Source organism: Trachemys scripta, chromosome 2 (genome assembly GCF_013100865.1).
Source record: "Trachemys scripta elegans isolate TJP31775 chromosome 2, CAS_Tse_1.0, whole genome shotgun sequence".
NCBI classification, from domain to species: domain Eukaryota; kingdom Metazoa; phylum Chordata; order Testudines; family Emydidae; genus Trachemys; species Trachemys scripta.
Genome location: NC_048299.1, coordinates 40,170,238 through 40,405,506, shown reverse-complemented (window position 1 = coordinate 40,405,506; position 235,269 = coordinate 40,170,238). Strand labels below are relative to the sequence as shown.

At 42.3% G+C, this 235,269-nt stretch overlaps 1 protein-coding gene across 2 annotated transcripts; it reads right to left on the bottom strand.

Annotated features, from left to right (window-relative positions):
* Positions 1-24,809: 24,809 nt before the first annotated feature.
* Positions 24,810-164,944, bottom strand: FAM171A1 (family with sequence similarity 171 member A1). 2 transcript variants are annotated; one of them, XM_034760367.1, is made up of 8 exons: positions 164,588-164,941; positions 86,216-86,443; positions 76,710-76,802; positions 66,874-67,032; positions 59,634-59,810; positions 33,610-33,726; positions 31,033-31,147; positions 24,810-28,173 (listed from the first exon to the last, which is right to left on the bottom strand). In XM_034760367.1, exons 1-8 carry the CDS (start codon positions 164,679-164,681, stop codon positions 26,460-26,462), a joined length of 2,697 nt encoding a protein of 898 aa, XP_034616258.1. In that variant the 5' UTR covers positions 164,682-164,941; the 3' UTR covers positions 24,810-26,459. The 2 variants fall into 2 exon arrangements, with proteins under 2 accessions (XP_034616258.1, XP_034616259.1); XM_034760368.1 differs by lacking the exon at positions 59,634-59,810 and having other exon boundaries at positions 164,588-164,944.
* Positions 164,945-235,269: the final 70,325 nt, after the last annotated feature.

The following is a 235,269-nucleotide window of genomic DNA, read 5'->3' as shown; positions in this document are numbered from 1 at the left end:
CGTTTGGTGCCTCTACAGAGAGTGTAAAACACTCCAACCTATTAGCTTTCTAGAAACCCACATTCCAGAGGTGTTTATCATCATCTTTATCTAGGCTAGGCTGTTTGGTTGTAAATGTGTTTAGAAACATCATACAGCGGGAGTTCATAACTTCACATATAAAGTTAACATGTATTTGGCAACGATATTGATAACCAGCTTTCATATGATACTTTACACAGTGTTGGGTGTAGTGAGTTGGTTGGGTCTGATCAGAGACAGTGTGGGCCTATACCGGTGGGCATTAAGGACTCTTAAGGTCACAGCAGGATTGGAGTTTTGCTGCCTACAGCCATCCAAGAAGTGCCCCAATGCCTGACTGATATACTGTCTGATATAGCTTAGTGCTATCAGAGTGGCTCATGAATTTTATAGTTCAGTTTTAATATCAACCTAGATACCCCTATACTAATCCCAGAGTCTTTAGTTAGACTTCTCAGTCCTCAGGAGACTAAGGGCATGTCTACATTAGGGGCTATGATACTGTAGCAGCTCCCTACTGTAGATGCTTTCTACATTGACAGAAGCAGTTTTTCCATTGATGTAGGTAATCTACCTCTGCAAGCGACAGCAGCTAAGTCAACGGACAGATTCTTCTGTCAGTGTAGCCGCATTCCACATCGGGGTGGGGGGGGGAGAGAGGTTAGATTGACTTAATTACAGCACTTGGGTGTGAATTTTTCACATTCCTGAGCAACATAACTAGATTGATTTAAATTTAAATGTAGACCAGGACTAAACTGTTGTGTGCCACTGGAAAAGAACAGCGGAGACCAAGGTGCCCCTAAGAGCATAAGGACAGCTATATTGGGTCAGACCAATGGTCCATCTAGCCCAATATCCTGTCTTTGACAATGGCAGTGCCAGATGCTTCAGAGGGAATGAACAGAACAGGGCAATTTTGAGTGTTCACCCCTTCTGGCAGTCCGAGGTTTAGGGACACCTGGAGCATGGGGTTGCATCCCTGACCATCTTGGCTAATAGCCATTGAAGGACCTATCTTCCATGAACTTATCTAATTCTTTTTTGAACCTACTTACACTTTTGGCCTTCACAATATGCCCTGGCAACAAATACCACAGATTGACTGTGCACTGGGTGAAGAAGTACTTCCTTTTGTTTGTTTTAAACCTGCTGCCTATTAATTTAGCGGATGTTCCCTAGTTCTTGTCATAAATAATAATTTCCTGTTCACTTTCTTCATACCATTCATGATTTTATAGACCTCTATTATAGGCCCCCTTAATCTTTTCTTTTATTAGCTGAACAGTGCCAGTCTTTCATTTCTCCTCATATGGAAGTTGTTCCATACCCCTAATCATTTCTGTTGTCCTTTTCTGAACCTTTTCCAATTCTAATATATATTTTTTGAGATGAGGTGACCAGAACTGCATGCGGCATTCAAGGCCCTGCAATGGCAGGGAATTCATTGGGACAGTGGTTTTCAATCTGGGGTCTACAGATTATGTCTAAGGGGTCATAAGAATGGCTCTACTGGGTCAGACCAATGGTCCATCTAGCCCAGTATCCTGTCTTCTGATAGTGGCCAATGCCAGGTGCTTCAGAGGGAATGAACAGAACAAGTAACAAAACGGGGGTCCCCAAAAGATTGTTGTTACCATAGAACAGTGGATTTCAAGCTGTGATCCAGGGACGCCTGGGGCTCTGTATATTATATCTAAGATTTTCAAAGGGGTTCACACCTCCATTCAAAAATTTTTAAAGGTCCATAAATAGAAAAAAAGGTTGAAAACCACTGTACTAGGGAAATGGCAGGGAACTGTTATGTCCAGACATCCTAGAAGGTGAACCATGCCCAATACTACAGAGGAAGGAAACTCCCCCCGTCCCCAAGGTCCCTGCCAATCTGACTTGAGGGAAAATTTCTTTATGACCCAAAATATAATGATCAGTATGATCCTGAATATATGAGCAAGACACACCAGTCAGGCATCTCTACCTCCTCAGAGCACTGGTCCACCCCATCCAGTGTCCCTGTCTTCAGCTACAGCCAACCTCTGAAGCTTAAGAGGAAGATGAAGGGAGGGGGAAAAGACTATATCTGGCCAATTCTGCATTAAGGAAAATATTCCTTCCTGACCCTGTAGGTGACCAGAGGAAGCATGAGATTTGATTGTAGTTATCATTACCTTAATGCAGAACTACAAGTGTTATGAGCATGTTGAGGGAAATGCGGAAATCCTCCCTATAACCCATGCAGGAAGGAGAGAACATAAGCAATTTGGGGATATTTATGTAATGTAGCTTTTCAGTAGGAAAAGGAGTTCTCAGCAGAAAAAAAAATAGCATGAAAAAGACTTTAAACACCACTGCCCTACCCTATATGGAATATGTTTGATGCCTATTATATTTTAGGGTCTTCGACCCCTTTAAGCCCTTTGTCCCTCCTTTTTTCCCTCCAAAGCCCGGCTGTGCCTTCACAAGAGTTTTCAGCCCCCTGGCCATGTTCAACTTTCTTCCAATTATTATTATTATTATTATTATTTATTAAAGTAAATGGGTTTGTTGGTTTTTACATCAGAAAATGGGGGTGTAGGATAGAAAGCACAGGTTAGTCATTAGAACATAGAATGGGCAGTCTGAGACCTAGATTTTAATCTCAGCTGTCACTGAGTCACTGTGTGACCTGAGGCAAGCCACTTAGCATTTCTGCCTTGGTCTCCCCTCTTGCTGACAGATTTACCCTACTTCCAAGGTGTCATGAGGATTAATTAACTCATGTTTGTAAAGCACTAGGAATAGTTAAAGCACTTTATTACAAATGCTAAGACCCATATCCTCAAAGCAATTTAGGCACCTAACTTCCATTGATTTCAAAATTGGCTGCTGTAGAATTGCAAATTAATATTATAATTCTGTTTACTTTATTAGCACAAACTGGAGCTCTCTGAAAAAATCAAGTTCCTGCTGAAAGGAACTTGGCACTTCACCACCTACTGCTCTCCAACTCAGTGTTGCTAACTTTTGCAATAGTGGATGTATTTCAGAAATCCACAGCTCCTGGATTCATGTGATTATATCAGAATCTCAGATTTTTTTTAAGTAAGTTTCTAGTCCTAGTGGTTGTAGAGAAAAGCTTAAAAATGAGAAGCAAGTGCATTCTAAAGGTTCAAAAACCAGAAAGCACATAAAAAACCCTCAACATTTATTATTTTTTTAAAAATCTATTGATTTTTAATCCACTTCATAATGTTAGGGGGGCCTGACTTGTGATTTTTTGAATACTCAGGTTTGGCAGTGTTGCCAATTGCCTTATAGAATCATAGAAATGGAGGACTGGAAGGGACCTCGATAGGTTATCTAGTCCAATCCCCTGCACTGAGGTAGGATTAAGTATTATCTAGACCACTCCTAACTGGTGTGTATCTAACCTGTTCTTAAAAACCTCCAGTGACAAAGATTCTACAACTTCCCTCAGTAATTTGTTCCAGTGCTTAACTAGCCTTATAGTTAGGAAGTTTTGCTAATGTCTAATCTAAATTTCCCTTGTTGCAACATTATTTCTTGTCTTGTCCTCAGTGAATAAGGAGAACAATTTATCACGCTCCTCTTTATAACAGATTGTCATCTGATTGCTCTTCTGCTTCTCCCTGATAGAAAATGAGCGAGAGAGAGTGCGTGTGCACGCGCAATGGTTCTAATGCGGCTTTGTCTCCAGTCTGCCCCTAAAGGCCTCTAGCAGAGCCTCTCTTCCTCCTGCAGAGGGAGCTATTGTCCATGGGTACTCTCGGCATGGAGCTTTTCTCACTCTCCACCAGAGTATCATTCTTGATGTTTATTGTCACAAGCATAATAATAGTATTTTGCAATTCTATAGCACTTTGTCTCTCAGGTTCTCAAAACACTTTACAAACACTGCTGAAGTAAGCCTCAAAATACTTAGCTGAAGTAGCAATATTATTATGAAGAAGTGGTAAGGATAGAAGCAGCTTTCATTATAAAGCCCTGTTTTAGGACCCCCTTACCCCCAATCTTGTCTTAGAAAATTAGTGTGCTGGAAAATTGCCAAACTTGCTCTAAAACTGAAGGCAAATATTCCAGCAAAGTCTGAAGCAAACTCATTAAACCAAACTAATTTTGAGTAACATGTCCTTAATGAATTACTCTGATTCAAAATTTTGACTTTTGTCTAAGATTTCTGCATCTTTTGACTCCCATTCCCTCACTTTAATGATGAGAAAACAACCGATCTAAAAAAACTCTGAAGGGGGGAGCTGAGAAAAAGAATCTCGGAGACTTCTTTCCCTGTCCTATGAATGTGTGCACCATGTCCTTGCTTTGCTGGTAAATTTTAATTTTACCGTAATGTGTGACTGTAGCGCATTCCAGGTTGCTTGGAGGGCAATTAAAGAGGAAAGGGAGGCAGCAGAGAAGGTGTAGGGGCTTTTTAATTTTTTTTTTTTAAATTTTGGACATTGACATTTTCCATTTCCCTTGAGGATAATGAAAAAAATTATGTTCTAACGGCATTTTTTTTAATGGAAAAATGAAGTCTGGCTTTAGTACACTTATGATCAAATAGAGTATCAAGCACAGTAAACTCTGGTAATATCACCTACGAGGGACTTCATCCTATGCTTGCAGGAAGCTGCACTTAATAGGCTAGGTCTTCTCCACCTCTTCATCTTGTAACTCCTATGGAACAACTGGAAAAATTCAAGTGTAGTAAATCACCAGGACTGGAAAGTATTCATCCAAGGCTTCTAAAGATGAAGTGTGAAATAGCAGAGATATTGACAAGGAATATATCTTTAGAAAAAGCAACTATTCCTGAATATGGGGAAGTTGTTAATGTGGTGCTTATCTTCTAAAAAGGAATTGAGAGAGATCCAGAGAAATATTGACAGAGGGTCTAACACTTCCAGCAAAACTGATGGAGTGTGTAATTAACACTTGGACAAGTATAAACTGATAGGGTCAAACCATCACTGCTGCTGTAAGGGGAAAATATGCCTCACTAACCTGTTAGCATTCTTTGGAAAAGTCAGACTATACAGAGGTGATCTTCTTAACATTATTTATTTGTATTTTTAAAAAGATCCTACATGAGAGAGAAGGGAAAATAAGTACAGAATAAAAGGGCAAAACCCTGTTGTGAATTAAAAATTAGTTAAACAACAGGAGGCAGGTTCTAATGAACAGCTTCACCTCAGAGTGGAGAGAAGTTCACCCAGTGGTTAGTAATAGACCAGTTTTATTCATTATGTTTACTAATGATGTGTGGGAGGAAGTGAAAAAGTTTAAGTGAATCATTTGGTAAAAAAAACCCTGGTTCTAACCATCTTCTGTTATGTCTCATTTTTCCACATGATTTTCTCCACTTCACATAGAAAGCTGGAGTGCAGGTAAATACTACAGCTATGTAGATCCTTAGCTAGGACACTGTGGATTTTGCTGACAGGAGGCCCAGATTCTGACCCCACATGTTACTCCAGCAGCATACAGGGTCCATAAAGAAGCTGGGATGAATCCTTAACTACTTTCTCTTTCAAAATTTGTTCCAAGACCTTGCATACAATCAAGGTCAAACTCAATCCTGTAGTTTCCTGGATCACTTTTCTCCCCTTTCTTAAAAATAGGAATCATATTAACAGTTCTCCAGTCATAGGGTTCAACCCCCGGAGTTTACAGATTCATTAAAAAGCCTTGTTATTGGGCTTGCAATTTCATGTGCCCATTTCTTTAATATTCTTGGATGGAGATTATCTGGGCTCCCCAATTTAGTCCCATTAAGATGTTTGTATTTGACTTCCACCTTGGATGTGGTAATTTCTACCTCCATATCTTCATTGCCATTAGCCATCCTGTGACTACCCCTCAGCTCTTCATTAGTCTCATTAAAAACTGTGGCAAAGTATTTGTTTAGGTGTTGGGCCATACCTAGATAATCTTTAATCTCCACTCCAACCCATCCTCAGTGTTTAGCGGTCCCACTTCTTTCCTTTGTTTTATTCTTGTTGCTATAGGAGGTTTTGGAACCAACAGATAAATTAAACAGTAATAAATCAGCAGGACCAGATGGTATTCACCCAAGAGTTCTGAAGGAACTCAAATATGAAATTGCAGAACTACTAACTATGGTATGTAACCTATCACTTAAATCAGCCTCTATACTATAGGACTAGAGGATAGCTAATGTAATGCCAATTTAAAAAAAAAAAGACTCCCAAGGCAATTCTGGCAATTATAGGTAGTAAGACTAACTTCAGTACTAGGCAAATTGACTGAAACTATAGTAAAGAACAGAATTATCCGACACTTACATGAACTTGATTTGTGGGGGAAGAGTCTTTGGACTTTCTTCAATTTGTCCACATCTTTCCTGAAATGTGGCACCCAGAACTGGACACAATACTCCAGTTGAGGCATAATCAGCACTCCTGCTAAGATATCCCAGAATTATGTTTGGGTTTTTTTGAAACAGTGTTATCCTGTTGGCTCCTATTTAATTTGTGATCCACTATGACCCCCAAATCCCTTTCTGCAATACTCCTTCCTAGGCAGTCATTACTTTCAGATCATATATGAAAAAGTTGAATAGCATCAGGTACTGGTACTGATACCTCACTAGAAAAATCCCCATTCGATGATGATTCCCCATTGAGAGCAACTTTTTGAGAACTGTCAGCTAGTTTTTAACTTAATATATGCTTTGATATTTTATAGTGCTAACTTTTTAATCAAAGTGTCTTGTAGTTTTAAGTCAAATACCTTACAAATACCTTACAAAAGTCTAAACATATTACATCTCCGCAGTCATCTTTGCTAATCAAACTTGTAATCTCATAAAAAAATTAGGTTTGTCTGACAAAACCCATTTTCCATAAAACCATGTTGAATGGTATTATTATTTTCCTATCCTTTAATTTTTTATCAATTGAATTCCATATCAGCTTTTCCATTATTTTGTCCAGGATTGACATCAGCCTATAGGTACCTCAGTCATCCCGCTTGCCCATATTTAATATTGTCACAACATTGGCACATGTTTAGTCTTCTGGAATTTCTCCGGTATTCCAAGATTTAATAAAAATGAACATCAGCAGGCCACAGGTCTCTTCAGCCAACTCTTAGCATTCTTATCCAGATCTGCTGATTTCTTTCCTCAGATGTCTTAACTTTAGTAAAAATCAATTATTTCAAACTTGTTTCCGTTCTTATTGTGACATTGTGCAGTCTATATGGTTTTATAAAAAACTTGATAATAAGTCAATATAATGTAACTGAGATAGTTTTAGAGAAAATACGGTAATAAGTGAATGTAAGTAACTGGGATATGCCTCATGCAAAAGGTCTCTTGTAAGGTATCATTACAAAGCTTATAATCTACTGAGTGTGATCATCTGATTTGTATAAATGTACCACTCTTGTATCTAAAACTAGAAATATAAAATGTAACTCTGAGGGCCTATTGTAATTGTGTAAAGTGTGGACCATTAATGATGGTTTGGAATCTTGATGACTCCCATTGTCTGCAGATGGCTGTATTTACCTGTGAGTCTTCCTGTATATGTGTGTGCTGGCAAGTGAGTAATGAAGTCTTGCAGTGACATGTGATCATGTCACCTGAACTGGAATCCATTTTTAACCTGGTGCTTTTCCAGTGAGGGGGGGGGTGGAAACCCAGAGAGACAAAGAGTTCCCGCCTTATGCAAAAGATATATAAAGGGGGGAAGAGAACAGAGAGGGGGAGGAGCCATCATGAAGAATCCCCTAGCTACCACCTAAGCTGCAACAAGAGCTGTACCAGGGGAAAGGATTGTGCCCAGGCCTGGAAGATGTCCAGTCTGAGAAAAACTTACTGAAGCCTCTCTGAGGGTGAGATTATCTGTATTTAGTTTGATTAGGCATAGATTTGCGCATTTTATTTTATTTTGCTTGGTGACTTACTTTGTTCTGTCTGTTACTACTTTGAACCACTTAAATCCTACTGTCTGTATTTAATAAAATCACTGTCTATTTAGTAATTCACTCAGAGTATGTATTAATACCTGGGGGAGCAAACAACTGTGCATATCTCTCTATCAGTGTTATAGAGGGCGAACAATTTATGAGTTTGCCCTGCATAAGCTTTATGCAGGGTAAAACGGATTTATCTGGGTTTAGACCCCATTGGGAGTGGGGCATCTGAGTGCTAAAGACAAACACGCTACTGTGAGCTGTTTTCAGGTAAACTTGCAGCTTTGGGACAAGCGATTCAGACCCTGGATCTGTGTCTGGAGCCAGACGGGAGTGTCCGGCTCAGCAAGACAGGGTGCTGGAGTCCTGAGCTGGCAGGGAAAACAGAAGCAGGGATCCAACCCGTCACACTTATTTTTATCTTCTCTCTTCAGGGTAAATTGCAAAGCATTTATAGATAATTTTTTGTAGCCTTCCTTTCTTCTAGTTGCCTCTCTGCCTTTATGATTGCCTCATATATATATTTAGGAAGGACACTTTCTTTTTTTTTGTAATTCTGCTTGGTTTTGCATGCTTGTTTAAATACTAGGACTATCAGGTGTTGATGTCCCCATTTACTGAAAGATCTTTTGAAGAACTAGTGTGATAGAAAATATAATAGATTAAAACTGGAGCTGCAGCTTTCCCATTCCTAAAATTATAGCATTGATCCTGCTGGATTCTGAGGTTTTGTGACCCGTAGGACTACATAGAGCCGTCAGTGGCCTGAGGCCATAATCTGGGAACCAGGGCCTTCTACCCTATACTTTGCATTAGCTCAAACTAAAGAGAAGAAGGCTTCTTTCAACCAAACAGGGAGGAGGTTTATTGCTCTCCATTTCTGTTTTTAAATACATAGCATCTCACAGGTGCTCAAATCCAACCTACCAACCCCCAATTCTGTCTAATTTGTCACAATAATCTAAACCCTTTAGGAATTGTTAGAGTTTAAAAAAAATAGTGGTAGGTGATATTTAGTTTCTGATGCTGTGGCGGCTATGGCCCCAAACCAGCAAAGTACTTAAACACATGTGTAACTTTAAGCATGTGAGTAATCCCACCAAGATCAATAGGACTACTCATGTACTCAAGTACCTTGCTAAATCAAGACCCATATGCATAGATAGCCTTTAACAGTTAAAATGGATTCTGCTGTATTCAAAAACGGACTTGCTTAAAGAGACTCATATATTGGGAAAACAAAAATGATCTGCTCTAAATATGTTTTGTAATCCAAGAGACATGCTTTTGTCAGTGCCAGGATTCAGTAATAACTCCTCTCTCATTATGTTTAATTCTTCAACTTGCAATGAGTTTTTAAAAAATGTTATTGTGGCAAACAAGTATATTTCTGATTTGCTTCACAGTGGTGTCTATTAGAACTGCGCTCTGACTCAATTTCTTTGATCTCTCTCTCTGCTGAAACCTTAAACTGCATTCTTCAAACCAGAAACACTGATGAAAAGAGGACAGATTCAAATCACATGAAACATTTTAGCAAAAACATTGAAAAGAGCCGATGTAGTTGTGAAAACTAGTATTAGAATATGTATGGACAGTTCCTAAATGAAAAGAGCTCATGACCTGTATCTGATGTACCATATTAAATGTGATGTAGTTTCACTGCTCTTTGTGAGTAGGCTCTCCCCAGGCCACATCTCTAAATCTACCTCTGAACGCTTCGGCACCATGAATTGTAACTTCCTCCCATGCTCTTCTGTCCTGTGTTGGTGGTAGATTTTAGCTGGTAGCAGCAATCTGAAACACTCCCACTGACCCTCAATCGTGTATTAAAACGCAGCTCACAACCCATCTCTTCTATGCTATCTTCAGCCATGAAGCTATCATCTACTTCCCCAACCTAGTGCCTGCATTCACTAATGACAAGAGCTTCTGAGGGCTTGGAAAGGGGTTATCCACTTAATGCACAGTGAGAACATTCACAGTTACATGAGATGTATTAAAAATATAAATCCTTATCCTTCAGGATATAAGACAACCACTGAGTGTTACAGGGCTAGGGAAGGCTTTTTCCCTGTGGACAGATGATCGCATTCAGGAATTTCTTGACCCTTTTTCTGAAGCATCTAGTACTGGTTACAGTTGGAGACAGGATGCCAAACTAGATTAAATATAGACCTAGTCTAAATCCATTATACAACTCTCATGGATGGTAGCTGAGACTGTATGACTGCATCATCACTAATCATCATCATAATTATCGCCACTGCAACCACAGCCAGTAGCGCACTATTCCTGGTCTAATTTTTTATAACATTTCATAGCCGTATCCATTGGAATTGCTATGCATTGAGAGAGATTTGTATAAAAGATGCCTAAAACCATTGCATTATCATGCAAAATAATGCACAAAGTTTAGTTCTGAAGGGTCTCCCATTATTACATCATGCAGATTAGATAGGATTTCATATGCTCTCCACCAGTGTTGTTTCTACCATTTTAAATTGGGTATATTGCAATGCTAAAGCAGCAGACATTTGTTGACTTATCACAGCAAGACTGCTTTATTCTGATAAAAAATAGCAGCAACTAATTTTCAAACATCCCCTTTTGGTTTTTGCTAACTGGAACCTCTTTGATACCCATCACAGAGTTAGGCAAAATTCATAATTTGTTTCATAACATGACCATTTGTGCAGTTTTTGCAACCCACACTTAAATTAAGGTTGGAGATTAAAATCATAATTTGACGGTAAAAATGCCCACAGTGTGCACAGTCCTATATAATTGAAGAAGATATGGCCCTTCCTCCAAAGAACTTACAGTTCAATGTGAAGTAGTGTAAATCGGGAGCTACTAAACATTTTCAGAGCATAGACCATATGTTAGTAAAAGGCTTCTATCTCCCCTCCTATTCATATTTCTATAACATCCACACGGCAACTAGAGCAGCTGCTTTAATGGGAAAGTAATAAAAGGGAAGTATTTGTTTAATGTCTAGCTGTCTTTTAATGCAACAACACATGACCTGCCAGCTCTCACTGGACCACCATAGTTCATGAATATCTGATACAGATGTCTTTGGAAGGATCGATGTTGAGAGGTTCTGAGGAAGAATGTGTTTTCAGGAGGGTTTGGAAGAATGAGAGGGTGGTCATTTAAAGCATAAAAGGGGAGGAGTTTAATGAGAGGTGGTTAGTTTGGGAGGAGAGAGAAATTATGCTCCATAACATTAATTCTTACTTTTATACAGACATTGTTTATAAAAAATTCTATTTTGGGGGGGTAGGGGGGAAGGAAAGGTGTACATACACCTGGGGATGGCATACCTATCAAGTGTACCTCATCTTAAGGAATGTTTCTCATTTTAGTCCCATTGTTACCTTCATTCCATACAAATCTGATGTCTCCACACTTCTATTGTTGAAATAATGAACCAAGAAACTAAGGTTACAGAAAGCATTATTTACAGTAAAGGAACAACTCCCACCACATTTTATATTTCCTTCATGGATAAATTGGTGTCCCTTATTTCGGGTCTGTCACGCACTACACTGCAACATTTGGGCTTTTGCAGTTTGAGAGGGATGGTTAAATGATGGTACTGTATATTTCTTTGATGGACCCGATAATGCCAGTGGCAGAAAGGGGAATGACACTAAAGGAAGAATTTTGTTTCCATCCTCCTTTATCACTTATTCCCAAGAAAGCTCAAGTTTAGGCTGTCTCCTTCCACCCAATCCTTAACCCAGGGACACTTGTTTCTCTTTTAAGTGATGTTACAGTACTATGAGATCCTGACATGAATCACACTTTATACAAATACAAAGAACTTTTTAAAAATAGCACCAGCTATTACAAATTGCTTATGCCACCCCAATGTACAAACATTTGTTTGACATAGTGAGGAAAATAGCTTTTCTAGCTTTATATACACACTTTTACAGTACAACTTGCATAGAAGAACTTTGTTTTGCGAGGATCTTCTGGGAGAGTGTGCTATAGGGAATTCTTGTAAAATGGTTAGCACAATTATGGCAACAATTTTCTCCTGCACTTTTGCTGAAAGACTTTATTCTTCTCGTGGGGTCTGGTAAAGGAGAATTTCCAAAAAGATATAAAAGTATTTCTAATTGGACTACAATGTGGAGAAGGTGACATGTCCCTAAATCTTAATTTTTTTAAAAATGGTACCTGCTAAAAATCTCATCCTGTCATGACCCATGGGATTCGAACCTGGGTCCAGAACTCCACTTGGCAGGCTGCTGAGAACTGTTTACCCAGAACTCATAAAGTTCTATTGGTGGAGTCCCAGAGCAGCCAATTGGCCCGCTGGCCCTGCTTAAGCCAGTGGCAGGAACAGGAAGCTGTCCAGACAACTGTGCTCTGGACTGCATGACGTGCTTCCTGCTTCTGCTCCCCCAGCTTGACTTCCTGGCATCCCAACTTGGCTTGACTGCTGGCATCTGACTTGTGGTTCTGACCTCCAGTTTGTTTCCTGTAGTTACAGACTGTGGTTCTGATCTCAAGTTTGTCTCCTGCTTCTGATCTCCAAGTATCCTGACCCAGCTGACTCTCAACTTCTGTCTCATGACTGTGAACTCTGGCTCTGACCACTAGGTCGGGCTGCTCATGACCTGGCCATGACACATCCTCTGTTTCAACCAGACTGCACCAGTCCCAAGCAAACAAGTCTGTTCCAGTCTCATCTGGAAAGTTTCCTATTCTCTCTGTTATCCTGTGTGATGAAAACTGCCCATTGGGTCAGTGTCCAAGATATTAAGAGTTCCTCAGGGTCCAAAACCTACTCCCTTTGGTGTTTAAGGAGTTGAGATACAAGCTAAGGCAAGGAAGATGTTTTTAGAAGCAAGAAAAATTCAGGATGAGTTGGGTGTGATGAGAATGCACCTCATCACCTGCCCAGTATGGACTAGAATGCCATCAATTTCATTTTGACTATTTTCTGAAGAGTGCCAGAAATGTGATTAGTGACAGGAGCAGAAATTAAACCCAAGTATTCAGATGATCTCCTCTTGACTAGGAAATTCTGTCCCTTCATGGCAGACAAAGACCTAACCTCAGCTATTCATGCCTTTGTCATCTCTTGGCTAGATTACAGAAAAGCGATATACCTGAGCATGAAACCTTCAGCACTTAAACTCCCAACTAGTTCAGAACATTGCACTGTCTCTCCTCAGCAAGACAGGCTACTGCAAACATCTCAACCCTGTCCTCTGCTCTCTACACCGGCTTCCTATTCAATTTCAAATCAAATTCAAGATCTGAGTTCTTGTCTTCAAAATGCTCCGCAATCTGCACCCAGGCTATCTAAAAGATTGTCCAAAACTCCAGGACAAAAACCGTGGTCAACAACCGTGCTCCTCTAGAAAGTGGAAGTCTCAACAATAAGAGTAAAGCTCATCTGTGTGGGAGACAGAACTTTCTCCAGCAGTGGTCTGATACTGTGGAATGAACTCCCTCAGGAACTAAGGACCACCACAAACATGACCACTTTCTGCTACAAATGCAAGGTGCATTTTTTGACCTTGCTTTCTCTTACATAAACACAAAGCCACAGATATATTTATATTAAATCAAAAACCATCCCCTACAAAACCAAGACACTCCACTGCCCTCCACTTCCCTCTAGGGAGAGGATGAGAGAACAAACAACATGTGACAGAAGTGTAGTCCTTTTGATTAACACACTACTGAAAAAAGCAATAGAGGGTCCTGTGGCACCTTTGAGACTAACAGAAGTATTGGGAGCATAAGCTTTCGTGGGTAAGAACCTCACTTCTTCAGATGCAAGTCACTCAGATACTATGGTGATGACAGCAGTATAAATACCTATAGAATAGAAATGAAAAGCCCAGTGAATTGATGTTCAGAGGGAGATGCTCACCAGCTATCTGGTAGCAGGTGGAAATACGTTGCATGATACACTTACAAAACTCTCTATGAGATGGCCTTGCCTTTTGATGGGCCAGATATAGAATTATAGAACTGGACGGGACCTTGAGAAGTCATTTAGTCCAGTCCCCTGCACTCAAGGCAGGGCTAAGTATTATCTAGACCATCCCTGACCAGGTGTTTGTCCAACCTGCTCTTAAAAATCCCCAATGATAGAGATTCCACTACCTCCCTAGGCAATTTATTTCAGTGCTTAACCACTCTGACAGTCACGAATGTCCTACTGTCCAACCTAAACCGCCCTTGCTACAATTTAAGCCCATTGCTTCTTGTCCTATCCTCAGAGGTTAAGAACAACAATTTTTCTCCCTCCTCCTTGTAACAACCTTTTATGTACTTGAAAACGGTTATCATGTCCCCTCTCAGTCTTCTCTTCACTAGACTAAACAAACTCAGTTTTTTCAATCTTCCTTCATAAGTCATGTTTTCTAGACCTTTAATTATTTTTGTTGCTCTTTTCTGGACTTTCTCCAATTTGTCCACATCTTTCCTGAAATGTGGCGCCCAGAACTGGACACAATTCTCCAGCTGAGGCCTAATCAGCGCAGAGTAGAGCGGAAGAATTACTTCTCGGGTCTTGCTTAAAATACTTCTGCTAATATATCCCAGAATTATGTTTGCTTTTTTTGCAACGGCGTTACACTGTTGACTCATATTTAGCTTGTGATCCACTATGACCCACAGATCCCTTTCCGCAGTACTCCTTCCTAGGCAATCATTTCCCATTTTCTATGTGTGCACAAAGAGGTGGGGAGACAACCTAAAAAAAAATACAACCTAAAAAGCTTGGTCCTGCCAAGTAATAGAGCAAGCTCTTGAAACTAGATCTTTTCTCCCAGCATCAAATGTGGTTTCAGGAAGAAGACTGGCAGGTTAATTGATTCAGGTGAAATTCTGAGATCACCTTAACAATGAACTTAGGGTGCAAGTCTCAACACCATAGGCGTCGACTCTGTGGGTGGCTCCAGGGTTGGAGCATCCATGGGAAAAAAATTAGCAGGTGCTTAGGACCCACTGGCAGTCAGCTCCTATTTCCCCCAGTGCCTCCTGCCTGCTGGCAGCCCTGCCGATCAACTCCTCCCCCTCCCTCCCAGCTCCTTCAGCCCGCCATGGATCAGCTGTTCCACGGCATTCAGGACGTGCTGGGAGGGAGGGAGAGGAGCAGAGAGGGGGTGTGCTCAGGGGGAGGGGATGGAAAGAGGTGGGCTGGGGGCTGAGCAGGGGTTGAGCACTCTGGGGGGAAAATTGAAAGCTGGCACCTGTGCTCAGCACTATCTTGTTCCTATAAAAAGGGGTAAAAGGAGATACCATGAGAGCTTGTAGCTCGTTGACCCACAATGCCAAAATGATAGTGACAAGAAAAAATGTCTTGAGCAATCAGATAGTTGCTCAAAAGGAGGCTCCATGAGTTTCAGGAGGACAATTCTTAGATGCCATGTAGGAGTCTGGTCTCTAGCAGGTGGGTAAGTATGGAAGAGGCCCTTGAGGAACTTTGATACCATTGGACGTACGAAGACTGAATGTGACTGTATCAGTGCATGGATGGGAGGTTGATTGGATATTTCCAATAGGTCCAACAGCCAAAATTGCCCTGACCAGTAAGGAGCTATCAGGATCAGTGTGGACCCATCCCATCTGATTTTGGATATTACCTTAGGGATCAAGAGAATCGGTGGGAAGGCATATAGGCGACATTATGTCCATTGTAGCAGGAATGTGTCTGACAAGGAGCCTGGGCTCATGCCCCCTTTGCAGCAGAAGTTTGATCATTTAGTGTTTTCCTCTGTGGCGAAAAGGCTTATTGTGGGAATCCTCCATTGGACAGTATATCAGCTCTATGACGGATGTCTGCAGTGATCACTCATGGCTGGCTACTGCATGTCTGCTTAAGAAATCCAGTAAATTGTTGCTAGTACCTGGAAGGTGCCAAGCCAATGCGATTGCCCTCTCAATCGTGTGATAGTTTCCTGGCAGACACGGCAAGAATGACCACCTCCTTGTTTGTTTGCAGCACATCACTGATGTGTTCTGCTGACCAGCTAGGAATTCTATGCAAGCCAATCTGATAACCCTGAGCTCTACGAGTTTCATATGGTGTTTCACGTTATCCTGGGACCAGGTCACGTGCGTCTGCTCAGGCCTTTGCAAGACAGAACGCTTTGAGAGTGGTGAAGGGTTTAGGAACACAGAAATTTTCATAATGGAGCTACACTAGGTCTGTTTTTAATCTAGTTTGGTATCCTGTCTCCAACAGTAACTAGTACTAGATGCTTCAGAAAAAGGGTCAAGAAATTCCTGAACGTGATAATCTGCCCCAGGGGAAAAGCCTTCCTAGCCCTATCACACTCAGTGGTTGTCTTATATCCTGAAGGATAAGGGTTTATATTTTTAATACACTTCTTAATCCTATCTCATGTAACTGTGAATGTTCTCACTGTGCATTAAGTGGATAACCCCTTTCCAAGCCCTCAGAAGTTCTTCTCATTAGTGAATGCAGGCACTGGGTTGGGGAAGTAGATGATAGCTTCATGGCTGAAGATAGCATAGAAGAGATGGGTTGTGAGCTGCGTTTTAATACACGATTGAGGGTCAGTGGGAGTGTTTCAGATTGCTGCTACCAGCTAAAATCTACCACCACCACAGAACAGAAGAGCATGGGAGGAAGTTACAATTCATGGTGCTGAAGCGTTCAGAGGTAGATTTAGAGATGTGGCCCGGGGAGAGCCTACTCACAAAGAGCAGTGAAGCTACTTCACATTTAATATGGTATATCAGCTACAGGTCACGAGCTCCTTTCATTTAATAACCGTCCATACATATTCCAATACTAGTTTTCACAAGTACATCGGCTCTTTTCAATGTTTTTGCTAAAATATTTCATGTGATTTGAATGTCTTCTTTTCATCAGTGTTTCTGCAGGTGGGCTCTCCTATTTACCCTGATGTGGCTGTGGCAAGTGTCATTGTAGAGGTGGGGGCAAGGAATGGAGCCACTTTCTGTATGTTCTCTGAGTCCAGCCACCGACTTCTCAGATGACTTGGGGTGGCAGACTCTCCTGCTCTTGTGGCATCTGGATGGGGAGTACACCCAACTCAGCCATTGCTGTAGCAGCCACAGGTAAAGTCTGGAAAGCAGCATCTCATATGTCCATGACTACATGTGACCCTGTAGCTCTAAACAGGTACACACTCGTCATTGGGTTTGATTTTACGTCATTTGCCATAGACTCAAGAGACTGGAATCTGACATCCGAGAGATAGGCTCCTGATGATCAATACTCCTGTTAACTCATAGTCTGTGACTGAATAAAAGAGGATTTTCTTCTAGTTCACAAGGCATCCTAGTTGGATCCAGCCATGGTGTCTGAGGCATCTATTGCTGCTTGTAGGGGTGTTTCACCACCATCTCCTTGAGATCTTCCCTGTTCTCAGGCATAATCTGTGGCAGAAAGGGTGTCACCCTGTCCCAGGTCAAAAAATTATATTTAGGCAGCTGGGCCTGGTGATTTGCCACTTGTAGTTGGAGGCAGTGGAGGAGTAGGATTTCCTTCTGAACAGGTAAAGCTTCTTTGGGTCCTTGTCTTTGGAGGTGCTTTTGTTGGATGTGGATTTCACGTACACCACTGAAACAACCAGAGAACCTGGGCTGGGCATAGAAGTAATCAAACCCTTTTTGGAGGGACTTGGTACTGCTTCTCTAACCTCTTTGTAGTGATTGGTGCTTGCCACACGGCCTTAGTGACATCAAACAGTCCTTCATTTATTGAGAGGGCGATCCTGGCTGGGCCTGAAGTTATCAACTTGTCAAACAGCTTATGCAACTTCTTTTGTATGAAAGGCATCTCTATTTCTAGAGCATTTGCAATGCTCACGATTCCTGGAATGACTTGAAGTCAGTCATTGGTATCAGTGCAGGGCTACCCATTTCATCAGATGATAAAGATGGAAAGACCTTGGGTGGTAAAGCAAGATGATATTGCTGCTCCTCAGGTGCCACAGCCAGATCTTCTGGGCATTCTTTCCTGTCAGTTGTCACTGGTCTGGCCAAGGATGTCCCTGGGGAGCGCAACCTCTTCCAGGAATTGGACAGGGATTGGCTCCTAGACGTGTGTGAAGGCAGACCTCAGTAAGCTCAATAGGGCCACAGGGGCATGCTGGCTTGTCTGATATTGGCCAGTCCAGTGTCATTCCAGATGGGTTGCAGCTAAGCTCTATAAGGAGAGCCACTTGTTCTTTCAGCTGGCTTGCCCATGGATCTTATGGAAGAGGGTTTTCTGCTGGTTGGAGGTGAGAACAAGTGCCCTGGTGATGGAGAGATGGAATAGATTTACTCTAGGCGCATTGTTGAGGTATACGGCTCTCTCAGTGCCAGGGTCTCCATCAGTGCTAGTAACTGCATCAGTAACTAAGTCATTCTGGATCCTTCCTAGGATACATCTGATGGCATGAATGACTGTACTAAAGGTATTGACACAGATGGCTGTATTATCAGTACCAGAGGGGTCAGTACTGGGGAAGTTTGTTTCAGTGCTGGCAATTGTAGTGCCCCTCATTTTCATTTGTGACTTAATGGTTTTCTCCGCAGAGGTCTTGTATTCTTTCCCTAGGAGAAGATACTGAACTCTACCTGGAGTCTTTGCCTTTGCTGGTGCAGTCTGTTGACCAATATAGTCTGACTAGCAAAATAATATATCATATTAATAGTATGTAATATCTGTACCATGTATATGCTTTAAGCACCAATAACACTAACCACAAATATTCTAAACTGGCCTATACCATAATCCTATTAATTTATTCTAAGTATCTCATGCCACCTTGCATTTGCTGAAGCAAGCATTTGGCACAAGCAGATAGGAAATTTGTCAAAATCAAGATACATTCAGAGTATGTCTCAGTACAAACTAGGGAAGTACCTTCACGGATCATTATAAAATCATATAAATAATAGCAGCTGAAATGTGCATAGGACTGCTCTTCATAGACCGGTATCCTTTAGACGAACCTTCTTCCTTTACTGTATTAATAAATCTCACTGACATTGGTTATTTGGTCTCTTGTGTATATTTCATATCAAATCAAAGTGATATCAAGCAGTTGACTATACAATTTATCAATGTCTCTCTTGGTGCCAGACTTTGGAACCAGAGGTGTTAGTGCCAGCTTTGATGCCAATGGTATTGATTTCACTGCTTGTGATGGGGTGTTTTCAGCTGTTGCTGTGTTCAGTACCTGGTGGGTTCAAGTAACTGTCTTCCAAGGTATGAAGAGACCTTTATAGATTGCTCCAGCAAGTGAAGCAGTCAAGTGGCCCACGACTTGATAGTTCTCAATGAGAACTGGCATATCAAGCATCTATCTGGTATATGCCTCTTCTGCTTAGGCAAGAATAATCTGCTATGCCCATCCTTTAATGAGATAAGCCCACTGTAGGAAGGATAAGGTTGAAGCCTGCAGGCTGAGAGTCCACCATGATAAAAACCTGATCTATGAAGAAAAAACTAAACATGCCTAGTTTTTAACCTGAGAAAAGACTGAAGGGAGACCTGATAAGTCCTCACATATGCTAAGGGCTTCTTATAAGAGAATGGAAATCAATTATTCTCCATGTCCACTGAAGGTAGTACAAGAAGTAATAGGCTTAATCTGCAGCAAGGGAGATTTAGGTTAGATATTAGGAAAAACTTTCTAACTATACGAGCAGTCAAACTCTGGAATAGGCTTCCAAGGGCAGTTGTGGAATCCCCAACATTGGAGGTGTTTAAGAACAGGTTCGACAAATACCTGTCAGGGATGGTCTAGGTTTACTTTGTCCTGCCATAGCACAGGCGGCTGGGTTTGATGACTTCTCAAAGTCCCTTCCAGCCCTACATTTCTATGATTTTATGAAAATGCCCTGAACAGATGGGTATGTATGGTGGAGGGGGAGGGGTCTGAGAATCAGAAATCAGTTCAGGAAGATCTAATTTGTTCACTGCAGTCTTCATAAAGTAAAACAGAAGAGTTCTGAAGACTTTTGAAGAGTTTTATCTAGAGTTCAAGATTACTGAGGCAGACACTCACCAGGTTCTGTCTTGCTGCCATGGATGGTAAGCAGAAACTGAGGGTCACAGCCATTCTGCCCTTTATGCCATTGCATGGACCATGTGGAGGCACATGGCGTATACACAGCCCCAGACAGTTCTGTTCAGAAGAATCCAATCTTTTGTATATGAGGTGCATGAACATCTACCAAAGGATCCACAGTGACACATACTTGAAAAACAAGAAATCTCATACCAATTAATTCTGTAGGGCAGAAACTTTATATTGCAATACATAGTTACATAGTAACTTCAGATTTATTGTTACAGATTTACATATAGCAACTGATCTGAAATTATGAACTCTAACTCTGTTATAATTGTATCAGGGAACTTGATCCCAAACTGACATACGTTTCAGTGACAACTGCTTCTTTCAGTTGCTGGGGCGTGTCAAATGGCTTTGACTTTGGGAGGGTTTCTATAATATCTTTTCTTTGGTGACCTCCTTGGGATAGTTGATGCCATATGTGATTGAACCTGAGATTGCATATGTCATCTGGGGGTCACTGCTGTATCTGGGTATTGTCATGACTGTGTACATCTGTATTACTGACTAACCATTTAAAAACAATTATTAAAAATGAGTTCTGTCAAATAGTTTCCTCCAGCTTTTATCCTCCAAGGTGCTGAACATCTCATAGGTCAGGACTGGGTGATCATTTTGGGAGAAGAACTCGACATCCACCGCAGACTTTTGAGCACCATTCCCCACCTTTATGGTGCTGTACTGGCATCACCATCCCTCAGTCAGGCTCTAGTCAGCACTCTGTGTGCAGCCACCTTTCCTTACATACATTCACTCTACCATAATTAGAAAGATAAACTCATAACAAAGAAATACATTTACGCCTGCCTTTATTATGGCGGTTAAGTCCAGCCCACCATTTCTATGAGTCTATGAAATTCTATTCCCGATTGTGTAAATGTTCAAGGCATCTGGGGATATTTAGTGATTACTAGTATGATTAGTCACTATGTCAAAAGGAAATCATGCCAATAAACCAAGCTGTACCTTAATTAAGGGATAATAGAGCAAGTGCCACATTTTACAAGATAATCTGGTTCTAGGTAGATAACTGAAGATCACTGCCAAAGCAAACTGGGCTCCCATCCTATTATTGTTAACTCTAAATGATGTCCCTGATCAGAGTTTCTAGGTCAGTGTGAAATAAAACTATTCGCACTTGTTTTCAGTCTAATGCCAAGTTCAAACAATTCCTAAGGCTTTGCAGCTCTGAGGTGACAAGATCAAGAAAATGATGAGCTGGTTCGTGCTGAACACGTCAGTTTAAATTGACAGCAGGCAAAAGAACTGGAAAAGAATAGAGATTATAATGTTTTCTCTAAACTGAGCCTGGAAAATGAGTAGATACATTTACTGAAGGAAAGAAAACGGAAAATTAAAACAGGATGAAGGTAATAAGCTGAGAGAGGAAAGTGCAGAAAAATTCACTTTAACGCATTAAAATGCTGTTAGTGATTAAAATGGAAAGTGGTGAAAACGGAAAGTGATCAGGTTGGATTGTGTCCCAGCTATTCTATTCAGCAGGAATCACTTTAACTGACAGTAGCTCTGTGCTTGGTTTGGCTGTCAACAATCAGTCTTGACAGGGTTTCTATTAAATATCTGCTGCTCTGAAAGGACAGTTTTGCAGTGTCTATATAGGTTTATCTGCTTAGATTTCTTCACCTCCTAAATTCTTTCCAAAAATGCTGTCTAGTGCTGATAGCTGTCTCACTAGTAGATAAAACGGTTTGCCACTAGGTGGCAGGCATCCAACTTTATTTTTGAGAGCATTGTAGTTTGTGGATACTTTGGTCCCCCACTGTCTCAAGATTACCAATCTATTGTACATTACTATTAGAGAAGCAAGGTTATATTCTTTTCCTCATTCAAACATGTCTAAGGATGTTCTCAAAACGTCTTGGCTGGCCAACATAGTCAGGGCTAGAGCCTGCTTATGCAGTTTAATTGGGACTATGTTATAACAAGGTTTAAGTCTTATCTATATCTATATCTTATACAATACTGAGCTGCCATGGAGGGAAGGGAGCTGCCTACGTTGTTCGAGTGAATGTTAGCTGGTTACAAATCTCATCCTCTGGTTCCACCAGGGACTGCAACAGTCCCAGAGAAACAGTGAAGATAATCATCTCATCCATTTACATGGGGAAAGGGTTCCACATCCATCTCCATTATCTTGCATGGTGGAATCTGTACCAGCTAGTTCAGAAAGAGGGATGCCTGTGACATGTGGCCTTTGAGAATAAATTAAAAGAAGAAACTGAAGATAGGAGAAAATTTAGGAGGACTCCTTAAGACAGAAAACATGCCCAAGGCTATTTTAACTGTGTCATTTGCTTGACTCACTTTCCAATACTGGTCAGCTCTGTCACTGCCATGCTAAAAAGGGTCACAGCTTTGTCTCAATGATTTAAATTTTTTTCTTGCAAACTATTTTTTTGCAAACCAATTGCACTTGCTACCAGAATATCTTGTACTTCTAGAACATGTGTCAGACAGACTGCAAGCTCCTTGGGGCAGGGACTGTCTTTTGGTTCCATGTTTCTAGTGCACCTTGAACAGTGATACTCAAGACTGAGGCTCGTGAGCCGCAAGTCGCTCTTTAATGTGTCTCCTGCGAATCTTCGCAGCACATGATATTAAAAGTGTGTGATTTAATTATTAATCAGTTATTAACCAATCAGGATGCTTTTACTTTATTATTAACCAACTGTAGTTGATAAAATAATAATACTTGGTCAATCATTTTGCTGTCAGAATAGCACATATAACCTAAATATTTCCTGTCATACTGTTTAAATATGCATATATAGTACTATAGTAAATGAAACAAACAATGAATTTACACTACCATGGCTCTTTTGGGTAATGTTGATTGCTAATTTGGCTCCTGAACCACTGAGATCTGAGTATGAATGAAGGAGACTTGTCCATTATTAGGGCTCTCAGGCACTATGGTAATACAAATAAATCATCATCAGATGTCAAAGTGCTTTATGAATAAAGCAAAAATTATTCCACAGAGGTCTCTGGAAGTCAGAGACTCAGTGACATTTTCCGCTTCAGCCCTAGGGCGGCAGGGGGATCCCACAGCTCCCAGCCGCTGCGAATGGCAGGCGCTGGACCACCCCCTCTCCTCCCACAGCAGGACTCAGGTTCTCATCCCCACATTGTCACAGTTATTTTTGTTTATTGCCTGTGACCTGGCTGTGACTTATTAAAAATAACTATGACAAAATCTTAACTTCATTTATGTACAATTTAATAAAGTTTGAGAGCTGGGTATCAGAATGCTAAGGGAGTGGGAACTTACGGGCAAACAATGAGATCAGTGCACACTCAGTGTGAACATTAATTCCAAGCATAGTCATGAGGTTTCCTTGATCCTAAACTAGGTTATATGTCATGCATATATAAAACTGAGGAGTTGCCATCTTTATCCACCTATCAGCTCGCTACATTCTAGATACTTTGATGTCTGTACAATAGTAAAAATGGTTATATTGGGTGCAAAACAATGGTCATATTTTTCAATTATTGTCTTTTTTCATTATTTTTGCACCTTTTGTCATTACTGCAGTCTTTTAATGAAAAAAATCACAACCTTACACTAATCTTCTCAGTCATGTGCTACTTGGACTAGAGTTGCTTCAATCTGCAGATGTCAAGTCATATTCTTGAATTTCAACATAGTTCTACAGATTTTCGAACTTTTAATCTGTCTCTGTATCACTGTGCAGCTGCAAACTATAAGCAAGTGACTTCACATTTTACCAAACCTGGGTTAGCGGATATTTTGAATATTAAAGAAAGTCAGCACAGAGTTAGTGTCACTTGCCTGTGACATTATGGGAAGGGTTAACTTTTTATAATGGAAATGCCGTGACAAACCAGCCAGTAACCAAGAACCCTACCTGTCATCTGATTTGTATTATTCTTTTCTAATTTCACTTATGTAGTTCAGACATCTGATTTACTAAGGCTCATATTTTATACATATTCTGACAATCAAAATATTATATTACCACAAGTGACTGTAATATTAAAAACATTAAACACTATTTTTAAAGAGGTCTGCAAGTGCAAATATCCATCTTGGCTTAGTTCACTTCAAGTAGAATTTATATACATTACAATACTATAAAAAATTGTCAATCATCAATATGCTTTTCCTTTAAATGTAAAAGCAGCACAAATTTAGTCAGTTTTAGAAATAAATTTCTGCAATTTAGTTTAGTAATGATTGCCTTTATCTTTACAAGATAATGTAATGGATTTTTTGAAAAGTAGTTTTAAAAAGATTAAATCTAAATACGCATGTACTCCCTCCCCCCGCAAAAAAGAATAATTTTGATCAAGTTTTAAGAAAATCCCTAGCTGAAAAATAATTACTATAGTAATTCTAATAAGCTCAATGTAGGTTTAATCAAAATCTATTTTACATAGTAATCAAATTAATCATCAAGATGTTACCAGTGGCTTTAGAAAGCCGATAAATGCCCACTGATTTAAACAGAATTATTTGTAAAACTGTGATGATCTGGCCACACAATATATCTCATAGGCCCCAGTCTTGCTTCCCTTGAAGTCAGTGGCAAAACTCCCACAAACTTCAAAATGAACACGATGGGCCTGGAATGTGATTAATAATAATATCTTAGCACTTATATAGTGCTTTACATATTCAATGCATGGTACAAACAGTAGATTAGATTTCTGGTACAATATATTATAGTTCATTTCCAGGATTGAAGCATAACAAAAGCATTCAGCATGAAATATTTAATATAAAAAAGTTTCTCTAAAGGCCTCAAGAAATTACATAATGCATAACTACTAAGATCTGCTGCTAATGCTACGGGAAATGATAGAACTAAATACATACACATCCTCCACTTTTGTGGATTTATTCCACTACATTCCGTTTATTGTATCTTCTTTTCTTTACCTATACACTTAGGACCCACTTCTTTACCTATACCCTTAGGACCCAGTTCAGAAAAGCAATTAAGCACACACACAACTTTAAGAACATAATGAAGTCGTAGGGTGAAATCCTGGACCAACTGATTTCACCCCAATTGCCCCCACTGCTTAAGCATTTTTCTGGCTAGGGATGCTTTCCTGAATGGGGGCCTAAATGTGGGGTAAATTAATAGTTAAGAGATTTAAAAAAAATTAAATTAATCCCATAGAATTGTACTACAAAAAGCGAACCAAAATAGTTTTGCCTACTCAACAACATGAAGACTCCCGATAGAGAAAAACCCCCACAAAGTTAATGTTTTGAAGTTTATTTTCAATTATAATTTTTGGATAACCAAGCAGCTCTGTAAAGAGAAAGCACAGAAGAGTAATTCTGGCACTTTTGGATAGTACATAATTTTTTTCCAAAAATTTAAAGCACATTTCAGTCCACTTGCTCGGTCCATAGTCCATGTTATATGAGCTAGATTCGCTCATAGGATTCCAGAGGAAAGTAACCACATATACAGTCAATGAAACTATCTTCTTGGCTTCATCAGGGCCTTTAAAACGTCCTCTAGTCTACCTTAGCTAAACAGAATCCACAGTACACATGATAACTAGAGAATACACTGTATTGAAATGAGAAATGCTCAGCACAAATGGGACACTTGGTGGCATGCAGTTTAAAATAAAAGGTATAATTTCAGAAATTTATAAAATCCAAATAGATCAATTAAAAGCAACTAGAAAAAGAATGGACTGTTCATTGTTACTTTAAAAAAGGCACTTGGAGTTAATGAGACCAGAACTGGAGGGCTTGCAGCTGACACAAAGTTCAATTTCGTTTCATAAAAAGGCTCCAATACCAAGGGATGCTACTCAAGTTTCCTTCAGTTTTACATTAAAACAAATTGCTGAACAGATTATAATAAAGACATAAATGTTTACAACCAACTTGTAAAAATAAGAAAAGCATAGTATAAGCAAAATATTAAAAAGCAGCAATGCATAGCCTTCCTTTGAGATAATGCATAACTTTAGACACCAAGTGTCAAATTCTTGTGTTTAAGATACCCTTTCAGTAGCATTATCATGATAAAATTGGCTTAAGAAAATGTAACAAAGTTTCACCTGCTCCCATTCAAAGGAGATTTGAGGTCATAAACCTGCCAAAACAATGTCAATATTTTCAACATCCTTGATGACTAACATCAAGTAAATGGAATACCAATCACTCTTCTTACAGCTGTCTCACCGGAGGCATCCATTAAATCACTTTTCAGAGTAATGATTTAATTCTTCTCTAACATTTACACAGTAATGCATATAAAGTTCTTTCAATGTTGCCCACCAAAGATTTTCCTTTTCTCTTCCACAAACAATTAAGCACTTCCACAGAAAGAATATTTGGCAATTTCATACTCCACAGAAAGGTGGATTTGTAATAGCTCACTTTATATTGAAAGCCATCAGTGGTCTTTCCTCTCGTTTTTGCCAAGGACTCTTTTTATCTTCTCCTTGGTCATCTTCATCATCGTCGTCATCATCATCATCGTCTTCATCGTGGATGGATGTTCCGTGTTCGGGACTAGTTAGTGGGTCAGGTATGGTTTCTACAGTTCTTTTTATTGTTTCCTCCTGCAGGCTGGGCAACTGGACCCCACTTCTCCTGCTAGCTCCATCCAATAGGTTTCTTAGGGTACTGTCCTCAGGGCTGCAAACTGCTGTTCCACATTCACTGCCACTTTGGTCCATATCATCCAAATACACAAGCTGTGTATAAGCTGTGCTATCTGAAACTTTCTGCTCTCTTTGATGGTTTGCCTGCAGTGGCTGGTGAGTCTGTTGCAGGGACAAATGATCTCCTCTTCCCCTTCGGGCAGATTTTGGTTCATTCATATCAACACCAGAATCCAAACTGGCATCATTACTTCCATTCCTTCCAGCTCTTTGGAGATCAATGTATGAATGTCTAACATGAGCATTTGAACGTCCATCTAGAGAAACAAACCATGCCCGAGGATGAGGCAATGGCTTTCCACCTCCTAGCTCCATCAGAGCTTTTTCTGTAAGGAGCTGCACTTCACTATTCATTTGAGCCAGAGATGCATCATTAAGTGAGGCAGGAATGGATATGGACTCTGACATAGAAGCATTTTGTGGACTCCATTCACTTGCACCTGCATCTTGCAAATGTTGCTGAGATATTGCTTGTGATGATAACTGTTGGGGTTGCAGCTGCTGCTGAGGATGCGGAAAAAGCTGCACATGAGGGTTAGAAAGCTCAGCCTGAAGTCTTTCAATATCAAGCTGCTGGTCAGCTGGGACAACCAGCGGTTGGCTAACATAAGGATGTTCTCCTGGTAACTTCATGTAATGACCTGGGATGACCAATGTAGGCAATACTTTTCTGTAAACACTGTCATTAACTTGGTCAACAGAATTGCAGCAGATCAACTGACCTGGTCGAGGAAAAGATGTAGGTCGTTCAAGATGATCGACAGAACGAGACATCATACATTCAGTAGGTCTGCAATCTAGCAGTTCTTTTTCAGGGGCTGATGGGGAGGGGTACATTTGTTCCTGAATATTGTATTTACTTCCTGAAGAAATATGGTTTATGGATGCTTGAATCTCTCTCTCTTGCTTTTCAAATAAAGGCTGAGACAGCATAGCATTGTAACTTCTCCTGTAATCTTCTTTGATAGGGGACTCATATCCTTCTGATGTTTCCATGGAGTTTCTTAATTTTGAAGGAAAAGTATCCACTGACTTATGGGAGCCTTTTCTTAAAGTCCCACTAGGAGTCAGGTTCTCCAAGGAGATTCGGCTCTTGTCTTTCTCCTTATGAGAAAGCAGTTCCTCTCGGGAGCTAAACTCCTGTGAGGTGCTGTATGAATGTTTGAGCATAGGAGTGTGCAAATCTGCTTCTCCACTAGAAGATACCATCTCCATGTGGACAGCACTGATTAACTCCTTAACGCCTGAGTTTTCAGTGTGCCCATTGCTGGCAACAGACATCCCACCAGGAAATTCTGACTCCCGTCGGGAAAATATTAAATTGATGTGGGACATGGAGGTTGATTGATCCTTCTTAGAACCATCCAATGCTGTAGAAAGCTGCAGTTTCTTACGGTGCTGACGTGGTTTCAAACACTTCCTCCTATAGTATGCCATAACAAAAAGAGTTACATATGTTTATGACTGGTTTCAGAGTATCAGCTGTGTTAGTCTGTATCTGCAAAAAGAACAGGAGTACTTGTGGCACCTTGGAGACTAACACATTTATTTGACCATAAGCTTTCGTGGACTACAGCCCACTTCATTGGATGCATAGAATGGAACATACAGCAAGATATTTATACATACAGAGAACATGAAAAGATGGAAGTTGCCATACCAACTGTAAGAGGCCAATCAATTGAGATGAGCTATCATCAGCAGGAGAAAGAAAAAACTTTTGAAGTGATAATCAAGATGGCCCATAGAAAGTGTGAGGATACTTAACATGGGGAAATAAATTCAATTAGTGTAATGGCCCAACCATTCCCAGTCTCTGTTCAAACCTAAGTTAATGGTACACCTGATCAACATCCTATACAGCAAACAGGGAAAGATTAAGACTGAGCTCTCAAAACTGGATACTCTCATGAAAAACCAACCATGAAAAACCAACCATGAAAAAGCACAGGAACAGATCTGTATAGACACATGCCTAGAACCCCAACCAGGGGTATTCTATTTGCTACCCAAGATCCATAAACCTGGAAATCCTGGACACCCCATCATCTCAAGCACTGGCACCCTAACAGCAGGATTGTCTGGCTATATGGACTCTCTCCTCAGGCCCTACACTACCAGCACTCCCAGCTATCTTCGAGACACCACTGACTTCCTGAGGAAACTACAGTCCATCAGTGATCTTCCAGAAAACACCATCTTGGCCACTATGGATGTAGAAGCTCTCTACACCAACATTCCACACAAAGATGGACTACAAGCCATCAGGAATAGTATCCCCGATAATGTCACGGCAAACCTGGTGGCTGAACTTTGTGACTTTGTCCTCACCCACAACTATTTCACATTTGGGGACAATATATACCTTCAAGTCAGAGGCACTGCTCTGGGTACCTGCATGGCCCCACAGTATGCCAACATTTTTATGGCTGACTTAGAACAACGCTTCCTTAGCTCTTGTCCCCTAATGCCCCTACTCTACTTGCACTACATTGATGACATCTTCATCATCTGGACCCATGGAAAAGAACTCCTTGAGGAATTCCACCATGATTTCAACAATTTCCATCCCACCATCAACCTCAGCCTAGACCAATCCACACCAACGGTCCATTTCCTAGACACTACTGTGCTAATAAGCGATGGTCACATTAACACCACCCTATACCGGAAACCTACTGACCGCTATACTTACCTACATGCCTCCAGCTTCCATCCAAGACACACTACAAGATCCATTGTCTACAGCCAAGCTCTAAGATACAACCGCATTTGCTTCAATCTCTCAGACAGAGACAAACACCTTTAAAATCTCTATCAAGCATTCTTAAAACTACAGTACCCACCTGCTGAAGTGGAAGAACAGATTGACAGAGCCAGAAGAGTACCCAGAAGTCACCTACTACAGGACAGGCTCAACAAAGAAAATAACAGAACACCACTAGCCATCACCTTCAGCTCCCAACTAAAACCTCTCCAGCGCATCGTCAAAGATCTACAACCTATCCTGAAAGATGATCCCTCACTCTCACAGATCTTGGGAGACAGACCAGTCCTCGCTTACAGACAGCCCCCCAAACTGAAGCACATACTCACCAGCAACCGCACACCATATACATTGGCCAAACTGGACAGTCTCTATGCAAAGAATAAATGGACACAAATCTGACATCAGGAATCATAACATTTAAAAACCAGTAGGAGAACACTTCAACCTCTCTAACCACTCAGTGACAGACTTGAAGGTGGCAATTTTGCAACAAAAAAGCTTCAAAAACAGAATCCAAAGAGAGACTGCTGAACTTGAATTAATATGCAAATTAGATACCATTAACTTAGGTTTGAACAGAGACTGGGAATGGTTGGGTCATTACACTAATTGAATTTATTTCCCCATGTTAAGTATCCTCACACCTTCTATGGGCCATCTTGATTATCACTTCAAAAGTTTTTTCCTTTCTCCTGCTGATGATAGCTTATCTCAATTGATTGGTCTCTTACAGTTGGTATGGCAACTTCCACCTTTTCATGTTCTCTGTATGTATAAATATCTTCTTGCTGTATGTTCCATTCTATACATCCGATGAAGTGGGCTGTAGCCCACGAAAGCTTATGCTCAAATAAATTTGTTAGTCTCTAAGGTGCCACAAGTACTCCTGTTCTTTATATGTTTATGCCTGTTGTACATAAATAAGATCAGCAGGCATGAAATAATGGGATTTTCAAGCAATGACTGAAAGCTCAACTCTCAGTAGCAAAGTTCAATTAAAAAGGAATCAGTGTGAATTAAGTAAGCATTAGGGAAACACCCCAAGAACTTAATTTTAAACTGGGCTAGTGTTCGGTACAGGAAAGCCTAACGAGAACCAATAGCATGTATTCACTGACAAAGGCTTACAATTCATTTTAGAATAGGGATGGTTGAAAACTGATCAAATACAGCACTGAAACAGTTATGGCTCAAGATATACACATCTTCTCTTTGATCTACAGTACTAAAACGTCTTCTACAGAAAATGTATACGTTATAAAGGTGCCATGCTTCATATAACCCCTTTCCTAACAAAAATGGGGAATACAGCTTGCACTATATGCAACCAGCAACACGAGGAAGGACTTTATCTCACTGTCTCTTTCCTTTTCAAGCCAGTGAGGTACATAATTCTTGTTTTTTTAAATGTAAAATTTTTTCAATAAGAGATTGTACATAATTTCAGTATCATGCAAGCAGGGATGTTTACATTCTAAATGCAAACTGAATGCCCAAAATGGTAAACTTTACCTGCAATAATACAAAAGAAGACACAGCAAAACCACAAGAATGAGAGCCATTCCTCCTAGAATTGCCAAAAGGAACATTGTGTGATAGGTGGTAATGTCCTGTGTTACAATGGGACCTAGAAGGCAAGAAAACAGAGTTTAGACTTGTGACAACCTTTAAACAAAGAGAGGCAAGTTAACTGACAGTTATGACACCTTCTTCCATGCTGTCAGGATGCTAAATTAGCAAAACTGCCATTAGGTGCTCCCCACCAGCAGTGCCTGCTTATGCCATATCTGAGAAAGATGTGGCGAGAGTGACTAATGGTTCTGCTGGCAACAACACCAAACAGTTTGTTCCGTGGAAATCCATCTGACTGCAAGAACAGCATGCCATGCTAAGCATTGCTTCCTGGCTCCATCCAATACCACAGTGCCCCAACCTCACACAGCTGAAGTGCAGAAGCCCCTGCAGTGTCTTCAGCCAGTGGCGTGCATGCCGCAGAACTACTGCTTTCCCTCTGCTGCCTGTTTTGAGATTTCTTTTTAACTGTAAGTTGATCAATTTGCAGTAAATAGCAGATGTGGCACACTAAGGGCTTCATCTTTAGAGGTATTGGTTGCTCATATCTCTAGTTCGAGTCAATAGCACCTCTGAAAGCCAGGCCCTTAAATGCAGTAGAGTAAAACTAAAGATTTTAAGAACTATTGATAAACTCTTTACTCACAGAGAAAGAGACATGTATACAACTTCTACTCCCAGTTATGTATGTGTAATCCCATTAGTTTATCAGATCCTTCACACAGTTTGAAATACAGAACCACATTTTGTTTTCAGATAGAAAGGTGCAACTCCCAGTGACAGGGTTACATGGGTATGTACTGTGACTGAACAGAATTTTGCCTGTTTGTTTGAACAATGTTAAGGATCTAACCTAGAGGTTTCTAAATTGTGGTCTATGAACCACTTGTGCTTCAAGAGCCATTGCTGGTGGTCCTTGGAGACCTGGCTGGGAACACGGTGCTGAGTCTCCTCTTTCCCAGATGTGAAACAGAGAGGGGATGGGGAGATGAAATGAAGAACAAAAATAGAAAGAGTGATTAACCTGTTCTAAAAATAAATAAATAAAAGGAAAACACATATTGTATTAAAGAGAGCTAAAAATACATTCATTCTTTCCTAATGTTACTCTTCCAGGTAAACTACTACTTTAGTCGCTATAAGGTATTATGTGAATGGGAGAGGAGATGGCCCATGAGAATCTCAATTAAAGAGTGGTTCCACTGTAACTAAGTCTGAGAAATGCTGGCTTAAGAAGAAAGGAAAGTCAGAGCACAAGCAGAATCTTTTCCCTAAAGGAAAAACAACAAGGACAATCAAAACTCCTGATAATGTGAAATATTTTAGACATATGGGGCCAAATTCATGACTAGTATAAACACCATTAAAGTCAGAGACAAGAAAGTCACACAAACAAAACATCTGCCCCCCTTTTTTAAGGTACAATTAATTTTACAAGATTATTTTGAATTCAAACCACAGTTTGTCCTTGTCTACACCTGTAACTAAACCTTGGTTCAGCCCTAGGTCAAGCTGGATCTTTCAGCAACTGAATTTTTTTATAGCATAAACTTAAATAAATTGTTTAAGGAAAGAAAGCTGCCAGAAAGAATCTTTCTCCATATACTGAGGAAGCTCAGTGGAATCTATTTGGGCAGACTTGAGAACTAATCCTTACACAGTAGGTTGCTTTGTTTATGTACATGGTAGATGGTTTGTTTGTGTAGTCAGGGCAAGGCATTTTCATCACACTACCTCTGTTATGAATTTATCAAAACCTAATGAATGAAGACTCTCTGAGGAGGTGGTTTTTGTTTGGTTTAAACAAAGAAGCCTGTGTTTATTTGAAGCCGGGGAACTGGAATAAAAGAGCTGGCCACAGGAAAAAAAAAAAACGATCAAGCCACATTGTTAATAGTCTCAACAGGAGTACAGGTACACATCACAGCTAGTTTACATTGATTTCTATGTTATTTAAATAGCTTCCTGAATGCCAACCAATGACAATCTGCAAAGGGCAGTCAACCATTACAGATTCCAAATTCCACCCTAAATTACACCTAGTGCAAGCTCCATGAAGTCAATGAGATTATAGCAGGTGTCAGGACAAAACTTCAAAAGCTTTCAAAAGAACAATTAAGATGACTCTAAATTGTGATTGTATTAGCTTCAGGTGAATCCATTTCAAAAACTTCATAATAGATGTTTTAGTAATTGTTGGAACTCACAAGTACATTAATATCATTACTCCCCTCACTTTCTAGCAATTAATTTACCAGGTAGTGGTGACACAAGTGACACCAGTGCAAGGAATACTTGCTTATAAAGTTTCATGTGTAAGTGGTTTTGAGTACAAGGATTCCTCCCCTCTCCCCAAAAGATTTTAACCCTTTACTTTCAGATTTCTCTTTTGTAATAATCCATTATTGATCAAGATGTGGCATCTCAGATGAGGTCATCCTGAAAAATATAAGTGTTATATATGAATACATTAATATTCATTACTGGAAATACTAATACATTTCAATTCAGTCTTACCTGGGTTAGTAGGAGACATGGCTGCAACCCAATAACCCAACTGTGGGGCAATGTATGTCCAGGTCAGCTGATTTCCTTCTTGTTGTACAAGCCCTAAACTACTCTTCAACCATGTCCCTGTAAAATACAAGATCCAAAATGGGGCATGTTATTTTTTAATATGAGATCAGTATATACTAGTGAAAAAAATAAACTGTAACAAAACTTTTGCCTTAAACCTTATCATTAAGCACTATAAGTCATATATCACTCTAAAGATATGGGGAAGTTGCAGGTCTTTAAACACATCTCTCTTTGACCATCATCGCTGAGTCCTTCCATGAGAAGTCATTTGAGAAGCTTTATACTAAAAAGAAGCTGTTTAAAATAAAGTAAAGCTATTAAACCTTCTAAAATGGATGTGGGAATTAGTGGTTGCCATCCCAAACTCCCTTTGTTGGAGGAGGTTATTCCTGAAGATACTACATAGTGACTTCAAATATATTGTTTTAAATTTTATAAAGCCCCTTTTAGAATTCTCACTGTTCAAAGAGGCATTATGGAATTACAGCAAATCTCTCCAAGCTTCTATTTTGGCTGCAAAGATTTGCTTCTAAGGAACATGGATATACATATACTGTATGCACACATGTATTCAGCATACCACATCCCCGTCTCCCTTACTTGCAATTGCCTTTTAGAAGCATAAACCTTTTTATTTCTCTACAGAGGGTTTTGTTTTTTCATCTAGAAAACTTTGATTCTTTAACTCCTGTGTTTCCAACAGAGAGGAAACTATTTGGTGTTCAGCAATTTGTTTCAGCAGCACCATCAGAGGCTCAGTCAAAATGCACGTAGTTTTGTGAGTATTGTTTACTAGGTAACAATGCAGAATATTTTTAAAACACACCTTTCAAGGGAAATTTTAAACAGGGTATTGATAATCCAAAAGGAAATTAAGTTGGTCAGGCTTTCATCCTGAAGTATGCAGAGTACTAACTTCTAAAAAAATGGTGCTTCTATTTTCAAAAGATACAGTGCATTGTAAACCACAGTTTTATGAAAAAGCTTTAAAATTAGATAATTATTTGCATTTTGTTACACATTAAGGTTCCAGCTTCTGGAGCCTAATAAAAAAATTGGTTTAAATTCTGAGCCAAAGCATCTTAATAATGCTATTAGACTACTCCATTCTCCCTGAATGACACACTGGATTATTGTGCTTCAGACTACTGAAAATTTTATAATTGAAACAGGGTGTTCTCAGGCTTTTGCAAGTAGAGGAAATTGCTGAGTGCTGTGATGCAGCTAATATTCCTTAGAAAGAAATCTTTGCAGTTCACACAGAAAATTTGAGAGTTTTGCGGTAATTTTAGAATGGCTCTCCGAATAGTAAGGCTTTCAAAAAACATGTTCAAATTTATGTTGATCTAGCATTCTGTTTTACTTCCACCAGTGGGTGCCAAACTAGACAACAAATAAAAAAACCTAAATAAAATTGGAGTTCTTCAGACACTTCACTACTATCAAAAATATATCAAATTAGTATATATTGTATCCAATGTATTTCAATGAATAAACACCTGCAATTCTCAAAGGTTAGTTATAAATTTCTGCTACAAAGGGGAAGCTGAAATGCTGAAATTACCTAACACGTTTTCAAGAGAGCTATATACAGTCCAGTATTGTATTCTGACTAGCCCTCCCTCCAAATGGTCGTCAGTGTCTCTGGCCTGAAACTAAGCCTTTTTTATGATGTCACTAATGAATTAGAGGTGGAAGTGGTAGTGGAGGAAAGGTAAAAATTTGAAAATGATTGTAAAACACATTTAAGAGATTTTATTAGTTGTATAATACCACAAAATTAACCTTAAGGTTCTGATGATTTCCACTGTAGTTCTTAAATTATCCACATGAGCAAATCATGGAAGTGTATGATGAATGGCTTCTTTTACAGAACATATTTGAATATTCATTTATTTTTTCTTCTACATAATCAAATCCTTGTAAACCATAATTTTTTGTCTCAGCATAGAGCTTGTGTTGATATAGTAAAAGTTTTTTGCATGACACACAATATTTAACAGACTGCTACATAGAGGTGAAAACTATCGACATATACCGACTTGGCATTTGAAATCTGGTTGAACGTGTAGCCAGTAATCACATTCAATATTGGTGCAGAGTGGGGGAGTGGAGAGGAAAGTATTTTCTATGTTGTAAGGGAGGTATCCAATAGGTATAATGTGTCATTTCACACAACATCAGCATCAACATTGTAATTTGAGCACTTCATCTACTGTAATGAATTTGTCTACAGAACAACCCTACAAAGTAGGGAAGTATTATCAGAGGCAATGACAGTGAAATGACTTGGCCAAGGTCACAAAAGAAGTTTCTAGTAGGCCCAATGAATAAAATGAATCAAGAACTCTCAAGCAGCCACTTTTCCTCTTGATCTTCCACCAGGTAATTTTCTAGTAGCAGACATTTGTCCCTCCAATAGCCTTGAATGAGAAGCTGAGAACATAGCCAACAATCTCACAGGGAATGTCCTTATTCCATCAACTTTTGGTACAGTGACTGCTGTCTGTGACTGAAACGACAATCAGCAAGAACGTTGTCCACAGCTGAAACCACAATTTTCTACTATCCTCAGCAGGATCAGCCTTGATAATAAAACCACCTCGGCTTGGAATAAACCCTGTTTCAAAGACATGATGCTAAATGCAAAATGAATAAATATTATTAAAAAGCACAGCAACATAAAAGAGCATTTGGAGAGTGTGCAGGGGTCTAAAAGGGCAGGTAGAAAAACAGGAACCAAACAGCAGGAGAGAATGTGTCTGTGTGGTAGGGGTGATGAGTAGACTTATTGTTCAAGCCAAGCTTCTTTTACAGTCTCAATACCCCCGAAGATACAGGAACATTCCTACCTTAGTAGCAAGGCTGACATCTTTGGTATTTTATAGGTTACACGATAGAAGTGGGAGACATTTGGACATTAACAGAAATGGATTAATTTACCATTACTTTGATCAAGTTAAAGGGTAAGGCAGGGAGGCTTTCAGGACTAATATCTAAGACTATAGAAGAAAAGAGGAGCAGGCTCCTGTCCTAGGACTTGAGAGACAAACTAGGGCAGAAAGTATCATCCTCCTTTCTGGTGTAAGTTTTTAAAATATATTTCACACAGGCGAAAGGGTGATGCAGGTTTTGTGATTCAAAAATCACTAGGTCTGACTGCTCAAGAAATTTCTTAAAATGCCACTTACAATCTCTGCAACAAGGCAAGTTTAAGGGGAGTCAAAAACCTAAGTGCTGAGTCCCTGCCGTTCTTATTGACTTCAGTGGGACAGTGAGTGCTCTGCACTTCTGAGAATCAGGATCTTCAAGTTTATCCATGAATCCCTCATCACATCAACTGCATAACTATAGAGAATGAGGAATTTTATATCTGCAGCCAAATCCACGTTTATGGCAGGAGTCATTATTGCAGTTATTCACTAGGGGGAACATGTGTCCAGCTTGCTTTACTTACACTGCTCTGGAACAAACAGAATCCTTGTAGTGCCTCTTTAAAAGCTCTTCTGCTAATTATGTGCCTGCACAGCACAGTGATCAAGAAGCTAACAGAGACTACACTCTTATCACTATGAGAAAAGCTCACTTTTCATTCCAGCAGAACAAGATTGCTCACATTTTTCCAACAAAAGGAAGCTCTGTACTTGTAGAGAAAGCAAACAAAAGGGCGTACAAAGCATAAGGCTAGCCAGCCTTCTTGCCTGTCCTCCACTCATTTAGCTCGCCCACCAGTTTTTCCTAACTGCTGGCTATCCTCCAGAACACTAACTGGTCAGCATAACACAAAACCACAGCAGGAAAAGCTGGCGTTCCCTCTCTCTTAAGAGAGGGCCAAAGCTCTAGAAACGTACCAAGTACCTACTACATGGGTCACCACTGGACACCACCATGGGTCATACTTACTTCCTATTTTAAATACAGAGAAAGCTTTGGTACATCAGCTTTGATAAATTAATCCATTTCTGTTAATGTCCAAATGTCTCCCACTTCTATCGTGTAACCTATAAAATACCAAAGATGTCAGCCTTGCTACTAAGGTAGGAATGTTCCTGTATCTTTGGGGGTATTGAGACTGTAAAAGAAGTTTGGCTTGAAAAAATAAGTCTACTCATCACACCTACCACACAGACACATTCTCTCTCTGCTGTTTGGTTCCTGTTTTTCTACCTGCCCTTTTAGACCCCTGCACGCTCTCCAAATGCTCTTTTATGCTGCTGTGCTTTTTAATGATATTTAATAATATGTGGTGACAACTGGAAAATGCCGAGTTTTTAATGGAGATCACTCTAGCCTCAGAGAACGAAATACACTGCCTCACGCCAATGCCAAGGATGGTTCCCCCAGGGCTCTGGGTGACAACCTGATGGGAAGCCCACTGTGTACCCCACCCTGCTCCAAGACTGTACTAAAGGTCCCTCTCATCTTTTATATCTGTCATTTCTCACCAATAGGTATTTGATACATTTGAGTCTCTCCCACAAGTGGTGGCCAAAGAGTGAGGTACTCCATCTTCCATAGCAGCAGCAGCAGCAGATTGCGCCTACTCGTCTCAGTCAAAGAGCTGTATTTTTTTCTTGCGATAAGCTAGCCACAAATGTACACAGTATTCCAGGCAAGGGTGCACCATTAATGTATATAACTGCATTATAATATTTGCATTATTAGTACAGTGCTCACTTTATATTATTTTATTACAAATATTTGCACTGTAAAAAAGATTATAAAGAGATAGTACAATCTATAAGCCAAAGCATGAAGGGGCATACCAATGTTTAGCATATCTGGCATGTAAATACCTTGCAACACTGGCTATGTCACCGGCATGCGAACACCTGTTTTCGCTTTCAGATGACATTGTAAATAAGAAGTGGGCAGTATTATTTCCCGTAAATATAAACAAACTTGTTTGTCTTAGTGACTGGCTGAACAAGAAGTAGGACCAAGTGGACTTGTAGGTTCTAAAGTTTTATATTGTTTTGGTTTTGAGTGCAGTTATGGGAAAAAAAAATTCTACATCTGTAGTGCAATCTCTTTATTGTGAAAGTGCAACTTACAATACTTGTATGAGGTGAATTGAAAAATACTATTTCTTTTATCTTTTTTACAGTGCAAATATTTGTAATAAAAATAATATAAAGTGAGCACTGTACACTTTGTATTCTGTATTGTAATTGAAATCAATATTTGACAATGTAGAAAAACATCCAAAATATTTATAATAAATTTAAATTGGTATTCTATTATTAACAGTGCAATTAAAACTGCAATTCATTGTGACTTTTTAAATCTAGTTCATTTGTTTTGTGTTAATCACTTGAGTTAACTGGGATTAATTGACAGCTGTAATAATTACCCAAAGAAAAAAATCTCTCTAGTCTAGATTTCAACTTTTCATTCTGCCCTGGAGAAGCATTGGTCATAACTGTACTGGACCAGGAACAGCACGGAGAATTAGTCCCCATCCCTGACCCATGCTCCCTCTTCCTTGCATGAGGATGGGATGTGGAATAAGTTACTTCATCCCTTTTCATAGAGCAGCTTACTCTCTTTCAGGGTGCCCAGCTAGATACTCAGGCCTGCGAACAGGGAGTTGGAGTGCAATGGAGGCAGGGCTCTGGTTGAGTGAGGGTTATGAAAAGCTAGTCCATTGCACCCAACTTTCTCCCTCCCTTCACAAAACAACAGAACAAAGAAGACAATCACAAATCATCCACACGGCTAAGTAAACTTTAGATGAAGTGCTACATTTGTTAGCCACTAGTATGCACAGATAGATGAGAATTTGTTGGATAAAAAGTTGACACTTTTTAAGACTCTGGTTCTACAGCTCAAAAGAATATTTCACAGTGCCTGTGTGCATCTTTTAAGCAGAAACAGTACGTTTTATATTGTATGTGAGTAGCGTATGGTTTGGGACAATTTACCATTGCCATTAAAACTATAAAGACCAGCTGGTGTTTCATGGAAAACTTCTATATAGAGAGACAATTCTTCGTCTTTTCCCCCCATTACTATTCAATGGAGTTCTTCTTTGTGGTTCCCCCCCATTACTGTTCTGCAGAGCCAACATGCTGATCCAGGATTAAACCAGGTTGGCTCAAATGAACAGTTGGGGGAATGTTTAGTTTTCTTATAACTCTTCCCTCACCAAGATTTTACAGTTTTCAATGGTACTCACTCACACTCAGAATAAAGAGAAAACTGTATTAGGCAGTAAATACAAAAAAGAATTTCTTTTAAAGGTAAACCTAAATATTTGATAAAATATTTAAATATAAACTACGTATGGGGAAAAAAGCACAAACTGAGGCCTAGTCTACACTTACCGGCTGGTCCGGAGGCACGCCATCGATGTTCTGGGATCGATCCCGGAAGTGCTCACAATCGACGCCGGTACTCCAGCTCGCCGAGAGGAGTACGCGGCGTCGACGGGGGGAGACTTCCGGCCGCGTCTGGACCGCGGTAAGTCCGGACTAAGGTACTTCGAATTCAGCTACGTTATTAACGTAGCTGAATTTGCGTACCTTAGTCCGAAGTCCGGACTAAGTGTAGACCAGCCCTGAGTATCAAGTGACTGCCAAACAAAACCTTGGACACAATGTCAGAGGCCAGACAAAGTCTTCAACAGAGCAGCAGAAATAAAGTTGTGCTAGGTAGAAAACATAATATCACATTGCATTACTTGGATTTTGGGGAACATGCTCAGTTATCCCAGACAAACTATGAGCTTGATACTGCAACCACCTACTTGCATGGCTAGTCTTCAAGTATGACTTTGAAGGCACTATTCACATAAAAGTGTTGGCAGGTCCTGGACCTTAGAGCTGGCTCTGCTTTTACAGGGCAGGTGTACATGCATTATTTATGGTTTTTCAAAAAGCCCCCCAAACCCAATTATTTTAGACGCATTCAGAGTGAAACACAAGCCAATCTAAGCCCTGCCAGAGTCTGTGTGCGCCCACGCATGCATGCACACAGGCTCACAATTACACAAGGCTAGATCATGCTCCCATTGAAGTCAATGGCTTCAATAATGCAGATTGTGGCCATACAGGCAAAAGGCCTTCTGCTCACAGGTGTATACATTACTCCTGCACCAAAAAAATTAAAAATTCTGCATACAATATTTTAAAATTCTACATATTTTATTTGTCAAGACAACACAGTATAATCATATCAGTTTCAATTATTTTGGTAACTTATTTCAAAATACCAGTCAGAAAGTATGTCCGACAACAAAAAAGATTCCCCCTAAGAGTAGAGAGAGCTAAAGAAACCCCTATGACAACCCAGTTCCTGTTTTTCCATTATGCTTTTGTTGGTCACCTGAGTCTGGATGTGTCACATGTGCCAGCTAGGCACATCTTGAGGGAAAACTTTGCTCCTCTGGTCTCAGACACCCACAGCATCTCCCCACAAAAGCCCAGCCATGGAGTACCCAACCGGCCCTGACACTCACATCCGCTACCCCTTCACAACCGAGGGATCCAGAGAGGGAAACCGCCTGATGCAGGGTCCCGAGCTTTATGGAGTTTCCTGCATGCCGCCTCCTTCCTTCAGGATGTGTTGGTAACTGCAGCTGCCCAGAACCCGCCAATTCCCCCTTTCCCCTGGCAGTGTCCTCTATTTGCGAGCTGAACAATGGGGCTCTGCTGGGTCCAGCAGCACCAATTCTGCAAGGAAAAAAGAAATTATGTGCAGAACATTAATTCTGCACAAATTCTGCATTGGGCAGTGGCACAAAATTCCCCCAGGAGTAATGCATGCAACTCTTAGTATGAGTCAAGAACAGAGAAGATTAATTCCATTCTTAGCTGCATGCACTCTGACTTCAATGGGAGTTGCATGGCAACATTTGAGAGTTGAGCTCAGCCATGATGGAGAATTTTTAATTCTGATTATATTGTATTAAACATTCTCATCTGACCATTTCATTGTGTCCTAGGATACACCCCTTCTTCTGACTTTTGTTGATTAAGTTTTCATCCTAACACTGATCAAAACAACGAAGTATGTGACTGTCAGAGGAGTACACTATAGCCTAGTCTTCACTTACCGGCTGGTCCGGCGGCACGCCATCGATGTTCTGGGATCGATTTATCACGTCTGGTTAAGACGCGATAAATCGATCCCGGATCGATCCCGGAAGTGCTCACAGTCGGCGCCGGTACTCCAGCTCGCCGAGAGGAGTACGCGGCGTCGACGGGGGGAGACTTCCGGCCGCGTCTGGACCGCGGTAAGTTTGGACTAAGGTACTTCGAATTCAGCTACGTTATTAACGTAGCTGAATTTGCGTACCTTAGTCCGAAGTCCGGACTAAGTGGGGACCAGCCCTATGACTAGAGCCCTATGTATTTTGCAAAGGCAAAATAACATAAAATAAACCAAAAAAAGAATATTAAAAAAAAAAAATCACAAAACAAAAACCTCACCCCCCAGCAGCTCCATGGTATGGGCCTGGCTCCCAACGACAGGCATTGCAACCCGGTGCCTGGGATCCAAGAGCTGCTCAGATTTGGCCTGGTCACCCCTCCACCATCATGTAACTCTACTCCCCCCAAGAGCATATCCTGACCCTCCCCAGGGCTTCCCATCCCTGGGGGAGGGGGACTATTGGGTGGTTGGGTTCAGTTGGAGAAGGGGATATTTAAGAGCTACTGTTCTGTGCTTGCTTTTAATTCTTAAAACCTTTCAATATCATGGAATAATTCTTAATAAAATGATGTGTATAGACAGACTGGAATTTATACACTGTTCTTATTTATATATGTCATTGAGGTATTTTATTAATCTAAATGGAATTAAAAAATGAAACAACATTTTTAATGACAAACAAAACACCACAAAATTACCCCAAAATAAAATGAAAAATGATAAAAAATAAAAAGAATTTCACAAGGCTTTTACTATAGCTTGTATGCAGCGAAGTAGCACTCTTTAATATATAAAAAAAGAATGTCCAATCTACACAAACATTTAGTTTTAATGTAGCTAGTTACATTTTTGTCTTGGATCTTCCTCTTTTTCACCCTCAATCTGAAGTTTGTGTTTTTTTTCCTCCTCAGAGAAACCCATTATTTCTCCTCAATTACTTTTCTACATGACCTTTCAACAGGAAACACTCCCTAATAATTAATTAGATTTTTTTTTAAAAATGACCTGTGATGGAATTATCCAACCATATCTGCTGAAGGCAATCTAAGTAAGAGGATCAAAGTTGTGCTACTTACAATGCAAATGATTTGTTTCCTGTGGTATGAACAAATAAAATGGAGGATTTAATTAACCAGAAATCAAATTAAGCCAACTATCCTGATTTACTTTTTATGCATAATATTATCCTCACTGGACAGTCTTGGAAATGAAATCGGGATGATTTTTAGTATTATCACACAATAGCCTAGTTGTAATAAATATACATTTCTTAATAAGAATTAGTTTTTAATGATTTTGTCTGCAGTGGCTGTGATTTCACACAGGATGGCACAGTCTATAAATGAAGATGTAGGGTTCAAAACAAATGCATGTGTTAGAGAGAATGGGGATATGTCTTCACTACGAAATTAGGTCGAATTGATAGAAGCTGGTTTTATAGATATCGGTTTTATACAGTCGATTGTGTGTGTCCCTACATAAAATGCTCTAAGTGCAAGAAGCTGGCGGACCACGTCCACAGTACTGAGGCTAGCGTCGACTTCCAGAGCATTGCACTGTGGGTAGCTATCCCACAGTTCCGACAGTGTCCGCCGCCCATTGGAATTCTGGGTTGAGATCACAATGCCTGATGATACAAAACAGTGTCGTGGGGGGTTCTGGGTACATACCATCAGGCTCCTCCCCCTCCGTCAGAGCAACGGCAGACAATCGATTCGCGCGCCTTTTTACCTGGGTTACCTGTGCAGACAACATACCACGGCAAGCATGTAGCTCGTTCAGCTCAGCTCACCGTCACCATATGTCATCTGGGTGCCGGCAGATGTGGTACTGCATTGCTACACAGCAGCAGCTAATTGCCTTTTGGCAGTAGATGGTGCAGTATGACTGGTAGCCTTCATTGGCTATCTGGGTGCTGGCAGACGTGGGGCTGCATTGCTACACAGCAGCAGCCCCTTGCCTTTTGGCAGTAGATGGTGTATTACGATTGGTATCCATCGTCGTTGTATTCCAGTTCAATCATAGGCACCTGGGCAGACATGCTTTGTCGCCTGGAGACTCAGTCCTGCCGTCAGTCCTATTGAACCGTCTTGACGATGAGGACTAGCAATCGTAATACAGTATCTTCTGCCAAGCACCCAGAAGATGCCGAGGGCTATCAGTCATGCTGCACCGTCCGCTGCCAGTTTAAGATGTAAAAAAATAGATGTATTCATTTGCTTCCCCCTCCCTCCGTGAAATCAACGGCCTGTTAAACCCAGGGTTTTGAGTTCAATCTTTGGGGGGGCCATTCTGTGTGACAGTTGTTTGTGTTTCTCCCTGATGCACAGCCACCTTTGTTGATTTTAATTCCCTGTACCTGTACTCCATGTCATCAGTCGCCCCTCCCTCCCTCCGTCAGTTTTGCGCCTTTTTTCAGACCAGACGCCATAGCACTGGGATCATGGAGCCCGCTCAGATCACCGCGGCAATTATGAGCACTATGAACACCACGCGCATTGTCCTGGAGTATATGCAGAGCCAGGACATGCCAAAGCAAAACCAGGACCAGCCGATGAGGAGATTGCAGCGCGGCGACGGGAGTGATGAGGAAATTGACGTGGACACAGCCTTCACACAAGGTACGGGCCCCAGCAACGTGCAAATCATGGTGTTACTGGGGCAGGTTCATGCTGTGGAACGCCGATTCTGGGCCTGGGAAACAAGCACAGACTTTGCAGGTCTGGGACGATTCCCAGTGGCTGCGAAACTTTCGCATGCGTAAGGGCACTTTCATGGAACTTTGTGACTTGCTTTCCCCTGCCCTGAAGCACCATATTACCAGGATGAGAGCAGCCCTCACAGTTGAGAAGTGAGTGGCGATAGCCCTGTGGAAGCTTGCAACGCCAGACAGCTACCGGTCAGTCGGGAATCAATTTGGAGTGGGCAAATCTACTGTGGGGGCTGCTGTGATCCAAGTTGCCAGGGCAATCAAAGACCTGCTGATATCAAGGGTAGTGTCTCTGGGAAACGTTCAGGCCATAGTGGATGGCTTTGCTGAAATGGGATTCCCAAACTGTGGTGGGGCCATAGACGGAACCCATATCCCTATCTTGGCACCGGAGCACCAAGCCACCGAGTACATAAACCGCAAGGGGTACTTTTCAATGCTGCTGCAAGCCCTGGTGGATCACAAGGGATGTTTCAACAACATCAACGTGGGATGGCCGGGAAAGATACATGATGCTCACATCTTCAGGCACTCTGGTCTGTTTCAAAAGCTGGAGGAAGGGACTTTCTTCCCGGACCAGAAAGTAACCGTTGGGGATGTTGAAATGCCTATCGTGATCCTTGGGGACCCAGCCTACCCCTTAATGCCATGGCTCATGAAGCTGTACACAGGCAGCCCGGACAGTAGTCAGGACCTGTTCAACTACAGGCTGAGCAAGTGCTGAATGGTGGTGGAATGTGCATTTGGATGTTTAAAAGTGCGCTGGCGCAGCATACTGACTCGCTCAGACCTCAGCGAAAAGAATATCCCCATTGTTATTGCTGCTCGCTGTGCGCTCCACAATATCTGTGAGAGTAAGGGGGAGACATTTACGGCAGCGTGGGAGGTTGAGGCAAATCGCCTGGCCACTGATTACGTGCAGCCAGACACCAGGGCGATTAGAAGACTACAGCAGGGCGCAGGGCGCATCAGAGAAGCTTTAAAAACCAGTTTTGTGACTGGCCAGGCTACGTTGTGAAACTTCTGTTTGTTTCTCCTTGATGAACCCTCTGCCCCCCCCACCCGGTTCACTCTACTTCCCTGTAAACCAACCACCCCACCCTCCCTTCCCCCCTTCGAGGACCACTTGCAGAGGCAATAAAGTCATTGTTACTTCACATTCATGCATTCTTTATTAATTCATCACACAACTAGGGAGATAATTGCCAAGGCAGCCTGAGAGGGGTGGGGGAGGAGGGAAGGAAAAGGACACAGTGCAGTTTAAAACTTTAAAACTTTAACACTTATTGAAGGCCAGCCTTCCGATGCTCGGGCAATCATCTGGGGTGGAGTGACTGGGTGGCCGGAGGCCCCCCCACCGTGTTCTTGGGCGTCTGGGTGAGGAGGCAATGGGACTTGGGGAGGAGGGCTGTTGGTTACACAGGGGCTGTAGAGGCGGTCTCTGCTCCTGCTGCCTTTCCTGCAGCTCAACCATACGCTGGAGCATATCAATTTGATGCTTCAGCAGCCGGAGCATTGACTCTTGCCTTCTGTCTGCAAGCTGACGCCACCTATCATCTTCAGCCCGCCACTTGCTCTGTTCATCCCGCGATTCAGCCCGCCACCTCTCCTCTCGTTCATATTGTGCTTTTCTGTAGTCTGACATTGACTGCCTCCACGCATTCTGCTGTGCTCTTTCAGCGTGGGAGGACATCTGGAGCTCTGTGAACATATCATTCTGTGTCCGCCGTTTTCTCCTTCTAATCTTTGCTATCCTCTGCGAAGGAGAAACATTTGCAGCTGGTGGAGGACAAGGGAGAGGTGGTTAAAAAAAGACACATTTTAGAGAACAATGGGTACACTCTTTCATGTTAAATTTTGCTGTTCACATTACACAGCACATGTACTTTCGTTACAAGGCTGCATTTTAACTCTTATTTTGAGGGCCTGCCAGTTTGCTGTGAGAGATCACTCACGCAGTGCCAGGCAACAGAATTCGGCTTGCAGGCAGCCATGGTAAGCCACAGTCTTTTGGCTTTTTTAACCCTCATAACATGTGGGAATGGTTTCAAACAGTAGCACCCTCATTTCCCATACCAAGGACCTGTTGGGTTGGCCATTTAAAATGGGTTTGCAATGTAAAAGGAGGGGCTGGGGTTTCCGGGTTAACATGCAGCACAAACCCAACTACCCCCCCACCCACACACACACCCAATTCTCTGGGATGATCCCTTCACCTCTCCCCCCCACCGCGTGGCTAACAGTGGGGAACATTTCTGCTCAGCCAAGCAGGAACGGGCACCTCTGAATGCCCCCTTAATAAAATCACCCCATTTCAACCAGGTGACCGTGAATGATATCACTCGCCTGAGGATAACAAAGAGCAATAAGGAATGGATGTTGTCTGCATGCCAGCAAACACCAGGACCATACGCTGCCATGCTTTGTTATGCAATGATTCCAGACTACGCGCTACTGGCCTGGCATGGTAAAGTGTCCTACCATGGCGGATGGGATAAGGCAACCCTCCCCAGAAACCTTTTGCAAAGGCTTTGGGAGTACATGAAGGAGAGCTTTCTGGAGATGTCCCTGGAGGATTTCCGCTCCATCCCCATACATGTTAACAGATTTTTCCAGTAGCTGTACTTGCCGTGATTGCCAGGGCAAATTAATCATTAAACACGCTTGCTTTTAAACCAGGTGTGATATTTACAAAGGTACACTCACCAGAGGTCCCTTGTGTGCCCTCAGGGTCTGGGAGCACGCCTTGGGTGAGTTCGGGGGTTACTGGTTCCAGGTCCAGGGTGATAAACATATCCTGGCTGTTGGGGAAACCAGTTTCTCCGCTTCCTTGCTGTGAGTTAGCTTCATTGTCTTCATCATCATCATCATCTTCCACGTACCCTGAACCCACTTCCCTGTTGCGTGTTTCTCCATTGAAGGAGTCAAAGCACACGGCTGGGGTAGTGGTGGCTGCACCCCCTAGAATGGCATGCAGCTCCGCGTAGAAGCGGCATGTTTGTGGCTCTGCCCCAGACCTTCCGTTTGCTTCTCTGGCTTTGTGGTAGGCTTGCCTTAGTTTCTTAATTTTCATGTGGCACTGCTGTGCGTCCCTGTTATGGCCTCTGTCCTTCATGGCCTTTGAGACCTTTTCTAATATTTTGCCATTTCGTTTACTGCTACGGAGTTCAGCTAGCACTGATTCGTCTCCCCATATGGTGAGCAGATCCTGTACCTCCCGTTCTGTCCATACTGGAGCTCTTTTGCGATCCGGGGACTCCATCATGGTTACCTGTGCTGATGAGCTCTGCGTGATCACCTGTGCTCTCCACACTGGGCAAACAGGAAATGAAATTCAAAAGTTCGCGGGGCTTTTCCTGTCTACCTGGTCCGTGCATCTGAGTTGAGAGTGCTGTCCAGAGCGGTCACAATGAAGCACTGTGGGATAGCTCCCGGAGGCCAATAACGTCGAATTCTGTCCACGCTACCCCAAATCCGACCCGCAAAGGCCAATTTTATCGCTAATCCCCTCGTCGGAGGTGGAGTAAAGAAACCGGTTTAAAGGGCCCTTTAAGTCAAAAGAAAGGGCTTCGTCGTGTGGATGTGTCCAGGCTTAATTTGATTTAACCCTGCTAAAGTCGACCTAAACTTGTAGTGTAGACCAGGGCTGGGATAGGACATTACGCTATTAAATCATATGTGTATTGTACATGATATTCAAATATACCTAACATGGTTATTTCTAAAACTAATTCAGAATTAAGTCTATGGCCCGCATATGAAACTAACCTTTACATTCTTCTTCTGAATAAAGAAGCCCCAATTTTCTTCAAGTTTGTAAATGGCCACTTTTTATTCCGATAAGTAAAAAACTACATGCTTTTCTTAAAACTGGCAGCAAAAAATTAGTAGGTTGCAACTAGCATAAGAAATTTTAGTCTAACAAGAAGTATTTTTTTTTTTTTTTTTTAGGAAAAGCCATATGCCATGAAAATACAGCTTGGAAAATTCCTACTTGACAATCAATATAACATCAGAAGTGCCACTGCTATAATACAGAAATGCTATTTTTTCTTGCCACAAATACACAGGAGTTTAACAATTCTTAGGAATAAGTTAATATTACAATATTGTTTTTGAAGTTGCTAGGCAACACCAATAATTGAATGTCCATGCTCTGAGATCATACCTTCATTATTCTTCCACTCTTACAGCATTTGTTGTATGGCATTTGGGAATAGTGTAGTTAAATCCTGCCACTATTTTAGTAACGTCATCATTACTTGGCAAAAAGAAACCAATTTGGTGTGTTTCAGACCACTGATTATCAGAAAAATACACATTTTATTACATGAAATCTAAAATATTTCTGCCAAAAAACCAGCATCACAAAATGTTATTGTTCAATGAATGACAGAAGTTTGAACTGAGCGCTGTGGTTTTCCTTTGTTACCTTTGTCTTAATAATATAAGGGAGAAGCTGAATAAAATTACCTGTCTAATATTTAACAAAAGCACACACCATTTTTCTTTACTAGTAATTTTAATAGCATCTGAGGCAGGGGGGGCAGATTGTATACAAAAGTTATTTCCATCATTTCTTTTTCCCCCCGAAACCCAGAACAGAAAAGGCTTATTAAAGAAAATCTCTATTACACATAAATCAATAATTATATTTCAAATGGGAAAGCTTGGCTCTGCTTTCCCCATCTCAATGTCTGATTCTGGGTTTATATGAAACATATTCATTTTAACATTTCCTTTATCACATGCTATTGACTAATTTCAATAAATAATACAATTAATATTATATAACTAATATTAAATAAATAAATAAAACCCTGCAACTCTAACTCCTCCAATCCAAACACCTCAAAGCACTTTATATCCTTTAATCCATTCAGCCTCACACCACACCTTTGAGGTTGGTAAGCATTATCTTTATTTTACAGATTTGGAAACTGAGGCAGAAACACATTAAGAGATGATTAGCACCTCAAACTCCCTTTGATGTCATTGTGAGTCATAGGTGATCAGTGGTTTCAGGATCAGGCCTAGAGTTTGTAATACCATTGGCTACAGTGACTTCCACATTTCACTTAGAATTATTAATTAACAGTTACCCTACGTGACACAGGAAGACTGTCCTGATACTTTGAGACCTTCCAGCTTTACCACCGACACTTCCCCAGCTTCTACCCTCAGGCAGCTCCACTACTCAGCTCCACTCCCTTCCCACACCTCCCCACAACAGTCCCAGGCAACATAACCCTTCCTCCCCTTCCCCCTCCCCCCCCCGTTCCCAGCTCCACCCTGCTCTCTCAGTCTCGAATCCAAGACTACCTCCCCCCTCTACCACACACATTTGTGTTGGGCGATAACTAGGGGATAGGGAAACTGGAAGTCTGGCATCCTGAGAGGGGCAGAGCTAATATTGCTGTGTACTGGCTGCACGGTATAGCGGTTGAGCATTAGTGAAATCAGTATTGCTGTATGGAGAAATACAGCGTATATGACGTTCCTGGTCTTAAAGTTTATTATTGAATGTAATTTTGTGTTCACCAACTTTAACAACATATTGTTTGGGCATATTAATATATTTTAGCATCAACTTTGTTCCTTGTCTATCTTCTTTCTCATCCCTCCTTTGCTATACATCACTATAAGATTCATGCCTCTGACTCATTTGCTATGCCACAAAATCCCTGTCATTATTGTTCAAGCAATATATATGGTACATCAGTGAGAGAAGGAGGGGGAAAAACCCTTTAAAATTACTTCTAGTTTTGGAAGTTCTACTCTGTACTTTAGAAAGTACAATAAAACACACATTGTGTGTTAATAAAACACAACCACAACAGCCTGTGACCCATGTTCTTAATTACACTCCTCCAAAGGGATCATGCTAGCCAAAACCTCCCTCAGAGAGCTAAACATATGAAGCATTAGCAAAGAGCTTCTCCCCTCTTCTCCACTGAAGCTGAGATCTGTCTACTACTCTGCAATTATATTTGCATCTATTATATTATGCAGGCTTCATACACGATTAAAAAGCTGTTTTTGGTAACTGCCATTTCTATGGCAACACTCAGAAAGAACAGAATTCTTTGAAAGCAGTTAAACTGTATTCCTTAGTGGATTTAATCTTTAAAAAGAGGAATTTAACCTTGACAGTTTTGAGATTAAAAAGAAAGTCAAAATCAAGTTGTCAAAGAACTTGTAAACTACAGAAGTAATACACAGTGTAAGCTGGGAACTTTGTAGAGGCCGATTTCCTCTTCACAATTTGCAAGAGAATTTCCATATGCTCAGCTAACCTGATAGTTTCTGGCAATATCGTAGCCAGAATTTTGAATCTGGTTATACATACTGACTTTGATTATAAGCTATTTGGGGCAGGGAACAGGTCTTCCTGTGTGTGCATGCAGTACCCAGCACAATGGTGCTCTGATCCTGGCTGGGGCCTTTGGGCGCTACTATAATACAAATAGTTACCATAATAAGTGGACCAGAGAGGTTTTGGTATTCAGTGGGTTTTGTTGGGATGCTGAAGGACCAAAGTGTGTGAAATCCCATAGCAAGTAAACCACTGTATGTGCAGTAATTATCTCTTGCAGTCCAATTATCCTTGACTTAGGGTACATCTACATAGCAACTAGACACCAGTGGCTGGCCCCGCAGGGCTGTTTCATTGCCGTGCAGACTTCCGGACTTGGGCTGGGGCCCGGGCTCTAGGACCTGTGAGGTGGGAGGATCCCAGAGCTCAAGCAGAACCTGGAAGTCTACAGAGCAATGAAACAGCCCTGCAGCAAGAGTCTCACAAGCCCAAGTCAGGTGTTATGCGCCAGCCGCATGCTTTTCTTTGCTATATAGACATACCCTTCGAGACCACTCAAAATCAACAGACTTTCTAGAAAACTGTAAATTATTCATCCTACCAAAGATTACAAATAATTCACTTTAGCATCAAAAATTCTAGATTCCTTAATACTTGAAATATTTTCTAAAATATTCCCCCCAGGACCTATGCCTCACCACATGTCTCCCAGTTGTTCCTCTCCCAGTCATTTATCACACCAAAAGCTTGCAAGTGTGCACAGACAGCTGGGCCCAGCAGTCAGACTCTTTCCTCTCACTGCATCTACCACAGTTAGCTTTCACTAACATAACTTTTCATTGGTCGGTATCACGGTAAATAAACCTGCCAAATATGTAAGACCGTATGTGGACAGTATCATTTGCCTATGCCTGTCACAGAGCATGAGAATGCGGCAAGTCTCCTCTCAGTCCAGCTGAATCTCCTAGACTCCCCATAAGAGGTTTAATCAGGGGCTTTCACCAGTCAATTCTTTAGAATAATTTGTGGTATAACAGACAGCTGGAATCTACAATAAGCTGTTTTAATTCTTCAGTGCTCTAGAATCCTCCTCAGTATGTGACAGTGTTCACAGTAAAAAGTGAGAATTACTTTACCTAGTAAAAACAAATAAAAGCCTACTTCAAATTTATATTTAAATGAGCTTTTCTATGGCACTCACAACACCAGTATCTGTGCATTCCTGTATTTATTAGCACAAGACCCATTTGAGGGTAGGAAGTATTATCCTCATTTTACAGGTGAGGAATCAAGACACACAGGATGAAACCCTGACCCCACTGAAATCAACAGACGTTTTGCCAATGACTTAACTGGGGTGAGATTTTCAAAGGTATTTAGGCATATGAAGATGCAGATAGGCACCTAGCAGGATCATATGCAGTCAAAGCACTAAGTACAGTACCAGTGTATAAAACATCTTTCTTTGTAAAACCATAAAGAGATCCCCAAGATATGTTTCTTCCTTCCACATTGCTATCCTTTACATTAACGCATGGTTGAGTTTTCATTCATCGTGGAATGCGCATCTGTTCTCTGCGCAGAAACTGGTAAGTTAAAGACAACAAGGTTATGTCCAAGATGTATGTTAAGTGTTCAGGGAAAAGGAAATACACTGAAACAGGACACTGAGCTACACTCCGTTTCATTTAAACATTAGAGCATGAAAGAGAACATAAATATTTTACTAAGGGAAAAAGGAAAAAAAGTTTTAACCTCCTCACCCCTGAATCCTTTGCCATTACATCCAGAACAAGCCATATGTGACTCTTTGCGGTTAAGGTGTTAATTGGATGTACCAAAAGCTTCACTGAGGGATCAATCCTGATCTCTATATTATGCATTCTTGGATATCTAGTTATGCATTGCCACATACTACGGCCCGTGAGCTGTTTTAAGCTGGTCTGCGAGCTCTCACTGGGGAGCGGGGTTTGGGGCTTGCTCCAGCCAGGGTGCTGGGCCGAGGGCCGCACCACCCGGGTTGGCCCCACTCTGGCGCTGCACCACATGGCTCGACCCCGCTCCAGCACTCCAGCCAGGGTGTGGGCCGCACCACATGGCTTCTGGAAGCCGCAGCATGGCCCTGCTCTGGGGCACAGGGTCGAGGGCTGCACTACGTGGCTCCTGGAAGCAGCATAGCCCCACTCCAGCGCTCTAGCAGGGTCAGGGGCCACTTGACGCAGAGAAGCTGCAGAAGGGACATGCCACTGCTTCCAGGAGCAGCTTGAGGTAAGCGCTGCTCGGAGCCTGCACCCCTGAGCCTCTCCCCATGCCCCAACCCCCACCCCAGTCCTGATCCCCCTCCTGCACCCCAAACCTCTCATCCCCAGCCCACCTTGGAGCCTGCACCCCCTGCCCTTCCCATACCCCTGCCTTAACCCTGATCCCCCTCCCACCTCTGAACCCCTCGGTCCCAGCCCAGAGCACCCTCCTACACCCCAAAATCCTCATCCCTAGCCCCACCCTAGAGCCCTCACCCCCTCCCGCACCCCAACCCCAGTTTTGTGAGCATTCTTGGCCCGCCATACAATTTCTATTCCCTGATGTGGCCCTCAGGCTAAAAAGTTTGCCTACCCTTTACTTAGTACTTGAAATGTAAACTGATTGACCCCAAGGATCTCCTCATTGAAACAAATAAAAACCAAGCACATTCAAGTGCAACAGAAGCCAGTCAAATGGTAAGAACACAAAAATGGCCATACTGGGTCAGACCAATGGTCCACCTAACCCAGTATCCTGTTGTCTGAGAGTGGACAATGCTAGATGCTTCACAGGGAATGAATGGAACAGGGCAATTTCAAGTGATCCATCCCGTCATCCAGTTCTAGCTTTAGGGACACCCAGATCATGGGGTTGTGTCCCTGACCATCCTGGCTAATAGCCATTGATAGAGCTATTCTCCATTAACCCAGTTATACTTTTGGCCTTCTCAACATCATCTGGCAATGAGTTCCATAGGTTAACTGTACATTCTGTGAAGAAGTACTTCCTTTTGTTTGTTTGAACCCTGCTGCCTATGTCTAGGTGACCCCTAGATCTTGTGTTAGGTGAAAGGGTAAATAACACTTCCTTATTCACCTTCTCCACACCATTCATGATTTTATAGACCTCTATCATATCCCCTCCCCCAGTTGTCTCTTTTCTAAGCTGAACAGTCCCAGTCTTTTTAATCTCTCATCTGGAAGTTGTTCCATATCCCTAATCATTGTAGTTGTCCTTCTCTGTACCTTTTCCTATTCTAGTCTATCTTTTTTAATGGAGCAATCAGAACTCCATGCAGTACCATGGATTTATATAGTGACACTATGATATTTTCTGTTTTATTATCTATCACTTTCCTAATGATTCCATTGCACATTGAGCATATATTTTCAGAGAACTATCCACAATGACTCCAAGATCTCTGAGTGGTAACAGCTAATTTAGACCCCATCATTTTGTACGTATAGTGCATTACTTTCACTGAATTTCATCTGCCATTTGGCTGCTCAGTCATCCTATTTAATGAGGTCCCTTTGTAATTCTTCTCAGTCAGCTTTGGACTTAATTATCTTGAGTAATTTTGTGTCATCTTTAAGTTTTGCCACTGTTCACCCTCTTTTCCAGATCATTTATGATAACAGCACAGGTCCCAGTACAGATCCTTAGGGGATCTCGCTATTTACCTCGCTTCATTGTGAAACCAATCATTTATTCCTACCCTTTGTTTCCTATCTTCTAACCAGTTACTGATCTATCAGAAGACCTTTCCTCTTATCCCACGACTGCTTAGTTTGCTTAAGAGCCTTTGGTGAGGGATCTTGTCAAAAAAGCTTTCTGAAAGTCCAAATACACTAGATCAACTGCATCATCTTTGTCCACTTGCTTGCTGACACCCTCAAAGAATTCTAATAAATTGGTGAGGCATGATTTCCCTGTACAAAAGCTGTGTTGACTCTTCAACATATCGGTGTTCAGGTGTGTCTGATAATTCTGTTCTTTATTATAGTTTCAGCCAATTTGTTTGGTACTGGAGTTAAGCTTACCAGCTTTTAATTGCCAAGATCACCTTGGGAGCATTTAAAAAAAAATCAGTATTACATTAGCTACCCTCCAGTCATCTAGTACAGAGGCTGATTCAAGCAATAAGTTACATACCACAGTTTGTAGTTCTGCAATTTCATGTTTGAGTTCCTTCAAAACTCTTGGGTGGATATCATCTGGCCGTGCTGACTTATTACAGTTTAATTTATCAATTTGTTCAAAACCTCCTCTATGGGTCAATCTGGACAGTTCCTCAAATTTGTCAGCTAAAAAGAATTTCTCGGGTGTGGTGACCTCTCTCGCATCAGCAGCAGTGAAGATGCAAAGAATTCACTTAGTTTCTTTGCAATGGCCCTGTCTTCCTTGAGTTCTCCTTTTAGTGCTCCAATCGTCCAATGGCCCCCTACAGTTCTGCCTGTCTTTTTGTCCCTTTTCAGGGAACGGGAAGCTTTTCAGAGAATGCTAACATGGAGGCCCTGGACTTTAATCTCTTACCTAGCAGCCTAAATTTGGTCTCTCTCCTACCATTTTCCTATGTCATTTGTACCTACATATACCATGACCACCGGCTCCTCCCCAGCACTGCACATAAGCTGTCTAAATACCTCATGAAATCTGCAACCTTCACACCCGCTAGGCAATTTACCATGCTGTTCTCCCAGTCATCACAAACCCAACTATCTATATTTCTAATAATTGAATCACCCATTGCTATTACCGGTCTCTTCCCAATAACTGGGATATCCTCAGTGCGAGAGGATACCATGACACCATTTGGAAGTAGGGTCCCAAATGATGATGGGTCTCATGGATATTTAGATGCATGGAGTCTCCATGCATCTGATGAAGTAGGTTTTAGCCCACGAAAGCTTATGCCCAAATAAATCGGTTAGTCTCTAAGGTGCCACAAGTACTCCTCGTTCTTTTTGTATGCAGTATAGTTGACTCTAAAAAGCTGAAATACTTTCTCACGTTTCTGGCAGGGGGAGAGAAATATTAGACATGTTTCATCCTCGGGATTCAATAAATTTTGCTGGGAAAACATTGTCCTAATACAAACCCAGTGGCTTCTAGACTCGAAACACAGGAATTTTCTTCTACAGAGTGGAAAGATGACTCTTTACATTGGCCAAAATTGACAGGTTTTTAGGTTGTTTGCCATGGGCAGTCTGCATTTTTGTTACCATAAGCTCTACCCTGTAGAGGGATTGGGGGGAAAACTGAGCATATTTAAGTGAAAGCCATTCCAGTGACACTGGTGGAATGGGAAATCAGAAAAATCATTCTGATAATCTGCTTTATCTATTTCATACTGTTCCAAATAAGATGTTTCATTACTAATGTCCTGATTTGAATGCATGGCACATCAAGCAAATTAAAGCAGCAGTACCTCTGAATAATTAATAAAATAAACAGCAACTAATTATGCCCTTGAGAAGTTTTGTCTAAATTAATGACTCCAACTTTATTTTCATGATGGTACTCTGTACTCTTCAGCAACTGTAAGTAATGGGAATAGCAGGCACAGGTGCATTAACATTATGGAGTCATGTCTTCTAAAGATATGCCAAAATGCAAGTCCATCATCTCGCTGTGTTGGCGAATGTGTGTTTGGTATTTACGGGGATTGTAGGTTTCTTTCTTTTGAATCTCAGCCAACATTGGGAGTTACTTTTACTTAATATTACAGATTTATATTATAATTTTGAAAGTAAGGGATATTTGGAAGAAATTTATCAAAGCTTTCTTGCCATTTCTCTTCTAAGATTTTTCTTGGTCCTGTCAGAATCTTGAAGATTGTTTATGTCTAAGGAGAGAAAAATGTAGCAAACAGACTTTAGACTGATTTCACTCCTGACGGGCAACCCCATACAGCTTCTTGATTTCAACAGGATTTACACCCACATAACTGAAGGAAGAATTGGATTCCCAGTGTTCTTGGCCACCATACTTCTGGCCCAGGACTCCTTCCTGAAGTCTATTAAATGATGTTCCTATTCAGCCAGAAATGGTGGGGTTGTGCAGTATGGTCCTTGTCCCCACTACCCAAATGAGCTCTTGATCCTCCTTCTGTACCACTTCCAGTCTCTACTAGCTAGAGAGATGAAGGAGTAGGACTTTAAATTCCCTGACTGTTCAGTGCAGGAGCACTTATGGTCTGTACGTCATCCCCCCACCAGCTTCAAAGTCTCCAGCAATACTCTGCTAGCCTCATGGCACATCTGTATAGGCAGCCAATACAGAACCAGCCAAAGGATTGAGAGGGCACGAACAGCCCCTTTTTGTGGCACCAGTTACCCCCATTCAGTTACATCCAGTGCATACTTGACTCAGCTGAACATAAGAATGGCCATACTGGGTCAGACCAATGATCCATCTAACCCAGTACCCTGTCTTCCGATAGTGTCTGCTACCAGGTGCTTCCGAGGGAATTAACAGAACAAGGCAGTTATCAACTGATTCATCCCCTGTTGCCAGAGCCAGCTTCTGGCAGTCAGAGGTACAGGGACACCCAGAGCATTGGGTTCCATCTCTGACCATCTTGGCTAAAAACCACTGATAGACTTACCCTCCATGAATTTATCTAATTCTTGGTGGAACCCAGTTATACTTTTGGCCTTGATAACATCCCTGACAATGAGTTCCACAGATTGACTGTGTGTATTGTGTGAAGAAGTACTTCCTGTTGTTTTAAACCTGCTGCCTATTAATTTCATTGGGCAACCCCTGGTTCTTTGTGTATTCCTTTCTGCACATCATTCATTGTTTGATAGACATCTAGCATATTCCTCACAGTCGTTTTCCAAGCTGAACAGTCCTAGTCTTTTTAATCCCTCCTCATATGGAAGCTTTTCCAGATCCCTATTCCTTTTTGTTGCCCTTCTCTGTACTTTTTCCAATTCTAATATATATATTTTTTGAGATGGGGTGATCAGAACTGCAGGCAGTGTTCAAGGTGTGTGCGTACCATGAATTTATATAGCGGCATTATGACATTTTCTATCTTATTATCCCTTTCCTAGTGGTTCCTAATATTCTATTAGCTTTTTTGACTGCAGCTGCACATTGAGTGAATGTTTTCAGAGAACTATCCCTAATGACTCCAAGATCTCTTTCTTGAATGGTAACAGCTAATTTAGACCCCATCATTTTGTATGTATAGTTGAGATTATGTTTTCCAAGCCACACTACTTTGCATTTATCAACAATAAATTTTATCTGCCATTTTGTTGGCCAGTCACTCAGTTTTCTGGGTATCTAGTCCTTTATATGCAATAGTGAAAAACAAAGAGAGCTTTTACTGCCCCACTATTGGGACATGGAAGTTCAATCATAAATCAGCAGTCACCTTAAAATCAAAATCATAATCTTTTACAGTAACTACCAGTGAGCCATTCTAAGTTATAATGCAGCAGACAGGAAGGATTAGGGATGGACGGCTTCTTGTGTGGAAAGTGAATGAGTCAGTCTTCCTATTCTTCTTTTGAACAAGTGAAAAACAGAACAGTTTCTAGAATCACAAATCAAAATCAATTTCAGGAAGAACCTGAATGCGTGAACCCTACTGCTAACTGTGCCATAAAAAGCAGATCAAGTAAGTACGAGTTAAGAGAAGGATTTTCAAATTAGCTGGGGGTAAACAGAAAACTAGCTATTCCACATCTTGTGTAAAAATTCCAAAGCCTTCTCCATTATATTCTTTGCATTTCATCTAAACATTCTACAGAAGATATATCCTTCTTTATTAAGTTCTATAGGTTGTTCAGAGCCATTTCTAAATAAATCCTCTAATAATTTTTTTCTCTAACAGATTTCCTCTAACAGATTTTTTTTCTATTAGGAATGACACTTGAAAACCCCAAATCCACCTTCAGTTAATAGAGACAGAAGATAAGCCAAATGCTCATTTGAGGAAAAAATGGTTTCATGCTTGTTCTTCTATTTCTGAAATCTTCTACAAGAAATCATAATTTAAGACAAATCTCTCACCTGCCAGGAGCACCTAAACAATTTCTCTCTCTCCAGGAAATCCATGCTTCTGACTTCCCACTTCTCTTTCTTTCTAATCTCTACTTTTCTCCTCTTCCATTCCTCTTTCTTCTCCTGAAATTGCTCCTCAATTAGATAAACCCTTCACGTGAATAATTCAAGGTGAAATTCACTCCTGTACAGAGGGCCAGCATGAGGCACATGCACCACTTCAAACTATGAAGGTTTAAGTCTTAAATATGGTTTGCATAATGTATATGCCTTCTGCTGGCTTTCTATCAAGGGATGAATTTCACGGAGCAACAAAGACAACTCAGTGCGTTTTGTTTGACAGTGTATGTTCATGGCATTTCTCATCCTTTCGAAGTGTTCAGTGGCTCTCATTTGCTCACAACTGATTTTTGTTAACCTAGATGTACAAAACCCTTCCAGATGTTGAAATCTACGTTGTTAAATAACTTAAAAGCAGATTAATTTTTTATTCAAAACACTGATTAGAATATTGATAAAGTTTACAGAAAAAAGTTGTAAATGGAAACAATACACAACATACACAACTGTTTAGCTTTTAATACCTAATCATGTAGCTTTACTAATACAAATTCTACTTTTAGACACCAAGAAAACAGATTTTTATACTCTCTAAAAGGGACATTAAATGAAAAACAATGAGAAGCAAGCTTCAGAGGAATGAAAATGATTGCAGGATCACTACAAAATACTGCTTACCAAATTTTTGGTCAAACCTCCAGGCTGGAACATGGCCATTGTGCTTCAGGTTGCTGTTTGTTGGCAGAGGCACTGTTACATAGATGGGGCCATTCACTGGGATTGGAGCCCCATCGCTGTTGAGCAAATGAACACTGACTGCAGTGACAGGGGTAAGGTCATACCTGGTGCTATTTCCTATCAAGTGAAAGAATAATGGTATGTTACATATTTGTATTAATTATTATACATTATATTATCTGTTATCAAGGGAAGGTGAAATTAAAGCTAACCTGTTAATACTTCCAGAAAACTGACATTTACATTTCTTAATTTTCCACCTGATAATCTTTGCAAGAAGTATTTTATATTTTTTTAAATACATTTTCTTCTTTCCATTCTTCTTTAAGAAGATTTGCACAAGCATAGTGCAAATGCATACAGCCCATAATTTAAACAGACTAATGGCCAAAATTTGCAATAGTAGAAGAGAGGACAATGTTAACTATTGTTTTAAAATTCAAGAATGCTTTTGCTTCGCTTCTTCATTGAAATTAAAAGCCAAACCGTATACATTTTTATGATCTGTAATAATATTTTTCTTAGATCCATGTATATTAAGAGAATTTATTAGACATAGTGATCATTAGTTTATGTTTTAAAATGATCACCCACCAAAGTACAGTATTAATCAACATTTATTTGATTTTAAAAAAAAAAAAACATTATACACCCCAGGCGTCTATGACCATAGAGCGGAAAGTGGAAGAGAGCTACTAAAGAAAAGGAAAGAACTAGAGATGGCAGCACCTTTGGGAAATAATCTCATACTTCCCTGAAAAATTTTTAAGCGAGCCTCTAAAAAACACTAAACCTAGAGACTGCTAGAGCCCAGACATGATCACCTACTAATCTAAAACATGAAATGTGATCCCTAGACAATTGGTAGTATCACAATTCAGGTATCTGTTAGGATGAGGTTTCAGTACAGCCAGGGCATACAAGATTTTTACTATGACTCCTAAAAGTCAATAAGATTTCAGGGATGGCTTTTATTGAACACCATTATTCTCACTGACAAAGTCAGCTAACCAAAGTCAAGGCCCTACCCAAAAATATATATATATATATATATATATTATATATATATATATATAAAAAATACAGCACTTACAAAAAATGCCAGACTGAGAACTCCCATGATCTGAGATGGTCCTTTTTGGTTATTTACTAGTACCTGAAAGCCTGTGCCATTGCACAGGTAGAGCTCAAAAAGTTGTTTGTTAAAAAGCCAAAAAAGGCTGAAAACTTAAAAACTGCCTCCCTCTTCTCTTTACTCCCTGCCCCTCGCAGGGAGCGCAGCAGCTGCAGGGGCTCTCGGCTCCCCGCCAGGAGCACAGCTGCCTTCCCCACCCAGCTCTCGGCTCCTAGTGGGGAGCAGAGAGCCCCAGAAGCCTCGGGGCAGCGGGAGCCAGGAGCCTCAGGGCAGCACCCAGGCTCCCATTGGGGAGTGGGGAGCCCAGGCAGGAGCCCGGCGGGGAGTCTGTGGGCAGCCGGCTTGTAGCTGGAGCCCTCCACCCACCAGGCTTTCTCCTCAATTTCATGCTCCAGCATGGAGCTATGAAATTGACAAGAATGACAGTCAGCAGCGGTATGAGTAACCTACAGTATCCACACAGACGCTGTGTTGTCCTAACTACACCGACATAAGCCCTACGCGGCTTATGGAGGCAGAGTTATTATGTCAGTGTAGTAGGACACTTATATCGGCAGGAACAAGGGTGCAGCGTATACACTGACATAATTAGGTCGACATAAGCTGCCTTATATCGGCCTAATGCTGTAGTGTAGACCAAGCCTAAGTAATTGTGAAGTATCACAGTACTACAGATTATTTTGTCAAGAAGATTGTATTAACACTAGCTGTTTGTTGAAATACAACAGACAATTATGCGAATTTTCCATTGGCAGAGAGCTTGCTGTAAGATAGAGACTGGGTTTTATTGAGCAGCAGTTACATTTACGAGAAACCGTACCAGAGCATTTTAATTTACAATAACCACATATGTTATCTGTGTTAGCATAGAATACATTGCTTCCTCAGGAAGACATGAATTGTCAACATTTGATAGAGAAATAACTTCTAATTGCTAAAGGAGGTCATGACCTGGTCAGTTTTTTCATATATTCAAATCCCTAATGAAGCATGTTATCACCTAAAGGTTTATAAAATGCAATATTAATATCTGAAAATAAATTATGTAATACATTTTACTTGACTATTTCTACTTGGTTTGGATTTTGCTTATATTTATGCCTATGACTGGAAAATCAATAATTAGCTGGGAGGGAAAAAAAAGTGTTCTAGTGGAACTTTGCCTCCATTCTATCTAAAGCAACATACCTCCTTCTGACACTGTGTTCAAGCAGTCTCAGGCTGAAGAGCTTACTTTCTAAGGAAGCAGGCAGATTTTAAAGTCCACTGGCTAATAAAAAAGGCCTAGGACATCTATTTCCACAGAATCTAAACTTTCATTTAAAAATTAAGTTTCTGGCTTACTGTGTTGTGTTGTGTTGTGAAGGTAAGCTAACTGACTGCTTGTGAAACAGATGCTGGGGGATTGGTAAGTATATGCATAGATTAAATAGGAGTGACTGCAATGAATGTCAGTTTATGTTTTAAAACCTGGTGACCTCAAATCTATGAGGAAAATACATGCTTTTAGTAACTCTGAATTCACCCTTTATAAATAAGCTAATATTACACAGCAATAGCCCCAAATGCTGAGATAACATTATTGCCTGCTATGGGGGTTTGGCCCATTGCTGTAGAATACAGAGGTTTTTGTGCTGTTTGTTTAGAAACCAGCCTTGTGCGCCATAAAATGCTACTAATACAAGCAATAAGCCAAGACACAACAGGCTTATCATTATTTGCATACAAAGTGCTTTATATTTTTTTGTTTAGAATAGGCTGATTAATGTATTGGGTTTTAACTGTACTGCTCCTAACGTACATTATTAGAACTCCTTGGAAAGTACTGTTGAATTCAAAGGGAAAGTTTCTAGTTAAACTACTACAAAGTTACAATGGATAAACACTCGCTATTAGGTGTAACACACTTTCACAATGGGAGGACCAAATTGCAATGCTCCGGAGTTCACTGTACGCAGTTAAACATGAGAGAAATTTAGCAGAGACACAGACAAAGAGCAAACTCTATTCAGCAAGAATCCCTTCCTCCCATGCAAATTACTGGTTTATACTCAGGAAAGTGAAAATTATAATTTGCAGGTACCATAAAAAAATCAGCAATCGCCACCAGCTGGTGGTGATCTTATATTCAACAACTATTGGAAGAAGGGTCTACTGACTAAGATTATATTTGGTGAGCTTTAAATAATGAAGTAGCTTATCCAAGCTGAAGGTTTGACAGGCTAACATTTCTCCAAGAGAAAGAGAAGTATGAGTAGAAGGCAACTTGCCTGCAATGTAATTATGTAAAAGTCTCTTCTCATACCTCCAACCTCTTTTCAGTTTTTTTAGTTTTAAAGTGAGATGGATACTTTTGCATGATGGTTAATAAGGGCCGAATACAGGTCCCTGCTGCTCAACCACAGATGTTCCCCTGACTGGAAGGTCTATGTGTGAGTATAAGTGTGTGTGGCATAGGGTGGGGGGTAGAGTAAGTGTGTACCCATAAACCCATGCCCAGCTTGACACACAGGAGGGAGTCCAAAGAATTTACTCTACTTGGGTCTTCTCGTACAGTGGGGCTACTTAATGGCCTGTGGAGACTATTTCAGGCACTTTACATTTCTGGCAAGTAGTATTCATACAACAACCCCCTTTTTATTATTATCAGTAATAAATTATTTGTATAAGCATGCCTAGAGCCCTAGTATTGGACCAGGATCCCATTATGCTAGGCACTGTACAGACAGAACAAAAAGACGGTCTTTGCTTTACAGAACTTCCAGTCTAAGTATAAGACAAGAGGCAACAGATGGGTGCAGAGAGACCATTGGGAGGGTACAAGGAAACAGTAAGACAATACTGGTAAGCATGACAGGCAGTGTTCCCAGTGCACCAGAAGCCTAACCATTGTCAAGTTTTTTGTAGGCATTGTGGCAAAGAAGAGGTTTGAGAAGGGACGTGGAGGAGGTTAATGAGGTAGCTTTGTAGATATTTATGGGTAACTCCTCCCAAGTGTGATGGGCAGCATGGGAGAGAGCACAAAGATGCTTGTTTGAAATTTAACAAATGGGCTACCATAATGTGCTGAGTGAATGAGAACTGATCGGCCATCAAGTGTCTTGAAAGAGAAGACAAACAGCTTCGGTTTGATGTGATAGAGAATGGGGAGCCAGAGGATGAATGTAAAGAGAGGGATGACAAGTGACTGGCTAAGAAACGATCTTTGCAGCACCATTCTGAATGGGTATGAGTAGGGCAAGATTACATTTGTAAATTCAGAGAGAAGGATGTTGCACTAATCGACAGATGAGTTGGTGAGAGCTTGAATGAGAGTTTTAGCTCTCTGGATGGATAGGAAAGGCAGTACCTTAGAGATGTTATGCAGAAAGAATCTGCAAGATTTAGTCGTAGCCTGGATGAAAGGACATAGAGAGAGGTCTGAGTCTAGCACGATGCCCAGTTTACGGGCCTCGGTGACAGGCAGGCTGGTTGTGTTGTGCGCAATGATTGAGAAAGGAGCTGGCGGGCAGGAGAGACTTGGAGGGGGAAAGGTTAAGAGCCATTTTGAGCTTGAGCTCAGGGCCGGCTTTAGAATTCCACCAATTCCCCCGAATCAGGCCCTGCGCCTAAGAGGGCCCCGTGCCCAGTGGCAGGGCTGCCGGGGTGGGGGCAAGTGGCCGAGAATCCCTTCCCTGGCTAGAGGCTCCTTTTTAATTTTTACTCACCCAGCAGCGCTCCGGGTCTTCGCCGACACTTCAGCGGTGGGTCCTTCACTCGCTCTGGGTCTTCGGCGCACTTCGGCAGCAGGTCCTTCAGTGCCACCAAAGACCCGAAGCGAGTGAAGGACAAACCGCCGAAGACTACGAGTGCCGCCCGGTGAGTACAAGCCCCAGATGTTTTTTTACGTGTTTTTTCTTTTTTCAGTCATCCTTGCTGGGGCCCCGTCAAAACTGTTCGAATCGGGCCCCGCACTTCCTAAAGCCGGCTCTGCTTGAGCTGACAGGTAGACACCTTTAAGGCCATGTAATAAGAGACGGACTGAGATTTTATGTTGGACAAGAGACAAGTCAGAGTAAAGAGGGAGACCTGAAAAATCATCAGCATAGGGAAGGGAGCAGAATGTGTGTTTGTGGATGAGATTACTCAGAGATAAGGTGTGGAGGAGGAAGAGAAAGGGACCAATGACAGAGCCCCGTGGTGACCTCAGGGAAAGCTGGAGGGGTGATGAGGAAGATCATCCCAAGGACACACTGAAGGAGCAATGAGATGTAGAAGAAGAACCAGGAGAGGACAGAGACATGGAAGCCAAGGGAGGACAAGTTTTTGAGAAGAGGAAGATGGTCAACTGTGTTAAAGGCACTTGACAGGTCAAGGAGGATGAGGATGGAGTACTGGTTCTGGGCTCTGACTAGGAAGAGGTCATTAGAGACTTTGGTAAGAATATTTACAGTGTAATGCATGAGGCAGAAGTTGATTTGAAGAGGGTCTAGGCTGGAACTGGAGAAGAGGAGGTCTAGACTGCAATTGTAGTCTGCATTCAATGAGCTTAAAAGGGAAAAAAAGGTGATGGGGTAGTAGTTGAAGATGCAAGTGAGGTCAAAGGTGGGTTTAAGAAGGGAGAGACTACAGCATGCTTGATATTGGGAGAGGAGAGGAGAATGAGAGGATATGCAAAAGAGTAACAGGAGGAGATGAGCGTTGGTGAGAGAAAGATCCAGAGATGGAACAGGACAGGATCACTGAGGCAACTGAAGGGGTTAGAGGAGGAGAGCAGGCAAGAAACCTCTGCATCTGTGAATGAGGAGAGAGTTGTAAGAGGGGAAAGAAAGAAAAACAGAGAGGAGGGGGAAGGTCACACCATTTTCTCTTGGAAGAAATCCACATGATTCACTAACACACACCTTACACACTTGAACATATATTTGAAATAACTTAAATTAACTAGGAGAAATAAGTGCACCCGGAGGAGACTAAATTAGGTCTGGTCTATACTACCCGCCTGAATCGGCGGGTAGAAATCGACCTCTCGGGGATCGATTTATCGCGTCCCGTTGGGACGCGACAATCGATCCCCAAATCGGCGCTCTATCTCCACCAGCGGAGGTGGTAGTAAGCGCCGCCGACAAAAAGCGGCAGAAGTCGATTTTGCCGCCGTCCTCACAACGGGGTAAGTCGGCTGCAATACGTCTAATTCAGCTACGCTATTCACGTAGCTGAATTTGCGTATCTTAAATCGACTCCCCGCTGTAGTGTAGATGTACCCTTAGAAGAGTTAAATTGCCTCACCTGCTGCCATCCCAAGATGTTAAGAATGTAGACAAAATAACTCAAAGTTCAAAGTCCACTGGGGGCTGTTTCTATTAAAGTTCTTCACAGCTTTCTTCTTTGTTTCAAAAGAATCTGAACACTTTTGGCCAAAGCAGGATCCAAAATTACTCTGCATTTAACAAGACTGTTGAAACAACTCTTTGTTGGCACAGCACAATGCTGCAGAACGTTAAATTCTTAGACTATGGACATTGTACAGACCTCCAGGCACAGGAATAATTAGAGATTAATAATGCTGCATAATCTAGAAGGTTAAATCTCTTCCCCTCCCCACATCTCTCAATTTTTAAAATTGAAGATAAATGTAGCATTTGTAAAAGATACCCAAACTGATGTGCCAGGAAGCTAGTCTTCAAATGACAGGTGCAACATAAGAAAGCTATTCACCCACCAATGTCAATGAGCCTCCAACTTCATCCTGCAGGGACCATATATAAGGGGTGATAAGGACATTCAGTCTCCATGCTGATTCAACCCAGGGCTCTTATCTAGAGATTGCCAACACGGGGAACTATTAGTGTCAGTTGCACAGGAACATTGTCATGTGGACTACTGCTTTTTAGAAACAGTATTTTGATCAGACAGCTGAACCTATATTTTTGAAATGAAAAAGGTGTGTTGTGGGGGGAAGGGAGAAAATGACAGAGAGATGGAAAAAAGAAACCAAACCCCCCAAAACTACATTCCAACAAATATCAACTCAGAATAAAAACAAAGATAGATACTCAAAATTACCAGTTCCATTTCCATCTAATCCTTGTAAATAAGGAAAACTGTCCACTTCCCAAGGTGAACTGGCTGCAGTTAGAAATGCTGTCAGATCACTGTAGCTGGTGTTCTCAGGCAACTTTAGGGCTCTTCTTTGAAAGTGAACTCGTGGTTGAATCCGTGCACCTGTGAAAATTAAAAGTGACATTATCCAAGGAGTGTAGATTGTTTAGGAGCGTATATGTATATCGAACAGCCCTTTAAAAGTGCATTTAACGTGTCCATTACAAATTAAAATCTTTCTGTGATGGATAGATGCAACAATGAGCTACTATGAAGGTGAAGATAATACCGCATTTTTGAATTTACTTTGCGATGGGTGATATTTTGTCACAAAGTGTTACTAGGTAAAATATATAAAGATACCTAAATATCTTAGGGGTTTTTGAAAATATTTCCTAGTCTTACTTTAAAAAAGTTTCCTTGCACACCTCCAACAATGAATGTTGGTAAAACAAACTAACTATAGAGGTAATGCATGTAAAATCTAAGAAAAGTTTGCAATTTACTATCTATGCTTAATTTCTTATTATTTCATTTGAAATAGAAAAGTTTACTTCACCTAAAGTCTTCAAGGTAATAGTTTATTAAACTAGTACTCTATCTGTAGTTCCATCCGATTTATTCCATAATTCCTTACTTTGCTTTGATTATAATGGCTTGGTCCAGTCATCACCTCACTGCATGTACAATAAGACAATGATTATTTAAATCACAGTGCAAAATATAATTTAAGGAAAAAACAGGATTATACTGTATGTAACCAAAGTAAATGTCATATGGGATAGCTTCACTAAAAACAACCTGGGTAAAATTGAAGGCCAAGGCTAACAAAATACATGCCAACAGATTACACACCTATCATTTGAGGTGCTAATCTGTAAAATGCTGGTCAGAAAGTGTAGCGAATGACTGAACAAATAGACAAAATTCAAATGAAGACTCTTTATCAAGCCCTAGACTCTGCTCAGTTCTTCAGTATCAATTTCTGATAAACAGAAATGCCCCTCAATTTCTGATAAACAGATGACCATTCATCCTTCCTACCCAAAAAAGCCCAAGCAATCCTCCATGGAAGGAGAGTTTCACCTGTGTAGTTGTAGCTAACTAACAGAAGATATGATGGATGTGGATGCCTCTAACCTTGGGCAACCCTGCAGGCAATGGATCACTATTCTTTCTGGAGAAGAGAATCTGGAAACTGGGTGATTTTATAAAAAGTTGTCCCCCTATCTCTCAAAAAGGTCAAGTTGCTTAACCAATGATTTATTAGTTAAAACATCATATATTCACTCAGGCTCAAGTTCATCAGTCATGTGGAGAACCAGAGGAGAGCAAAAAACCCTGCAAAAGCGGTTACTAACCTTTCTGTAACTGTTGTTCTTTGAGATATGCTGCATATGTCCATTCCACGTTAGGTGTGTGTGCACCCCATGCACAGTTGCCAGAAATTTCTCCATCAGCGGTACCCATCAGGTTGACTCTATGGCCCTCTGGTACAGCGCGCCTACGGTGCGGTATAAGGAGTCTGGCCGACCCTACACCCTCTCAGTTCCTTCTTGCAGGCCAACTTTGACAGACGAGTAGGAAGGTGGGTCCTGGAATGGACATGCGCAACACATCTTGAAGAACAGCAGTTATGGAAAGGTTGGTAAGCATTTTTCTTCTTTGAGTGCTTGCACTGTCCATTCTCATTAGGTGGCTCCCAAGCATTACCATAGGAAGCAGGCTTGGAGATATGAACATGCAGATTGCAACCTGGCAACCAAAACTAGCTGGCTGGATGATGGCATAGTGGCAAGAAAATATATGCACCTACGACCAGGTCGCCATGCTGCAAATGTCTTGGATCGGTACCTGGGCTAGGAACACCACTGAAGAAGCTTGTACCCTCGTGGAATGGAAGGCCCAAATGGTTGGTGGAGGTACATCTGCCTGCTCATAGCACGTGCAAATGCATGACGTGATCTAGGATGAAATCCTCTGAGTCAAAATGGGTAGGCCTTTCATTCTGTCTGCTATCAGCACAAAGAGCTGCGTGGATCTACAGAATGTGGATTGATGAAGACTCTAGAGCGCATCCAACGTCGCTTGTGTGGAGGTGCTGCTCCTCTCTATTCACGTGAGATTTGGGGAAGAAAACCAACAGGAAAATAGCCTGATTATTGTGAAACTGCAAAGGTGCTTTCAGGAGGAATGCAGGATGAGAGCAGAGCTGTCCCTTATCCTTAAAGAAGACCGTGTACCGGGGTTCTGAAGGACCCTGATCGAGGTAATTGCTACTAGAAAAGCTACCTTTCAGGAAAGATACGACAGGGGCATGATGCCAGGGGCTCAAAGGGAGGGTCCATGAGCTTTGATAAGTCCAAGTTTAGGTCTCACAGGGGAATAGGCTCCCATATCTGCGGTTATAGCCTTTCTAAATCCTTGAGGAAACAAATGGCCATTTTGTGCAAGAAAAACAATTGGCCCTCCACCAGGAGGTGGAATGCTGAAGTCACTGTGAAATCCTCTTTAATCAATAAAATTGCTAGACCTTGCTGTTTCAGGTGAAGCAGATACACCAGCACTATCTGAAGAGATGACTGAGCGGGTGAGAGGCCATGTTGTGATGACCAAATGGAAAAACGCTTCCACTTAGCAAGGTATGTAGCTCTGGTGGATGGTTTTCCGCGGCCTAGCAAGACCTGGCGGACATGCTCTAAACAGGCCAGCTCCGCAGGATTTAACCAAGGAGCTTCCCTGCTGTTAGGTGGAGGGTGTTGAGATTTGGATGGAGCATTCGACCGAGAGATCAGGTCTGGGAGGGGAGAGAGCGGCATCAGAGTCGCTACTGACAGGTTTAGCAATGTGCTGAACCAGTGCTGACCTCCATGGAAGCAGGTGGCCAGGCTGGGGCTATAAGAATAATCCTCACTCTGTCCAGCCTGACCTTCAGCAGGACTTTGTGCATGAGTGGATTGAGGGGAAAGGCGTACAACAGGTGCTTTGTCCAAGGGAGCAAGAAGGCAGAAGGCGTCTGTGAGTGAGCCCAGGCTCTGGCTGTGCAGAGAACAAAACCGGTGACATTTTCTCTTCTGCCTGGTTGCGAACAGCTCACAAGGAGTGGAGAAAGACCAGCTGAGGTGATCTGCCAGCTCATTCTGGGCTCCCAGAAGGTGAGAAGCTTTGAGTGCTTTATGCGAAACTCTCATAAGCAAATAGCCACCTGACACAGGGGGGAAGAGCGAGCCCCTTCCTGCCTGAGGTAGAACATGGCTGCCGTGTTGTCTGTAAGTACCCTTATGTCCTTGTTTGCAATATGGGGTAAGAACACCTGACATGCTAGATGAACTGCTTTGAGCTCTCTGACATCTATACGTAAAAAGAGAGCTCTTCTGGGGACCACAGGCCTTGAGTCCTGAGGTGTCCTAGGTGAGCCCCGCAACCTATCTCAGAAGCATCCGAGACTAGGAATATCAAGGGATGGGGCCTGAAAAAGAGAACACCTGAGCCCACGAACCAAGGATCCCTCCACCAGTCGAAGGAGGTGAGGACCAGAGTGAGCACAGAGTCCAAATGATGGTGATTTGTTGAGAACATCAAGGCCAGCCAAGCTTAAAGGAGTCTGAAGCACAGTCTCGCATGCTGCATTACATATGTACATACGGCCATGTGACCTAAAAATCTGAGGCAGAAATGGGCTGTCATGACAGGGGCGGCCTCGACGTGTGCAATCGTCTGGAAGCGAGCTTCTGGGAGGATAGCCCTGGCTTGTGTAAAACTGAGCACCACTCCGATAAACTCTATCCTGTGTATGGGGATGAGGGTTGACTTCTGATTGTTAACCAGCAGGCCCAGTGCTTGAAAGGTTGCCCGAATGAGGTGGATACTGGACTTCATCTGGGCCTCAGGCTGGCCTTTAATCAGCCAGTTGTCAAGGTACGGGTTAACCTGCACCCTTCGCCTTTTCAGGAAGGCCACCACTACCGCCATGCATTTCATAAAGACCCATGGGGCTGCCGACAGGTCAAATAGGAGGACAGCAAACTGGCAGTGGGTCTGGTTCACAAAGAACTTGAGAAACCTTCTGTAGTCTCAGAAAATGGAGATATGGAAATAGACATCTCTCAAACTGAAAGACATGTACCAGTCCCTGGGATCCAGGGAGTAAATGATGGAGGCCAGGGAGACCATGCAGAACTTCAGCTTTTTCAGATAGCTTTTGAGGTCGCACAGGTCTAAAATGGTTCGGAGACTACCTTTGGCCTTTATAATAGGAAATAACAGGAGTAAAACCCCTTCCCTCTTAAGTCCTGAGGAACCTCCTCCATAGCGCCTAGCTGGAGGAGGGCTTACACCTCCTGGACTAACAATTGCTTGTGAGAAGGGTCCCTGAAGAGGGATTGGGAGGAAGAGTGGAGTGGAAACAAACTGGAGGGTAAACCCCTCTTCCACCATGCTCAGCACCCAACAATCTGTGGTGATACGCGACCAGGCCGAGCTGAAGTGGGATAAATGGTTTGAAAATAGGGGGACAGGATCCGGTGTGGGAACTGGTATAATGCCCTTAGGCCCCCATCAAATGTTCTGTTTGGGGCCCCCCCGCGTGTCTGGGAGGGCCAGGGAGTGATGCTGATGAGGAGGGGGGAAGTTGCCTGTGCCTAAAGACTCTACTTTGCCGTTTGTGTGGGTCCTGACAGGGCAGCATAGCTGAGAAACAGGTGGGCTGTTGGGTCTGAAATGTTTCCTCAAAGGCATACAGACCCAGGAACTTGATGGTGGCTCTGGAGTCCTTCAGGCCGGGGAGCTTCACATCTGTTTGTTCTGAGAAGAGTAAGGACCCTTCAGACAGGAGGTTCTGAAGGGACTGCTGGACCTCTGCCAGTAGGCCAGAGGACTGGAGCCAAGAGCATGGCCACCATAGATCTATCTGCTACATCCAGGGCAGCTTGCAAGGAAGCCCTGACTATCACCTTCCCTTCTAGAGAACTCCTGCTTGGATTCCTAAGGGAGCGAGTCCCAGATGTTGAAGTCATACCTCCCTAGCAATGCCTGTGGGTCGGAGATGTGAAACTGTAAACTGCCAATAGAATAAACTTTTCTACCAAAGAGGTCTAGTTTCTCTGAGTCTTTTGCCTCGGGGGTCAACTCTTGCAGCACTTGCCTGTCCTTTCATTGGCTGCTGATACCAGCAGAGACCCTGGGGCTGGGGGTTTGGGGGGGGGAAGAGTACAAGTACTCATAAGCTTTGGCAGGGACAAAGTACTTCTTTTTGTCCTCTTTGAAGTGGGGGGCAGAGAGGATGGGGTTTGACAAAGGATTTTAACTAAGGAGGGAGAGCCACCTTTGACGGGGCCAACGCAGCCAAGATGTCTACTAGGCTGTGGGAGGACTCTTACTACCTCCATTTCCAGTCCTAAGTTTGAGGACTGGAACAGTCTCCTTTAAACATCCACTTTAGGAAACCAATAACCTTTTTCAAAGGATTCTCACCATTCACAATCTCTTGCAGCACTCAGCAAGGCCCCATCTGCAAGCTTTAAGACAACAAGCAAATGGAGATTTAAAACAGCTGTTGGAGGCAAAGCTACTTTATTCCCAAGAGCTCTTTTCAATACTCAAAGGATGCTCCCTAAGTGACACAGGATCAAGAGCCAAACAACACTCTGCTCTGACTGTAAATTATGACCATTCTAAGATGCCCAAACCATAATATGGATGGGCTTGTTCCACCACACTGTTACACCAGTTTTAAGCAGGTCACTTCACTGAAGTCAACCAAGTTACTTCACAGAATAACTGATGTACGAGTGGTAAGTCAGGCACCTTATTTTTAAGGCTTAAGCCACTAACCAGGAGTCTAGTCTCGCCTCTCAGTTTTCTTTAATTAGTTTCCAGACATGAGTTATTGTTACAACAAAACACAGAATTTCACACAATTCAAGCTTTGCCACCGAACAAAGACTGCAGCATCTGTACACGGATGGATCCAAACAGTTTAGCTTTAATTTCATCTGCTTCCCAAATAAACACTGATGACATGCACAAAGCTTTATTTGTCCCACACAATTGTATTGAACCCTTTTTTTTTTTAAAGCAACATTTTGAAAGTTGATAATTTTGCAAGGAAAACTGTAACGCTGAGTAAAAAAAAAATGTTTTCAATCACTGGAATGTTTTTGAAATAATTGTACCAATTTCTTAAAACTAATACTATCCTTAAATGGTTAATACAGCAATTAAACACATTTCTGAAACAGGAAGAAATCTCTCTTAGCCAGTTTCCAGGCCTAAATGGAATACAGCAACATTACAGACTAAAGACATCAACTTCAATGAACTCAAGGGGAAAAAAACAAAACAAAACAAAACAAAAAAAACTTATCTCCCCAATGCTGTGCAATATGATAATAGTTGCTGTACCTCAGGGACAGATCTGTTCAAACATTCAACAATCTCTGCCTGCACTGCTTTGTGTGTGCATATGTTCCAAATGGATAAGGATCCACAACAACAACACAACAACAAAAAAGAAAGCAGAATTAGGATTATCTCTGTAACAGTTCAATGTAAAATTGCAGGATTTTAGGCTGCGGTGTATGGATATAATTAAGATTAATCAATCAAGTTGCCAAGTACCAATATTATATTTTTGAAGATTCATGTAATTAAGAATTAAAAAACAAAGTAATTCTTGTTGAGCCAGTTAGCACAATAATTTATTGAGAGTAATAAATTATATTTTAAGGAAACTTGATATAGCACAGCCTGTGAGAGCTGAGTGCTGCCAACTTGTTACTGAAAATATTTTTACAAGGGGCAAAACATTTAAAGTGAATCTCACTTTCCTCAAATACTACAGATGATAAAGTTGGTACAAACTTTGTCTTGTAGCATAGGACTGAGAAAACTTTGAGTTCTTGATCACAGACTGGCTATGTGCCCTTTGGTAAATCACTTAAGATCTTTGTGCCTTGTTCTCCCCTCCCTCCCCCAGCTGTAAAAAGAATAGTAATATTTACCGATCTTTACCCCTCAAATGCAGGCATAATTCTGTAAGTAAGATGCTTTGAAATTCTTTAATGGAAAGAGTCAGTACATATTATTAGTGCAAGATATGCATATTGCTAAGGCCTTCTCTACACTGGAGAAATGTATCAAGGTGAAAAACTTGTGTCTCTGATTAACTGAACTACACTTTTGGTTCTAAGTAAAAAAAGCACCTCAACCAATGGCTCAGAGGAACAGCAATGGGCGCAAGTTTCTCCCAATCTTTGAAGAGGCTCTGTAGATCAAGTGCCACTGGCACAAAGAGTGGGTTGTCAACTTTCATAGCCATCATCTTAGTCAGCTGTCAGAGCTTACAACTCCTTAAGCTGGCAAAATTCCTTATTTCACCGGCTGAGAGTCACCTGTCTGCACACACACCCCCACACTCCCCAGTTCACAATATCCTCACATGCTATTAGCCCCTCCTCAGAAACGATTTAAGGCAGTCCTTAGTGTGAATGCCAGGTCAAACCGTAATCCAGCTCAGGGTAGGCAGTGTGGAGTCATTCTGCTGTTTGTGTTTCAATGTGTTTCCATTTGAAGCATGGTTGGCCTAGTGCAACAGCGTAGGGAAGATATTGTAAAGAATGCCTGACATTACTTTTATGTATTAATGGAGAGAGAAGATCTCTATAGCTCCCATAAATTGAGTACTCAACCCTGCTTGTTGATAAACTGGTATTTTAGCCCATTTTAGATGGCATCACTCCTCTGCATAACCTTAAAGAACCTATGCTTGGCAAACTCCATCTGCGCAATTACTTCCAGAGTACAGCAGTGAATTGTACCTTCAGCGTGAGAATGAGGTTGGAAGCAAACTTGAAAACAAACTTCTCAAAGGCATATTTAGTTGTTCATCTTATTAATTATTCAATGTCAACTTGTAACTTTTGTGCTGGGCAGGCTCTTCTCTATCTTTGATCACTGCGCCGTAGAGTTCCCAATCTGTATATAATCTCAGTGGTTTGAGTAAGCCCAATTCAGCTCTTACGTTTACACTGGGAAAAATGCTGATTAACTCCTCTGAAGTAACTGAATCTACACCAGTTTTACTTCAGTATAAATGAGAGAAGAATCAAGCCATAAAAGTTTTGGGTAGGGATTAGGGAGAGCCCCTCCCAGCTCTTGATTAAATGCTTATGTTGTTCCCCATTCATGTTTCAACATAAGAGAAATACAGATGTCCACTGTTGGTTTTTACAGAAAAATAAGGATATGAAAGAATTCCCAAGTTAAGAAGAGAGCATAGCTCCTATGAGCGGTTTTTACTTTGAGAAGATGGGAATCTAGGTATCAGCCAATTTCCATAGTTAACAGCATTTTGGATACTTTGTGCTCCTGCCTCTCTTTCTCTTCTTCAGACGTTCTGATTCAAGAAAAAGTGGGGGTGGCAGCCAGATGGGTGTGACAGGTACTGTTTGCATTTCTGTTTCTCACCAAGCCATCTTTATTCAAAGAGGCAAAGCAAGGGAAGCTGTAAGGAAGCTGTTAGCCTCAATTTTCCATGAAAAGATTTTTATTGTACAGTGAATTGTGAAATTTGTTAGCAAACTTGCAGAAGAATGAGAATCTCTAACACCGGCACGCTAATAGAATAATGTTGTAACCCTTGTTTCATGGTTTATCTGATGAAGGCTCTGGAGGTTCAATGTCTTCTCTGCCTTTTATTAATTAAATTCATAACCTCAGCTCTCAAACTGCAGAATGCATGTACTATAGCTGGGTTGTTATATAGCCCTCTTTAACAGTGTCCCATCAGTTATATAATCTGTTTAGTGATTCTTCCACACCAGAGTTCTCACTTACGAAAAGCCTATTGTGTCTGGCTGATTTCTGCCCATAAAAATGTTAGGAAATCCTTATTATATTAATATTCCATTGGGGCATGGCCATTTTACAGGATTACAAAACAGTAAAGAAAAGTAACACTCATTGTTTTTCATTAATTTTCTGATAAGAGGATATTTAAAAATTAGATGGAAAACTACTGCATGCTTTCCTACCAGCATGCACAGGTAAGATAACAGGCAGAAAGAGGTCCTGGCTTTAATTTGAAGGTTATCAAAGCATCTGTAAGAGCTTCATTAACAGACTAACCTCAGTAAATCAAATCATTCTAATGAAATTAGACCTGGGTCTAATTTACAGTACTTGAGTGACAGATAAATAGGTGGGTGAATTAACCTTCAATTCTGCTATTCAGCTGTACATTCAGAAGTCGCAACAGTGTGTCCACCTGATTGTTATTGCCGCTACATTAGTTTTGCATTTTTGTGGTCATGTGATGAGGTCTTTATGCCGCATACTTTATCCTTTAAATCCAACCACAGTAATCACAGCAGTAAGAAGGAAGCAAATTAGACTGAATAGCAGATACAAGTTTTATAACTAAACATGGTTCCATGATGTTAGATGACAGAATAAGAAGCCAATAAAGATTTTGGAACTTCCATCTCTAGCTCTATTTAATATACCAAAAGGTAAGAAATTCTGAGATAGAAGAATAGCAGAAATTCTGGGAGATCGACCAGAACTCCTGTATACATTGAAGTTCAAACTGGTTTACCCTCAGGTTACTGACATGTTGACAGGGTTGAACTTTGACATAAAATAATTTAACAAAGTCATGATCTAGATTAGGGACCCAGATTTAAACTCTAAAGCACACAGGCTGAAATCCTGGCCAACTGACTTCAGTGGGGCCAGGATTTCATCCACTGTTTTTTAAATATGGTTTAAATTCCAATTCCAACTTCTACAAACAAACATACCTTGAAATCCCGAGACTATCTGGACTACGTCGTCATAGACCATTAGAGTAGCTGATCGTTCAGGAAGAAGTCCAAGGCTCAGAGAAGAAAACACTGTAGAAGGAAAGTGGTTTGAGTGGAATATATTTGAATTCTTTTTTTTTAAAATTGTTATTAAAAAGATGTCTAAATCCAAGATTCTCTCATCTTTGTTAACAATTCTCTTGAATACAAAAGTATATTTTTTCTCTATTACCCTTAGAAGGACAGTCAGTCCAAAACACTATAAAAAGACTGAAAAGCAAATATTTTGTATACACAAAATTGCTCAGGTGTGTTTTATAAACCAAGTAACTAGGTTGACAGACTAATTTGTTATTGATCCAAACAACATATTTCACTTTCTGCCTCTGGTGAAGTTGAACACACTTGAGAGGAAGTAGAGTACGAAACAGAAAATTCGGAGTCAGGACTCTTGGCTTCTATTTCCAGTTCCACTAATGACTTAATATGTAATCTTAGGCGAAACCCGGAATCTACCTGGGCATAAGTCGATTAATCTGTAAAATGATTTTACTTACCTCAGAAAGGTGTAGTAAGGTTTAACTATGAAGTATTTTGAGGTACTTAGATGAAATGCACTATAAAAGTGCAAAGTATTGTGGTGATTCTGTATCAACGTGAGTTAAGCTTTTGTGCTTACCTTTTATTATTTGCAAAATACTCCCGAGTGTTTACAGAACTGAGCCTGCCCACCCACCATCAGCCCAGTACAGAAGGTCCTATATGCAGCAGAACCAGCGTGATTCTACTATGTGGTATAGAAAATGAGAAGGATGCAGAAAGTCTGCTGCAATGGAAACAAAGGCTTCATCTGCCTTAGCACACATGAGTTTCTTGGTGGAATTGTGTGGGTGGGCACTAGGCACCTGCATGCCAAATCTTCTCTGCATGCAGAGCAAGGGATATGTACCACAGCAGTCCTTGAGCATACTTCATCCTGCGACTGTAGCAACAGCAAGGAGCAGCTCTGCATCCGCTCCAGTGCTTTAGGGATGGGAGGAGGGAAAGAGGAGGAGGAATTCCTCATGGATGTTATGTTCTTTGATGCAGGTGTTGTCTCTTAATCTGTATTTGGAAAGTGCCTAGAATATTTTGTATGTTACCACAATCTGAGGAAGAGATTTTTTTAAAAGACCCTAAGCGATTTAGGGGCACTGGACCCATTGACTTTTAGGAGCTTTAGAAAATCTTCCTCTGAATTAATATTTTCTTTTACCCCAGCACCAATAAAGACCCTGTTGTAACCAAAACAGAAATACATTGGATTTCTGTTTCAAGCTTTCAAAATACTTTTTAAAATATGAAATGTCATTTTTAAATTAGGAGAAATACATTGACCATATCCACTTAATAAAACGTAACTCCTCATTAGTTCACGTGAGTACTGGTGAAATCACAGAATAAAATTGACTATAACTCAAATTGCAGCTATTTCATAATAAGAACTTCCTTTTTAATATTCTACATGTCAAAGTGGATTTACACATCAGGCACATTAAAAGAAGAGCTATAGAGAAGGTAGTATAAAAGCCACACAATTAGAAAAACTGTTTGCTCTTACTCCAGTAATTTAATTTGTAGGAGTGAAAGCCAATGTAATTCAAGCACCCTGGAGAGCTGAATACAAGAATATGTGCCAATGTCTTTCCCGTCACATGCTGAGCCACAGTGCATAGGTAACCTTTGAACTTCCCTTGGGCTTTTTCTCAGCATGACAAATGAGGTGCCCTGAGCTCTTTTTCCCAAGATGTAAATTCTAATATGTTCTTTACATTAGGAGCTCAGGATATAATCAAGTAGTTTGGGAACATTTGGGGAACCAAAATGAAGACACATCAATGGCAACACCTTCCCTTTATTTTGGGTAATCTGAGTCTCTCCTACTGCGTTCTTGGGAGAGTTCTATTAGAACAAGATAGAATTTTTGAAGTGTAAAGAGCTGGCTCATCAGACAGAGGGATCTATTATACATATACACTGTATTTGATTACACAGCACCTTTCACACTCAAGGTAATTCCCAAAGTCATTAAAAAACCCCAACATGCATGATATACAAGTAGTACAAATAGTGTCTTTTCTATTATGCACTTATAAATAGTTAAAACAATGTCTAAATTAATCTTTAATTAGAGAGGGAATTTTGCTGTGTTCATAAAATAATTTTTTTAAAGAGTTCTCCCCAACCCCCTCCCCAATCTTTTCTCTCCTGCAGCTTCCAGCTAAGTAATTTAAGGAGAAGTACTAACTAAGTGGCGAAATCCTGGTAATTATTTTTGTTGATATTTAGACCAAATTACTTTGTGCACAAATTATGAAAATACACCCCCTCCCCCCCGGACACTTTCACCTTAAGTTATTATAGCAGCATCACTAGATCAGTGGCTGCATAGCCTTTCAGTGTTATGTTTTATTAGTGAATCTCCCCTTTCTTCCCACCCCCAACACAATTTAAGATTAACAAACTTGATTGCTGCCTGGAATGGTATACCTGGTCTGTGTGGCAAAGCACACAGCAGAGCCTGACCCATACACTCGGTATTACTACTAAGTAAGTTTTAGGAACTTAATTGAGAAGTCACTTAAACTGTGGCCCGACATTAAGATCCATTTGGGTGCTGGGCTCTGCAGACGTAGAATTTGATGCAAGATCAGAGCCTAAATATGCTGTTTGTTCACTTTTGGTATGCCACTCAGCTTGGACTGATCAATTTCATTTCTATTTTTAGTCCACTTCACTTTTTGGTTCTCATGAACTAGGAGAGCGCTGCAATGACTGGGTTGTAAACACCAACATGAATGTTTAAATTTAAAAATATTCTTTATATTTAAAAAAAAAAATCAAACATTTAATATTCAGTTTTGTAATTAAAAAAATCCTCCATAAACCCTAAGTATTTGGGGCCGAAACTACTGAATAATGGTGTTCTCTAAAAGGGACAAAGTACAGAAAGTTTTCAATTTGGCCATACTGAATCTGCATTATATGTATCTAGTTGCAATGTTTTGCGTGGCCATTTAATCAGGAGAGGGATTAAGTTCAAGGTAAAGAAGACAAAGGGTGGATCCTGCTCCCACTGAACTCAATGGCAAATTGCCTATTGACTTCATGGAAGAATGACCAGGGCCAAAGAAATCTTTGTTTTTCCAAAATGTGCTCTTATTTCAGCTGCCTAGAAAAAAAAGTCTTGATAAAACGTGTATACAAAGCCATTGCTTATCAGATTTCAATGGCTTATCAAAACAATAGCATCACATTTGATTGCCCTCTCTCAAGGTTAACATCAGAAGAAAACATGCCATGTAAGGGCACGCTTTATTCAAAAGAAACAGGAGAGGAAAGAGAAAAATTAAAAACATATAAGAGTCAATTGGCAATGCATGCACTAATGATAGGTCAGTTGTGTCTTTAGGAAATATAAGAAGAATGCTAAAGAAGCTGAGACTTCAGTGATTAATAGAACTAAAGGAGTTTTTACAGAAAAAGGATAACCACCAAAGCAGTTTCCAGTTTTGGAAGAGGCACAGACCTGCCGTCTGACCTTGGGAAAGTCACTTAACCTTCCCGGGTATGTCTACACTGCATCTCAGAGCAAGTCTAAAAATAGCTGTGTAGACATTGCTTTGACACTGCGACTCAGGTTGGAACTCGGGCTCTCAAGCAGTGCTGGGCCGGGGAGCAAACTGAGGGGCCGGCAGAGTAAAGCTGTGTGTGTTAATGGGGCATACTGGATCACTGCTGAAAGAGGTCAGAGTTAAGGTTGCATGAGAAACCTTAACTCTGCATTTCCAGGTTTTCAGAAGTTTGAGTTTTGCTGAGCAAAGCATTCTGCAAGGGGATGACATACCCCCAAGCAACTTTGACTCTGCATTAGTGTAGTATTTTGCCAGTGAACTTCCTAGTCTTTTGAACAAGAAAAAAAAAAAAAAGGTATGTTGTTGATAGGAGTTAAGATGTGATTTAGGCAGTTGCATATATCATGTCCCGCAATTTGTGTACTGACCCAAATCAGCCCATAGTCAACAATCCCTATGCCATGGTGTACTCTTTGCTCCCCCACAAACTTCTGCAACCTCATGTTCCAAGAATCTCCCAGAGTCAATATGTTGGCAAGCCTGGCAGCACGCATATTTCTTTGCCCTCAGCGGTCAAGATGGCAGTGATGTGAGTTCCATGCCTCCACGCTCTACAGCTCTGCCAAAGCACCCCAACACTCCAGCATCCCACAGCTCTGCCAGTGCACCCCAACACCCATGTACCCCAAAGTCTTTGGGGGAAAAATTAGACATGTGAATGCTTCTTGGGAAGGGAGGAGGAGTTGGGGGGCAGAGGAGCGGGGGATAGAAGGAGAGTGGGTCGGGATCCTTGGCAGAGCAGTGGAGTGCATATTTAGCAAGGTTGGGGTGCACTGGCAGAGCTGGAAGGTGCCATGCCTCCCTCATCTGAGCCCCCAGCTGTAGTAGGAAGAGAATCAGAGGCATAAGCCCTTGTATCAGAGGCCTGGCATGAGGCCCGAGGCCTGAGCTAAAGTAATAGTCAAAGCTTTACTAATATAAAGCAAAGACAAGCCGTGAGCAAGAGGCAGGAGCTGCTCACAGAATCTGTGAAGAGGGCTGTTATTACAGAAATACACATTCCTAAGAAGTGCACAGAGTACTCATAAAAGCACATCCTGATATCAAGTAGTATCAGAACATCCCAATATCAAGGATGTTACAAAAACATTCCCCAAGAATAACAGGAACACACTGTCAAGTATCAGGGTGTAGCCGTGTTAGTCTGTATTGTGTCAGACCCAGACCAGTGGGGTACAGGAGTCTGGTAGAGGGCAAATATACTGGTCACTGGATGAGTAGTTTTCTGTTCCCTGAGTGACCAGAGCAGGGGCTGCATTTGAGTAATCAGGAACCTGCTAGAACTAGTTAAGGCAGGCAGGCTAATTAGGACACCTGGAGCCAATTAAGAAGAAGCTGCTAGAATCAATTAAGGCAGGCTAATCAGGGCACCTGGGTTTTAAAAGGAGCTCACTTCAGTTTGTGGTGTAAATGTGAGGAGCTGGGAGTAAGAGGTGCAAGGAGCTGAGAGTCAGAGTGAGTTGTGCTGCTGGAGGACTGAGGTGCACAAGTGTTATCAGACACCAGGAGGAAGGTTCTGTGGTGAGAATAAGGAAGGTGTTTGGAGGAGGCCATGGGGAAGTAGCCCAGGGAGTTGTAGCTGTCATGCAGCTTTCAGAGTAACAGCCGTGTTAGTCTGTATCCGCAAAAAGAAGAACAGGAGTACTTGTGGCACCTTAGAGACTAACAAATTTATTAGAGCATAAGCTTTCGTGGACTACAGCCCACTTCTTCGGATGCATATAGAATGGAACATATAATGAGGAGATATATATACACACATACAGAGAGCATAAACAGGTGGGAGTTGTCTTACCAACTCTGAGAGGCCAATTAATTAAGAGAAAAAAAAAAAAACTTTTGAAGTGATAATCAAGCTAGCCGAGTACAGACAGTGTGATAAGAAGTGTGAGAGTACTTACAAGGGGAGATAGAGTCAACGTTTGTAATGGCTCAGCCATTCCCAGTCCTTATTCAAACCGGAGTTGATTGTGTCTAGTTTGCATATCAATTCTAGCTCTGCAGTCTCTCTTTGGAGTCTGTTTTTGAAGTTTTTCTGTTGTAATATAGCCACCCGCAGGTCTGTCACTGAATGACCAGACAGGTTAAAGTGTTCTCCCACTGGTTTTTGAGTATTTTGATTCCTGATGTCAGATTTGTGTCCATTAATTCTTTTGCGTAGAGACTGTCCGGTTTGGCCAATGTACATGGCAGAGGGGCATTGCTGGCACATGATGGCATATATCACATTGGTAGATGTGCAGGTGAACGAGCCCCTGATGGTATGGCTGATGTGATTAGGTCCTATGATGATGTCACTTGAATAGATATGTGGACAGAGTTGGCATCGGGGTTTGTTACAAGGATAGGTTCCTGGGTTAGTGGTTTTGTTCAGTGATGTGTGGTTGCTGGTGAGTATTTGCTTTAGGTTGGGGGGTTGTCTGTAAGCGAGGACAGGTCTGTCTCCCAAGATCTGTGAGAGTAAAGGATCATCTTTCAGGATAGGTTGTAGATCTCTGATGATGCGCTGGAGAGGTTTTAGTTGGGGGCTGAAGGTGACAGCTAGTGGTGTTCTGTTATTTTCTTTGTTGGGCCTGTCTTGTAGGAGGTGACTTCTGGGTACTCGTCTGGCTCTGTCAATCTGTTTTTTCACTTCAGCAGGTGGGTATTGTAGTTTTAAGAATGCTTGATAGAGATCTTGTAGGTGCTTGTCTCTATCCGAGGGATTGGAGCAAATGCGGTTATATCTTAGAGCTTGGCTGTAGACAATGGATCGTGTGGTGTGTCCTGGATGGAAGCTGGAGGCATGTAGGTAAGTGTAGCGGTCAGTAGGTTTCCGGTATAGGGTGGTATTGATGTGACCATCGCTTATTAGCACAGTAGTGTCCAGGAAATGGACCGCTTGTGTGGATTGATCTAGGCTGAGGTTGATGGTGGGATGGAAATTATTGAAATCATGGTGAAATTCCTCAAGGGCTTCTTTTCCATGGGTCCAGATGATGAAGATGTCATCAATGTAGCGCAAGTAGAGTAGGGGCGTTAGGGGACGAGAGCTAAGGAAGCGTTGTTCTAAGTCAGCCATAAAAATGTTGGCATATTGTGGGGCCATGCGGGTACCCATAGCAGTGCCGCTGACTTGAAGGTATATATTGTCCCCAAATGTGAAATAGTTGTGGGTGAGGACAAAATCACAAAGTTCAGCCACCAGGTTAGCTGTGACATTATCAGGGATACTGTTCCTGATAGCTTGTAGTCCATCTTTGTGTGGAATATTGGTGTAGAGGGCTTCTACGTCCATAGTGGCCAGGATGGTGTTTTCTGGAAGATCACCGATGGATTGTAGTTTCCTCAGGAAGTCAGTGGTGTCTCGAAGATAGCTGGGAGTGCTGGTAGCGTAGGGTCTTAGGACAGAGTCTACATAATCAGACAAGCCTGATGTTAGGGTGCCAATGCCTGTGTCATGCAGCTGTTACAGGAGGCACTATAGATAGCTGCAGTCCACAGGGCCCTGGGCTGGAACCCGGAGTAGAAGGTGGGCCTGGGTTCCCCCCAAACCTCCCAATTGACCTGGACTGTGGGTTCTTCCAGAGGGGAAGGTCTCTGGGCTGTTCCCCAACCCACGTGGTGAATCTCTGAGGCAAGAAAATCTGCCAATAAGCACAGGACCCACCAAGAGAGTGGAGGAACTTTGTCACAGTATCCACAAAACAACAAGGAGTCTGGTGGCACCTTAAAGACTAACAGATTTATTTGGGCATAAGCTTTTGTGGGTAAAAAACCTCATAGTGGCATACAAGATGCATCTGAAGAAGTGAGGTTTTTTACCCACAAAAGCTTATGCCCAAATAAATCTGTTAGTCTTTAAGGTGCCACCGGACTCCTTGTTGGTTTATTTTTTTTAGGAACACACTGACCCTCCCCCCCTAAAAGATAAGGTCAGGATCACAGTATGTAAAAGAGATGTCTTAATTGAAGCAACATGTATAAGGTTATGGGTGATGATTAGCCATGTCAGGGGGCAGTAACTAACTATGTCAGTGGGGCAGTACATAACTTCGTTTGTATTGGGGTATAAAAATGTATCCCAGAGGGAATGTCTTTGTCTAGCCTGGGGAGGAATGGAAAGTCCTGCCGTTCACTGAGCTGTTCCATTGTTATGGGAATACATATATTAGTGGTTGGTAGAGTCTGTAGGATATTAGTACCATGCTTCATCAACAATAAACTTGGCTGGGTGCCTTCGTACCTTAACAGATCTTGTGGTCATTGGGTGGTTCGCTTAAGGTCAGCTGTCTGCGCAGAGCTGGGACAGCACACAAAAACACCACACACACACACAGCCAAACATCTAACCCAGTGATTCTCAAATTATGGGTTGGGGCCCCAAAGTGGAATGGTACCCCATTTTAATCAGGTTGCAAGGGCTGGCTTAGACTTGCTGGGGCCCAGGGCTTCAGTCCAAGCCCCATCACCTGGGGCCGAAGCCCAAAGGCTTCAGCCTTCTGCAGTGGGGCTCAGGTTACAGGCCTTACTTGGTTACACCCCCTTACTTGGGGCTGAAGCCCTTAGGCTTCAGCTTTGCCCTCCCCCGTGCCTGGGGCAGTGTGGTTCGGGCAGGCTCAGGCTTCTACTACACGACCCCAGGAGGGGGGACAATTTTTGTTGTCAGAAGGGGGTGGCAATGCAATTAAGTTTGAGAACCCCTTATCTAACCATACCAACCTCTCTCATTTGTCCCCATTTATGCCCCTCTATAACCCCCCTCCCCTCGCTGCAGCCCCAAACCCCTCTCCCCCAAATCCCTCCACTCCTCTGCCCCCTAATACTCTTCCCCTCTCAGGAAGCATTCACATGTCTAATTTCCCCACCCACAGTCCTCCCAAAATCAAATGGCCACCCTTGACTCACAAATTGTAGCCACCGCCAGCCACTCAGTGCAAAACTCCTTTTGTCTTAGGTGGGGGCTTGTGATTAATTGGTCTGTAGTTATGTTAATAGAAGGGTCAGTTCAGAGCCATCCAGGGTGAGCTTACTGTCAAACTCAACAAGCTCTGTGATTCACCCAGTGATTAGTACCCCACAGTTTAACAGTATAAAGGAGCAGAAGGAAACTGGGGTTTTTTGGGGGCGTGGGGGAGGTGGCAGGATGTAACTTGGGAACCCTTCAGCCAATTGACCCCAAATTTGGTCACTAACAAACAATACCCTGCCCCTCCATGAGGCACACCAAATTTCAAAGCAATCTGATTAACCATTTGGATTTAAGAGCACTTACAAAAGGCACACTTTAAACCACATAAAATGGCAGGAATGAAAACCTGTTAGCCATTTTGTATTAGCAAAAGCACAGTGTATAAAAAAAAAAAGTACATTTTCTTAACATTTTTTCTCAGTTTGGGTCCTCCAAATATTTAGTGGATGCCACATGCTGCCTTGGGTAAAACTCAACAGATTGAGACCACAGTGACCGGCATCTCATAAATAGTTTGCTCTTTAGCTATACCCCTTTCCCCCAACCTAGAAACTTCTTTTTCAAGTGCCTGTTTCAGGTTTATATCTCTGGAACTCTTCGCTCAAATGACTCCAAATCTAAGTCACTAACTCCACTCTTCACCCTCCTGAAGCACACCAAATTTCAAAAAGAAATCTGACTAAGCGTGTTGATTTTAGAGGACTTAGATCAATTTTTACAAAGATGTCCAGATGAGTGGTGCTTGTGTGCCTCTCTAATATTTTTCTCCCCACAGCCACCCGGGGTTACAATCCTAAGTGTTAAGTCAGTCACACGTAATTTTGTAACTTCCGTTAGATGCAAAGTCTTACCTCCGAACAAAAATAAACATCTCTTACCAGGCAATCTTGTGGGTTTCCATGGTGCAGAATTTGGCACATAAGCATGTTTAGTAGCAGTAACAATCAGCTGATTGCCCAGCTTATACTGAAACTTGATGAAGGCAGTGCCATCTGCTCCTGAGGTTCCAGAGGCAATGGAAATCTGGTTGGTAAAAATCTCAATGAAGGCTTCAGTTACCGGCTGATGTGTGCTGGCATCGCTTACATGGACCTTCAGCGTCACTTCTGTAATGACAGACAACCACAATGATTAGCCTTGGAAAACGATCGCTTCTCGGCTCTCTATGAGCTGTGGCGCAAACGTAATATTAGTTAGAACAAACTAAGATGCTAACAGTAAGATACGGGGCTCAATGGTAATCTCTGACATACAGATGTATATTGCTATCAATCTTCCCTACCTATGATTCTCTATTTTAGGTCATGGTCCTCCAGAGAGGTTTCTTAATTCTATAGAGCTGCCCCCTGCCAGTACTGCATGCACAAGCACAATGTTTCATATATATCATTTATATGTATGGGTTCTGTCACACACTGCAGGATACCTGCCATGCTCCCCTGATCTTTACTCTGCTGTTAGCACAGAATATTGAGGTGCTTATACTGCACCCATCACCATAGTATCTGGGCAGAAGACAACCAGTCAGCATAAGCAGCAAAAAGCAATGGCCCGAGGCAGAACAACTTTATTCACACTAGAATTTCAGAAACAGCCACAATGGTGCATTTTACTGGGGAGTGGCTTAATTTGTCCTTACTCCAGAAACTAACTACTCCTGCAAGTGCCTTCAGATGTACAATTTATTTGTCCAAATTAGAGGCACTCTTATGCCTTTAAAATATGTGCTACGTCATATTGCATTTGATGGATAAGAAGCCAGATATACACTGTGCGGCTTGTGCTACCAAGTTCCTCTATTTCCAGGACAGTTTCCCCTCCCCACAATAGTCCCCGACTGACCCCACTCCAATAGCCACTACCATAGCAGCAGCCATGCCCTGTGTTCAGCACAGCGCTCGAAGTGCTAGCAATGGTTCCACCCTTTCACTAAAGCACTACTCAGGCTTCCCCTTTGCCATCTGTTATCCTCTCCCTCCCATTCCCCAAAGTATGGGCCTGACCCATCCCTCCCACTCTCCCATTTTACGCAAATCTGCTGCTATCCCACTCCCTCCCCCTATCTCCGCATACCCGATTCCCCAAAGCACTGAGATAATCTGATGCAACCCTCGCCTTCCTGTTCATGGGAATTCAGCCAGACTCCTCACTGACAAGCATGTTGCTCATGCTCCAAATGCAACTAATTTCTTCATGTGCTGCAGAAGGAACAGAGCATGACCTCATTTTCACTTCAACTATATTTATAAATAAGCACTAATTCTTTTATATAAAACAGTAAGGGGGATTAAGTTCTGTTGCATGTATAAATATTTTGTAGTATTAACCATTTCAATTTTATTTTAAACTGTACATACAGGCACTAAAGCAGCAAGAAATAATAGCAAGTAAAGCAAGAGGGCAACAAATTTTTCCTGTAAAGTTCAGTGGTTAAATAATATTGAGTATGCTAGTGAAGATGAAAACTTGTCTAATGAAATCCTTCAAGTAACAGCACCTCCCCTTATGGGCCATGCATCAGCAAGAAAATATTAGGTCCTTTCAGAAATTTAGACCCAAGAGGCTTGTCTACATGGCCCCGCAATTCGTATTACAGGGGTGTGAATTGCAGTATCTACTAGAGTGCAGTGCTGCACTGTAACTCCCCTGTGTGGATCCTGCAGGTGCAAATTAGAAGGTACCTAAGAAGTCACAATTCAAGGTAATTGCACCTGCGTTCCTTCTCTGTGGTCTCTCGATGGCACCCAGTCAGGCTCCCAGTTCCTCAGCCATCACCTATTGTGGGTAGAGACCTGCATCTCCCTCCCTCCTGACTGGAGTCTTTTGAGGCTGCACAGTTCTCCCCAGCAAGCCAGACTGCCTAAAAGGCCAGCGGATGTGCTTTGCTTTCTCTCCAGAGACTATGAACGGCATAATTGCTGCAGTCACAAGATACCACACAGTTCTTTCTGAGCAAGCACATTTATTCTCAAGGTGAAAGCATTACAGAGAAAACATAATTAAAAATGATAAAAGAACCTACATCCATGCAAAAACGTTTACCAGAGGTCACCCCAACTCCAGCCTCAGGCTATGGTAGGTGTCAGTCCTTCAAAACCCACAACAGGATATTCCCGTGATTACAAATTCTAAACTGTCTCAGATTCTGAACCAGAACCACCATGAATAGTTGAGTCTTTCCTTTGTAAAGCTTGGGCCTTTGATAGAGGCCTCATGCAACAGGTGATCAGCAGACAATGGTCCACTCATCAGGGCATAGCTTCGAAAGGCTGGGTTTTTGCACAACCAGAGGTGGGGAATTTGCATTAACCCCTCCCTAGATATTCCCCAGAAAAACTACTTAGCACTTTGGCACATTCTTGTCTGGCACATTGTTCAATATAGTCCTTTGAATCCCTAGGTCTCACATCTCCCCCGTAGAGAAGTTACATACGATCGCTACCTGCAATAACACATAAACTATTTATTTAATATAATGGAACCCAAAGTAACGTAAACTTAATTCAATAAGGTCTCCCAAGGATACTGCAGGAAATTACCATATCTGTCACAACTAGTTTGCGTTTATGCAGCATGTTAATGCATACTAGATACCTTTTAGTTTGTGCCAGAAGTGTCCACAGGGAGCAGTCAGAGCGCAACACCCTAGTGCATACTGCAATTCACACCCTTGAAGTCTGAACTGCGGGGCCATGGAGACATAGCCAAAGACTGCACTTACAAGCGCAAGAATGCTAAGTGCCAGAAAGCCCTAAACAAAAATCCCATTTTAATTCATCATCGCCAAAACACCTCATTTTGTAACTTGGCAACCAAGGGTGCCAGTTTAAAGTAAATCAGCATGAAGTATATTCTGGTCATTAAAGATTCTGGGTTTGTTCCCAGTTTTACATTTAATAGTTAAAAATCCTAACATATATTGAAAAAAAAATGTACATACACGTGTATTGCAGTAGACCCGGACACTAATGTATAACCATACACATGGTGCCTCATAAGGAGTCCCACCTTAAACACTAGTCACAGACTATTTTTCTACATGTATTTAAGAAGTAGAAAGGCAAGGAGTGAAATGCGCTGTTATTTTTGAAATCTGCAGAAGACAAGTGTTCTTAGATCTGAAGTGAGATAGGCAAGTTGTTAGCATTTCTTTTCCTTTTGACTTGCCTAACAAAAGCTAGAAGAACAAGGGCAGCGAAGGATAACGAGGCATGCATAAAAAAGGAGGGCAAGGAAACAAGGCTAACTGAACATTATGGTAACAAGAAATGTCAGTAACATAAGAAGCACAGTTCTAAACAACTAGAACTAATAATATGCCAAGAGAGATCTAGAATGGAATAGGGGAGGAGACCAGAAGTGAAAACTGACAAAATGTCATACATATTGAAATTTTTCTCAAAATTTAAAATTTTAGAAGCGATCACTAATAGAATTGAACAAGTGATGAAGATATTTTTATTACTATCTATATGTAAATCTTTTTCTCTTTCCTAAAAGAGAGTGGAGGACTATGGGTCCTCCCCTCCAGGACACCCCATTCAGATTTTCTTCCTATTTCTTCTCCACACAAAGCCCTGTGTCAAGGTAACTCTTTCTCTCCAGTAAGAGATCAGGGCTAGATCTGACTGTCCGCAGGAATACTGCTACCAGTCTGGTACAATAAAGGCCATTGGACAGCAATGCATCCTGCACTTCTGGGAAGTTAGGAAAACATACTGGAAATGCTGTTCCAAGTCAATGTCACTAGATCACTCACTCAGATTTTATCTATTCCTTCCTCTTTTTTTTTTTTTTTTTTGTACTGGAGGAAAAAAATCCCTGTAGATTGAACAAAGACATCCAGTTCCTCTTTCCTTGTTTATCTTAAATGACACATTGTGAACCCGCAAAGACCTACTTAAACAAGGGTTCTCCCTCCCCCACAGCTCCTTTTTGCTTCTTATCTAATCCAACAGTGAAGTCACGAATACTGAACCTGCAGCATCACAACAATTTCCACAGCAATAGACTGATTACAGACTTCAACCAGGCGAGAGATTGCTGCAGGAAACCCTTTCTCAAAACAAAATGGTGTTAAGAATGAGGCCCCGTAGTAAGATCATCTCTGTAGAAATGGAAAAGTCAGAGGAAATCTAACTGCTGCACAGAGATCACAGCCAGAACTGAAATACTAGAGTAAGTTCTATTTAAGGAAGAGATGGGAAGTGAGGGATTTAAGGAGGGTGGGGAGAGAGAAAGATAAAGACAGTAAGCAATTCTAGATCAGACAGTCTGACCTCAAGTTAACAGTGAGGTTTTAGAGTGAATTATTAGATACACCAAAAAGGAGTGTTTAATTAGTAAAAGCTGCTTTAGGAGAATCAGTATGAACTCAGGAAGACAGTATTTAAAACGTTTGGCAAAGTTGTCAGCTGGAAATATCAAGAAGATAGACAGAGGAGATGTAGCAGATGCATTATTCTTGATTTTACCAGAATACCACAGCAGAGAGCCACGTTAGAATTAAACACATATGGGACTCAAAGGAAGACTCCAACATGGTTGGAAAATTGGATGAAGAGCAGAAAGCAGAGAATGCAGGGGGGTGGGGGTGGGGAAGAGGGGAAAGATGTACACAGAGAATATGCACTACGGAAGAAGAGTCAGTAGCAGTCTTCTGAAGAACTATATTAGTGTTGTGCCTTTTTATTTACAAAAGTTATGTTCATTCATTAAAACTAGCAGAAAACAAAGTGTCTATTGATTCTATAGGTAAGGTCTTGGAGGAAGGGAGGGAAAAATTAAGGTTCACAGCATCATTGCAATTACAGTGCCTTAGCAATTTTATATGCCTAAAGCAAGTCTGAGACTCAGCTATATACTAACTCCTTTCTTTCAGATGCTCCCAGGGCACTGTCTGGATGGGCAAAAAGGACAGGAAGGCTTGTCTACATGAGAAAGTTGTACTGGTTTAACTTAAGGTGTGATTCTAAACCAATTTAAGATAAATCAGTGCAACTTCTGTGTGTAACAATGCCTGTTTTTCAACCACATTAGTTCACTTGAGTTAGCTTAACATGATCAAAGTCCTGATGCTCATTAAGATACTAGCTAATATATTTCAAACCACATTAGCTGGCCACATGGTAGCTAGTAGGGCGTGGTTAGCAGGCCCAGGTGTACTCTAGTAAGGAGCTAAAAGGATTGAAAAATACACCATTTTTGCACATCAAGACAGAGACATCGATGATAAACTATTGTAGCAGTGTCAAAATGCTGAACTATCTGCAACTCCTACTGCTAATTTCCCTGTGCTGAACCGGTACCTCCATAAGCAATAGTTTCTGTTGGTCTCTGAGGAAATTTTGCAGCTGTACAAAGAAAACCTCTTACTCAGCAACCCAAAATATCATTGAACACTGGGGAAAAAGAAATAATGCATATATTTATATAATAAAAATAGAGATGAATGATGGAATGCTATTGTCATACCTTCTGGAGTGGCTCACAAGCGTGAGTGTCAACCTCAGGGCAGACTATTAAGAAGCAGGGGAAAAAACGCAAACTGGTGTATGTTCTAGAATTAGATTTCATCAATCCAGTATCAAGTGTGAACTCCTCTAGCACTATAACATGGAGTCACAGTCAGTCAGTCCACTTGGGCACTCTGATCTATTTTGCCACCCAGGCAAGCTAGTCTTTGTGACCAATGGTCCCTTACATAAAAAAATCATAACAATATTCCCCAAAGAACCAGTCACTTTCCCCAGGTCAATTGTACCATCTCTCACCAAAGACTACACTTGTAGCCAATCCTGTAATAAACTAGATTTACTAACTAGGAAAAAGAAGTGAGAGTTATTTACAAGATTAAAGCAGGTAATATAACACATACAAATGAGTTACAGTTGTAGATTCCAAAAGATAATAGAAAATTCTATGATAAGCAAACTTCATATGTCCTTTAGGGCTAACCTCAGTAAAACATCAGGGGAGGGGGTGTCTTTTCCTTATGCTTAATGATTCTTGGCCCTTTAGAGCCCAAACAGCAAAAAAGTACCTAGTTTATCCTTGTCAGGGATTTATATCTCCTTTTTCCCAGAGTGCAAGCTGATGAGATGAGTTTATGTGCAGGTCTCCTCCCCATAGAGGGGGTGAGGAGTTCAATTAACAAAGTCTTTGTTCTTTTGGTATCTCACAATGGTGCATTTGGTTTCAAAAGCTTTCTGGCTGAGCAAAACCTAACATCTTGTGTAGGAAGCCAGCATTTGCATTAGAAAGGCTTCTTTCCTGTTTGATGAGTTACCATGTTACGAGTTACGGAGGGTTACAATGCAAACATTTGGTATTGCTTTAAAACATAGCGTACAGATAAGTGAAACTAATACATGCAGCATCCTACAAGCTATTCATAAGGTCTAAACACCAAAAACTTTCTTACAACTCTAATATCTATCCTCACAATACTGACACAGGTGAACCAGACTGGTTTCCCGCTATGCATCTCTCAATGGTCAACGCAGCCTTGGCATGAGCTGGCACCTGGTTTGCCAGCATCACAGCAATGACAAAAGAAAATACTCTAAAAGAATAGATCCATCAACACATGAGTCAAAGGGGCGTGTTGGGGTGCTGGAATTGAGTTTTTAACCTTAGTTCATACAAAGGAAGCAGAGCTATCTTTTTTCAGGCTTTTTTTTTTTTTTTTTTTTTAAACTTTCCCATTTCAGGAATATCATCAAGATTTGACTCTCTGAATTTTGCTAGGGGTCTATCTGGAAGATTAGACAACTGGGGTGGGAGCTTTCACAGCCATTAATTGAAGGAGCTATGGCAAAGATATTTTCACTCAATTGTATGTCAATAAAATAGGGGTTAATTTAAAAAGTTTTAAGCTTTAAAAATCCCTTACTATCTCATGCACTCAGGTGTAGCTTCCTTAATACGTGTGAGTGACATAGTCCTACTGGCTCTCCAATAATCCATAATATCTTCCAGGAAAAAACAAAGGAGATGAGACCCAAATCCCCAATCCGCCCTCTTTTAAAAAACAACCACTCTCTTTTCAGGCCTTCTCTACACATCATAAAACAGCAGAGTAAGAGAGCTTTTGTTTTAGGCTTTGCAGACTCCTGTTTAAATGGATCTGAAAACTGATGGGTGGCAAATCTGGCAGTTGTAAATGTTTTGCTTACAAATAATAAAGTATTAAAAGAGACCTATGGAAAAATCTTATGACTTAGGACTCAAGAATTCAAAAGGGAAACGGGGACTACAGATAATAACCAGAAAATTAGTAACGCAGTAGATATAGAATTAATCCATGAGACAGGATCAGAGCCACTACAGTTGTGCTACTAGCCAGAGTCGTCTTCTTTACAGTTTTACATTCCTTTGTGCTCCCGAGCAATCACATCCTATTTGTTTTTACAACAAGGACAAGCCAAAAACTACTAGTTTGAGTGAAAGCAGTCACTTAACTATAACTCTCAATTTCCAGTACTAAATTTATTCTCAGCTATATAAAGAAAACCAGTATCCTCAAGGTTATCATTTGGGAAAACCAAATCTAAACACTGACATTCAAACCTAAAATCCTATCTGGCTTTTCAATCTTTTTAAGAGTTTTTACTAAATCTAAACGTCATTTGAAGAACCCACTTGATGCCGTGTTTCATGAATCATGTTTTCCCTTATCAGATACCAGTTTCCTCAAGAACTGAGGCCAGTCAGTGTAGTCTCGCAAACCAGCCTCTTGAAAATCGTTGTGTTTTACTGACATAAGCAAATAACGGCATATACAATTGAAGGGCCTGATCCCAAGAAGTGCTAAGTATCAGAACTTCTACTGAAAATAAAAGAGAAAAAACAACAACAATAGAATGAAGTTGTAACTTTAAGCCAGTAAAGCACTGTAGCTTCCTATTGGATTTAGGCCCCAATTCTACAAACTGATCTGTGAGAACACCCTTCTACATCTGTGCAAAGACACACTGATGTCAACTAGGCAGAGGTCTGCTTCTGATAAGCTTTACAGAATCAAGGCAGTAATTATGCATCGTTGGGACTTCCCTAAGCAGGGACAAACTCAGGATATTCAAAATTAAAAGCTGTTTAAATTCCTAGATTGTGATTAAAGAAGACAAAAAAAAAAAAAGGGAAAGGAAAACAGTCTGCTCATTTAAAAAGAAAACAACAACACAGTTATTAACTTTATTTAAAGCTACTTCCTCCACACAGTTTAAGTTTACTGGCAACACACTTGGTTCTGATACCTACATGACAAATGGATAAGTTTTTCCTCTTTTTGCTTTAAACCTTTGGTCCATTTGTAAGGTCATCCTTTCTGAACAATAGGATTTCCATTTATCTTGGGGGAAATATTTGATAGAAAAAGAAATGTTCCACACCCTCTTGTCACAAATGCCAGCTCAAGTATTTATTTAACATACAATAGCAAGAAGTCTTTTTTTTTTTTTAACCAACAATCGAGGTTTTAAAATAATAGAGTAAGTGTATGCAAGTGGCTGTGTGTGGGGCAAGGAAGAGTGTGCATAAAAAATGTATCCACCAGCCAGTAACATATGGACCTTGAATTGGCTAATGAAAGCGGTTTTGGTAGGTTGCATTTACATGAACCACATCAAATAGTGAATCAAGCAAACCTGTAAAGGATCCACATCAAAACCAGACAAAACATGTACAAAACAGGGACCAATCCTGCTATAGGGGTATCTAATACATGGAATTATTTTGGTTCTTTAAGAATTATTTTGGGGAAGGTCTACAGCCTGTGTTATACCGGAGATCAGATTAAATGATCACAGTGGTCCCTTCTAGCCTTGGCATCTATGCATCAAAAGAGGGAAGGAAAATGCAGATATTCTGTGTGGGTCACGACACGACATGAGTGCTAACACCTGGGCCAGATCTCAGCTAGTTCTAAATTGGCATTGACTTCGGTGGAGCTGTGCCAATTTACAGTAGCAGAGGATCTAGCGCGAAAGGTCTGCTTCTGATTTCTGAATCTGTACGATCTCTGATGCTGTGGTCAAATTCTTTATAATTCTCAATTGCTAACTTTATCCTGTAAAGAGCATTATGCAAGCACATGAAACAGCAAAAGCAAACCTCACAGTGACTTGCCAAAATGTTCCTATGTGGCAATGATTGAACCGAACTTCTACAAATAAAAGTGTCAGGTGCCAAACTGGCAATTTATTAACAAAATTTGCTAAACAAACCAAAACAAAAGAAGCAGCTAAACAAATCCTGGTTAAAACTAGGTAACTGATATCTTACGAGAAAAGTTTAATGTATTAACAGCAAATATAAGCACCTGTTTGCTGAGAACTCACTCATTCAGCTTGCCAGGCAGGCTTTTATAGCCAATGAAAAGTTCTCCTGAGATCTAGCATTAAAAACTGTCTCCTTTTATAGTGCTAAATGCAGCGAGCTTTGTTTGGGGGTAACTCTGGGTTTTTCCATATCTCTGGATTGGATGCCGCTAGTTGTGTAATTAATAAGACCCAGCTCTTTTAGAGAAGAGGCAATCTGAAAAAGTTTATGTCAAAGAAAAAACAACAATTAAGCAGCAAGGATTCACACACCCTGTTTGAATCCTGGTCCACACAACTGGGTGGGGGCATTCTCCCCCACACCTAATAAATTGTACTCCCCTGAGCAACAGGGTGACAATGGGTGAACGGAGTCCCTTGCAGACAAAGAGGTAATAAAATGGAATAGCTGACCAGCCTTAGAAAAAAAAGACAGGGAAGATTTTCTATCAAAGCTCACAAGCTAGCAGGTAAATATATCTGGGGACCTTGTACTTCTGCAGTTTGACTTCATGGGCATAGATCAGCAGCACACTAGAGTTACCTGCAAGCCCCATAACAAGGATAAAGAGTCACCTGTTAGAGTCTCCATTCCTAGGAACTCAAAGGCAAAATAAGTAGTAGTGCCTAACTTCACTGCTGCCTGAAATCTAAGCCCCTATACTGAGTCCCTTTGCTAGTCTGACAGAGTTTGTGTTTAGGGCACAGTACAAGGCCTATCTCTAAGGCTTTTAACTAAAGGGAAATGCAATTTTGTCTTGTGGTGATGGAATCCCTCCCCCCCCCCCAAAATACTCTGCTATATTAAGTTGTGTATGTGCTTCCTGCAGTAATCTTGCACCTTCTTATAAATCAAAAGTAAAAACATATTCATTTAGCCCAACTTATATATCTATATATTAACAATACGCAAATGTGTATTCTAAACCAGAGGCACAAAACACTAATTAAACAGAAGGTAAACTAGAGTACTCCTATGCCATTTCCAGTGACAGCCAGGCTACTGCAGAAGCATGTACTTGGGTGGGTGAGGGATCATTTGAAAATATTCATCACTTGACTGTTCCATATATAAAACAGGGCTTGCAAATCCCAAGCTGCTACAACCTAGGATGCTACCACAAATTCATTTCTTGTAAAAATGGTAGGAATTTGCTTTAATTTAAAAGTGAGAAAGCTATATGCATAATTCCTAGATGAGACTCTGATGCCCTATTGTAAAGTGATTAAGCAAGGGTTTATAATTAACCTGAAACTTGCATGACTATGAAACTCATGAATAGCAATAGTTACATTAACAGCCCCAGCTTTGATCTTTATAGGAACCGTGCGTGACACTCAGTATTACCCAAAACTTGTATTTTATACACCCTGCACTATAAGATGCTGCTGCCAGGGAGCGCAGACAGAAGTAGAGTTTGAAGGCTTTAGTTTGCCACACATGTAATTATAGCCCAGTGGGCCAGCTTACCTCTATTATATTCATTGCTTTGCATTGTATTCTGCTTTATTAAATTCAGCAGTAATGCAAAGAACCTACAGCAGGGGTCAGTAACCTTTGGCACGCGGCTCGCCAAGGTAAGCACCCTGGTGGGCCGGGACGGTTTACCTGCCACGTCCACAGGTTCAGCCGATCGCAGCTCCCACTGGCCACGGTTTGCCGTCCCAGGCCAATGGAGGCAGCGGGAAGCGGCGGCCAGCACATCCCTCAGCCCGCGCCACTTCCTGCCGCCCCCATTGGCCCGGAGCGGCAAACCACGGCCAGTGGGAGCTGCGATCGGCCGAACCTGCGGACGCGGCAGGTAAACAAACTAGCTTACCCTGGCGAGCCGCGTGCCAAAGGTTGCCGATCCCTGACCTACAGGCTTGTATCCTGTAAGACATTGGCTTTAGCAGTTAGCATGAGACTTGAGGCCTACGAACTTTGGCATAGATAAACTTAGGTAACTCATAAGTTTTGGGAAACTGGAAGTAGAGTGTAGGGGGGAATTGTGTCCAGAATGACTTCAGCCAACCACAGAACATGAGCTGACACCAGCTTCTGGAAGATTTTGGACGGAATATAGGACTGTAAGAGTGCCATGGCAACGAACTGATGTACATGATAATGGGGTGAAATCATAAATACACTAATCTATAGAAAATGGACACCTTAACATTGGTAAGGGGAGGAAATACAAATAAGGAAGAGGGGAAAAACCCCTATTGAATATGTTTTAGACATGGTAATACCAGCATAACATATTATAAAAGTGGCATTCCAGAGCAGTAGGAAAGAGAGATGTAGCCCTTGGGAGGGGCCAGAGATGGCCACTGGTGAAGATAAGGAAGGTGACAGTGATGAAGATGATAATGGCTAACATGTCAGGCTATCCTGGAAGGGATGGTGTATTTTCTATATTATCTCTATCTACCTTACTGAGTTAGAGTGTGTGGGACTTTGCTAAATGTATTATAAATTATTTATTTGCAAATATAAAAGAGTTCCTATAGTGTGAGTATTGCACCTGTGCACATCGGGGTTCCCAACGATATAATAATTTTAATAATACTGGGCCTGATCTTGGGATAAGAACTTGTCAATCCTCAAAGTGATAACTGGGAATTTTTATTTATAATCTATAGATCAGTCTACATATGCATTCTTTACTAGACATGAAAAAGAAATCCTGGTTTTAAAAAAATCCACTCTTTCCCAATGGATTCTTTTGAAACACAGGTGAGAAATCAATACTAGAGTAAAGATATGCACTGATATTTTTCAGCTGCTGAGCATTAATTCTCCACTGCTTCAAGTTAAAATCAGGTGATGTTGCAACATCACCTATGAGATGTTTCTAGAATGACAACACACAGATGAGCTGAAAACGCTGCACAGCCCACAAGGATTTTAGGCCAAAATTGCATGTAATGTACCAGTAGCCTAATTTGAAAACCTTCATCTTCAAGAATCCTTTGCTGTACATATTAATTTTTCTTGGAATGGGGTCTCAAAGCTGCAATTATGTTAAATAATCAACACACATGACTGTAAGAATACATCAGAGACACATTTATTAACTACTCAATATAATTGAAACTGGATACACATGCTAGGGCAGGGAAAGCAGGCATGCATTAATTTTGCTTATTCCAGAGTATTTTTAAATCCTACTTCATATTTCTGAAATCCGTAAAGCTCAGTTTTGAAAGCAAAAGTGGGATGTGATCGCTGAAGGAAGCATGATTCTATAAACCTTTCTCAAGCTGCATGAGTACTCCCATTGACTCCCACAAAATTGTACACACGAGTCAAGGCTGCAGTGCAGACTCAGATTCTGTGTATTTGAACTCTACCTAAGCACTTACATGCTCCCATAAGTGAAGCAATTGAGCAGTGAATTTACCCTCACATCATCCCTCTGAGGTATTACACTCCTGTTGGGCAGATGGGGATCTGAAGCACAGAAAGATCAACTGGAATAGTCAAAGTCACACGGGAAGTCTGGGACAGAGTTGGTAACGGAACTCACATCTCCCAAGTCCTACTCCAGTTCCTGGTCTTATGTTTAAGCCTCTTCAGCACTTAACTACATCTCTGTGGTTATTCTGGCTTACAGTCAACACCAATTTTTCTCCCCCTTCTTTGACAAGCCATGTTTTGATGTCTATAGTTGAAATAAACAATAGTAATGGGATATTTATTTTTGGTTGGTTCCAGTAGGGTGGAGGCTTGCTATTCTTGCATGACTCGCATGTACTTATTAAGTCTCCTACCTATCATGGCAGTGATTGTGTTTCTTTGTGGTCCAATTTACTTGTTATTATACAGACAATAGATGCGATAGTGATCATGACAGTGGTTGGGACAAAGCTTCACTTGGGGCTATCTAGGCATATACAAAGGTATATACAGTACTTGCAAACTGGGCTGAATACATAAAAGCATCCTAAGTCATCTGAAGATTTTCTTGTTGGCATATCACACTGAAAACTCATATCTAACTTGTTGTTCACTATTACTTCTAAGAGTCACTTACCTTTACTTCTTTCTAAGGTCCCTCTATTATTCAATATCTGTGTTTTGATTATTTTTCCTCTTCATGCACTAACATGAATTTGTCCATACTGAATCCGATCTTATTTCCTACAAATACTTCCAACATCTCCAGGCCTCTGCATTATTTCTGCCCTCATCAATGTTTGTTGTCCTATTTAAAATCATTTGCAGATTTAATTAACATACAGTTTATCCCATCTTCCAGATAATTAATGAAGATGTTAAACAAGATGAGACCCAATGCAGATTCCTATAGCAGCCTACTATAAAACTTCTCCAGCCTGACAGGTAGCCACCTGTCATTACCATTTGTATGCGCCTTCATCCAGTTACCAATGCATGCAGCAACATTCTCATCCAAGGCAATTTGAATTAATTTTTCAATTAATGTTTTCATGAAGGCTGCTGTACCATGTAAATTTTAGCTGCGATGACTGCCTAAATATTCAGTGCATGACAACTGATTCAGCAAACAAAACTTGCTCTATTTAAATTACTGTAATAGTTTATAGTAATCTTAACTTTTGATCTTATTCTTGACAGATAATTTTAAAGCTACACACATCTAAATTAAATTTTAAAATATCAAATTAATATTAAAATCTGATCTTTTTTCAAAATTGATTTCTATCCATCCTGATATGAAGTGATATTATATAGCAGCCACTTAGCAATACACTTTAAGCAGGATTCAATGTATCTGAACTTATTGGCTCATGTGTTCCACGCGCTCCATAAACCTTAATGGCAATCATATGGCTAGAGCAGCATCTTGCTGTGCATCTTCCTTGCTAGCTACTTGTCGGTTTCAACATGTATTTAACAGGGATGCTGCCAAGCCACCAGTCCAGTTTACATAGCTACTTTTGGCACAGCTTGAAAATGGGGCATAACTAATTAGCCGGTGGTAGCATTACAATTCTGCCACAAGGACTCCTCGTTGTTTTTGCCCATCTATGGCACTTGTCATATTGGCACAGCACCAAGGTGTCAGAGTGAATGCTGGGGTCACTGTTTGCTCTCCTTATACACTGATCTCAACATAAAACTTGACTATTCTATTTACCAACTTGTTATGTAGATCATGTGGCGATGAAAAGAGGGATCATTACTTATACTGTGAAGATCTGCAGTAAATTTATGTCATGACCATATGAACCATTCCCCTTAAGAAGGACCTTGATTCTGAATGAGTATTGAATTCTGAATAGCGTCCCATTTCAGCCCTCTGTTTATAGACTCATAGACTCATAGACTTTAAGGTCAGAAGGGACCATTATGATCATCTGGTCTGACCCCCTGCATGCTGCAGGCCGCAAGACCCTTATGATACCAGTACTGTAAACACACATCCATTTAAATCAGGGATATGTCACCGAGGATTACAGGCATTTGTAACTTGACAGACAAATCCATTTGGTCATTAATAAATAGAAACATACACATCTATAATATACCAATATCTTTTTTTTTTCTGGTGCAGGCAAGAACATTTTACAGTACATTAGTCTATATTGTAGGCTAGCACCTTGAATTAGGTTAAACAAACAGCTGGGTTTTTTTGGAAAATCCTTTGCTGTGCAAATACTTTTTTTTTTTTTTAAAGGGGAAGGAGAGAATGGGAGAGTTTAAATCATGCAGACACTGAACTCATAAATGGCAGCTGTATTCACAGGATAGGTTTGAAGGAATCCAAAACAGCTGAAATAGCATGCATACAGTGATGTCAATAATCAGTATCTGAAAAAGTGAAACACACATTTACGTGGTGTTTCCAGGTATCACAAATCAGTGTTTCATGTATACTTGAGTAAAGGGGAGGACAGCAGACTACGCAAAAAGGATATAGGCTATACCTAGGCACAAGAGGAATAAAGGACAAGCCATATTTTGAAGTCTGCCTGATTTTGTCAGCCCATGCTGGAAGGGGATCACTCACTGCAAGCAGCACCCAGTGGTTAGGCAGGGCATGGCAAGTCCTCATCTTTCCCAGTGCCCCTGTTGACAGCCATTCTAATCCGGCAGTGCTTTGTCTCTTCCATGACTCAGCCCTTGGGCCAGGTCACATGTTATATGTCTGCCCCTTTCCAGGTATATAGAGTCCATCAATGGAGTAGCCCTCCACATTAGACTAGGACAGGGGTTCTCAAACTGGGGGTCAGAACCCCTCAGAGGGTCACAACGTTATTACATGGGGGGGGGTCGCAAGCTGTCAGCCTCCACCCTAAACCCTGCTTTGCCTCCAGCATTTATAATGGTGTTAAATATATAAAAAAGTGTTTTTAATTTATAAGGGGGGGGGTCACACTCAGAGGCTTGCTATGTGAAAGTACAACATAGCAAGTATAGTACAAAAGTTTGGAAACCACTGTACGAGGGTTTCCAGGTCTCCCCCTGGGTTGAGGTCTCAGGGTCTTGACCCTTCAATCCTAAGGGCCTTCTCTCCCCTAAACTATCCCTATCAGGGGTCAACTTCTGCCTTCAGCACCGTCTAGTGATTAGTAAAGGAACCCAGTCCCACCTTCTCCACTATGTTCCGATCCAGGGCCCAGTGTAAGCAGTTAAGTTCCCTCTTTTCCAATGGGTTAAAAAAAAAACAAACGTCATTACATAACTGGAAATCAAAGATAAAGTCTTAGACCTTCTGAGAATCCCAGATCCCTTCCTTAGGTTTTGGCCATGTTGCTATAGTTAGTCCAGAGCTCCTTCCTAGGAGCTCAGTGTATAGGTCACTTCACCTCCATTGTCTGCTGCCCTACTCTCCTGCTGAGCACCTCTTCCAAGCTATGTATGCTTTGCAGATGTGGCAGGGTGGGGCTGCCTGGACCCAAAGCAGCTGCTTAACCTCTTCCTTAACAGGTGTGAAAGGGTATACACACCCTGTCACAACTTTAAAAACACATTAGAAGTTTACTCGCTTTTATTCTTTAATGTTACTACTCTTTTCTGCATTTTCTGGGGCAAAAAATAAAGTTCTTGAGTACCACAGTTTCCCAGATACAAATAGAAGACGGGGGAAGGGGGGGGGGGGGGGGGAGGAATAGTATATTTCAGACCTGGATGTAATCTATATCTTTGTTGCTTGCCATGCAGTTTTCCTTTCATACTTATAAAAAGAAACTGGCACTTATGATAGACTAATATTTTGAGCAATTTAAAAAAAAAATTGGCACAGTTAATTAAGCCAGTAAACATGGAAGGTTACCACCTTTCCTCATGCAAGTAGTTCCACTGACTCCTGGACAAGTACTAACCAGGCCCTTGATTTGTAAGTATGTAAAACAAAATGAGATGAAAACCTAATCTTTCCTTATAAAGCTGTGTAGTGAGTCAGTGTGGCTCCCCTCCTGTCCAGAAGAGGGAGCCCACGTGCCGGCACCAGAGTGGGTGGGACCACCACCGCCTGTCCCCGCCCCCCGGAAGTCAAGGGGCGGGACAGGAAGTATAAAGGCCGGCCGCCAGAGCTCAGTTGGTGCCCAGCCACCGCAGGGAGCAGATGTGCGGCTGGGAGCTCCTGGCCAGGAGACCGTCGAAGACCGGGGCTTGGACCCTGGCTGGCCTGAGCTACCCCGGGCCCGCTACGAGGAGGAGCCGCCGGAGCCCGTTCACGCCCGCCACTGGGAGAACCCCTGGGAACCGGACCCCACTAACCCTGAGGGTGAGACTGGACCCGAACCCCTTCGCCCCTGCTGCTATCCAGAGGAGCCGCCTGAGGACCATTGGCCGGACTTCCCGGCAGAGCTACCAGACTTGCCGCCGAGCCCGGGCAGAGAGGAGCCCATGGAGATGGACTGGCCCGATCCCGGCGTAACGAACGAGGTAGGCTTTGAGGGGGATCACGGAAGTAGCCCGGGGATAGCCGACCCCGGTCCGGCTGCAACTGAATGTGAGCCTATGTCAGTGTGTTGCGGCCTGGATACCCCACTGACCAGCAGCGGCAGCAACCGCTGTTAGGGCCCCGGGCTGGAACGCAGTGGAGTGGGTGGGCCTGCGTTCCCCCCTGCCACCCCCTGCCCGGGTGGCAGGCTTCCCCCTCACCCAACGCTCGGCTACAGCAAGCCTAGGCGTACCTTACCAGAACTCTGCTCGCTCAGCCCCTGCAACAAGGGCCTGAGTCTAGCTGTGTTTGCCCCGCCCTGATCCAGGGCCTGGCCTTTGAACTCTTTGCTCGCTCAGCCCCTGCAAACAAGGGCCTGAGCCTAACTGTGTTTGCCCCGCCCTGATCCAGGGCCTGGGCTTTGAACTCTTTGCTCGCTCAGCCCCTGCAAACAAGGGCCTGAGCCTAACTGTGTTTGCCCCGCCCTGATCCAGGGCCTGGGCTTTGAACTCTTTGCTTGCTCAGCCCCTGCAAACAAGGGCCTGAGCCTAACTGTGTTTGCCCCGCCCTGATCCAGGGCCTGGACTCTGAACTATTTGCTCGCTCAGCCCCTGCAGTCAAAGGCCTGAGCTTTAACTGTGGTTGCTCCGACTCTGCACTAAAGAGCCGGAGTTTCGGGACTAACTGACTACTTGTTCCCACAGTAGTGAGTCGGTGTGGCTCCCCTCCTGTCCGGAAGGGTCGAGCCCCGGCTAGGACCTACTACAAACTGCCTATTTTTTTTTTAATACCTACAAGGCCCTTATTCTTTTGTGTTATTTTTCTACTCCAGATTTTATCTATTCTTGCACACTGACATCTAAAAGTTATTTTTTATTTGATGTTCAGTTTGCCAGTATTACTATTATAGATTAAATTTAAAAAATAGTTTATATGCTCCTGATTTGTGGTATTAAGATTCATCAAGATCAAAATAAGGCAACTCTTCTTTTTTTTTTTTTTTTTTTAACACATTTATGTCCTACGTCATAAGATAAATACTGTTTCCCATCTTTTTCCACCTAAATCCTTAACAAAGTGAAAACAAAATGCACAGTCTGAAATTTATGTATGCATGCATTAGTAATGTGTGGCAAGTTATTTCACAGGAAAGCTGCTCTATTTGTTTCAGCAGCAACTGATCTAATAACACAACTGGTCAGTCAATCTCTTTAGTCTTCAAAATTATTTATTTAAGGGAATATTAATGATAGGCTGTGCCTGCTTGCCTACTGTTACTGTACAAAGTCAGTCCCGGGAACTTGTTCTGGGCTTTATAAACAGAGATCCTGGGGCATCTGCAAGTGCCATTTAAAGAGAAAGTGACATCTGGTGCAGATGACCCTGAAGCAGTGAAGTGCAGATAGGTAACCAGACAGGCCAATGCAAGAGTAAACTGATGGCAGTGAGGGACACCGGTGGAAGGACTTAAGCTATGTCTACGGAATTCTGCCCGCAAAGTTACATCAGTCAAGGGTGTGAAGAGTGTGATCCCTGAACAATATAGACATGCCAGCAAAAGCAGGTAAGGTAGATACCGAAACGCTGGCAAAACTGTTTTAAAGGTAATGTGTTTTTTCTTGGGGGTGACACAATAAGCTGCATCAGTAAAAGCACAACTTTGTCAGTATAAGTTGCATCCACACTAGGAGTTTGCTGGTATGGTATACTGGCAATGCACTCCTAGTGTAGACATGGCCTGACTGAATCAATGTAGTTGTACCAATACACCTCTACCCCGATATAACATGAATTCGAATATAACACGGTAAAGCATCAGAGTAACAGCCGTGTTAGTCTGTATCCGCAAGAAGAACAGGAGTACTTGTGGCACCTTAGAGACTAACAAATTTATTAGAGCATAAGCTTTCGTGGACTACAGCCCACTTCTTCGGATGCATCCGAAGAAGTGGGCTGTAGTCCANTCTTGCACCCATGTGATTTTCTTCATATTTTGGGCCAGCTCTACATGGAAAAGTTGCATCAGTATTTTTTCAGGCAGTAACTACCATGTGTTAATACTCAAATTGTCTTGCATTGCCACTTGCATCAAAATAACTAAACCATTTTCATGTCAACATAATTCCATTTTGGCAGGAGTTATATTAGTGCAGAGCTATGTGGCTGAATCATTATACACCTCTACCCCGATAGAACGCTGTCCTTGGGAGCCAAAAAATCTTACCGCGTTATATCGAACTTGCTTTGATCTGCCGGAGTGCACAGCCCCACCCCCAGAGCACTGCTTTACCGTAAAAAGAAGAACAGGAGTACTTGTGGCACCTTAGAGACTAACAAATTTATTAGAGCATAAGCTTTCGTGGACTACAGCCCACTTCTTCGGATGCATCCGAAGAAGTGGGCTGTAGTCCACGAAAGCTTATGCTCTAATAAATTTGTTAGTCTCTAAGGTGCCACAAGTACTCCTGTTCTTCTTTTTACGGTAAAGCAGTGCTCTGGGGGTGGGGCTGTGCACTCCGGCAGATCAAAGCAAGTTCGATATAACGCGGTAAGATTTTTTGGCTCCCAAGGACAGCGTTCTATCGGGGTAGAGGTGTATAATGATTCAGCCACATAGCTCTGCACTAATATAACTCCTGCCAAAATGGAATTATGTTGACATGAAAATGGTTTAGTTATTTTGATGCAAGTGGCAATGCAAGACAATTTGAGTATTAACACATGGTAGTTACTGCCTGAAAAAATACCGATGCAACTTTTCCATGTAGAGTTGGCCCAAAATATGAAGAAAATCACATGGGTGCAAGAAACACAATAGGGAAAGGAATTTTATTTCCCCCTATTTTTCTCATAATACTTTTTCCTTCTATTGCCTGCAATGGAGAGAGAAGAGCTTTCCAGCAGCCTTAAAAATTGCTGTCCAATTATGCTAATGCTTTTGCACAGCAGAACTTTCCTAGCAGCAAGAGTTTTTATTCTAGTATCAGGAGATCCTAGGCAATCTCAGAACAACTGGTACTGAAAAGGTGCTACTAGCTCAGCACCACTCAGATACAATGACAGAGATGAAAATTATGTTGGATTCTCTCATTTGGGTGAAGGGAAAATATGCCCGATGGAGAAAGATAATGGGTGTTCCATTCACATTTAACATAAAAACGTCATTGTTTAATATTGAATGTAATAAAGTCTTTAATCTGTGAAGTTTTAGTGAAGTTCATCTTCTGGCTGTTAGCCTTACATTTTCACCGCTGATTTGATACGGAGTTGTCTCCTACCACATGTACACCAGGGGAATCCTGCCTGATAGGGAATTGTTAGGGCCCCTTTATGATGCTCCAGGTCTTTTACACAGCATAGGCAGGACAGAACAGGGCGAGTGTCTCACCTAGTAAGTTTGGGAGGGTTTTTTTCCTTGAAGTTAAGTTGTTTTAGTTTTAAAAAACTGTTTTTCTGGTCTGGTGAACGACTACTGGAGTAATTCTGATAACCTTGTGTATACTATGAAGTGCCACATCTACAAACTCCAAAACTGTATGCCAAACACCAGACTTGATATTCAAGGGTTTCCCCCCTAGATGTGAACGCCTGGAAACAGAAGTATGTTTACAAATTTCACTTTGTAACCATGCGGTAACTGAAATTGTATCCAGCTACAAAAGAGGAGCAGCACTTTTTGTTCATTTTATTTGCTTAAACAATAATTATGGAGATACAGCAGTCTCTCCTTATTCAGTTTAAAATCACAATTCCTATTTCCCTTTCTTTGCAAAAGGCTAAACCAATTTCATCTGAAATTTCCCATTTGTATTCAGCTGACAACAGAGAACAGGTTTTGGAAAGTTTAGAAGGTCATCACAAAAAGTATTAGGAAATTAGTTTTAAAAAAGCTGTTTATTTTTTCAAACAGTTTCCTACCATTCCTTGTCACCTCACCTCCAAAAAGGCCTGGGTCTTTAAAAATTCATATTAATTTTATACTGTTAGCTTCAATGAGACTGGGGCTTTTTATTGTTCCTGAAAAACATGGTAGCTTAATTTTGAAGTTATCAGATACATATGTTCTGAAACAATGAAATCCAGAATTTATGAAATCCACAAGTCCTACTGCAAAAAATGTAAGGAGCCCATATTCAAGACAGTGAAAACATATTTAGTGGTAGTCTCCAAGCAGCTTTATAAAATTAGTAGTGTAGGGACTGTATTTAAAATTGTAGATAATCCATCTATATTAAGCTTTCACAAATCTTTAGGGTTTTTTCCATTTTTTTGTTATAACCTTGAAGTTATGAGACAAAAAAATTATGACAGGAGTTAAAACTGTAAAGGCATAACATTTAAAATAAAATAAAATTCTGATGTGTGTGTGTGTGTGTGTGTATGGGTGTGTCTACAGCATTCTAAGATTAGAGTAATTAAACAAGTGCTTGAAAATCTTCAAGTTCCATGAACAATGTTAATGGTTCACTAAAGCTGGTCTATATTCTTATTCTCTCTGCATTCCAGCATCCACCCAACTATACAGAACTCCATCTTCTGGACTTCATGTTAATATTGCACTAGTGCAATAGTGCAGTACTGGCATGAAGTTCAGAACATAGGGAAGGCCACTAAATACATCTGGAACCTATCCTACCTGATTAGGGAGGCTGCCACTACTCTTACTTCTAGGTAAAGGAAGTTACAGGTTCCAGCAGCCTCCCATATAACAGTAGTTTCTTATTCTCACTTTGTATGCACAGCCCTAGTTAATTTTGGGTACCACCCATTTGCAACAGTTAGTGCTGGTTATTGGATTCACCCCAATTCTGTTGCCTTCATTAATCTGACTATGGTAACCACCTATGTGTTGGTTCTATGAGAAAAGCAGCCTGGTGAGATGACATGAGTGGGACTGCTCACAAGTTTTGTTTTTGTTTGGGAATGTCAGGAAGGGACAAATGTTCATGTACCCTTCCCTACCACTGTTCATAGAATATCAGGGTTGGAAAGGACTTCAGGAGGTCATCTACTCCAACCCCCTGCTCAAAGCAGGACCAATCCCCAGACAGATTTTGCCCCAAATTGCCCCCTCAAGAATTGAACTCACAACCCTGAGTTTAGCAGGCCAATGCTCAAACCACTGAACTATCCTGTTTTCCAGTCCCTGTATGCATATCCCTTAGGGTGCATCCTCTCTAGGCAAAAGAGGTGTGTTAACTTGAATTACTTAACACATGGTAAACTCCTAGTGAAGACAAGGCAGTTTGTAGGCTTCACATGAGTTAGCACGTCAAATTAAAGAGTATAAGGGAGCCTAGTCTTTAACTCAGCTTGCTAATCTATAGGATTTTTCCTAGTGAAAACAAGAAGAGCTGACTCACCAAAAAGGGGTGCCACCACAGAAAGGGCAGAGACTTGGTTAACTGCCACATCTGTTGTCCTTCCTCTTGGACTGGGTGGAGTGCAACAGGATGAGGCAGAGGTGTTTGAGGAAAAATTTAAACTCCTGGGGGAATTCTGCACCACTGCCTATGCAGAATTCATGTCCCCCACAGATTTCTGTTTCCCTGCAGAAAAATCTCTTTCTGACAGAGAAGCAAAGGGAAGCCACAAGAGCAGTCACGCACCCCTCCCCAGCAGTGCAGATACATCGTTTCGGGCACCTGCAGCAGCTAGCGGAGAGGTAAATCACTGCCAGGGGAGGGGAAGTAGGAGGGATTGGGGATGCCCCAGCTGGTGGCTCCTATACTACGCTGGGCTCAGCTGCTAAACCTGGCTTGGCTTGGCTGGGCTGGGCGAGATTGGGACTTCCTGCAACCCCAGCCGCTCCTTGCAGGGGAAGAGGAAGCTCTGCACCCTCATCCCATCGCTCCTCAGCTGCAGGGGCAGAGTCACTATACAGGGAGCTGCTCCCCCATCCACCCACCCCTTGCATCCGGAACCCCCAAACCTAGACCTCTCCCACCGGGCCTTACCCACCCCTGTACCCAGACCACTCCCTGCTGAGCCTCCCACACTCGAACCCCCACCCCCCTATACCTGGACCTCCACCCCATTGAGCCCCAACCAGCTGCACCCAGACTCCCACTCCCCCAGGACCCATCACCCCAGCTAAGCCACTTGCACCCAGATTGCCCCACATAGAACCCTCTCACTCCACCCCTGAAGCCCCTCCACACTTAGATCCTGACGGGCTGAACCTGCCTGCCCACACCTGGTGTACCTGACAAGGAGGGGCAGGGCCCCAGGGTGTTTCTTGGGCAGTCCCAGACCTTTTGCTATGTCAGGATCAAGTGCAGCCTCACTGCCGAGTCCTACGGGGTGTGTGTGGAGGCTGCTGGGTGATCTCCCACTTCCGTGCAGCCAGTGGCCTGGGTTCCCCACTGCCATGTTGGAGCCTCCACATTTATTGAAAAATAAAATTTGCAGAATTTTAAAATATTGTACACAATTTTTAATTTTTTGGTGTAAAATTCCCTCAGGAGTAAAAGTTGAACCTTCTCCATTCTCTGCTACAGAATGAGTAAAACGACAGAACAGAGAGGTTCTATGCTTAGTGGACTGGAAACTTCATAGGGACCCAGCTGCTTCTCTTCCACCTCCCTGATGGTCCTTAATAAACAGGTCTTTTGTACTGGAGCAATTGCCTCTTCTCTTTTATGCCACCTCTCCCATATTCAAATCATCCACATACTTGTTCCCTCTAGGCTAGATTATTGTAATTTGCTTTTAGTTGGGCTTCCCTTGAAATTGACCCAAAAGTTGCAGAAGGCAGGTAATTACACATTCCTTGATAACACCAACATTTTACTACTGGCACTGGCCTCTGCTAAATCAATGGTTCCTGCTTTCACACAATGGAAGTTCTTAATGATCTAGGTAGAAGGTAGATGAACAATTGTCTCTATTGCCTGATGTTTCTCTGTTGCCTTGATCAGGCTAGAGGCATTAGGCCTACTCATTTCATGGACTTTATCCAAGTAACTCCCTCCCTGAGTACACCCAGCAATCTCTCTCTGAAAGCCTTTCATGGGTCAGAACATCTGATTATTGTGCTTTGTTTTCTTTGGGATTATCTCCTCTGTGCCTAGTTTTATTTGTTAAAATGGCTGGTTTGGGGTTAGCTCTTTCTGTGTTTAATTTTCACACAGTATCCGCCCTCCCTATTGATGGGAGCATTAGAAAAAAGTATTTCAGGCTGTTAGCTTTGATTATATAGGGCTAGTCTGTGGCTTTGTCAGTCACAAACCCCAAGTAATGGGCAGTATGCACTTGTGCTGCTCCAGACACAGACCAGTAACCATCTGCTGTCATAGCACCACAGAACCATAGGGTTAGAAGGGACTGCCAGGGTCATCTAGTCTAACCCTCTGCCAAGATGTAGGATTTGTTGTGTCTAAACAATCCAAGACAGATGGCTGTCCAGCCTCTTTTTGAAAACCACCAGTGAAGGAGATTCCACAAACTGCCTAGGGAAGTTGTTCCATTGTCCTGCAGTTCTTACAGTTCGGAAGTTTTCCTGAGATGTAATCTAAATCTGCCATGCTGTAGTTTGAACCTATTGCCTCTTGTCCTGCCCTCTGTGGCAAAAGAGAACAACTTTTCTCATGGCAGCCTTTCAAGTATTTGAAGACCACTATCACGTCCCCCCCTTAATCTCCTCTTTTCCAAACTAAATATACCCATTTCCTTCAGCGTTTCCTCATATGGCTTACATTCCATCTCTTTGATCATTTTTGTTATTCACCTCTTTCCAGTTTCTCTACATCCTTTTTATACAGCGGTGACCAAACTTGGACACGTTACTCCAGCTGAGGCTTAACCAGCACCACCCACAGTGGTACTATCATCTTCCACTACTTGCATGCTACGCCTCTGTTAATGCAACCAACATTTGCATTTGCTTTTTTTTTTTTGCAACAGCATCGCATTGTTGATACTGTAATCCACCACAACTCTCAGATCCTTCTCAGCAGTACTGCTGCCAAGCCAGGTATCCCCCATTCTGTATTTGTTTTTTCTTTCCTAAGCATAGCATCTTACATTTGATTTGCTAAATTTCATTTTGTTGTCTATAACCCAATTCTCCAATTTATCAAGATCCCTTTGAATTTTAATTCTACCCTCAAGGGTTTGCAACCCCCTCCCCCAGCTGTGTGTTATGTACAAATTTGATCAGTAGGCTCTCTATTCCTACACTCACATCATTAATAAAGATGTTAAACAACACCGGACCCAGAACAGATCCCTGTGGAACCCCCCTTGAGAGCCCCTTCCTTTCTGACATCATTCCATTAATAATTACTTTTTGTTTGCAGTTGTTTAACCAATTATGTATCCAGTTAATGGTAGCTCTACCGACCCTGCATTTCTCCAGCTTACTTATGAGAATGTTGTGGGGTACTGTGTTGAAAGTCCTGCTAAAGTCCAGGTATATTATGTCAACCACATTCCCCCTATCCACCAAATAGTTACCTTGTTAAAGGAGGGAATCAAGCTGGTTTGGCATAATTTGTTCCTGGTAAATCCATGCTGCCTGCTAGGGATCACCCCTTCATCCTCCAGGTATTTTCAAATTGAATGTTTTATACATTGCTCTAGTAGCTTCCCAGCTATTGAGCTCAGGCTGACTGGCCTATAGTTCCCCAACTCCCCATTTTTAAACATGTCATAATATAATCCTGGGTTTGCCTAGTCTTTACATTGTCCCTAGCTCCCCCCTTGCTCTAGCAGGGGCAGAAGAAAGGGGAAATAGGCTCAGTCAGCCCCCTACCTCGTACAGATTACTTCTCTCCCCCTCCACACCAGCTCAGCATCAATAGCTAGTGAGCAGAGGAAGGGGAGAGAAATCAAGGCTCCGCCTACTCCCCGCCACCAGCACAGGACAGGAAGTAGAAGCCCTGTAAAGGCTGCTCTCTCTCATGCACTGTGATTAGAGTGGTAGCTACTTAAGGGAGTACCTTATTACCCCTACCCCATGGGTGCATAGCATTGGTCACAGCATGGCCCATAACCAACAGAAGTGCTAACTACAAATTTTGAGGCAGGACATTTTAAGCTGGGGGGTGGGAGGAGAAGTGTGCCAGGTAGCAGGCTTGAGGCAGACAGATTTATGTAACAATTCTAATTGTGATCTTAGCAGAAGACTTCAGTTTCTTGAACACTTGCTGCAATTTGTAGCTAAAACTAATATAACACCAAAAAAAAAACCCCCCCCAAAAAAACAATCGATTCAAGTACTATAATGTTGATGTTGTGCACATCTTTTAGCAAACTGTGGGTTAAGTAGCAGAGTGCAAACTAGAAGATGATCCATAAACTGCTTTATGGAAAAACAAATTAAACATTATGTAATATGGCAAAGGATTATAGCTGGCAGCTGCAAGCCTATGTGTTTCTGTGGAATACATCAGTAATACACAATGCCGTCCTGTTTTGTAATGCAACATTTAAATTACACAGCTAGTCTAAAAAATGCTGTGCTTAACATTAGGTGTACAGAAGTCATACAGATCTCAACTATTTTCATTGTCATCCTCTACTGCAGGATATTCGCTTCATTTTCATAGAACCAGGGTGCAAAAAACCTGATTAAAAATATTTATTTTAAACAATATTTTTCATTTAAATCTGATTTTTTAATTACGTTACTAGTTCTTTACTTTTCCCCCTTTTTACAGTCAAATTGCCAAAGACCATATTTTGTACTGGTTTCCTTTAATTAGCTTCATAATTCTTAGAAAATATGTATGTTTTTTCTGAAAATTTTACTAAGAGGTTTATCACTTAAGGTGGTTCTCTGTACTCAAAGATGCAAGTCCAGGGCCTCATTAACATCCATACTGTGAGAACCGCCCAAACTTAAACACAAAATTGATAAGTATAGCCAGCGTTATTTGCAGCCAACATCATCTTCTGACACAACGAATTACACCATGTTAAGAAAATTTAAATGCACTGACTATGCTATACTCTTCCATTACAGTTTTCAGTGTGAAGTCAATGGGATTTTTGCTCTTAAATCAATGAGGTGCTTTCGAAAATCCCACCATTAGGAGCTTAAGCTTAAGCTATTTTTGAAAATGTTGACCTGTGTGTGTAAACATTCACAACAGCTTTTTAAAAGTTTAAGTAGCTTTTATCTGTTAACACTGATGCAATTTTGTTGTGACGTGACAGATTTTATGCCACCAAGAAAGATTTTAAAATTTTAAAGACATACATTTTCAGCGCTGGATGCTTCAAATGCTTTACACATGCTTAAATAAAAATACCTGACATGTTGTTCGTCACAGAAAATTTTTAACTTAAGATGCATAAGCTTTATTCTAGAAGAAGACAGATCTCTGAAGGAAATTGTAATGCGTGCGAGGCAGCTGTCAAGTCACTTTATTTAGAAACTGGAACACATTACAAAGAAAACTAAGGATATTTGGGATATAGAAATGTTATTCATTATTTACTTAGTTTACATGTGTGTGATGATGCACTCTATATGATTTTATGAAAATATGCTAATGTAACTGGAATACGCTTCATGCAAAAGGTCTCTTGTAAGGTATTATTACAAAGCTTATAATCTACTGAGTGTGATCATCCTATTAGTATAAATGTATCACTCTTGTATCTGAAACTAGAAATATGAAATATAACACTGAGGGCCTACTGTAATTATGCAAAGTGTGGGCCATTAATGGTGGTTTGGAATCTTGATGACTCTCATTAACCAGGACAATTGACTGCAGATGGCTCTGTTTTACCTGTAAGTCTTCCTATATACATGTGTGATGGCAAGTGGATAATGAAGTCTTACAGTGACATGTGATCATGTCACCTGAACTGGAATCCATCTTTAACCTGGTGTCTTTCCATTGAGAAGGAGGGGGTGGGAACGCAGAGAGGTACAAAGGATTCCTGCCTTATGCAAAAGATATATGAGTTTACCCTGTATACGCTTTATACAAGGTAAAATGGATTTATTTGGGTTTGGACCCAATTGGGAGTTGGGCATCTGAGTGTTAAAGGCAGGAACATTTCTGTAAGCTGCTTTCAGTTAAGTCTGCAGCTTTGGGGAAAGTATTTCAGACCCTGGGTCTGTGTTGTAGCAGACGGGCGTGCGTGGCTCATCAAGACAGGGTGCTGTGGTCCCGAGCTGGCAGGGAAAGCAGGGGCAGAAGTAGTCTTGGCACATCAGGTGGTAGCTCCCAAGGAGGGTTCTGAGATTCAACCCGTCACAATTTTTGTTTTTGTTTTCAGGGGGATTCAATGCCAAACACAAATAAAAGCGCTCCCTAAATCCAAGTGACTGGGAGCAGGAAAGGAGGAGTCCGTGAGACTTTATTAAGAATCAGAGGGATAGCCGTGTTAGTCTATATCCACGAAAACAACGAGGGGGCCGGTGGCATCTTAAAGACTAAGAGATTTATTTGGGCATAAGCTTTTGTGGGTAAAAAACCCACTTCTTCAGATGCATGGAGTGAAAATTACAGATACAGGCATAAATATACTGACACATGAAGAGAAGGGAGTTACCTTACAAGTGGAGAACCAGTGCTGACAAGGCCAATTCAGTCAGGGTGGATGTGGTCCACTCCCAATAATTGATGAGGAGGTGTCAATCCCAAGAGAGGGGAAATTGCTTTTGTAGTGAGCCAGCCACTCCCAGTCCCTATTCAAGCCCAAATTGATGGTGTTAAGTTTGCAAATGAAATGTAGCTCTGCAGTTTCTCTTTGTCTGTTTTTGAAGTTTTTTTTGTTAAAGAATGGCTACTTTTAAATCTGTTGTTGAATGTCCAGGGAGATTGAAGTGTTCTCCTACTGGCTTTTGTATGTTACCATTCCTGATGTCTGATTTGTGTCCGTTTATTCTTTTACGTAGAGACTGTCTGGTTTGGCCAATGTACATGGCAGAGGGGCATTGCTGGCACATGATGGCATATAACACATTAGTAGATGTGCAGGTGAATGAGCCCCTGATAGTGTGGCTGATGTGGTTGGGTCCCATGATGGTGTCTCTACAGTAGATATGGGGACAGAGAAGGCAACGGGGTTTGTTACAGGGATTGGTTCCTGTGTTAGTATTTCTGTGGTGTGGTGTGTAGTGGCTGGTAAGTATTTGCTTTAGGTTGGGGGGGCTGTCTGTAAGCGAGGACTGGCCTGCCTCCCAAGGTCTGTGAGAGTGAGGGATCATTTTCCAGGATAGGTTGTAGATCATAGATGATGTGCTGGAGAGATTTTAGCTGGGGGCTGTACGTGATGTTCTGTTATTTTCCTTGTTGGGCCGGTCCTGTAGTAGGTGACTTCTGGGTACCCGTCTTGCTCTGTCAAAAACAGACTTCAAAGAGAAACTGCAGAGCTTCATGTGTCAGTATATCTTTGCCTGTATCTGTAATTTTCACTCCATGCATCTGAAGAAGTGGGTTTTTTACCCACAAAAGCTTATGCCCAAATAAATTGGTTAGTCTTTAAGATGCCACCACATTCTTCGTTGTTTTTCTCTATTAAGAGGTGATCCACACTGTGAAGAAGTTTGGGAACCTCTGTTTTACAGTATGTGGGGCAGGGAGATTGATAAGGACTTGATATTTGTATGAATTATGTGGAAGCCACGATAAGAGATTTGTTCTTCTTCCTAGAAGGGAGCCTTATCCACCAAGCTCAGCCACAGTAGCAGAGAGGGGTTCACGATCATCCTCCTAGGGGAGAAAGAAGAACAGGAGTACTTGTGGCACCTTAGAGACTAACAAATTTATTAGAGCATAAGCTTTCGTGGACTACAGCCCACTTCTTCGGATGCATATAGAATGGAACATATATTGAGGAGATATATATACACACATACAGAGAGCATAAACAGGTGGGAGTTGTCTTACCAACTCTGAGAGGCCAATTAATTAATATATATCTCCTCAATATATGTTCCATTCTATATGCATCCGAAGAAGTGGGCTGTAGTCCACGAAAGCTTATGCTCTAATAAATTTGTTAGTCTCTAAGGTGCCACAAGTACTCCTGTTCTTTTTGTGGATACAGACTAACACGGCTGTTACTCTGAAACCTCCTAGGGGAGGACTCTCAAGCAGAGCAAGCCTGAGAGGCTTTTACCTTTTGGTGAGTGGTTTGATGAGGACAGGAAATTCCTTGTGGGGAAGAGACTGGAAATTGGGAATTTACTGCTTTCTGTCCTAGCCGCCTATTAGGGTATGTCTACACTACGAAAGTAGTTCGATTTTACTTAAAGCGAATTTGTGGAACTGATATTACGAAGTCGAACGTGTGTATCCACACTAAGGACAGTAATTCGACTTTGTGAGTCCACACTAATGGGGCAAGCGTCAACAATTGAAGCGGTGCACTGTGGGCAGCTATCCCACAGTTCCCGCAGTCCCCGCTGCCCGTTGGAATTCTGGGTCAAGCCCCCCAATGCCTGCTGGGGCAAAAAATGTGTCGAGGGTGGTTTTGGGTAACTGTCATCATTCAACCGTCACTCCTGCTCTCCCTCCGTGAAAGCGCCGGCAGGCAATCAGTTCGCGCACTTTTCTGATGATTGACAGCATGGATGCCACAGCACGGCTAGCATGGAGCCTGCTGCGATCATCGCTGCAGTTATGGCCGTTGTCAACACCTCACACCTTATCATCCACCTTTTTCAGAGGCAGATGCTGAGAAAATCGGGCGAGGAGGCTACAGCAGCATCGTGAGGACATTAAGTCTGAGAGGGGCACAGACCTCTCACAAAGCACGGGACCCCACGCCGTGGACATCATGGTGGCAATGGGTCATGTTGATGCTGTGGAATGGCGATTCTGGGCCCGGGAAACAAGCACAGACTGGTGGGACCGCATAGTGCTGCAGGTCTGGGATGAATCAGTGGCTGCGAAACTTTCAGATGCCTAAGGGAACTTTCCGAGTTGCTGTCCCCTGCCCTGAAGCGCAAGGACACCCGGATGCGAGCAGCCCTGACTGTCCAGAAGCGAGTGGCCATAACCCTCTGGAAGCTTGCAACGCCAGACAGCTACTGGTCAGTCACGAACCAATTTGGAGTGGGCAAATCTACCATGGGGGTTGCTGTGATGCAAGTAGCCAACGCAATCGTTGAGCTACTGCTCTCAAAGGTAGTGACCCTGGGAAACGTGCAGGTCATCATAGATGGCTTCGCTGCGATGGGATTCCCAAACTGCAGTGGGACTATAGATGGAACTCACATCCCTATCCTGGGACCAGCCCACCAGGCCAGCCAGTACATTAACCGAAAGGACTACTTTTCAATGGTGCTGCAAGCACTGGTGGACCATAGGGGACGTTTTACCAACATCAATGTCGGATGGCCGGGCAAGGTTCATGATGCTCGCATTTTCAGGAACTCTGGTCTGTTTAGACGGTTGCAGGAAGGTATTTACTTCCCAGACCACAAAATAACTGTTGGGGATGTGGAGATGCCTATAGTCATCCTTGGGGACCCAGCCTACCCGCTAATGCCCTGGCTCATGAAGCCCTATACAGGCGCCCTGGACACTGAAAAAGAACTCTTCAACTACCAGCTGAGCAAGTGCAGAATGGTGGTGGAGTGTGCTTTTGGACGTCTGCAGGGGAGATGGAGAAGCTTACTGACTCGCTCTGATCTCAGCGAAACCAATATCCCCATTGTTATTGCAGCTTGCTGTGTGCTCCACAATCTCTGTGAGGGCCAGGGGGAGACGTTTATGGCGGAGTGGGAGGTTGAGGCAAATCGCCTGGCTGCTGATTATGCCCAGCCAGACAGCCAGGCAATTAGAAGAGCCCAGCGGGACACACTGTGCATCCGGGAAGCTTTGAAAGCTAGGTTCCAGAGTGAGCAGGGTAATCTGTGACTATTAAGTTTGTTTATTCAGAAGCTGAAGCTGCCCCCGTTTCTTTACCCAGTTAATGTTGACTATCTTCTCTAGTTACCAACCCCCCCCCTTCCAACACACCTTTAAAAATAAAATAAATGAAACTTTGTTCATTAACACCATTTTCTTTATTAAGGCTTTCGTGGTAAAGTGTTGAAACTGGGACACAGACTGGTAGGGAGCGGGTGTAGTGATGGAAAGGACGCTTCTAAACTCGAGGAATGACAGGCTCCTGCTCCTAGAGCGGTCCACAGTGGTGGATTGGTTGTTTCAACGGAGCCTGCCACCCCTCCTTTTCGGGACTCTGTGTGTGGGGGCTATGTGACTTTGTGGCGGGGGAGGGCGGTTACAGATCCCCTGCTGCATGGCTCTGTCATCCAGGCTAAGGACCACTGCATAAGATCTGTAAACGCCCTCCCCCACCACAAACTTGCATAGCCCCCCGACACAGAACATGAAAACCACCTCCCAGACTGACCAGGGTGCCTAGTGACTGCAATGTGTGTGTGACCTTCTGCTGAACCTGCCCCCGTGTCTGTACCCTGGTAAAGGTGACTGTCCTCTCCAATTACCAACCCTCTTCCAACACGCTCTCCTCTAAAAGAGCATGACGGAAACAGTAATTAACAGAAACTGTATTTTTTATTAACAACAGTTAGGGGATGAAACTGGGACGGGGGCTTGGGTGAGGTGCTTTTGGAGTGAAGGAAAGGACTTACCAAATTTTTGGGAATGAGAGCCTTCTGTTACTTGAGCAGTCTGCAGGTGTGGAGTGACTGTTTTCACGGCCCCTGCCTCCCCTCCTTCTTGGGACTTTGGGTGAGGGGGGGATGGGACTTTGTGGCAGGGGAGGGCAGTGAGAGAGAATGCAGCGGGGCTCTGTCCTCCTGCCTCCGGTCCTGCAGAACATCTACAAGGTGCCGGAACGTGTCCGTTTGCTCCCTCATTAGTCCAAGCAGCGTCTGAGTCGCCTGCTAGTCTTCCTGCCGCCACCTATCCTCCCGTTCGCTGTGTGATCACTGGTATTGCGACATCTTCTCCCTCCACTGGGTCTGCTGTGCCGCCTCGGCTCGGGAGCAGCCCATAAGTTCTGAGAACATCTCATCCCGTGTCCTTCTCTTTCGTCGCCTGATCTGCGCCAGCCTATGGGAGGGGGATGCCGGAGTAGCTCGGGAGACACTCACAGCTGTGGGATGTGAAAAAGGGAGTGAATTCCTCAGAAAGATAGTTTTGCGAACAATGAATATAGTCTCTCTCTGTGAACAAGACCATGCACAGTACCTATCACATGCGCACTCAGTACAAGATCGAATTTTCGGCCTTCCCATTGAGTGCCTGGGGTCTTGCTGTACAGATCACACAAGCGGGGCCAGACAATGGAATTTGGCTAGCAGGCGGACATGGTAAGCTGTAGACATTTGGCTGCTTAAAGCTTAATTTATAGCAGTGCCCTCCTTTCACGTTCCAAGCAATGCTCCTAGCGTTGGCCAGTTCCTGCTGCCGGCAATCCAGCCAGCATGAACTCTGCCCCTGTCCCACCCCCCCTGCGGCTGTCCCCGGGAAAGATCCCTCCATGCTGCCCCTGTCACGCCTCCACTGCGTGGCTGTAAATGGCCAGTTAGTTATGTAAAGGAACAGGCAATCAGTCCCAATACTAATATTCCCCTAATTCAAAGCAGGTCACAGTGAGTGATATCACTCTGAGGATTTTGGAGACAGAGAAAGACCGCATGCTGCATGAATGCCAGCAAGCACCAGGGCCGTATGCTGCCATGCTTTGCAAGGCAATGATCCCAGAGTACTTGCTGCTAGCCTGGCGCGGAAAAGTTTCATACCATGGAGGATGCAATAAGGCCGCTCTCCCCAGGAACCTGATGCAAAGACTTTCACAATACCTCCAGGAGACCTTCGTGGAGATGTCCCAGGAGGATTTCTGCTCTATTCCCAGACATATTGACAGAATTTTCCAGTAGCTGCACTGGCAAGGACTAGAAACTAAAGCGCCTAGGGCAAACTAATCATGAAAAACCCATGGTTAAGATACCATTCCTATTTTGTGCAAAATAAATGTTTAAAACACTTACCTACTGATGTTTCCCCTGATTCACGGTCTGGGTTACCGCCTTGGGAGGGTTGGTAGGGGATCTCCGTGAGGATGATGAAGAGATCCTGGCTGTCGGGGAAATCAGCGTTGAAAGCGCCGTCGACTGCCTCGTTCTCCTCATCTCCTTCCTCATCTTCCCAGTCTGTGAACATCTCCGAGGAAGCGGCTGTCGACAATACCCCATCATCAGAGTCCATGGACAGTGGTGGGGTAGTGGTGGCGGCAGCACCTAGAATGGAATGCAGTGCCTCATAGAAACGGCATGTCTGGGGCTGGGATCTGGAGCGTCCGTTTGACTCTTTGGTCTTCTGGTACCCTTGTCTCAGCTCCTTAATTTTCACACGGCACTGCGTTGCAGCCCGACTGTATCCTCTCTCCGTCATGGCTTTGGAGATCTTCTCGTAGATCTTTGCATTCCATTTTTTTGATCACAGCTCCAAAAGCACGGACTCATCGCCCACACAGTGATCAGATCCAAGACTTCCCGATCAGTCCATGCTGGGGCCCTCTTTCTATTCTGCGATTGCATGGTCACCTCTGCTGGAGAGCTCTGCATCGTTTCCAGTGCTGCTGAGCTCGCCACGATGTCCAAACAGGAAATGAGATTCAAACTGGCCAGACAGGAAAAGGAATTCAAATTTTCCCGGGGCTTTTCCTGTGTGGCTGGTCAGAGCATCCGAGCTCAGACTGCTGTCCAGAGTGTCAACAGAGTGGTGCACTGTGGGATAGCTCCCGGAGCTATTAGGGTCGAATTACATCCACATCTACCCTAATTCAACATGGCCACGTCGAATTTAGCGCTACTCCCCTCGTCGGGGAGGAGTACAGAAATCGATTTAAAGAGACCTCTATGTCGAAATAAATAGCTTCGTTGTGTGGATGGGTGCAGGGTTAATTCGAGTTAACGCTGCTAAATTCGACATAACCTCCTAGTGAAGACCAGGACTTAGCGTTTACCTATAAATCTCTGTGGCTTTGGACCAGCCTATCTGAAAGACGATCTCTCTCCCTGCCTTGCTTCCATAGCAGTGCAAAAACATTTGGGGGATGGGGTGCTCGATATGGAATCCTTTGATAGTAACGAAAAGGACTTGGCACCAGGGAGCTCTCTGGGAGGGGGCTTTATTTTTGGAACCTGCTCTTCCTCTCATCACTGTCTACAACAGCCCGAGAAGTTCAGCCTAAGCCACACTTCAAAGCCCATTATCAGGGGGGTAGCTGTGTTAGTCTGGATCTGTAAAAGCAGCAAAGAGTCCTATGGCACCTTATAGACTAACAGACGTATTGAAGCGTGAGTTTCGTGGGTGAATACCCACTTCATCGGATGCATCCAACGAAGTGGGTTGCATCCGACGAAGTGGGTATTCACCCATGAAACTCATGCTTCAATACATCTGTTAGTCTATAAGGTGCCACAGGACTCTCTGCTGCTTTCAAAGCCCATGTTTTCCCCAGGCTTTTAGGGAGAGAGAGGCACAGTAAGGTTGATTTTTTTTTTTTGTATATGGAAAGGGCAGAATGTGTAGGCTTGATTTAGTTATTTTCTAATGTGTATAAGGAACAACTGCTAGCTATTTCTTAGATTGTGTTTTTTAATTTGGGGAAAGGCATCTAGAGTTCACTATAGCTGTTTTTTGGGGTACATTTACTATAAAACCATTAGAAAATACTTCCTCACACAGGCCTGTCCACTGTCCGAGCATCACTACTGAGCCAAGCAATGACCTTTGAGTATCTAATAGGATTGAGCAAAAGTAAATAACGATCCAGCAAGTGAGGGCAGAAGGGATACAGGAAACACGTTCTTGATCCTGCTGGTCTTGTGAGGAAGTTGTTCTTCCTCCACATTGCTCCAGAGAAATCATGGCATTCGTACGGGTGGTTACTGGTGCAGACTGAAGCAGAAATAACTAAGAGACACTGCCTGCTGGCACTGGGAAGGATATGTCTAGGCATGAAAGTTCTTCACTGGGATTGGCTGTCTGTTTGATTGACAGGTGAGGGACACCCCTTGGTACATCACACACAAAAAATGAGTACCAATATGTATAACAAAGCTGAACCAACAGCCTTTGTGCATTCTGATACTCTATTGACTCACAGCTCAGATCCATTGAGTTGACTTTAATACTTGGACTTGGCGACATGCAGGGACTTGCTTAAGCAGCATTAAGCAAGACATTTTACTCTAAAAATGAAAAAAGGCATTGTCTGGATTACCGACACACCAAGTTGCAGTTTGCTTTATCAGTAGCAGATTTGTGGCTTCTGACATGTCTACAAGACTATGAAGAGTTTTCACTTTTGCATTAAAAACTTTTATAGTCGATAACTTGACAATCAGTGAAATAGATAATAGCTGGTAGAATTCTGTCACGTATCAAATTCAATCAGTGGGTGGCCTCTTAGAAATGGCAGTTTCACTCTTGAGCGGTTACGGCTGTATCTCTTGAGTTACACTGAGGAGAATTAAGCAGTAAGCCACAGCAGGATGTGCACTAATAGTCCAAGTGCTTTGTGAAGTACTAGGCTAAAGGCAGAGTATATTCAACCACCATAGGAGTTCACCAATAGTCTGCTAATGTACATTCTGTCGTGGTTTATTACTATTTGAGAGGCAAATTACAGCACGAGGGCTTTTTGTTGTTGTTTTTAAAATACTGTGTGTGTATCAATATTGTCAGGAAAAAAAAAAACCCAGTTCAGAAGAAGGAAAGATCTTTTAGGAGTGTTCTTTTATAAAACAGAAGAGAGTTAAAGGGGGCACTGAGTAGTTATCACGTGGGCTAGCAAGAGGATCTTAGATGGAAGTATTTGACTCAGATACAACAAGGGCAGGCATGTGGGAGGACTGTACTATTTGCAGTTATGCCAAGAAATCATGATTTCCAGTTTATTTAGTTTTTGTCCCAGCCCTTCACCATATGGAACTAGTGCAGGGCTAAATAAACATCAGTAGGAAGGCACAGATAATGATTATAAGCAATTTTAGTCCAAAACTATAATCTCATTTGGTCTGATCATTTGAATAATTTTGCTTGCCAAATAATTTGGGATTTCATAAGAGTCTCAAAGTTATAGCTTGAGTTCAGCATATTTGTTTAGTACCAGTTAACTCTTGATTTGTTTGCAGACTAAAATGTCATACAAAAACACTCTAGGTAGTATCCTTCCATGCAGTGTGGCTGTTTTGTGCCACACTGTCAGTGCAAGCTAACCCTACAACAGGTCCAGGGAGGATCACCACCAATATAAAGTAACCTTCCCATGACAGAGCCAGCAGCAATACTTTTACTCTGCTCTCCACTCCCTCCTCCCCGCACTAGCTGCTGGTATAGCAGGAATGACTGGGCACAACTGGAGGAAAGAGGACATGGGCAGGATGATTAGGCCATACTGATCCTTGGCTACATTTTAGGCCTGTTGGGGCTGGTACTGCTTTGCGCAAATTAGAACAGCTCCTCAGGGTCTTCTAATAAGACTCCAGGGTACTGGTCTTCAGAGAGTAGCAACAGAATCATCTGCAGTGTAGCCAGACCCTGGCAGTTAGCCCATCACTCTTAAGTTGATTTCTTTTTAAAAACAAAACTAGTCTTACCCAATACTCAGAAACATGTCTAAGATTATAAAAATCCTACTTTTAGACCACTGAAGGCACAATGTATCTACATAAAGGCAACTGCTGCAAAATAAGTAACATGGTAATCCTTTTAGAGAGTTCTTCTATAAAACAGTATCCCCAAAAGTACTTGCTAAGCAAAGGGAAACAGAACTGATAAACAGAATAGAATTCCCTTGTCACAGATTTGAATTCAGCTATATTCAGTTATTTAACAGATGTCAAAAGAAAGCAAAGCATTATTTGCCAATTTAGAACAATTTAATAAAACAGTTATTAACCCTCAGTGGTATTTTTCTCACCATGTCTGATCATTGTAGAGTTCTTAAACATGCAATAAATCAGCCTTTCAATCCTGGTTCCACAGGTAGGGCACAAAGAAACACAAGTTGGTGGAATGATATCCTTTTTGTACTTATCAATAAAAACACACTATGGTACAATTTCATATGTACATCTCTTTCGGTAATCAATAAAGGATAAGTAAAGCAGTGTTCCCTACAACATGTCAATTTGAGACGCTGAAATTCTACCTTGCCTTGAACTGACCTTTGCTTATGATACGTCTTCACTACCCGCCCTATCGGCGGGTAGCAATCGATTTATCCGGGATCAATATATCGCATTTCGTTAAGACGCGATATATCGATCCCCGAACACACTCACCATCAACTCCGGAACTCCACCAGAGCGAGTGGCGGTAGCGCAGTCGACGGGGGAGCCGCGACCATCGATCCCGCGCTGTGTGGACCCCAGGTAATTCGATCTTAGATACTTAGACTTCAGCTACGCTATTTGCGCAGCTGAAGTTGCGTATCTTAGATCGATTTTCCCCCCCCCCCCCAGTGTAGACCAGCCCTTAGAATCTTCATTAGGGCAACCTACAAATGGTAGGATCTAAGCATGTTTGTCTATGAAACATGGAATCTTGAGGATTATATGTTCCTGTCTCCTTTCAGTTATACCCTGAAAGGCATCAGTGTTAAAATTTTAGTCTGCAAGATCTTACCTTGCATCCACATGTCTCTGCCAATCTTTAAAGATGTAGTCAGCCTTTTTTCCTAGGAGAGGTGCCACCAGTTTTGCTTACCATCTAAAACTTCACATAGTAAAATGTTCTTGACCCTCAAATTGTAAAGAAATTCAAGATTTTTTTCTGATCCTACTTTAGAAAATGCCAATCCTGCTGAAAAGGGCTCATTAGCGAAAGCAGCAGTGAGAGGGCTTCCTGGAAAAGACTTGAAGAAACATTAAAGCAGGCTGAAAACTGGTTTTAAACAAAGTCTGTTTTTCTTATATGCTTAGTAGACGATTATTAATATAATTTATGATTAAGCCACTTTGTAAATTGGGAACTGGCTTCAATCTCTATAAAGGTGCTGTCACTACCAATGCCTTATGAGATGGTTTTTCAGCAAAATTGTTGCCATTACACCTTAATTACTACTGAGTTTAACATTTAACATATATTTTGTTTATTCAGGGTAATATATTCCTTCAAGTCACACCTATTATCTACAAAACAGCAGAAGCTAGAGCTGTAAGATTACATTAGTTTACTATAACTTCAGAAACAATGGATAGTAGTGGGCAAGCTTTCAAAATACAAATTCTTCTAGTCTAAGAGTCCTTCTGTTTTCAATCTGTTACAGTTAAATGTGCGCTTGTTACAAATGTATATTGTACAAATAGAGTTTAAATAGCAGTGTAACGTTCACTTTCAAGCAAAGCTAAATGTTTGCTCTCATGTCAGTGCAATACAATAGCTCTGTGAAAAAGCAATATGGTCAAATGACAAACACCAGTTAATTGCCAGGAACAACATAAAATTGAACCCTCATTACTTAACTGTTCATATTTTTCCAAATACTGCACATAATCTTTCAAATGTAGCCAACTTAAATTGGCTTAGTTCACTGTTGCTTCAAAAAAAAAAAAAAAAAAAAAAAAAAAAGAAGACTTAGCTGATTAAGAGTTATGCTATTAATGACTAGAACTTTCATAATTATTATAAATATTTATGGAAATTTTTGGATAGAGGCCTGGCATTAGATTTTCCTGCTGTAAACTCAGTACAGCTTACCAACTACATTGCTCTAAGTTATAAATTTAACATGACTGTTAGGCTATTTATTTTTTGGAAAGAAAATTGGCAAATGTATTCTTCACTAATTGACTTCAGGCTTTGCTTGGAGTGTCTGTATTTGGCTAAGTAGTTTATTTTTCAGAAAGATTCTCTACCCACTTGGCTATAACTCCCATGATCCTTTCTTCTCCCCCATTCCCTGGGGTGAAGGAGAAAGGGAGGGAGTGACCAGAAGCTTCCTTTTGGCATGTATAAGTGAAAAAGTGCACAGATGAAATTAATCATGTAAATGAATACATGCTTATTCTGTGTTTTGGGAATATATTTCTTGTATTTCTCAATTTTTTTTAATCGATATGTAATTTGTCATTTCTTCCTCCTTCAGGTGTGTACAACAAATTAATAAAAACCCAATTAACATTTTAAGCACACTACCTAGTAATGGACAGGATCCTGCATTCAATCTCACCAGAATTATTATTCAACACTGATACTGTGGTAGCATTTGGAGGCCATCTCATTAAGGGTCACATTGTACAGCACCTAGCACAAATTATAAAGATTACTGTCCAGGGAAAATATTGTCTTGAAGGTTGTTCCCTGATGAATCTCTGGGTAAAAAGATGGGAAGGGCATGCTGAGACAGTCAATCTTTCCTCTAGCACAATAGTTATCAACCTATTTATCACTGTGGGCCACAAGGTAACTCTTGATTCTATGACGCTGCTCCCCAATCTGAGAGGAAGTAATGTTACTAGGAGAGCATTATAACTCAGATTTCTGGAATGCTGATCATTGCCTGTTGAAAAAAGTTGGAAAAATAGTTGCTCCTAATGTATGTAAATGTATGGTGATGAACCCTCTAGAGGTTCCAGTTGAGATACTAACACAAGTCTAAACATTATTCTTATCTCAAGTTAAAAAAAAGTCTCTCTTCTCTGTCCCAGATTTGTAATTTCATCTCTCTTTTTAGGTCCAAACAAGACCCAAGTGTATTGCTTACTGTATAACTACAAAAATAACCCATTTGGTTGGAGGAGGAGGGAATCCCACTAGTATTGCCAATCCTCCAGGACTGTCCTGGAGTCTCCAGGAATTAAAGATTAGATCATCTGATGAAACCTCCAGAAATACGTCCAACCAAAGTTGGAGATGGCAACCCTAAATCTCACACACTCTTCCTGGCTTTTATTCAAACTACTTTTTAGACCCTAAAACCACACACCCAGAAGGTCTAGAGAGTTTTATACCTCAAGTACAAATTTATGCAACCAAAGACTCAAGAGAAGGCTTAAACTATTGTAACATCTACAATATACCTCTCTCTGGTGCCCAAGATACAAGAGTATTTGTGTGAAAGTTCATAAAGCTAAACCAAGACTGCAGTAATTTGTTGGCTAGAGATTCTGTGTAGTTACCAACAGGAAAAGTGATTTCTTAAAATGCTGCTCATTTGCAGAAAGGCTCAGGTAGATACATGCCAAACCATTCTGTTTCCATAAAAGTGATGAAACGGACCTCCATGACCCTAGCTGTATCAGTATGGTAGATGGTCTATTGTATGAGGAATCTGTGAGACTTTAATGTGTCCTGAATATACCTAGTGCTCTTCAACCAAGTCTCTCTCTCACTCCCACTCCAATAGGTGATTCTTTACCACATGAACTGCCTGGAAGGCCACTTCTCAAAATCCCCCAAAATATCCTAAATTCTTTTCAGTGGTGGGTTAATAAGAGCAACATGATGAAACAACATATCCTTAATGGATTAATCACTGATAACCATTAAGAGTAATGCAGAAACCCTGCAAGCAAAAGTGCCCTCACAACAAGCAAGGCAGTTCAAACACACTAAAGTCAGAGATAGTGAAATGAGCCCCTTTTCAACAATAATCTTGCTTCTGGGAAAGTGTGGTCTGCCTGAATCTTCACTCTGCCTGTGGTTCCAGAGTACTGTTATTCCAAACCTGATTCTTTGACCATTAAGACATATCCATAATTATCAGAGCTAGAGCAGGGTAAAACAACTTCTTTTGTGCAGTTCTCAAGCTACTGTGTGAAGCCATGTTCAGTTTACATCACTAACCCATGAGATAATTTAGGACTGAAGTTATGTCTTGAGAGAAAAACTATCCTCTAAACGGACTGTAAATTATTCCCATAATACCCCGATTATCCTAAAGCAGTGCTCTTCACTATTTTTGAAGTGGGGGCCACTTTGGCAAAAAACAAACAAAACAAAACAAACTTCAATGTGAGAGCCACATCACAGACAGTCGAACACATACCCAACACAGACTGTTGAACACTGAGTTCTTTGTTGGTTGATATGGTAATATTACTTGGGGTGCAGGAAGGGGTCTGGGGGAGCTGGCTCTGGGAAGGGGCTCAGGGCTGGGGCAGGGGCTTCGGGTGCAGGAGGTGGTGAGGGGTGCAAGCTCTGGGAGGGAGTTTGCGTGCAGGAGGGGACTCCAGGCTGGGGCAAAAGTGTTCAGATGCATGAGGGGGTATGTGGTGCAGGCTACAGGAAGGGGTATGGGGCTCAGGACTGGGACAGGGGCTTGGGATGCAGGAGGGGGTATTGGGGTTAGCTCTGGGAAGGGGCTCAGGGCTGGGGAAGGGGCTTGGGTGCAGGAAGGAGTATTGGGGGCTGGCTCTGGGAGGCTGCAGGTTAAGTGGTGGAAGAGCTATTCAGAACCTGCCCATTGAAGGGGGTGGCACTTACTTTGGGCGGCCCTGGCTCCACGTCGCTCCTGGAAGGGGCCAACGCGTGGGAGGAGGAGAACATGGCTCTGCACACTGCCCCTCTCTGCAGGCACCACCCCCACAACTCCCATTGGCCCCAGTTTCCTGCAGCCCCACTGCACCGCCAGAGAGCGTGATCAATAGGGTGCCACACCTAGGGTCCATGGGAGCCCCCACTGGCTCGCGGGCCTTGCAGTGAAGAACATTGTCCTAAAGTGTGCATCTTTTAAGACAAAACATGAATGTAAAGTAGTAGAAGGGAAGGATAGCTAGAAAGAGGTCACATGGGGTGTTGAATAAAGATTTTTTTTTTTTTTTTAAATTGGGAAATGTGTAATTTCAAGTCAATGTATGTTTGCTAACTATAGGTTTACTACAAAGCAGAGTACAGTGCCCTTTAACAGACAGCAAACATGACAGAGAATTGACTAATACATTGATTTTCTGCTCATGTGTTTGAGATGGGTTTAACCACACAAATTTAGGGTTATACAGAGCCAGAGGGTAGGCACAATCCACCTGATAGATCCACTGTGACAGAATTCAGTCACTGCCTTGACTGGAAACATCGAAGTCAGGAAATGATGTCGAACCATTAGAATTTGCCTTCTGGCAGTTTCTTTTATGGTAGCAGCAAATAGTTCAATAGTCCTGAACTGTGAAGTATGTAGATGGGTTGAACTTGAAGCAATGATCCTATACATTGCATTATCTTTTGTGGGGCTCTCATCATAGTGCATTTTACTCATTTGTCTACTGTACTTAAAGCTATTCACCTGACTACTTAAAACATTGTATTGACATTCCCTAGGGCTGTATTCTTTTATGCTTTAGACCTCATTTAATTTATGGTTTAATCCAAAATGTACAATTCATAGAAGAGGAGTATCGGCAACATTTCACAGGGGCTTAGCTTGCATTTTTAAAAACATCCAGACAAGGCAAGAATGGTAAATAGGATTTGCCAAACCAGATCAGACCATTAGTTCATCTAGTATGGTATTCTACCTTTGGCAGTGGCTTAAACCGGAGCTTTCAAGGAAAAGGGATTTAAAAAAGGGTCTAATTAAACCGGACCACTTGCACACCACACATGTAGGAAGGTTGAAAGGGGAGAGGGACAAGAAGAAGAAGAAGAGTAATTTTTACCTAACCCCTTAACACAAATTAGATTATACCCCAAAGCCTGAATCTATAGTTCATCTTTAAAGATTATAAGTGTGCATGCCAACCAAAGAACAAATACAAAACATTCTCTTAAATAAATACTCAAAGAAAAAAGCGTATTTAGAAATGTAACCGATAAAAATCTGTTGTCTCATTTATGTGGTGGTGTGACAGATTGAGCTCTATTCTGTCAAAAACTCACATTTGATAAAAGGATTTTAAAAATAGAATTGTTGGGGAAATTCCCTACTGGATACAAGAAATGTGCTCTTGGAAATCGCCCCTGAAGATGATCTTTGTATGCCTCACAAAATAAATTTCTGCATATTCTTTGTTCTTGTGCATTTTATGTATCACACTGTGATGGAATTCATATGAGGACCTGATGGCATGAATGATTTCAGATGTTGCATCACTCACCAAGAAAGAACTGGGTTACATAGCCTGAAATTTTTTTAAAAAAAGCTGAAGTCTCTGGAATACTTGGCTAGATAGATGGAGTACAATGAAAGAGTATAAAATAGACCATTCCTATCATTTTGACTTTACCTGTCTACTCCAAAGATTGAGAGACTGTCAAGTCAGGCAACTGAAGTGCCGATTGAAAACTCTCAGGTGCGTTATCTTGATAGCCAACAGATGACTCTCTGCCCATTTCATTAGGATTAAGGCTCCCCCTGCACAGGGCTTGCTCCTGGTGTATATCTACAAGCAAGGCTGACAAGTGCCATGGAAGGTTTTGTATTTTCCAATAAGGACTAACTATCACTGCACTATGTTCTTGAAGCAAAGGAGAACCAAATTTCATTGCTTACTGAAAGAGAATATAGGTGTCTGAACAAGGCAGAAAAACAGAGCTGAGCTGTTGAGCAGGGCACCTCCTTCCATTCTACCCATTCATGTTAGATGACATCAGAGGGGGATCACCTTCATCGAGACCCCCACAGGACATCCCCCTTTTCAAAGTTCTCTGCACTCTTCTACAATAAGAGGAAACTGTCTAACTGAGATGCCCAATGATAGACTTGCGTATAGGCAATTCATACTAGGCTAAAATTGAATGCAACACCCATAGCAGGAGGCATGACTTTCTCGGCACACAGGCCAAGAACTCATCTGGTTTTGGGACTCCGTTCTACTGGAATTGTTCTATTGGTTCCTCTTAGATTTGGTTTGACAAAAGTGATTGTTCCAACCCAGTGAAACTGGTAGAGCAATTCCAAAGAAACTGGGTCAAAAAAATCAGTGTAATCTTTGAGAGAGTGTGATATGTTAGAACCTTAAATCCATGGAGGCTAGATAATCCCATAACTCTACTGTGAATGCAACCAATACTGAGCAAGCACCATTTGCAACACCTGTAGCTTAATATAGGAAATGAAACACTCAAATCCAATACTAGCTGTCCTTGGCCTTTCTTCTTTTGAACTGTGAGTAGCAAGGAGTAGATCGTGGAGAAGAGCTTTGCTGACAGGTCAGATCACTTTTGTCACCAGAAAGATTTGAATGTGTATATTCAATAAGAATACTCAATGTGTATTACTCAATAAATAAGTAATATTTACCGTATTTTCCGGCGTATAAGACGACTGGGCGTATAAGACGACCCCCAACTTTTCCAGTTAAAATATAGAGTTTGGGATATACTCGCCGTATAAGACTACCCCTCTTCCAACGCACACCAAATAAAAATTAAAAAAAACATCAGATTTGATTTCAATATGGTAATTTTAATTCAAATGCTTATGACATGCAGGTACTTAGCAGGAAAAGTGTCACTTATAAACAGAAGGCTGTTTGTCATCAAACATGTAAACATAAAACAGTGCAAGTGGATTAAGCTTTTCCTAATTCACTCTAAAGCTGAAAGGAAGGATAAGACAATAAACCCATGGGAGCTGCCATGCTGTTTGTTTTCTAAGCTGTCAACCAAACTGGAACTGATGATGATAGGAGCAAGTGCCGGGCAAGTCCCTGGCGAGTTAGCAACGCCCATCATAACTGCAAGCTATGGTATTTTTACAGGTTTTGCTGGCGTGACAGTTTCCCTTTAAAAGCCTTCAAAATCCTCCTGTTCGTCATCTGATATCATAAGTACATCAATGACATCTTGTGATACATTTGTAAGGCAGTCATCGTATGGATCGAATTCCGTATCAGATGGTGTGGTCTCAGCTTTGGCTTCCTCTTCATCTTGCCACAAGTAGTCATCCTCCATACCATCTAATGAATTTGATATGCCACACTCCTTGAAAGACTTGATTACTGTTTCTGCATCAATATCATTCCAGGCTTTTATGACAAACTTGCACAAAACATCCAACTGTGGAGCACGCATGTTTCCTCCTTTTGTGAATGACTTTTCGCCGCTAACCATCCATTCATTCCACTGTTCTCGAATGCGATCTTTAAATGGCTTGTTTAGGCACACATCCAGTGGTTGTACCAACGATGTCAATCCTGCAGGAATAACTGCCGCATCTGTGTTTAGTCTTGCAAGCCTTTGCTTGGTGCTGGGAGTTAAATGAGCCCTGAACATATCCCACACCAGTAGACTACATTTTTGAATAAGTCCACCTGGTCGCCTGCTCCATACATTATCAAGCCATAGCTTTACCCCTTCTTCATCCATCCAGCCTTTTTCATTCACATGTACAAAACAACCAACAGGGAACTTGAGTTTCGGCATTGTTTGTCTTTTAAAAATAATCATTGGTCTCAGTTTGGCGCCATCAGCTGTGCATCCTAGTACCACTGTAAAACTGGACTTCTCATATCCTGTTTTAATTAAAATTGTTTTTTCACCTTTTTGATGGACAGTTTTATTTCCAACCATATCAAAATTCATTGGAGTTTCATCCATATTTCCAATACTACTTAACGCATAGCCATGTTTAGTGCGCTGTTGTATTACGTATCGATGGAAACTATTTACTTTGCTATCAAGATCTGCAGGTAATTTTTGGGCAATTTTCGTCTTTTGCCTCAGTACCATATTATGCCTTCCCATGAATCTAGTACACCAGGATACAGTGGCCTTAAATCTGTTGCTGTGATCTGGGTTAGATTTGGCCCACTGAAGTGCAAACAAACGTATTTTATTTCGTGTCACTACATAACCGTTTTGGCGATGCTCATTCACCATGTCTGCTACATATTTTTCGAGTTCTGGCCAATGTGGGGTGCCTCTTCTTAATGCACACTTACCCCTTGGCATACTCTTTAATGCTTTTTCATTTGCTTTCCAGTCCCGAACCATCTTTTCTGTTACTCCATATTGTCTTGCAGCAGCGCAGTTATGTTCCATGGCAAAGTTTACAACTTTAAGTTTGAAACTGGCTTCATATTTCTTTCTTCTTGCTGGTGGAGCCATGATGGGGTTTTGACTGTTGGACATTTGTATACTGTACTGTATGTACTGGTGCTATACTGTATGAACAGGTACAGATACTGGTGCTGTACTGTATGTGGTACCCAGTATACAACAACCAGCCAATCACGGCAAGCGATGTACCTTACCGGCGATTGGCTGGTTGTTGTATACAAAGCCTGCTTGGATTGGTCAGCTCTCCCTGCCTGCCTAGCCCTCCCTGTCTCCAAGACTATCAGAGCGGTAGCGCAAACACGCCTCTTTCACCAGTCTGGCCCGCCCTTGTATCCTATTACCTCCTTCTCTGCCTCTCAGATCTCGCACATGCGCGCCTGCGCCGCTTCACTGCAGTCCTCAGGAGCAAGATCTGAGAGGCAGAGAAGGAGGTACGGTAATAGGATACAAGGGCGGGCCAGACGGGTGAAAGAGGCGTGTTTTTCTGGGCACAGCGCTGCTCTCTCTCTTTTCCATACCCCGGGCGTTCCGGACGCCTGCAGCTTGCTCCGCCCTTCACTTACACCTTCCTGGTGAGGCGCCCCCTCACCTCGTCATCGGGACCGCGTTAAGTCACTTCTTTCCATGAATCCTGGTGAGTGGATTTTCTTCTACCGTACTTGTACAGCGCCACCCTTGCTGCTTTCATACGGTCGCCGCATACGGCGGGGATAGGGATGCGGCCGCGGCCGTTTTTGAGCTCCCCCCACCATATGCGGCGACCGCAGATTCTCCAGTCCGGCTCGGAAGTTTCAGCATCCGCCCTATAAGAGGACATCCGGCATATAAGACGACCCCCGACTTTTGAGAAGATTTTCCTGGGTTAAAAAGTCATCTTATACGCCGGAAAATACGGTACCAAATACACAAGATACCAACTGTTTCTAAAATTTACACCAGCTACTGGTGGAGCTATCAATATATAGCGAAATACTGCACAACCACCTCTGTACCTACTGCACTAGTCCAGTAAGAACAAAGAGTTTGGAACATTTGGGTAACTTATTTCAAGTTTAGGGTTGCCACCTCTCTGTGTTTTACCTGGACCGTCCGATTTTTGGTTTCTGTGTCCAGGTGCCATTTAGGGTTGCCAGGTACCCAGTTTTTGATTGGAAAGTTCAATCGAAAAGGGGACCTGGCATCTGAACCCAATGGCATCTGAATCAAAAGTCCAGTTACCGCGAGGCGGGGGGGGGGGGGGGGGAGATGCCAGTTCATTAACCCACGTCAGCCCCTGCTGAGCCTGGGCCGTCTGCTACCTGCAGGCGGGCTCCTTGAGATGATACAGTGAGTGACAAAGAGTGGATGGAGAGGAGAGCGCAATGGGGACAGGGCCTTGGGGGAAGAGACAGAGAAGGGGGCAACCCTATTCAAGTTTCAATTTTGTCGGTTTATATTTGTCCTTCAGAACTTTAATAGTCTGAATAAATGTGTAAACTAAATGACAAACTAAAAGTAAATCTTCCAAGAAAGTGTTTCCAGTACTGAAGACAATGAAAAAATTATTCATGCTGTTTTTTTAAATATAGACTAAAGATAGCCTGTTTGTAGTAGTAATGTTAAAAAAAAAAAAAAAAAAGCCTTGTGTAGTTAATATTTTTAGAACAGCTTAATGCTCATTAAAACAAAGCATTTGTATTTATATGGTTGGTATTCTCTTTATCAAATAGAGTAAATTTTGTTTTCTTGTATTAATAGTAAACCTAAAAAATTCCTCATGTGCTCAAGTCAATGTTAATGGATAGACTTGAAATCTGGATATAAAATATTCTCTTCTTAATATACATGCATGCATCTACTTCCTCTCAATAATAATGTGCTCTGTGTGTGTACCGAGGTTTCAAACACAGTGACTAATTCAATTTCAGTGCAAAAAGTCAAGGGAAGAATTATTATTTTGTTAAACCACTTTACATTAAAGTAGAATAAAAATTAAACTGTAAAAAAGTTAAAGGAACAACAACAGGCTAATCCTTACTGCATATAAATGTGAACCCAAAAGAGCAAGGAAACTCATTTTTACAAATAAATCAATATTGTGACCCCCTCAAACCCCACCCCATTCTCTTCCTACTGTAGGATATTTGTTTGCTTGTTTTGTTTTAAATATTGGGTTATCTTATGTAATTTTTGGTCCATATAGCATGTTTAAGGTATTTAAAAAAAAACAAAAAAACAAAACACTACTACTAAAAAAGGTACAGGAAATTAAACTACAGAACATTTTAGACAGAACATTAATAGTATATTAATTTAGTTTTTTGTGATTTAATTTCCTTTCGTTTATTTCTGATATACAAGGCAATTAAAAATAGTGTTAACAGGAAACAAATTATAATTTGAAAAATTTTCAGTGGACCTGGATAAATCTTTATGAGTTTTGCAAATAAAGGGTTTAGTCAAAAATCCACTGGTAATATATTTAACATGCATTTACAGGCTACACTATGATGGCTTATACAGGAATGACTTTGTGATGCTAAATGTATATCAAGATTCTTATGGAACAGTAGTCAAAAATGCCAGTACCAGCACAGTAAGTCAGCATCTTGGTCATTTTAAGCTTTATTTAGTGAAAGCCTACACATTTGTCATCTTATACAACAGCTTTTTGAGGTGTGGGGGGGGTGTAACAGCATGTAATGCCTTGAATTTCTTGTCAATCTGTAAACAGCAAGCATCAGTTAAGGAAATTCTTGGGAGAAAGGTCCATATTAATATGCCCTCTAGAAAGGCCCTAATCACTTTCGCCAAAGCCAATTATTGCAAAACTAAAGACTGCAACAACTAGAAAAGTAAAGTAGTTGTAAGTGTTCCCCATCATAACTACCTTCTGTATCTTCCCTCCATTCCAGAGGGTGAGGAGAGAGAGTTAAAAATGTTTAGCATTCTCCCTTATCAAAATTCCAGCTCAGTTTTGAAAACCAAAAGGCAAGTACTATCTGAATACATATAAAGGCATGTACTGGGAGAGGGAGTAGTATGTATGAAAACAGCGCGCGCGCGCACACACACACACACACACACACACACACACAGATTTTTAAACCATGAAATAAAACTGTTCCGCAATCCTGACCAATATGAGGGCTCTTCCACATTACTAGTCTACTACATCATGAAATCATTTATTTCAAGACCATTAATGTGCACATTAAGTGAATGGGACAGATGTGAATGGATGCATTTATCCTGTTAATTTTAAGCTGGTTAGATTCATTTTACATCTGTCACAGTGAAGATTCCATTGCTGGGAGCACACACAGCCATGACAATGAACTTCAATCAGATCATTTTCTGTCACTATGGTAGTTGTTTGTTGTTTTTTAAAAAAATAAAATAGGATGAGTCTTCTCGCAATGGCAGCAAAGCAAGCAGAAAAGTATGAAGAAGTCACAAGATGAGAAGGAGGACTAGCTTGACATCAGTGGATGGGGAGGCATGACAGTACCTCAAGCAATAAAAGAACTAAACAGTACTCTGGAGCTGCTGTCTTTAATAGGAATCTGATGAAATCAGCAAAACAAAACCGGAGAGATAGACTTTTTCAACTGAAGAAATAATGTTTATTAATGATACTTAGGAAATCTCTTTTGGAAAGATAAAATTAAGAGCTTTTCAGTTAGTGTTAGGATACAACATTAAAGGCACAAAGACATTCTATCACTAGAAGCTGGAGTCTAATAAAAAACTTAAAAGAAACAATAACTAAAATTAAGATATTCATGTATTATCCTCGCTCACTGCACATGGATATTCAAGAAATTGTGATTCAGGCCTTACCACAGGCTCCTGCTTTTCTGAAAGGAGGAGAGGGCTGCATTTCTATTGGAGGGTCTTGAGGTATCCCAGTGAGCAAACAGAGTATCCAGCAATCCTCAGACCTCCCACATTGGTACTGGAAGAAAAATCCTTCCCTAGTGTGAAAAGCATTCTTTAGCCAGCCAGGACGACTTCACCCAACTTGACTATTTCTGAGGGCCCTGACCTGATAACATCTCTGGAAAGAAGGCTTGTCCTGGGGTCTGAAGGAAACTGGCAGGGGCCAGAGCAGTTCTGCCAAGGAGGAGGAGAAGGGAGCGGAATTTCTTTGGCTCCATCAGGACAGTTCTCCTCATGCAGATCCCAATCAAAAGCTTCACTGATCAGCTTCTCATTGTTAAAGGGGATAGTGATGAGTTTCTGTACAGCTTGAAACTCTTCGTTCCAGGGCCAAAATCATAGGGCTCTCCTGCCACTAAGGTTTATAATGAGGAGAAGAGTAAGCCAAGGACTGTCCACAGCCACAAAAGCAGCATAAAGAAAATCCATGGGAGGTGATACTTGGCTGAAGCCACCAGTCCCCCAATATAAAGAGCCATTACAGAGCCAGCTGAAATGAAACTGGGGTCCAGCTCATGTGTTCTCCAGAAATTAGTCTAAAAATTTCTGACAAACATACTTGAGGGCAAATATCCACCTGTAAAAAGTGAGCTTTTTCAGCAACAAGGTAATTGCCACAATGGTGCATGGAAGGTATCCTAAAGTGTCATAGTATGTAGGAAGCAGACAGAATTGCCTTGGAGACAGCAGGGAGTGTAGCAGGCTTATCTACGTAGAATAGGAAACAGAAAATTTTCTCCTAAGACTTGAAGAACTTCTTCCTAGAGATTTGTGCGCTGATGGGAGACCAGATCTAGGATTTTGGGCATGACTTTCCTAAGGAAGCCAAAGTCCTTTGTTAGAAACACCCTGTCTAGCTCTTACATTGGGGAACAAGCTTACCTCTTTGTGGGAGCATCTCCTCTCTTACTTAGAGCTCTGGGCAGCAAACAGCAATGGACTGTCCCATGCCGAACAAGGGAGCATGGATAACAGTTTGATGCCTCGTCACAACAAGATCTTTCTAATGGGCTACAGCCCATGTTTGAAGCTGGCTGGAATGTGTCAGTGCTGCACGCTGGTGGTGTGGCTCTTTTTGTCTTATATTTTTCATTACTTATTTGGTGTTTGCATTTCTGTGAGAAGCTCCAGTGTAAAAAAGAAAGAGCTATGCAGACTCTCTTGCTGCAAACAATGCTCTCCCTAGTTTCCAGGTACATCTCAGCTGGTCAGGGAGCCCCCTGACCAAACTAGAGCACCTCAAAGGAAGCTGTAGCCCCTCCCATGAGGCACATCAGGCATTGTAGGACTTGGAGAAGACTAATGACATCTGTGGAAGGGTCTCTCTGTCTAGTCTGACAAATTAAGAACCACTATGGTCAGGGATTGCGCATAGGTACAGCACAAGCATGCCTGGCTTTGGCTCTTCTTCTAAACTCCTCCCACCCCCATTCCAGTTTCTGGTCTACTGTGATGGGTTGCCCCACTTTAAGGTGCCATCTGATATACTGGGATACTACTGAGCCCACCTGTTCCACCAGCCTGGGCCCCCTTTACCCTGTCTTGCTGAGCCAGGCTCTTAAGCCTTTTCTAGCGCACACACACAGGCAGGGCCACACAGGCTGCAGAAAGACAGACACCAAGATCAATTCTAGGAAGACTCATCTTAAGGGATTTGCCCCAGCACTCAGGTGCACATCAATAAACCCAAAATAATACTGTCTTGTGCTGTAAAGGAAGATCTGCACAGTGCAAGCTCATAAAAATTCACCCTCTCCCTCAATGTGAAGAGAGAGATGCACAGCTTCTTGCCCCCCTGATACGGATTGCACAAACTGGGTTTAATAATAAACAAAAACAAGTTTATTGACTATAAAAAGGTAGATTTTAAGTGATTATAAAGGATAGCAAACAACAAAGCAAATAAAACAAAGCATGCATACTAAGCTTAAGATCTTAAAGAAACTGGTTACAAAATAGAATTTCTCATCTTAAATGTTGACTTAGGGAGGATGCAGAGTTTCTGTATGTTAGAGTTCCAGTTATTTCTATTTATAGACTAGACTCCTCTGTCTCAGTCTGGACTCAGCCCTTGCCTTTGTCTCTTCAGGTGTTTTTAGCAGTCTTTCTTCTTGGGTGGGAAGGCAGTGGGGAAGAGTCCAGATCAATCCTCTACTCAGACTTAAAAGGATTTACCTAAGGCAGGAATCCTTTGTTTGATTTCCACTGTAGGGGCATGGGGAAGTACCAGCAGCATCCAAAGGGGTATTTTGCATCAGGTGACATTATCACCTGATCTTGTAGTGTCACAGCTCCTTCCCAGACACCTCTCAGGAAGGAGAGAGATTAGTATCTTCAGAATTTTATTTTCCTTTTTAAATGGGTCATTCAGGAGGATTGCCTACTGTTTGGTGGGTATTCCCCCCCCTCCCGCAAGTGTACACACAGTTGAAATTGTTACATAGTCAATATTCTTAACTTTAGATACAGAAATGATACATGCATACAAATTGGATAATCACATTCAGTAAATCATAACCTTTCCAATGATATCTTACGAGTCATCTTGTATAAAGTATATCTTAGTTATGCCATATTCATATCATAACCATATTTCTATGAAGAATAATATGGGGTGTAACATCACACCAACTACCTGAAATAATTCCCATTTAAAGTCTTCACATCTGGTAGATGCACTTCCCACCTGCTGCTGGGCAGGCAAAAGGCATATCAGCTTCTCAGGGTATTCAGCATCTCAGCTTCTCCTCTAGCTTTTCCCTATTGACTCTCCTTGCAAAGCTGGGGCAAGAAGGAGAAGCTAGGAGGCAGAGCTCCATGAATGGCTACGAGACTGTAGCTTTTCCATTTCCTAGTGCAGGCAAGTATGTATGTTATAGCACAGGGGTGGGCAAACTTTTTGGCCCGAGGGCCACATCGGGCTTGCTCAACTGTATGGAGGGCCGGGTAGGGAAGGCTGTGCCTCCCCAAACAGCCTGGCCCCCGCCCCCTCCCACTTCCCACCCCCTGACCTCCCCCCTCAGAATCCCCAACCCATCCAACCCCCCCTGCTCCTGTCCCCTGACCACCCCCTCCCAGGATCCCCACCCCCTATCTAACCCCCCTGCTCCCTGTCCTCTGACTGTCCCTTCCCCTATCCACACCCCCGGGACTCCCACCCCCATCCAACTGCCCTCTGCACCTCGTCCCTGACCACCTCCTCCTGGGACCCCCGTCCCAACTGCCCCCGGGATCCCACCCCCTTATCCAACCCTCCCTGCTCCCCGTTCCCTGACTGCCCTCCTGACTCCTATCCACATCCCCACCCCCTGACAGGCCCCCCAGGACTCCCACTCCCAACCCTCCCTGTTCCCCATCCCCTGACCACCCCCCCAGAACCTCCACCCCATCCAACTACCCCCTCCTCCCTGACTATCCCCCAGAACTCCCCGCCCCCTTACCAGCAGCAGGAGCTCACAGCTGCGACACCCGACCAGAGCCAACTGTGTTCCCCATACTGCCCAGCGGGCCAGAGCGCGGCCTGTACAGCAGTGTGGCTGCAGGGGAGGGGCCGGGGACTAGGCTCCCCGGCTGGGAGCTCAGGAGCCGGGCAGGACGGTCCCGCAGGCCATAGTTTGCCCATGTCTGTTACAGCAGCACGGGAAGGGCTTGATCAGCTAGGGTCAAAAGACAGACATTGTGCTTAATTTTATTGAGCTATTCTCAGGACCCAAATTCAAACTGATGTGAGTGTGGGCTGCAGCAATGGCCCCTTAATATGTGCACAGACTGAACAAAAATGACAAACATCTTGCCGACTGCTACAGATCTAAGTTTACCATACTTGGCTCTACATACAGATAGTAAGTTTCTAAAAACCAGGTTTTATAGGTCTCTCCCATCATTTCTGCATTTACACATTAATCGTTTTTGAGGCCAGAAGGGACCATTATGATCATCTAGTCTGACCTCCTGTATAGCACAGGCCAAAGAATTTCACCTCATTCAAATTTCCTCCCTCCCCCCAATCCACAAATTCCAACTGCAGCCATATATACCTGGCAATTCATTCAGAAAATTAAGTGTGACCACAATTATACACACAGAAAATGAAAAATAAAAAAAGGTGCTTGTTTTAAATCTAGCTTGTAAATATTTGCTTTCCAAGTTCTACACTTAACAATCATCTTGCTCTGGTTCCAAGGGAAAGAATAAGGAGCAGCCTGCACCATTAAATCAAGAACTGGAAAAAACTAACCCAAGAAATCAAGTGCAGGCTACTGCTAGTGCCTACAATAACTTTCAGTATGTCAAAAATGCACTTTGCTAGCAAGGAAAACTAAAGTTTATGTAATTCACAAAAACTTGAGACTTGTACTGAAAGTTATAAAATGTTCCAAGGACTACAACAGACTCCAAAGGAAATAATTCTACAAATAAACCAAAAGTCACAAACTGCAAAAGTTTTTGCATAGGACCTTTTTTTTTTAAAAAATTAAATGTCTGGCTTTTTATTAGAAACATCAACATCTGTTCAAGCTTGGCACAAGACAAAGACCCACAATACTAACTAGATTTTCACCATTTCAACCATTCTTAACACTTCAGTCAATCAAGCAACAAATGAATTTTAAAAAGCCCAACTTTATTTGGCCTTTTTAGCATTCTGTGGTGTAGTCTAAAATATTTAAACAAAATTAAGGCCAACACTACTGTTCTTCACCCATGACATGAAATAAGGCACAAGGCTGCAAGTTAAGGCCAGAATAGCAGCTGTTACTTTGAACTCCTTCGCTTTTGTCATTTTATGGTGTGTGCAGGAGTCCTACATCCTTGCACTTTTTTTAAAACTCCCAAGCAGAAGAATGCCACAGCATGATCACTCTGCATAAGTATAATAGTCAGGACATGGGACAAAGGAGAACTTCATTCTTTGAACCATTCAACAGCAGAAAATTATGGTATAGCCTGGAGCTGACAGAAACCCAACAGGCAGACAGAGAAATCAGAGTTAAAGGAACGTGTAGAGTTGGGCATGACCTATAAGGAAGTGACATAAGGTTGAACATAGAAATAAGGTTTCCTAGAGGGAGAAAATATGTGGAAAGAAGAGCCAAGGACAGAGCCTAGAGACACGGTGAAAGGGACAAAAAGGAACATAAACCGGCTAGGACAACACTGCATACAATGATGAAAAAAAAAAAAAAGGAGCAGTTAGAGAGGTGGGACTCAAGTGCTTGAGACACCAGGTTCTTGTTAGAGGAGCTTAAGGAGCAATGAGTGATTGATATACTGAAAACTAGCCACACTGAAATTGGAGTATAAAAAGAGGGAACCAGAGGCAAGGAGGTCAGCATTAGAATAACTGTAGGGCAGATTTTGTGCTGTGAAGGTCACTATAAATACATTTTAAAATAAGAGATTGCATTGGGAGAGGTGATGAGATAGTTTTCTCCAAAACCTTGCTGGGAAAAAAAAAAAAACAAGATTAAAAAACATAATTGTATCGTGGTTAACAAGCAAGATGAATTTAGTGAGAATTAATGTGATATCCTGAACTCTGTTACGGTCCCAGAGAAAGAATATTCTTTCTCTGAGGGTCTTCCTCATGTCATCCAGAATCTGAAGATTCCCACCATCAATATCGTTATAACCATCCTCCCAGTAAAGCAGATAGGACACCCTTTAGAATCCAAGAGTACCCCTGTTTACCTCAAAAGAGAGGTGTATGTTAAACAAGTTACAGTACTGCCCACTCCTCCATGTCTATAACCTTAATACTCGGCTTCTAAAAGTCCATCACTCCCAGTCCTGCTGCAAGAGTGCATGAATAGCAATCTACCCTGGGTCTCCTGCTTGACAGTATGTAACACTGACTCCACGCCAGTCTTGAGCAAGTTACCCTTATTATTAAATATAGATATAGATATTAGCAAGTGTGAATGAACCGATTGTGAGTAGTAGATTTATTCCCTGCTTTTCTCTTTCCTGATTGGAATAAACATCTAGTAGCAGGAAGACATCCATGTCTCACTATGTCCTTCTCTCCCATTCAGGTCTACAGGGCAGGTCTACACTATGGGGGAAAGTCAATCTAAACTATGCAATTTGAGTTACGTTAGTAGCGCAACTCAAATCGATGTAGCTTAGATCTACTTACTGTGGGGTCCACACTATGTTATGTCGATGGCAGACACCCTCCCATCGCCTCCCCTTACCTTCTCATTCCGGTGGAGTACTGGAGTCACGGGAGATCAATTGGCTAGGCCCGCTACTAAGGGCTGGTCTATACTGGGGGAGGGAGGGTCGATGTAAGATACGCAACTTCAGCTATGGGAATAGCATAGCTGAAGTTGACGTATCTTATTTCGACTTACCTCCCGTCCTCATGGTGCGGGATCGACGGCCGCGGCTCCGCTACCGCCGCTCGCCTTGGTGGAGTTCCGGAGTCAATGGGAGCGCGTTCGGGGATCGATATATTGCGTCTAGATGAGACGCGATATATCGATCCCCAATAGATCGATCGCTACCCGCCGATCCGGTGGGTAGTCTGGACGTACCCTAAATCAACCCCCAGTGGATCGATTGCCACAGCATCAATCCATTGGTAAGTGAAGACAAGCCCTCAGTTTAGCTTTGCCTACTACTTGTCATTTCCATGGGATCTCATCCCCCTCCTTTCCCTTCCTTTTGTTATGCCACTTAACCAACCATCCTACGTGATTTTCCTACCCCAGAGCTTTCCACTTTTGTTGTTTCTCCTTAACACCACACTCCTGCTGCTTAGCACCCCATGCATGAAGTGAAGTGAAATTTACAAGATTCTTGATCTCTGAAGCACTACACAGTGAAGGAATTTTCTTTGTTTCTCTCTGCTATTAACACAGAACAGAAAACCAGCCAATGTCTAGCACAGTGGAGCATCTGTGATTGGGGCCTCTAGGCACTACTGCAACACAATAATTAATAATAAAGAAGAAGAATAAAAGTGCTGAAACACTGTCCAACACCTGCCTACCTCAAGCACTGAGAGCATAAAATTGTGCATTTGTTTTTACAGCACTTAGCCAGTGTGGAACAATTAACTTTTGTTTGTTTATTTTAAAATTCTGTACAAAGACAACAGAAAGCCTAACTCTTATTTCTTTACGTGGATCTGAATGATACCGGAAATAAACCTGGGCCACTTAAAAAAACTGAGGTTGTGACAAATGTGAACTGCAAAAAAGAAACAGAAGTGTAGTTATCTGCTACTTGGCTTTCTGAATCTCACCAGACCAATCCAGGATTGATGGGTTGTTGTTCATCTTTATGACAAACAGCAACCAGAACTCATGTCAAAAACTGACTTCCCATGAGCTCAGGATCCCAAAGCCAATACCACAGTGGTTCTTAACGATGGGAGGTCACCAAGCGAAAGGTACACTGCCAAGAAAAGTTTTCTACAGCAACCAAGCTGCCATTAAAAAACAGTTTCTATTCCTTCTAGTTGTGTAAATAAAATAGCTACTGTCTTGTATTGTGACATACTTCTGTGTGCACTGAAGAAGGCAGTCTCGATGTCTTATCCCACTTAGTTCTAAATGGTCATTGTCTCCCTCGGGAGAGTATCAGTCATACAAGTCCTTCTCAACCCTTTTCACTTCAGCTTGAGAGTAAGGAAGAAAAAGAGTGGTTAAGACAAAGCATAGATGGAACAAAGTGACCAGAGCTGGTGACACAGAAGGAGTTATAACAGCCATAAGGGCTGCACAAGAGACAGAACTAGTAGTTGTCAGGGCTAGCTAACTCATAGGTAAATGAAGCAAATGTCTAAAGCAACAAAATGTTTACTGCAAGAACTACTGCAGGCTGGGAGGAAGCTTGTATTCCCTCATCTTATTTGGGGTAGCAAATAGCCCAGAGCTTGCAGTGCTAGTTGAAGGCAGGTTGAAGAGTTTAATGCTGCATAAATGGCTCCAGAAACAAGGAGCAGGGTTGACTGACTAAATAAATAAATAGCAGCCTTAGCTGAATCCCAGGTCATCAAAAATGATTACTTCCTGCAGCTAGAGGTGCCGGGAGTGCGGCAGCACCCTCTTGGCTTGAAGTGGTTTCCATCCTGTACAGGGTTTACAGTATACCCCCACTATACAAACTGTTCCAGCACCACTAACCTTGTGTAAGCTGGTCCAATAAAAGCTATTACCTTGCCCACCAATCTCTCTTACCTCCTGTAAGTGGGCATTGGCTGGCTTGGCCATGCTCCGAGTTTTAAGTGGGCTACAAGGACATGCTGGAAAGGAGCATGCTCAGGGGGCCAAAAGTCACCCTTACAGCTGCATGACTGGGTGAGGCTGTTTCTTAAGATCCCAGCTGTTCTACCAAGGCCAGAGTTGAGCGGCAATGTTAACCCCATTTATACATAGAGCCTACTGCAATAGCCTATGAGAGGAGTTATTTTCTGTCCAAATGTCAGAGAGATAGAAGATTCAGCCAGGATAGGAATATTTAAAAGATTTCTGACTTGGGGTTTCTGTACCTTTCTGCAAGACAAACCAAACAAGACCAGGGCGGGGGGAGGAGGGGGAAGAGCACAGTGGGATGCTACCAGAAGGCACCAAACAGAACATATTAGAAATTGGAGGTTTATGCTGACGAAAACAAGATGAAGAGCAGCCCATTAGTTTCAGACTGGTGTAGTGAAAGTGCAGACATATTTAAACACTTAGGACCCAATTCTGCCACCCTTACTGACTCTGAACAGCAGCTTACTGTGCAAATAGGCCTATTGATTTCCAATAGCATTATTTGCAGAGTAAGGTATTATTCTACATGGATAAAGGTGACTGAATATGGTCTTAAAGCAGCATTCTTTTCTCACAAGACACTGTAGCTTTTAATTGACTCATCTTACATCTATGTAATATAATCTTGGAAATGTAAATTTCCTTTTTTCCTTGTAATGCATATGAACTGGATCAGATGATCAGATTTAGTAGAAAGCAAAACTGACTTCCAAATCGGAAACAGTGCTAATGAATCCCATTTATTTCTACGACGTGTATTTGCTTTAGAATCATTTTCAGGGTAACATTAGCAGCTCCTGAATCATACTGATTTTAGCACAGATGTAATAATACATTGAATGCTAGTTTCTCTTCATTGGTAAATTAGAAATAAATATAAATGTTGATGTTTTAAAATAAAGAAAATTATGGATTTTTGTAAATAGCCTCTTATTTGTATTAATGTCTTTGGCAGTAACCCTGTTCATTAATTACAGGTACAGGTGTCAACTGCCATCACATACGACACATGTATAAAGCCAGAGAACAAACTAACACACACACACACACACACACACACACACCCCCTACACAATGATGCATGTTTGGTTACAAGATTTAAACCGAAGTCTGAGAAAGTTGGAAATGTATAAGGAATCCTAATAATAGTCTTCAAATACCAAGCAAACTGCAAAAATACAAGACAAGAAGCCCGTGATACTTAATCTTAACAATAGACTACAACAGATTACTTAAAAAAAAAAAAAAGTACACGTACTCTTGCAGTTAATTCACATGCCTTGTATACAGGACCAAGGATTTATTTCCAATATATTGCCAAAGTCTGGGGGAAAAAAAACAAAAGAAAAACAAAGAACATTTCCAAGCCAAAGCTTCTTTTACAAGGCAACAGATTGGCAATACATAAGGAGGCCAAATCCTGGTGTTACTAGAATAGCTGGATGAGTGTGAAAATGGATTTTGACCCAAGACATCTATTTAAAACATCAAGGACAAGAAATGCAATGGAATAATGGTCATGATCATCATCAAAATAAATACACTCATATAAACTGTACACAGTACTGAAAAACATACCATGGAAGCACCTTCAAAAAATGATAGACAGTATATCACAGGAGCAAAACTCTGATAACAGCTGGACACATCCAAAATACTCCTACAAAGCACGCAAGTTTATGATTAGTATGTTTGTGTAGTTTTTGTTTAAAGAAAAAGTGTCAGACCTTGGGTCTTATCTATCACACTTTCATACTGGAGGTGAAGAGTTGAAGGGTTGGTTTGGGTGAAAGCACGTTCTCGTCTTTCTTTAGGAAAGTTAATCCAGAAGCTTGATTATTAACTCAAATTGAAGTCAATTATTAAAATGAGTCTACTGCAAGAAGCTGCCCTGGGTTTTGTTTTTTCTTAGGGCTGTCAATTAATCGCAATTAACTCAAGCGATTAACTCAAAAAAATTAATCGCGATTAATCACACTTATAACAATAGAATACCATTTGAAATTAAATAGTTTTGGATGTTTTTCTACATTTTCAATATTGATTTCAATTACAACACAGAATACAAAGTGCACAGTGCTCACTTCATATTTTTTATTACAAATATACACACTGTAAAAATGATATACAAAAGAAATAGTATTTTTCAATTCACCTCGTACAAGTACTGAAGAGCAATCCTTTTATCATGAAAGTGCAACTTACAAATGCAGATTTTTTTTGGTTACATAACTGCACTCAAAAACAAAATAGTGTAAAACTTTAGAGCCTAGAAGTCCACTCAGTCCTACTTCTTATTTTGCCAATCACTAAGCCAAACAAGTTTGTTTACATTGACGGGAGATAACGCTGCCTGCTTCTTATTTACAATGTCACCTGAAAGTGAGACCAGGCATTTGCATGGCATGTTTGTAGCCAGCGTTGCAAGGTACTTACATGCCAGATATGCTGAACATTCATATGCCCCTTCATGCTTCAGCCACCATTCCAGAGGACACGTGTCTGGTGATGATGCTCGTTAAAAAAAAATAATGCATCAATTAAATTTGTGACTGTACTCCTTGGGGGGAGAATGGTACATCTCCTGCTCTGTTTTACCTGCATTCTGTGTATATTTCATGTTATAGCAGTCTCGGATGATGACTCAGCACATGCTCGTTTTAAGAACACTTTCACAGCAGATTTGACAAAACACAAAGAAGGTACTGATGTGAGATTTCTAAAAATAGCTACAGCACTCGACCCAAGGTTTAAGAATCTGAAGTGCCATCCAAAATCTGAGGGATGAGGTGTGGAGCATGCTTTTAGAAGTTTTAAAAGAGCAACACTCCAATGTGGAAACTACAGAACCCAAACCACCAAAAAAGAAAATCAACCTTCTGCTGTTGGCATCTGACTCAGATGATGACAATGAACATGCATCAGTCCATACTGCTTTGGATCTTTATCAAGCAGAACCCATCATCAGCATGGAAGCATGTCCTCCGGAATGGTGGTTGAAGCATGAAGGGACATATCTCCTGCAAATTGTAACCAACCTTGTTTGTCTGAGTGATTGGCTGACCAAGAAGTAGGACTGAGTGGACTTGTACGCTCTAAAGTTTTACATTGTTTTATTTTTGAATGCCTTTTTTTGTACATAATTCTACATTTGTAAGTTCAAATTTCGTGATAAAGAGATTGCACTACAGTACTTGTATGAGGTGAATTGAAATTTTTTTTTTTTTTTGCTTTTTACAATGCAAATATTTGTAATAAAAAATAATCATGGTGAGCACTGTATACTTTGTATTCTGTGTTGTAATTGAAATTAATATTTGAAAATGTAGTAAACATCCAAAAGTATTTAAAATAAAATGGTATTCTATTGTTGTTTAACAGTGCAATTAATTGTTATTCATTTTTTTAATCGTGTAATTAATTTTTTAAATTGCTTGACAAACCTATTTTTTCTCCATTCTGTTAGGCCTTTCTACACTCATCCTATATGTGAGCATGTGGTGTGAAAGATGGAGACAGACTGATGGCAGATTAAAAAAAAAATATATATATATTATTCAAAACATGAGCCTAAGGTTAGCTCAATCTGTACTGTTTTAATATTGTCTACTTTTACATGTTGTATGACCTCAGATAACATTCCCTTTTGGTACAGAAACTCAACCCATGAAATCTAATTATTCTGTATAGTTATATTCGCAACCATGTATCCTGGACTAAAAAAACCAAAAACAAACCCTAACAAACAATTTTACTCCCAGGGTACTAATTACTAATTTTATGCATGAGTTCAGACAACTATAGTGGTGGCTATTTAAAGTCAACATTTACCCTCTGTGACCTCACACTGCTACGTGAAACAATGGTTATTTCCTATGATATTCCTGTTCTTGTAACTGTGGGCAAGAATTGACTCTCTAATGGCAACCAATATAACGTGATCTGAACAAGTGATTTTACCCTCAATGCTGCTTAAAATATAATAGAGCCTAATCTTTGTGTACACAATACATATTTGAAATCTGCAGGTTCTGACAAATTTTATTTTTGAAAATCTGTTTCTCTCCCCACAAACCTATATAAAGTCAATATTATATACCTGTCTGTGAGATCACCTCAAATAAATAAAGCAAGCAAGCTTCTTAGCCTGGAACCTACCCAAAATGTAATTTCCTATGTAAGAAAATGGGAAGGCTTTTATGCCAGGATACCATCTTTCTGCCAGCTATTTTTTTTTTTAAAGCTACATATGCAAATTCACAAATCAAACTTTTATCTATCTTAGTGTCAAAACAATAGTAAATACTTCTTTTGTAAACAGAAACATTAATGTTCAGAAACAGTCTGACAGTTTCAAACTCCAGGCTTGATATAGCATAGGCAGATCATTAAGGTGACAGTTGCCTGTTTTCAACCTGTCTGGAAAGCTAGACCAGATTGCTGAAGTACAGCCTTCTATCCCCTACCAGCTGAACATTCTGGCTGCAGCCCTGTCTTCCATCCTTTGTCCATCTGCCCATCCAAGCATGCAGTATATAAAACTAAGGCAAATAGTAAGAGGAAAAGAGTGTCCATTAGCCATGAAAATAACTGTATAGTCGTACTTCAAGAGCATCCTTGGAAGTAATTGTGACAGCTGCATCTAAGCAATGCCACTAAATAGGCTCCTGGTTATTAAATGAAAAATGGCAGAGAGGAAAGATGGTCTTGAGGTTAACGCACAGGACTGAATCAGGTGATCTGGTTCAACTCCTAGGTCTGCCCCATATTGTGTGCATTACTTTGGGCATCTCACATTACCTCTGTGCCTTATTTCTCATGTGTAAAATGGGAGTCATAGTACTTTCTCCCATGCTTTGACCATCTCTTCAGGGGAGTGACTGTTTCTTACTATGTGATCACCGATGGGCAAACACAACAGGGCCTTGTCCTTGCCTAGGGCTTCTAGCTATTACTAGAATAAAATTAATAAATAGTAACCAACTCTGAAAAAACATGAAATCAGAAATATAGGGCTGTAAGGGACCTCGAGAGGTCATCTAGTCAAGTGATTCTCAACCTCTTTGGGCTCAGGACTCATTTGTAAATGTTTATGGCCTGTTGCAACCAGTAAATAATTTGGGGGCAGAGCTGTAACTAGGTATTTTAGCACCATATTTCTTTGTAACAGGCAGCCTGGAGGGCTGGAAAGTCTAGTAGTTAGAGCATGTGGCTTTCACCCCCATGCTTGGTTGCAAGGCCTCAATCTTTAAGGCACGGGGCAGGTAGATTAACCCAGGCCCTCCTTCTGCACTGGGTCCCAGCCCAGGGCCCTGTGTTTGTCAGACAGTGAACAGGGATCGCTCTCCTGGCCGGGAGCCTAAATCAGGGATGGATTAAAGTTATGAGGGGCCTAAGGCTAATAGGCGGGAAGGGGCTAGAGCAGAGGTTCCCAAACTTATTTGGCCTACCGCCCCCTTTTCAGAAAAAAAATTACTCAGCGCCCCCCCGGAAATCTACCTTCTTTAAGCGAACAAACAGAAAGATGTAGTGACAAATTTGCGTTCTTTTATGTATCTATATTTCTACCAACGTCCTACAATATAGTAAAGAAAGATGTGTTATTAAAATATCGCCCACGACATCAGGTATACAGTGGTTTTTGCATAAGACGACAAAAGACAACCAAACTAAAATACTAATGAAACTAATAAACTGGGTTATGTTCTTTGCTCAGCATTAGATATATGTATTTGATATTGAATTGTCAAATATCAAACTAAATTTATCAAGAAATAATTAATTTAAAAAATAATCAATATGCAATTAAAAAATCAGTTAATAGTTTTAACTTAGTTTGCCCTTATTTAAATAATTGTTCCTTATTAACACATGCCTTATTTACCACTTAACACAGATGATTCGATAGATATAAATAAATGTTAATAGTTAACAGTTTTTTTTACAATTTCATTCCCCCGTTTTTGTTAATATTGTAATAAAATATGACAAATATATTGACTGTACACTTCAAATAGTACTGTACCGACACAAGCCTGCTACGATTTTATTAGTAAGCACTAGAGACACAGAAATGTACGGTAGATATGTAAGAAAATGTATAAAAATACTCACGTGTAAATTGCTGTTTTATTGAAACAACAATAATACAATTTGCTTTGTATGTGATCTGTAATCCGTAAAGATCAAAGGTATCGAATATGAATAAAAAATTTTAAATACTTATTGCAGTATTAACAACTGCTTTTTACGCAAGTCAGAAACAATCTAAATTAGATTTCATACATGTCGCCTATTTATAGTATTGTATTGTAAACAAGTCATTACATGCACATATTCCTGCCGACGCATGCTGGAGTTCCCGACAATGCGCGACATGCTCGCCTGCCAACACTTGCTTGTTAAGAGCTGTTGGCGGACTTGACACCTGATCGGTTATAATTTGTGAATTTATTTGGAAAATAAAGTAATCACTATAACTTTAACTATGTTACACAACAGATGAAACATGTACAAACGTTTTTTTTTAAATTTTCTTATATTCTCTTTATGCTTCCACCGCCCCCTTATTTTTATTCAACGCCCCCCAATTGCACCCAAGGCGACTACTGCCCCCCTGGATCGTTCCAGCGCCCCCCAGGGGGCGGTATCACCCACTTTGGGAACCTCTGGGCTAGAGTATGAATTACATATTGGGGAAAAAAATTATGAAGTCAAACATCTACATACATAGTTTTACATAAATTAATATGTAAATAACAAGTTTATTCTACTCTCACTACACTCAGTTCTTCAAATATTTTTTTTCCCCGAGCTTTAGCTGTGGCAAAGTCATGAATGATGTCATTGTAATTCAAAGACCTGACCGTTTCATTCTCAATGCTCAAGAGGGACAAAGCACCGAGATGCTCTTGAGTTATGATGGATCAGAGGACATTTGACCCTTGTTAGAAGAGAGAAGAAATGTTCTCCACTCCAGTTAGTGATCTTAGTGACAAATTACAGCCGTAATGCAGTTTCAACATTTGGGAAACATTCTATCGTATTGGATTCAGTGGTAATTTGGTACATCCAAATAGATTTGCTTTTGTCATCTTTTCTCTCTACATCTGAGGTGATATGAATTCAACAAATTGAAGGAATTCTTTAATAAAATGTACTGGGAGATCATCTGGGTAACTTCTGACACACATTTGATACCTTCATTGACTTCAGAACTTGAAATGTTAGGCGAAAAATTGGTCAGTACACTAAAGGTTTTGTCAATATTTTTGTAAGTCTGGATCCAATGAACTCTTCAGTTTGTCGATGACTGTGATGAAGATATTAACTCTTGAAGGCCTCCTTGTCACTGAATGAGTGGGCAGCTGCATCGTTGCATGTCTTCTGTCTTTTGCAGCGTTTGGCTGACTTATACTCATGATTAGCAGTTCTTGCAGCCCCCAGAATTGCATACTCATCAAAACTATCCAGCATTTGTTGAAGAACAGTTCCAAGACTCCTCATTAGGTTTAGAGCAGTGGAAAGGTCAATTTGAGCACTCTGCAAGCTCAGACTGCACCTAAGCTGGATTTGTCTGAATGGCGAAGTAGATCATTCCAGACCTCACACAAAATACTAGTTTCCAAAGTGCGCATTACATCATTCAGGATCTTTGCATCTTTTCTTGTTGCTGATTTTTGAGAGTCATCATCCTTGATGCTCCCTAGTGCTTCAAGGATGTTGGGGTATCCCAGAACAACTGCATTCACAGCTTCAGCATTGGCACTCCACCATGTCCCTGGGAGTGATTTGGGCACTGGGCATTCCTTTGGTAGTGAATTGCTAAGAATCATCCAACAGCTGGTTGATGCAGAGAGAAAAAAACTGTACAAGGAGGTGGGGAAGCAGAGGAGGGGCTGGTGGAGTCTCCCCAGCTGGGAGCTCAGGTGGGCCGGACAGGACGGTCCCGCGAGCCAGATGTGGCCCATGGACTGAAGTTTGCCTACCCGCCGGCCCCTTTAACAACCGGTTCTACACCGGCTTCTAAATTTAACAACCGGTTCTTGCGAACCAGCTCCAGCTCACCACTGATTACATACCATGTGCTGCACCCTCACTCAACCTTATTGGCCAGTCTGCCAGGGATTGTTATGTTGAAACAGTTTCTTTTTTTGGATTTGTCCAAGAATTGTACAGAACTCTAGCAGAGCCCCAGCGCACCGTACCGCCAGTGCCAGCGCTATGGGCAGCTCTGCAGCTCCTGCCGCTTTGAGCAGCATGGAAAGGGGGCCAGGCTGGGGCTGGGAGGAGGGGTTGGATAAGGGACAGGGAGCGTTTGGAGAGGGCAGAGGCTCGGGGGGGGGTGGTCAGGGGACAGGGAATGGGGGGGGCTGTTGGGTAGGCATGGGAGTTCAGGGGGTTTGTGGTGGATGGGGTCGGGGCAGTCAGGGGACAGGGAGTGGGGCAAGTTGGGGGGGGTCCTGAGGGGCAGTTGGGGGGGGTGTGTCTCGGAAGGGGGTGATCAGTGGACAAGGAGCAGGGGGGGTTGATGGGTTGCGGGTTCTGAGGGGGGCAGGACGTGAGTTGGGGTCGGATTGGGGGGGCGGGGGGGAAAAGACAGGCACGTGGGGCTTGTATTCACTGCATGGTTCCCTACCGGGTCTTTGGCGGTGGGGGTTCTTCACTCGCTCCGGGTGAAGGACCCACTGCCAAAATGCTGCTGAAAACCCAGAGCGAGTAAAGACCCCCCTCCACTGCAGAAGTGCCACTGAGGACCCGGTAGGGAACCAGTTATTAGGATTTTGGGAGCTCATCACTGTATGTAATCAACCAAACCGTTGCACTCTTATCTTTGCTGCATCCCTGAATATTTGCCACTCATATTACTTGTATTGTCATAGCTTTGGCCACAACAAAGACTGACGTCAATTCCATTTTTGGTGAGAAAATAGAGTAGGTACGAGGCAAGTTTCTCCCCTGTGTGGTTGGTGATGTTTATGAAGGTCGTGAAATGCTCAACTGGTCCACTGGGTAGCACATAATGCAAGATGACAGTCAGCTAATCTACACGTGACACATCCAGTGTTGAGTCGACGGACACTGAAAAATATCCCACATCTTTGATCTCCTCTACAATGGCTGATAGTGTCGTCTTTGCCAACAGTGCAATGAATTCATCACAAATAGTCTTTGATAGATATGATGTCTGGCCTTTTCCACGATTTGCACGTTTATTGATGCGCTGAGCAAAGAAAGGGTTGAACTTAGCGATTAGCTCTAGAACGCCATAGTAATTGCCATTGTGTTTCGATCCAACAGTCATTTGAGCCATGGAATGGCAGACCATGCTCAGCAAGAAAAAACTAGGGTTTCAGCTACGTGTCTGAGAACGTTCTTCCAATAAGCATGAGCTTCCAAAAACTAGTTTTCCATGTCGGTATCAATTCTGCCACTAACCTTCTTTCGGGTATGGTAGCTGCTAGCTGACGATGCATGCTGCTCACTCATTGTATGATTGGTAATGCATGCAGTATTCTTCCAACATTGAAGCCTTTGCAGAACATTGCCCACTTTTTAGTATCAGAAAACAGGCAGCAATACAAACAGTACAACTCGCTTGCCAATCTGTTTGTTAGGCTTCACATATTCAAACATTGATTTGGTAAGATAACTATTCTGATTGGTGTACTCTCGCTTTGTCAATGAAAAGTCAGCATCTCTAGATTCTGGCATTTCTGTGGGTCCTTCTCAGTCCAATATGCAATAAAATCTTGAGAAGTCACATCCCACTCGCCTGGATCATTGGAGAAGGATATTTTTGTACTGCTATCACTGGGAAAGTCTTCAGAGGAGTGGGGTGAGACTTCAGCTAGAGAAGTCACAGGAGGCTGCTCCTTTTCATCAGGTGCAGGCACAGCAGGTTCACTTGGGCTGGTATTTGCCTGGACTTCCTCGCCACCAGACTTAGTAGAAGGAAAAAACGTTAGGAGAGAGGGAGTACCTTTCAGCACTACATCTTGTCTTTGCTGTCTTTCTTTGGCCTCCTTCAATTTTTGCCATCCTACTTTCTTCGACACGGTTTCTATTGTCCAATGTGGGCCTACTGTGTACAAAGTTCAATATTGCTTGGGCACACAAACACTTACTTGCCCACAAAGACAAAATCACAACCACCATAAATTGAGTTCATAATCTTGATGGATTCATTTGTACAAAGCAATATCTAATGAGACAGAAAATTTCCAATGACCCCACTACCGTTGCTCAGCTGTAACTTCAATAGGGAATGGAGGGCCTACAGTAGGGCCTAAAAATTAGGGCCTAAACATGGAAGGGCCTAAGGCTATAGTCTGATTAGCCTATGGGTTAATCCGGCCCTAGTCTAAATCCATTGCCCTGGGCCACTTCCTACCAGTGTCTGTTCAGTTTGGGGCATGGCCCCTCTAGTCCATTTAGTTGGGCAGCTTGCTTCCAGTAGGGTCCTCTCATGGGTCATGAGCAGTGCCTCCTGACAGTCCCGAGCTCCTTCAAGCAGGGCAGCTGTAAGTTTTGGTGAGGCCAAGCCCCACAATGTCCCTGGGCTTTGCCCATTCAGTCGCGCACAGTGCTAGAGGTTCCTAGGTGTCCTCCACAGTCTCCCGTGGCTGGGGAGACAGTGCTTCCTTCCATGTAGCTGCCTTGGCGGGCAAGTTAGTAATCCTTCTCCTCAGTTATAGAGGCGGCAATCTCCTGCCCCTTCGCCAGACAGCCCCAATTTGAGCCTGGCTCTCTCCTTTTCTTCCACCTCCATACCTGGCATTAGCTACAGGTAGAAGATGGGAGGAGGAAGAGATTAGCTGGGCCCAAAGGCTCGCTAACACTTTATGTGCTGGCAGGTAGTTTCTCGGTTTCATCACAACCTTGTAAAGCATATTGTGTCTCTGAAACTGCCCTCCTCACACACACATTTTAGGCATGCATTGCATGTCCTGCAAAAAAAAAATCTTGTCGGGCAGAACAATCTAAGGACTTTAGGCTTGGAAGTTTCCACCACACTGAGGGTTTTTGCCCATTCAGAGTGAGCGGTGGATGGGACACTCCTAACCCACAGATGCCTTGAAAGACATAGGATTTCCTCATTTATCTCAGGCCCATACCACCCATGGTATAGCAAAGGCTCCCCCATTCCTCTCCATAACTTCAAGGACCTGTGCTGCCATGACCTATCCCCACCTTTGCTTGGCTCACTCCCCCAACTCTTCCCCACACAGAGGAATTTCCAAAGGCGAACAGTAGTTCACTCAAGTGTGTGCATTAACTTACTCATGAAAATACTCACTAGCTTCCCAAGGAATGCTGTCACTACGTATGGCTCTCTAAAAACTCAGAAACCTGACTGTGCAGAAGGGCAAGTGGGTGATGTCACATTGCCTTCACCCCCTCTCCACTAACAGACTTTGGCCTCAAAAAAGCAAGTTTTCTGCTCCTAACATCCCTTGCATGCGAAATATGAGAAAAAAAAATGATATAGCCCATGCCCTTTCTCAAAGCAAATTATAGAATATTCATACAATTTAGTAGTGTTATAATGTAAAACTGTTTTATTACAGCACTAATTACACATCACATCTAACAAGTGACATTTCTAGACAAAACCAATATCCCTACTCCAGAGAGATCACAATCTAACAACAATTTAAGAAAGAGTAGCACATGGATGTTACTGAGAGTAAATTGCAGGGAGCAGGTGGCTTTTCAGATGTGACTTGCAGGGGGAGGTCCTTATCTAGCTCCTATTCTAGAAAGGTTAATTGCTTTCAAAGTGATCTTTAATACTTCAAATCCTCTTTACTCAATGTCTGATTTGTTACTTAAAAAAAAAAGTTAAATATTCCAATTGTGGCTAAACTAATGGCCTGGAGCAAAAAGTAGAGGTTGGGGGATTCAACCCATTAGAAGCTTTAGTGCTTAAAGCTACAGCCAGTTTAAAGCAAGTGTATTTTATTCTTTTTATCTTGATCCCAAACAATAGTATTTACTCTGAATAAGCCAACTACAGTAACTGCCACTAAAAAGTCAATGTTTGTCTACAGTGTTATCCTAAAGAAAGGAACAACACATTCTCTTGCACACCACTGTGTGAGAGCTAACTTTTGATGGAAATTAGCGTAACATGATGGGGGAAATTTCAAAAGGTACAAATGTCAGTTAGGCACCCACTGACTTTGTGGGAACTGGGTACCTAACTGCCATTCACACTTTTGAAAAAAACTCCTGCAATGTGAAGAACTAAATTTTGCAGTTCTTCATATTGCTTAATGAAATTTCTGTTCCAGCAACTTTGTTTCTCATCTATTTGGGGATCCTGCAAATCACAGAGAATACAAGATACTGAACCCAGATGCTCGCCCAAAACAAAACAAAAGCTCTGGTATGAAAACAGCTGGGTATTAACAGTGAAGTGGCAGCAGCAAGTATGCCACATTACTTCACAGTGGCTTTCATCAGTATTACCACAAATAGCTTTTAAAGCTGGTGTAGGATTTGTCCAGGACAATGTGCCACTCAGTAGTTTCATAACTTGCCAGGGGAATAATTTACAGTAGAGCAAAGAGAGCAACTGCCACAGCAATCTTGAATTTGTGCCACCCCTTTTCCTTGAACACAGCGTGAAGAGTTTTTTCTACTGTTTAGCTGTGTTTACTTTCCATTGTCTGCCCCACAGCCTGCAGCACCACTGGTGTCCCCAGAGATCCTGAACCCATTTATTTTCCAGACAGTACTTGCCCGCCTCAAGCAACACTAGTGCACCCTAGAAAGTGTTGCTTATGTCAGTCAACAGGAGTGGCACTCAGAGCCTTCTTGAGGAATATATTCTGGTGCAGTAGTTAATACTATGCTGCTCTGTATTGCCCTTCTGATTCCTTCTCCATTTTCTTCTTCAAAATGGATCATTTCCTTTAAACATTTCTGGAGATTTTGGGGACACAGGGAAGACAACTAAGAAGTTATCTACACAACAATTTAATTAAATTGGCAGAATAAGTGATTTAGTTAAATGGATGCAATTTCCTAGGGTGGATGCAGTTTTACCAGCATAAAGGAGTAAATACCAGTATAACTACCCTCATTAAACATGAGAAGTTCAAATCCCTGCCTTGTTTCACCAAGCCTTTCCTTACATTTATGTATAAATGAACAAGGAGGCATTAGACGTGTAAACAGTGTCATAGAGGGGGAAAAAAGGTTATCCTCCTGGTTTAGGCTCTTTGGCAAGGTAGCTTACCCTAATGAATTGCAAGCCTGAGCAGTAGAAAGCCTTCACAGTTTTATTTTATGTATGTTATTCGGGATATTCAGCTTCACAAAGACAGGGCCAGACTGCAATACCATGTTAGCAAAACCTGACTACGTAAAACAGGACTATAATTGCATAACAAAAACTACTTGATGCAAAACAAATATACAAATCGTTAAGTTATTTTGCCTAACATTCAACAGTTTGTCACACAACTGTCCTTAGTTCTGCTATCTCGGATACAGGTGTAAATTGGAAGGGCTGGGCAAAACTGTTGATCCAAGGAAGTTTTGTATATAAAAGTTACCTTTATTCATTGTAGTTTTTCTATTGCCAAGAAAGTATTCAAATTATCATTTGAGAAATACTTGTTGCAATTTTCATATATACATTTACCTATTAAATCTGAAACAAAAGAAGTCCTTGTTCTATTACATGCAGACAATGATTAAAGTAAACTGAAAGAAGAGGGAGCCATCACTGTCTACCTAACTTTTTGAGGCAGGGAATTTAAGCCATGTGTTGGTTAGTGGCAGTTAACACTGATTAACTCTTAGACAAGACAGTTTGTAGTTTTCATGTGTTAGCAGGTTGAAGTACACACTGGGGGCAAGCCTAGGATTTACTTTGGCCTGTGTGAAAACTGCAACTGCCTTGTCCGCACTAGGATTTTACCATATGTTAGCTAACACTAATTTTTTAAAAATAAAAAAATAAAGCTGCGCATTTTGGCCTTGGAGTAATTCAGGACTTTATCTGGATAACATGTGAATACCCTTACCTACACGGATAGTCTCACTAAGGTAAACCTTTGTGTTTGAAGGATCCTAGTAATTAGTAGCTCATTAAGTAGATAGGGTGCAAATGTGGAGGCCAAAATCTGCATTGCAAAAAGTGTTAGAGTCCTTAGTTTCACTTCTCACCCCCTAACATTACCTATTGTCTAGGTTAAAACTGACAGCTTGGGGAAATGGCTCACCAAAAAAAAAAAAAAAAAAAACCACCCAATAAAAACAAGAATTCAGGGTTTCTCAGTTGCTTTTATCATATTCTTCAGAGTAATCACCTTCATGAAATATCAAAGCCCTTATGGTTGTGAAATTAGCTTTCACAGTGTGAATTAATGTAATGTTGTCCAAGTCTGAAGCCAGTCAGTCAAAAACAAACAATAGCACCAAAAAGTGTCAGATTCCCCCCCCCCCCCCACCATTTATCCAAAGGAGGTGATACTGTGAAGGCTAATTAAGGCCATTTAAATCCCAACTATTAACCTTTTCCTTACTGTATGCTCTGTTTAGCTCAAAAATTTGTCTCACACCGACAGACATAGGTCCAATAAAAGATATTACCCCAACCTCACCACCTTGTCTGTCTATCTTTCCTTACTGTCATACTAGAAACATCCAACTAATAATCATGGGGGGAGGTATGGAAGGGGAAGATACTTTAGTACACATTCTGCGACTCCCTCCATTAACTGGAAGCAATTCCAATAAGGTTGCAGATTTTGAACAGGTTAAGTACTGTAGTGAAATATTCTGAACAAATGAGATGTTCGCTACTACCCTAAAAATTATAAATGGCATCTACAGTGTCACAAAAACATGCTGGACTCCTGCAGTGCAATGAGAGATTGTCTGGAATATCTCTAAAATGTGATCCTCGAGCAGGCATGGCATCTCATCTTAAAAAACCTAGTATTTCAGAATGGCCCCACACTGTTCAAATAGGATACACCAATTAGAAAGATAAAAAATTCCTGCAGAAATTAAACAGATTTTGCTAAAAGTCTCCACAGATTTGTACTGTCCTTCCTGCAATGCTTAAATGAATTACTACTGAGAAACCTGGCAAGCCTCCCCAACTTGGAAGACATTGGTTCACATGATCAGAACTTGCCCTGTATTTTAATTTAGATTCTTCAGCATGTGTTTTATTTAGAACCTTCAACACAATTTCCAGTGCAAATACAGCCAAAGTACTTTAGTTTTTCTTTATGACACTGGCTTATGTTAGTATTCTTTCAACACATGTTCAAATAGAATAATAACTGATGTTTATAGTTTTATTTAAAACCTGAAATTAAGTCCTCATTTGAAATATCGATTCACTTTTAAGCAGTAGAGTTTAGAGAGGGTGAAAAATTTAAGAATTAGTAGGATTATAAGTTCTCTACATGAGTTCACAATGACCTCATCCGCAGGGATACCAAGCCTCAACATTCATAGAATAAACAAAACTAGGGTCTGTACGGATTTTGCTGTATACTCCAGAAGGTAGGGGATTTATTTTTCTTAAAATATTTTCTAATCTTTGTGGTTCAGAAGCACATCTTCAGAGGCAACACTGCATTCATCCAATTACATGCTGAACCAGACATACTGAAACAACTCAAGTGTCAATGTCACCCAATCTTTTTAATGGGGTGTGAATGATGAAGCTTAATTATCAGTACCTTTCATATTCATAAAATTGCTGAATCAGCCTGGCTGAGCAGAATTTGAACTTGATGCTATTCAAATTTGGGGCTAGAGCTGGTGCCAGTGGAGGAAGAAAAATATCAAATCATGGGATTTTTTTGGAGCTATATTCTCTTTTCTCCTCTTCCTTAACAAAAGTGCCAACTACAACCCCACATTCATATGGCGCAAAGTTCAAATTCCACGTAGCCAGTCTGATTATAGGGATATAGAAGAATCTAATCAAGTCTCATCTAGTCCAACCCTGTCAGTGAGGACTATTCTCTACAGAGTTTTCTAGTATTTTGTCCAATTATAATTTAAATACTGCAGTTAATAGGATATCCACCATTTCTCTTTCAAAAATCACTCCACTGTGTATCTCCCGGTCAATGTTTTTCTTGCTTCCCCTTCTGGACTTTACATTCTCTTCACCAACCTGATCCAATCCATTCTGTGGTCCTCTCTAATCCTTCCCAGATCCATTCTCTTCCCTCTTCCCAGACCAATCTCATTCTTCATCCACACAAGAGTTACAACATGGACAATTGCAAAGATTTCTGAACCCTGACCCCAGTGTGCCTCAACCTTGACCTAGAAGTACCAACACAAGTGCTGAAGAGGGGGGTACTTCAGTCTTCATAGCCATTCAAACACATGCCTTTAACTTTGAGTCTACCAACAAGGGGTCCCAATTAGTACCAACGGCAATGGTTATTTTGGTGATTTAGCTACCTATCCACTAGACTTGACTATGACCACAAATTCATAAGCTTCCAAACAAACTTGTGGTCACTACCAACCTGAGCTAAACTGGATGCTTTTTAATACTAAAATGAATCTCACATATCTAATTTCCAAAGCTTGCATATAGATAGCTTAGAATACAGGGGGAAACTGAAAAACAGTAGTGAAAGCCCAGAAAGTGGTCTACTGTACATCAGTAAACCTCAGATGTTCTAATACTGAAGACAGAATTTGACCATTTTATTCACCATACATCAATATTCTCTGCTGACTCAAGAATGACATATCCGCAAGCAATAAAAAGGTCAAACTATCAAGTTTAAAGGCAGTCCTGAGTATAGATACTGTATAATGGTCAACTCCCTGTCTTTCCCCTTGATTTACATAAAAATAAATTTAATAAATCAAGTTATATTGTTGCTACAGACATTAGTTTTTCTGGTTGCTGAGTTAGAAAGAGCTGCCTCTAAAAAGAGCTGACAGTGAAAGAGGAAAGGGGGAAAAAGATAGTCGAACTGCACTGTAATTTCACCAACATATCAAGAGTTTTGACATACATCAGTAAATATTCTCCATATCACAATACCGATTATATACCAAGATAAAAATCAAATTCTATTGTCAAAAGTTACCTTCAAAGGATGTGTATGACATTTTTGTTGACATATTTGTGAACTAATTCAGTATAAATCCCATTTTGCAAGTGCCCCAAACACAACATTTAGAAGAATAATTGATTTGAAATAAGAAATCTCAAGTTTCAAAGTCAAATCCTCTACCCCCTTTCCAATCTTGTTAAAAAAAGATCTTGTATTCCACACTAGGTTTTGCCACAAGATTCCCAAATTTTGATCACTTGGTATCAGACCACAGGACTATAGTTTACATTTTATTGGATGTTGTAGAAATAATGATTGGTAATCAAAGAACAAAAGAATTTATGAAAACAGAATGACCTCTAAGAACCTAAATGTCATTTTTCTTGTTTGTATATATATAAAAAGGCCATTTAGAGGCTACTGACCCTTAAAGACATGCAAAAGGGGGCAGAGACGGTGGAGGAAAGAGGGTACAGCTGTATCCCTGATGTATTGCATTTCCACCCTGGTTGTTATGGAAGGATACAATTAACCTGCTCTCCTGAAGGCTAAACAGGAAAAAACAAGCAAACAAAAAAACCACCTTTCCCACACGACGTGACATTGATACTCGGCTGTTTCACAAGGTTAACTAATAGACAAATACTAACATATTGTATTAAACTCTTGTAGTAAACTATTTACCATCAGCAAACTACATTTTCTGCTGTTTAACATATCTATGAGCTCCCGGAAACCTAGAGGTATTACATGACCCCTTTCTGAGCTACGCAGAATGAAGCCTGGAGAGAAATAGAACACTACTGCAACAATAAAGGGTAGAAATGCAGTGTGGAAGCATGACTAATCTGCGATTGAGTATCTCCCACCTACAGTATCTCCTTGGCAGGGTCACATTTTTACAGTACAGGCACATTTTGCTGATGAAACCACATCACATGAGGGAAGTAACTATAGGATTACTGTAGAGCCATCCTACTCAGCTAGAAAGGGCTCAAATCAAGTGAAAAGGACCACGAAGTTGACTTAGATGCTAAAATAGTTGCCCCTTTCCTTTGAAGGGGTTGGTATTGGTTCTAAGGTCAACAATTATATTGCTATGAAATCAGCTGGGGGAAAGGTGTGACAGTCATTTAAAGCAGATTTTTCCTGATTTAAAACAGAATACCCTCCCCCCCCCCAACAGAAGTGCCACATGCATTACTAGCAAGGGGCACGCTGCTTGTATGGCATGCAGTAAGGATGGGGAGTCGGACTGGCCACCTCTCCAAACAAAAGGCGCAGACGAAGAGACAGGATGGTCAGCAGCAACAAGCCAGTAGTGCGCGCCCCCCGCGGAATACAGCCAGGAAGAGACAGGAAACTTTTGGGAGCTGCTCCAGGGCTCCCGCCTGGGCCACGGAACAGGACCCCAACCCAGGGTCAACGCAGCTGACCGCACGTGGGGCTTTCCAGGGGGTGCAATAAGCTCCCGGCCAGACGTGCAGGGAGAGGGGGAAGGCACCAAGCGGGACCTGCGGAGAGGAGGGAGGCTGCACGGTAACCAGCGCCAAGCGGTACCTGCAATAGCGGGGGAGGGGGCACAACACAACCAGTCCCAAGCGGGGCTCGCCAGGGGAGGGGTGGGCGCAAGGCTGCCAGCCCCAGGCGAGCGAGGTTCTACAAAGCCGCCCATCACCGCTGCGTCGGGGAGCGGGGGGGCGCTCAGCAGCCAGCACCAGGCAGGACCTGCCCGGGGGGGCGAGGCAAGGAGAGCAGGCGGGCCCGGCCAGCAGCCCCTGCCCTTAACAAAAGCCCCAGGAGCGGCCCCAGCGCAGAGAGGGGGAGCGGGGCTCCGGCCGCGCCCCCAACTTCGCCGCCACCAGCACAATGCGGCCCCCCGGAGACCCTCCCCCGGCGGCACAAAGCGCGCCCGGCCCGCACCCACCTCGAGCGGCACCGGGCGCCCCCAGGGTTTTGGTCACCGCCTTCCACACGTTGCAGCCCAGCAGGCAGAGGAGAAGCGCCGCCGACCTGTTCATTTCCACCCGTCGCCGCCGCAGCCACCGCCGCCGGGAGGGAGGAAGGGAATCGCCGCTGCCCGGAGGAGGCGGAGAAAGCGCCGCATCAGGGGCTGGCCCGCTCCGCGCCTCCCTCCATGTTGCCTTTCGCTGCGGCGAAGGCTGCTGCCCCCCCTGCTCTCCCCTGCCGCATCCTGGCCCCACCGCTGCGGCCCGCTGTGTCCCCGCGGCCGGCGCCTTGCAAAGCAGGGGGAGGGCGGCAGGGCGCTGCTTATTTATTTATCTGTGTGAGGGGTCCCCAAAGGCTGAGCCGGGCTATTTAACCCTTTCTGCCCCCCTTCAGCAGCAGCGCGGAGCCGGGAGGGGGCTCCACCTGCCGGCCAGCCCGCGGCAGCCCACCCCGCATCGCTCTAGCAGAGAAGCAGGAGATGCCTAGCACAGAGCGGGGCGCTGCTAGAAATAGTAATAAGGCAACCTGTGGCAGGGGCCTGAAGCCAGCTGTGCCAGCCCCTTCGCCCTAGGAGCTCATCCTCCTTCGAGACATATTACTGCTTGCGAGCAGGGCCGGCTCCAGGGTTTTTGCCAGCCCAAGCGGCGCAAAAAAAAAAAAAAGCTGCGATCTGCGGCGGCAATTTGGCAGGAGGTCCTTCGCTTGGAACGGGAGTGAGGGACAGGGCCAGCTCCAGGTGGCTTGGGGGTGCCAAGGGAGAGGGGCAGCACTGCGGCAATTCGGGGCAGCAGGTCCCTCACTCCTTCTAGGAGCGAAGGACCTGTCGCTGAACTGCCGCTGCCAATCCTGGCTTTTTTTTTTTTTTTTTTTGCTTGGGGCGGCAGAAATGCTGGAGCCGGCCCTGGTGAGGGACCGTCCACCGAATTGCCTCCGAATAGCTGGACGTGCCGCCCCTCTCTGGAGTGGCCACCCCAAGCCCCTGCTTGGCAAGCTGGTGCCAGGAGCCGGCCCTGCTTGCGAGTTAGTGCATTGCTCCTATCACCCACCCTCAACCTCCAAGAGTTACAGTTTTACCTGCCAGCCACTCTCCACTCACTCACTGTATTTGGACCTCCCCCTTTTTCCCTTTACAGATATAAAATGCATCCTGTGTGATGCTTTTCTTGTCTACTGGCTCAAGACCAGTATTAGATCTTTCCTCATTCCCATCTGCAGTCCAGCAGGAAAACAAGAATGTGATGATCTAAGAGCAGACATCAAATATGATAAGTCACACAAAATACCCTTAAATGGCTTCTTGTAACCCAAGTCACAAGCAACTGGGTCTCAATGCTCAGTGACAGTCAGTTTTGCTCCTGCTCTTTTTGTGTAATATTTACTTCGGTTGTTATGTTTGTGGGGCAGACCTGAGTTGTTCTGTTTGTTTGAACTTTGTGTGAAATTGTCTAAAAATGTCACCTTACAATTGTTAATGAACAGAAGTGTCTAACAGTTAAAACACAGGGCTTGGAGACAGGACGCCTTGATTCTGTACCCACTTCTGCCATAAACTCGATGTATGACCTAGATAAGTCACTTAGGGCTAGCTAGTAACATTTCATCACTGTTCTGTGTAGGAGGCTACAAGAGGAGCGTTGAGGAGATTATGCCTCAGGCAGGCAGTCTCTCCTGAGGCCTCTTCCAGGCTCCATCCTTAAGGGCTTCCCCTTAATGTATCAGCCCTTCTCCCTGGGCCACTGTGAAGGGGGTACCAAACCATGACCTTAATATCTCCTTTTGCCTACCCCCTTTTTGGCATCTGCTTCCCTACCATTGACAGACTGCTAATATGAGAGGTCCTTGTACAGGCCTGCTAGGGAAGGAGCGCTTTTAGCATATCCACTCATAGGCCTCTGTGTACAGACCCCACACTGGGCAACAAGGGTTTAAGGAACAAGTTTGGGCCCAGCCACCACACTTGTAGAGCCAATGTTCCAACTGGAGGAGGAGTTAAAAGACAGGGGGAACTGCTTATTTGGTGTCAGACTAGGGAAGAGTGCAGACTTGCAACTCCAGCAGAGGAAAGGCAGAAATCTCTCCCTAAGGCAACTGCCCAAAGGTTCCTCTCTGAGGGAAGGGAGGACCTGCCACAGAGACAGCCTAAGAGGGAAGCATCCCCTTCTTCCTATGGGCTCTAGAAATCACCTTTATTTTTTATTTTTTTGTTTGGACAACCCCAGCATGTGAAAACTACAAATCACCTTGTCTTCACGTAGATTTTAACTCAAGTTAGCGAATTCAAGTTAAGAACACTTCTCTTGTCAGAGTGAAGACAAAGCTTTGTAATTAAGTTAGAGAGAGCACTGCAGGTTGCTATTTATACAAGGCAAAACTTGATGGGAAAATCTAATTTTGTACAGACCTATTCACCTTATAATAATTAATGTTGTATGTGATATTAAGTGTCCAATTCAAAGAAAAACAGTAGAATTCTGACTTTTTTGTTGAAAAAGCAAAGTACAGCAAGTCAGACTTTTGTAAAGTTTTATGTGCTTGTAGATTTTAGGAATGTATGAATTAGAAAGTATCCTTTGTTTAAGCTATATAATGTCTGCATAAAAGGTTAACAAATGAAATACAGCCAGAAGTTGAGTCTTGAAAGATCTGGTTTATTTACAATTAATGAAGCAGAACAGTCTTTAACAGAACAGTTTTGTTTCCACACACACATAGCCAAAATAAGAGCCCACATTATGGATCTTCCTATGCTATTTATAATATAAGTACCGGACCAGAACCAGTACACCATCATATTGCTTTTCCAGGCTTATCTGTTATGTGGCTCCAAATATCTGATGGCAATAGTGCTAACTGAAGATAATTAGCTGTCAATTATCATCATCTGTCTTGTTACAGTTCTGTCTATATATTTTTATTTCTACAAGGCACAAAAAAGTAAGCATGACTTTTGGCCAGTGTTTCAAGTTGTTTTTGTGGAATTTTGCCTTCTTATTTATTATTAGAGGTGGCTACAAACGTTTTCTTGGTGTAATGCAGAAATAGGAAATTTGATTCCTTAGTTGTTACAGATAGCCAAACATGCTAGACCAGAACTGAAGTAGCATATCCATACCATGATTATTTTTGTTTGGTGCTTAGATTGATAGCTGTAAAGTACTGACCATGGATGCATGGATTAACACCCTCTTTGATTATCCTTTCCATGCCTGTGTATTTTTAATATAAATTTTAAACACAGCATTATTAGTGTTTGAAAAGCATTATTTTAAAGTGTCAATAATGCTTTGAATATTTAGCTATTGCTATCTAAAATATATAAAAATGATCTAACAGTTGGACTGTAGTTAGGAAAAATATATTGTATTTTGCTCTAGTTTTTCTCACCGACTAAAATATCTGTTGTACTAGTACAACTCCGTTGACATCAGTTGAATTACTCCTGATTCACATAGATGTAAAGGAGGGGAGAACCAAGCCCTCAAATAGACTATAAAGTAGGACTGTGTCACTGCCTCTTGACCATTGTCTCTTGTAAGGCACAAAACCCTTGACTACAGGAAAGCAGATCCTAAAATACTGCATATGAAGTTCTTCTCTGGTATGATTCCCTTGACTCTTGTGGATTCCTACTCTAGCTACATGTTCTGTCTTAACTAGAAGTTCATGCAGGGATTACTGAATTAAATTTGCTGTGTTACAGCTGAAGTTAGAATTGATTATCCTAACAATTCCTTCTTGTCTTAAAATCTGAGCTGGATTGTTGCCACGTATCTGTCACTATGGGTTTTCAATCTTCCAGAGAGAGAGCGCGAAGGGGAGGGAGAAGACAGGAGTCCTAATACCATACTTACAAATAGGCTGCATATCAAGTATTATTTTGTTAATCAAGTTTTCTTTACTATTAGGCTACACATGGACTGCACTGCAGCAAGCTGAATAATTTCAAGCAATTAACTTTTACCACATGGCACCAAACTCAGAAAATTGATTTAAATCAATTGAAGAAAAGACTCTTGAAGGGAAATGAGAAGTATGTTGCATTGCAAAACCACCGTTAAAAATTTCTGGAAGACACGGTCTTCAGAAAAATTTCAAAGAGGAACACTCCACAGTCTCTTACTACTTAGGACAAGTAGTTCTGAACTGAAACTGAATACTGCTTCCTAAAAGTAATAATGTAATACACTGCATTTTATAGCACTTTTTGTCTAAGCATAGTTTGAACAATAAATTGAACTTCAACCATGTGGGTATTAGCCCACGGTTGCCCACTTACTAATCACACAAAACCGAAGACCTCTGCCTTGCCCCTGCTCCGAGGACCTGCCCCTGCTCGCTCCATTCTCTCTCTGTCACTCACTCTCCCTCACCTTCACTCTCTTTAACTCTCTCTTGGGATGAGGTAGTGGGTTGGGGTGCGTGAGGACTCCAGCTGGGGGTGTAGCCTCTGAGCTGGGGCTAGGGGTGAGGGGTTTGGGAGTGGGAGAAGTCTCAGGGCTGGAGGAAGATGTTGGGCTGCAGGAGGGAGTGCAGGGTCCCAGTGGTGCTTGCGGGGGCTCCCAGGAAGTAGCCACCAGGTCCCTGCAGCCCCTAGGCACATGGACAGCCAGGGAGGCTCCGTATGCTGCCCTTGCGCCCGCAGCTCCCCTTGGTTGCAGTTCCCAGCCAATAGGCGATGTTGAGCTGGCACTAGGGATGGGGGCAGCACCCAGAACCCCCCTGGCCGTCCATGAGCCTAGGGGCCAAAAGGATCTGGTGCCTGCTTCTGGGAGCCATGTGGAGCTTGGGTAGGCAGGGAGCCTGTCTTAGCCCTGGGCCCCTACTGCGCCACCCACTGGAGTTGCCAAGGTCTCTTTTCGACCGAGTATTCTAGTTGAAAACTGGATGCCTGGCAACCATATATTAACCTTTCACAGGTATATAACCTTACATAGAGGTAAACTGAATCAACTACTACTTAAGGACTAGCTCATGAGGCTGATGGTCCTCACTTGGGAGTTGGTTGGTTGGGTAGTGTGGCCTAGTGCTCAGGGCTAAGACCCATGACCTCCAGGGGGGATTAGTAAGAGAGCCCAGGTCCTCCCACTCCACCAGGCTCAAACCTAGGGCCCTCTCTGGGCCACTTCCTAGCTCTCTCCCCCTGTATTTGTCCTAAAGTCACCATCCAGGTTAAGGTGGTGTGAAGGGTGCCCATTCCTCACAAGGCACCTTTTGTTAGTGGCATGCAGCTTAGTAGCCCTCTTCCTCTGGGAGGAGTTGCTGCCTTCGCATGCTGGGGGTGTCCAAACCAAAAAAAAAAAAATATAAAGGTGATTTCTAGATTTCCCATAGGAAGAAGGTTTCAGAGTAGCAGCCGTGTTAGTCTGTATCCGCAAAAAGAAGAACAGGAGTACTTGTGGCATCTTAGAGACTAACAAATTTATTAGAGCATAAGCTTTCGTGGACTACAGCCCACTTCTTCGGATGCATATAGAATGGAACATATATTGAGGAGATATATATACACACATACAGAGAGCATAAACAGGTGGGAGTTGTCTTAGGCTGTCTCTGGGGCAGGTCCTCCCTTCCCTCAGAGAGGAACCTTTGGGCAGTTGCCTTAGGGAGAGATTTCTGCCTTTCCTCTGCTGGAGTTGCAAGTCTGCACTCTTCCCTAGTCTGCTAGCTAGAGTTAAGAAATTTATTTATTTATTTTTGCATTGGAGATAAGGCAGTAAGGAGACTCATGTATTGATGAAGGGATGCGAAAATCATGGCTTTTTGTTTGCTTTCAGCCAGAGAAATGCAATCCCTTTCATCTGCCAGTAAAAGTCCTCAAAATATGCAGTGCATCTTCCCAGAAATGATATAGCTGAATGCTGTCATCATTTACCACCACTTCATGAAATAATTAAAAACAACCGGAATTGTCTGTAAATGTCTGTTTTCTGGCTATTGTTTTTAAACAGTGGTTTGTTGTATTACTTTATATCATCATCTGGTGGCCAAACTGGAAAAGTCTGTGTTGATATTCTTCTAAACTCCACCCCACTAAAAGGAGATGCTGTTCTGAGTAGATTTTCAAAGCACATACTCTCTGGTCTCCACTGTCCTCCTTGGGTTTAGGTGCCCCTCACTAAAATTAGACCATAAGAATGGCCGTATTGGGTCAGGTCAATGGCCCATCTAATCCAGTATCCTGTCTTCTAGCACTGACCAATGCAAGGCGCCTCCGAGGAAATGAACAGAACAGGCAATAAGAGTGATCCATCCCCTGTCATCCTCTCCCAGCTTCTGGCAGTCAGACAGTAGGGCCACTCAGAGCATGGGGTTGCATCCCTGACCATCTTGGCTAATAGCCATTGATGGATCCAGTCTCCATGAATTTATCTATAACAGGGCTCAGAAAAGTAATAGTTTTGGCCTTTACAACATCCCCTGGCAATGAGTTCCACAGGTTAACCGTGCATTTGTGGGAAGTACTTCCTTTTCTTTTAAACCTGGTGCCTTTTAGGGGTCACCCAATATATTGTTTCTTATGTTATGCAAAGGAGTAAATAACACTTCCTTATTCACTTTCTCCCCACCGTAGACGGTTTTATAGACCTCTGTCATATCATATCCTCTCTCAGTTGTCTCTTTTCCAAGCTGAAAAGTCCCAGTCTTTTTACTCTCTCCTCAGATGGAAGCTGTTCCATATCCCTAATCCAGTAGTTCCCAGCCAGGGGTATGTGTAGCCCTGGGGAGTACACAGATGTCTTCCAATGGGTACATAAACTCATCCAGATATTTGTCTGGTTTTAAAACAGGCTACATAAAAAGCACTAGCGAAGTCAGTACAAGCTAAAATTTCATACACTGACATGTTTATACTGCTCTATATACTATACACTGAGATGTTAGTACAATATTTATATTCCAATTGATTTATTTTATAATTATATGGTAAAAATTAGAAAGTAAGCAATTTCAGTAATAGTATGCTGTAACACTTGTATTTATGTCTGATTTCATAAGCAAGTAGTTTTTAATTAAGATGAAACTTGGGGGCACACAAATCAGCCTCCTGAAAGGGATACAATAGTCTGGAAAGGTTGAGAGCCACTGCCCTAATCATCTTTGTTGCCCTTCTCTGCACCTTTTCCAATTCTAATATATCCTTTTTAAGATGGGGCAAGCAGAACTGCATGCAGTATTCAAGGTGTGGGCATACCATTTATATAGTAGCATTATGATATTTTCTGTCTTATTATCTATCCCTTTCCTAATGGTTCCCAACATAGCTTTTGGGACTACCAGTGCACACTGAGCGGATATTTTCAGAGAACTATCTACAATGACACCAAGATCTCTCTTAAGTGGTAACAGCTAATGTAGACCCCATCATTTTGTATGTATATTTGGGATTATATTTTCTAATGTGCATTACTTTGCATTTATCAACATTGAATTTTGTCTCCCGTTTTGTTGCCCAGTCACCCAGTTTGGTGAGTTCCCTTTGTAACTCTTCGCAATCAGCTTTGAGTTATCTTAAGTAATTTTGTATCTGCTGCAAATTTTGCCACCTTGCTATTTACCTCTTTTTCCAGATCATTTATGAATATGTTGAACAGCACTGGCCCCAGTTCAGATCCCTGAGGGACATCAATATCTGTCTCTCCATTGTGAAAGCTGACCGTTTATTCCTATCCTTTGTTTCCTGTCTTTTATGCAGTTACTATTCCATGAGAAGATCTTCCCCCTCTTATCCCATGACTGCTTACTTTACTTATGAGCCTTTGGTGAGGGACCTTGTCAAAGGCTTTCTGAACGTCCAAGAATGCCATATCCACCTTTTCCACATAGTTGTTGACCCTCTCAAAGAATTCTCATAGATTGGTGAGGCATGATTTCCCTTTACAAAAGCCATGCTGACTCTTCCCCCACAAATCAAGTTCATTTATGTGTCAGATACAGGGCCGGCTCCAGGCACCAGCTCAGGAAGCAGGTGCTTGGGGCAGCCAATGGAGAGGGGCAGCACGTCCGGCTCTTCGGCAGCGGGTCCATCACTCCTCTTGGAGCGAAGGACCTGCCGCCAAATTGCCGCCAAAGAATGAAGTGGTGACGGTAGAACTGCCACAGATCGCAATCATGGCCTTTTTTTTTTTTCTTCCCTGTTCTTTACTATAGTTTCAGTCAATTTGCCTAGCATTGAATTAGGCTTACTGGCCTGTAAATGTGGAGCCTATTTTAAAAAATTGGTGTCACATTAGCTGTCCTCCAGTCATCTGGTACAGAAGCTGATTTAAGTGAAAGGTTACATACCACAGATAGTAGTTCTGCAATTTCCTATTTGAGTTCCTTCAGAACTCTCGGGTGAATATCATCTGGTCCTGGGGACTTATTACTGTTTAATTTATCTATTTGTTCCAAAACATCCTCTAATGACACCTCAATCTGGGACAGTTCCTCACATTTGTCACCTAAAAAGAAGGGCTCACGTTTGGAAATCTCCCTCACATCCTCAGCTGTGAAGACCGATGCAAAGAATTCATTTAGTTTCTCTGCAATGATTGTATCATCCTTGAGTGCTCCTTTAGCATCTCAATAATCTAGTGGCCCCACTGATTGTTTGGAAGTTTTCCAACTTCTGCTGTACTTCAATTTTTGTTGCTACTAGTATTTCCATCTTCAGCTAGTTGCTCTTTTTTTGGCCTGCCTAATTATGCTTTTAGACTTGACTTGCCAGAGTTTATGGTCCTTTCTCTTATAACTTGCAATTTTTAAAGGATGCCTTTTTGCCTCTAACTGCTTGTTTTACTTTGTTGTTTAGCCATGGTGGCACTTTTTTGGTCCTCTTACTATGTTTTTTAGTATAGGGTATACATTTAATTTGAACTGCATAGTGTTTTAAAAAATGTTTCCATGTAGTTTGCAGGCATTTCACTTGTAACTGTACATTTTAATTTTGGCGTAACTAGTTTCTCATGTGCCTAAGGGGTTCAGGGAGCTGGTGGCTGCTTCCTGAGAGCCCCGGTAAGTGCTGCTGGGACTCTGTGCCCCAACCCCTTGCCCCAGCCCAGAGTCCCCAGCCGCACCCAAGTTCCCTCCTGGAGCCTGCACCCCCTCCCCACAGCCCACATCCCCAACCTGAGCCCTCACTGCCCCTGCACCCCAACCCCTGCCGCAGCCCGAAGCCCCCTTCTGCACCTCAAACCCCTCATCCCTGGCTCCATCCCAGGGGACTGTGGTAAAGAGGGTGTTGCTGGAGGGTGCTTTGCAGTCACCAGGAAGTGGACTGTGACACCGAGGGTGGTCTTGCCATTGTGCCACCCCCACCAACAGTTACCAGTTACCTATGCTCTCATGCAGGGGGTTCAGGAGGCACAGCAAAATGAGCTACCACCATATAGAACCTCTGTCCCTTGCACCCTTCAGAAGAGGCAGCAGGGCCACCAAGCCTTAGTCTGGAAAGGTGGCCGTGGAGTAGTTCCTTTCTTTTTTTTTTTTTTTCTTTCCCTTTCCAACCTGGCAGGACTTTATACTCCCTACACGGAGTTCCCCAGCGCCCATCCTAGTTATTCAGCCTGAGCCCTGGAAAGAAGATTTCCTCCTAGATTAAACAAAAGTGAAATGACATTTAAAAAAAAAAAAAAAAAAAAAAAAAAGCCAGAATAGCATAGTGCTAAATTTGAAAAAGTTTAAAGTATGAAATTTACTTCTCTGTTGAAGAGTTTTGTATATGGATCTTCAAAACATGCTTGGATGTCTATAATGAACATTTTTAGTTTGGGTCTATCAGACATTCTAGTTTTGAACATGAATGGTTTCAACATAGTTTTCAGGTTGTGGCATTCAAAAGAGAAGATTACTCACCCTGTGCAGTACCTGAGGTTTTTCCAGAGGTGTATACCCATGGGTGCTCCATTATAGGTGTGACAATGGCCCCCGAGACTGGGATCAGAGATCTTCATCAGCAGTGCCCATCGGACCATACATGCACACCTCCCTCATCTTGCGCTGTAAGCGGGATGTACCGTATATATGATGCTGTGTGATCCAACCATCCTTCTGTGTCTTTCTGCAGCAGAGCTTATGTGTCAGCTCCAAAGAAGAGGGGAGGAGGGCAGGTAGTGGAACACCCATAGAGGGACACACATCTCAAAGAACCTCAGTTACTGCACAGGGTGAGTAACCTTCTGTTCTTCAAGTGATGTCCCTATGGGTGCTCCACTATAGGTGACTCAAAAGCGGTGCTCCTAATTGGAAGGCTGGTGCTTCAGAGAGTCATTTACTGAGGATGATAGGACAGTATGTCCCAGGAAAGCGTCTGCTGTGGCATCGTGAGTAATGGTGTAGTGATGGGCAAGTGTCTGCTGATACCCATGTGGCTGCTTTGCAAATGTCAGCAATGGGAACATTGAGAAAAGCAATGGAGGTGGAAAGTGAGCATGTGGAATGTGCTCTAATTCTGATATCCACTTGGAAAGGCACTGTTTAGAGATGGCTGCACCTTTGGATCTTTCGGTTGTTGAAAGAAATAGAGTGGTGATTTTCTAAAAGGTTTAGTGCTGTACAGGTAGAAAACTAATGCTCATTTGATTTCCACGGTGAACAGAGTTGCCTCCTGTTGGCTGCTGTGAGCCTTCAGAAAGATGCAAGGAAGGTGGATTTGATTAAAGGTGGAAAGATGATGGAACAGTTGGTCAAAATTTGGGATGTGGACATAGCATGACTGTGTCTTTGAAAAGTGTGCATGGGGGATGTGCCATAAGGGCACCAATTTCACTGACCCTTCTGGTGGAAGTGATAGTGACAAGAAATGCTGTTTTCAATTGATAAGTGAATGTATGAACATGTTGCCATTGGTTCGAACTGAGGTCTAGTAAAGAGCATAGGATGAGGCTGGGGTCCTAGGCTAGAATTGGATCCCGTATGCAAGAGGAAAGATTTTGGAGGCCCTTTAGGAAACATTTAGTGAGTGGGTGTGTGAAAACAGAATGGCCGTCTATGTGACAGTGAAAGGTTGTGATGGTTGCCAAATACACGTGAATGATGCTGGAGGATAAGATGCAAAACATAGTCCAGGATGAGTGTTATCGGAGTGCTTATTTTGTCAATTTGGTGGGAGGCGCACCAGCACTGGAATCTTGTCCACTTGTGAAGGTAAGTGCATCTAGTTATTTTGCGTCTGCTATTCAAGGCTATCTGTTTAACTAGTTCTGAACAGACTATTTCCGAATCCCAGAACCACAAAGGAGCCAGGCTTTGAGGTGGACCATCTGTAGATTGGGATGGAGGATGCAACCTGCTTCCTGTGAGGGGAGTCAGAGTTGGATGGAGAGAGATCGGTCGGCATACCATCATGCAACGGAAGTAAGTATACCAAATCTGTCATGACCATGTTGGAGCTATGAGGATGATATGGGCTTGGTCTATTTTATGGAGTACTTGAAACAGAAGGGGAAAGGGAGGGAAGGCATAGAGCAGTGGCACATCCCATGTAATGAGGAATGCATCCCCCAGATATCAGTGTCGCATTCCTGCTCTCAAGTAGAATTGAGGGCAGTGAGCGTTTTGAGGTGTGGCACAAAGGTCTATGGGGGGGGGGAATCCTCAGTGGTTGAAGATGTGCTGAAGGATTCATGTGTCCAATTCCCATTTGTGGGAGAACCTCCTGCTCCAGAAGTCTGCAGTGGTGTTCTGGTGTGCAGGGAGGTATGCGGTTGAGATAGTGATGTGTTGGATACACCAGTTCCATAATTTCAGCACCTCTGAGCAGAACGAGTGGAATCTCACTCCACCTTGCCTGTTGATGTAAAACATGCAGGTGACATTGTCTGTCATGACTCTGATGGTGTGCTTTGTGATTAATGTGAGGAAGTATCAGCAGGCATTGTGGACCGCTTGTAGCTCTAAGGCAGGGATGGCCAACCTGTGGCTCCGGAGCCACATGCGGCTTTTCAGAAGTTAATATGTGGCTCCTTGTATAGCACAGATTCCAGGGCTGAAGCTATAGGCACCAACTTTCCAATGTGCAGGGGGGTGCTCACTGCTCAACCCCCGTCTCTGCCACAGGCTCTGCCCCCACTCCACCCCTTCCTGCCCCCTCCCCTGAGCCTGCAGTGCCCTTGCTCCTCCCCTGTCCCTCCCAGAGCCTCCTGCATGCCACGAAACAGCTGATTGGGAGGTGCGGGGAGGGAGGGGGAGGCACTGATCGGGGGGCTGCTGGTTGGTGGGGGGCCCTGGGAGTGGGGGTGCGGGAGCTGATGCAGGGCTGCAGACGTATTACTGTGGCTCTTTGGCAATGTACATTAGTAAATTCTGGCTCCTTCTCAGGCTCAGGTTGGCCACCCCTGCTCTAAGAGGTTGATGTATAGGGCAGATTTGATTAAGGACCATTTGCCCTGCACTGTATGAGGGTGAAGATATGCTCCCCAACCAATTAAGGGGGCATTGGTTGTTAGAATCATGGTAGGTGACGGTTGCAGGAAAAGAATGCAGACACCGATGTTGTTGGGCTGTGCCCACCAGAGTAGTGAGCCCTTTACTCTCATTGGCATGGATAACAGTTTTTGTAGGCTGTGCCTGTGAGAGAAATATATTGTACTGTGCGATGCCTGAAGGCATCACACATGTAATGTGGGGGGAGGGATAGCTCAGTGGTTTGAGCATTGGCCTGCTAAACCCAGGGTTGCGAGTTCAATCTTTGAGGGGGCCACTTAGCGATCTGGGGCAAAAATCAGTATTTGGTCCTGCTAGTGAAGGCAGGGGGCTGGACTTGATGACCTTTCAGGGTCCCTTCCAGTTCTATGAGATGGGTATATCTCCATATATATAGCTGTGCATGCTTTACCACACATGTGGCCTCTGCCATGTGGCTGAGTAGCTGGAGCTGGTGGAGATCTGGGGGCAGGATATGGTTGGTAGACTGGAACATGGGGAGGCTTCTCAGGGCCTTGACCACACATTCAAAATTGTTGCTTGGCTGGAGGTGTGTGAGAAGTTGTCCCTTGAGGTGTGGCCTGTCTGCATCTGGCAGAGGGTCTTTTGTCATCGGCACTGGGTGTCATAAGGCTGCTAAGGAGTGTACTGCAGTGGTTGGGATCATGAAGGAAGATGATATTTCCCTGGGCATCTCTTAGGTGCTGGCATGTAAATGCCAAAAGAACAGAGACTACCTCAGGAGTCTTTAAGGGAATGTAGGGATTCATCCGTATGCTCTGCAAATGATTTGGGGCCCTCAAAGAGTAAGTCTTTGACAGTGGTTTGTAGCTCCTTAGGGAAGGCCAAGACGTGCAGCCATGACACATGCCTCATGACTATGGCTGTTGCAATGGAGTGGGTGGCAGTATCTGCAGAGTCTAAAAAGAGGCTTGTAGGGCTGTGTAGGCCAAGAGGTGTCCCTCAGATACAAGCACCTGGAATTGCTCTTTCTTGGCATTAGGAAGGTCTTGGCTGAATTTTTCTTGTTTGGAGTAGCTGAGGTGGTTGTACTTGGCGACAAGGGCCTCATTATTCAATATAAAATTGGAGCATTGCAGATGAATACGCCTTGCATCTGAATAAGTCTAGTCATTTCCAGTCTCTGTCATAATGGGTAGACCGAGATTGATATTGCCGTCCTTTTTCTTGCATCGTGTTAACTACTAGGGAATTTGGAGTGGAATGCAAAGCAAGAAATTCCACATCTTTTGCAGGAACATAGTATTTTTTGTCTGCTCATTTGCAGGTTGGAGAGATGGATGCCAGAGTCTGCCAGAGCACTTTCATGGAATCAAGGAAGATGTCTAATTGGTAGGGCAATTTTAGTGGAGGAAGACGTGTGCAGGATATCTAGTATTTATGCTGCTGATCTTTCACTTCCTCCAAAGGGATCTGGGGGGAGTCTGCAATTCTGTGGAACAGTTCTTGAAAGTGCTTGAAGTCATCAACAGCAGTAAGAGGTGGGGGCATGATAGTCTCATCAGGGGAAGAAGAAGAAAAATGTAGAATTGGTGGAACTTCCTCCTGCTGTTCTTACTCCTCACCCTGTTCTGGGGGGAGGCTCGTTCTCTGGTGGGTGAGAGAGCGATAAGCAGGAAAAGGTCTAGGTCTCCGGCTTTGCTCCACAGAAGGCTTCCCGAATTGTGCCCTGTACAGGGCCCAGTTATCCCAATATCACCAATACTGGCGGAGAGGAATGTGTAATTGCATCCACAGTAGTCCATATCAGAGTTGTAATGTGGGTGTGGATTGTGCATATTGAGGATACATAGATGAAGTGGACTGTGCCCTGGCCATCAAGTCATGGCAGTGGGAACACTTTTGTGGTACGTGTTCCTCTCCCACTCAGCAAATACACTGTGGGTGGCCATCCGTTACCGGGAAGGTGGCCCCGCAGGAGACCCATCTCTTAAACCCGGGAGATCTGGGCATAAGAGTGAGGGAAAAACTTCCCAGGACAGAAGGACAGGAAGCAGGGAAACAAAAACCTAAGCTATGGAATAACAGTAAAGGTAGAGTGGGGAAAAAAAAAAAAAAAGCAGAAAAAAGTGTGTTGTTTTTCTTTAGATGGAGGAAAGAAGAAAAAGGAGCAATACTACACTAAAACAAACAGGTAAGTCACTATCTAGTAAGGCAAAGGGAGAAACACGCTCTGCTGCAGATTCTGTCCCAGACCAAAGGTGATAGAGAAGGAATTTGGGGGCGGTCAGACTGCACAGCACTATATACATCCGCATACAGCACGAGAGGGGGGAGGTGCGCATGTGTGGTCCGATGGGCACTGCTGATGAAGATCTCCAGTCCCAGGCGCAGGGGGAGCTGATGCACCTAGAGTGGAGCACCCAGCATGTTATAACTCAAAAGAACTTTTATTTAGCCCAATTCATTCCTATCCATTTCCCCCCAATCTCCACCTATATGGGCATAATATTATCATTCCACAATCACAGCTCTGTGTAATCAGTGCCAAACCCATACTGAATGATAATTAAATACAACCTTAAAAACTCTATTACAACTAGTGAACACAGGGAACCAAGAAGTGCAAATACTTGTAATATAAATATATCTACAAGCAAGTTGCTGTCCTACCTTGCTGATTAGTAGTACAGCACAGTGCATTTGAGATTGGCCTTGAAGCACTTGCATCATTTCTTGCATAGTTATTGGCTTCCACATTGGGCAAGTTCCTGCATCTGTGAAAGATTGTGCACAACATCCATTGAAAAGACCACAATGTCTTTGTATACAGCCCTGATCATTATTTTGCCATGTCCCCAGCAAACTGAATTAGAAATATTCTGATTACGATACATTTGCCTTTTTATGAGAAGATGATGAAAGCTATTCAATGCTCTTTCTGGTGGGTGAGAGCAGCAGTTTTACTAACAGAGCAGCGATAGTTCTTTTTCTTCACCACAAATTGATCATGGTTTCTGAACATGGCTGTAGATTTGTTTGCAATCATGTTGAGCCTGGATGCAAAACTTGTTGCAACCACATTTGGGACTAATTTGACAGTTATATAACCACCTATTATCCGAGCGATCGCAAAGTGCTTAAAAATTAGACACAAACACAACCACTTCTGAGGCAGACCGTGAAAGCCAACCAGTGCACAGCACTCTTTATAGAAGTAGGAGAGGAATTTTTGCTCAAAAACACAGTAGCAAAAAATGAAGTGTTATGAAAGTTGCCATGAAACCTTCAATTTCCAGATAGAACAGCCCAGTTCTTTGCTTTTAAGGCTTCTTCTTAAGGACCCTCATACAGGTAACTGAATGAGAGTTTATCTACGTTGAAAGGAAAAGGGTTGGATTGACCCTGTTGAGATCCGAGTCTGTAGTTGTAGAGATGCTAGCCTAGGTATTCAAATGCTAAGCTATCATTTCCAGGGATAAATATTAATACTTCCAGTTTGCTTCTACTGAATGAAGACACAATGTATTAATGTGGAGCAGGTGGAAGTCTCTCCCTAAAAGAGAGATTTCTGCTCAAATCAGGATTTTGATCTATGAGTTTACAAATTAAGAAAGTTTATACAAGGTACCAAGGGAAAAGAGAGTTGTTCAGTGTGGATGTACATATTGTTTGCTAGCAAGAAAAGACCTATAACTCAATTATGCTAGGCTCAGGTGCTTTTGATTTAACAGAACAAAACCTAAACTAACAGTGCACAGACAGGAACATGGACAGGACTTAACACTTGACTGCTGGTGCTTTGAGTCAGTAATAGAGTATCAGCATTGCAGTTCTGATTCATTTTAGAATCAGGTGACTCCCACTCTAGTTCTTATTGCAGTCAAGTCATCAGACTAGAGCACTTTTATACTGTAAATAAAACACTTAGCATGTCCTGCTTTTAAAGGCTGTCCTTGCATACTTGAAAATGGTAACACCATACAATCAATAAATCAAAGAAAATAAAGGATCCTAACCCCATTGAGGTTTCTAATACATTTACTATTTCACATTGACTACCTAAACATCCAAAAAATTATGAGTCAGGCCCCCAAAACGAGTTTTTTTAAAAAATCCATTTTGGGACGGGGAAAGCGGTTTGCACTTCTTGTTTTTGAGCTTTTAGGGTTCATGTTTTAAAATTTCTCTCTGTAATCATGAAGGCTGAAATTTTTTTAAAATGACAGCTGAGATTCTTATGTAGTCATCTGACTTTAGGAGCTGGGGATTTAAGAACAAAATATTGCAAGACTCAAGATAAAAGATACAAGTTGACACCACTATCTTTATAGTGCATATCAACAGTAGGGACCATTGCAAACTAGAAAAACATCAAGGAAAATAACCATAAAAACTGCACTCTGTTGCTCAACAGCATTTCATTTTCCTTTCCCAATACTGTACTTGTTTATATCACATCCAATATTCAAAACCATAGGGCAGGAACCACTGCAGTAGTGTGGGGAATGATAACTAGGAGCAATGGTATGACACTCCATGGAGACAATATTAGATTCGAACTCTGCTGGATATCACCCATGGCAGGCCCATGTAATTGGCTGAGCTGCCACAAGGCTTTTGAGTTTCTCACATAATTCAAAGTGCTACAAAAGACAGACCACAAGATACCAAATTCACCTTGTACCATGACAATTGATGGCAAATGGGCACTAATAGCAGGGTCACTTTTCAAAAGTAAATGTTAATGTGAAGCTGAAACTGATTGCAAATACAAATGACTTGCCCCCTCAGAACACGAGCTAGCTCTTGAATCCCTACCTTAAAGGAACACTCCTTTGAACCATCCCAGCAATCTACCATATATCATCTCACCCCGCCCCCCTTCTGGTTGGTCCCTAATGTCTAATGCCTGCTACATTGCTGCCTGTCCTCCAAGTCTTTTCAGTCCTCTCTGGGTTCTCGCCTCTGCTCTACCGAAACCTTCTTCACTAGCAACCTCCTTTTGGCTACATTTAAGGGTCTCTACTCTACCAACCACTTCTTCCTGAACATCTGCAACTCTGTTTCTCCTACTAACTCACTGATAGCTCCCTCATCATTAGAGCTGATCGGAAAAACAAAAAAAGGCAGAAAAAAAATCAAGTGTTTAATGAAAAAGCCTTTTCTGAAAAAAAAAAAAAAAAAAAAAAAAAAAAAAGAATGAGCACTGTAAGCTGGTCAAAAGCTAGCAAAAATTGTTCATGGGAAATTTCTAAGAATTTCTTGGTGAAACTTGTCACTGACATTTCAAAACACATGAAAATTTTCAACCAGATCATCTTTCATTGGCTCACCTTTCTGCATCCCTCTGTGTTCTCCTTATCTCTCTGTTCTGGGATCCCTCATCAGCTCCCACAATTTCAGCTACCACTTCTGTACCAATCATTCCCATATCTATTCTTCTGCCCTGGCTCTCTTCCAGCTCTGAGTCTTCCTCTGACAGCTCTTTCTGATGGCCCACTCCCATCTCAAACTCAATATTGAAATCTGACCTTTTCACCTTTCCTTCAAAACCCTTTCCCATGCCTGCCTCCCTTTGTCATTGCTGATAGCTCCCTACTATTCTGTCACCTAGGCTCAAAGTCAGTGTCTTCTTTGCCCCCCCCCTTCTCTTTTCTTCTCCCCACATATAGGCTCCTTCTAAATCCTGTCATTTCATCCTTCATAATATCCCTAAAATCCTTCCATTCCTTGGTGTGTTGATTGCTAAAATCCTAGTTCATGCCTCTCAAGTTGGTCACTTCATCTTGAGCACTGTGGCCTCCCCTCCTCTGCCTTCCTGTCTCATCCTCTTTCATCTCTTAGGTGCAGCCTAGCCAAAAGGCAGATGGTTCCATCAGTAGAAGAGGGAGACAATCCTATGTCCCTCTCTCTTGCCTTGTTTCAAACTGTCTGCTGATTTACTGTATCAGTTTACATTTGGTTCACCTTTCTAAGGTTTTCTTCATAAGTTCTAGAGACTTTATCTTTTAAAAATGAAACTTCAGATTCTGAAACACAATTACATAGCACCTGAAAAACAATCCACATTTATGTGGTTATTTACAAGGCCATGCAATCACATTGTGAAGAGGACACTGTCAGAAGATAAAACCTTCCAATCTGGGTCTCTGACAAGGTTCACCATAACTGGACTTGTTAAACATTTCTTTGGGTAGTTTTACCATGTTATACAGCCATTAACAGTTGCAGTATCTGTTACCTCTGGAATTAATTTTCTGGACTGTCTTATCACTATTTGAAATAAGTCTCTAGGCAATTATTGATATCATTCCTCTCACATGACTGCTCTGCTGAATCTCTAATTACCTCACACATCCCATCATGGCTGAGTAATATCTTAGATAGCTACAGCTGTGCCAGCCAGTGCAACAAGTTTCTTAGTTCCTAATTAGAGCCCAGCTTTTCAAATCAGATAGTGTTAAACAGCACCACTCCCACCGCAATTAAGTTGATGCATTCTTCAAGGGATTTTTTTTTTTTTTTTTTTTTTTTTTGCTGTCACTAAACTCAAATGCCCTTGCTATATGGAGTTCCACGTTCATCCAGAACGTGCTACAAAAATTGTGCGTTATGATGGACACAATACAAAAAAAATCCCCTTATTTGCAGTATCAATACATGGAAACAGCTCAGAAGAAACTGCAATGTTGTCTCACACATGCTTATAACTACTTCTACTGAATTGTCAGTTCTCATTACTATTACTGAGAATCTTGAATTTTTTTTTTTTTTTTAAAGTGGCTCATGATCTCCTGCTTTTATCTCATACACTCTTCCCTTATTCACAATCACTGCCGGTCATTACTTTTAAATGTGACCAAAGCCCCCTTAAGATGATTGTAGCTCCTTACAGTCTCTTCAGGTGGAGGTAAAGGTGCTGTTAGTAAAGATGGCCATTGTCTCCTATTGTTTTCAGTGGGACAGGAGCAAGGCTATCCCCAGTGAAGATGATAGCCCCTTGTTTGCCATATATAGCACAGCGAAGATGTTAAGGAAACAGGGGGATGTGTGTGTGGGTGAAGTGATGGTGGTGCTGGGCGGAGGAAAAGGAAAGGTGGGGGAAACAGAGAGGGATACCTCGGACAGATGGAAAGGTGAAGGAGAGCCCAAATTAAAATATGAAGGGGGCAGTAGACTGGTCGTGGAGGGCTGAGAATATGGGGAAGGAGGATGATGGAAGAGGGAGAGAATGACATCTTCTCTATTCTGGTGTTTAGGAGAGAAGAACTTGAGTTACCCACCTACAACCAGGGAAACGTCTGCATGTGCATTTAAGATTGGATTTTCATACTGGAATGACCACACACAAACTGGAGGTGGAAGCTTCCCCTATCGGTTCAAGAAAGTCAGAAGGCAAACATTTCAAAATGCATTTTTTAAATTTTTTCCCCTCTGAGTCACAATTTCTGAATGGGTGGCAACACTCTTTTCTTTAGACTGGGGTCTCAAACACGCGGCTTGTGGGCCACACTTGGTTCATGGAGTTGTTTCCTGCGGCCTGCCATAGGCGCCGACTTCATGGGTGCTCTGGGGCTGGGTGCTCTGCACCCACTGGCAGCCAAGCTCCCCTCCCACCCCCCCAGAGCAGCATGTCCCTGCTCTTCCACCTACCTCCCAGCGCTTCCCGCTGCCAAACAGCTGTTTGGCGGCGCTTAGGACTTTCCAGGAGGGAGGGGGGAGGAGCGTGGACGCAGCGCGCTCAGGGGACGAGGCGGAGAAGAGGTGGGGGTGGGAATTTGGGAAAGGGGATGGAATGGGGCAGGGAGGGGGCGGAGTTGAGGTGGGGACTTTGGGGAAGGGGTTGGAATGGGGGCAGGAAAGGAGAAGAGAGGTAAAATATAAATTAATGGATTCTTGCAGCACAGCTACATTTAGTGTTTCTCCAGCAGTAATTTGGGCGGGGGGACGTAAAGAAAATAATATGCACTAATGTCTTTGAGTTACTCATTGGGGGAGGAGATTCCTGGGGCAGCGGTATGAAGGAGGTAAATGGACTCATTCTTGTGAATTATGTTAGTTACTTTAAATCTGTCTGTTTTGTGGAATAGGACAGGAGCTCTCTTCTTTATGTACGACTCAATTCTTTTCCCCCCCCCCCCCATGTCAGTGAGTTTCCCTCATTCTGTCTCTTCCCATTCCCCAGTCACTTTCATTCTGCTTTTTGGTTACTCTTCCAGTCACTTACTTTTCAAATCCTGTGGTCTGGTTCTCAGGGCCATTTCCAACAAGGCCTCAAGTGAGAGAGAGGCGCAATTTTAGACCTTAGGGCTAAACCTGAACATTGCATACAGCTGGGCACATCATCGGCTGGTGTAAATTGTCAGAGATCCGTGGAGCTATAGCAATTTACACCTGCTGAGGATCTGCCCCAGCATTTCTATTCTAGGGTTATTATAACATATCTAAGGTTTCAGTGATGCGGCCGTTGGGCCAATGTACTAGTACTCATGTGGCCCTCGTGGTTATTTGAGTTCAAGCTCCCTGCTTTAGACAATATAAATTGTGGCTTACCATCAGTTGCTAATTATTCCTGAATGTAGTGAGACTAAAGTCTTGCTGTGATGCTAGATTCAGCCAATAAGCTGATTACCATCCTAGCAAATACATAAATATATTTGCCATTGGGAACATAGGTCAGGGTTTGCATACCTCCTGTTACATTTCCTTTAAAATTCATTAGAAATGCAGACACAGCCCTCTACACCTGTTCTGTTTTTCTCAGTTTCATCCTTGTATTTGCATAAAGCATTCAGATATGGCCAGTGTTTCTCTTTTATTGCAATAATTATCACTGTAAGTTTGCATTATGCCTCATGTACAGTTTATTATACAGACTGAAACATGAATACAAAACCTGTAACTGACTGCTAACTAGATCTGACATCTGCACTGCTTGGTTCAGACATGCCAAAGGAGTTTAAATTTTGCTTTATGTAAAAATAAAAAGATGTGGAAATGGTGGTTGTTTCTGATCTTACTTGAGAATCAGCTTTTCCTATTTTTCTTTGGTTTATCTGAAAGTGGCAAGCACAGATGTTAGGGTTGTGCCTGAATTGACAGTCAACTGAGAGGGATGGAGCTGAAGTGACAAACTGAAATAAGATATATTGAAAAGATGAATAGAGTAGTGCTAGTTTAGCAGTGGCTAAGGCTGTTCATCAGAACTGAGTCTAAATATGACCTGAAGTTGGTTTATTTTTCTGAAGTTTTCAGGACTCTCAGAAGGCACAACCCAGGAGAGGTGGGGCAAAAGTAATTTTAAATTACTGTTATGTTACTGGCCTCTGGACCATTGAAAATCAGTATGGGTGATTTGCTCTAACCTACAGCAACCTCCCCCCAACTTTCAGTGACTTGCTCCACAACCCAGCACTCTGGCCATTCCCACTTTGTGACTGTTCCCAGCATGCTCCTACACTAGGGAAAAAAGCCCTATGTTCTCACCTCATGTTAACTAACACATGGTAGAATCCTAGTGAAGACAAGGAAGCTTGGCGTTTTTAAACACACTAGCAGATCAAAGTAAACGCTATTGGGAAAACCTAGGGAAAGCCTTTTTTCCTAGTGAAGACAAGGCCTAGCGGAATCCAACAGACATGGAATGGCGTGCACTGTAGAAATTCCACAGACCCAACACACCATTGATGGGGTGAATGCAAGACTGATTTTATTTCCTTTTCCCCCAGATGCTTAATGCAGTATAGACATAACCTAAAAGACCAGCAGCATGGGCATGTCTGGCCAAGGTCAGCTGGCCAAGTCTGCGGGGCTATAAAATTGCAGTGTAGACATTCAGGCTTGGGCTGGGGCCCAGGTTCTGAGACTCCTATGGGGGAGGGTCTCAGAGCTTGGGCTCTAGCCCGTTACTGAACGTCTATACTGTAATTTTTAGCCCCACGAGTTGAACTCAGCTGACCTGGGCTCTGAGACATAATGCCACAGTTTTTTTTTTTTTTTTTTTTTTTTTAACAGTATATAGTATTACCCACCCCCCCTTGACTTTACCCAGGAGTGGTCACTCTAAGCATTCTCAACTACAACCACAACATATATGAGCTCTGTGCTGCCCCTGTATTGCAGAAATTGCTTCAGGGGCTGCTCTGTTCCTTTATGGTCCCTGTACACAGCTGGAGGAGTATGAAGGCACCATAATCCAGGCTGCTATCTGACTCAATCCCAATACTCGCCAAAAATGCTGCCATTGTCAAACTGATTACAGTGCAACACACAAACACACTATGCGTTTCACCATACCTGCCAACTAAAATGCATCTACTGCAGTGTGTTTTACAAAAGGCAATAAGGACTGTCACAGCAAATTGAGCATGATTAATTTTTAATTGCTTTTTAGAAGACTGTGCAGGATTTGAACTCGTGTGTACACTATAATGCTGACACTGTCTGCCGAGAGAGAGGCATGACCAGACAGGGGTATTTGTATGTGAATCACAACAACTTGGTCAGACTCCTCCAAGGTGCCAGTAAAAGCCCAATATTTGGTGAGGTTACCAGAGAGCTTATGTCAGTATGATACTGGCTCAGACAGCTCCCAAAGGAACTAGAGCCACATTTTCAGAGTGTGCACTCATTTTGTGTGCATCATTTTTTTCTCTGGCCAGATTGAGACACTATCTGATTTTCAGACTGTTGAGGAGCTGTAGCTTCAAGTTGCAGGACTTCAGCACCTCTGGAGGGGGGGGGGGGGGAAATCAGGCAAAGTATTGCATACAAAATGAGTAAAGAGAAAAATTTTACCATAGGAAACTGGGAAATATTTAAATTAAGAAATATATGAGAGAGAATTAATTGAATACAATTATGCATTTGTGGCATGCTTCAGAAACTTGCTTTATGTAAGGATGAGCCAGCTACCACCACTCTGCATTTAGAGAAATTATTTAAACAAAACAGGGATAACTGGGTAAAATTATATGCCCTGTGTTATACAGGAGGTCAGATGGTTCTTCTGGCCTTAAAAAAAAAAAAAAAAAAAAAAAAAACCTATAAAAACATTTTGTTGAAGAAATAACACAGAATAGAGTTAATAAAATAGAAAGAGGACAAAAAAATGTGACTATTGCTAAAACATCAAAGTAAAGTGACAGAGACAAAAAGGCATTGATTAAAAATTGGAAATCATAGCCTAGTGGGGAAAATAGAAAGGAGCAGAAACTCTGCCAAGTCAAGTATAAGGCAGGCCAAGAAAGTTTGACGGGCAACTAACTAAAGACAACAAAATTGTTAGTTGTTGTAAGTACATCACAAGCAGGCAGTCTGCCAAAATGATTGCCACTGAGCAATTGCGGCACTAAAGGAGCACTCATGGAAGACAAAACTGTTGTGGAGAAGCTAACTGAATTCTTTGCATTGTCTTCACTGTAGACTGGATTTGGGGGCGATCTCCACATCTGATCCATTCCTTTTAGGTGACAAATCTGAGGAACTGTCTCAGACTGAGGTGTCAGTAGAGGTGGTTTTGGAACAAATTGATATATTAATCAGTAATAAGTCACCAGAACCAAATGGTATTCTCACTCTCTCCCTCCTCCCCCCCACCCCCGAGTTCGGAATGAACTCAAATATTAAATTGCAGAACTATTAACTGTAGTACGTACCTATCACTTAAATTAGCTGAGTAGCGCTGATTTTTAAACAAGGCTCCTGAGGCTTATTGGCCTGTAATTGCCAGGATTGCCTAACTTTAGGACCAGGAAAATTGATTAAAACTATAGTAAAGAATTATCAGACACATAGATGACCACTACGTTGGGGGGGGGGGGGGAAGAGTCACCATGACTTTTGTAAAGAGAAATTATGCCTCACTAATCTATTAGAATTCTTTGAGATTGTCAACAAAAACACGTGAACAAGGGTGATCGAGTCCATATAATGTACTTGGATGTTCAGAAAGCCTGTGACAAGGTCCCTCACGAAATTCTCTTAAGCAAATTAAGTGATCATGGGATAAGAGGAAAGGTCCTTTCATGCATTGGTAATTGGTTAAAAGATAGGAAACAAAGGGTAGGAATAAATGGTCCGTTTTAAACAATAAAGAAGTAAATAGTGGTGTTCCCCAAGGATCTGTTTGGAACCTGTGCTGTTCAACATATTCATAAATGATCTAGAAAAGCAGGTGAACAGTTAGGTGGCAAAATTTGCAGAAGATAATTATCTTGAGCAATTTTGTAAGTCCAAAGCAGACTGTGAAGAATTACAAAGGAACCTCACCAAACTGAGCAACTGGGCAACAAAATGGCAGATGAAATTCAATGTTGATAAGTGCAAAGCAATGTGCATTGGAAAACATAATCCCAATTATACATACAAAATGATGGGGTCTAAATTAGCTATAACCACTCAAGAATGATCTTGGAGTCATTGTGAATAGTTCTCCGAAAACATCTGCTCCATGTGCAGCAACAGTCCAAAAAAGCTAACAGAATGTTAGAAACCATTAGGAGAGGGATTGACAATAAAACAGAAAATATCATATACCCACAGCTTGAATACTGCATGCAGTTTTGGTTGGCCCATCTCAAAAAGGATATATTAGAATTGGAAAAGGTATAGAGAATGGCACATAAATTAGCTGTATAAAACAGATTTAAAAGAGTGGAACTATTCAACTTAAAAAAAAAAAAAAAAAAAACTAAGAGGGGATATGTTAAGAGGTCTCTAAAATTATTAATGCTGTGGAGAAAGTATATAGGGAAGTGTTATTTACTCCTTCATCTAAACACAAGAATCATGGTTCATCCAATGAAATTAATAGGCAACAGGTTTAAGCAAACAAAAGAAAGTACTTCACAGTCAACCTGTAGAATTTATTGCCCCGGGATGCTGTCAATGCCAAAAGTGGGGTCATGGCTTCAATGTCTATTAGCCAAGATGGTCGTGGTCACACAATCCCATGCTCCAGGTGTCCCTAAACCTCCAACTGCCAGAAGCTGGGACTGGACAATAGGGGGAAGGATCACCCAAAATTGCCATGATCTGTTCATGCTATTCAAGCATCTGGCCTATCCACTATCAGAAGACAGCAGTCTAGATGGACCAATTGTTTGATCCAGTATGGCCATTCTTATCTAGTTTTTTCAATAAATGTTACATATGCTTTTGGTACAGACTAGGTAGGGGTCAAGTTGGGTTTAAACCGCTGTATGTGTAGGGTGACCAGATGTCCTGATTTTATAGGGACAGTCCCGATATTTGGGGCTTTTTTTTTTTATATTGGCTCCTATTACCCTCCCACCCCCATCCCAATTTTTCACATTTGCTGTCTGGTCACCCTATGTATGTGGTCTTTATTCAGTTTGATTTCCTTATTGAATTTAGGACACTTTAGGAGAGCCCTCCTGTGGCAAACACTTGTAAATTCTCCTGGTTGTATTCAAAGACAAGGCAACCCACTTGGTCTGTATCTGCTTCTTTGTTCAAAAGGTAGTAAGTAATTATTTATTGTATCTACAGGCCCAGAGGTGTACATGCTACTCAAAGGCAAATAAAGGACTACTAAATTCCTGGCCTTCACAATCTAAGTTTGACAATGCACAAGCACAGATGGGGGAGAGGAATGGATTAACAAAGTCATGTGAATAGAGTGTGGGCTAAAATTATCTGCTGAAGTAAGATGGCATAGCTCCATTAACATCAATGGAACTGTATCAGTTTACACTAGAAGAGAATTTGGTCCTTAAGGTTTGACATCTTTTTCTTAGCATATTCTAAAACACATACCTGCACACAGAGAAAAGATACATGGATCAGGGAGACTATTACAGGCATAAAGGGCAGCGTGAAAATGAAGCTGGGGAGACCTGAGTAGGAGAGGATGACTGCAGACTGGATTCCTTGTTGTATAGCACCTTGGGTTGTCATTTACACTAGTACAATGTGTGTAAAATGCTACCATTCCGATCCAATAGCTTTTTACACCCAGTTTATTCTGGGGTAAGTGACAGTACAAGTTACAGAGCAACACATCATCATACCCTGCGGCTTGATTTTAATCCCTCCAGTACCAGTTTTAAACCAGTGTAACTTCACTGGAGTTATCCTGAGTTGCTCCAGTGCAACTGAGAGCAGAATAAGACCCCAAATGTTCCATGAAATAGGAAGAGTTAGCAGAGCAGCGCGAAGCTTTTAGTATCCGTATCATTCCTATTAATAATTTCCCATGAATGCAAGTGTAGAGGAGTTAATTCTCAACCAAAGCCAGAAGAGCCGATCTAAATATTTCACATGTATTTCAAAAGTAAAAAAAACCCCTGAACAATTCTACCATATAAAGATTACAGGCCCAATTAATCCATTTAAATAAATAAAGTTGCATCATGCATACACTTAGCCCCTTATAGCTATGAAAATGGCCTTTCTATGAAAGGATTTACTATTAATATGGTCAAGTTCAACAAAATGTAATTAGCGCTAACTGCCAACTCAGCCCTCCTCCTAACACCAACCGACATATAGGAACATTGAACTAAATTACATATTCCTTTGTTTTATACACACTTAAATGGTTACGTTAAGTGACTTACCAGCTAGCACACCTCCTTGTGGCTGGGGAGGACATTACAGGCCCTCTTCCTTTGGCAGCACTTGCTGACAGCTTCCCTGGCCCTGCTTCTTCCTGTGATCCACCTGGAGGGCTGTCACATGGAATTAGGCTGGGCAGAAGTCAGGAGGAAAAATACCTGAACAATAAAAATGGACTATTTTTATGTTTTTACTGCTGTGGGGGGCAGGATTGAGATCAATGTTAGGGTAGTACTGACAGCAGGGCTGCAGGGGGCTCCCTGTGTTGCCCAGCAGCCCAAGACAGAAGGCACAAGGTGCGGGGGAGTCTGCAGTCATCCTGGTGGAGCAGAGACCCCCCCCCCAAGCCAGGACTGTAAGGAAGACGACAAGCCCTTGGCCGTGGGGGAGGCCATGCTGCAGTTGATCCATTCCTGCCTAGAGACAGAAGCATTCAGCAAGGGGCGGCCTTCTCCGTGGCCAGGGGCTCCTCTTCCTCATAGTGCTGGCTGGGGGTCTGCCCTGCCACAATGACCATTGCCTCCCTCTGCAGATTGTGCCTGTGGGGATCAGGTGCTCACCAGCCCTGAGGCAGTGCAGGGAGTCCTCTGCAGCTCTGCTGTCACAGACCTGAGCACTCCTTCCCTCCCACGGCAACAGGGCTACAGAGGGCTCCCGGTGCTGCCCCAGGGCTGGTGACACCGGATTCCTGCAGTCACACTGTTACTAATTTTTTTTTTAAGACCAATTTCAGTGTGTTAGCTGAAATTGACATTTACCAACAGGTCATTAATTAAAACCAAATCCTTTCAAGCCTACTTATTCTCCCTCCCTTTCTGGGGTAAGCCAGTAGTCCAACACATTAACAGTCTGTTGACCTTGCATTGGGCCTTGAGTCCAACTCCAAACTCACTAGTCCTTACCTTTGCTCTCAGGGATTTCAAAAGGCCTTATCCCTTGTCAGGGGATTTCCACACCTCCTTCCCCAGTGGGCAGAGGGGGGAGCCCAAGTCTTCCCTCTCTACAAGTTTCTGGTGCAGGAACCCTTAGTAAGAACTACACAGACCCCTTACTGCATTCCTGGACCACTTCCTACCTTGCTGTGTCTTGAGCCTTTGCCACAGCCACTTCCCAGGCTCACAGCGTATCAGCCCCGCTATTGCCAAGCCTCCTCCCCAGGTTCACTGTCACCACCAAGCTTCTCAGCACTTTCAGTCACCTCACTGGTTCTGTTGCAGGACAGTCCCTGACTCAGCAGGAGCCTTCCTGCTCCCTGCAGACCCCTCCATAGAGAATACAGGGCAGATTTACTTCCTCCAGCTTTCCTTCCCAACTGCCTTGGGCTCCCTAATGCAGACCTATCTTGCTTCAGAGAAGCTATGTCTGCCAGTAGCCCAACTCAGCTCCCAGGCTTCTCTCACAGAGAATTGGCAAACTACTGTCCTTTCTGGACAGCCCCCACCTGGCCCAGATTCAGATCTTTTAACTCCTCCCTCCAGGCTTGACACCTACTGCAGGTGTAGCAGGGCAAGGCTGATTGAGGCCCCAGGCTCTCATTAACCCCTACTGACCCAGTCTGNGATTTACTTCCTCCAGCTTTCCTTCCTAACTGCTTTGGGCTCCCTAATGCAGACCTATCTTGCTTCAGAGAAGCTATGTCTGCCAGTAGCCCAACTCAGCTCCCAGGCTTCTCTCACAGAGAATTGGCAAACTACTGTCCTTTCTGGACAGCCCCCACCTGGCCCAGATTCAGATCTTTTAACTCCTCCCTCCAGGCTTGACACCTACTGCAGGTGTAGCAGGGCAAGGCTGATTGAGGCCCCAGGCTCTCATTAACCCCTACTGACCCAGTCTGGGGTTGGTACACCCTACCCCTAACAGCTAAATTCTTTCGATGTTTTTATACTCAACATTTTTTTGATCAGGTTTTTATTACTTAATAATCAAGACCCCATTTTTAAATCTTCTAGATGTAATGTTAACTTTAATGTTCTTAAAGAAGCTATTATCACAAGTTTTGAATAACTTGTAACATGTATGCAAAATGTTATTTGAATAACCTGTATCTATTAATTTCCTGGGATAGCTCAACTTCATCTGTTGAACTTAAATAGTGAAGTTTTCTAGTTTCATAATAATAAAAATATGATAATAGGAAAGATAATTGTTAGTGAGCTTAGGTGTTTTGCTATCCTCTATAACTACCCTTTTAAAACAAATTCAACATGCGAGTAAATCTGGCCCAATATGGGACAGTACTTAAATATTTGCATAACTTTAAGGCCATGAGTAGTTTCATTGAAGTCAAGCACTACCTAAGCACCTTCTTGAATCGGGGCCTCTGCTCGTAGTTCAGCTCACTGATCAGTAGATGGTGGTGGTGTACTTTCAGAGGATTCAATTAAATGAGGCAAGGTATATATCAGAATTTGGTTTCTGTCTTTATTTTTTACTGATGGTGAATAATCATCTTGAAGATTTCTGGTGCATTAAAAATCCATTACACAAATTAAATCAGGAATGCTTCATATCTACTGCCTTTGGATAACTGCAAAAATGTCTATTATTTCCTTTGGCTTTTCTAGAGCACCAGGAAACTTCATTTGTTCTTCCATTTTTTCTCACCCATTTTTCTACATTGTGAAAAATAAAATATAATAAACCTTTTTACTTTTGCTAATTTCAGTGTACAAAGTGAAATGGCAGTGTCAAGCAGGGAGTTTAGAAACAAATACAGATGACAAATCACAGAAATGATTAGAGCCTGCTTACTTTCCAGCTTATTTCCTCCTCTTTGCTGATTCAGTTACACTGTTTGGTATCTGGGGGGGGGGGGGGGAGTGGAGCTAACGCTTCCCCCACTTGTGTGGGAGAGGGAACAGCAGCAGCCCTAGAAAGGCTGTTCACCCATCCATATTGCAAGTAGGGTGACCAGATGTCCCGATTTTATAAGGACAGTCCCAATTTTTGGGTCTTTTTCTTATATGGGCTTCTATTACCCCCCACCCTCGGTCCCAATTTTTCACATTTGCTGTCTGGTCACCCTAATTGCAAGCTCTGATTCATGCATGAGCATAGGTGAAATTTATACCCCTGTCAGCTTATATTGAGTGCAGAGAGAACTTTATATTAGAGGTCTCTGCCTGATATATTCATAGCAAATATGGACAATGTTTCTCTTTGGGGACTATATTTGGAGTATGATTGTCTCTGACCAACACTGGGCAACAGAATAGAGGAGAGTTGGCTTTCCAGTCAATAGAGGGATTGAAGGACTATAGAAGGGTCTTCTGTAGCCCATATGGTGAGGGTAATATATGAAATATTGTGATCTCTGGTCTATACAGCAAGGACTGATCTGATCTCCAGTTAGTGGGTATGTTAGCTGTTCACAGGCCACTATGTAGAGTTTTCTCTGGGATAGTACGGGTCTGTGGCTTGTACTTAAAAGTTCTAACCTGTGAAGAATGATTGGGGCATGAAGGGCAGAGTTAAGGATGGTGTTACAACAAGAAATATGTCCAAGCTTTCAGATGTTTAGGATATTTTAATGTAATAAACGTGTTTAAATCTTAACATTAGAGGAGCTCTGCTGGTGAAGAGTGCTGATCTGGTCAATTGTCCACCCATCCTACTCTAGCTCCTTCCCCAGCCAACCTTGCCACAGGCTGTACCTGCCAGTGCATAGCCCCTGGTGAAGTGGGGGTTGTGCCAGAGCTTCTGCCCCCATTGATGGACTTTCCCATGGAAAGAACCTGGATCCTCATGTAAAATTAAAGCAGTTCTAGTGGTTACCTCTTCTCGTAAGGGTTGGATTTTAGGGCATTCTCAGAGAAGATGCATTGATGTGCCTTTGTTTTTATGACATTTGGTTGCTGTACAGTGCACCCAGAAGAGCTTTTTTCAGAGTCCAATTGTGCATGTTACAAAGAATGGAATTCCATTTTAGCTGGAAAATTCTTTCCACAATGTAATCATGTTCTTGTACTATTTTCAGGACTTCAGTAGCATTCTGTTCACAAAGCAGCTTGCAAATTCTGGATACCAGGTGTTTAGATTTAGGAATAAAAATTTTCCAGTATGGGTGTGTTCCAGGATACCAACTTATTTCCGTCACTCCTTCCTCCATATAGCTTTTCAACTGAATATGTTTCCATCTCTGATTATGGGATAAATTACACAACTTCTGAGAGATAAGCAAACGTTTCAACTATGCTACCCAGTTGGCTGGATGTTAGGAGCACAGTGGGTATATAGAGAGATTAACCACACTCAGTAGGGATTGTATGTGTGTACACAAAGAAAGCCAAGACAGTCATCTCAGTTGGGCCCAGACATGAAACCTGGCTATCAATGAGGCCAGTAAAAGCATAAATCAACTTGTTGGATGAGTCATTTAAAAGAGAATGGATACAGGGACCTGACAGCAAGAATCTTCTACTGCATCCTAGTTTCAGCTTGTGATGCTAAGAAATTAGTGTCAGAGGAAGAGAACTGCATTGGGAGTGCCAGTGTACTCATTAGACAGTATCTTTCTCTGCGCTCTAATATTTCGGTTGTTCTGTATTATTGTTGTCTTCATTCAGATATTTTTGTTGCTTTTCTTTTCCCTCCCACATTGTGGTTATTATTATACCCTCTCTTTACATATGTACAGCTATGGTCTATGACACTGGAAAAGTCTACACTGGCATACATACTTGAGTACTGGTCTATGTACATGATCATGCATGCTCCCCATAGCCGTGCTGAGTGTCCACATTATGCTGTGCTGGACATGGGTATAAAGCTGTGTACATGTGAATACCATGTCCATGCTGCTGCTGCTATGTGACATTAAGCACTACCATTTCAGGGGCAGTACCCCAAGGTTCTGTGCATCATAGGGAGACACTCTAGGAGCTGCTTTGCTGTGTGATGTTGGTACTGTCCCTTACCTTCACACATTTGCTGATGGCAGTTCCTGATCATGTTGCCCCCTCACTATTATTCCGTTCCAAACAGGGCAGAACACATAGCACAATGGGATGATTAACCAGTTCTGTTCCTGCTCTTTATTGCAGGACAGATGGTTATGGACTATGACAGAAGTAGGTGAGATACTGGACGGAATTTGGGGAGAACTTTCTGACATGTAAAAGATGGCTGATCTTGAAGATAAATGACAATTCCTTTAGCTCACATGGTACAGATATGGTGAATGCCAGTATTACCATGGTATGCCCAGGGCCGGATTAATGCAGGGGTTTTACGGGCTGCAGCCCAGGTCCCCGGGCTAAGGGGGACCCTGGTGTAGCAGGGCTCAGGCAGGCTGCCTGAATGCCGTGGCCCCATGCCACTCCTGGAAGCGACCAGCTGCTGGCATGCCTCTGTGGTGTGGTTCTAAACTGCAGGAACCATCAATAGCACCCATAGCCCAATACTTTCCCACCACAAGGGGCAATTGAGTATGTGAACCAGAAAGGTTACTATTCATGAAGGCCATCTGCAAGGCTTAATGGGCCACAGAGGCAGATTTATGAATACAAACATGAAAAGGTTCTTCACACCAGAGTGTTTGTCATGACCAAGATGTGGGTGGTCACACTTAGTGGTCAGAATGGGAGTCAGGCCATGTAAGGGGTCAGACTCACCCCTGCAGCACCTCCTGCTGGTTACATCCAGGAATTAGCTCAATGCAGCCTAGAGCGCTCTCTGCAAGCTAGGGATCCGCCTTGTCCTCTACTGGCTCCTGTGTCCCTCACAGGACCCCGCTGCCTCTTGCTCTGGGTGCTGCCCCCTAGCAGTACCCCCACATGCTGGGTCTCCCCTCCCAGGGGAACCCCCACCCACTAATCCCACCTAACCTCAGTGTAAGGCTACTGCCAGTCATCATCTAGCCCCACGCTAGAGGCAGACTGAAGTATCAGCCTACTCATCACTGGCAAGGAGGGTTTGGACCTGCTGCCTTGGCCTACACCTGGGTTGCTCCCTGCAATCCCCAGTACCCCTTGGCCTAATACTAGGCTGCAGCCTGGGGCTTTCCAGGCTGGAGCTCCCCAACCCTGATCCACTCAGGTACTCTGTCTTAGCTCCCTGCAGCCAGGCCCTTCTCTCTCTCTGAACACAGGAAGAGACTGCTGAGTGCCTGGCTCCCAGCCTCTTTATACAGGCCAGTTGAGGCCTGATTGGGGCGTGGCCCAGCTGCAGCTACTTCCCCAATCAGCCTAGGTAGTTTTTTCCACAGCCCTAGCCCTCTACAGGGCTGGCTTTAACCCTTCCCAGGCAAGAGCAGGTGTGTACCCCGCTACAGGCCAATTGAGGTATCAAGAGGTCAGAGTCTGAGACGGGCCAGTGGGCAGACCAAGAATCAGGCATCAGGAGGCTGGCAGGATCAGGTTACTGGAAAGTCAGAGGGTGAACTGGAAGGCTGGCCGAGTCCGGTTACCGGAAGATCAGGATCAGGCACCAGGTTACAGACAGCAATCAAATACTGCAGTCAAGGACAAACCAGGGCCAGAACCCAGAGTCTAGGGTCTTATGCAAGCACAGTCTGGAGCAGAGACAGGCAGGCAGTCTGTGTGGCTGCTCAGACAGCTCCCCTTTATGGCTTCTGGGTTTAAGTACTGGTACTGGCCAATCAGTGGGCAGCGAGGGGCCACCACTCAGGTCTTGCTGGGTGGTACTTCCTGCCAAGCCCAGCCTCACAGGATCCTCCTCTGGGAGCCCAACCTAAGTCTCCTGTAGTGATGCAGAGACACCTATAGTCTCATGTTCCAGTCCGGCAGGTTCTAACAGTGCTAAGGAGATTGGAATTGTACCTGAAAGGGGAAGAAGGGACTTCCCCCCACCCCCCTCAGAAACTACATTGTTTTGTACAGTGTGTCTGTACCAACAGTAATTTGGGGGCACCGCGCATACCCACTACTGACTTGGCTCATGAACCTGTACTCTGATAGCAATGACCCTGAAAAAGGGAATTTCAGTCACAAGGTCAGTAGCTGCAGAATGGTTGTGGAGTGTGTGCTTGATAAACTGAAATCTCATTGGAGCTGCCCATGCACCTGTCTTGATACCAATGTGGTAAATACCATTTGTATAATTGTAGCCTGTTGTGCACTGCATAACTTATCTGAGGGTTAAGGGGACTACTTCTGTTCCAAGTGGACTCAGGATAAATCTGGCTCACAAACTCTGTACAGGCAGCTGGATCCCATCCGTGCATACACTGGTCGTGGGTCCTAGCCAGGGCCGGCACAACCCATTAGGCGACCTAGGTGGTCGCCTAGGGCGCTACAATTTGGGGGGTGGCGACCGCGGCGGTATTTCGGCGGCCTCTGTGGGGGGCAGCATTTCGGGGCGGGACCTTCTGCTGCCTAGGGCGGCAGAAAATCTGGCCGCGCTCCTGGTCCCAGCAGACAAAGGAAATCGGGGATGCCCTATTTGCACACATCTTGGCACCACAGGGAGGAAAAGGACAACAGCTGCCTGTGTGAGGGACCCCACACCCTGTGCAGCTGCAGAAATGCACACAAGGGAACATTGGCACATACTTGTGATGCTACATAGCTTTGGGAGAGTTTTGCTCCCGTGTTGCCAAAGGTCATTAGCCATTTTTTCCTGTGACATTGCACACATTAAAGACAATTATGACAGGGCACCTCCACTGGGTTATCTCCTTAGGGTGGGCTTTGTGCTGTGGAGAGAGGTGGCTAAGTTGTAACAGGATCATTAGGCCATGTTTTTGTGTTCACTATTCACACTTGTTTACAAACCTGTTATCGGGTGTACTCAGTCTCTCTTAAGGACCTTATGAAGATTTGCTTGTGTGAGGGGCATGCAGCTCTTCTTCCTTTTAACCATTTATTGTCAGCAGTGCTAAAGACACTAATCCCTATTATGGTTGATCATGGTCAAGGCTTCAGGGGGTTGGGGGAAGGAAGGAAGAGCCATTTATGCACAGGATAGTGGCAGATGCTATAATTGCCTGTACTGTTTCAATTTTCTGTTTGTCAACTAAGCCATAAAGAAGAGCATCTACCTCTTTTCAGTGTTGTAGAGTTCCGTTGCATTGAGAACTACTAGTTCTTTCTGTGAGCATGTAACATAAATAGCACTTTCCCCATCCCTCCTGTGTATCCTTAGGACTTCAGATATTTCTGAACTTGGGTGGTGGTGGTGGTGGAGGGACTGACAGAGAAGTGTTTGGAGTATCATGGAACCAGACAGTTATACACCATTCAGTTTCATGTGCTGTGTATCGTGGGGCTCAATCCTGAATGTGAAAACATCTTCAATTCATCATACTCAGGGTGGAGGAGCCATGCACAGGTCAAGGAAACGATAACATTTATGAAAAGTACTAGATGGAACATGTAATTGAAATACCTTTAAAAAGAAAGGTCAACCAAAAATCTTCAAACATTAAGGGAATGCAACTGTGAACACTGGCCAAATGTTACTGTCTCTGCATACGTCTCCTTGTCCTCCTCCTGACAAGGGGGAAAACAAAGGGGGAAAATCATTCTGGGGGACTGGGGACTTCTCCTGTGGGAGGTGTGGTAGGCAGGCTCTTGTTGGGGCTCTAGGACTCCCGCAGGTTCATCGTTCCCCTCCTGGACACTTGTGTGGGTCCCTCTATGAGGCGTTTCCAGATGCTGGTGGAGGCTGAGGTCCTGGGAGTCCTGCAGGCTCCCTGGTCTCCTCCCAGTCACTTAGGGATTCCTTGAAAGAGGATCTTCCAGCTTAGCAGCACCCTAGGTGGCAGTAAAAGGAGAAAGAGGGTCAAGGTGTTTCATGAACAGGTTCAGTGGCCTCAGCACAGGTAGACCTCAAACTCGTTCAGCCACCAATTCAATATGCCTCTCCTTTAGGGAACGCTCCCATTCCCTAACCCATGCCTCCTGCTCCATGAACCAGTTCATCAATGTCTTTTCTTGCTGGAGAGCCCGTTCCTCCCATGCCTTGTGTAATTTAAACTGCTCCTGGGTTTTCCTGTCCATCCTCCTCCAGGGTCCTTCTCCGTCTGCCTCTCCTGTTTCTAGGACGCTGCTCCTGCTCTCTTGGTGGAACGGTTTCCCTTTTAGGAGCTGAGGGTCCTGCCAATTCCAAGTGAAGAGTAGCATTATATTTATATTTTTTTCCTTTTGAAGAATCTGAGCATCTCCCCACATAACATAATTTTGCTGTAGAAGGCCACAATTTTGATACTTTTCAGCATTCTAGGAATGCATCGATTAGACTGTTCTCAGACAGCTTTTGCAGCCATGAGAATGGAGCAGAGGCTGCCGATGGTTACAAAAACAAGCCCCCAAACCCTCATGTTTAAAAAATGTAAACTGTCCATAGTGTCTCATAGTGCAGCAGAGGCAGCAGTTTCTTCCAGGAGCTATGTTACCAGTTTGCAATGTCATCTTTAAAGGGTGGCCAACAGTTGGTGAAAATAGTGGTTTTCAAGGTACCAGAATGGAAAAAAAGAAGTGCCATTCCAGTCCTGTGGAGGAGATCTGTCAATTGATGCCAGAGAGATGTCTCTGCTAATGGTCACCTCTCAACAAATTGCTGAATGGAGGTGTTTGGTCAGCTTCTTAGCATATGGGCAATGTGCCTCAGGTGGCACGTGACCAGGATTCATCAGCAAATTTGGTCCTCTGGTCGGATCATTAATTTCCCTGGCCCAGGCCAATGGACCAAGCAGTTTTGCACTGCTGTTGAACCTCAAGTTCCAACTGGAGTTTTCTGCTACACCAGAAATTTGCTGAATATGCTTACAGGACTGGGAGACAATTTGACTGGAAATTGACTATATGCTCAGATAACAGAGAGAGTTTCTGTGCAAAGGGAGCTGCAAACCACAATCTCCCCCGCCTCCCCTGCCCCTCTCTGGCATCACCAGAACATCCTGCTTCTTCCTGCCTAGTTACAGTAAAATGGACAGGAAAAGACAGAGACAGACCACAACTTTATTTGGTTCCCTGAAGTTTTAGATCAGGATCACAAGGCCCTTTCCTCTCCACTGCCAAGGGGCATCACACTGTTTATCCAACTACCAGACCAACTTCTCACACCCATTTTCCCCAACTTGTACAGCACAGCTTGAGGCAAAGAGAGGCCAGACATCAGGGACAGAGACAGTAAACGTTTTGTAATCTTCCAAAGGAGAATGACTACTGTAACTAACTTTTCCTCAGACAACCAAGATGTTCCCCTCCTGGACCGAATCCCCCCTTCACCCCAATCCACCTTCCATTCTGAGTGGATCCTGTTTATACAGGGACAGTAAAAACAGAGGGGTTGGAGAAGCACTGAAAAAATGTGTAATCTTCCAAACCAAAAGAGGCAGCAGTTACTAATTTTAAACAATTAACTCTAAATAGTCTACAACTGTCCCATCCCCACCCAGGACCTTTCTAACTCAACCTTTCTTTTTCCCTGGTCCCATCTTTGCCTGACCGCTGGCTGAGAAATGCACAGACATGGGGATACAATGATTTTTCATTAATAATCTGTCTTTAAGACCTAGCTTTGCTAAATGCATAATAATAGTTCATCAAAAATCAATAAAACCACTGATTTATTGCCATGTCTTGCTTGGGGATCATTTCAGGATGGAGCAAAGTGGGAGTTGGATGGGGGGAGGGAGGGGGTTAGAGGAGTTGGAGGAATTTAAGGGGATGTGGCATGACAGTGCTGTAGCTTCAGCATTGTAGTTCAAATGCAGACATAGCAATGCATGGCATGTTACCCACAGAGGAAGAGACAGTGCACAGTACTTCATATGCCCCGGGACTTAAAATCAGGAGTGTAGCACCAGAACAAGAGGAGATATTGGAGGGTAGGGTGTGTGTGGCAGGGTCTATTGTAACTTACCAGCCTTTGGTTCTGTTTCCTTCCATGGCTCAGTGTCCTCATGTTTGTCAGGGGGCTTCCTCAACCAGCTCCTCCACACACAAGTGCAGAATCACATGCTCCTTGTCCTCTGGGGCATCCCCTATGTCCCTGCTGCCTCCTTACTCTAGCCCTCATCAGCATCCCATCAGATGAGGTGGGGCTGAGGAGGGAATTATGAGCCACTTCAGGCTCTGTACTGGGAGTCCCTGACAGCACCCAGTCGCGCTCCTGTAGAAGGGGCATGTACGAGTCCTCCTGAAGGGACTGTTGGTATCTTTTGTCCTCTGGTCTAAGAGCCTTGGGTGCTTTATGCGTTCCTGGCACTGGGCCGGAGTCTGCTAACTGCCTGCTCCAGCCTCTGTGACATATCACAGTACAGGTGTATCTGCCTGCCGCTCCAGGAGACATCATGGATAACAGTGTACTCCAACAACACATTGATCTGCACCCAGGTGTGACAGGTGGGCCAGGTGGCTGCTCTTAGAGCAGGAGCTGTACTCACCTGTATAGAGTGCAACAGAAAGTGTTCTGACGTGGTCAGCCCCACTCACCGCTACCAGTGAAAAGGGGGTGGGGGAGGAAGGACAGGCGGGGAGGGGAAACTGGAACCTTTATAGAAAGAAAAGGGTCCATTGGACTGTGGGAATGGAGGTGGAGGACTCTTGAAACTCAAGACCTGGTACATGCCCTTTACTCCATCCATGTTGCAAATTGGCACAGGTACCAGGCCATGACCCAGCCTGAGGCATGCACTTACCCATACCCCTTAGGCATGCCAGCTTACTCATCCTCTGCTTGCCTTCAGACACATGCTTCTGGAATTTAGGTGTGGAGAATAGGGGGGTTATGGCACAAACACGAGCATGGACATGTGTACAGTCGCTGGTGTTGATGTGCCCCATATGTTCCAGAAAAATTTTGGCTCATCTTCATGTGTCTCAATTCCGTTTCCAGATGGTTTCTGACCCTCAATGGTGTCAGCTAGAACTGCATCCTGGAACTGAGAAGAAAAGTATCCCAAGGCTAGTGGCCCAGAGATGCCCACATAAAAGGATCTTATATATGTTTCACTTACTGTGACCTAAAACACACATTTTTTTATTCCACTCTAATTTTTTATGCCCCACAGAAAATGCAGGAAATATTTGTTTAAAGATGTAATATAAGGAGGAATTCCCATGCTGTTCATTTTGGATTTGAAAGGCAATAATTTATTGGTCAGTAAGCTTAACTTGAGAATTTGACATTTTTGAGGGTGATGGCTATGTAAATGAATCCTGATATTCTCCCACTTGTGTCATAAAAAACTGGTGCACTGATATCACTTTCTTCATGTGACTGAATCGAGAAAACGTAGAGCCATACAAAGTCTTTTACTGCGCAGAGTTCCTATGTATTATGCCTTACAAAAATCTGTGAACCTTTTAAAGAAACAAATTAATTAGTAAAAAGAACAGAGAAAACCAAATCAATTTAGTTAAATATTTTCAAATATTGAAAACTGGATATTGTTAAAACACAAAGGAATTCAATAGTTCACCTCTGATTGGCTAGAAGGAATTGATTTTGTTCTATGAATGTGTCAATGGGAAAGCATTTCTCTGGCTAAATAAAATTCAAGGGAGAAATTAATCTTAATTGCACTTTGTCCAATAAAGCTGTGTGAATAGTTAAGTTATTTAATATAGTTGTTTCATCACCCAATGTAATTAAAAAGACAATTTAACCATTGTTTGTGACAGCGCTTCCTTAATAAAAGTATATTATTCGTATAGCCCAGTGGTTCTCCATCTTGGTGTCATGAGCACTAGGTAAACTGGGCCTTTTCATGGGATCACAACAATTTCTATGAAAAAATAATTTGTAGCCCAGCTGAAAGTGAAGAAAACCTTCTAAATGTAAATTCCTGTGTGGTGACTTGGTACTTTATAGTGCATAGTATTGGGAAAAGCACAAGTCATGGACATTTCAAAAATAATCTATAATTTAAACTCTGATGTACGTTAAAATATGAAATTATCACACACATGCATTTAATCTTAAAGTTTACTTTGGCAACGTATGTCACATTAAACTTTAACTAAATTAACATACATAACATTATGTATGATGGCATTTGGGGCTCTCTGGCTGAAGTAGCACAAAGGATAAGTTGTCAGAGAAGGGAAAAAAGTGGCTGGTTTTGTTCTCTCATTAAAAAACATTGAAAACCCCTGCGATAGACCTAGCATATAATAAGGCCTGAGCCTGTAGTCCATAGTTCCACTGATGGCAAGACTGGGATTTTATCAAGACCTGTCTCTTTTCCAGGGGGCAATGCTTTTCAGACTCAGTAGTTGCATTTCGCCATTCACCTGAAATTAGTACAGACGCTCCCCGGGTTACGCAAGACCAAACTTACGCAAATTCGCACTTATGGAAAAAGTTCCATAAGTCAGAAATAGGATTTTTGAGTTGCGGAAATTTTTGCATATGGGTATACGTTTCCGTCTTAAGCAAAATTCGAGTTACGTAAGGCTTTCCGGAATGGAATGATTGCGTAAGTCGGGGGGGCGTCTGTAGTTTCTTTTGTATGTGCTGCTGTCCTGCTGAGGAAGTTATGGTAATTCTTGTTTGCTGTACATATTGCCATCACAGAGGAACTCTGTGCCTAGCTACATGGCTACAAAATCTTTTAAAGCAGTACTTGAAAATGGCCACTCATGGTGATCTGACTCTTTCTGACTGACTGTCTGCTATGATATTATTTGGTGCCTGCCAGGAGCAGAACAGGCAGTATCAATTCCCTGCTATCTGTTCAGGAAGTACCTAAGAACCATACTGCCTGCGAAAATCTGTCCTGGTTGCCTTCTGTGAAGGGATGACTTGAGTCAGTCCAAGTGTCAAGCTCCCTAGGAAGAGCAGCAGCTCAGTGCATGGATTCATTGTTTCACAGAACTGAGTACAGCTCCAGCTGGAAAGAGGATCTCACAGATCCAATGATGGCACTGAGTTTCCCCACAGCTGAATGTTCTGGGTCATTGATGGCACCCGCTGCAAAATGTTGAAGGAATAAAGGTTCTGGAGAAAACTGCACTGCAACCAACCCCATGGAGCTGTTGGGGGGAATAGACTGAGTTTAGAACTGAGGGATTCCCGTGCGGATTAATTATTTATGATTAATTATGTATGGGATTAATACACTTGATCACTAGGATGTGCAATCCCTTAGTTTCAAGCACTGCTTAAAACAAAGTTTTGTAGCTTAGGGGCCAGAAACAACTGCTACAGTGTGGCTCAGTGAAGCCAACATTATGAAGAAGGAAAAAATCCTTACACTTTGACATTGGTGGGAAATTTGCCTGCGAAGCTGGAGGGAGGAAGAATGAGACCTATAGATTCTCAGGTGGTATTAAAACATTCTAACCACTGTACAATATAGAAGTTTCTTAAAGATTTATGATTTCTATGGCAATCTTTTTTCCCCTGTGAAGCATCTTTTCTGCTGAAATATTTACACAAATAGAAAGCCTTCCTCTTTTCTTTCTAAGTCAGCAAAATGTGGTCTAAGAGGATTTCTAAATGAAGGGGGAAAATGCTATTTAAAAAACATACCTTAATTTAGCATAGAAACATTTTCTGGACTTCCTTTTATGCTCCCCATCCAGCTGGCTTGCACATTACCTATTACTCTGCCTGGCCTTTTTGCATGTGTGTTTGGTTTGGTTTGGTTTTGAGGGAAAAGGAATTGGAGATAATCCACAAACATGATGCTTCATAAAATAAATTGCTCCCAACAAACCATTGTTTGTGACTAAAGGATGTCATTTCACATAGCAGGACTAAGGATACCTCCTTCATGTTTAACTCAAGTTTGTTTTGATTCATATTAATAAGAGGAGAAAAAAATAATGACCCTAATTGTATCCTAGCATTCCACGTGCTATTGACTTAGTGCATGATGCCAGACCCACAGCTACTGTGACACTTGCAACACAGATTCTGTTCATTGAAGGCATAGGAGTCTTTATGACTTCAGATAGTACGAACCCCTCTAATGCAGAGCAGAAAGTGAGTTAGGGGTTTGTATGAAACAGAACTAAAGCTAAAATGTCTCAAACATAGTTTAACATGGCTGGACAACTTGATTCAATAGCCTAACAGTAAACCACATGGTTTACGCTTTTCTGCTCCTTCATCTAGTATTAAAGGCCTGGCCTAAGAGAGTAAAACAACAAACTGCAACTTATTTTCTGTAACCACATATTCCTAGAACTTTGAACCATTTTATATTTAGGCAATAAATGCATTCAAAGCATAAACTTATAGCAGACACCTGTAATGCAGTCCAGACAGAGACTCAGTGGTTTGTATGAAATGGGGCTCAAACTAAATTCTCTGCCCCTATGCGACAACCACCTCAGCCAGCCGGGGTAGGGAGCATCTAGAAAGTATAACCTCAGGTGAAAACTGGGGGGGGGGGGGAATGGGTGAGGTTCCAAATACTTCAACCATTGTGAAAACTTTAGTTATCAATGTGAGATCATAGCACTCCCATTTGTGTATGTCTTACATTACCACTGGCTGAGCTTTGCAGAAGGGAATCTGTTTTACTGTATTTCAGTCAGGGGTTTATCAATACCTACTTCTTGCCAAGATAGGGAGCACCTATTTTGGTCTTTAGATGTGCTTTGACATTCCACTGAAATTAGTGGTTTCTTTTATATGAGATATCTTCCTACTGGGGATATTTTGAAGAAAATATAAACATTCTTTTCTTGGACATTAGTTTGGCTTCAGTTTCACTCCAAAACTAATTTCAATTTTTAGATCTTTTATTTTTGGAATAAAATTCAGTGGGATATTTAGGGACTTGGACACAGGCAAATTTCTCTGATTCCTTGCCTTCCCCGCCCCTTTAAATCTGTGTTTTACTACTAATCCTATTGTGCTGACCTGTCCCTTTAAATGTTTGAGCACTCCCCCATCCCCAGTGCAAAGCCTCACTTTTATGTTTTCAGTTTTGCTTCCAGAACAATAAAGATTTCTGCTGCAGCTAGCTGTGCTTAAATGAGCCCCTCTGTGTCCGCATGTCCTTCTCTGCTGGCTCCAAATAGAACACCTATTTATAAAGAGCGCTGTGAATGCGGTAGACAAATCAGAAAAGAGATACCGGAATTCGCAGTTTAAGTTCAAGCACATTCAGTGTAGGCCAGTTTTCTGAAGTTCTGCTTTTGGGACTAGAATAATGTGCTTCAAAGAGCTGGGAACATTTGCCTTCTGGGCTGCCTTCATAGCAGATCTGTTCCCAAGAAGTATCAGTGGGACTTTAAAACTTGCATAAGGTGCTTTTGAGCTCAGGGAAATGCATGGTCATTCTGCTGCTGAAGAAATTGTTAGGCCTTGTCTACGCTAGAAAAGGTTTTAGCTATGCCAGCAAACCCTCCGAGTGTACATACAGCTTATTCTGGCAAAAGAGGGCTCTTGCCAGTATAGCTTGTACCGATTAAACCAAACAAAATAAGCTATCCCAGCAGAAGCATCTTTATAACTGAGACTACAGTAGAGCTTTTCCTAGTATAAAAACATCATTTAAAAAAAAAAGATCACCCTCGCCCTCCAACTGACATGACTATATTGGTCAGGTCATTTTTATTCTTACTCATTCCGGGGTTAACTGAGTCTAACACACAACATCACAGCATCGCAGCAGAGCTTTCGCCCACCTTCTCTCTGTATTTTTAACATGACTGGTGTGAGGTACCACTGAAACAATATCTTAAAAAAATGTCTTTAATTGTGCTAAAGATTGAGATTGCTGATCTGCTTTTCTAGCTCAAACCCCATTCTTCTGGGATAATCCTCCTATCCAGGTCCTTTTCCTAGCATCTGATATGTAGACTTTTTTTGTTAAGAAGGTTGTCTGTAAAGACTGATGAAAATTAGTTATGGTTTCATTTACTAATTGACTGGACACCATCACTTCTACTAACGTTAGCTTTTCTAGAAAGATGACAAACGTAATGCCTATCTTGAAAGTATTTGTATCATGGGTGAATGGGCCAGTAAAAGTTAGTTTTAATCTCTCAATAAATTTGAAAATTTTCTCTGCTGAATAACTGGCCAACCATTTGTATTCCATGACTTTCCCAGTCTCTAAAGCTTTGTGATTCTGGTTAGTATCAGGATTGTTTGCAATGGGTGTCATTGTCAAGGGACAAGAACTTATTTTATCTTTAGTTCTATCCCAAACCTTTGCTAAGAGATGTGTCTAAATTTCTGCAGGGTATGATTTTTATTATTATTTATTAATCCATGGAAGCCAAGTAATGTTCACACTTAACACAATTTTTTTGTTCAAAGTAGCTGCACTCACTCTTGGTCTTGTCTTATTCCATATAAATTCTAGTTAGTGGGTGGGATGAGTTTAGTAGGTTTAGTGGGGTCAATGGAGACAAAGTACTTTGCTATCCCCTCAGAGCTCAGGCTTCAGGCAGCCATATTATTTTGGCCCCCAGCAGGTCTCCCTGCATTTAGTTTTTTTTTTTTTTTTAAATATGAACAATCATTATCTTAACAGACTGATGATTTAGGACCTGCTGGAGTCAATCAATTTGGGTGAATTCTAGTGCATGGGTGTAGTGCCAATGAATTCAGTCCACTCGTACAGGATCAGGCCTTAAGTGGCTAGTGATCTATGGATTATGGGTGTGATTTTTCAGAAGTGCCTAGGTAGTTTAGGAGTTGAAGTTTCACTCACTTCCAATGGGACATGTGCTCCTAAATTACTAAGTGCTCTTTAAAATTCCACCCCAAAATATTATCTATTTTTAAATGGTAGTTTAAAAGAAAAAATGTTACTACACAGTTACATTTTCAAAAGTAACATTTTTCGATACAACTATGGCGAGTATGTTATAAATGCCTAGAAAGAACAGTATGGATGTTCAACCTACAATACTACATGGTATGGAAATTCAGAAAGAAAAGAAAATATTTGGAAACACTAGATTTGTAATTTTTTCTTTACACATTCTAAGTATTGGGCCTAAACTACTCCAGAGCGATCCTGTGACTCACTCTATTGTTTGTAAGCATTTTAGCAGTAGGGGTATATCTCATCATGAATTCATTTGAGACTTCTACAATATGGTACATATTTGCAACATGATGAAAATTTGTCCTTCCATTCTTTTGCTGTGTTAACTTGTATTTAATTGCAATAATAAAAACCAAAGAAATTAAGCCACAAAAAACCCACGTTAGTGGTCTGGCAAGAAGTTCCAATGTAAAGCTGAATTTCAATTCTTAAATAATCCCACAGAGCCTACTAACACATTACAACACTGATATTCTTATAATAAGTGCCATAGAAATGTTTATAAAATGGGCATACAATTATTATGCATTGTGTGAAAAGTACTGGACACATCAGTGTAATTAATTACAGTAAATGTAGGGCCCTGGATCTAAACACTGTACTCCCATCAACAGCTGGGAGGGGTTCTGTGTGAAGATATATCTATCTTAGGTTCTCATATGGTCCCCAGCACCATAGTATCCTAGTGCCTCACAATCTTTAGTATATTTATCCTCACAACACTCCTGTGAGGTAGGAAAGTTGCTACTGATTTTATGTGGTTATGAGTGGCAATATAAAACCCTAATATAGAAAGCATTATCTTCCCTTTTTTACAGATGGGAAACTGAGGGATAGATTGGAAATGACTTGATTAAAGTCACAGAGGAACACCAGGGACTTGAATCCAGGCTGCCTAAATCCTAGGCTAGTGGCTTATCCACTGGACTTTCCTTCCTCTCAGAACCAAAGCAGTCAAGTGATAGATACAGCTCAAATTTGGGGCTAATCACCTCTGACATATTGCCATCATTCATAGCCTGACCATGTCCCTTTTACACGTTTGTGCTTGAAGACATTAATCATCAGTTATTAGTGGTTAATTATCTTTAAAAAAATTCTCATTTTACAAATGGCAGCAATATGTAGTAGACATGTGCATTTAAAAACATTTTTAAAAAGGTCACCTGAGATGATTTTTGCCCTCTCTTCAAAAGAAAACCACAAAGATTTTAGAATTTTATATATATATAAAGTTATATAGTTATATATATAGTTATATAGTTATACAAGTTTGCTATTGCACACAGTATTTGCATGCCAGCATTCAGTACTAAAGGCCTGATCCCAAGGTTTGCATCAGGACCTAAGTGAATTTTCAGGTTCCCACTTCAAAACCTTCAAATATAGCATTTGTAATGGGAACTAAAACCACTGGCATGTTGCTAGCTATTGGGGTGCTAGCTAGCATGTGTGTGTGTATGTACCTACACATTCACTCTTCTGTTGATGTTTGAAGAATTAAGCCATCAAATTTCCACATTTTGGGGCCAACATTGTATGAAAGCTCCTAGCTAATAGAAATCTGTGCAGTAAAACTAAGTAGAAAACAAGGCTGTATGAGAGGAAATCATGGCCCTGAGACTGAAATCTAATACATAAGAAAAAAATCCTGGCTTTCTCTGTAAAGATTCCAGGGACTCATGAATGGCTGCACATCAACTGCTTCAGCTTTGTCTGGAGGCTATCGTATCAAAGTTTAAGTGTCAAGAATCCAGCTAGAAAGTGCACTCAAATGTAATATTTACTAAAATTGTCTTTGAACAACAGATTGCGTTTGGGAAGCAGAGCAGGAAGTGCTCTTCTTAGTGCAAAAGTCGCCTACATTCCTCATAATATTGACTTTGGGAGCTGACTTTTGGCTTCTATTAAACTGCACGTGAACAGCATAGTGATGAAGAGTTCCATGGAAACCCACAATATCATAGAACTGTTAAAGTAGGACTGAGAAATATTTTAAGTGCCAAGTCCAAAGTTGAGGATTGACCATTTCTCTGACAGTACCTGATGGTGTCACTAACATTTGGAGCAGGAGGCAATTCTCTTTAAATTGCTTTTGATGTTTCTCACATCAGGTGTTTCTGAGTAAAGAAAACAGAAGAACTTGAATTTAGATCTTATCTGGTAAGTAAAGGAGAACATCTTTACAACTATTTACCTGTCTAATTTTAAGCCTACAATTTATTATTATGAATGATCTGGGATCTTACAGAGCTTCTATATACCGTTAAAGATAGCACAGCCAGCAGACTTTAACAAGGAAAAAAAAGGACTAGACAATGAGTTCTGTGCAATGTGGCTGAGTGAGTTAATGTATCTGCTGGAAGCTTAGGTTTAGTATTTCCTGACTTTTTTATTTTATGCAGCTTTAATGTCACATTAAGGGTGTACCATTTACAATTATTGTGTGTTAAAATATACCCTCTGCTTACAAAAATTTTGAACCTTCCCAAAATTATTTCAAATTATGTAACAGCCCAGGGTAGGCCTCTATTGCATATAGTTGCTCATCCTGAATGAGGGCAAAACCGTGGCAGAGGGATTTTTGCCACTGATTTCAATAGGACATAAAAGTTTAAAAATGCAAATGGAATCTGAAACTTAAAAAAGATGTACTTTTTGAGCATAAAATCTTGATCCAACATTTATAAAACCCATCAATGTGGACAAGCCTAAAATGTAACCCCTGGTGTTTTGAAAGCATTGTCATTTGATAACATTCCTTTGACAGTGGAAAAATGTGCACCAATAAAATTTACATTCTAAAGTTTAACTGTGTTAAAATCTCAGATCTTCATGTGAGCAATCACCACTGCCAAACCCCAGGAAAGGGCGGCTAGCATGATTATGGCTCTATGTAAGCATGTTACACCGGCTCTCTGTTCTTGCCACCACGAGGGCCTGTCATTGACATGAATTCTGACCTAGGAATTAAAGCTCTGATCTCACACCTTTTGAACTCAATGACAAAGCTCTCACTGATTTTAGGATTAGGGCCTAAATGGTTCTGTTCATTTTTTTGGGGGGGTGGGGGAGCAACCACTGAGGCTTAGTGATTAGGCCTCCAGAAGCAGCTGTGCGGGGGGGGAACTTGTGTCAGCCCTGCGCAGGCCAGCAGGCAGGGTTGAATTAGGAGTAGGCTGATGTGGGGAAAGAGCATACAGAGGCCCTAGGTTTTCATGCAAATTGTGTTGAGGGGCTGCAGTTGCTATTCCAGTCAATAATCTGGAGAAGTAGCAGCAGAAGTGAAGGGGACTGTGCAGAAACTCCTGGCCTGACCCCACAGCTGTAGGGTGGATTTGGCCTGCCCAGCCCTCCCACTGCTGCATTTTACCTGTATAAAGCTCAGTGATTGTGACTTCATGCAGGTGAAGTGAATTTCACTTTCAGAGATTCAGAGTCATTTCAGTGTCCAGGGCCGGCTCTAGGTTTTTTGCCGCCCCAAGCAAAAAAAATTTTGGCTGCCCCCCGTCCCAGCCCTGGGCTCTTCCCCCCCACCCACACCCCCTGCCACCCCAGCTCTGGGCTCCCTCATTCCCCCTCACCATTGCCCCCCCACACACACACCTCCTGCCGCCCCAGCCCTGGGCTCTCTACCCCCCGACCTGCACCCTCCTTCCGCCGCAGTCCTGGGTCAGGGGACAGGCAGCGGTTGGATAGGCATGGGAGTCCCAGGAGTTTGTCAGGGGACAGGTAGGGGGTGGGGTTCTAGGGGGGAAGTTGGGGGGGGTCTCAGGAGGGGGCAATTGGGGACAAGGAGAAGGGAGGTTTAGATAGGGGGTGGAAACCTGGGGGGCAGTTAGGGGCAGGGGTCCCGGCAGGGGGTGATCAGGGGATAGGGAGCAGGAGGGGTTGGATGGGTTCGGGTTTCTGTGGGGGGCAGTCGGAGGGACCCTCCCTCCCCATGGAGTGTCCTATTTTTGAAGGTTAAAATATGGTATCCCTACCTTCACAGTGCAGCTCTCCATTCACTGCATCATGAGGTCTCTGCAACCTCCCTCCCTCCCCCTCTTTCCCTTTGGTAGTGGCCAAGGGAATGCTGGGAAATATAGTTCTTTCCCTGCTCCAGGGCTGGCTCTATAGGCAGGGAGTAACCAAGGAACTACAGCTCCCAGGGCCCCCTGTTGGTTCTCAGCTCCCAGGCTGGATCCCTGCCGCCCCTGCAAATGGCTGCCCCAAGCACCTGCTTGCTTTGCTGGTGCCTAGAGCCGCCCCTGTCAGTGTCAATCCCCTAATGGTTTACAATGACGGAGTTGGAAACCTTCTCTGAGAGGTGTTAAATGCACCATTTCCTGGTGTATGCTCTTTGGCCACCCAGCCTCGGAGCCGGGATCTTAACACAGTTTGCAATTTTTTCAACAAGCAGGTGGAAATTGTAAGATGAAATTTAATTTTTAAAGGAAGGTGGTTTGTGTGTGTGTGTTAGACTCCACATCTTCCAGCTACAATACATCCCTATACAACTCAAGCTCTTTAGGTTTATATTTCATGTTTAAATAAAAATATTGATTAAAATCCTGTTTTTTAAATCTTTTCTTTTATTGCTTTGTGGAACAAAGCAGGGTTCCCCAAAAAGAGTGACTGTAAAAGAAAAACTGCAATTTCCTATATAGTTAAAATTCTTCCTGCAGCCTTACTGCTTATATAATACAGTTCAGGCATCTAATTATTACATACAGTTCCAAAGGAATGGATTGTTTCAGTAACTGAATTCTTTATTGCTCACTCCAGTTCCTGAGCTCTCTGTTCTGTATTTATGACTGCGAGCTTATAATAACCAGACACACTCATGTTTTAGGAGATAAAACCCAAAATATGCAGATTTTTAAAGATACTTTCCCTTATAAAGAATGTTGATGTAAGATTGACATTATTTATAAATAAAACCCAGCATTGCTCCGCCATCCTATTTATGCAGTCCGTCAAAGTCTTTTGACTAATGACTCAAGTGCGGAACATTTTTTTATATAAAAGCATGAATACTGGTGTGAAACACATTTTTAATACAAACATTGGCTGCATGTTAAGGTTCCATTGAAAATTTCGATGAAATCTGTATGTTCCCTTGGAACACTCATTTAGGTCGAATCAGTGTTTCTCATGGAAAAAGTGTTCAGTTGGAAACATTCCTACCATCTTTAGTCTCCAACATGGATCCTGAACATGGGAATATGTTGTATTACTACAGCATAGGGGGGGCCTGTCCCAAGTTTTAATGTAACAATTCAATCACCTCAAGAATGACTGTCAAGGCTGTTGAGGCAAATGCCTTCTTTCATCTTCACAAAGAGCTTTACCACTGATCTGTTCTTTCCCAAACCAGTATGTTCTGACTTGGGAACATATATTTCAGCTGAGGGAGACATATAGCGGTGAGTGCATATGAGAGAATTATGATTTGGATATCTTCTGACTGATCTGGGGAAAATCAGTTTTCCAGTGAGCAGGAAGAAGCCTATAATGCTTGGATGGGAAGGGTAGAAACATCAAGGGCCAGATTCTTATGTTTGATCCAACTCCTTAGTGCTCAGGCAATCTACTAGGATTTTGACTGTAGTTGGTCTACTAAGAATTCCCTTGGCAGGAAGGAGCTCTCAGCTAGTATCAAACTGGCGGTACTGGCTCCTGAACCAGTCATCTTCTTGGACTAGGGAATATATTGGTGGAGGAAAGGAGGTGTAGGAAGCAGTGGGGAGTTGGAGTTATGCTCTGTCAATCCTCAAATGGTGTATGGTCCTGTAGCAGAGCGCAGCGGGGCCCCTTGGCTCCTGCCTTTGCTAAGTCCACTAAGTCATTCTGAGACTCTGGGGTTAGTAACCACGAGTGCAGTTTATGTACAGACTTGTTCCCACCACTGTACAGTTGGCCCTTCACCATCTACAGGGAGGCACTACCTTTTCCCTTTGTTTCTGCTCCCCCACTTGGCTTCCTTCCCGTTAGGCATTTATACAGCTCCAGGCTAATTAGGCAGCAGCTGTCTCAAACTGGCCCTAATTTGGAGGCAATCTCCAGCCAGTTCTAATCTAGCCCACTAAATAGGAGTGGCATGAGAGAGGGCTGAATCATCAACCTTTTGCCCAGCACCCAGTCACAGGTCCCTTAAGTACTATAGATTGCTGTCCAAAGTTAGAGCATCCTAGGGGCCCATCTAACTCTTACTGGAGCCTAGCATGGTGCAGCACAGCCTACAAAATCAGTGAACCATAACTACCTCCCTGACAGTCCCCCCAGTCCTTGGATGCAGGGGAAAAATCCAACCCCCATGGTCTATGTTGAACTCTTAATTACAGATTTTCCTACCTTAGATCAAATTCTGATATACTGTACACACTGTAAGGGGTAATATTATCTCTCCTTCTTAACCATTCCATACATAGAGCAAAGTTTTTCTGTATGGTTAATAAAAAAAATGTAATTTATCAAACATGATAAAATAAAAATATCAAAAAGTCAGACTCTAAATATAAACACTCCCCCAGAAACTGCATCATTGAGTTGGTACTATGGTGACATAAGGTTCCTAATAAGTTTCTGGAGAAACTCATCTCAGGATAAACTCGGCTCTGGTTCTGCTTCTCCAGGCAACACCATTCTGGTCCTGCTCTACTTCAGAGAACCTCAGCTGGTGTCAGGTCTCTTGTACTGAGACAAACCAAGTTCACCTTCTGTTGTAATAGTTGTAATCAAGCTCAGCATCTGCATCCTGGAAAACGTTAGTCTGCCATAGCTCCTCATAGAATAACTCCAGAAAAAATGCCAACACCAATCCATTTAATGGCAGAGTTTTCCATGCTTCCCTCCTCTCCCCCGACCTAGACCTCTACAAGTTAGGGTAAAAAAACAAGACAATGGAAACTCCTCAAATACATAGACCAGGCTGGACCAAACAAAAATAGTCTACTTACAAAATTTTAAATTAAAAACATCTCTCTCCCACCAAAAATTGCAGAACTCTGGAGCCATTTATATGCAAGTTAGCAAATAATTCCTTCTTCTCTTCTATAGATGGCACTAAATATTAAAACTTTCAGTGAGGGGCCCTATATCTTGGACATTGTTACACACTTGCTTGAAACCATTTCTTATGAGCTAAGCAAATTTGTTTTGAGAATACTTGTAACATAGCCAGTTAATATAGCTAAGAAAGTCATGTCTGTAGGAGAAAACCTAAATAAAAGCAGTGAACAAATGAGCCTTTCCTTCTGGAAAAGACTGAGAGGAAAACTGTATTGAGGAACAACTCTGAGCCCCACAGAACAGGAAGCAGTAAGGTCTCATCCAACAACTAAAGCAATGACTTAACATGTATTGGGAACCATGAAACACCTACCTGATAAAGCTCCAGGGGAAAGAAAACATCTATTAGCCTGTAGCAGACAGATGAAAAAGCAGGGAAATTAGAGAGAGGGAGAAGAACTGGGCACAGGGAAGGCACTGGGGTTGGATTAAGTTGGGGAGGGCTGACATGTTAGGTGAAACATGGTGATGTTACGGTTCCTTATGGGGATTTGAAGTCACATTGTAGGACACAGAAAGGATCTAAAAAGAACATGCTGACTTTCCTCTCTAGGTCTTCTGGAGCCCATCACTGCTAGAGTGTGTGTTTCCAGGAAGGCCACAGAGTTGTACAAGAGAAAAAGGCCAGTACAGAGAAGTTTTGTGCCTGTCTGTGAATGTGTGGTATGTTTAGACACTATGCAAAGGTAGTTCTCACATATAATGTTGCACTGGGCTTTTGTGAACATAATCCTGGTGAGTAGAGATTATACTGGTCTTTGTAGAGAACATTAACATAGTGAATAAGAATAGGCTGCCTTCACCTGAATGCTATCTTTCCTGCTTTTGTACTACTTTTCTACATTTCACTGTCAGAGAATTTTTTTTGTGTCCTGAGGACTGGGAACAGTAAAATAAACCAAAGTTGGTGTAATGTTCACCACAGTATCAGAACACTTGCTTGTGTGTGATTTCTTGTACTAACAAAAGCAAACAAGAGTAGAAGGTCTCAAAGGAATGTTGTTTGATTGTAACATATGCACTTTATATGTAACAGGCCTAATCACTCTTTCTCCCATTGACTTCAGTGAATACAGGTTCAGCACAATATTTTGTATAAAGTCTTAGAAGCAGCTGGGAGATAAAAATGTGATTAAGAATCTGGACCTGAAAATGAAAGATTATCTGCTCAGTAAAACCTACTTGTAATTAAAATAAATTTTAGAAGGGAGAGAAAATGTACTTACCACACTCTTAATGAAATCCAGGATATCGGAGAACAGACACAGGGAAAAAGAACAATGCAGTCTTGAAAGACTCTTTAGTTAAATATAAAAGTCAGCCTGTAAGCAACCAAGAGCACCCTTCCTTACTGATAATATAGTTAATGAAATACTTAAATGTGGCCTGGAATCCTTTGCTGCTTGTCTTCCTCAAGTCACATAAAAAGTACAATGAAATTTTAAATTTGAATTGTAATAATAGCTTTATTTGTAAATGCAATCCTCCCCTTTGCCAAGACACATAGGGTGTTTGGCAACATAACAAAAACATGATTAAAATATAAACAGTAATAATATATCATCTTCTTAAAATTCAGACAAAGGAAACATCTGAGGATATATAAAAGGGATGGGAGAGAAGAGAAGCAATACCAAATATGGAGTCAACAATGGGCGTACTAAGAAAACCAGCGGCTTAGCTCTAAGTCTCTCTGCTTGTACTTAGACAATGTGGCCAGATGTCCGAGATCAAACTTAGCTACTGCAGCCAATGTTGCCCCTTTCCTAGTAAAAACTTGTGAGAGGAAATCTTTAGATTTCTTTATGGAGTGCCACCCCTATTGGGAAGGGGAAGGGTGGCGAGGGGGGGGAAATCTTTTGCAAAATAAGCTGTAGGTCCATCTATCTGCTGAACCTGGTGCATGCCTTGTGGTCCCTGGCAGTGTGGCTGCAATGGCACTGTGCTACCAGAGATTTTTCCTGCATGAGGCAGCCCCAGAACCCTGGGTGTGTGTGAGACGGTCTCCACAGAAAAGATAGTACAGTCTGAGTGGGGATGATGTGTCCCCTGGCCCACCAATCCTCCCTTCCAGCCTGCCTTGGGCCTCTCTCTTTCCCTGCACAGGTCCTGAACCTGTGGATAATTTGGTCGGGGGGGGGGGAGGTGCTAGGGAGATGTTGCTGCAGAAATGGCTAACCCTCCTTTGCAAGCAGGCTGTAAGAGATCCCCGTACAGAGGGAACCATCTGTGTGCAGACATAGCTAAGGGATGATCAGGGCCTGCATGCGTCGTGACAGAAAGCAGATGATAGGGATCCAAAATTGGATGATGTTCAAAGTCCTAATAATTAAGATATCTGACCAGCTGAGAACACTGCATAATATTGCTGATGACTTTGAAGTCTATGCAACCACAGACTCAGGAGTGATTTCTTCACCAAAACAAACTCTTCCCTCCTCTCTTGGGAAGTAAGACTTAAAAAGGGGAACAGAAAAAAAAATGTGTTGCCCTTTTAGAAAATTCTGTGCTGCTTTTTTCAAGCTGGCCATAGACCACTACAGTAGTGGAAATCCCTCCAAACCTATTAGCTATATTGGATTGAATCAGTGCCAGTCTCTATCACCTTTCTCTATGCTCTTTCTGCAAGAGAGAGAATCATTATATTTCTTTCCAGTGGCTTTGTGATCTCTCACTGGGGTTCTCATCCAGCAAAATACTTAAATTCATGCCTAACTTCAAGCATTTATGCCCAGGCACAAACCAGAACAATAATGCTGAAGTGGAGTGAAATTCTACCCTTTACACCAGTGTTTCCCAAACTTGGGATGCTGCTTATGTAGGGAAAGCCCCTGGTGGGCCGGGCCATTTTGTTTACCTGACGCGTCCGCAGGTCCAGCTGATCGCAGCTCCCACTGGCCGCAATTCGCTGCTCCAGGCCAATGGGGGCTGCGGGAAGCAGTGGCCAGTACGTCCCTCGGCCCGCGCCGCTTCCAGCAGCTCCCATTGGCCTGGAGCAGTGAACCACGGCCAGTGGGAGCTCTGATCAGCCGAACCTGCGGACGGGGCAGGTAAACAAACCGGCCCGGCCTGTCAGGGGCTTTCCCTACACAAGATGCATCCCAAGTTTGGGAAACACTGCTTTACACTATAGATAAACTCAATCTATTAGCATTAGTTAACTACTAAAAACTGCCAATGAACGCATTCTTTATGTTTGGCTTAAATACAAAAGAAGCAAGATATACCTCATTTCCAAAGAAAATTAATTCCAGAGCCTGTGCTAAATTCTGCATTCAGTTAGACCCATAAAATTCTAATGAAGTAAATAAGCGCCATAAATAGAAGGGTGAAATTGAAATTAATAGGTTTGTATGGAAAGAATTTAACTCCCGGAGTGTAGAAACAGAAACAAGTGCTTTGTGTCCATACTTCTCAGTTTGAACATGCCTAAACAAAAGATCTAAAATTATCAGCATGTAATAAGATGCAATAAGCTATGCAAGTAGAAGGCAAGGCTAGAGACAGAAGTCAGATCAATGATGAACATTTCTACAAATGTCCTTCAAGTACCCATTAAAAACTAGTGCAGGGAGTTAACATTTCACTCACTTCAGCACTGTTAATGATATTGCTCCAAAAATTTAGTCCTTAATGAAAAGCGAACAACATTCTTTTCATTGACAAATAACTGAGTTAACCTCTAACTAACCTCAGGTTATTTCAAGAGGGTTAGAAGAAGCACCACAGTTTTAAAGGTTAAACAAGCTAGACTGGAACCATAAACTGTACCTTCTTCAGTTTATATAATGCCAGGAAGATGTAATAGATATCTAATATAACAAGATAGCCATGTAGTGGGTTAGCAGTCATCCCTCCCCCTGTGGCTCAGAGGGAGGCCACTCCGCCTATCTACATCACTGGGGCACCGCCCCCTTTCAGGGGATTAGTGACTCAAGTACTGGGGCCAACCCCCCCAGCAGGATAGAGCAGAGCAAACAAACAGTTTTAGGGCTTCGGCCCTCGAGTCAGGCAGGGCAGAACAAACAGTCTAGGGGCTTCGGGTGTGTGTGTCTCTGACCCTGAAGACAGCCATCCATTTGACGTCTTGGCTCAGGTAGATGGCAGACAAACACAGGCCTCTCGGTCAGTGGGGATCCTAATAGCAAACCTGGACCAATGACTGGTTTCCCTGGGCTACTTCCTACCAGAGTCTGGGTGAAGGGTTCTGTAGTCTGGGGTCCGCCATCTCCTTGGGGTATGCAGCAGGCAGCAGTCCAAGCCAGTCTTCTCCAGGGGCAGGGTGCGATGCAGCACAAGCTCTGTTCTGGGGTTTGGCAGTGGGAGGAAGATATCTGCCTCCTTCCCTGGCTCAGGCTCAACTGGGCTAATGGCCCCGCCTTTTGTATTGCCTGCCAGCTCCTTAGCTTCTGGCCGAAGGGGCAGGCCCGGCCGGGCTCTGCCCACCAGGGATCAGAAAGCAGCTCTTCCCCCTTTGGCTCAGTGGGAGGCCACTCCGCCTGACTACAAGCAGTAAGACTAATTCCGTGTAACTTTGATGGTCAATGGTCTTCACTGGCCTCCCTTCCAGTTCTGTATCTGTTTCAAAGTCCTTTTCCATATCTTTGAAGTTCTCAGTGGTCTACAGTCTAGCTATGTCTGGATTCACCTCTCTCTGTGGACTTTAGATTACTATGGACAATGAGAATGACACAAGCAAGGGTAAAGTCACTGGACCAAGAAAGTCACTCTTGATGGACACCCCCTTGGCTGTTCAATTCCTGGCTGACGAGCTTGAGTTTTTGGTTTTAAGTAAAATCTACTTTAGGTTGACAAAGTGCTTGTCCTCATCATGGTGTCAGGCATATTGTGACATGAACTATAGAAGTGGCCACACACACTGAGGGTCTGAAATCCTAGGAGCAAATTTATCCCTTACATAACTTCACTGACACCACTGGAGTTACACCTAGGATTAATTTGGCTCTAACCTGTAAAAAATGGAAACCTTATGAAAATCTATTGCAACGTTAATGATAGAACAAGTGATGTTTTAGTAAGATGCAGTAAGTAATATTCCAGTAAGTTTCAATACACATTAGTAATATGTTTCCATAAGGAAACTGTTTTCCTTCTTTGCTGGCAGCCAGCCGTGTTTAGTCAGACTGCAAAAAAGGTGGGAAATATCCGGAAATACCACTTGCCCTTTGATCCTCAAAGATGGCATCTTTTATTGATATAGACAACATAGTCAGCGTCTCTAACATAGTGCAGGAATGATGGCCCTTTGATCGTGCTGCACTGCAATGATGGCATCCAGCCACCATCTGCTGGTGCTAAAGCATCAGATAGGAAAAAAATGGGTTGGTATCCTGTTAGAAGAGAAGAGGGGGGATATTCAGCAGAATGGGTAGGGATAGGCTCGAGTTTGAATAGGAAATGGAGACAGGAGCAGCGGGGAACAGCTTTGGAGACTAAGGGTAGAGGAAAAGCGTAAAAGGCTAGATAGCCTAGACAGCTGAGATCATGGACAGCAACAGGAAGGCTGGAGCACAGAGGATGAGTTTTATTGCAGGGATCTCATGAAAGCCAGGGGAAGGGCGGATAAAAATCAGAAGAGTTGTTTCATTCAATAGCAGCCCTTTGTTTCAGACTCCTAGTTTACAGCCTGTAGGTTATTGTTTTATGTTACTCATGAAGCCAGCTACACTTGCATTATGTTAGTGACTCCTGGGTATGGTTATTTGCTCCTATTCCATGGTGATGTTTTACTTGAGGCTTTAATCTCTGATGTGGAACTCTAATTCCTTTTGGAATAGATAAGGGCTAGATCCTGCACACTGCACATGTGGCGTAGAAAGTGATGAGCTGGATAAGAAATGCAAAACTGCATTATAAGGTGCAGTTGCAGAGCAACTAAGTTAATCCTGCCTTGAAGCAGCAGTAAGGCCAAAGTGGGGAACTTGGAGGCAAGGATCTCAACCCCTCTCCTCAGAAACACCCATTCTCCATCTACCTCTAGCTACATTTTACCTAGCGCTTTTGAGAGTGAAATTCCTTGTGCAGAGAGGGTTCATAGGGCATAGGCACAATGAATGCTTACTTACGCTCTCCAAATAGGGATGAAAGTGGCATGTAGGTCTTGTGCTGGCCTCTACACAGGGGGTGAAGTTCAATCAGATGCCTCAGAGGCTTGAGATTACTCTTAGAGTTGGTTGGGAAATATTTATTTTGCTGTGAAAAAATTCAAAGAAAAAAATGAAGTTTTTCTCTTTTTAAAAAAAATGAAAATCCCCAAATTTAGATGAAAAGAGATTTTTAATGAAAATGTCCAATTTTGTGTTTGTCACTGGAAAGCGACTTTTCTTCAACCACTCCTACCTACCACTCAGTGTGGAGGACTGTGCCTAGCACTTAGCCTTACTTGCGCCTCCGTTGACACTTGAGTTGGAGCACAACAATCTTATGCTCCCTGCTGTGTACCATGCAAGGACTTGCAGGATCAAGACCCCAGCAGAGTATATCCATTGTATATATCTGATCCACAATAGTAGTGCTATCTTTAAAGGACTTCAACAACTTACTCTACTGGCTATCTTTAATCAGGTGTTCTCCAGTCAAATCACTTAATAGTGTCTGGGTTTCTCTACAAACAATATTGCATTTTCTAGTTTTTTACAGTTTCCTATCTCCCAACTCTCTCAAAAATATTGGAGTCAAGTTTGCTATTTTCTAATGTTCAGGAATCTCCCCTGACTCTTGTGAACTTAATGTCAGTGAAGGGTTTGCCTTTGTCTCATTCCTTTAAAAATTAATGGATATGTGTTATCTAGACCTGATGCTTTGTCTACTTTAAGTGCATCTAACATTTTTAGAACTAATACTGTTATCTGCACTGTCATCTCTGGAAAAGTGATCCTTGATGTGGGCAGACCATCACCCTCCACTTCCTTTGTAAAGACAAATACAAATGAACTGTTTAACAAATATTTTTTTCCCCATCACTCAATACCCGATCTCCGCTATCATTTTTCAGTGACCCTATGATTATCCTTTGTCCAGTGTGTATATGTTTGGACCACATAACATTCATTACACTAAACATATGTAACTTCAGGAACTGGATGGTGTAGAGGATTTGTAATAGGATCTGGAACCTAGGTCACTGGTTTGAATGACTAACAGGCATTAGCAACAGAGAGCTGTTGACAAGCTTAAGTGAAATGAGTCGGTGTTAGTACCTTTTCATTTGCACATCTCAGCAGAGTGGTCATGGATAAAATGGGCCTGGATATTGAACATTAGAATCAAGGTAATCTTAGTATCTCCATTGCATCTAAGTGCTACAATAGGCATTTTAAGAGAGGTGGGTAGATAAGATTTCTTAATGTCTGCAGAAAAATCTGTCATCAATTCCCCAAAGGAGTTAAAACTTACCCTTGGGTGACTTCACTCTGAAATGCCCCCTCTGATTTGAGAAATTTCCATTTATGACTCCTCTCTCATCCCTATATGTGCTTTCTGCAAGTTAATAGCTGTAGAACATTGGCAGGGTAGTGCTGCATTACTCATGCCAAGGTCCCAATCAAATTCACGACCATGAAAATCTGGTCTCCCCCTATGAAATCTGGTCTTTTGTGTGCTTTTACCCTATATTAATAAATCATGAAATTTATTATTTTTAAAATCCTATGACCAATTAAATTGACCAAAATGGGCCATGAATTTGGTAGGGCCCTACTCATGCCGTAATGATGTCTGTAGCACTAGAATGCTCTCTATTAACAAAAGTATGAAATTCTTCAATTTTCTTGATATCTTCCTGAAATTCTCCAGCCTGGATGTCTGTCTACAGCCATTCTTTTTAGATGACAAATCTGAGGAACTGTCCCAGACTGAGGTGTCTTTAGAGGAGCTTTTGGAACAAATTGATAAACTAAACAGTAATAAGTTTACCAGGACCAGATGGTATTCATCCAAGAGTTCTGAAGGAACTCAAATGTGAAATTGCAGAACTACTAACTGTAGTCTGTAACCTATCGTTTAAATCAGATTCTATACCAAATAATTGGAGGATAGCTAATGTGAAACCAATTTAAAAAAAAGGCTGTAGAGGTGATTCCGGCTATTACAGACACTGGTAAGCCTGACTTCAGGACTGGGCACACTGTTTGAAACTATAGTAAAGAACAAAATTGTTAGACACATAGATGAACATAATTTGTTGGGGAAATCATGCCTCACCAATCTATTAGAATTGTTTGAGGGTGTCAACAAGCATGTGGGCAAGGGGGATCCAGTGGATATAGTGTACTTAGATTTTCAGAAACCTGAAAAGGTCCCTCACCAAAGGCTCTTAAGCAAAGTAAGCTGTCATGGGATAAGAGGGATGGTCCTCTCATAGATCAGTAACTGGTTAAAAGATAGGAAGCAAAGGGTAGGAATAATTGGCCAATTTTCAGAATAGAGAGAGCTAAATAATGGTGTCCTCCAGGGGTCTGTACTGGAACCAGTGCTGTTCAACATATTAATAAATGATCTGGAAAAAGGGGTAAACAGTTAGGTGGCAAAATTTGCAGATGATACAAAACTACTCAAGACAGTTAAGTCCCAGGCAGACTGCGAAGTGCTACAAAAGGATCTCTCAAAACTGGGTGACTGGGCAACAAAATGGCAGATGAAATTCAGTGTTGATAAATACAAAGTAATGCACATTGGAAAACATAATCGCAACTATACATATAAAATGATGAGGTATAAGTTAGCTCTTACCATTCAAGAAAGAGATCTTGGAGTCATTGTGGATAGTTCTCTGAAAACATCCACTCGATGTGCAGTGGCAGCCACAAAAGCAAACAGAATGTTGGGAATCATTAGGAAAGGGAAAGATAATAAGACAGAAAATATCATAATGCCACTATATAAATCCATGGTACTCCCACACCTTGAATATGCATTCAGTGCTGGTCGCCCCACCTCAAAAAAAGATATATTGGAATTGGAAAAGGTTCAGAAAAGGGCAACAAAAATGATGAGGGGTATGGAACGGCTTCTATATGAGGAGAGATTAATAAGACTGGGACTTTTCAGCTTGGAAAAGAGATGACTAAGGGGGGATATGATAGAGGTCTATAAAATCATGACTGGTGTGGAGAAAGTAAATAAGGAAGTGTTATTTACTCCTTCTCATAACACAAGTACTGGGAGGGGGAGGTCACAAAATGACATTATTATGCAGCAGGTTTAAAACAAATAAAAAGAAATATTTTTTCACACTACTCTTTGCCAGAGAATGTTGTGAAGGCCAAGACTATAACAGGGTCAAAAAAAAAAAACTATATAAGTTCCTGGAGGATAGGTCCATCAATGGCTATTAGCCAGGATGGGCAGGGATGGTGTCCCTAGCTTCTGTTTGCTAGAAGCTGGGAATGGGTGACAGGAGATGGGTCACTTGGTTATTATCCGTTCTGTTCATTCCCTCTGGGACACCTGGCATTGGCCACTGTTAGAAGACAGGATACTGGGCTAGATGGACCTTTGGTCTGACCCAGTATGGCCGCTCTTATGTTCTTATGTTTCATTACCATATAAGAAGTTGCCCGGAGTTTCTTGCAACTTGGTCCTTAGGGGTCGGCTCAGATTTGTCAGCTTTTATGTTAATTTTAAGTAACAAATGGGCAACAGTAGTGTCCATAGTAAAACAGTGGCTAACCTGGTTATCATATTAAGTTATAAACCCAATAAAACTGTCAGACAATCAGGGTGATAATTATTTACTGGCAAACTTCATTTTAAAATTTCAGCCTGTCAGAAACCAGCTTATTGATATCAGTTGCTGTTTTTAATAGTAAATATTTAATATTACTTTCATGGATAAACTGAGCTCTCACTAACTGTAGTATAACAAAGGTAATTTTAAAGAATACTAGGAAATCTAACTGTTTAACAGTACTTTAGCTAGACTGGTGTTCAGAGGTCCTAATCAATATTGAGGCCCCATTGTGCTAAGTGCTGCATAGACACATAACAAGAGATGGTCTCTGCCCAGAGGTGCTTGCAGTCAAAGGAGATTTTGTTACCTGGGGTTCTTTCAACCCAAAGCTCTTGGTAACTTTTACTCTGTGCAAGGTGGTGTCAGGAAATAACTCAGAGGAGACACGGCCGTCCGACCAATAGATGGCTGGCACAAACAGGACAACACAAGAGTGCTTTCACTTAAAGCTAAACTTTATTTAGTCTCAAGCACTTACACACGTCCACAACAGGTTAGTAAAACACCCCCAACCCTTGATAATTACCAAAGCTGAGTGTGGCTCTCGAGTGACACAGCAGCAGACTTCCGGTGGCCAAATCTTCCGTCCGCTGGTGGGGACCACAAGATGTATCCAGAGGGAGAGTCTGAAAAGAGTCCAAAAGAGTCCCCAATCAAGTCCAACCATCTCAAGCTTTTTCCCCTTATTTATACATTAGTAATAGAATGACATGTCCCTTAAAGAAAACTTGTAAAGTAAGCAGTTTCAATGGTCAAGCAAGAGGTTCCTTCTGATTATTGATTAACCAGGTGTGGGTTTTTCCAGAGTTTGCAGTCTTGAGACCCCAACAGACATTCCTGGGGCACATCCTGCTCTCCTAAAATGCATGTATCAGCAACTTCAACATAATTCTTATCAGGAAGGACGCGGGGTCAAGCTGCCCTTTCTGTGGCACCCCAAACCCCCCTCCCCTCCTGCCTCGGTCAAGCTGAGACTGCTTAATAGGTTGCTTTTAATAATAAGCCATAGTGGTTTCAGGCACTTTACTGGTTTGCCAAAATCTTCCCGTACAATTTGGTCTCTAAAATAGTAAGGCTGCAGCAGGACAGAATGGTATTGGTAACTATCCTGTGAGGGGCTGAGTGTCAAAACACTCTTTGAAGTCAATGGGAGCTGTGGGCACTCAGCACCTCAAATGCAGAGAAAAGAATTCCGATACCCTTACTCTGTTTAGAAGCACTTTACTTCGTGGATTTTGGATAGGAACGGTCATTTGGACCATTCTTATGCCCTGTTTCTATGTATCCCCCTCCTTTGGCAGAACATGATGATCTGTAATTGTGTTTACAGTGAAATTCATATTTCATATGGTTGTTCCAAATAGCATTTGGCTAGTTTCTGAGGGGAGTAAGTCTTTTCTTTAGAGAGGCCATAAGGCCCGGGAAAAGGTTTAGTTCTGGAAGATATCCATGCATGCTGGGAAGAGGACAAAAATCTGGATCATCATCATCCTTGGTGTGCTCAGGCATCTTGCTGGTTATCAGATGTAGGGTTTTCTGTACGTGGACTGTATTTTCCACTGTTGCCATATTGGGTCAGATTCATGAACATGGTAACAAAAGGAGAGACTTTTGGTTTTTCCTAATTCTAACTAATATCCTACCTTTCTCTGGGAACTTCAACTCTGGGCAGAAGGCCAGAGCAAGGCCTATACAGCCTTTGAGTGCCCCAAATAAGGGAACTTAAGTGGTGAATAGGCCTCATACTGCCCCCACTCCCTATACGCAGGTGATTTTCTCCTTGTATTTCTTTTTGAATTGTAATGAATGGTTCTGGCAGAAATATTAACTTTTAACAATTTCAGAAAACCAGGATTTCATAAATATCAAGTTGTGCTTTTCCGGGGGGAGAGATAGCTCAGTGGTTTGAGCATTGGCCTGCAAAACCCAGGCTTGAGGGGGCCATTTAGAGATTTGGGGCAAAAATCTGTCTGGGGATTGGTCCTGCTTTGAGCAGGGGGTTGGACTAGATGACCTCCTGAGGTCCCTTCCAACCCTGATATTCTATGATTCCATAAATAGGCCTATTTTCATTAACTATCATCTACACCAGTGCTTCTCAAAGCCAGTCCGCTGCTTGTTCAGGGAAAGCCCCTGGCGGTCCTGGTCAGTTTGTTTACCTGCTGCGTCCGCAGGTTCAGCCAATTGCAGCTCCCACTGGCCATGGTTCGCCGCTCCAGGCCAATGGGGGCTGCGGAAAGGGCAGCCAGCATATCCCTTGGCCCGCGCTGCTCCCCGCAGCCCCCATTGGCCTGGAGTGGCGAACTGCGGCCAGTGGGAGCCGCGATCAGCTGAACCTGCGAACGTGGCAGGTAAACAAACCGGCCCAGACTGCCAGGGGCTTTCCCTGAACAAGCGGCGGCCCAACTTTGAGAAGCACTGATCTACACAATGATTTTTCCAAAGAACAATATTTTATGTTGGAAAATGTATTGATTTATGTAACTCTTTCAGCTTAAAAATCTTTAAAAAAAAAACCAAAAAAACAAACTTTATATGCTAAGCCAAATTTAAGTTGACTGTACTTTTAACAGTTGGAAAATAATAATAAAAATTACCCATTATCTTTCATAAATTTGAACCTGATTCTTCACCAGGGAAAGAAAGTAGAGTACAAATTGGCTATTAATCAAGGGAGAGTTGACAGTGAAATGTGCTGGCACTATCAAGAGTAGCACATCTGTTACTCAGTGAATGATCATAACAGTATATAGCTCTCTTTGTCCTCCGTATGATGACTCTGAGTGCAGAGGAAGGAAACCTGTATTCCCTCATTCTTGATATGGATAATCCAGAGAGATAAACACACTTTATTGCTCTCTAAAGGTTATGTTCACAGTTGCTGTACCAACATGAACTAGTTTAGTTGCTTAATAAACAGCCCAAGTTTTCCATTTGGTTAAAGTTAGGTGCATAAATCCACATTTCAGCACTTAAATAAGTGGCCTGATTTGGAAAGGTGTGAAGAACTCAAGAGTAGTGCTGGACGAATGGATTTTTTGCTTCCCAGGCAATTCCAAAATAATAAAAAAGTGATCTTGAGTTACCCTGAAAACAAGATTTTTAAAGATTTTTGGTGAATTGCGAAGTTATAAAAATCCAATTTGGCTCAAACAAAGCAATAAATAAAATTAAAGGAACTTTTCATTTTGAGACTTATTTTTCAATTTGAAATTTTTCATTTTGAAAAGGACAAAATATTTTGATTTTTCCAGATTTTTTTAAAGTTTTTTTCTGGCCAAAACAATTTGACAAAATTGATAAATTCACAAAGCGTTGTCAGCGAATCAGCATTTTTGTCTGAAAACAGTTTTGGTTTAAAAAAAATTGTCCAGCTCTACTAAAGACACACTGACTGACTTCATTTGGGCACCTAAGATTGAAAATTTTGTCCTTTTCCTATAAATTCATGGATGTCTTTTTCCATGGGCTGCGCAGTAGGGGGAGGTATAGTACAGTATATAAAAAAACCAAGGAGTCCTTGTGGCACCTGAGAGACTAACAAACTTATTTGGACATAAGCTTTTGTGGGCTAGAACCCACTTCATCAGATGTATGAAGTGAAAAATACAGAAGCATGAAAGGATGGGGGTTGCTTTACTAAGTGTGAGGTCAGTCTAACGAGATAAATCAATTAACAGCAGGATACCAAAGGAGGAAAAATAACTTTTGAAGTGGTAAGAGAGTGGCCCATTACAGACAGTTGACAAGAAGGTGTGAGTAACAGTAGGGAGAAACGAGTACAGAATATAGAGGCTGAAGGTTATTCAGTTTATCTTCACTGACCTGACACTAGGGTGATCAGACAGCAAGTGTGAAAAATCAGGATAGGGAGTACTGAGATAATAGGTGCCTATAAGAGAAAGCCCCGGATATCAGGACTGTCCCTATAAAACTGTCCCTAACATATCAGGACCTGAAAAAGAGCTCTGTGTAAGCTTGTCTCTCCCACCAACAGACGTTGGTCCAATAAAAGATATTACCTCACCCACTTTGTCTCTTTAATATCAGGAAAGAGTTCGTTTATGAGTTGAGGTCTATAAAGCTGTAGTAGAGAACACTACTTGCAGCTCCTTTAGGTGGCTAAAATATCACTATTTTATTAACGCGGGGCCAAATAGCACTTTTCTCTTAAAAGCTTCTATTTCAATTTCTAACCACCCTAGAAGAGAGCCTTGTTCCATTGAATTTCCGTTCTGTTTTTGTAACATTCTCATGACTCTTACTCTTATCCTGTCCTTCCCCCACAAGCTCTTTATAAGTGTCTCGTGTCAGGAAGTGCACAGATTTTGGACTGTAGTTTAGATTTCTGGGAGGCGGATGCTGTCCAAAAACCACCAACTGATTACAGTTACTGGGTCCATCACGTACCTTCCTCTTTGTTTTCCTGTCCTCAGGGGCAACAGCTTTGAATAACAACCTTTTCCCCTTGTAATTCAAGACATAAGAACTCTCTGTGGCTCAGATCCCTTACTTGACAAGCAGGTTTGAACAGTGTCCCCATACAATGCATCCAAACCATTATGTCTGCTTTCTTTTCTGCCATGACTACTAGCATTATTTATGTTGCAGTAGTGCCTATAAGTCCCAATCAGAACTGGGTCCTGCTGTGTGCTAGGTACGCTAGAAACACATAGGTCACCCTATGTGTTTCTATCTGCCTTTAAGAGCGCACAGTCTAAAGACAAAATACAAGGGAAGAGGAAAACAAGATACAACTTACATGCAAAGCGGTCAGGATGAGGTCAGGCACTCATCTTGTTAGTTTCATATTAATAAAAAATGTTTAACCCTTGCCTAATCCATTTTAAAACTCATTTTAACTTTTGCCTTTTCTTCTGTATATGGTAGCGCCTTTTTTTCCTGTATATTTTTGCATCTAACCTGACTATTTTCATTTCTACCCCTTTTTGTTGTTAAAAATTACTTTCAGCTCTTACTTTTTTGTATTTAACCGTATACCTCTTCTAGGTGTATTTTAAAAACTAATCTTTGACATTTACTTATTCAAAATATTTGCCCCTTGCCACGCTCTTAGCAGGGCCTTAATATAAAAAAAAAAAAAAAACCATGGCTTGGGTGCGGCTGGCCCGGTCAGCTGACTTGAGCTCACCGGGCTAAAAACTGCAGCCCCAGCCTGAACACCTGCACTGCAATGTTCAGCCCTGCAGCCTGAGTCAGTTGACCTGGACTTTGAGACTCATGCTACAGGTTTTTACTGCAATATACAGATGCGCTATGGGCCCAATTCTAATCCTTCCACTCTCCCCACTATGTACTTGGGGCACCTGAGTGGTTCCAGGGGGCTATTTGCAGTTCCCTGATCATGGGGTTGTTGGTATTTGGGCCCAGTCTCCAGTGTAGGTTAGAGTACTCAAGGTGGAAGAGAGATTGGGGTGCCTCGTATTACCACAGCTGAACCTGGGCAGACTATGCCAGCAGGACTAATTTGGTCCTGTGTCTGTGAAGTGCTTCTGGATTCTTGGATCATAAGCGCTATAAATGCAAAATGTCATTTGAGAGCAGAATTTCGTCCCATGTTAGCTCCCGTGTAGAACTACAAGAGGTACACTTCTTATGAATCTTGCTTTTGCAAAGGTTATTGTATATCTGCCACTGCTGCATTTATGGTAGAAAAAATGCACAAATGTTTACAATTTCTCTGTATTTTCATTATGAACGCACTGTATGTGTGTGTGCACGCATGTAAAAATAATTGTTTTACTGCTGGGTGTGAAATTCAGCCTTATTGGGGCTAGTTCCAGGGATACATGCTCTTGAATCATTGTTGGTAGATAGCCCATAAGCTGACCCTCTGCACAGTGATGAATTTCATCCAGTGCCGCTATTTAGATTTCTATATCATTTTTATTTAAAAAAATGTAAACAATTTATAGTTCATGCTTTTTTCCAGAATCTTTGCAAGATTACAGTAAAATTGAGAGTAGTAAAATAGAGATTACTATAAAATGGCTTAGTATTTTTTCCCCCAGCAACTCAGCTAACTAACTTTTTCAGCTGTGTTGTGGAGTGTATGTGTTTATAGTGAAGTATGAGTTGTGACACATGTATAGCTGTAACTAATCTGAGAATTAAGATGTGCTAGCCCTGCTCTTAAAACAGTGTGGCCTAAAGTGAAAGTCTATAAACTTAATGCAATTGTGATTACCATTGTGCTTTTGAAATAAGATATCTTTCTTTACGTTATTAATCTATCTCTAGTTAAAATGACATTTATCACTTCCCATTCAATGTGATAGAAGAGACAAATGGGGACATATTAAACCAAGAAATACATAATCTTAAAGCTACTGGAATCTCCAGTTCAAGAATCTTTCCACCCACATCCCCACCAACAGCAAAGAATACTAAAAGTTGCCCTGCAAAAATGCAATAAAGTAAATAGTTGTTGCCCTTTTTAATTCTCTATAACCTCTGAAGAAGGCAAGAAAGTTCCCTCCATTCACATTTTTTTCTTCTACTTGTATTTGTACATTATAAAATTGAGTTTTGTCTTCTCTGCTTTATTGCAAGACTCTGTGGAGAACTAATAGGACTGACATCAAATGCCAGTCAAATGAAACCTGAACAACACAGCAAGAGGCAAGTGATTTTTATTCAGAATGTTTAAAACTTTGTTTTTGCTGACCTCTTTTTAACACAGACATATATAGTTGTGAGAAGGTGTCACGGGGTATTCACTTACCACAGATGGCTCCTGGCTGTTCTGGGGAATAGCTTTCTTCTAGGTCTGGTGCCTCCCCTTGGGGGTTTCTCTCCCCCTCCTCTCACTCTGTGGTCCCTCACTCCAGAACCTGCAGCTTCCTCTTTGCGACTCGGCCCTCCGCCCAGGCAGGGCCGGCTCCAGCTTTTTTGCTGCCCCAAGTGGCGAAGAAGAAAAAAAAAAAGATAAAGCCGCGATCGGCGGCACTTCGGCAGCAGCTCTACCGCGCCGCTTCATTCTTCGGCGGCAATTCGGCGGACGGTCCTTCCCTCTGAGAGGGACTGAGGGACCTGCCACCGAATTGCCGACGAAGACCGGGATGTGCCGCCCCTTTCCCTTGGCCACCCCAAGCACCTGCTTCCTGTGCTGGTGCCTGGAGCCGGTCCTGCGGCCAGGACACTATGGGGTTTCCCCTTCTGGGGTATGGTGTCTCACTAGACCTGCTGTCCAGGCAATGCCATTCCATCAATGGCTGGTAGGGGAACCTGGTCCCACCTACTACTCTGGGTTCCAGCCCAGGGACCTTACAACATGCAGCCAAGGTCTAATGAGTTCCCAAGCTTGCTGTTCTCTCCCTGGGATGCTTCCTACTCCGCCTCCCAAAGGCTGTCTTCTCCACCATTCTCTGTTCTGGCTGCACCCTTCCCTGAGGGCCAGGCTCCTATGCTCTTACTCTTTCCCTGAGTTCCCTCCTTCTTTCTTTAATGCACAGATGGTTATTGCAGACTTCCTCACTATAGCCCTTCTGTTGCCAGTTTCTTGGCTTTACACTTGCTCAGCCTACACTTGCTCAGCTGAGCTTCACCTTCCAATCATGGGTTGCTTCTCCAGCATAAGCCCCTCCTGTGGGGCCTAGCACACTAATTGGCCCTTTCTCAGCTTCCTTAATTCTTTCAGGGCTGGTGTGGGGTGAACACCCCATCACAGAAGGGGTCTTTTGTTCATAATTCAAGAACAATCCTCTCCCTGCCATAACTAAGGGTTGAGAGAGCTCACAATCTACATCTCTGGTGCCTCCAAGGGAAACATCCAGCAAGACAGGGAGAATAAGACTTGACATTTCTAATATTGCCAATATAAAAAAAGAGAGGAATAAAAATACTGTAAGATCTTCCTTCTATATTGTAAAGATACAAAAAGTGTCATGTTTCAGAAGACTCAGATCATATACATTTACCAGTCCCCACCTAGACACGTTCCACTCCATGTGGCTTTTATCCAATATTTTGAGATTCTTCACATTCAGAAAATAGCAAACTATTTTCTCTAAATTTTATTATTTTTTTAAAACGAATTCAACTAGTGCCAACCATGCAGAATTTCACAATGCATCCAATATATAATGGAGATTGCGCTGCAAACCTTAATTGGAGTAGTAACAGCCAATACCTGCTATAATTATGTATTTGGCAGGCTCTGGGTAATCTGAGAACAAATTCATGGGAGATTAAAGTTTGACACATGGGGAATTATAGGCTGGTGCTGAATAGGGTCTAAAGAAAAAGCACGTTCTGTGTGGTTGACATTTACTCATTTAGGTTTTGATGATCTCTAGAAGAAGCTGTATCCACCTCCTGCATTTGACCCGAGAGTACCTTGCTGTGACACTGGGTCTATCATAGCTGAGTGGAAAAAGTCCCTAAACTTTCCCTGCTGACAAAAAAAATGCATTATTAACTGGACTATATAGATTTCCCTACACTTCCTAGCTCCCATTTGTGAAAATGGTATTGATTTCCCTGTGTTAGTGGTTCCTCTTTACTCATCTTTTAAACAATAAATCTCTCATAAAGCAAATTCATCAGAGCAAAGCTTTCCAAATAAATTGCCTAGGTGACAGCATGCCATATTTCACCTGCAATTTCCATCCTCTAGGGGCTAAATAAGTGAGACTTAAGCTGATATGAAGAGCTTGCTTCAGATCAGAGGAACAGTAACATCACATATGAAATGTATCAAGAATCACTGTCCTTGACACTAAATGATTTGTTTCTTTCATGCAGAATGCTCAATCAGACATATGGGTTTAAACTTTTAAGTTGTTCTGTTTTGCGAAGTTCAGAACTGCATATTGATTCCAGCAGAAGCTACTTCTGAAAGGGAATTCTAGCCCCTTTGTGAGAGAAATGCAAGTGAGTCTTAATGACACAGGGTTTGCTGCTGATGTTTACATCACCAAGCCTCAGACAACCTCTGCAGGACATTCCACTTTTTCAAGATGCAAAGCCATATTACTTGGACAAAGTTTCCCACAAAAAAAAATCTTACTTGCTCCTGGAGTTTTAATACACAGGAAAGTTCTTTGATCATGAAAACAAACTGCCAAGATGGTAGTTGTGAGTATTGTTTTAGTGTTTATGAGGGACTGGAGAAGAAAGAGCAGCACCTGAGAGAGATTAGCTCAAATGCCCCATGGGCAGCAGCATTGCCTCCTGC

Coding starts and splice junctions, on each gene's coding strand:
- FAM171A1 (XM_034760367.1), bottom strand. CDS start 164,681: ATGAACAGGTCGGCGGCGCTTCTCCTCTGCCTGCTGGGCTGCAACGTG. Junction 86,444..164,587: donor GGCGCCCGGTGCCGCTCGAG/GTGGGTGCGGGC, acceptor CTGTCATTACAG/AAGTGACGCTGAAGGTCCAT. Junction 67,033..76,709: donor GATAGTCTCGGGATTTCAAG/GTATGTTTGTTT, acceptor TAATTTTCACAG/GTGCACGGATTCAACCACGA.